General features: G+C 36.8%; 1 protein-coding gene across 6 annotated transcripts; it reads left to right on the plus strand.

The window, feature by feature from the left end:
• Positions 1–21715: 21715 nt before the first annotated feature.
• On the plus strand, positions 21716–184201 carry EPHA7 (EPH receptor A7). Of its 6 annotated transcripts, none has more exons than XM_085056324.1 (17): positions 21716–22040; positions 26023–26087; positions 30357–31026; positions 76433–76588; positions 77461–77796; positions 140449–140573; positions 144107–144275; positions 151835–151943; positions 152636–152691; positions 156516–156629; positions 160769–160954; positions 161509–161570; positions 162539–162748; positions 163803–163952; positions 168420–168613; positions 169725–169880; positions 183282–184201. In XM_085056324.1, the coding sequence occupies exons 1-17, from the start codon at positions 21944–21946 to the stop codon at positions 183475–183477; spliced, it is 3051 nt and encodes a 1016-aa protein (XP_084912450.1). In that variant the 5' UTR covers positions 21716–21943; the 3' UTR covers positions 183478–184201. The 6 variants fall into 6 exon arrangements, with proteins under 6 accessions (XP_084912450.1, XP_084912449.1, XP_084912451.1 ...); XM_085056323.1 differs by having other exon boundaries at positions 21717–22040; positions 156504–156629; XM_085056325.1 differs by lacking the exon at positions 183282–184201 and adding an exon at positions 171050–175259 and having other exon boundaries at positions 21717–22040; positions 156504–156629.
• The last annotated feature ends 104157 nt before the right edge of the window (positions 184202–288358 follow it).

The raw sequence follows: 288358 nt of genomic DNA on the forward strand, positions 1-288358 counted from the left end.
TTAATGCTGAATTCAGTTGTTCAAAGTAGTCAAAAATTCATGAAACAATACACCCACTGTTTGAGGAAAGTGTTAGGAAAATGGAAAAAAACAACTTGTTCACAGGACAAGGAATCTTAATAAAGCTTAGCACCTATGTGAAGATTGGATTAGACTGAAAAAAACAATGAATCAAAATGAATATTACAGAAAAGGAGCTACATTTTGAATGAAATAGTCTGGGATATCATATTCGATCTGTAACCTCCCTTCTCAAGGCATTAAAAGAAAATATTTTCCTCTCAACTGGACTCAGAGTCCAAGGAAAAAGAAAAAAAACAAGATTCTTGTCGCTGTTGAGCAGCTAGCAGAGTAATGAATGCATCAGTTCTCAGTGGCAAGAAGGAATGACCTTTATTGTTTTGATTTCATCACATATATAGAGTTCTCAAAAGTCACCCAGATTGGTCAGTCAGAAGCCTTTCCCCAGGCCTGATTGGCCAGGCCTGCACTGTCCAAGTTTTGGGACACTGTTCCAACAACATCCAAACTTTATTTATAAAACACAAGAAAATTTCTCATGGGAAAAACCTGTGCTAGCCACAGATTCTATTACTGTTTCTATTATTGTTATCACCACTGCCATCAAAACACTTCCATTAAGCACTCATGATCAGCAGGATAAGTCCACAAAGGACACCTGACCAGTAGCCCACAGAAGTACAAACACAGAAAAAGAGATCGTTACCCACTTTCATTCCTTCAGCGTATTTGTTTTGCCCAGATTCTTCTTGCTGTCTGTCCCTCATTTTCTTGCTCTCTTCCTTTCTGTTTCTCCATCCTGAGAGCAATCACAATGGCAGCAAAAGCAGAACAGCCCAGATGTTACAGCCTGGACTCAGCAAGAGCAGTGAAGGAGATAAATCTGGCCAAATCAGTCATACAACATCCTAGAGTATCTAGTGAGAGCACAGCACAGAAACTGAGATATTAGAACTGGATGATACTCTTGAAAACATCTACAGGGTTTATTTCACCCAACTTTTACTGTCCCATTTCTATTTTCACTTGTGTATTTTTAAAGCATGAAAACAAGGCTTACCATACTGATTAATTCAAAATTCACCAGCAGAAGTAGTGCTGTGTTTTGCACCACAAAGGAATGAGGCTACAGTGAACTTGCTGAAGATATTCACCTCAGAGGGGTGAATTGGTGACCTGTAAGCCAAGCCATGCAGGGTACCTCGTGCCCACCCAGCTTAAAGATAGCTTCCTCTAGAGTGGACTGGTCTTGGTCACAGAACATAACACTTAGCCTGAATTTCCTGTAGGTCTTATTTGTTGTTTGTTGGATGTAACAGTGAAAAGTATTCTTCTTTTGTTTTGTGTGGGGTCAGCTTACTTTTTGTTATTTGAATGTTCTGGTTTTGTTTTGGGTTATTTTCTGTCTCAAAGAGCCAGAAGATAAAATGTAAAGGCCTTATCGAACTGGTTATTTATAAAATGTGAATCAAGACTGTGTTAGGTCTTTCCTAAACGTTACCTGCTCGCTAGTGACCAGATTATGTTAACATTCCTGATTTTCTGAGCCCATTCATTCCTTTAAAGTTATATCAGTGGGTATTAGTTGTTATTCCTTGGTTCTATTCTATAGACTGTAGGTCTTTGAGGAACAAATGTTCACTTATGAACACAATTGCTTTACCATGGAGGTTCTGCACGACAGTAATAATAATTGTTGCAAAAAACGGTTAATATTAGTATCTGGTCTTGTTTATTCTGCTGGCAGTGAGAACAAGTCTCAATTACAATCAGAGCCTGTGTATTTTGTTCTTCACAAACAGCCCCAAACCTCACCACAGAGAGTCAATGCCTTGTTCCCTGATGGAAAGGTCCCTCCATCCCTACCCAGTAGGCAAGGATATATATACAAAGCCAAGGCTACAAAGGAAGGAGCTGAAGTAACTCTCTTGAGCTAAAAAGCCCCAGGTTAAGGAACAGGTGCTTCCAAAAATTAGGAATCTGGGAATGGAGGAAGAGGTGAGCTCATTTCCATGAAGAGAGCTTGCCCCAGGCAGTCCTGTAACTCACTGTAGAAGGCTTTCTCAGGGACTAGCCATCTGTCTAAGGCTGACCTATACACTGTAAAAGCCAGCCTGCCACAGAGCCATTTCTGTAGCTGTTGAGGGCTGGCTTGTGAAAGCCCAAATATTTGCTGCACCTGACTGATCTGATTTCTTTTCTATAGGAGAAATTTTAGTTTCTAGATTACTTTGAGGCCAAATAATAGAAAAGTCCATCATTATTTTATGTTACCAAAGATAGATAAATCTCAAAGTTATCTCTTGAACACATTATTATCTTGCTGTGTTTATTCTGTAGCCTTATTTTATAGCATTGATGATAATGATAGATAGTTTGTACAGGTAATTCAATGAAAGTGAAATCAAATTTCAGACACAAATTAACATTTAGTTTGTTCTAGAAGAACAATTATTTCCTTCAGGGCATTTGGTAGTCTTTTTCTCTTAACATCTTCATTTTCTTAGAGTATAAATTCTTAAGTCGTTTAGAGTCATGATTTTCAATGGATTTATTTTTTTATTTCATTATTGCTGATTGTATAAATAAATAACTATTCACTAGGTCACAGAATAAAACTGAAAGTCTAGGATTTGCTAGAAGAATAGATGCTCCATCAGGGATTCTTATCATCCAACCTTGGCCTACTTCCACAAAGACACAAACTTTTTGGTAATAATCTTAATTCCCTTTACCATGAGCAGAGAAAGACTCAGAGCTCAAACTCATCCTTACATTGGTCTTAAGACTGTTTTGCTGACCTGATATTTACTACAGAGGAATTCTAGAAAATGGTTTAAATAAAATTACCATCGTTTAGTTGTATAAATCCAAGCCACACAAAACTGCCTCTTAAGCTTTAGATTGTGCCTTGATGATAATCTCAGTACTACACAGAAACCAGAAATGCCGTAATGTAGCAGACAGAAGAAAGAGCAATCAACTACCAATATTTAAAAATTTGTGTTTCTGCTTCAATTCAAAAAGAAAATAAGTCAAAACCTTGTCCTCCGCGGTCCCATAGAAAGCTTCAGCAATAGGGTTACCAGAAGCAAGTATCACCACTTCTACTATGAAGAGACTTTCTTTATTTTCTCAGTGATTCTCACATCAAAAAAAAGATTGTGTCAAGGATGCTGAACCGGAATATTACAGTGTTTCTTATTCTCCAACTTTTTTCTTTTTTAAAAAATTTTTGCTCCACCAAAAAATATTATTAAAGTTAATACAAGATCAAATATTTTCCAGTTCCCTAAGACTTTATGTTTTGTTAGAAAAATTGATCCACTAAAATACTTTCACTTAGCTCTGAAAATAAGTGTGCCAAATACAGGTGAAAGAAGACCAAAAATATGTTCTGTCTCAAAGCCTTTGCACTGTCCTAGTGAAAATGTGGACATACTATCTAAGATTTAATCTCTCTTCCCCAACCTTTACTTTAGCAAAAATTACTTCCCCTTAGACTGGTACAAACTTGTAGAATTTTGGTGGTTTGTATTTCTTCTTGCCTTTTGAACCAAAGGACCTTTTAAATCCATTGGATTCCCTTCTCTCTTGTCCATGAAAGAGCTTGAATTATTCTATGAGACTTCTGAGGGCAGCCCTGTTGAGCAGGACTTGGGGGTGCTGGTGGATGAGAGGCTGGACGTGACCCAGCAATGTGCACTCTGCAGCTCAGAAAGCCAGTTGTGTCCTGGGCTGTGTCCAAAGGAGTGTGGGCAGCAGGGTGAGGGAGGGGATTCTCCCTGCCCCTCTGCTCTGCTCTGGTGAGAATCCACCTGCAGTGCTGTGTCCAGCTCTGGGGTCCACAACGTAAGGACATGAACCTACTGGAATGAGTCCAGAGGAAGGCCACAAGGATGATCAGAGGGCTGAAGCACCTCTCTCCTGTATGAAGACAAACAGAAAGAGCTGGTTTGGGGTTATTTAGCATGGAGAAAAGACTACAGAGAGACCTTACAGCAGCCTTCCAGTACATAAAGGGGACCTACCAGCAAGCTGGAGAGGGACATTTTAAATAAGGGCTTGTAGTGGTGGGACAAGGAGGAAATGGCTTTAAACTGAAAGACCATATATTTAGATTAGAAATTCAGAAGAAATTCTTTGCTGTGAGGGTGGTGAGACACTAGAACACGTTTCCCAGGGAAGTTGTGGATGCTCCATCATTGGAAGTGTTCTAGGACAGGTTGGATGTGGCTTTGAGCAAAATGAGCCAATGGAAGGTTACCCTGTCCTTGGAAAGATGTTGTAACTAGATGATGCTTTATGTCCCTTCCACTCCAAACCATGATTCAGTGACTCCATGGGCTAAAGACTTACTGGTAGCATATCTGATGGATACACTACAATGCTGGACAGGATAAGAGGTATATAGTGTGAACATGGGTCAGTTTAACAATCCTCAGGAGAAGCAGACCCTGCTTTGAGCCCTGCTGAGAGACTATCAGCTCAGCAATCCCAAATTTGAAACAGTTTCTAAACTGCAGACCTCCATCCTAATATTCTCATGATTTTGCCATAATCCATCACAGCTAATTATATTAACTTTCTTAGTTTCATGCCATATGCTTCATTATCTCTGCAAGAGAAATCAAGATTTCCAAGGGACAGTCTCTTATTTAAATTTGAATATATTCTAATTTTTAATTTATTTTATAATTTTATTCTACCTATCTTATGCTTTTAATGTTTTAGTCATATTACCATCATCAGATAACAAGAAAATTGGCTTTTTCTTTGTCCTCCTTTTGCAAAACTCAGTTAAACAATGTTTCCCCTTTCATAACTGAGAATCCTGTCCAATGACACAGTTGAAGTTAAAACTACTTGAAAGGGAGTGAGAGCTTTTGTCGGGATCTGGCTGGAAATCACTGCTTAGTGGAAGGCAAAAGTGCTCCTACGTTTTCCACAAACACTTTACAAGGCAAGGAACTTTAAAGAGGAATGACAGCAAAAACTATTGGAAGATTAATGAGGATCCCTGCAGCCTGGTCTTTTATGGATCACCAGCTTTTCTTTCATCAGCTATATTTACTCAGCAAGTAAATCTACTGCTAAAAATTATGAAAAGCTCTTACACAAGCCTGTTTAAAGGTAAGAGATCCTAAACAAAAGAGTTAAGAGCATTCTAACAACAAAGAAAGCCTTGAGGGCGGGGAGGAAGAAAAAACCCTTAGGAAAACCTTCATCTTGCCTGTCAATTAGTCATTTTGCTATTCACTGCATTGCAGCTCCTGAACTATCTTTTCTCACAAATGGAAAGAATGCAACACAGAGTGGTTAATCATATTACTGCATTGATCTTTTATTAAGCAATATGCTGAACCTCTTGGATTGTTATTAAAACTAAAACGTGTTCATGGCATACAGCATGTATATCTAGCCTTCTGGATCAAAGTGTCTCCTGGCACTGTCACATACTAATGAGGCGAGTTGAGCTCAGAAACTTCACATTCATCAGGAGAAACAAAATTTTGTGTATTATACATTTTTAATGACTTGTCTCAGTCCTGATGTTAACTTGTAATAAATTACATTTGTAACTTATTACAGCAAATGCAATTTGTAATCACACAAAATAGTCCATGGAAATAGCATTCTATTGACAGAATTTTCTCATGCATTTTTGCTATAATCTTGATGACATGGTGGTGATTCACACTCTTTTAAAAATGATCATTTGAAACAGGCCACTCCTATTTCAGGCCAAAAGTTTTTCTTGTTCTCTGCTCATCTCTAGTGAGGCTCTCCCACATAAGAGAAGCTCTGTAGTCACTGAGAATCAAGATCAGCATGCAAACTAAACTGCAACCAATTTTTTTTCAGAAAACTACTCTCTTTGTTACATTTTCACTAAGAAACAAAGCAGCATCAGGGCATGGCTCTAAATAGGGACCTGTGACCATTTATAGTCTATCCCACCCACACTTATAATTGCAAGCAGAGGCTCAGAGATGCAGCTGGAGCAGCCAGCAGTAGCTCAGGTGGGTGACAGGCAGCAGGACTGGTTGCAGGAGCAGTGCCTCTTTCAGGAGGGAGGACATACAAACAGGAGTAAAGAACAGGCCATGGCTTCTATTTATTTGTGTGGATATAGCTTTTGTTTGTTTTCTGTCACACCTAAAAGCTATTTATATTTTGTGATGTTGTTCGGTTTTTTAAAATCACCTTTATCACTATTTAGGCATACTTTTTGCAGTATCTTCCTCATGATAATGCTCTATATACAATTACAGTTGGTTAGGTGGATTTTTGTGAAACAAGCCTACCTTATTAAAATTAATGCATGAGTAGGTAACCAGTTTATTCCTAAGGTATTTCTCTGAAAAAATATATCTGATTTAATTTTTCTCATTTCTCTTTGAAAGAAAATAAAATTCCACCACCACAAAAAACCTCCAAACAGCAAAATATTTTCATTTTGCTTTTCAGCTTTCCTACAGGAAAACAAAAAATGTAGAATTTTCAGCACAATCTACAGCTTCATTTTTATGCACAACTCTCAGCCTGGTGCCTTAGGACACAGAAAATCCTGCAGACTAACAGGTTCCCTACCATTATACTACCACAAGACACAAAAGCTATGTTTGTGCTTAGGTACCATGACCTGTGTACAGAGGACAGGCTACAATTCTAGTAGAAAGAAACAGATAATGTGAGACAACCAAACTGGCAGAATTTATACTATAACATTTCTAGTTACATCACTTGGCTGGTGAAAATCGCCTAAAAGCTGTGGCAATTTAAACACGCTTGTTCAAAATGTGCAACAGAAGGAACAATTGCAGAATCTTCTGTGTTTCCCTCAAAGGCACAGCAGAGCTTCTCTCTTCACTGTATTTCCTTCAGCCTGCACGGTGCAGCACTGCACCCACAGAAGGCATAAGTGTGCATATGAGAGAAGAGTGGCAAGTCATGCACCGTCTGCTGGTTGTGCATCAAAATCAGATGATACCACACATCCTTGTAAGTTGGTATCATGCTTTTCAATCATCCCAAGGTATCGTATACAATTGTTTTCATTCCAGTTCTGCTCCTAACTTCAGTCCTATTCATAGCAAAAAATCCTTTAACATGCGTTCATAGAGGCTTTCAGTTTTAGGCAGTGACTGAGAAATTACACAGGTAAAGATTCAAACAAACACAGCTCAGCAGCTACTCAGGGACAACACAGCCAGATGTGGTTCTCTGCTCAGTCTCAGGGGTTGTAATTTTTTCTGTATGTCTATAAGAAAGGAGTTTCTCCATCAATATTTTGGTTGTGCTTATGTTTCTGGCCCCAAGGACTTGCTATTGTACAAACAAAGCACTGGGCCAGCCCCGACCACTCACAGGCTACCACTAGGTAATTTACATCTTCAGTCAAGCTAATCAAAACAGAACAATTCAAATGCAGCATATTCAAATGAACTCCGAGGTGAAAGAGTGAGCTAAAGGACCTTTTTCATATCATTTGCATGTGTGTCATTAAGCCGATGCGATGCTGAGAGTGAATATTGCTCAGTAACTCCTCTTCATTTTTGTTGATTAAGCTATTGGTTAACAATAGTCTGCAAACATTTAGATATGTTTTGAGTAAGGAAACACTGACTGCTTTCATTTAAGTTTGGGTGAATAAATAATTTTTAGGCTAGAAGTGATCCGCGGGATCCTCACCCATGTTACAAAGTTATTTCTATTGTCAGTAACTGGCTGATTTTTTAAGTCTTACAGTAGAGATTCCACTCTATGACAGACACAGATATAAAGGAGTAAAGGGGAATAATCCTCTTTTCAGAAATGCTTATATGTGTTAAAAGATATGTAGCTTTTTAAAACAGTAATTATCTACACAAATAACCTTTACATTTTTCACATATCACATCTTTAAGTCTCAAACAATATCAGCAATCACAAGTTAGCATACACTTATCTGTGAATGTCTATGAAAATTTATTGTTTGGCCACATTAATTCTGGTTATACCATCCCAAAACACAGTAGAGACAGTGCATACTGCAGACTGGCCTGTACTCCCATTTTAACCTTTACAGATGATCAGTAAGTTAATTTTTCTAATGAAATGCCACTCTTTAAATACCTGGAAAGGAGAATATTTTTTAAAGAAAATTTCATTAAATAATTATTTGTCTGTTCACTCTCTCCACTTCCCTTTATTACCATTTGCCTTGGTTTCATCCCTTTTCAAATTTGTTTTTATATTCTTAGAAGAAAACATCATATTTTAGGAAGCTTCTGCTGTCCTCAGCATGGCCAACATTGTATAAAGACAAACAGCTAATGGGTAAACAGTGACACAACAAAATTATTCTCCACCTGAAATATTAAGTAACTTATTCCTGAATAAAATAGAATGATTTTTTCTCCACAGTATCTTAAGCTTCAACTGTCCAAATTAATCATCCTCTCAGCCTACATTGTAACTATCATAAATGTTGTTGTCTGAATAAAGTAAAACACACGATCATGCATTTTGTTCTCCATATATTCTGTCTTCTACAAAAACAACAGGTTTGTCATTTTCAGCACAATAAACATGTCATCAATAATCTTGCCATTGTATATTGACTATCTTCCTTCTGTGAACTTTGTTTTCTTTTCCCTTTTTTCTTTTATTTTTATTACTTATTCAAGTCTAGTTTCTTGGTAATTCAGGTTGAGTTTTGGCTCTAGGGTACTATCTCTCCTTAGCCAGCCAAGTTTGCCATCTAAGATGAAATGAGGGCTGTGGTTAATGGAGATGCTTGCTGTCTGGTTATACACATAGATCATGCATGCTGGTCCCTTATTCAGTCACTGCAAGGTTCATTTGTGGTCATTGTTAGGTTCATTTGCAGGTTGATTTGCCAGGTAGCAGGCTGTGATCTTTAGCTGTGCCTATTCCAAGGCTACTATTAAGAAAAGAGCACAATTTTTCAGCAATAGTGGATAAAAGAGTATCTCATTTTTCTCTTATGAGAGAGCACATCCAGAACAGCCAGCCAAATACTGTATCTCTTCAGGAAAACAGGCTATGCCTCCTTAGAAACCAGGAATTTTTTAGACATATGGTGCAGGTATCAGCACATGTCTATACACTGGTCGTTCATGACTACCAGCTCTAGGGTGACATGATCTTCTGCAGCTTGAAGGTTGGATTCCCCCATTTGGAATGGGGCAAACTTCACTTTGATTACAGATTTCAGTTCAGTCCAAACCAATCTCTAGCTGTCTTATCAGTATGAATAACCTCAAAATCTGTATCTGCACTACTAAATAAAAGAACAGTGTGGAACGTTGCCAAGCATCAACTATTTGTGCTGTTAGAGAAGAACATGGCAAGATGAGCCAGCAACTTCCTAAATGATTCCTGGTCATGGGCAGAGAAAATTCCCCATGAGGAGCCTGGAAGTGGCTATCCAGTTTGGTGGTTCAGATAGCTGAAGAGTGGGATACAGAAACTCCTCTACCAGGCCACCAGTGTGAGAGAACATGCACAGGCATGGCTTACCAAGACAAACTTGGCTGAAGTACGTAAAAAAACACTGCCAGGTGTCAGAGAATGGTAACTTCTTATCATATCATACAATCATACAAGAGTTTGTGTTGAAGGGACCTTTACAGGTCATCTAGACCAACCCCTTTTTATAAGTAGAAACATCTTTAACCAGACCAGGTTGCTCAGAGCCTTATCCAACCTGGATTTGAATGTTTATAGGAATGGGGTACCTACCACCTTTCTGGACAACATGCTCCAGTTTTCATGACCCTCATCACTAAAAAAAAAAATCCTCCTTATAGCTAGTCTGAATCTGCCCTCTTAGTTTAAAATAAGTACTCCTAGTCCTATCAAAGACATATGTTGTGGGTAGTCCTGTCTCCCACGTATGGAACAGTACAAAAGTACAGTTTTGTACAACAGTACAAAACAGTGCATCACCTCTGACATCCTTGAGTACAGAGAATGTGCTTATAGATCTCAAAACGTGGTTCTGATCCTCTTCAAAATGCCCTTAAGGAATTCTCCCCATCTCTCTCAGAGGCTTCAAAAGCCTGACAGGACATCTATCTTCCTGAGTCAGAATTCCTGAGTCACTGAAGAACCACAGCACTACTGACCATTGCACGTCTTGGACTTTCTAGCAGTACTTATTTTTGCACCCTTCAGAATCAGTTCTGCAGAAACAGTAGTCTCTGCTTCAAAGTCCTATGAGATTCCAGTGGTTGAACATGTTCTGGGCTAGCACAAATTAGGATGAGCTGGAAAACAGGCCTTAAATCCCTGATTAGTAATGAAAGACATAACCTAAAAGGATTATAAGACTTAGTAAAGAATTTCAGAAGTCCTATTGCAGCCCTATTACAAGCTGAACTCATACTAAAATGGGTCATCCTTTCAGGGATAGAAAGAAAAAAAAAAGGCAAATTAGATCCTTTATGCTATAGAATCATAGTTCTCCTGATCCATAAAATTGTGTCCTTTTTAAAAATTATACAAACAAACAAGTCATCAACATAACTTCTCATTTCTGTCTTTTGAAGCTGTCCAACTGAAAAATGTAAAACAGATTTTCTTAGAGTTTTGTGAGGAAAGTATAATCCTATAGTGAACAGTGTGAACAGCAAATTTCATCCCAGAGTTAATTTCTATAGCTCATTTATAAATCTTTGAAATACAGGTTTGTAATGGAAATACTGACAGTCCTTTAACAATAGTGCTGCTATAATGAGATTTGTCATTTATGATTAATTGAGGATAGTCTTTAAACATCTTTTCTAAAAGCATCCTCTTTCCATCGGAATTATTCCCCATAAAGCTATATCATAAAAATCAGTTCCCCAATTTTGTCAAGTGCCAGAGACACTCTGCTTATTTACCCTTAATGATAATCCAAGCTTCTGACAAGCAATAATTTCATCTGTGTCACTTCAATCAAACGGATTTTATTGAAAACCTACAAAAGCAAGGTCTAGGAATCTGTACTGTTTTTAATAATGTATTTCTAATTGCTATATTGTTTTAAAATCAGTGAAATACAAATGGATTTGAAACAAATGTATGCCTAATTATATGATTAAACTAAGAATGCAAAAAGAAAAAGTATGGTTAGCTGAAGACTATTTAAAAAAAATGTTTCATTCTAAATGTTTCACTTAGTGCATTAATACCACTTTGTGAATGCAGTTCGTTTACTCTAGTGTAATTGAATTTGCTTTTTAATCTGTTTCCAAAAGGTGTTCAAAAATACAGCTGTGCAAGCAAATAGAATTTTACAAAAATGAATATTTATGAAGATCCAGATTTCCTTATTCCCAAAGGAATGTTCAAATTTTACTCTAAATCTTTAAAAAGATTTTTTATCTTGCTTCTTGTGTATATTAGTGATGTGGGCTGCTTATTAATCAATGTTTAACAATGTAATTACAGCTGGTTTTAGTCTTACCAGATAACACAGATTAATAAATGACCTGCAACTAGTGAAGTGTGTAGAAAGGGTAGTGAATTCCTTCCATCAGCACATTAATTTATTAGTAATAAACAAAGAGTATGATGAATTAGAAGAATTTGTAGAGTTTCTGAATATTGCACTAAAATTTCCAGATGACAGCATTTAATCATGCAGTTTTCATTCATTTATTTCCTCTGTAGCAATTCTGTGAGCTATACTATGATGGGATGTGCATTTCTGAGCTGTGTTAAGCAGTCCATTGAAAGCCAGGTTCCACAGTTTTATAGCAGTTCACACCGATTCAGGTCACACTGCTACACACCAATTTTACCTGTCACTGAAGTTAGTGTAACTGATGTGAACGAACTAAATTCTTTCATATAACAAAACAAAATGTGACTGAGCAAAGCTGTCTCCTCCCTGACCATAACTATGTGGAACTCCTTTGGCCAAAAATATGCAGTTGCAGGTAAAAAGAAGCAGTTATAGAAGTGGCCTGATTAATGTGACCTAACTGTCAGTGAAGTGGTCTGACATATACATGTCTGCATGCTAGAGATGTAACAGCAGAAAACATAAGCAAATGTAGTTTTAAAATAATCTTGTTATTTTAGCCTCCTTAGGAACTCTTCTGGCTTTCCATCATTTGGATACAGAGAGACACCTTTTGAAACAAAAGCTACACCTGTCTGAGAACTGGATAATTCCCTATGAACAGCAAAAGTGATGGTGGGAAAAAAAAGGTAAGGCACAGATAACACAGTGTACCCGATGGCACCATCAGTAATTGCACCAAACAGCAACAACACAGTTAAGTGACTGTGACAGTAGTCACAGTGATAACCCAGTACATCCCTCTGCACAGCACAGCAGCCTCTCCTTTTTGTGCCTTTATTCCTGCTACTCTGCTTCGCTGAGCTGCCCCTCTCCCCAGTTCAGCAGGGAGGAGGTTGAGGCAAGCTGTACACTTAATCTTCCCTCACTTCTCTGGTTCCTCTGGCACAGTCTTGAAACAGAGCCAGAAGAGTGAGGGAGTGGAGTCACACAGATCTGCCATGCCCTCAGGTGAGAGAGGGTGCTTCCCATGGACAGGCAGTACTACAGCTCAGTGAGGATGTGCATAAGAAGGCAGTTCAAACATCTCCCATCTGACTGTAGGTTACTGTCTTGACTATAAGTCAAACTTCCTCAGGAACAGCTCCTAGCCTCCTAGAAAAATCAGGTGGAAAGCTAATGGGGGAAGAGGTGGAGAGAGAGCTCTCCACTCTCACCAAAGCACGCAGAATTTTTATTTCCTTCAAAATCTAATATTATCCAGATACTTGATACTGTAGATTTTAATTTTGTTTTTAATATCTAGATAAACAACTTTTGAAAGCTTTAAATGGTATCACTCCTAATGCAGGTAGAAATCTTAGCAGGTGCATAAAAACACTAATTCCAGGGGGTCACACCAGGTAAGGCTCAGGCTCACAGCACTTAGTAATTGGAAGTGTGTGCAGAGAACTGTTAGAAGAGCTCAGGACCTACTGTGCTTTGACCAGCATCCAGCCCTATTACCTATGTGCATCTAAATACTGCACTGACTTCTATCAGAATTGTACAGGTGGAAGAATTGCGACAGTGACAGAAGCATATCCAGGGGGAACCTGAGGGCATGTCTAAAGGGAATTCACAAGCAGAAATCAGTGGGAATGTACAAGCTATGCCTAAAAATATGCATAGATTTCAGTAGGTTAGAATAGGCTGTAATGAATTATGTAACTGTCATGAATTCTTGCCAAAAAGCCCCAACTAGCATAATGTTGTTGCAATTATGTCAATTCACAGGAGATAAGAGACTGGCCCTCTGTAAACAGTGTTTCGTGCATGAAACTGTATTATCTCTACATTTCATTTATCTAAGACTGCTGAATTTATGAGGAAATTATGTATGTAGACACATACATATGCATATTTGACAAATAAATGTACTGAAAAGTCTCAGTATGAACAGATACGGTACAGTAGTTGTTTTGAAAGAAAAGTATCTTAAATAATCTCCTAGTGAATCCAAATTCAGATGAAGCTCTTGCCAGCTGCCAGCAGTTACTAACAGGTACAGTAGAGGCAGTGCAGACTTAAAGCTATGTTCTGATTTCAGCAGGAAGGAATGTGACAAACTAGGGTATTTTGCTGAGCCTGATTAAGCACCTAAAATCTGGCTTAATTATACTACAGCTGGTTATATGCAAGGCGCATTATATGGCAGGACAAAGAGGCTGGAATAGCAGTAAAGCTTTCCTGTTTCTCTCTGAGAGAGGAAAGCCTTTGAATAGGCATGCCACAAGTAAACCTTCAGATCACTGACTTGCAAATCATACAAAGGGGCAAAGGTAAGGCCAGGCTGGGGAAGGAAGAGTGGGCTGGGACAGGGCTCCAGACAGCAAAAGCTGAAACTGGTCCTGCAGTGCACCAGACAGCTCTAGGAGTGTGCCATAATTTTACCAGACCCCAGAGCATGTTGGAATACAATGTGGACATTTTCAGCTTACTAAATGAGAAGGATACAAAGGTGACTTAATGCTCTCTCAGCCCACCATGTCCTTTGACTGTAAATTTTAAGAGGCACACAGTGGCAAACTTTTGGGTGGTTTGTTTTGGGTTTTTGTTTGTTTGTTTGTTTGCTTGTTTGTTGTGTAGCAATATTCGTTGACAAGCCTGTGACCATTTGGGGGGGAAACAAACTCCCACTACCCATATGGAATGATAAGGAAGATATATGCTAACAATGAAGAAGGAAAAAGAAGTGTAGATCTTTTCTCCTGGAATTCAGGAAGTACATTTCTTCTAAAATACCCTTGGCAGATGCCCTGGTCTGGCAGACTACCTTCTCTTTTTTTTCTTATCTTAATACTGGAAGTTCACTTAGGTAAGTTGATTTCTTACTGTGGGGCTTAGTACAGTAATACAGCAGTTATAGACATTTTTCTGGTACTGTACAATGAAATAAGTGAAAAAAATACAAAATCATATTATCTCACAGCATAAATCTGAATTCTATGGTTTTAAGGTTCAATCCATAAGATATATTAATTAATTTTTGCTTTCCTGTAACATTGTAGTGGAATATTTGATTATATTTGAAAAGAAGATAAAGAATAAAATTAAAAAGTGAAGGGAAATAGAAGATGTTGTTAATTCATGTATCCCAGATGACTTTTATGTTTTGGATTGTACTATTGAAATGGGAAAAATAAAGTTTCAAATAGATACAAGGCAGTCTTTTTAGGCTACTCGAAAGAAGACTGTTAAGACCAAAATAATTACAGAGTGTGAGGTAGACACCTGTCTGAAATAACTATCTGGCTATGAGATGGAAAACAAAGTACAGTAGAAAATAAATGGTTAATTTAATCATAAACCCAAGTAAATTATAGGATGGTCCAAGATATGTACTATAAGTAGCAAGTATATTTGTTACCTATCGGATAAGTTGTAGATAACAATGTGGCAAAAGATTATTCAGGTTAGCCAGAATTAAGAAAGGTTATGAATTGGGTTAGAACCCATAACTCTAAGCAACTGGGCAACACAATGACAGATGAATTACGGTAGACAGCTGCCATGTTATTCATGAGAAAGAAAGAAAGAGAAAAGAAAAAACCCACAACTATTCAATCACATTGATGGGCTCTAAATTCATTGCAAGCACTTAAGAAAAGACTTAGACTAATCACTGGCAATGCTACAGTTCAGTGACAGCTGCTTATTGTGCCATCATTGGGGAAAAAAAGAAAAAAAAAGGCAAAACAAACAAAACAACTCCAAACAGAAAAAACCCCAAGCTGAAACCACCTCACAAAACAACCAAAACCTACAACACACAAAAAAACTGATGTGTAAGAAAACACACCCCACTGCACCATTTACATCCCTTTTTATCACTGCAGTTTAAATCACCTTCTCAAGAAAAACACGTGCAAAAGGACAAATAAAGAATTTCTTGAAATTAAGTGCTTTTCATCTGAAAGAACATGAAAGATACTTGGTGTTTAGTTAAGAGTGTTAGTCTTATTCAGTTGGAGTATCACCTAGCTCTCATCTAGGTCAATGGAACCACTTACATGAGGAAAACATTATCTGAACTGAAGACTTAGACAGGAAACGGCTAAGAACTTGCTTGGCAAATGCATGTGAAGTTATAACAATTAAAATTTTAAAAAACCCTATTCAGTGGTGAGTAGGGTGAAATGATCCATTTTGGGGTGCACATTTTCATGGGGATAGAGATAGCTAATGTGGTTGCATGAAGGACAGAAGGGGTCCAGAGGCAATGTTGCAATACTGTGCTTTATATTTCTGTCTGTATTTACTGATCCAGGCAGGGGTTGGTTTGCCCTTTAGGGTCTACTGCAGCAAAGCCTTTTTTCTTGATTATACAGTCAAGTAGCTTAATTTTATAGAGGATTTGCATCATCCCTGCATTTGTATTAAAAGGTTATTACTCCAGACAAACTAGAATTGGCTGTATAAAGACAGTTTGTTAGGTGCTTCTATTAACTTTTGTCACACTATGGTAAATACTAAAGAAATCACATCCTGAAACTACAGTGGGCAAATTCAAGCCAAAAGGAAATGCATTGTGAATAGAGCATTACTTATCCATGAAACACATTATCACGTGCACTTTCATATTTGAAGGAGATAAAATATGCAAGGTCTTGTGATTTAGTGTATCTGGCAGCATCAACTATCTGAGGACAAAACAAACCTCCACAAATTAGTACATGTATTACTTGTCAGAAATCTGGTTTACTTGCAGTGGATAATGAGAGATCAGTTTTGGGGAGAGGTAAATCCACAGGCCGGGACAGAAGTAGCAATATATCTGCATGGAAACTTGACAGAGTATGAGAATACATGAAAGATGGCAGAGGGAAATCTGCAGAGGGTTGTACTCCTGAGAGATGCAATCCTTAAATTATTCTACTTCAAGGAACACCTTCTCCCATACACTTTGGCAACTTTCCTGTCAGTAGTGATGCTCCACATCACTACACTTCCTGGATCTAGAGGTGAAAGCACTGGAACTCCTGCCATTGCAATCTGTAGTTTCTCTTTCAGAACTAAATAAGGGTTATTGCATCTGTTCTTTTATCCTTTCCCCTCCTACCTCCTAACACAGAAGGGAGATTGAGAGAAGAGATGCTTTCATGTTCTTTCACAGAAGGAAATTGAGAGATTGAGACTGACTCTAAGAGGAGGTAATATATGGAAACAGGAAATCTACTGGGTCTGATTTTTCACCTCAGCTGGGCTGAAAGAAGAATCTAGGACTGTCACAGATGGAAGTGATCGGATGTCACTTGTACCAAATAAGAACAGGAAGATACTAACCTCACTGGTGCACATTGCTAGAGTTTATCTGTTACTTACAGCTAATTAACTAAAATGCGAATTAGCTGCCCTTATGGTCAGGCTCTTCTGTGCACAATTTTTAGTATGACAAACATCCTAGGAAAATTGAAGCTTTAAATCTCAGAAAGAACTGAAGTCAGCAAGGAACTTATATGTGCGGATATTTCTTGTTCCACCCGGACACAAAGACACTACTTTAATTCATAGGTGAGAAAGGCAAATTATCTCCTTTCAGAATAACTCCAGATGCTATCACAGGATGATGGCACTGGTTTGTCCAAGCTTCCCAGGGGAAGGTCCACTACACACTGTGATATACTAACAGACTCTAAAGAATGATCATCAAAGAGACAGTACATTCTCCAAAGGCTCTTGTTCCTCAGTAAAGCAGTTTCCAAATTCAGGTTTATCAGGGTAAACAGGGTCATGGGACCCAAATACAGCAGGCTTTTGGATCCCATACAACTCTGCTGTGGTTCCTTGGGAAAGGCAGAGGTATTTTATGTTCACTTGTATGTTTAATGTGAATTTAATTTGTACTGTTCCATAGAATATATTTAATTTCCATTAAATGGTAAGATGACACACCATCATACCTCTATTTCTGGACAGTGTTTCTCAAACTGTATTGAAAATTCATAAATTTGGGAAACATGATCTATGTATCTATTTAGCACAATATAACTTTAAATCTCCCAAGAGAAAATTTGACAGTGAATTTTTATTACCATTCTGATATAAGTAAAGACTTTAAAGTGTGAAGCTTTATGGCACTATTTTTGATTTGTGTTAACTAAAATAGCTTTAAAAAACCCAAAACCAAACTGGCATTTTAACTAGAAAAACAACTTTTTATGTGAGCATGCTTCTCAAACAAGCCAGTCCCAATTCTCTACAATTTCTTTATGAACCAATAATATTTATTTAATACATTGCTTTCTTTACCATAATAGAGCTACTCTGACTTCTGAATATGAAAGTTTATGGAAAATTCATCTCTGGTGCAGATTTGGAATGTAAATGACATTACATCTGTAAAACTAAATGCAAAGTCTGATATAATGGTTTATTATACACATACTGCTTATAAGTCAAAAGTCACAAAGCCACTGAATTTTATACTAAAAATTATACAAAAAGATTGGCAAAAATCACACAAAAATGTGTAATATGCATTTAATAGAAAATCTTGTGCACAGATAAAGAACTGCTTGGGGATTTCTTAGATTAAGACCAAAAACTCAGGGATTAAAAGATCTTTTATTAAGCCAAATTTCTACTTTTGATTCTGTAAAATAGAGTTCAAGGGGGTTTTTGTTAAAACCAGTTTAAAGGATCACTCTTTTGTGGACAGAATCAAGACACAAAATAATTTACAGAAACTGTATCTGAGGCTAACCTGCAACACCTTTTTGAAACTATTGAAATTTCACTGCAGCCCTGCACAAAGTAGGAAAGAAAGAATGGGTGAATCCTACAAAAAGGAAATTTGTGAGAATAGAACTTTGTAAGTACTTTCAAATTATGCTCATTTCCTTACACATGCTTGTGTAGACCTAGAATTTATTTAAATTTCTTGTATCACAGTTTCAGATAGAGTTGTGGAGAAGACACTTAGTCAGTTTTAAGGAGGAAATTATTTAAATATTTCTGCAAAGCCTGCTTAGAATATTGCAATTCAGTATCAAGAAGCTCGGCTAGTATGAAGTTAGTACCAGCATAAGGAAGCTGGTAACTTTCTAACTACAGTAAAAGTAAAAGACAGAATCTGGCCTACAGACCTTGTGTTAGGAGAGAAAGGGCAAAACAGAATAAAACAATAAAGAGATAATCTTGGATTACATTGTTCTTTTCCCATTAACCATTTCCTTTGGTGGTGCCTGAAGAATAACACATTGAGTTGAATGAAATTCCCAGATTCTTTTTTTTTTCCACCTTTTTTTTTAAATTTCTTCTCTCAGAGGTTTTGTTACCAAATCTGAGGATTGTAGTCCATTTAGCTTGAGTATTTTTGTTCACTTGTATTGTATCTCTTTTCTGTTTTTCTTTGCAGAAGATCTAACACAGCTGGACAAGATACAACACAGGATGTGCATCCTATAGAATACAATGAATTATTAGGGAACACTATAAATAAGCAGAGGAAAAGGAAAAAAATCAAATTCATTTAAAAAGATTTAAAAATTTTCATCAATTCCACAAAGAAATAATGTGTGAGAAGCACAAAAACCCACCCCCAACACTAATAGACACTCTCAATGTATACGGAAGATTTTGGTGTAACAGTGAATACATCCATGACTGTTTTAACAAAGCAGTACATACAATCTGTCATCTTTAGCTTAATTTATGATTATCAGGAAGACAGGGTATTTAAAATTAGTTGGTCAGAAAGAGGAATATACACTTCTTTTGTTTTTAAATCTCTTATTTAGTTTCTTTATACACTCACTCATGTACACCCATATCCTTTGTGTAAGTAATATATTTATGCAACTTTAAGAATTCTTGTATATTGACAGATCCAATACACATATCAAACACATACAATATTACATTGTATAAAATAGTACAGTATAACCTGTACTACCTGTACTAAATGCAGGTAATGATGAAAATAAGTATCTGGCCTAATACTATATGCAGGACAGGAATATATCTCATTACCATTTAAGCCTTTCTCCTGTAAATTTGCCCATTTAGCAGGTTTCTGCATTGTTGTAAACAGTCATTCAAAGTCTCAATTCTTTTTTTTTGGGGGGTACATTCGGTAGGTTAAAAATTGTCATTTTGCCATAGTGATGTAATAAAATGCTAGCTTTTCATGCTAGGAAATTGTGGAGGACTAACTAGGTTGAAGACTTCCTACATCTTCTTTAACCACTGTTACAATATATGCAACATGAAAACTAAGTTTACCCATGAAAATTTTCCAAGAAGTCACAAAATACCTGCATGTATTAGAAACAAAACAGCCTTTTTAAAAGAAGCTAAACCTACGCACTGCTCTGTTCATTTCCCCTTTCTGAGTACACATGCTTGAGGATGGGAATGACAGACGACAGAGCATGAGAAAATCAAGAGTCTGTACTATGCCTACACTTATCATGGTATCCAAAGTATCAACAGAGCATTCTGAATGAAACACAAAAACTGTCATCTTCTAAGCCATATTAATTATTCAGCAAGTGAAAGAAATACAGCGCATTTTTGAGCCTCTCTCTACACCTTGTTCTTGTAAGTAACAAGGAGCCCATAGGGAAAGTGCTCAAAAGCCCCGAGTAAGGTTGCTGTTTATCCGCCAGTACTGAGCATTGTATTATTGTTGTTATTATTAATTCTAATTTTGCCTTATGTACCTAAAGGTTCCATAAATAAACCTCCCCCAATTTAAATTCCCATTTATGGCATAACATTTTCTATATCAGGATCCGCATCTGCGCAAGGCTTCTTTCAGATTCTCGCATAATCTTGCCACCGAATTGCAATTACACCCCCTGCTCTTCGCTGCCTTCGCCTGCTTCCGAGACGATAGTCACTTATTGTGTTTACATCGCAATCTCTCCCCTCCGAAAGGACACGACGATGCACTTTTAGCGGAGCAGTACAAACCCCGGTCCGTGCCGCTCGGCATCGGCCGCGGGAGGTTACCCGGGACAGAGGTGGAGGCAGGGGCCGAGCAGGGGTGCGCAGGGGGCGCGGAGCGGGGAGCGCAGCCGGGGCTGTCTCCTCCCGCCGCGGGGGCTGCGCGGCCCGGGAGAGGAGCGCTCCCGCCGAGCCGCCGTGCCCCGCGCTCCTCTCCGCAGCCTCCTTCGGGGAGCGGTAAGTTTCTGTGTCCGTCCCGCAGTTGTTGCACTCGTTGAAGGAGCGAGGGGTGGGTTTGGAGAAAGGAAAGCGGAGCTGTGGGGGCATGATTGATCCCCGGGAAAAGCTCTCCCCGTCCGCAGGGCGAGCGCTGCCAAGAGAGATTTGGCAAGTTCCTCTCTCCCTCGGGTTTCACTTTTTTTTTCTCCCTCCCCCTCCTATTTAAATTGTCTCATTGTTAGCGGATTACACGCGCTTCGGGTTACACCCGGCGAGGGCAGGGGGGAAGCAGCCGCTCCTTCTTCTCCCCAAATAATACCTATATTGCCATTAACCTGTTCTTCATATTCGGGGCAAACCGGAGACGCGGGGCGGAAAACAAGAATGCAACAGAGGGAAGGGATCCCAAGTGATGTCAGCCCCGAGGAATTTGACTTTTGTCGCAGGGCTATCTCGGGCATCATCCCGCAGCTTCTGCCGAAGTTTCCTTTCGGTGGCAGCAACCCAGGTGCGCGCTCAGCCCGGCCACGGGCGGGCACCGCGCGGGGGCAGCGCCGGGAACCGCCGGCGGCAGCTCGGCTTCGGGCTAGGGCCGAACCCTGGCCGGGACCCCTCTCTCTCGCCACCCCGGCGGCTGCGGTACGGGGAGAGCACACGGAACCCCGGGGGGCGGACGGACGGACGTCCGCTCGCTCGCAGGACGATGCAGGCGTGCGGGACAGCGCCGGGAGCCGCTCGGGCTCGGCTCGCCGCTCGCCGCTCGACCCCTCCGTCCCGGCGCTGCGCCCCGCGCGCAGCCCGCGGCTCCCCGGCACCGGCGGACACCCGACACCGGGCCGCGCTCATTGGCCGGCACCGCCAGCCCCGCCTCCCCGACCGCGACCACTCAGGCGCCTGCTCGGCCCGCCAGCCGCCGAGAGCCGCTGATGATTGGGCGTCGATGGCTGTCAGTCACGTTGAGGGACGGGCCGCTCCGCCGCCGCGGCCCCGCCCCCCCGCCCTCATTGATATTATCGGCGCGCGGCGCGGGCGGCCGGGCTGCAGTCGGGGCTGGCGGGCGGCCGGCCCGGTGCGGGAGCCGGGCAGCGGCGCGGAGGCGGCGAAAGAGAAAGGCAGCCTGGAGCGAAGGAGCGCCGAGCCACAGACTAGCACAGCAAATTCTCCACCGTCCTCTAGCACCCACCAAGCGGCGGCAGTGGCAGTGTCTAGAAATAGAGAGCTAGAAATATAAAATCACCCCGCTCCTGCACCATGGCTTTCCAAAGTAGGCTCCCTTCTTGGATTATTTTGTGCTCCGTCTGGCTGTTCCGCTTTGCACACACGGGGGAGGCACAGGCTGCAAAAGAAGGTAAGGTGATGCGGAAAACAAAACTTTGGGCTTATTTATTGCTTTTACCCACGAAGTCTGTGTGGTAGCTTAGCAGGGGACCTTACTGCCCCTGCCAGCTGCTTGTCAGCCCCCCTCTTAGGAAGAAAAAAAAGACTTTTTAGTTGAGGTTGGAGGGAGGAGAAAAAGCAAGACATTCACTGGGGGGTGGTGTGTGTGTGTGTATGTGTGAGAGACCGGGACAACTGCCTTTGCTCCCAGGAATGAGGTTTGCGAGGCATTCGCACGTGATGAGGAATGGGGCTGGGAAGCCCCCTGCCCGGGGATCAGTGAGCGGAGCCTCGCTCCCCCCTGCCAGCTCTCATCCTCCCTGGGAGGTGCAGGGAGGACGGGTTACCTCGCTGCGCCCTGGGCAGGGGTTGAGGGCCGAGTTTTAGGGCTCGGGACGTTTTGTGGGAGGCAAGGCGCGGCTCGGGGCTGGGGCTGCGGGGCGCTCCCCGCCGCTCCCCACCGGGGGCCTGCAGCGCTCCGGCCCAGCGGGGCCGGGCACGGATCGCGGGAAGGAGCATCGGGGTGCAGTTTTGCACTTCCCGGCTATGCAGGCTGGACATGTATTTAGAGGGTACATACGGCCTGGCGTCGTGTGCCTGCAACGTGTGTGCTCTCCCCCGGCACCGCTAGAGAAAGGTTTAGGGATGGGTGTTTTACACCATCTGTGTATCACAAGGGGGCTTCCCGGTTCCCATCAGTCCAATACTGGGATCTGTGTAAGGCGAGCCCCGCACATTTGTTTCCCCCGCGCACGGAGACAAACCAGGCAGTTTTGTATCAGAGACTGATGGAGGTGCTTAAAATCAATTCACTAAGCCCATCTGGGAATCTCTTTTTTCACGCTGAGAAAATCCGAAATGATTTAAAGGAGCGCCCTGCTCGCGCTTGACAGCCGAAGGCGAAGGTCCGTCTCCATCTTCGGGGGGGGATGACACACACGACATGACAGGGAAGGGGGACTCAGGGTATTTTCGGTGCCTCCGCATATGTATGCGTTTGGGGTTCCCCCTGTCTCCCCCCTCAGCTGGATGCGTCAGTATTTTTCATCAAACCTCTGGCATGCAGTAAAATATCATTTAGAGCTTAAAGAAATGCCTCAATTAAAATGTCCTCTGCCCTTAAAAGACGAAGTCGATGGCGAGGTTAGAGAGGGAAAGAGGAGGAAGCCCTTCAGTTGCAGCATTTCGAAAGTTTATTTGGAGGGGCTGTAAAGCACAGAGACCCTCTCACGGGGAGCGTAGCCGTGGGGTGGGGAGCAGAGAAGGGCCGGGCAGTCGGGCAGGGAGGCAGGCGGGGAGGGTGCGGACTGCCTGTCCCGCTCTGCCCTGCGGATTGCTCCGTGATCGGGGCTACACCGGTGCTTCCCGGCGGTAGCCTATCCCGCGTTTTTCTGTGTCATACGTGCGTGGGTGGTTATATATGCATCTGTACCTATGAGTGTGCGTGTATAAGGTCTGTATGTTCGGGGAAAATCATCTAGCCGAAAGAGGGTCAGGAGGGGGCGAGCGGCAGACAGGGATTGATAGCGGCTACCTTCTGCAAGCGCAGAAAACTCCCGCGGAAGAAAGAGCGAGTTAAAAACCAAGTAACTTTGCAGCTTCACCGCCGGCCCCGCCGAAGGGCCGGTGGCGGCAGCAGCCCCGCATGCTTTCCAACCCATCCCCGCTGGGTACGGAAGAAGGATGGGAGGGGTAAAAGGCTGAAAAGTTTTCCGAGTTTCCTTTCTGTAGCTCGATACAAGCCGCGGTGAGATGCTGGAGAGGAACAGGGCAGGGTCCGCCTGTCTCTAAGCGAGGGAGGGACCGCGTTGCCTGCAGAGCCCTCTGCCAGCCCCCGGGACCCTCGGGGCGAGCGCGGACATACGGAGCTGGCTGGCCCATCGCTCCGTGGCTACGAGAGCTCGGGGCTCCGTTCTGGGGCCGCTGTCCCGGGCGCTTCCTCCCCAAACCGCGGCTGTCGGGGGTGTGGCGGGGGCGGCCGCGGGACCGGCGATCCGCTGCGGCTCGGCCGCCAAGCACCGCTCTTCGCGCGGGGGCGCGGCCGCCTGCGCGCAGCTCCGCGTAGCGCCCGGGGCGCGACTGTGGCTCCCCGCGGAGGCGAGAGGCCGCTGCTCCCCGCCTGCGCGGAGCCCATTCCCCGCGCTTTGCCGCGCCCCCGCGCTTCGCCCGCCGCCTCTCCGCCTCCTTTCTGTCTCCGTCGCTCCGCGAAGTGCGGCCCGCAGCTCCCCCGCGGAGGGACCGCTCTGGGAGCGCAGGAGGCTGCGACCCAGTGCGCTCCGAGCGCAGGAGGCTGCAGACCCCCCGCGGCTGGCGGCGCGGTGCGCGGGGTGCGGCGCCATCCCTCCGCATCACTTCCCCGCGCTGCTGAACGAGCCGTGACGGCCACAGGGCTCCCCGGGCTGGGAGCAGGGCAGCAGCCGCGGGCTTGGAGAGCTCTTCCGCGGTAACTTTGGATGCCACAAGGAACGCCGCGCGTTCTTTGCAAGGGGTGTTTGCAGATCGGGGGCTTTTGTGTGTTGGGGCTTTTTTTGTTTGTGGGTTTTCTTTTTGTTTGTTTTGTTTTGTTTGCTTGTTATCTCTTCTTTCTCTGATGTGCTCACCCATGTCTACGTGATGGAGAATTAGTGCCAAATAAAGTATAATGAATTGCAGCCATAGTGTGTTGTTCTGGGACTGAAATGGTTAAATTTTTGGTGGTACCTTTTTTTTTCAGGACCATTATAAATGTTCTTGTTTAACAAGCCGCCACATACACCACCTGCTTTTCTATAGAAAGTGTTACAAAGTAAAGCCCCTTGAATCCAAGCTTAATGACATAAGCAGGTAATCTTTCTAGAGGGAGACTATCAAACTTCCTTAATGAGTAGTTCCACTTCATTACTGAAATACAGGCCTGGAAGCTACCGGTTTTGTTCAGCTAACATTCCATATATTACTGTATGAAATAACTTTTTTAGTCATCTTATCTTTTTAGTAATTCACTGAAGTTTTGTTTTAAATTCTGCTTGGAGAAAGGGCCAAAGCCAGAATTAAATCTGTTTCAGTAGACCTGACAAAAGTTGCTTCAAGTTACAGCCTTAAGTCACACATCTAAGTATTTTAGACACTACATAAATGGTATAAAGTTATATCTTTAGCTATAAAGCTATTTATATGGACTAGGTTCCAATTAGGAATGCTGCTAAAGAGATGGTTTATTAGGCTGTGATTAACCACTTTTGGAGCTGAGGTTACGTTCAGCTGAAAATAATGCTGGTGCTGCTAGAACGGATGTCTTTCTGTATATAAATGTCACCATGACATGAAGATTTAAGGAAACTATTACCATTAAGTGAATTAGTCTGATTTTCTGTATGCGAGGTGTGAGGTAATTGCAGAGTCTTTTATTTTCTATATTTTTGGTTGTCATTTATTTGCAGAATTACTGTTTTATCACCAAAGGGAAGTATTTTTCACTTTGACGCTCAAAAAAGATCATTGCTTTTTCAGGGCAACTCTCAGCAAGGTATATACTAGTCCTGTCTAAATAAATCAGTTTGGAAATGTGTTGAAATGTTTGTGCGTCTGTGTGCTTTAAGCTGATTGTAATAACCAGCATATGGAAAATGTCCTTATGAAAAAGGAGAGGGAGGGAGCATGCATCTTAATGACTGATTAGTAGCACTTTAGAGCACTAAAAAACTCCTCACTTTGTTTTAAGCAATGAAATTGTAAAGATTTATGTATATCTGATTAATGTGAATGGTACATAATAATTTGTCTATTTACAAATAAATGCATAGTCGTGGTTGCAAACAAGTTTTAAATAATACAAAGAAGAAATATTAAGCCATATAAAAATTATATCCTATCACTTTTTAAAATTTATATTTTGTTTTTTAGTTTTATATCCTTTCTTGTTATATTTAACAATCTGTGGAATTTGACTTTTTTCCCCTTTTTTTTTTTTTTAGTAATATTGCTGGACTCTAAAGCACAACAGACAGAGTTGGAATGGATTTCCTCTCCTCCCAATGGGGTAAGTACTGCAGGCAAAACTTAAGTTCCTAAAGATGAGTAGTTATTTTACCAAAGCAGTTGAAAGACTTGCTTTAAACTAGTTCCCCCTCATATTTCTCTCAGTAATCATACCAAGTGTTTATAGCTTCTTCATTTTTAGAATGAAACCTCAGGTTACACTATACAAATGTAAAAGCTAATTAAAAGCAAGTGGCTGTTTGAAAACTTTTGATACGTTTATGTTTTGTAGTATATTCCTTTGTGCTGTACAGCGGATTACACTGTATGTTTGTAACACAGTATTTTAAATCGTTTTTTTCTTCCTTTAGAAACAACAGATCTGCTTCTGTGTGAAAACTTCCTAAAAATATGTTTCTCATTTTCTGTAGAAAGGGTGATCATAAATTTGTTTATGATGTTTTCTTTGTAATTGAATAGCACAGATTGAAGTGCTCTAAAATAAAAACATTTATATTGCAGATGTGTTTGAAATGACATTCCAAACTTGAAACATCCCCAAGTCTTGAGGAGCTTGATATCTGGAACTAGGCACGAATTATGTGGTTAAGACCACCTCCAGCTTGCATACAAATTAATCTCATGACACTCTATGAAATGTACCATTGTAAAATACATCATTATAAAAAGAGATGTTTAGAAACGTCAGTGTTATTGTCTTTATATATGTGAAGTTGAGAAATGCTGCTTTCAGTCTGAATTAAAAGTATTACAGAACCTCTTCATTCTCAACCCTTGAGGAAGAACATTTTCAGAAAGATATAATGGATGTATTGTCCTACCTTAACTCAGTCCTACATGAACTCAGTCTGACAAATCATAAATTGAATGGACAGTTCTTGCTCATGGAAACAGTCTTGCTGAATCTATTGCGATGCCTTGCACGAACAAGAACTTGGGGGATCAGTCCCTTAATCTTCAGTGCATTAAGAAATCTGGAGCCAGAAGAGCGTGAAGTGTGAGTAGGGATATAAAAGTGTAACAAATCCTTTAAATTAGAAGAATGAAAATGTGAAAGTGTCTTTCTTTAAAAGCAAGATTGTAGTATCAATACAAGCATAAACTGGAAACTAATCTAAGGACTTCAGAGAGAGTGTAATGTGGGCTCAATGTGTATGATGGCTAAAAACCTCAGCATTAGAGTTTTGCACTGATTGAAGCCTTTACTAGAGGTGTTTGAAAGATTAGCTCGGTGGCAGTAATATAACTGCCAAGCTAACCTGTAGATAATGAAAAACATGTCAACACATGTTACATATGTCAGCATATTGGAAGATGAAAGTAGAGTCAAATTCAACAAATAGTAAAAGGCGGATTTCAGAGGTAGAAGCCAATTTCAATCACGAATTAAAAGTGAATCAAAACTAATGGCTAGATTTGTGTGTGTAAGTGTTCAGAAAAAGTTGCCTGTAAATTAAGATAAAAGTACCATTTTAATATGATTTTGAAAATAAAGGTTTTTCTAATTTCAATTACTGAATTATTTACTATGGAGTAAGGACTTCATGGGAATAACCACAGAAATTTTTGAGAGAAACTACTGCATCATCACAGTACAGAATATATCAGTCAGATACTTCTTAAATGCCTCATTCAACTGCAGATGCTACATTTAACACTGTTAAGATAACTAAACTTAAAATATCATAAGTTGAAACCAGTAGAACAGGGCATATTCAAATGGAATTGTATGTATATCACCATATTTTGCAGTAGGACAAAGAAAAGAGGAGTTTTCATTCTGTGAAATTGATCACTATAAGAAGACTTCAATGAATTGTGACCTCAGCTGCCATAGGTGAAACCATCTTGAAGTACTGATACATTTTTTTTTCCTTGCAGAGTGCTCTGATTATGTAATTGCAAAATAAATCATATTTCATTAATCTTTCGGCTTTGGGAAAATATGGAAAATAGTTCCAGTGCTTAATGCTAGGGGTCACAAAAAGTAGTGTTTCTTGTGTGAATTTTGTTCTTTGTATTGTTTTCCTTGACTGTAACATAATCTCTTTATTGTTAGCTAGTCTCATTTAGTCGGATTTTGACTGAGAAAACTCATTTGTGTTGTATTATGAAGCATAGGTTGATTCTGTAAAATGTATTTTGTCTATTTTATTGTTTGTTGGTTTGTTTCAGTTTTTTAGGGTTTTTTGAGGGGGAATGGTAATTTGTTTTGGTGGAGCAGACCACATTAAAACCCAGGGAGCCAGATTCTGTTGTGTGGTGCATGATAGTTACTTTCATGTCAAAGATACAATACACTGTCTTACTGAATATCTTATTGTGGAGTCTGGCTTGGTGTCTTAAGGGAAGAGTGCTTACACAAGATGCAAAATAAAAAATACCCAAACCAGCTCAAAGAAACCCCAAAGGAAATAGCACTACCTGATAAGAAATGGAGAATATGAAAATCAGCAAAATTTTAGGCTTTATGCCTTTTTTGTCATCTTGATGGATTTTTTTTTTTTAATGGGGAGATACTTTTTTATTATTGTGGTGTAGCCAAAACCCTCTTAGTCCAGGGCCCCTTTTTTCCCTTTTTCTTTTTTTTTTTTTTTCTAGCTCTTATGGAGGTGAGAAAAAATTACTCATTCAGCTCTAATAAATCTTTTATGAAGATGGACTTTCTTTTGTTCAGAGGTTAATACAGTTCCATATGCAATCATTTCAGTTAACTCCATGAGCATTTAATAAATCTATTTCAATCATTTAATACCATATGCATATATAATACCATATATATCTCATCAATATTAACTGTAGGTCCTTGAAATGTGCTTTGATATTTACAGCTTCTGTGCATTTCAGCAGCTGTGATATATTTTCTGGTGATAACTTCCAGCATCAATTCAGCCGCATCTGCTTTTTCCTGAAACAGACAACAACATTAAAATGGTCTCATTTGCTGTCAAATAGGCTTGCAGAGCAATATATGCTGTGTGGCTCCTGGTCTGGGAAACCAATACCTTCCATGCTTGGTTGCCGGTGTGAGGAATGTCAGTGGATGCTCTATCCTGCAGAGGTGCCGACTATATGAGTCCCACAAAGCACTTAAGCATGTGCTTACCATTAAGCTCATAAGTACAGTCACTGATCTTAAGCATGAGCTTAAGTGCATTATTGACACAGGGCCAGAGGGCTAAGTGCCATCCAGAGAAGCCATGGTTGGCTGTATCCTGGGGTGACGATAGCTCACCTCCCTCCTCTAATTTATTACAGCTGCAGTTTCTGCAGGCAATGAAATGTTACAAGAAATGTGAAAAAAGGTGAGAGACAAGCATTGTTTTGGTTACACCGGGGCAGATCTGCCTTGTTGATTTCAGTGGAAGGTTTGCCATTGCTGGAGATGCAAATTCCCACGTTACCAAAGGCTGTTAAAGACTCTGGGATTGTTAAAGGCTTACCAGCTCATTACATAGTTAGTACCCTAAAGAGGAAACATCAACAAAACTCAGGGTTTGAACCAGTGAACTTTCAGTCATATGGGTTGTTTTTAATTCTGTATGTAGTCTCACGGTTCATATGAACTCCCAGCTAAATGAAGTTTGCCCCTTCTAACCTGGGTGCAGCCACTGGAGAAAATGTGAGGTGAGGAGGAGCTGCCACTAACCTTTCAGTTTTTAAATAAAATAAAATTTGCACTGAATGAAAAGGAGACAACCAAAATGTTGTCTTGCTTTCAGATTTTTAATTCTGTCCATTTTCTCTTTTATTCTCTCTATGCTGTTTTGATCACATGGGGTGAGAATCACCTGACTCATGAGTTTCAGGACCTTATCCCATACTTTCTATACAAGTGCAAGTTTCATTGAAAGTTTTACGTGCACAAGTTTTATGTACTCTAATGCTAAGCAATTTCAGTTTCCAAGACTTCACTGATTGTAGATTTCTTTGGAAGAGAAACTGCCTCCCTCCTTTTGCTCTTTGCTTACTCAAAACCATTGTGAACTTAAAGAAATGTGTGTGAGCTCAGTGTGAAATCAGAACCTGCTCTGCTAAATGGCCTTTTCTGAAACTGCCCCTTCGCAACTGTGCCCATGATGTGACAGTGATTTTTAGAAGTTGTATGTGGGAAAGACATGGAGGGAGAGAGAGCCTACTGCTGCATTAATAGATGCTTTTTCCCTTTAGGTGCTTAAGAGTATTTTTAACGATAACCTACTGTTAAAAAGAAGGGAGACATGAGTTGTGTGAAGCTTTTTAAAATACACAGTAGTTACGTCTGGTGTCATACTTCTTGTTTATTACTAACTGTTTGTTATCCTTTTAGTGGGAAGAAATTAGTGGACTGGATGAAAACTACACTCCTATACGAACATACCAGGTATGCCAGGTGATGGAATCAAACCAAAACAACTGGCTTCGGACTAACTGGATTGCAAAAAGCAATGCACAAAGGATTTTTGTAGAACTGAAATTCACTCTGAGGGATTGTAACAGTCTTCCTGGAGTTCTGGGGACTTGTAAAGAAACTTTTAACTTGTATTATTATGAAACAGACTACGACACTGGCAGGAATATCCGAGAAAACCAATATGTAAAAATAGACACTATTGCAGCAGATGAAAGTTTTACCCAGGGTGATCTTGGGGAGAGAAAAATGAAACTTAACACAGAGGTGAGAGAAATTGGACCTTTGTCCAAAAAAGGATTCTATCTTGCATTTCAGGATGTAGGGGCCTGCATTGCTTTGGTCTCTGTCAAAGTCTACTACAAGAAGTGCTGGTCCATCATTGAGAACTTAGCTATTTTTCCTGACACAGTGACTGGCTCAGAGTTTTCCTCTTTAGTTGAAGTGCGAGGAACTTGTGTCAGCAGTGCGGAGGAGGAGGCGGAGAACTCGCCGAAGATGCACTGTAGCGCAGAGGGAGAATGGTTAGTGCCTATTGGAAAATGTATCTGCAAAGCAGGATACCAGCAGAAAGGAGACACGTGTGAACGTAAGTAAATGCATGACTTGCTGTGAATTATAGGTCATGTTCTACCAGATTCTCTTTTTTTTTTTTTCTTTTTTTTTTTTTTAAGACAAATGTGTCATCAGTCTGCTTTTAAAGTTCTCAGATCCTCAATCTATAAAGTTTAATCTAAATCACTGGTTAATCTAAAACAGTGAGCCTGTCTAATTATGAAAATTGGTGATTGTATAATGCCTTTTTAAATTTAAAGAAAAGGGTTGAAGTTTTAAGAAGTATAAAGGTAGGTTCAGGGCTAACATTTTAGACTGTTTAAGGTGTTTTTTCTTGTACCTCTTGGTAAGGCTGAGTAAGTCATACCTATTGCAGAACATTGTATCAATAATGTCAGGCATGAGTAGGTAAGCAGTTTGTTCTTTCACGTGATCAGTGACAGAATTGTAAGGAAACTAAAATGTATGTAGTAAACAGAATGGGGTGTGGTTAGTAATTGAAAGAACACACAAAATCAGAACTGAGTTAGATATTTGTGTCCAGTGTGTAAAAATTCAAACACAAGATAGATATTTCAAACAGAATATAAAATTTTCAAAATGATGTATGATTTCCCGTGTCTAAGTTTTTTTTTTGCGTAAAACTACCTCTAAACTTTTGGCTTGCAGTCAGATCATTGTGATTATTTTAAAATACTGGCAGGTCAGAGACTACTGAGTTGTACTTCCTAATTCAGATAAATTCAGTTAACCATGTTCTTAGAATTATGTTTACTCTTAGCATTGATGTCACTGGGGCTACAGGCATAAGACATTCCTGTGCTTAGCATAAGAAAGAATATTTTATTGTCTTTGCTTCCACTAAAAGCAAGAGAACATGCAGTTTGTTTGAAGACAGGTATTTTCATGTACATTTAATACAAGGTTTATTTTTTTATCACAAGATAACACAAGGAGCTATGTATCACCATATGTTTATTGCAAGATAGGCAGACATTTATTGATGAGAAATATTTTAAGTGAAAAACTGGAAATAAAAAAACCCTACCAATTTGTGAAGAGGAGAAATGTACATAATGTCAAAAACAAAACTAGCAGCACTCACTGACTCTGAGGTGCCTGTGTGAGGACTTCAAAATCTGTAGAGGATTAGGGATACCCTAAAACAAGGTAAATGAGTCTCTTTATTAATGGCTTTTCCTCATGAAAAAATAGTTCAGCTTTTGACGTGTTTTTATGAGGAAATTCAGTAGAAGGTGAAGTGAGTGGAGTTGATCTGAGGTCTTTGTAGCTCCACACAAATCTTTCATTGTTCTGTTGGGAAGGGATGAAGGCTTATACACTGCAGAGGGTGATCTCATTAGGAGTAATTGTAATGTGAAAAACTGCCCCGACAAAACCGTTCAGTAGACTGTATTAGAGGTCTGTTAAAAATATTATGTGCTGTGTCCCATAGAAGTCTGTATTGAGGTCTTAATTTTTTTTTTTTCTGAGTGAATGATTTTTTCCGTTTTAGTTAACTTGCTCTTGATTACAGACCTAGTTATAATTGATGTAATTAATATACTAATTTTATTTGACTTTCAATAAGGGAGAGAAAATATAAAAAAAAAAGCCCAATGTATGTTAGGAACAGGGTGGGGGACATGAGCTGGGTGAGCATGGCAAGGATGGATAGAGAAGAAATTGATGTTTGGTAACTGGAATTCAAGTAACCTGTTTATTAAACAGCCTTCTTAATTTCCAACCATGCTGATGTTGACAAAAGAATTAAATGATAACTTGTACTTGAGCCTGGTGGCGTGCTCATTTGCAAGAACACTTTCCACTTTTGGCTGGCTTCCAAAGCAATCGCTAGGAGAACACGCTACTCTGGAAGCAGTCCAGAGGATCATTTATGGTATTTTTCCTCCTTTCTTTCAGTGATCCTGTTAAGAGTTTTAAAACAAACTCTGGCCCCATATTGAGGCAAGCTAATGTGCTTGAGAGGGAAAAAGTGGTAGGCCGGCACTCGTCGAATGCGCGCCGAGTTGGCAGCTCCGAGTCAGAACGATCTGGGTGACTGTGGCACACACTTGTAATTGCTGTCTGTGTGTCCTGTCTGGGCTCGAGGATGTTATTAAGTATGATCAACTATGTAGTGACCAATAATACAGCTGGCACACTGATACTGTGTCTGTTTTTTGTGACAGGTATTGAGAGAAACTTATCTGAACATTGACACTAATGCAACTGGCTATCTGTTACTGTCAAGCTGTGTAACAGATCAAGTAGAAGCAAGTTGGTGTGTGCTTCCCTAACCCAGAGCTTTTATAGCCCTGTCTGAGGGCTCACTTCTGCAAATACTTTGTACCTGGCATGCTGTGTGACTTCTTTGGGACTCCTCAGGGCAGAAAGCATTGTGCTCTGTCAGGATGGGCAGGAGTCTGTGATTCTTCTCTCACACTTGCTAAAGCTCTGCTGAGTTAACTTAACACAATAGGATGTTCTTTTAAAGATACAGAATAATACCTTATCTGGCTGTGTTGTAGTAAGGGTAGAAGTAGATGGCCACATTGTGGTTCCAAATAGCTCTTCAGCCTGTAACTCAGCACAGATTTTCATTTGTTACGCTAGCTTGATTGGCTGTCTGTGATTGAATAATGTGTTCCTTTTGCATACAGCTCCTCTTCTGTTTATGAAATTTATTGAGTTCAGATACTAAAACAATTGAATTTTGATTTATACACAACTCTACACTGGATGTGTTGATCCATTTTTTTATTTTCTTTTTTAATGAATGTAAGTAACTGGTAATGCTGGGAAGGATAAGGAAGAAAATAACTGTGAGTGGTGAAACACATAACCTGGAAAATGAGTTCCCATGTGTTCCCTCTTCATTGCTTGGTCTTTCAAACTGAGTTAATCTTTTTTTTTTTTCCTTTTGGATGTATGCTGATTATTTCTCACTATATGAGTTCCAAAGAATCCTTGCGACCTCAGTGGTCTAACACATACATAAGACAGCCCAATTTCAGAGAGCTTACAAATTCACTTTAAAGCGAAATCTTAAAGCTGTGTGAAACAAACATGAGAAAACTAGGTGAAACTTTGAAGTTTCAGTTGCAGATTGTTTTGCTTATGTACAAAGAAACTATTTCCTCAGTGTTGATCTTAGGTCTGCTGGTGTGTAGCACCAGGCTTAGTTGTGGCAGTCCTACATTTTAAAGGATTATCTTGAAGGGTACCTAGCAGAGGTACCAGAAAGGTACTTAGATGTATTCAGTTCTTTTAACACTGTGTATTGCATGGAAAAAAACCAACAGTCAACCAACCAAAAAACCCCCATCCAACCAACCAAAAAAACCCCAACCAAAAAACCCCAATGGGTTTCTCAGTAACTGTAGTGGACTCCCAATAGGTCTAACTTGGACTTTTTCTCACAGCGGAGTTCAGTGGATATGTTATGCATGTAAAGGAGTACACTGCAATCACTGATTGATATTTGAAGGTGAAAATAATTCTATGAGAGCTTCTAGTATGATGTATTTTCCATCTGTTTCATGTTAGTTGGGGGTGGAGAGGGAGAGAATTAAATTTATTCAATCAGAGCAGTAGAGTGATATTTCAGAAGGTAGGAAGCTTCTCTTAATATTACTGAACTGAGAAATTACATAGATGACTGGGCACCAAGTCCAAAAATTCAAATTCCTAGGGAAAGCCAAGTGGATGCATTTTACTGTTAAATGTATTATAATATTGTATGCATTAACAGTTGTTTTATTTGCCTCCAAATGAGGAGGGGATTATAGCTATTTGCACATTTTGTCTTGGTGAGGTAAAAAGGGAGCTACAGGCTTTTCTTTCCAGACTTTGTCAAGTGCTCTACGCTGTGCCAAAGAGCAAGCTGCATCTGTTCCTTCTCTTTTTTTCTTCTTGGGACAAACTTTTTGTCTCTTCACTTTGTGAGATATAACTTGATAACAGATCCAGAAACTGAATTTGCCTTATGTGCAGCATATTTGTGGTAAATTGTGATTGTGGGGTGGTTTGTTTTGGTTTGTTTTGTTGAGTTTTTTTGTTTTGTTTTGTTATTTTATTTTTTCCCTTTTTTTTCTTTTTTTTTTTTTCTTTTTTTCTTTCCTGTGTGTTTTGGTTTTTTAACTCCATTTAGGAGCTGATGTGCCATGAGTTTATTGGTAGAAGGCAATGAATTAAGACAGGAGTGTGACTGAGTTGTCATTAAAACAAATATTACCATGCTTCTAAAAAGTTGCACATATTGTGAATTGGATGTAGAGTTCTGCTCAGGGAGTATGTCACAAAAGCTGTGGGTGACCAGCTGCTTGAGTAACCTATGCTGACATTCCTTCATTTTCAACTTGGAAATTTTTTTGCTTTGTGGAGGTGGCGAAAATGGTAGAAAACTTTTCAATGGCATTTATATCATCAAGACTCTAAATGTTTCCATTTTTTGAAGAAGAGTTACCTTTCTTCCATTTGCCTCCAAAATTACTCTAGGGAAGAGAATGTAATTAGTTTCAGCTAATTGAACCTGAGCAGAGAATGAGGGTATCTCTGTGTCACTGAGTCTCTTGTCATTTTCTCAGAAGCCCGTAGAAGTTCAACAGCAAGCATCTCTCTCCTTCCCTTTTTATTCCCTAACATATTAAATAACTTTCCTGTTCCTTTTTAAAGAAAGGTCAGTGGGATATAATATCAGGCACCAGATACAGCTGAACATGCATTATTTGATTAAAAAGAAAAATTAAAAGGTAAGTATCTTTGCAAAGGATCCTAGCAGGGTTCAGGAAAACATACTAGAGACTTAAAGGTGAAAGTAAGACCTTCAACTAGATGGTCAAGAATTACTGAAGGTGTTTCTATTATGAAATGCAGAGCTTTGATTTCTGCTTCAAGCCCCCTTTGGAACTTACAGAAAGTTGAATGTCTTGGCTTTCATTCACCCTCTAGTCTTCTGACTTCCCTTCTTGTTAGATAGATATGGTAGAAAGATATATTTTCTTGCTATATCTTTCTTTCAGAACAGTCTAGTGTTCATAAAGAGTATGATTTTCATAAATTTATTAATCTCTCTGTGTAATTTCTTTGACCTTCGTTGTTCATGTTCTTCAGCTTTTTGGATGGGAAAGCACAGAGAATAGAAGGGGAAAGGACCTATGTTAAACGTGACCTCTTTGAAAAGTGGTTTCCAAATGAAGCAACACAAAATGGCTAGTGTTCTCAGTGGTCAGGGCTTTCCTGCAAAAACTGGTGCCTTCATGCTGCATAAAATCTCTTTCTGGTCTCTTCTGCATTGTCTTTTGGCCCTAAGATACAATTGATTTTTTGTAGTGTTCCTTTGCCAGAAGTATCTGAATCAGTTTAAGTATGATTCTAGGCTGTCATAGTTTTGGTGATGCAACATCCTCTCTCAAATGTGGCATGAAGGTATGTAAGAAGTAAAGTGGTGAGAAGTAAAGTGATGAGAAGTTAAAGGGATCTGGTAATGAAGGCAGTCAAAACCATCTAGTTTTCATTGATAATGTCATCAGAGTGATCCCTAAAATGAATTAACTGCAGAGCTACTGACAGATTTAGTTTCAAATAAGCTAGTTGTTTTACTCCAGAAGAGCTAAAAGAAGTGAAATAGCACATGCGAAATGGGCAATCAGGAGCCCAGATCCTAGAAGTGGAATTGTTGGATAATGTAGCTGAATGTAGAGCTTTTTCCCTCTCCAGCCCCTCTTCTCTGCTGCCCTCTGGTCTGCCCCTCTTCCCAGATTCTGCTGTCTGCAGGAATTAATTTTAGTTTTGCATTTTGCTTGAGGTTTGCTGAATGCCAGTTTCTTAAACTAAATTTGCTACATAGTTGTTTGTTTTTTTTTGTCAGATCCACTGCTGTGCACTGATTTTGAAATCAAAACAAAGCCAGGAGTGAAATCTAAGAGAATTTTAGTAATACCTCCTTTAGTTACAGGGGAAGTACTAAAACTGTCTATTTTACGGGTCTGGGATGCCACTGCTGAATTAGCTACGGTTGCTCAACAGCTGGGCCATTAACTCCTTAGCCATAAAGTCTATCTGCTGTTTGTTCTAAATGAAGCTTTAGTTGGTATTTAGAAATGGAATCTCATCCTGTCAAGTGTGTTTCCCAAAACCATACATTTTGCTTCTGAAACAAACTTTCCTGCCCAGAAATCTTTTGTGAAGGGTGTAATAGGCACCTAATTGCTTTGCTATCATTTTCTAAGTTTGCTATATTTTTAGCTATAAAATAGTTTTCCTGCGTGAAAAAGAAGGTGCTTGCTTGGAAATTCTGTTGAAGTTTTGTTTGTTTTGGTGTTGGTTATTTGTTTTTGTTTTTGTCCAGGGTTCCTGTTAATGTCTCAGGATTAAGCCACTAAAAATAAATTCAAGTATACTTTCATTTCTGAGTACAATTGGAAGAAGTGACATGTAATCCTCATTAGGAGGATCAAAAGTATACATGCATTCCATTAAATATGCCTGTTAGCTTTTTAAGAAAAAAACAAAACCCATCCATAGAACAAGGTTTCAAGAACTGAAAAGAAGTTAGTATGTTACAGAGAAATTGAAAGTAGGGATCATTTAATAGAAGAACCGGTCGCAGAAAAAAGAAGAACATACTAATATTTATCTAATCTACTTTATGTATCTGTAAAACATCTATTGTCTATATGATAAAATGCTGTTGAAATTTTCTCAAGAAAGCTTCAATTCAAAGTATAAATTATTCTCCAGAATTAAGGAACCTTAAGTAAAGGAGTGAAGTTGAGGTTCTTATTTAAGAAATGAGACAACCATATGGAGACATCTATGTTTGGTACTGAAGCTGAAAAAAAAGGGAAATTATGTGGGCAAAATGTTTGGTTAACTAGATTGGTTTTTGAATTTTGACACATCCCAAACTTCCTCTGTTATTTTGAAAATATTTGTTCCCCAACAACAGTTCATATATATTAAGCAGTATTAAATCCTTAAGAATAGCTTTCTGTTTTTACTTAGGAAACTGTGGAGGTAGTTTTGGTGTCAGTTTTCAGTTAAAATGATGCTTATTATTACTTGAACTATAGAGTAAAAATTAATTCTTGCTTCTTGACTTCTCAGCATTAAATGCTGGCTTGCCCTATACTGAGTGAGATCTGTCTGCAATGCTAATTTAGTTATTAACAACAATAAGCTGTATACAGTTTATGGTAGATTAACAGTTTTTAGATTGAAAACAAATAGAACATGTTCAAATTAATATCTTCAAAGACAAAATGTATCTTTTGAAGTGTGCACAATGCATATAACTTATATACTTAATTATATTGTTTTTTGCCCCTCCTACAGATATTATAAATATTATTTTGTATAAAAACTGAAGGCTGGAACCAAATTGAGAGTAAAACATTGAGTTTGTAGGAGTTTCCTTCAAAGAATTAGAAAAATATATTCAAGAAGCTTATTAAAAGCCAAACTCTTGACAAGGAAAATATGTAGATGGTTTCTACTGTAATCCTTCATGTAGTGTTGTGGCATCAAAGAGAATAAAAAAAAATGCAAGTTCACTGTTTAAATCAGTATTACCTGTCTTTAGTTTCATAAAAAGAAACCTCTTTTTACAAGATGTTGTATCTAATTTCATCTATAATGTTGCATTATTGTGAAAACAGCAGCAATAGCAAATGTATTTAAAACATTTTTTATGAACCCACTTTTCATTATTTAGAGAAGCTTTTATCCCTGTGCACTTGCTAATCTTTGTGCTGCTGATATCTGTCACAGTGAGGTCTCTTGTCCCTAATATTAACGAAAAATATATGTTATATGTGAAAGTGAATAGTATCCAGTTAATTGTTTGTGGCAGAAACTGTGGTAATCTTGTGTTTCATTTCTTGCTCTCAGACACATCAGCAATGTGTGCCTGGTGGCTCTGGTGAAATTATTTTTGTATACTTTTCCATTAATGACTGTTTCTGACTTCATAGAGTCTCCTTAATAAACACAACACGTCAACATAAAGGAGAGTGTCTGTTTAGTATTTAAACTTTTTTCCTTACTTCTGTTTTTCTTCATTAAGAATAGATTTTCCACTTAGGAAAAATTATCTCTTTAAAGATATATGCTTTTTGGAAAATTTTGCTTAATATCAAACTAATTTATAAGTCTAATTCAGAGAAGCAAAGTCGACCAAGTATAAAACCTGCATGCAATAAGTATCAGGCTCAAATACTCTATTTTTTTAGTTCAGATCCTGTCAATGCATGTACCTGTACGGCTTTATTTAGCTGGGTGGCCCCAGTGCCCCTCTTAAGGAGGATAAAGTTGCTCACATCTGTAACAAACATCAGGGTTTTTTATAGAGGGTAATTTGATACTTTAACCTCTTAATTTTTATGATTTGGATTAGTTACATGTGTGTCTTGGCAAGACATAGCTCTCCTGCAATGATAGTATCAAGCATTTTTCCAAAAAAGTCTAATTAACTCCAATTGTTAATATCTTCTGATATGTGAACATGCCTCAAATGTGTGTGATTGATGGGAAAAAAAAGAAGTACCTGATTAAGAAACAATTACTGTTAATATTTTGCAATGTATTTAGTATACATAAATGCAAAAGTTATTTCTTGGTGTCATTGTGAAACACACTAAGGCTTTTGAGAGGCTGGAGTAAGTCTGCAGCAGGCTGGCTGCTGCTTTTATTTTTTTTTCTGATACTATGTATTACCGTAATTAAACATGCTGAGACAGTATAAAAATGGGGTTTCTACTTTTCACTAAACAAGTTATAAATATTTCAAGGAAGTAATGCTTACTGCTGAGAACTATCTGTAGGACTGCAGGCTGAGGCACCATCCCCAGAACTTAATGGCAAGAATCTCATTAACTTAATAAGAGTAACATCATGTGTTGATGTTTTCCTACTGAGGAAAATTCTAAAGTTTTAGGTAAGTGTAAGCATATACATGAACTTGAAACTTGTATGTTGATGCAATATACTTAAATACATGATTTATTAGAATTTTTGGAACTGTAGTATTGTTCTGCTACAAATGTATACGGAGACATGAATAGAAGTGGGACCCCAAAATTCCACTGATGGTACATCTCACTGATGAGATGTATATCTCTAACATAATTAGTGGCTATAACTTGTTATTATTCTTTCCTTGTATGTAGTGAGTGTGGTATGTCATGCAATGTAGATGACTGGTGTTCATTTTACAGTGGATGGAACACAGTGGATTGAACTGGTAGGGGTGGCCCTTGCAAGTGGTATTCGGAGGTCTTCTGGCAGGTGACTAATGTGGCCTTATGTAGCCATATGCATGTGACCTGCTGTACGTTCCCTTCATCTTACTGGATGTGTCCTCGTGATGTGACTCAATTGCCAGTTGATAGAGCTAATTTTTCTCAAATGGCCACGTCTATGCTTTATTTCCAGTCTTAAGACATAGTGTACATGTGCATACTTCTCTATGGATACCTAAACACTTGTGTAGGGAGGGCAGGATGTCCTTCTTCCACTTGTGATGGACCATCAAAACAAAACTCAGGAGTTGTATGGAGCCTGTATTAATGACCTGGTCCACTTGACCTGAAAAGTTAGAATGGCTTGTGGCCTCCAACCCTCCAAATCCCTCAGTTTCTCGGTTTAAAAACTAGTCTTCATTTGTGAGTAGTAAACACAGTATTTTTTGAACTTCCTGAATGTACCATCTTTTATTTTTTACACTAAACTATTATATGGGTAGATTTTGAGAATAAATTATACATTTAATGAAAGTCTGTGTGGTGCCTATTTGAATCAATCAATTTGTGTCCACAGAGGGCTATAGCTGGTATTAAGAAACTCATTAAATCTCTAATTTAAAATACTGGCACCCTTGCTTAGCTACCATGAGAATTCTTGAAGAATGCTGGCAACTGAGATTCTATAAGTAAAGTTTATTGTATTCCTTAAAGTTGGGCAGTTTGTATGCTGAACTGCTCAGCTCTGTTAATGCTGGAACAAATGACATGTTCAAAAATTTGTCTGGGGAACATGGTCTGAGTGGGCAGCATGTGGCTGTGATCACTGGCCATATTTACATGATCTCACTCAAGTTTTCCAGGCTTAGGTCAATTATTTTTCTTGCTGAGGAGAATTTGAACTTGGATCTCTTGCTTCAAATAGGCCATGTCTATTAACCAACATGCAGTCACTGTTAGAAGGTTTTATTAGCTACTGCTGAAACTTGCTCTTCCCATAGTGTAGCAGTTAGAACCATTCATATGGAGCGATGGGTTCCAGTCCCTTGGGTTTTGAGCTTTCTTTTTTGTATAAATATATATATTTATATGAGTGTGTGTAATATATAAAACACGCAGACATGCATGTAAAATATAGACCATTTATTCCTGACTATTTGAGTTCTAGTGTTTCCAAATGTTGATGTAATTTGTAATTTTGTTTTGATTAGTTATTTGCATTATATCTATATGTATGTATTTATTAGGTAAATGGTAGAACTGGAGAAAAAATTCTACTGTTTTTTTTATTTGCATATAAGAGTGATGTGTTTGTATGTCAAAGCAAATGCAAATGTATTGGTCTTTTCCCTTGTTTCTGTTAGAACATACAGTTCTGTTTGAAATCTAAAACATCAAGTAAGAAAATGTAATTAGAAAAATGTTGCATGGAAGAGATTATTTTTTTAAGATAATATTTGGTATTTCTTTTTTAACTGCTACATAGAGATAGTTTTGGAATGTGACTTGAATACTTTAAAAGAGTGGGTATTCTTACTTATTGTCTTGGACCAGGCCCATGATACAGCTTCTTAGCTGAAATCAAGCAGTGAATCTTGGATGTGTGATTTCTCATGTTCCAAAGTGTCAACATATTTTTTCTTGATAGATTTATTTACATAGTAAATGAATTAAATAACTCTCCTTTTTTTGTTTTTTTTTTGTTTTTGTTTGTTTTTTGTTTAATTTATTGGAAAGTTTTTTCCCATACCAGTAGCTCTTCAGGAAAAATATAATTCATTATATAGTTTACTGAGTATATTATAATTGTTACATTTGTCTGTGCTGATTGTACAAGGACACATTTGTCTTTCATACAGACAAATGGACAGCTTTCAGAGTGTGCTCAGTTTTGTTGGCACTAACTAAAAAAAAAAGAGTAGTGATAAAGTCCTTCCAAATGATAGCTAAAGGAAATGGACGTTGTTTTAAATGTTAGCAAATCCCAAGGCTCCACATTGTCACCTAATTATGTCACCTATGGACGTCTCAGCCAGATTTCATCTGCAGCCTGATGCTGGGAAGTGTGAAAGTATCATGTGCTTAAAATCATAAGCAGGGTTGAAAATCATGTCCCCCTGTGCAGATGGAATAGAACTTTCAATCTGTGATCTCTGACTGTCTCTTCTCTTTACTTGACACTTATAATTAGCTGCATATCACTTAATTTTCTAATGAAAAGGAACAATTGTTTGTTTTTCCAGTATGAATGCTTGTCTGTCTGATTTAGTTTGTTAGTTAAAATAAGTCTCTACTTGGCCTATTACTGAAAAAGTCTTGTCAGTGGAATTGTTAGTGAATAATGCTGGTAAACAAGGGAGAGAAATAGCGTCTTTTTAAAACGGTTTTTCTTTTCCCTGGGCAAATGAGACATAGGAGGAGACAATGACATACCTACTTTTGATCTTTTATCTTAAAGATTTTCTGTCATATTTAGAGCTACAGTCACTGTATTGTGTATTATTGTTGTAAAAAATCATGTATCCAAGAAGATAAGATTCTAAATTCCCTGACAAGTAGAGATGAGTGGTTTTTAGAAAATAAAGCACAGGTTGATAGCACAAATAATGTGCAGTATCTAAGTAAGGGATTTTATTTCTGTCCTTAATACAAGGACTAAATGAAAATGCAATACCTGTCTCACAAAACAAGCCCCACTTTTATAATTGCACCATTTAAAGACATTTTAAGTGTTTAAGCAGTGACAAGGGTATTCATTATTAATTAACATTCAGGAGATAACTGACCGTCATTTGCCAGTCAGAGTGGAGCTTGAAAGAATGTTGACATTGATTGATGGACATGTTCTGGGACTATGCACAAACAACCTGCTCAGGTCATCTGAATACAAAGAAACATTGCAGATCAGTTCCACATACACAAAAAACTCAGGCTGTCCTTTCTGAAGGGAGGATATCCTTCCATGTATCCTAGACTCACTTGATCTGTGAGTTAAGCCTTCACTTTCTTGCACTGTCGGCACCAGTTAAGAAAAGTTTAGTTTAGTGTGGTAAATATGAGTAACATGTCACTGATTCTGCTTCTAGCTGTCTGTGACTGAGGTGCTTAAACATTCAGCTTGAAGCAGTATGTTTTATGTTGCTTTTTGAAGTGCTGTTAGTGTACTTACCTAATGGATATATACTAATGCAATCTTTTCTTTAGGTAGAAGAAAATGCCCAACCCCTAATTTATATTACATTGAAATGCAGAGATGGAAGGGGCTTTTCAATCTTCTAATCTCTATGGTCTCTTCAGAAGTGAGTTTTAAACATCTGCAGTCGCACCAGTTGTCTCCATCTCCTGGAATCAGTCGTGTAATTATATTCAGTGAAACAAAGACACCCTTTATGGCACCCTCACACCTCCTTTTAAAGGAAGATAGTAGCAAGCTCTTAGTGTGTCACATACCAATTCCACTTGCCCTAGACTGGGTAGCCTGTTTGCTGTGGGAAGAGTGTCTGAACTCCTTCTTCTTGTGGGGACCACCTGTTTGTACAACAGTACTTAGCTAAAGAAAGAGAGTATGGTGGTTTATGGACAGTAGAGACCTTTAGAGAGATGACACTTTCCTGTGTAAGTGAACAGCCTGGTCATCAATATACAATAAGCACCTGATTCACAGATACTGATTTCTCATTACTTAATTTTTTGAATGTGCTTCCAAATATGTCATGGTTGACTTGAGTTTATTAACTGAAACAGAGGGCTGCTCGTTAAGGTGATTGAAAAGGAGAATGTCTGACTGGAGCCCTTTTCCTGTGATTATCCATGGGAGCAAAACTCCTGTGCTCTATTACACATCTCTAGAATAAAAATTGGATCTGTCTTGTCTTCTTTAAAATCCCCATAACTTTCAGCTTTGGGAGACACTATAGTTACACCCACTCCAGATGGAAATACTGTGCTGCTGGGAATCCCTTGCCAATCTCTGTCCTTGATAACAGTTTCTGAAGCATATTGGAGAAATCTGTTGAGAGCTGTTATAATTTCATATTGATGTGTCAGTTTTCTCTTTCCCTGTTTCTTCCAAGTACCTGTGACTTGGGCTCCTTAGTGCTTCTTTGGGGCTGGCAGGGTATTCCAATGAGGCAGAGCTCCCTGCTTTTACCCAGTGGAAAAGGGCACCACAAACGTTTCTGTTGCAAAACTACTTATTTTCCCTTGGGTAAAATCTTGCTTGCTTTATTCATAAGAGGGAAAAAAAAAAAGAGTCCCTTAGGACTGCTTGTGAAAGTAAGAAAAACAGGAATTGGCCCCCTGTCATAACCATCTGTTATTAACACAAAGAGCAAGGGCGCAGTCTTGCAGTCCTTGCTAAAAGCAGTTTGTTTAATAAGAATTACTACAAATATGAAAAATGTGTGTTTTCCTCATAACTGTGACAATATTCCCTTCCAGTAGTGGAAAAAAAAGTCATCATGAATCTTAGTGTACAATCACACAATTGCATTATTTTATATTGCAGTAGGCTGTATGCAATAAACATCTTGTTCCAAGAAATATATGTATTGCAGTATTTTCAAAAATCACTTCAGCTACTTTCACACATATTTTTTCATAGTACATCTTTTTATTTTATGGCTGAATTATGACTGGGTTTTCTTTTCTACTGTTTTTATGACTGAGGTAAACTTTTTTTTTTTTTTTAATAGCAGCTAGTTTGAAAATGGTGCTATTTTTCCCTTTCCTCCAGCAGAAAGTGTTTGACTTCTTACTTGATGACTTCCCTGCCCAAGACACACACACTCTTCAACCATTGCCTCAATTACCTCCCAAGCATTACTGAAGTACAGAAATAATTTGATCCATCTTGCCATGCCAGGTCATGGCAGGGAGCTAGTTTTGGTGGCTGTTACTTCTATTCACCTATAGGAAAATCTGCTCAGTTGAATTGCATTTTTTGTCCCCCAGCTTTGTGACCTCCCCTGTACTTTGTATTTCTTCATATTTGAGAGAATTATTCCGTATTATTTAATGCAAACCCCATATCTCTGTAAAGGATGAGCTTGATGTCCTCATGCCCATTTGTTTTTACCATCAGTTCATCACTAGTTCTAAGAGCAGGGCCAATCCCTGCAAGATAACTTCAGCCATGGGTGTTAATAGGAGCATTTAATCCATGCTCCTTCACTTGTGGCTATAAATCTGTTAGACAGAACAAGGGTTGCTATAATCCTGTTGATTGCCCCTTAGTGGCAGACCAGTCCCCTGGCTAGCTGTAGTGCCTTTAAAGGTGGCTTTGAACAATCGGTCTGGCGCAGAGCACATGCAGTGCAGCCCAGAATCTGGGAAAATATATAAATTATGATAGGAGGCCGCATGTTTCCATGGTGTATGCAGAAAGACGGGAATTGCTGTATTGGATCAAACAAGTGGCTTGTCAAATCTATTACTCTTTTGCCAGCAAATGTCCAGTAGCAGATGTTTGGAAAAAAAATAAATAAAGGAACATCAGTTTTGCTTTTCTTCAACCCCAAAGCATTCTCTACAGCTCTGCTATGTCTCCTTTATATCATTTTTCCAGTGATTTTGTCATTCAAATGTTAGAATGATTGCTTTCATTTCATGTAGTAGGTATGTTCTAATCCATGTAAGCTCCTAGTGTATTTTTGTGATTTTTAAGTTTATGGCCTCTTGTCTAAATGGACTAGAAATTCTACAGATGTTTCCATTATTAACTATTCAAGTCTTAAATTTATACTTTGAACTTGACTGAAAAGCCCCTTGAGGATGTGATGTAGAAGCATACACAGTAACAACACTTAATTGATTCCTATGCATTTAGAGATGTAGATTTTAAATAATTTGATTGGAAAAACCAAATTCATCATTTGTAAACTTACATGTAGGGCAAATACAGTAGAATTTTATTTGAAAAACGTTACAGCAACTTCTTTTTCTGTATTTATAGACACTTCGAGCCATTGAAGGGTTAACCCCCACCCCCCCAGGCAAGCAGGGTATCACTTTCCTTAAAATGCCATTGGGAAACCGAGATAAATGGTGAAGCATTTTCTGTGTTGACATGATGTTCGCCTGTCCGATTGCATCCTTCCCAACAGACAGCAGAGAAGCAATTACAAAAAAAGACATCTGTGCCAAGGTTTGGCTAGCCAGGGAGGGCAAGCTCTTGTGTTTAAGAGGTAGAGAATCCAATCGATGAAAATGTCTGGGCCTGTTAGCACCAATAAAGCTGAAGGCCACTGGGAAGCTCAGAGAGGGTCTTTTGTTGCAGAGATAGAAAAGAGGCCGAAGCTGTGACACTTGGGGAAGAATAGGGTCAGCCAGAGCGATCATCCATCTTCCTCAATGGCAGCTTTCTGTCAGTTTTTAACCCTGCTCAGCAGAGGATCTAAACCTCTATTGTTGGCACCAGCCAATTCTCAGCCAAGTGTAAATGAAGTTAATATTCACTGACCTTATGCATAGCCAATGAAGGCCCTTGATGTCATCCTGGAAATAATGTTATCTGACACTTCAAAAAGCAGATGTTGGCAGGTTGTTTGTGGTTTTTTGCTGAGCCAGTACGCAAAGACGCATTGTTTAGGCACCTCGCGTTTAAACTGATTTCCATAATAACCACAAATAGGCCTTTTTGACCTTAAATTGACATAGTTATGGTTTTAGTTTGCATATCATTATATGCTGCTCACAAAGCCCGGCTAACCTGCACTAAGTGGCCAGGGAGAAGTAGCTGGGTTCAGTTAGATAAAAAATATATGGGTCAGTGAGTAAAATTTATTTATGCTGGTAAAACAGTGAGTAATTAACATAGTTTAAATAGTTCAAAGCAGACATTTTTAGAGCAAAATGAAGAATAGCATTTTATTTTGCAACATATCTCCATGAAAGAAAATATATATCAGAAGTAAAAAAAAGAGATACTGTTCTCAGAGGTACAGCTTTTATTTTGAAAGGCCTGTTGCAAGCAACCGTTAATGTCTTCCTTTGTCTCCAGTAATATTTTGTCATGGTGAAACATGATTATTCTAATGTTTTAATTACAAAAAGTTAAATAATTCTTACAGGTTCTCCTTTGCCAGAAATTTGTCTAAGACAGCAGCATACTGATGATATCTGCATATCTGTACAGTGCATTTCATCCAGACAGATTCCCAAACCTTCTGCAGTCTTCTAGAAACAGAATGCATCCACACTTCTCTTGTGTAAAAGCCAGTGTCAAACATATGTTGTAACTCTGGGGTGAAACGCTATGGTTCTTTTTTAAACACAGTGCTCTTTCTCAGCAGCCTGTGGTTCTGATTTGAGGAAAGTTATAACCATGTAACACACATGGGAGGTGAAAAGTATTTGATTTGGTTTACTTTTCTTGTAAATTAGCTATAATTCTGGCTCATGTGTACTTACCTTATGAGAGATGAGCATAATAACATATGGATGCAGGATAAGTATTCATTATTAATAAAAGATTTCAGCTGTATCAACCAATGAACTTTGCACAACCGTGTTTTTCCCCTCTGTGTATGAAATGCAGCAGGTAACAGAAATTTATAAAATTCTCTATTATGCCATGGTATTGGTATTAGGAATATGTTTGAATAGTGATTGTAGCATGATTTGATTTTTTTTTTTTTTTTGGTCAAAGAATGAGTTAATAGTTGAATTGAGAGAGCCTGATAATCACAGTTGCTTGGAAGGCAATTATCTGACAAGCTGGCAAAGATGAGAAATACCAGAACAGATCTGCATCTAATTGAAATCACTCAAATCTGATCTTAAGATAAACAGTCCTAGTATTTTTGGAAACTGTGTTATTGATTGTGTTCTTCCCATCAGTTATGTTTGTTTGTACCTGTTAGAGAAGTGAACATGTTTCCTGTAGTAACAGATTTCCTTAGAAAGTCATCAGCTAGAGATTTTTTTTTATGTCTTTGCACAATGTTAGCTCACGTCAGATTGGATTTAACAAAAAAATCACTAGGTTTCTGGATGAAATTTTAAGAAATTGGTGATTGACTTGTTTGAAGTACAGCATAGTATTTTATTAGCTTCTGCTTATTTGAGTGCTGTCTGTGACACATGATGGCTCAGTCATATAGCTCAGATGATTAAAAGGCTAATTTTAGTTTGGAAGTGATTTTGATGTGGTATCTGATAGGACTAATTTGTTCAGATAGATTAACTCAGATTCCCCCTCCCTGCCTGCCCCAATCATATATTCAGTTTATTCTGCAATCATTCTGAAAATACCTGAAGTTGGATGAAAATTTCTGAAATACGGCATTACAGCCAGCTACTGAACAGTGTGGAAAGAGCAATGAGCCAGAGAGCACTGAAAGCAATGAGGCACCTTAGTGGGCCTTTAACAAGCCCTAACTCTGCTAAGCAAGCAAATTAATTTGTTTAAGACTTTACAAAGACCCATTTCTTCTGTAAGTTATATAGAGTAATAACCAGATTGAGTCACATTTTCATTTTACAACTCTGCTGTAAATCGGTTCATTTCTGGCTCAGTTTTGTTAGTCTGTCCCTTTGTCAGGCTTTATCCTATGAAAAGTGTAGAATGCCAAAAGAAACATCAAACTGACCCAATTCTGCCCTCTTCTCCAGCAGAAAAGGATATTGAACTACAGAAGTTTATTTCCTATTTCTGGAAGGAGACTATGAAAGAGAAATTTGCCTTTGTGAATTAACCCATGGGCAGATTGATTCATTTCATCCTGTTGGTATTGAATATTGTTCTTACTTTAGTTGAAAGTTTGCAAAATGCTAGCTTCCCATCAGCAGACAGTTGAGGAAGTGATCCAAAAATAATATAAATTGAAAGTGTTTGGTTTAATGTACTTTTTTGTTTGTTTTGTTGTTTTGGTTTTTTTTTCTTTAAACAAAACAGAAGAAAACAAGAGGCTTTGGAGTAAATGTCAGCAGAAGATTCATTAGGGATAGGGACACATCTAGCTGTGAGGTGTGGGGGTGTGGGGAGGTTACTGGGGTCTCTCCTAGTGATGGAAGGCAGCACCAACAGTGGCTTTGCTGGTGACATTGTGTCTGCAGTTCTGATGGAGCAAATCTGTCAGGGATTGGGAATCTGATGTTCCTCCTTGGAACTAGCTTGTTTTTGCTCCTGATTAATCTCATCTGTAAGAGGTGAGGTCTTCAACAGCAGATTTTTTTGGCTGGTTCTGTTGCACAGGATAATATATAATTTTCACCTCTGGACTCTGGGCCTCTGCAGAAAACAGTCTGTATGGATCTGAGTTCATTTGTATTGCGTTGTTAGCATGGCTATGATTTTCCTTGACAGTTACATCATCTGGGAAGAGAAGAATGGAATTAGATATGAAAAATTGCTTTGTTCTCCAGAGTTTCTAGAAAATGTCTTTGAAGCTTTAGTGTGAAATCTCTAGCGCATCTGCAGATGATTTGTACTAATAAAAAATAGCCAGCAAAATTCTTTTGGAGAAAATAATATTGGAAGAAAAAAGCACAGAAAAATCAATTCTTTGACGAGATGGAATATTTAGTACTGACTCATCTTCCCTAATCAGTAGAAAAATGGATTATATGACTAATAAAGAATTACCTCGAAGAGAACAGTTAACCAATGTACCATTTTGTTGAACAAATCAAAAATACTGTAAATAACCTAGCAATAATGAAATACATGATTTTGCAACAAACAAAATTTGCCATATGGGGGAAAAAAAATCAATTAATTTACTGCCTTATGGTTTTGCATATTAACAAGGGTAACCTTTGCATTTTCTATTTTCTTTTTCTTTTTTTTTTTTCGAGTCAGAAATATAATTTACTTCACCTGCACAAAGCACTGAATGGCTTAAAGCACCTGCTGTCAAATTGAAGCCTGGGAATATATCACTGGGGAGAGGGAAGGAGAGGGTAAATCAGTTATCAGGAGCTGTGGATAGGTGAGGACGTGCAATGTAAAGATAAGATTTTGGGCAGGGGCTGAGCTTGAGGAGGATGCTGGTGTTTCTCAGCTTCTACCCTGTGTTTCAGTGTGCCAGGCAGTGGATATGTCAAGAGGTGGTTGAGCACATATGGGAAGCAGGAGTTGTCCTAACCATGGTAGGCACACCATTTGATGGCTCCCATACCATCACAAAGCGGTATCTGAATGCTGTGCAAACGGCCAGTGCCTCAGCCACTGTGGGGTGTGTGCCTGAGAGTTGCTGTGGCTAATGACACAGCATCACACAGCCACCCTTGGGCTGCTCCACGAGTTCTTTACTTAGGGCTTTGCCTTTCTTTCATAAAGTCAGTAATGCAAATACATGAGAATAAAGGTAAAGCCTGACCTTGCCCCTTTGAAATGACTGGGAGATTGTCTTTATCTTTCATAAGCACTAAGGTCTATTTCTGTTTCTGTTTTGTTTTGGTTTTGTTTTTTTAATGAAAACAATTTTCAAAGTGCTTTTCACACACACACAAAAGATCACTGTTTTAATAGATGAAATATCAGTGGTAAATATTGCAGAAACACCTTTCATACGTATGAAGAAAAGAAGGGCTCATTTGTAAGCACAGCCATATTCTTACTTAGTGGAGGAGAAGAAAGTGCATTCTTCCTCTTCCCTGCTGCTGCTTTTTCTCCTCAAATGACGGTGTGGCAAAAGTTAGTTTTTTGTACTACCTGTGCAAGAGACTTCACTGTGTTTAATGCACATGGCAAGAGAGGCAGGAAAAGTATTACTTAAAATAAAAAAAGATGCAATTTGAATTTATGATCTCAGCCTAAGGTGACTGGGTTCAATGCTTCTCATTAAGCAAGTTGGAATGCCTCTTTTCTCTTGCCACCATCCCTAAGTGCCTGCAAAACTGGAAATTAAAGATGAGTTGAGTAAAAGAAGAAGGGTTCTGAAGCTGAGAATTTACTGTTTGTTTGTTTTTTTTGTTTTAACTTCTTTCGCTTTAGACAGGCTCATGTAGCTCATGCAGCTGAAATTAATTTGGTCCCCACAAAATCAGGAATGTCTGAAATCATCATTATTTTTTAATCTGTCTATATGCATCTTGTCAGTCTCTGAATGTATTTGGGTCATCTTTTAAAAATATTTTCTACAACCAGAAGGATGAGAAGCCATTTTTTCCTCAAGCTAGAATTTAAATGGTCATTCAGAAACAGCAACAACAAAACCATGTGATTCTTGGAACTGGAATATAAACTGGAGTATAAAATAGATTACCAATCGTTTTAGAATTGTGATTTTTTTTAAAAAAGTAAAAAACTAGCAACTTCATATGCTCAAGCATACTTAGATTTTGAAGTCCATGTTAAAACCCTGATTTAAAATAACCACAAAGTTGTTTTTTTAATATTTTGTCAGTTTGGGATTCTTTTTCTGTTGGTTTTTTTTTTTTTTTTTTAATATTCTTTTATTTATGATGAATCATTGTATCTTGAAGGACTAAACCAAGGATCTTAATTCATGTCATACACCAGTGACAGTACTGCTTAGGAAGTGATAGCCTAATCATAATAAATTCAAACGGCTTTTACTGTATAAAATCCTCATGGGCAAAGTGTCTCCAAGTGTGGGAGCATATTTATTTGTTGCATAGGTGTAAAGGAGGACATAAATTAACTGTGGAAACATTGTTACCACTGATGAGGCATGGGGAGGAGAGAAACCCCTTGGGGCTTTGAAAGATACAAAGTAAAAACAGAGTTTGTATTGCTGATGAATAGCAAAACCATCTTTTTTCTTGCAGTCTAAGCATATTCCCTGCAGAATTCACCAAGCAGACCATAAGCGTGAATGGTTATCTCTCTCCCATATGACGGTAGAGGCCCTTTTGGAGTGAAATCTCTGCTACAGCCTGAATGTGTAAAATAAAAATACCCTGTACAGGCAGACTGCAGAGGACTTGGAGCACATGAGATCTGGCTCTTTCACAACCTCTCTCATGCAGCACATCAGGGAGTGCAGGCCTTACATTCCAATGTCTGTGTAATTAGAGTCTCCCTATGGGTAAAATTTAGGTTAAAAATGAGGAAATATCCTTCTACACTGAGCAGCAGAAGGTTTCTAGTTGGGGCACACCTGTTCCTCCATGCTGAAGAGTGCAGGATAAAACAGGAATTGTTGGTGCAGAACAAGCATGTCAAGGGGAATCCAGGTTTTAAATCGGTTTAAACTAAACAGGAACAAGTCTTATTCTGTTTGCATGGTTATAATCAGGAACAACTGGCTGTGAAGACCCCAGTGATCTTCAGCTTGCAAATCAGATGTTTAGCTATCATTTCCAGTGTCTAGTTTCTTTATCACTGACTGCTAAATGGGAATAAACTACTGGATATGCAATACCAGTCTGATTATTTCAGAACTGTATTCCTCTGCATTTTCTACTTTGCATGTAATGTTTTACTTCCACTGAAGTAATGCACAGTTCTCCCAGTACACAACCCTGGAAGTTTACAGCCTTACTGCTGCCCGTTTATGTTATGACATCTACATTCCTGGAATGATCAACTCCTGCTCTGCTGAATTGACTGAAATACCCCATCATTCACTGAGTTTCTTTGCACCACTGGGGAGAAACAGAGAGGGTAACTCTTAATCCTGTGCTAAAAATAAAGTGCAGGAATTTGGTAAAGTTATGCTGAACAATAAAGTAAGTCTGAATTTGCCTCATTGTGTGAAGTGCCTCTTGCCAGCTCTTGCACTGTTGTCAAGAGCTTTATGGCTATTTGCTGCTGTACAGTTTCAGCTCCTGCAGAAATGTATTTCAATTTCTGTTCTTGAATTCTTTAATGGTAAGCTGTCAGGCACTTCTGATATTTGACAAATGCTATGCAGTTAACGATACCAAAAGGAGATAATAAGTGATAAGGGGTAATCAAAAAAGAAAAATGGAAATGCTCATATTTTAAATTCTTCAATGCAAATAAGTAGAGGTGTACTGTAGTTAACCCTTCTGTATGTACATCATTCATTAGTCAGGGAGTTTAAAATTTTTTGTTGAGATGTTTTTTCCAGATAGGGGCTATTTAGGGCTGTGTGAGAGTCCAAAATAATGTTTGCTTTAGAGGAAAAAAGTAATGCCTTCTAAGCAGTATTATTTTAGGACTAAGAGAATGCCTTTCTATTTTTGTCACAAAGCTATCACCTATGGTGCACCTGAGGCCTGAAGGGGATCATCTCAATAGAGTTAAAAATGGTTATTCTTCTATTAATAAAACACAGTGTACTGTGTTTGTGCCAATCTTTGCTGCTTTCACAGAGGCATCTCTTTTATAACCAGTAAGAACTCATTGATATGTTTATTCTCACCACAGTTCACTAATAACATTCAAAGCCATTAGTATCTGGCTACTGTGCATTTGCAAAAGTTGCAGTGCTAGGTCAGCACACATGCTACTTTTCTATGATAAATGAGAAATATTAACATATTAGGCGAGAAAGAGATGAGAAATATTTGTAGTGTCACCTGTCTTACATTTCACTTTTTTTTTTCATGTTGCTACAGTTCTTATGTAGGTCCTAATTAGCGTATCATATGGATAATTTTACATTATTATTTTCAATTTGAAACAATGATTAAACATAGTTTGACAAACTTACAAAATGAAGTGATATAGTAAAAGGTAACTCTCTAATATGATCAGAAGTCTCATACTCTGCCTCGCTGCCTCAGTAAGCACAAAGAATTAATAGAATCTCACAGTACACACCTAGAAATTCAGAACAAAACAAAATGATGTGTAAGTCATGGACTAGCAAAATAATTTTCTGCCTATTTGTGGAATGATCTCTTTAAATTTGGCCACTGGTACAACTAATAAGTTCCTAAAAATCATATGATTTGTGTGGAAAATAGAACTTTTTTACAACATATTCCAATTTATGCATGTTTTTCTGCCACCATAGCCTATTTGCATGAGATAGGCTCATCCATGTTTCCATGAAAACAAATGTCAAATCTCCTGCTGAATTTATTTATCAAGCATTGCATAAAAACTGGATGCCAATGCCATTTTCTATTCAGCTATTCCCAATGAGTTTTTGTTGGTGGAAGTTAGAAGGTGTAATTTTGACCTTGGTGATGTAAATGGTGTGAATCTTGATTTAACTGGACCAGGAGTTGAACCAAAGTATTCTGCTTATTATCCTACATTTATTTTCGTGGCAGCTAATTGTGATGTCACAAAGCAGAGACATCATGGATGAAACAGACTTCTAGAGGAGGTACATTTCTAAACATCATACACAATAATTTATTTTAAATGACCTGTAGCAAGAGCAAGTAAATGGCGGAAAATCATTGATGTTTAAAGGTATTTTGCAGCTTGCTGTTAGAAAGAGTTGATATTTTAATTATGTAGCGGTAAAAAAGAAATAGGAGGTTAAAAACTTCTTTCTGATTTTTAGTGTAGTTGTAATGACTATCTACATGCACCTCTTTCTATACTAAATTTTGATCTGAACAATGTACAGGACATTGAACGATACAGGATCAAGGTTCCTCTTTCTATTTTGATTCCAAAAGTGTTGTCCACTGTCACAGGAGAAGTGAACTTCATCAGACGTGACTTGACTTTACATCTGTGCAGGAGGTTATCCCTTGTAAAAGAGTAGAGTTGTGAATGAAGCCTTTGTCTTCAGCTTCCTCATAATCCTGCAGTACAGTTGAGCATGTTAGCTCAGTTGGAATAATGTGCTGATTTTCTAAAGATGAAAAAAAATTAAGCCCTTTTCTTCTTTTTAGGTTCCCAGTTCTGTGCTTTCTTATATTTCACAGTACCTGCTTTGGTTTTAGCAACTCTGATTTCAGTCTGTCACCTTCCCTGGCTAAATGTAAAAAAATTATACCCTCCTCTCCTTGAAGGAGGATATTCAAGAAATGCAATCCCGGTGAGAGTGCTGTTTGGTAGCAGCAGGGATTCTTTTTTCCTGTCATTTTCTTAATTTGGTCTCTGTTTCAAATCTTTATCAGCACCTGTCCTTTTAAGGAAACAGATTAAAATGTCTGAGGGTAAACAGAGGATTGATTTGGTGTGAATGTACAGCTTCTGTGCTTTTGCAATACATGCAGTTATGAACAGGGATAACACATGCTTTGATGTCCTTACTGACTCTTAGCTGCTTTGCTTCCTTGCTTTTGTGCATGCTGATTTTAGTTCTCCTTTCAGTGTATTAGGCATAAATTAAATGTATATTCAAAAAGATTTTTTTTTTTTTTTAACAAGGAACAATGTTGTATGAAATGCTGCATCATGCAGTCAGGGCTGAAGAGGGGTTATCTGTTACAAAACTGTGGAGATATAGAAGCAAATACTAAAGATGCATGGGTTAATAAAATGATAAAAATATTCTGAAATATTACAGAATATATTGCAGTAGCTCAAATATATTGATGACTGTCTGACTAGGTTAGAGATAAAAGCAGTAGACATGCATTTGCTCTGCTTGCTCTCATTTAATTTCATCATAGTGAGTCACATAGGCATCGAGATTTATATGTGTCTGATAAGTAGTCAGGATAGAAAGTGCTAATGATGGTTGTAATGCTTTCTAGAATTCTATTTCTTCTGACTTTGGTTGACATTGTGACTCTAAATACTGCAGACTCTGTAAATTAGTAAATGGAAGACGGGGGGGGACACAACCCCACTCAGAATTCACACCATATCACACCGTATTCATCAATATTTAGTCATACATAGGTTGATTTTTTAAATTTCCCCTTCCCCCATGTCTGGACAGCAGAATGCATGGTGCTTCTCAGGGAATATTTCTCAGATTAGACTGCTCATTTATTGGAAGAAATTCGGGGAAAGTAAGTAATAAAACACACTGAGAGGGTTTTTTTGGGTTTTTTGGTTTTTTTTTCTATTTTGCAAGGAACTTACAACATTTATCCTTCAATTCATAGAAAATCCTTTTCATCAGTGATCAGTCCCAGAATGGAGAGATTTGGCTGAGTCTTACTGATTCACATGGGACTACTGTCTCTAGCACAATCTGTTTCTGCTGATGGCCCCAGAACTGACATGACAGATGCTTGGAAAGCTGCTGTCCCTACTGCCGCTGTTGTTGACACCATTGCAAATTCTTAAAGGAAAGCTACAGCGGGTCTTGCCCTAGTTGGAAAAGAAGACCCACAGTTAAAAACAAGGGAGTCTTTTACAGCTTGATCCTATGGGATCTCTCTTGCCATCAAGTGCTTTTGGATGGTCTTAACTGTAGGTATTGTGGATTGAAGGTCTTCACCTCTTTAAATGACTGTAGCGTTAATAGGAGAATTTGGAAGATTGTGAAGTGTTTGCACATCTCATACTGTCTTCATTTATATGACTTAGGTGTTTGCTGCCGTTGTAGCAATGGTCCTTAGAGGAACTACTTTTCCAGGACATGAACAAAGACAGGAGTGACAGTATTGCAGCTAGAAGAAGCACGGGAAAACATAGCTCTGGGCAATTTCCACAGCTCTTAATAAGTAGCAAGAGCAAGTATAGCAGAGAAAATCAATAAAAGCCCCTTGTCTACCTTTTTACCTCCACAGCCCTTTCCTGAAACCCACAAGAAAACAGATTCAGGAATAAAACATTTATCTTCAATGTGCCTGTCTGTTAGGTACATCCTATGGCTGACAGTAAGACTCTTTTCCACTTTATCATTTCATGCTTGTTTTGGTGGAGAAGGGAGTCAGTTATTCTATTTAATTCTATCAGCTGTTGGAAAGTATTCTCTATTCTAGTGATATTTTCCTTTGAGCAGTTTAAATTCTTCTGAAATTGCACAGATTTTACTGAAGGCTGTTGTTGCTGTTCATGTATTAATGCCTACAAGTTTCAGCCAGAGTCAAGAAGAAGAATGAGCTGATTATGGGATGCTGCTGTCCATATACTTAATGGGAATAAATCTCTCCATTGCTCCTATTTTTCATTGTTTAACCAAAGAAGATAGAGAAGAGAAATTGAGTTGGGTCTGGTAACAAAGTTTTTAAGTGCCAATGTGGGGAATAGATCCCAAACACGAATTTTGACTTAGGACCTTTGTTACCAAGCATCCTTCTGAATAATCTTCTGAAGAAGACTGCTTAGCCTGAAAAACTGGAAAAAATGCCTATTGTAGCTAACAGAGAAGTAGGATGAAATCTCAACATTAAATAAAATCAAGTTTGGATTTTTTCCACTTCTACTTTATACTTCTGCTTAAGACGGAGCAGAGGCCATAAACCCTAAATTTTCAGGTTGTAGTGTACCTCATCATGACTAATGAAATTTGAGATAGAGTAGGCTAACCACCTTTCTGCAGCTCTTCATATGAAAGAAGTTCATCTACTTTGATGGCTATTATTTCAAGGAGAAGGGTACAAAAATATGCATTAGACTTATAGGTATTTGAATTTTGAAGGAAAAACAGTATTTTGTGGTTTGCTCTGTTGCAACCAACTGAAACAATTTATTGAAAATATATCTAAACTTCTCTTTTTAAACACTTTTCATGATGTGACATAAAGGCACTGTACATATATTGTTGTTGACTTGGTTACTTCAGAGTAAGGACCTATGAAGACAGAGCAGTGAAAAAGTATGTTATATTCCCTAATGAGGGAATGGGAATCTAAAATTGATGGACAGGTTTGGTGTACTCAGTGCTAGGAATTCAAGCTGAAGAAAGCAAGACAATAAGATGTCAGCATGCCTAGAAGAATGGTGTACATGTTCTCTGATACAAAAATAAGAAGCTAGAAGTGCTAAGATGAATTATCTTGATGATGAGTTACTGTGCTCATCTTCTTCCAGGCAAAATATCTGTTGCCCAGAGAAGCTGAGATTCCCCATCCCTGGAAGTGTTCAAAACCCGGGTGGATGGCACCCTGAGCAACCTGGTCTAGTGGAAGGTGTCCCTGCCTATGCCAGGGGGATGAGGGTAGGGGGATTGGAACTAGATGACCTTCAAGGTCCCTTCCAGCCCGAGTCATTCTATGATTCTGTGATTCTTTCAAGAAACAGGGAATATTTGCCCAAGTTCATTGAAAATGTAAAATAATTTTATTTAAAGAAATTGAGCATAAGAAAATGACTGCGGCTCTAATCTGCTTTTGATGCAAAAAGAAAATTAAGGAGATAATGCAGATGTATGGATTGCCAAATGTTACGTTATTCTTTTATACAGAAAAATTGCCTTTTCCCACTCCACTGACATATTTAAGCATGGCTACTGCCTTAATAAAGTAAACCTAAGCCCTACACAATTAAGGTAATTCTACAGAAAATTAGGAACTAAAAGCAGCAGAAGTTTGCCTCGCCTGTTTGACCTTCATGAGAACAGCAGTGCAATCAATCTTTTAAGTTTAACCGAACTGGTATAAAATTTGAGCAGGAGACATAAATTTTGCTGCATATGCAAAGAGCTGTATGTAAATGGGCTATATACCTGTCGATTCTTTAGCTGAACAATACAGACTGAGATAATACCACAAGTCAATCCCTTCCTCAAGTATTGTGTTATTGGATTTGATTTACTAGTAAAGCCACATAAACCCTAACTAATCTTCTTGCATTCTGGGTCTGTCTGAGGTTTTGCTTTGTCCCCTGTTCTCTTCTGATTTTCTCATCTGAAAGAGCTGCTTTATTATTTTTATTGGTGGAAACTACTCATCTACCAGTATGATGTAGCATTTGTCATCTTCACATGTAAGATTGTGATTTTTTTTTTTTTAGGCTGTGTTGTTTTGGGTTTTTTTAAGCAGGTCAGTAAAACAAACTCTTTTATTTCTACATAAGATCTTAAGTCTGACAACCTGTTACAAATACTGCAAAGAAAAAAGGAGTATTTTATTTCCATATGCCAGTGGGCGTAAATAAAAGTGCTATGTGCTTAAGCAATGTCAGGAATAATTTATATTAAATTTTAGGACAATTAGTATATGATCGATTAGACTATGGGCCTTGCTGCCAAAGGATGTTGTTGAAGCATAATCACGGAAAAGGTCAAGTATCCGTATTTCTAAATTGTACAGCAGAAACCCTTAGTTCTGCAGACCAGTTACAGCTGACAGAAAATTTTATAGCAGCTTCACTGCAAATACAAAGCAGATGCTTTAAGTGAATTCAGTTAAAAAAAAAAAAAAAGAAAAAAAAGCAATCAGTTCAGCAACCCTAGCAATACCTATTTTCACATTAAATTCCATTTCTTTTTCACTAGCTCCTATTATCAGACTTTGATGAAACAGGTTTTTTTGACTGCTAATCCACAATACGTGCGGTGTTCAGGACTGAAGTAGGATGAGTGAGAATCCAGCACAAAGTATGGGCTGTTTAAAATCTCTGGCACTACTGGAAAAACATAAGTGCAGAGCTCAGATTGGAGGATATATTGGCTTAAATCCATCCAAATGTTCTTTTTGGGATCCTTACTGGTTGAAAACCAGTGTGCCTCCAGTGCTGATGTACACTTGGGCTCATTCTTGCAAATATGTCCAGCAAAGTCACTCTGATATCAAATGTGTTTGCACACATAGTCAAAACCTCTCCCTGCATTTGAGGAAGATTCCAGTCAGCTTTGCATTCCTTTTACATCTTAGAACTCCTTATTCTGAATGACATTTTGTTTCCACAAAGTTACCAGTAATTACCACATGTCTTAAAAGCTGCAATTTAAAGGCAGATTAGAATTTCAATCACTTATGAGCTTTATAGGACAAGGAAACCAAAAGGGCACAAAAATACACAAATGTGCTTTGTTTTTTCAACATGAGGATTAGTGGCTGGGCAGAGGGGTTTGCACACTTTGTGAAGTGTAGCATGTTTACCAGGGATTCCCAGATCCCTCAGAAAAGTCCATAATTAACAATTGTAGTAGCTTCGTACATGTAGTGGCAAAAAGCCTAGTAAATGTCTTTTGCATCTGCTATTTCAGTAATGCCTCCTGTTAGTTTGTTTCACAGAAAGAAGAAAGATGAGACATGGAAAGAAAAATAGTGTTTTTTTAATTTCTCTTAATAACAAATGTGTACTTGATGAAGTCTTTAACAGTGCAACTTTCTGCAGTCACAAACAACTGAATATGTTCTTTGGTTCACCCACACTGCTACTCATACCATTCATCTTTGACTGCATGGTTGGCCAGGATAGAGGGTTGTATCACTGAAATATGAATGGTTGTAAAGCATGCACATGTGTACACATATGCCCACAAATTAGGATTCCTTAAATGTGTGTCCTAGCTGTACTGCTGCTGTAATGCAGGAAATTGCCAGCTATTCATTTGCATTCAGATCAAATTAATTTTCATCACCATCTACATAAATGTCATAATAGCCTAATATAGTCATAAACAACTTGACTGCATCAGTATTTTATTTTGAATTTAGGGAACTAGTTACAGTACACCAGTTCTTTACTCAAAAGCTCAAATATGCCAACCTCAGCTTGATATCTCATTCCCTGTAGGCATACATTACTCATTTCAGTTCAGTCACCAAGATTTTGTGCGGCAAGCTATAAAAAGCTCTACAACACTATGTATATGGATCTATTTGGTACTTGATAGAAGCAGCTACATTAAAGAATTTTGGACAATCTACTGTTCTAATTTCTCATCACTACCCAGCTATCATAGAAGGCTAGATGAACTTCGTGCATATGAAACCAGGAAATATTTTATGAGTCTATGCAGCTGGGTGCCATTTGAGGATTACTGGTAATTCTTATGACTGGATACTTTATGTTGGCATGCCAGGACAAGTAAGTGGGAGGAGGATTTGTTTGAGGCTGTCGCCTGGAGAGCAATTCCACTGACCATTTGCAGGAGGCTTGGGTTTGGTTTGTAAACTTTGTTTGTCTGGTCTTGTTTGAGGTGGTGTATAGTGTGCAGTATATAGGTTGACAGATGTGATACAGGAGTCACAGAAGACCCATATTCTTTTGGACCATTAGCTGAGGACCTGGCAGGATGGCCTTTGGCAACTGGGAACCAAATCCTGGGTCTCCACAGACTCTAGTGGGAACTGAGATACACATTACATGCGTAAGCCCTAAGTGAAATTTAGGTGCTGTAAAATCTTGGAAACGTCACATCCAGAATGTTTAATCTGTGGCCTGTTTTCAGCTGGGCAGCGGGATCAAGGGATTAATTTGGATAACTTCTCTAAAAATATTGACGCTCTGTATCACATTGCTGCAGTTTCTGTTGATGTTTCCCTCCCAACAGCCCTTTTTTTCCTGCTGAAGCCCTCAAGGCAGACTCAGGATGCCCAGGTCCCAGTCTGACTTTGTATTTAAATCCAGTGTCAGAGTTGGCCAACCTTTTTCCTTTGTGTAGCTTTCCTGTCACTGTCTCAGAGGAGACCCATTTGAGATCAGTGGGTCTGCTGGACTGGTGTGCTTGCTGGTGATAAGGAGGTGGGTTGTGTAATGGAAATGTGTCTGGCTGAGTGATTAGAAAAAGTTGGGAAGGGGAGGAACTGAGCACCCTGCATGAGGACTGCATGTCTGTTTTGTTTCCCATTGCTCAGCCTTATTCCTTGGCTCCTAGTGGACCTCCACAGCCTCTCTGCTCTCTGAATTTGTTCCATCTTTGTTTTTCTTGCAAAATTAACTTCAAGTAAAGTTTACTTATATCTTTAATCATTCAGAAAAAAAAAAGCACTTTAATATTTAATGCAGAAAATTGCAAGAATGGGGAAGAAGGAGAGCTATACTAGGGAACCAGTATGCTTTAGGGTGTTGTAGCAGAACTGAAGATGGAAATGCATTTGTAGCCAGGGAGATACCAGGGAATGCTTTTCATCAGTGACAGTATCTGCTGTCCCCTGGGCCATTGCCATGACTTTCACGCCTTCTTGGGATATGTTTTATTTCTTACTTGGCAGTCCATCCTTTTGAGAACGAATGAGTGATTTTTGAATGGAGCTGCCTAATTAAAAGCCTTAAATTCCACCTTAAGTGAAAAACTGAGTTTTGCCATGGGCTGAGACGGCATTTCCCTAACATGGACAGTTTCTTCTGAGAGCTGCAAATGTGTTAGACAAGGACAAACTGAGCCTCCTTGTCTGTTAGTGAACTTTATAAAAATTTGCTTTTTCTCCTCCCTCACTTACATAAACCAGCTGTTATTTTCTTTGTTTTTCTGTTTTCTTTTTGTTTGTGACTATAACAACTTGCTTCTTTCATTGTTTTTCTTTCAGTATCTTGCTCTTTTTTTCCAAAGAATTGTGCAGTTTCTCAATGAGCATTGAGGAACTAACATCTATAAATAAAACACAGAGATGTTTGAAGAATTACTTGCCCAAAAAATCATTGGAGATACAAATTGTTCACAATTAGGACGCTGAGTCACTTTAATGTCTGTTAGATATTTCAAGTAGTGATTTGTCAATCAAAGCAAATAATTAAAGCTTCTCTAAATAAAGAGTTCATGTTTACCCCTCATGATGGTGTCACTAGCAAGCAGCACAGAGCAACAGGACTGAACTGTAGAGCAAAACAGTTTGTCCTGAGGACTTGGAGTTCACAATAAATAAATTTCAGGCAGTTGTTATTTGTGATAGGTCTAGTCTGATCCAGTTGTGGTTAGAACACATAAAATCCACTCTTGGAGCACATCTGTTTTTTTTCCTCTGAAAACAAACTTGTTCACTTGCTCTGAGATTATGTGATGGGAACCAAAACATGGTAATCATGGATGATTACCAAGTGCACTCTGCATCCAAACAAAAGTGAGAATGTGGATGCAGAAGTGTTATCATAGCATTCCATTATTTTTCAGTTTTCACAAGTTGAAACCCAAGACATAAGTAAATGATAATTGCAAAACCCCAAAAATAGAAATTCTAAGTTTCTAAACCCTTGAAAGTTTTGTAAATGTTTTGGGATATTGGTACCCTTGAAAATATACCTGACAGCTGGGGAGATGCAATGGAAATTATTCTTGTGTCTATACTGCGGTCTTTGCTATGAAATACCAGTGCTCTCAGCGGACCTTTGATCTTCCTTGTTTGCTTGGTCTTTATTGTATGATTTAGGCCATCCATTGTCCAAGACACCTATTATTTCTGTGGGTTTGGATGAAGCCCTCAGGGCTGTAATTACTCAGCTGACTAATGCCAGTAAGTTTTTGGAAATTTGCAGAGAACTGTGCACACAGTTCCAGAAAACCTGGGCCTTGGATGTGCACAGAGCTGTTCTCTTAGGGGTTTTAAAGGATTAAATGTAATAGTAGTGTACACTGAAACAGAAAGTGTGATAATCTTAGTTAAAGATCTTGATTACAAGAGGGAGAAGCAGCTTGGAAGTGCACAGCATTTTCAGTGAAAAAATCTTTTGTATGGTTAGGTGAATATCCTCTTGTCTACTTTAACAAAAATAAAGTTCATGTTTTGAGATTGCATCATGCTGGTTCCATAAACCTTCCTTGGATATCTGGCTCCTTTGTTTTGCAGTGGTGTTTAATCACTTGCAGTATCATACACTCTTCAGCCATGCACATTATCCCTTAATTATATATGACTAAGCCCCTCTTGACTATAAGACATGTTGTTTGTTCAAACGCACTTACAAATCCATTTTCTTATCAGTTCTTTGCTGAACATTTACACAACGGGGTACTGTTTAAATATGAAAATAAACCTTTTATAAAAAAATTGTTTGACCCACCCACCTGGCCTCCATCTGTGATTGTTCTGTCTCTGCAATCTGTTGTCTGCTTTTCCTCAGCGTGTTCTTTATCTTTTTGGATGGCTGCTATCTTTGAGCGACTTTATTGCCCCTCCCTATTTTCTCTGTGCTTAGTGGAAAGTGACATTTTCAAATCATAAGGATCAGCCAGGCAGATTTGATACGCTCTCTGCTATAAGACACACTTCTGTTCAGAGTATGCAATTAGTAAAGACAACTTCATTTCACAGTATCACAACTCATGCTGTACTATTTGGAATTAAAGCATTGTGTGAATCCAGGGAGTTTTATCATAAAAATTGGTACAGATAAATCTGTCACAATTAGCAATGTTTTTTCTTACCACATGCTTACTGCAATCAGAAGTTTCTTCATGTTTTTTTCCAGTTCAGCTTCATGTCAGTAAATCACTATAGTAATGCTTTTCCTTTTTTTTTTTTTTTCATTAATGGGGAGTTGTGTGGTTGTTATCTCTTAATAAACTGACACTCTAATCTTTAGATAAAGAGCTTAAATCCATTTTTATTTTGAGGGATTATAGTTAAATACTCACACAGAGAGTTAAATTTCTAGTCTATACACTGATAAAATTTTTATTGTCTTCTGTGAACCTGGAAGGGAATCCTTTCTTAAAGAAATTAGAGTGTATTTTTTGTTTCCTTTCTGGCAGCATTTCTGTCTCTTCCCATTTCAAGCCAAATGTAACTGTGGAGAACAGTTGCTTTTTCACATTAAAGTTTGTTCTAAAGCACCACAATGGATTCAAAGGCATGAACATATTTTTTGTAAGTAGGACAATCAGCATTAAATGTAGAAATATCTGAGACCAGGATATGCAAGTAAAGTTATTTTTAGATTCTATAGCACTGTTGTGCCGAAGTGGAGTAATTTCTCTCTTGTGGGTTCTTAGAAGCTGGTCTTTTGTTTGGATGGATTTGCCTGCTGTATAATGATGGCCTTGAGGAATGTATTACAGAAACCTGTGAAAAATTTCTTCTGGATTGAGGCCTGGAATGGTAATAGTAGGTCATTGTCCAAAGGAAACAAAAATGTGTTATTAAGTTATTTTAATTTCATTTCAATTGGAAAGCTTATAGAGATGCCTGCTTCTATTCTATTTCACAAGTAAGCCCTCCAGATTTATTTCTTGCCAGCCAATTATTAAGCACCATTACAGTTAAATTAAATTAGACATTCGCAACAAGTTGATTGTCTCAAAGCTTCAGGAAGAAACAAGACAGATCCATTTGCACCACTTGCTTTGCAAAGAACTTTATCCTTGAACCGTGAGATCTGAGGCAGATCCCCCAAAAGGCCTCCATTATTTCACAGGGCCCAAAACAATTTCATGAAAGGATTTCAGATTATCTGAGGCTTTCATAGGAAACTCTTCCATTATATTTGTATCTGGACACTTGTAGGACAGGATTTTTTGTGTTTTAGGAGGAAATCCTCTGTATGAAGGGGAAATCTGGCATACAGATGGACAGAATGATTAAGCTTAGTGCTGTTCTCTCCACAGAAGTACAAGAAGCTATTGAGGTTATATTTTTACTAACTTTACATTTTATTATTGCATCAATTAAATATTGTTGCTGAAAGGAGTGTTTCCACACCTTTTCCACTTTCCACTCCACTTTGCAGCCCGGAGCCCCTGGGTTAGTGCCTTCACAGACACTTAGTGTCTGTAGAGTAAACTGGATTGAGGAACCAATAAAACAGCACAGAAGTTAAATTTATGGTAGTATGTCACAAGGTTTTGTACATAAGGCTCTAGTGACATATGAATTATCATGCCCATATAATAAATTTTTATGGTTTACAGAAGTAGATTGCTGTTGGGGAACTCCTTTGTCAGCATAGGTGTGTCTACACTGTATTTTGGACATCTGCATTGAGCATTTGAGCAAAATAGATTGGCTGAGTCTTCAGGCTTTTAGAGGCAAGTGTTAGGTGAATTTCATGGCATCCTGGGAAGGAAAATTTGGCCTGGTATTGTCCAGCTGGTTTGAGCCAACACTGTCCAACCCATGCCTGTCCATGGGTGGGGTCAGGCAGGCAGGTCAATGTATGGATTCTCCTAGAAAGTTGTGGAGGTGCAGATCCATTCTATAGACAGCCTGAGAAATACCTAGCTGCAGGCATCTGCTCTTCCTGGGGCATCATAAACCATCTGTCGCTCACAGACACCTCACTTGTCCCTTGAGGAGCAACTCTGAAGGATGAGAGGCACATTGGAAACCTTGATAACTACACACTTAAGATCTCCTTGAGTGGTAGACCTAGCTGACATATTTCAATAATAGACCAAAACTTACCCCTATTTCTATTATTCCTGTGATGGTAATTTAGAAGCAGGTCTGTCAGAAAAGCTATCATTGCATCTTCCCTTCACCAGCTCATGTTTTTCTCCTGGAGGTTTCTCAGTGCTGCTCCCAGGATGGGAGAATAGGGATAGCCAGGGAATGAGAGGTTTTTTCAGATATTTGTAAACTATTTTTGTGAGGTTTGGTGAAAAAGCACAGTGACTCTCTGATTAGAAGATTCTGACAGCCATACTGGCAAGACTGTGGATGTTCATTTGGCAAGGGAAATGAGAGCCTTTGGGGGGTTTACTGGGCATTAGAGATGCTCATGTCAGGGGACATGTTCACTGCTCTGTATAAAAGGTTGTCATATCGTAGTTGTGTTGGAGTGGTGCTGTGTAATAAGGTTGCTATTTAGAGTGTGACCGTCTCTCTTTGTTTGTTTGATTTGAGGTAATGAGGCTAAAAGATTCTAAAATAATGGATTTTCTTAAAAAAAATCAATAAGAGAGTGAAAAAAAAAACCCAGTCTTACCTAGTGCTCAGTACTTTTGGATTCCACTGTACATTTCTACCTTTAATAGCATAGAATCATATAATCATTTAGGTTGGAGAAGACCCTTAAGATCATAAACTCTAACTGGTACCCCAACACAGTCAATTCCACCACTTAACTGTGTCCCTAAGTGCCACATCCACACATCTTTTAAATACCTCCAGGGATGATGACTCAACCTTTTCCCTGGGCAGCCTGTTGCAAAGCTTGACAACTCTTTCAGTGAAGAAATTTTTTCTTATAGCCAAACTAAATCTCCCCTGGCACACCTTGAGGCCATTTCCTCTTGTCCTGTTGGTTGTTATTTAGGAGAAGAGGCCAACCCTCACCTCCTTACAGCCTCCTTTTGGGCAGTTGTTGAGAGCAATAAGGTCTCCCCTGAGCCTCCTTTTCTCCAGGTTAAATAGCAGCAGTTCCCTTAGCTGTTTCTTATAAGACTTGTGCTCCAGACCCTTCACCAGCTCTGTTGCTTTTCTCTGGACCTGCTTCATCACTTCAATGTTCTTCTTGAATTGAGGGATCCAGAATTGAACGCAATACTACAGGTTAAAGATTTTTTTGTTAAATCCAAAGGCCTTTGCTGCATTGGAAAGTCAGGCAAAACGACCCAGAAGACCATGGAAATCTTGTTGGCTTTAAATTCAAAGACGTGTTTTAAAAGTATTTTAAAACTATCTTGCAAATGATTTGTGAATGACCAGATTTTACTACATTTTTTATTTAGAAAACATACAAGCCCAAAATATGTGCCACTCTTCTTGCCAAATGGCATTGTTTTCATTGCTGTTTTGATGTTTTTCATTCTCTTTAAAAAACACCAGGAAACCTTACGTAAGGCACGCTGTCAATCCCGAAGAGTGCATTAGACACCTGGAAATGTTGTGTACAGCCAGACAAGATATGGCTGTACAGAACCTGTGTGAAATCAGAAGAGTTTAGTCACAGCATTGCCACTGTCAAAAGTGCCTGATGATCTCAGTGAGCTGTTTATTATTTAAGTGGCAACACTGTGTAAGCTAGTAAGGCTTCACTGTTTGAGCTACAGCCCTAGAGTAAGGAAAAAAGTTACAGAAAAATCTCGTGAAAACAATCTATTGTATTCATTTCATCCCCACTGGGTTTTTTGGTTGTTTTGTTTTGTTGTTTTGGTCTTTTTTTTTGTTGTTGTTTTTATTTTTCTTTTTGTCTCTTACAGCTGTTAGAGTTTAATTTTATATAAGTAAAAAAACCCAAAAAACAAAAACCTAACCAAAAAATCATTACAGGAATGTGACAAATTTAGCATGAATTTTTCTTATATCTGTTTAGAAAAAAAGCACCACTTACATTCAAGTTTGCACAGCCAGTTTCTTTTTGTTGCTGCAGTTGTCTGTTGTCTGCTGATGCATCCAGGGATGTGTTATTCCGCTCAGATAGATAATCATACGAATTTCCTATCAGACTATCATAACTTTCATAACATAGTTTGTAGTTTTGATCAGCTAAATTCTTAGTCACTGTAGTTTTAACAGATTTTTTTTAATCAATATTATCAATTTAATGAAAGATGAAGGAACAATAACCAAAACCTAAAAACGCAGAAGCTCTGAGCAAATGAAGTGCATTTTTTCATTTATTTTCTGAGTGGTTGAGACCCTTCTGAGGAAGACAGGTAAGATTTCTACTACTGACAATACTTCAGGCATGGGTTCTTTGTTTTTTGTGGCAAACCTACACCATGTCCTTCAAAGTGGGGAGCATTTGCTCCCAAACTGGCTAATGAGTTGAGCTGTCACTCAGCTCTGAACAGAAGCTACTCAAGCACCTTGCAAACCTAATCTTGAAGGAAGGGCATGGTTGAACAAAACGGGAAAATAGGAAAAGAATGAACAGGAAAGACAGAATATCTCATCTCCTTTAAATTTTCCAACCCACCTTTCAGTTTTGAACTCTGTAACAGAGTTGCATATGTTTGCATTTTTAGTGTCTTTGTATCTCTCACATGTTAATTTCCCCCAATTTTTCATGGTGGCTTTATATTTTTGATTTCCAAGAAAGTTAATGGGAGGCACATGCCTTATCCTTGTAAACTGAAAATTTAGAGAAACATTATGTTGTAGCCTCAATGCACAACTTTTAACTTACCCAGTTAATTAATTCTCCTCAGAATATGCTAGCATGCCTTTAATTGCCATTTAGATGTAGTCTTTTATGTACTGATTCGGAATGATTAAATTCAAAGTAATTTTGCTGTTACAGTATAGTGACATTGGGTATTCTTTGATTTGTAAGATATGTTCTTCAATCTGATTACCTTGTCCTTGTCTATAAATTAGCCAGGAAAACAGCAGAATACTGCTTTGTGCCTATGTTTCTTTGCGGCTAGATAAGTTAAGAAGGCATATATGATGGCATGCTCACTTTTGGGGTTTGTTTTGTTTGGTTTTTTGGTTTTTTTAATGCAGATTTTTAGAGAGATGAAGCTTTCACTTCATTCAGTGGAAAAATCAGAACAAGTTACTATTAGCTAGCAAGAATTCTCTTTTTGGATCTCTGCGTGACCAGCAGTATGTGAACATCTCTCCAAAGACATTAGCAGGATTTGGGGAAAAAAGGGCATAGTAGGCTTGGGAAATGAATACTAGGTCTGAGAGATTCCTGACAGGCAACAACAAACATTCAGTGAATGATGGTATGCAGCCATGAGACAACCCTATTTAGATATGTCATTCACACTATAGCTTAGGCACCATTAAGAGTCCTGAGTTTACTCTGACTAAAACATACAACATAATTCCTTGGTTGAAACATGACTAATCTTTATATGCTATTGCAGTTTAAAAATCAAGCTAAAATAAACTCCTTTTTCAGTTAGACATTTAACATTGCGTAGTAGTTAGACAAAATACTACAGTCTGAGCTCCTTATAAAACAATATATATTAGGTGCCAGAGAAGGCATAACAGATGCCATCTCTCACTATAAAAGTAATTTACAGTTTCAAACATAGCCATGACTGGAACATACACAAATTATTGGAAAAGAGGATCAGAGGTTATAAAGTCTCTTTTTGTTACTAGATTTCTTATGTGTAATATTTCACATTGAAATCTGCGGTTGGGAATTGTTTTATAATGGTCTGCTTTCAGTTTATCTAAAATTTTCAGAGACTTCAGCTAAAAAGTGACTGTGGCCGATGTTGGGATCTACCAGCCAAGTATCTCATAAGAGAACAATGCCCCACAAATGATTTTGAAAACTTTATTTTTTGTCACTGTGAAAGGTTAAACTTTTTGTATGTCTAATGTCTCCCATGCCAAATTTCATATGTTTGTAGCAGGTTAATACAGAAGGGGGTTGACAAATCTTGCTATAATCACTACCCCATGTTGCTTTTATCCTCCTTGTCTGCTGCTCATTTTGGTTGTGAAAAACCCTAATATATCAGTGACAGGAGGTCTGGATTTGTGGCCGACTGTTATAATTACTCCCACTGAGGCACTGTCAATAGGATTAAAATAAAGATTCTAGACCTGTCCATCGTAGATGAGGTCAGCAACACTAGCAGTGGGAGTACTGTTTCTGCAAGCTGTGCTTTTAGTCTTGAGTTAAGGAACCATAGATATTAATATGAAGCAAATATTTGAAAGCTCCAGTGGAGAAAGACCAGCTCCTTTTTTTCTGCATTAGCTAAAATATCCATCTGTAATAAATAATCTAACAGCATCCATCTATGTCCTGGCCATACATATATATATGTTAATTTTCAAATGTATCAGAGCCCCAGAGAGTTTCAATTACAGAACAATCCATTCTGCATTTTATAATTAATAAAGTCTTTGCAGCTGCATAACTTCATGCAGGAAACATCTGCATGCACTCTTTGTGTATACATCATTTCTGTGAAAAGAGGGTTAGCTGAATTCTATTTAATTTTCTCAGCCTTGGAGAAGGTAGAAAGGTAGGGAGTTGATTAAGATAATGGAAAACAAATCACAAGAATGGAGAGTTATGCCCACACAGATACAAAATATATTCTAGTCACTGCTTGTAGGAAAAAACAGAATGTGGAGGATCACTTATAATATAATCAACTTATTCAGGTAAAGAGAGAAAAGAACCCTGGGGGAAAACCTGAGCCCTCCCAAGATGGGCAATTTGCCACAGTTCTCAGTGGGACCAGCCTGGCACCCCAAGTTTGTAGGTAATACTGATGTTGTTGAAACTCTGTTATTCCTTTATCATCCTTTGACACTGGCTTTGAAAAGGTATTGTTTTTTAAACATTAGTTTCATCTTCCTCGGTGTGCATAAAGCTGTCACACCTCTAAGACTTACACTAAGACTTACACTACATATCACTAAGACTTGCTAGTGATGGCAAACTCAGGGAATAGAGAGCAAACCAGAGAAAACAGACAAGGCCTTTTGCTTTGCCAGCACAATATGTCATCTTTATTTTTATGCTCTTACACCAGTCTACTTTTTATAATGGGATCAAACAGTAATTAATGCATTCACCTCTTTAATTATTTTTGTATAAACTCAAAAACCATTATCAAAAGCCATGTTCAATCAAGTGTCTAACATGGTGAAACAATTGTGTGACCTTTAAGTCTTAAGCTGATATGCCACCTGGAGACCTTGCACTTCAACAAATGGAGATTTTAATTGTATTATTGTAGTAGCAAATAATTTTCTTGATGAATGTGTCAATGCCCTATAACTGCTTGTTCTTTCTCCTGTGGTTATATAAGCATCAGTTGTTACATATGTCGCTCATAGCCCTCACTGTATTTCCATCATTGCTCCCATTTTAAGTACCCTAGCTATCCTAGACACAAAATGACTTACCTAGTGTTTATAGTGAAAAGGCTACACAAAAATGAATAGTACTTAACACGTCCTTTTTTTCTTTTTCCTGTGCCACAAGTGGGACCTAGACTGCTGTTTGCTGCCCTCTACATCTGCCTTCATTCCCTTCTCCAGGGGTCCTTGGATTTATTTTTTTTAAATAAATATGAAAAGAAACATATACTTTATTTGATCTCTACCAGGCCACTAAAGCATGTGATGAGCTCACAGCAGAGAAGTTGCTATTTTTCTCCATTAGGTGCAGTCAGCAGCTTATGCCACAGATGTGGCATCATAGTTCTTGTTAGTGTGTGTTAATTCCTCAGTATTTACTTTTGGCTTTGCAGAATTCCATTATTTACAGTATTTGTGCAGCCCTTGGCCAAAAATGTTTGCGAATGCGCTGACTTCAGTGGCATATGCTAAACATGTTTCCAAGTGGGCACCGTGGGCTGATGCTGCAGCCGTGCCCAGCAGTGTGCCAGACCCTGACTGTCATGATACATCCTTGTTATGGCTGAGTGCTGCTGGATGTACCAGAAGAGAGAAAGTCAGTCCAAGCCAAGAAAGACTGCTGGTATGATTTTCATGAGGGTCTTTTATTGTATACAGCCAGAATAGAGTACTGCTTTATCTAGGGCTTGCTCAGTCTCCATGGCATAAGACCTGACTCCATGGCATAAATCCTAACTCCATGGCATAAGAAAGCTCTCTAATCCAACAGATTTTGTTCACATTGTTTTTGTATTCATGCTGGAACTCTGCCAGCTTCCCAGCAAGAGAAATCTCCACTTCCTGGAGGAGGTGAGAAGATTTGCTCTGAGGAGCAGCCATGGCTATTGCAGACAAGTGAACAAGTCCAAGGTGCTGGTCAGCCCTGGGAGGGTAACTGACGAATAGTCATAATGGTTTTGAGGCTAAGATACTAAGTGAAGAATTGTGCATTGGCCAAAGCAATACAATTTCTTCTGTACTTATTTTTGGTTTTGTAGTATATGGGGAAAGAATTAGAACCTAATTGTGTTGTTTTAAGCTGGCTGAGGTCAGGCAGGTAGGTGCTATTCTGTGTCTTTGTGCTGTCAGTAACGTGTAAGACTTTGGTGCAGCTGTTTGAACAAAATGGGAGCTTCATCTGGGAAGAGCTGTTCTATTAAATTAGCAGCTGTAAATGACACAACACAGTGAATGGAAGGGAATTGTATTTTGTGCTGCCTTTATTGCCTTTCTCTCCACCCCTGCACTGCCTTTTCCAGTACCCCAGAAGCCCTTTAGTTGCAAAACTACTGCTGGATCTTAACTTGCTTGAGGAACATCAAATAAATTCACATTTTACTCAGATCAACAATGATGAGGATTAGAGCTACAACATCAGAGTGCTGTCTCACCAGGTGTATCCCCCCTACATATCTTCCATCATTGCTTGAGTTCTGTGCCTTGATTTACAATATAGGGAAGAAGTACTGCTGATCAGTGTTCTCCTGTACTAATGAATTGAAATATTGTAATGGATGTGATCAAATGTCACTTGAGTTGCCTGAAGCTTTGCCATGAGATACTTTTGTGAAAAAGTAGCTGTATTTATTTCCTTCAGATTTGCATGTACAGAGCTCTGAGTGTTGTTTGGCTGATGTGTTTGTTTTTGTTTTTTTTACAATTAGCATTTTTTTAATGTCCCTTATGGAGGTAGTAGCAGTGGGGATTTTATACCACCTGTCCCTGTAATCTTAAAAATATTACACAAAGAACTAAATTGAATCAAAATGTGTAGAATTAAAATAGTGTAGAACAAAACAATCTATCTAAATTGCTCATAAAAGAAAAATCCACCATGACAACTTGGCAAGGCAGGAATAAAAAGGGAGGGGAAAAAGAATCAAACCAGTATTTTTGAATGACTCTCTTCCATCTGTATAGTTGGCAAGTTCTCACACCTTCATAACTGGTCTGTGCAACACCATCTTGGTAGAGTTTTCAGTTGTAATTTTCTTTGCAAGGACAACAGTATATGTTAAAAACAGATAAGTACCCATAGGTCTCCAGTTTTTAAGCAATAGAACTATTCCACTGCAAACCTGAAAAACACAATTTTTGTGACAAATTTCATTTTATGAAGAAAGATGTGAGAGTAATTTAGTTGTATTCTTCCAATGAGTACTTTTAATTATAGTGTATAGCCCTACATACCTTCCTTTCTAAAGACCTACAAAGTTTAAAAAAATTCTTTTTAAAAGTGCTATTTTCATAGTTGTGAAAATTTCATTGCTTGGATATTCTGCTCCTTATATCTCTGGGATTTATAAGTTAAAGGGATGGTTATTAAATGTCATCACAAGCCTCTTAGTGGACAAAAAGGTAATGGAATGGTAGCATGGTATGAATGCCTGAACCTGCTGCCTGTGTTATGCTGTGCAGGAGAATAATTGGCTTTCAGTCATGTAAACTAGTCACAGACACTCAGCTCCTTTGAACTCTAATAAGAAATGCACACTTACTTTAAATAGTGACTGACTAAGCATGTAAATGTCTTGATCAAGTCATCAGGGAAAAAAAAAAAAAAAGAAAAGGAGTTTTCTGTTTACATTTTGTTATTTCTGTCTGAAATCTTTATTTTACTCTCTGCATCTTTGCTGCGTAATGTTCCCTGCTGAGAAGGATAGACTGGAAACACAGTAGGGGTCTTTGCCTTTTAAGTTGCTCTTTGCTTTGCAGAGGACTTCATGTTGGAAGTTCTGGTCTATTTGTCCAATGTTTTGTTTGGTTTGAGAGGAACATGACTATTTAAGAAAGGCAGGAAACTATTATATTGTAATTTTAGCTACATTTCAACTGGAAGTACTGAAAAAGCAGGCAGAAGTTTAAATGTATGTCTTAATGTACATGTATACAAATTAGTTCAGCTTTTTTGCTCCTGGTCAGGAAATTCTGAAACAATCTTAGATGAAGGTGTAAAAGGATAATTCTGAGTTGAATTTGTCACAACTATGAATTCACAGGTTATGTTTATCTAAAATGCTTCTCCAAAATTCTTTTTGTAGTCTTTTCTAAATAGCATGCATAATTGCTACTGTGGCAGAATCAAGCTATAGCACGTTTTACAAGCAGACTAGATTTTCTTCTAATGCAAACTTGTGTCCCTTTGTCAAAATCAAATGCTACAAGCTTTGCATGCTAATTCACTCTGCCAAATAATTTAGCTTCCATCCACTGTTTTCTTTCAGCACAACAAACTCTAAATGTTATGGCAATTTTAAGCATATTTTTATTTTAAAAGTTACTATACTGATAGAATAATAGCCCGAATTTCCTACTGTGTGATCCACTGTTGATTTTCATAATACATCAACTTTAATATGCTGTTAATTATTGCTGTCTTTTTTTTTTTTTTTCTGTTGTATAAAATTATTCAGACCAACAAGACTTATGTTGTTTTAGTGACACTATGGGTCCAGTCTCCAAAGGCTATTAAAGTCAAAGGTACTCCTCATTGACTTAGTGAACTTTGGATAAAGCTCATTGTTTTCATGCTCTTTCCATCACTGCAGTACCAGACAACTGAAATAACTGTTCCAAATATCAGTGTCTTTTGATACTTTGCATTTCTGTTCTGAGAAAATATCCAAGCAAATATGAATATAACCAAAGTAAATTCTCTCCCTCTGAATTCAGAATGACTATTTAACTAGCTCTAATATTTTGATACCCAGTTCAAAGTTTCACCCGCTGTCCCTTTCCTTTGTATACAGGTGATGGCTTAAGAAGGTTAGACTGTCTGTTAAGGTTGGAAAAATAAAAACCAGTAAAATAGTCTGCTTTATTAGAAGGTTCTGGAGGACTTTTGTGTTTTGTTTTGCATGTTGACAGTGTTTGTAAATTTGCCCATAACCTTGGCACTGAAATTGAGTCTTAGTCTGTTTTCAGTTTTAGTCTTGTCTGATGCCCTCTCCCTCATTCCTTACAGTTCTCATAGTTTATGCATTCTTAAGGTGGCTGTCTAGGTTGCAGTGCTCTGCTTGTAAGTCTAATGGTAGGTTTGTTTTTTGTGTATTTCTGTCTTGGGAACTGTGGCAGTAGCTGGAAGAAGTATTTCTAAACATTCATGTGGGAACTCAAAACATTTTTTAATTTCGTGGGTTCACAGTGGGCAAACTAAAGTAAGAAATTATCTTCTATGCATATTTCCTACTGTCTACCTTTTGTCTTTTTCTTGAAAGTTATAGTAAGTTAATTTCAACCTACTTGTCTCTTTCTGTGAAACTGGACAAACCAATTGTGCAGTTTATGCTGTCTGCTCTCCTCCTCTTTCTGCATGTTCCTACCAGAGTCATCTTTTAATCAAGTGTTCATGCCTCATTCTTGCTGCAGGATCAGGGTTTGCTGGTGGGTTACAGCTTCTTTGGGTGACTGAAATCAGGGAAGAATAAATTTTGCTCCAAAACAACTAGTTCAGATACCATAAACAATTCAGTGGCCTTAGAGCAGATCTCAGGAGTGTTTTCCTTTTGTTTAGGCCTATTGAAGGCATCCAGATGTTTCACACCATTATTGTATTTTGGTGAAAAACATATGCTTCTTGTGTTTATGCAGCCCTCTGTTTTAAAATATTGTACTGCCAGCTGTTGAGTGATATATAGTATATACTTGAACTCATAAAAATGCCACAAAATCATTTACAGCGTCATCTGAAGAAAAAGAAATTATGAGCATAATATCTTGCTTGAGCCAAAATAACAGAATGGACAGCTTAGATGTTTACACAGGAATGTGGACCTCATGAGACAGAAACAACAAAAAAAAAGATCAGAATAGAATTCCATGCAATTCTAAACCTTAATTTGTTTTGTTCTGCCTTAGCTTGTGGCCGTGGGTTCTACAAATCCTCCTCACAAGATCTGCAGTGCTCCCGCTGCCCTACTCACAGCTTCTCTGACAGGGAAGGATCTTCCAGATGCGACTGTGAAGATAGCTATTATAGAGCACCTTCTGATCCACCATATGTCGCATGCACAAGTGAGTGAGTCATGAATTTAATAGTAAAGGACGTTGCTTAACCAACCAGGTGCAGCCACTTGCAGCGAGTAGTTTTGTCTGGCTTTTCCTGTTTTTGAAAAGTACATTTGCAACGGTAAAAGAAATTGAAAGGCACAGAGAAAAAGAGTTGACAGTGAATACAGAATCAGCATAAATATAATTTTCATGTTTGCTTGATACAGCACTAGAAAACATTGTGTTATGCATAAGTGCATAGCTCATTGTAATAGATAGAATACCGGCCTGGTTTTCCCATAGCTGTAAAATTGTTGTAGACAATGTGCATTATGTGATGTAATACCAAAATTAGTAACATGAAAAATGAAAAGTAACCTGTGTGGATCTGCACTTTGGTTGAACTGTAATTGGATCTGACTTAACCTTCTAACTGCAAATAAATTGGCCTACACAGATTGGTGGTTAATTAGTGGAAGTCTCCTAAATCCAAAATATCATTAAATATCTCTGTAAATCATATCAGAGCTGATAACAAAATACTAGATGCAGTTTGTGCAGTATTTTTAGAAGAGATGAACAAATCCCTTAAAACCTATAAAACAGAACCTTTAAGGTATATTAACCATTCCTTTTAATTGCACAGATGAGAAACAGCTAAAATCAGTTGCAGTAAATATACAGACAATTGTTATTCTGATGTCTTAATGGAAAATAAATAAAGCTCTTACCAAATGAGTTCAAGAAAGCTTTTATGCAGCCTGTACTAAAAATAATGAGATGTTTATGTGAAGAAAAATGCTTCAACTGTTTTCTGTCTCAGTAATTAAAATGCTACCTGTGTGTCCCACTGTGGTTTTGTGTAATTACCCTGGACTTCTTTGTGTATTATGTAGGACCTCCATCTGCACCACAGAACCTAATTTTCAATATCAACCAGACTACTGTGAGTTTGGAGTGGAGTCCTCCTGCTGACAACGGGGGAAGAAGTGATGTGACCTACCGCATTTTGTGCAAGAGGTGCAGCTGGGAGCAGGGCGAGTGTGTTCCCTGTGGGAGTAACATTGGATATATGCCCCAGCAAACTGGATTAGTAGATAACTATGTCACTGTCATGGACCTGCTAGCTCATGCTAACTACACGTTTGAAGTTGAAGCTGTGAATGGGGTTTCTGACTTGAGTCGTTCCCAGAGGCTTTTTGCAGCTGTCAGTATTACCACCGGCCAAGCAGGTAAGTTTTCATCACTTATGAATCTCAACACTGTGAGACTGAGAGAAATTTGGAACATGCAAACTATAGATGCAGTAAATCAGGAGCGTGTTTGGTGTGTTCTGGCTCATTAATCTTTTCACCTTGCCAGCTATTTAATTTGAGTTTACACTATTTCAGGATAACCCGTCCTGTTTCTTGGCCTCAGGATTGCTTTCAGAAAGCAAAAAGGCTTAAAGAAGACACACGGCTTTATTTTTAAATAGAATTTCTTAACTCTGGAACTTTTTTGTTGCTGTTGTTGTTCTTACTTCATTATAGGTAATTCCCTAGTATTTGAAGATAAAAAAAACAGATGTGACAGTTCTATGCAGACTTCCTTTCTGAACTTTTTTGAACATGTATGAGTGTCCTAGGTCACTGGAAGATGATTTGGATTTCTGATGGCATTTTCAGTGTTAATGTTTTCCCTCAGGACAATATTTGTGATTTATCTTGTATTTCCAGATATTTGATTATGAGATGCAATGAGAATGTGATGATTATTCTTTGTTTCTTCTATTTATCATAATCTGACAGGTGAAATGTCAGGGGAAATAAAATCAAGCTAGCATATCACCCCAGGGAAAAAAAGGGCTTTAGTTTTCTGCAGCTGAATGAAAAAAAAAAGAAAAGAGAGAATTTTCAGATTTAGGTTTCTGAAATGATGAGTTACTTGTTGATAAATTTACAGGCAACAGTGTGCTGTGGGCTTAAAGAGAGGATAGTAAAACTAATCTTTTCTAGTTTGAACAAAAGATCTAGCTTTCGAAGAAGTACCGTAAAAGAAAATATAAAGCGAATAATTTATGTGATGCTTCCTATAAGAACAGCTGACTAATACTTTAAAGGATGCTTCATACTTACGTATTGGAGGAAATTTCAATGACTGTGATCACTGTGATCATGCTGTTGTTTTTTTTAGTACAATAGAAATGATGCCCTACAGTAATGTTTTAAACTAAGAACAAACTCACCAAACAGGGTCAATGAACAAACAGGAAAAACTGTAGTTATTTAGTAATTTTGTACTTTAAAGAGGATAATCTCAAAAAAAAAAAAAAAAAGACAAAAAATTTAGTTCAAAACCTTCCTTCCCTCCCCCCACAAATTTAGGACAGTTTATACGGTTGTTAAAGTTAGGCTGGAATATTTATGGGATATTTAATCTCTCTGTAGTGCTCTCATGGATTCCAAATGCACATTTTATATTATTTTGGAACCATCTCTGTGGCTGAAAGGATTGGCCTCTGTGTTCATTCAGTTCTTGAAGTTTATGATGAGATTTTCAGCTCAGAAAACTTACCCTGAAACTATTTTTGCACCACAGATTATATTATTTTGGCACCTTGATTTTGCATCCTCAAAATAATTCTTCAAACATGCACAGGTGGACAGTGTTCTGCTGTCTGTAGATGACTCTACAGAACTATCACATGAAGAAGAGGATTTGGACTTTTTCCTATTTAGCTGAATCAAATTGGCTTTACTTTATGTGCTTTGATGGTTCAGTGGCACATAGGGTAAAGGAAGACACAGTGCAATTTGGTGGCTAGTATCACATCTCAGGAAGATGAAAAAGCCTTAATCAGAAGTTTTGTTGTGTTTTCCCCAAGATAACTCATTATAGTTCATTATTTTGTGTTGCCACAGCCATAGATTCGCAGGGGTTTTACTAGGCCAGAAGATATATTATGGTTATCCAGTGCTATCTTAAAAGTAACCCAAGCTATGTGATTTTATGAAATGATCCTCACGTCAAGCCCAGTGATGTTAGTGAAACTACAGCTTTCATATATATATTAGAGACAACATCTAGACTTTGCTGAAGATTTAAAGTAATCAAAAAGTCTTCAACCTCCTAGACAAGCTTTGTAAGACCATTCATCAGGAAGCAGGAGATCTGACTCTGTTCCTTCCCTGCTCTCCAGTTTACTGTAGGATTATGCACAGGCTAGCATTTCCCAGGATTTGGCACTGTTTAGAGAAAGGGTACAACTGAAGCTTTTCCTGTTTAGCACTTCTGAGTATCAAGATTTAAAGGCTTCCAATTTGACATCAAAAAGGAATATACATAGGACACAGATTTTGGAAAAAAAAATTGCCTTAAGCTCTTTTTATTGCAGTTTTCTCTGTAAAATGATGGTAACCTTCACTTCTCCTTACCAAGCACTTCAAGATTTTCTGATTAGAAGTGCCACATAAATGCAGCTTGTTTTTCCCACTGAATTACAAAATTCATGTTAAAAAAAGTACAGACGTTCAGAGCAAATGCATTTAGCAAAAGGAAAGACCTCTTCTACATTATTTTTGCAACAGCATGTTTTGGATCCTAATACTGATTTCTTTGGTTTCTCAAGGAGGAAAATATTTTAGGTGGAACAGATTGATGACTATAATTGAACAGAAAGAGACTGGTTGCTGAAAGGAGACTGTTATGCTTCTGTGCTTCTCTTTTATTTTACCATGGAGAAAAAGAAAATGTTGGATTTATTTATAGCCAAGTAAACTACGATTCATGTAGCTCTCATTTGTTCCTGTTCTATACTTCTGGCAAAACTGACTTTTTCTGTGCTCATACTGCTTTTTATGTGTGTAAATGTGTCTAACTAAACCTTCTTCACATGTTATTATGCTAACACAATAGGTGGCTGTATATAATTACTGGGTTCACCAGTTGCACAGAGGACTGCAATGAGATTTTCCCTTTGTAGTTTTGGTTTAATTGAATTGCTCCTTTGTGGCCATAGTCACAAAATTCAAATCATTGTGTAATGATAACAGGAAATTATTGATAAAAGAATGGGGTTATAGAATATATTCAGTGTTTCTTCACCCACATGTAACAAGCTTCTGATGAGACAAAGAGAGCATGCCACATAAAAGAACCAGGTGGTGAACAAAAACCTATTTATATTTGTGGAAATAACACAATAAAATGGCTGCAAGTGGGTAGGCATCATGTCACGTTGCTTTCATATTTACACGTATGACACATTGCTATTCATTCTTTGTTTTAAAAAGACATTGTGACTAGTCTATCAGTTGTCATATGACATATCTTTATTCTTCAGCCAAGAACCATGAGGCTTTTGGTTTTCCTTTCTTTTCTGTTTTTTTTTTTTACTAGATTAAGTACACTAATTCCCCCAGGAGTAAACCATCTTGTTTCATATCTTGCCTGTCCAGCATCATATAAAGAATACAGGATGTCATCCCAGTACTGCAAGCTGATCTGTGTTAACCCCTGCATCCTTGTAGAATTCAGATTCAAATGTGACTAAGCTCTGGTTACAATAAACAAATGTACTAAAGAGCTGCACCTGGCGAACAGCTGAGAAGCACTACCTTTGCAAGCTTACTGAATGGGTTTTTACCAAAGAAAAAATTGACCACTTCCTTGATAAGATATTAACCTTTTGGTTGTACTGGTAGTTCCTTTTGATCCATCAAATTCCTTTCCAAATTTTTCATTTTTTTCCATGCAACACTCAGAAGGTGAATGGAAATTGGGTAGTTTTCACTTAGATGAGTATTTGTTGTATTTTGTCAATCATGCATTTTCATTTTACAAAATATGCTTCAATAACAATTTTATAATTTTTCTGTTGACATTTTTGCAAAGATAGTGTGTTTTCAAAACTTTCTTTCTGCATCCGTTTCTCTGGAATTTATCTGAATAAACATGGATGAATCTCTGGTAAAGGGTTATATACACTCAACCTACGCTTACCTTGATAAAGCTTAAGATGTTTTGAATGAATACCATCATTTACCAGGGTTTGAGAAGATTTAAGTGTGTGCCCTGAGCCAGTTTAAATTGCTTTTATAGTCACTGAAAAGAAAAAATCATATTCAAGGGGACACCCATCATGCCTTATTACCATAACCAAACAAGACAAACAGAAGTTAAAATGTAATGCCAGTAACTGTCCCTAAATGTACTCTTTGCTCTTGTGCAGGGAGCACTTGCTAGTGCTTGCTGCTTCTTCACAGCAAGAGAAAGGTGCCCCACAGGACTCTTAGGTCATGCTGTGCCTTCAGATGCACTTAATGCTGACAACTTCAAGTGGGTAAAAACCCTGATTCAGTTCCATAATCAAGGCTTACTCTTGAAAAGCATTCTTTTTTAGTAACAATTTCCCTTATATATGTTGATTTGCTATTCCATTTTTACGTCTTGGAGTTCAATTTTATGACATTTTCCTACCAAAAAACCAGATCCCAAATTTCACATTATAAAAAAAATAATAAAAGGAAGCTGAATTTTTCAAATTAGCATTATCCCAGCAACTTAACTGAAAAAAACATGACATGCTATGAAATCATGACTATTAGCAGTAGCACTGTTGATTTACATGACAGAAAGAAATGGCTGAATACATAAATGCAAATCTGTGGGATGAGTTCTGCCTTTCTTAGGTAATTCCGAAGTCTTTCTAAATGAGGGAGACACTCTGCATTCTCTCACATTACATTCTCCTTTCCTTCTTGGTGCTTATAATTTTTCTTTTCTTTGTTTCTTTACTCTTTTTCCCCGGCTCTCAATTATCCCTACTCATTTTTTAAAGTCTCTTCTTTCAGAGTCTCTGCACTATTGACCATCTATTTGTTTCCTGTTCCCTGTCAGTCTCACTTAAGCCTGACTTTTCTTCAGCAATGAACTGTCCCCCAGCAGAGGCAGCAATCAGGAAGATTGATGCCTGCGGCTTTCCCAGTCGCTATGACCTCAGTGTTCTAGTCATATTCTCACTTCCCTCCTTTCCCCAGGCCATTTTGGTTTGTTCCCATGCTGCCACCAAGTTGTTTTACTCTGCCTTCATCTACATCTTCCATCTAATATTCACTTCTGGTGATACATGACAGCTTATTAAAAAGAGCTTCAGTGTTCAACTTAACATTTCTTCAATGTTTTCCCATATAAGTGGACTTCCTTTAGCTATAGGTTTCATTGGCTGTTTCCTGCTAGTGACTTTACTTTTTGAGCTATGCTTCATCTTCTAATATCCACCTGTAGATCAGTTTTTGCACGTTGATATGGCTACATCATCTATATATTTTTTTTTAAAGCAATGTTTCATGTAAAAAGAATTCAGGTTATAAAAATAATGTGAGGTTTTTTGTTTTTTTTAGCAAATGTGCTCCCCCTGTTGAACTATTTTGGGTGACTATAAAAAGTCACTTTTCAAAACTAATATTCACTAAACTCTTTCATTAAACTGAGGGCTTTAGAAACATGTATGTGATGATGACTGTAGTTTGTGTTACTTTTTTGCTTAGTTTATTTAATGGGAGATATGGATATCTGTGCTTATTATTAATAATATCTAAAATATATTTTAATATTTTAAAACTTTTTCCTAGACCAGTAGGCAGACAGCATATCTATATAAGTGTTCTGCACTCCATGGTCATCAACAAAAAAGGGAAAAAAATAGAATAGAAATTAGTTTCATGCAGTAGTTATTATTCTTCTACTTTTTTGGATGTCTTTTCAGTACATTAAAAGAATGGATTGGGTTATTTCTGTGGAGCTAAGACTGCCTATTGATCTGCAATCACATTACCCTGAACTAATATCACAGATTTTTTTACAGGAGGCGATAACTGAGTTTATGCCTGAATTAAACTGATGGAAAAGAACTTGATAAGAATTCCAGTCTCTGTATAGCAAATACCATCAGATCAAGGAAAGCAGTTTGTACATTCACTGATTGTATCAGGTCATATTTAATATTGTGACATCCACAAGGTTATAGAGATACTGCAGAATTGCAAGGTTGGAGCATTATTGTTAGATTATAAAATGTTAGATTTTTCTTTAGGATTTTCACAAAGAAGGAGACATCTGTACAGGATATAATGTGGTATGGCTCATATTTTTGAGAGTTTTGATAATATTTTATATACATATAGAGACCATGTATATATATAAAAAATTTGAAATGAGAAGCAATGTTTTATAAGAAAATGTGCCACAGAATACCTAATTGATATTTTTTTTTCAATATTCAGTTCTAATTTGCTCCAATATTTTTTCACTGAAAAATAAGAGAGATAAAAACCAAGCAGGTGCAAACTGTGTTGCTTAGGGTCTGATCCTGCACCGCTGAAGTCAATGGAAGCTTTGTCATTGACTTCAATAGGAGCAGGATTTGAACCTTATGCTCTATCAGAACACACAGGACCAAAAGCAATGGGCGCTCTGTCATCCTGAAAGGAAACTTTAATTTTGCATCACATTTTGAGTCGGACTATGTCAGGTTTTTGCACATCAGTTTGTGACTGAATGTAATCTGATTTTTCTGTAAAGTATACTAAAAATATGTTGATTTTTTTCCTCAAATGGATATCAGAATTCTTGCCTGTCCAGATCTGTTGTAAAAGCTTTTTTGAAGGAGATGTAATAATTTTTCTAAGAAACTCATTTTTTTCTTGTAATGACTATGTGAATTTTGCAATAATGAAAAGTAAAAAGAATGAGAAGCTACACTCTACTGTAACCACACAAAGATAAAGTAAAGCTTCAGCTTCACAGAACCAGAGCTCCAAATTAGAAATGGTCTGATTAAGCTATGTATGTTAAATATTTGGTGGCAACCTGCTCGGAGAAGCATGACAGCCGCAGGGCTATTGACTTTCCTGTGCACTGAGCTATTGAAAAAGCAGGTTATGTCACCATGGTCTAATGTACACTACTCAAGAATAATTTCACCAGCTGCACAATAAAAAACTATGTACTTGAGGAAGAAAATGAGCAACATAAAGTGCAATTTAGCCATAGAAAGGAGGGATTACTTTGCTAATGTCACACAAATGACTAGGAGGCCCTTTTTCTTTTAAAAACATGCACCAGATAGCACCTCAAAATTTATGAGTTAAACCAATTGTGTTCATGAAAACAGTGATGAAAAATTAATCCTGATCTTAAAAAGCAAGTATTTGTGTTAACATCACACTGTCTATGACCAATCTCAGAAAGGTCTGTAAAATTAAAGAGCTTCACTTGTGACACCTGCTGGGTGAATTTTTAGACCCTCATAAATATGTTGGCTTCTTCTTTCACTTAATCCATAGTTAAATTTTTTCTCATGGCCTGAAGTTCTTTTCAACAGAGTAGAAACTCTTTGCACTTTATTATACTCTTTGGGAACTTTCATACGTGGTTCTGTGAAGACCCAGCCAGTGTGAAAGACTTTCAGGATAGCTGCAGTAAAAAGAAATCACTTGATATATTTATACTCTGTGATACACAGTCTAGAGTAGCTAATTAACTTATGTGCAAAGTAAGAACAATTGCACAGACCTTTGATTTTCACAGCAGAACTGTATCTCCAGATCTTCCTTTTACTGCTTTCTGTGAACTGTAGTATGGTAACTGCATGCAGGATATAAATAAGTGCTGCACATCATGAGTAGGAACTCTGAACTCAACGTTGTTTATTTGTTTCAGACCTTTTGAAGAATTCAAGTGCCATTGTCATTAGAACAAACAAAACCTTTTAAGTGCTCAGATGCTTTTTCAATGAGAAATGAACATTATTGTTGAAAGGCACTATTGCAAGTGTGTAAGTGCTACCAAATGTGAAATCCTAACTAAATTGTATGTAGCGAATTAAAAAAAAATCTCGTACTCCAACATCTCTATATAGTGAAGCATTTGATGACAATATGGCATGGAGCCAACCTACTGTAATGACTCCTGTGGAAATCTTTAGAAGAGAGGAGGTAGCTTGTAGAGGGAGAGCTAAAGAAGTTTCTTCATTAAGCTTAAATGATGCCATGTAGAATTGTCCAGCAGTTTATGACAGCATATTTCCAGTTTGCTTTTTTTATATGTATTCTCTTTAGACATAGAGTCAGAGACTGTGCTGCTTCCCTTTTGGAACACATCATATTTTATTCAGTTACTTACTTTATATTTGTTGCTTGTGCCAATAAGCATCCTTTTTAAGAAGGAAAAACAGATTTGGCTAAATGGGCCCTCAGTTGAAAAACACAAGTCTTCCTCTCCTGGCTCATGGCACTCTGGCAATTCAGGGAGTATTAATGGCCCAAGAATAAATGTCTCACCTCTGGCAGGAAAGGGTGAAGACAGAGAAATTCTGTGAAGGGCTAGGTATGATCTTTCTGATGCTATTGGGGTAATAAAGAAACGGAGACATCTTACCTAATATAGCATTGCTGACTTACCCACTATGACAAGCCATGGGTGTCAGCAGATTTTTCAGGTGCTGGAATAGTCTCAATAATTAATAGTCTGAACAATTTTTGCCAGCTTTGACACGTCGCTGCCCTATGTAGTTTCTCCTGCTTTGTATGTGATAGAACCAGTCCTGACTCTGTAGGGCATATTTGTAACTAAACAATTTTATCTACTACTCTTTAGTGTATTTATTCTTTTGTACAGTCAAGCATTTCTGTAGTCTTTCCCTGTAAAAGTCAAAATATCTAATTGGTTCTATTTCTAGTGAAAACTCTCAGGGCAATTTACTGAGGAAGCCATGGTTGAAGGCTGCAAATTGACAACAATAAAAGTGTTATCCCAAGTTCAATAGTTAATGTTAAGATAGGAGATGCTGATTATCTTTTTCTTTGCTTCGTTAGTGATGAATGGAAGCAAATTTGATGCAGACAGCAATCTGGTGGAATGATGCAGAGCTATCTATGAAAACATCTGTACTAATCCACCAATGCAGTAAATTATAGCTACAAGCAAACGACATTGATCCAAGAGGATCATTAACAGCTTTAACCAACTGATCCAAGTAATAGGGTAAATGAGAGAACATTATCAAGATCTGATTTTTACAGCTGTCAACTACAATTGCTAAAACATGGTTACCACTTTCTCTCAACTTCAACCATTTTATGACTTAAATTTAGTGTATTCTATTGTGGTCAGCCAACAAGGATCAATTAAATGGTAAAATACACAGGAAAAAATTGCCCAGCGATCATGCACTCCATTTACCAGGAGGTCAGTCACAAAGGGAGAGATAATTGCTGCAAGCCAGCAAAATTAATCGGGGATGAGCCAGAAAGGATGATGTATGTTCTGTGACAAAGTACGTGACAGAGATGTACGTATAAACCTGTAGCTGCTTGCCTTGTTGAGGACACAAGGACGAGAGAAGGAGACATGTGAAAAACAATTAGCATGGCTTCAGAGTGAGCAATCCTTAATTATCCATAACATGTCGACATCAGATAATTAGTGTCCCAATTTTTAACAATATTTGGTCATTAACTACAGTAGAATAAGAAAGATCAAGAACAGAGCCATTTGTCTGAGCTAAGTATTACATAATGATGTCTACATGTGAACATAATACAACTAAATCATGCTCATGGTAATGACACAGAAATCTCCTTACTTGGGACCAATATAAATGTCCTAAATTCGAGCTTATAACAAGCTGCTTTTTATGTTTCCATAAGGTAGTTTGTTTGTATTGGCAGCCTACAAAATAAATCAGACTTTAGTGATAGCTGCAATTTTAAACTCCCTGACTTGCTGCTTTTCATTTGTACATTTAAATTTTCACAGCAGGTGTCATAAGTTGTGTGACTCAGGCCATTTTAATATTAATGCTAATTAAGAAAAGGTCATTTCTAGCTCAGTTTTCTAAACATCCAAGACTCTGTAAGCATGCTAAATGCACATCTCTTTGGAAAATTTTCCTTCAGCTCCTTTTTCCTCTGTCAGCAGTTTTTGACCATTTTTAACTATGTTTGACAGAGAGGTAGAAATTTTAAGATCTTACCTGAAGTCAACAGGCCAATGAAGACCTGTCCGTACTGAATGAGCTAAATCATGTATAAGACAAAAGAGAATCCACATGTGCAGAAATACAGCAAACCATAAGAAAAAATATTTACAGAACTGCTTGTATTTTTCCTGTGTTAATGCAAGAAATCTTAGAGGTGCATGCAGAATGGGATGTTTCATATCTTACTTCCATCTTGTTTCTAGGATATAAGAAAAAGAGGGGGAGAGACAAATACACACTCGTGTACATGCACACACGTACAGTTAGCTCAACCTCTTTTCAGTCACTCTTTCTTCTAGCCTGTTAGTGTATTTTACAAAATTTTTAAGACAGATCTCATTTTCTCTTAAGTAGGTTTAAGAGTAGGAATGAGGTCTTGTCAGATTGATTCTCAGCTTGTACAAAATTATCCATTGAATCTGGGGTTATCTCTCACATGTATGTGTTTGCAGCAGCAGACCCTTCAGTTTCTGTATCTGCCATCTGATATCTGCTGATGGATCTATTTGCCATCTCTCCTATTGACCTTTTCTGTCTGTCTGTTACTTTTTTTTTTTTTTTTTTTGATAATCTCATTTCCTAATGCATCATGGAGAGCTCATATTTTTCTATAGCACCCAAGCTCCTATCAGGCAGTAGTGGCTGAGTCAGCAGACCAGATTCAGAGCTAGTAAACCCTGATGCTTATGTGGAGAAATGCCATTTATTTCACTAAAGAGTCTATTTAACTTCATACAGCCTCTAATCATGGCTGTGAAATGAGGAATTGGATGCTAATATTTCAGAGCCAATACTCTAATGATGTGTCTCTGTGGACCTCCTGTGGAATTATTCCAGATATTCCCTTGAGTAGCTGAGATCAAAATTTCATCCTTAGTCCTAATTTTTTTGTGTTGCAGCTTAACTGATAATGAAGAGGGAAAAGTGTCATTGCTCTTTATATTGTGTAGAGTTAATCACATGAAGTATTTTAGGGCTAAACGTTCTGCTCTTTGATGTTGGCATTAAACATTAGCATTTAAATCTTTGGTGGATATTTACAATGTTGTAGTCAGTGGAGATTGATAGGTTTCTTTAGGGAGTGATTTGGAACAGGAGCCAAGTTTAGGAATTGTGCATTGACTCGTCCTTAATTACAGAGGAAGCGTTAGATTACCTTCCCTATTTAGCCACCTAAATTAACTGCCAAAAGTTGATGACTTCAATGCCCTCTTCCTTCCACCCCCCCATACACAAATGCTAATTTCTGCTGTATTAACATTAAATATTTACATTATTTTATTTATTTTCAAGAAAATACTAAGCAAGCAAGCAAATTTAAAAATAATTTATTATCTGTGAGATTTTAAAACCCTAAAAACTAATTTGCTTGTCCTATTAGTACTTCATGCTGTTAAGACTCTTTGAAGCTGTTTACCAAGGACTGAATTAACCAAGGTGCTCAGTGAGGATATTCATATACAGGTGTGTCCTAAAACTAGGGATATTTCACCAGATTTCAGTTTATACCTTTAATATAAAAAATGTTTTAAAAACATAAAAAACTTATTCTATGCTTTATTTTTATTGTAATGCTAGTTAAGATTCTCCATTAGGAGGGCTGCAGGTGCCTTACAGCTTATTTTGCCTACATTAATGCAGTGATGGCCACCCATCAATGTTATACCGTTCTGTGTAAACAATGAATTTGATCGGCCATGCAGTGGCACAGAACATTTACAATCAGATAACCTTCAATGAGCAATAAATAAAGAAAGTGAACTTCTTCACCAAACCTTTGAGAGCTGTTTCTCAATGTTTTCCCTAGCAGGTACCCCAGGGTCTCAGAATATTCTCACATTCACAATGCTTTGGAGGGTAAATTCTATATGTCAAAGAGGCTACCTTTCAGACCTGTTCTGAGATGCTGGTGGTGATCTCTGAGGTGGACATGTCCATGCCCATGCAGCAATCTATAGATCTGAATCAATAGCTCAAACTGGACTGAGATACCAGCAGACAGGCAGTGGGACTCTTAAAGAAACTAATGAGTGTTCCCTGTTTACCAAATCTATGCTTGCTCAAAAGGGATCAGGGTTTGTCCTCTGTTCCTGGCGTGTCAGTGCTCATGCTTGCAAAATTAAACTTCTTTATCTCTCAAAACAGTGTTCCCAAGTTGAGATTGCCAGAATTATGCCCAACTAGCTAAGCATGCTAATGAATTAACAGTATGGACAAGCATGTGTTCATACTCCATTCTCAACTCTAGCACCATTTACTTTACTAGATTAAGTTTACCAAGTCTCCTGAGGTATATTTATAGATCAGGAGGTCTATAAAATTTGACTTCTTGCAAAATACTGTAATGAGCTAATCTCAAAGTGATAAACCTATTCATAAAATCAGCACAGCTCCTTTTCTGGGGGAAATACCATGGCTGCCAACTGCAGTGAAGTTGGTAAACTGGTACCATGCCTCTGTTGGTTACATGGTAGTTCAAATTTCTGTGAATGTAGAACACTCCTGGGAACAGTCATAGCTTGTGTCATAAATTCTGTTTCGAAAAAGGGTTATGCTTTCCATGGGAAACACAGAAAGGGCTTGAGTTTGTAGTTCATATTTTTTAAGATTGTATTTCATTTCAATACTCACTTAAATTTTCCATTCCTCTACTCACTGAATCTTAGGGAAGGTAAAAATATTAAGGGGAGGCATGAAATAGTTTTGAAGCTATTGATAAAACACACAGAACTGTTGTTTCAAAATGTGGGAAGACCTCAAGTATATTTTTGATAGACAAAATTAAGTAAAGAATTAAAAAAAAATATTCTCTTACCTATTTATGCTCTGATTCAAAGTCAGTGGTAAGTTTCTCTTTAACACTCATAGGTGTCCAAGCCACATAAAATGACTGTTAAGGACAAAAAGGGTGGCACAAAATTGCTTTCCATTGAACTACCTCTGAACTGTCAGTATTATTCAGTATCACAACCCAGAGAGCTAGCACACATTAAAAAAAAAAACCCACAAAAAAACCCCATAAAGAGAAGGTAGTAATTATTTAACTTTTTTCATATATTATTGATTTTTTTCATACATTATTGATTTTTTTCATGCATTGATCCTTCTTCATACATTTTAATAATCAGGTGTTACATCTAATATAAGGTTTTTTTAGAATTTTATGTAAAAAATCTGGGATCCAGGAAATGCTTACCCCTGTAACTGCTCCATTTTCTTCAAACAGGAGATAAATACATAGGAATTTGCATAAGCTAGCTGTAAAAAAAACTGACTTGATCCTGTGGTTTTGGGGATTTTTTCTGCATTCAGAAATCCATGTAGTTAAATGTTTTGAACTTAATCGGTGCATCTCAGGGGGCACTTTGGTGTAAAAGGAGTGGATTTTGACCCGTGTAGCTGTAGAAAGTAAGAGTCAGTGATCTCCATTAGACTGTATATCCCGCTGGGTAGTATCAGTTGCCCTTTTGTTATTGTAAGCTCTTTCTCTTACTTTTACTGTTTAAATAAATATATTGAAGCCAAAGAGTTAATGACAAATTCAGGAAGTCTTGACTTAACGGTGATGAAGTGAGATGCGTTTTGTGCCATTCAATGTACACAATTTATAGCCCCATTTGATTATCGCGGCATGTCCTCCGCCTGTAAGGATTGCACCCGGGGGACCAGTCAACTTATTAATTCATCACTTGCTGCCTTTCATGGTGCGAGAGCCCTTTATGGCGTACAAGCAGAGAGATCCTGGAATCTGAAGGCTGCTGGCCGACTGGTTCCACTCTAGCTGCCCCTTTGTCTGCAGGCACAATGCCAAACTTTTCCCCGAGCTCCTCTTTCTCGGAGGCCGTGTGCCCTCCTTTTGTCTTAGGACAGGAGCAAGCAGCCATGGTTACAGGGACTTCCAGGGAGAAAGGGCCTTCCACAAGTTAACCTGTAGCTTTTTTAAGTGCCTTTTGATTTATCTGTCACCTGATCCATCAGCAATGAATAATTTTCATGGAAGGTGCACTTTAATTACCTTCCCATTTGACTAGCATTATCATGCCCTATCTAGGTAATTAATCTCACAAAGTATCCAATTTCAGTCTTTATTGCTGGCAGGCAGGCCTTCTGAATTATATGTGCTTGAATGGGCATTGGATCTGTTGTTAAACCAAATAGGCCATGAAACAAATTTTGGGTCCTTTCTTTTTTTCTGGTTTTTTTTTTTTTTTCCTTAGCTTAATGGGTTCATACAGATGTTGTGGTCTAGTTGCTTTTGTTGACATAGTTGAGATTTGCATAATGTAAAACAGGAAAAGGCAATGGTAGAAAATGGTGGCTGATAAAAAAATAATTAAAAGCACAGATCATAAAAGTCAATCAGTCTCTGAAGAAATAGTTACCAGGTTGTGAAACTAGGTACCAAAAATAATCATTATTTTGGTCGTGAATAATGTATAACTCTCACAGTACGAGGTCTGTATGCCAAAGAGTTACTTTGTAGAGCTGGTGCATTCACAGGATAAATTAGAAGTTCCCCTCCCAATGTCAGGGATTTAGAATCGTGTTCAGATTTGTGTTTCATTGCTTTGTAGGTAAAAGATAGGCCTTTAAAAAATGTGCTGTTGAACCAGAAGATTAAATAGCATAGCAATTGTATGTGAGGTTATTCTCTTTTCCTATGCCTGTCTCATTAAAAAATGGTGAAGGGCTAAGGTATTTGGAAAACTGAAAAAAAAGCTGTCTTGGTGGTTAAAAATAAATAATCCATGGTGCAAAAATTTCATTTGGTTACCTACAGTTTAGACACACTGAGTATTTTGGAAATTCCTTCCTAAATTTTTTCTGAAAGTGCTTTTTCTTTCCCATTCACTTTAAAAAAAAAAAGGTTAGTTTTTAAAAGGCTTTGACAGAAAAAAATCTTTAGATACTGCTGAGAATTCTTTGTGAATTTTTCTAAGTCCATTTCCTGTAAATAAATTTACTCACTTTATCAGTGAAGTGATAAAGTAGTGTGTTAGTCAAGTTTCATGTTGTAAGTACAGAACAGAATTGTTGGATTAGGAAAAAAAATAAGGAATTAATAAAATATGAGAATTTGTGAAGAAAATCATGAAATCTTAAAATCATAGCATTTTTCTTTGTTGTTATAATTTTTAAGTTAGCCAAAGCAAGCTGTTTGATGCTTATAACTAAAAGCCCTTGAAAGAAGTAGACAGTTTTACAAAGGCACAATTGAACTTGTAACACAATTTTTTCCTTTACTATTTACAGGGCTTCTTATATATCATAATTGTATTATATGACAGAAGATTATTTTCTTATTTAATGGAGGTATAAATATATATATTTTAAATCCGAAGTTCTCCATACACGAGAGAATTTTGTATAATTGTGGCTTATGCTTAGGATTATTTTATGGAAAGAATCTGAAAATATTTAAGTGGATGAAAAGTGTGTTTAACCATGTAACTCTCACTTCTACCACTTTGAACTTCAGAAAATTGGAACAATAAACAGCATGGAGATTGATACTGGAATGCAGAATCTTTCACCTTTAGGTCACCAATTCAAATTCAGTAAACTAGTGACCAAAAATTGTTACCATATGAAAGTTGTTTGTGAACTGTGTGGAATTTAAATTATGATCTCAGTTCATTTTCTTCTTCATAAACTTCATCATAAGCAAGGCTTTTGGCAGTCACTCAAAAGAGACGGTAAGATTAAAGGAACTTGACCCAGTAAACTTTCCACTCTTGGTCGTGATCCCTTCAGGTGAACATAGTGGCTGGAGAGTTTTAGGCTGCTGATGTGAATTGTACTTATTCTTTGGATAAGGACAAAACTTTAGTAGTTCTTTACTTTAAATAGCGTATTTTAATTAATTTGTGCCTTCAGAGGTGGATACTGACCCAGTGTTTTAGACTGCCAGTCTCATGGGTGCTCCTGTAGCTTGAATTACTTTCAAACTGAAACCATTCGTTGAATATAAAGAGAAAACAATTGACTGCCTTTTCTTTTTAAGCAGCTTTACCAAGTGATAAACAGAGCTCTTCAGTTTTGTTTGCAGTGTGCCAGGAAAGAACATATTTTGGTAGTTACCAAATGGCTCCTGCCCTATATTCAGGCATATATTGCGAGTATAGTAGCTCTTTCCAGTCACAGGAATATAAAAAACCTCAGAAAAAAACCTTTAAAGGACTTGAATATAGTACGGTCATTTGCAGAGCATGAAGGATCTTTTCCAGCTGCCAAGCTGCTGAGATTTAGCTTTGCTGCTGACTTCCAAGAGATACATAATTTTTGGTCTGAAAGTATATGTGTTCCCAAGTTTCACAGCTGGTGTTGAGACAAGATACAGGGTGCTTAATTAAGCTCTCTCAAAGTATGTTGCTTTAACAGCTTTCTTCAGAATGGTGATAGAGCAAAAACCATTCAAAAAATAGTAATTTTGAAAGGTCATTTAAGGTACTGTACAACAACTCTGGTCTGTTAAGAAGAGAATGGTCTACTGGTTCAGGCACTGGACTGTGGCTCTTGAGATCCATGATAAATTACATAGTCATTCCCATAGGCATCTTATGTTACTTTGGATAAATGACTTAATCTCTCCATGACACTGTTCTTCACCAGAAGAATAAGGATAATAGAACTTCTTTGCATCAAAGAAGCATTGTGAAGAAAAATCCATTAATGACTGTGAAGCCTTCAGATACTATTTTCCTAGTGGCTTTATAAATACAGAGATAGGTTAAAGTTATCTATCTTCCACAATTTGGGTTTTTTTGGGTTTTATCCATATCTTGGTAAAATGTAAAATAGAATTAAGCTCTTGTTTTCATGTTAATCTAGAGCTATTGGTGTTTTTTGTTCAGCAATGGCCAAATTCTTTTTGGCTGGAATTCTTTTAAACCTCCCTAAACAGAGTTTTTCATCTCTCTATATTTAAATCCTTCTACACTTTAAAGAGAGATTTTAAATAGGACTTGTCCAGTGTATCACCAGCTTTTTGAGAAAACTTGTGTCTCCTGCAGCTCTGCTGGATGCACTGGGTAGCTGCCAGTGTTGCATATGAAAGAAACAAATCTCACCAGGAATCTTGAGCTTTCGGACAGTGAGCAGGTAGCAGAGTAAGTCCTTAAGGATATTTTAATAATGCATTTGCTTATTAAAAGTAAAATCCTGAGATCATGACCTTTCTGAAATAGTTTGTTATTTCTGGAACTTTGCTTTTAATCACTAATAATTGTTACTTTTCTTGGCAACCTTACACTTGTGAATCTTTCTGCAATATTCTACGTAAGTCATCCACAGGATAAAATCAGATCTTTAAAACAGCAGTTTTTAAACTGTAACACTGATGCATTCTTTCTTTCCCTAATTGCACCTGGGAAGATCTGGACCTTGTTGCAGTTAATAAGCTGTTCGCCCAGTACTCTAAAATAACAAGATTGGTCACATTAAACTGCATTTTCATGGCTCATGTTTTTTCTCACCCCACTACTCCAATGAGAGGAACAATTTGGTGGAGACAGCACCATTGCTCTTGTATCTTTCATGTGGAAAGATCTTAGGTTTGTTTTATATTGGAAGTCTTATAAAGCTTAGGTGTCACCTTTCTGCCACATTGCAACATCATTAAAACTCAAGAGGTTGTTCAGACATAGGAGCATAAGTTTTTTTTAGCTGCTGTTCCAATGGCTGCAGAGCAGGCAATTTCAAACCTGATTGTCTCTAAAATCACACAAAAGTAGGTGTAAAGAACAGCAGAGGATACTAAACTTTGGGGATCAATTTTGTTATTTTTGTTTTTATTTGAAATGCAGTTAGAATCATGTGTAGTCAGCCAATCCAAACCACTAATAAGGAGGTAATCACAGAGTAAATTGTAGGTACAAACACAGAGGACAATTTTCCACATCTCCAGATGATGGTGAGCAGAGACAGAACCATCAAGCCTTGGCCTCCTGGTTCCTCCTTCAACACATTCTCAAAACCACCATTCTTCCTCATGCATTTGCAATGTGATACTGTGTTTGTTTTGTCACCTTCTTGCTCCACATTGCATTTTGTTGACTCAGCCAGAAGGGGAAGAGAGAAGCTCAAATGCTCCGCTGAAGCTTTGGGACTGCTACCTTTTTGGGTCCTGTAAGGAACAGACTCCCACCCAGTGATATATTCCCTTCTTCTGGCCATGCACAACCTTTTGTTAATGATCAACTAAATTGTATGAGTTCTTGCTAGAAGAAACAAAGATCTTCAGAAAGCTGTTTCTTTATTAATCTTAATTTTGAAAACTTTGAGTAAAAGACTGAAGGGAATGCATACTTCTAAAGGAAAAAGGTCGACTTAGAAATCTTTTTTAAAGCATCCTCTAGATTCGTGTTGAGGTAAAAGAAATATTTTGCATTTGAACAGTGGGGTAATAACATTTATGATATAGCTGGATTTGTAGTGGTACAACCCCAAACATATATTTGGGGTAGATAAAGCTGTTAAAGGCCTGGTCTACATTTCAGGGTATTGTAAACAACTTTGCACTGTCCTGTCACCAAGGGGAATAAGGAGTCCTTACACATATATGTTTTAACCTGAAGTTTCATGTGTTTTTCTAGTCCTCTTTTCTCTCCCTTCATTCTTATGTGGACAGCATTGTTTTGTGAAGTAACAGTGCATCACCAGTGCTTCTGGAATTTTATGATTACTAAAGTCATGAATATCTCTGAGAAGATAAAACATCACAGTCCACTTACAGGGTGAATTCCAAAGGTTTTCAGAATTACTGTTACATTATGAATGAGGGTTTTAGCTTGCACCTCTATCAATTAATATAGTTCATGTTCTTGTAAAAAAAGTTAGGATTTATATGACATGAAGAGTTCTATCATCCTGATGGTTTTTGAAAAACAGAGAGTAGAACCTAGCAGTCCACTAAATACCACATTTTCTAAAATTTTTACTACAGTAGTGAGAAAAGTCATTATTCTTTAAAAAGACGACAGGAATTGTGGCCTCTTTATCTTTTCCTGTGCAGCACAAAAATGTATTCAGTTTAATGGAAGGCCATAATGCACTCCTAAACTGTCAGATTTCTAAATATGAGCCATACATCATGACAGTGCAGAACAATGTATTTTGTACCAAACCAGTTCTATTAGAGAAAGTGAAAATATGTTAATCCTACCTTGATCATCAGGGACCCATATGAATTTGCATTATTCTGTTAACCTTGAAATGAGTAGGTGATATAACTTTAAAAATTTTTAAAGAAAAATCTGTTCAACTACAAACAATATTTTTCTTTGACAATATTATTAATGACTTCATAGACATCAGTAATTATTATTTGCACATACGCAAAATATTAAAAATCTCAGAGAAGCTTGTGTTACACATTATTATTTCTTTTTTCCCCAGTTTAATTCTCTAAGGTTTTTAATTTTTTTTTGCTTGTTACTTGCATCCATTTTGAGTTAGAATACTAATTCTTTTATTTTATTCTATAGCTCTCTGTTTCTGTTGCCTACAGATTGCACTGAAATGCATGCCAGTGTTGGAAAATCTGGCCACAGATCTGTTAAACAGATTTATACATTATTGCATTGAATTGTCTCAAGTGTAATTTCATACTAGGAACAGCTGAAAATGCAATTCTAAAATACATTTTAACCTACAAGGAAAATAACCTTTTCAGTGATCAACACTAATTGTATTATTAAATCCATTTTGAGGGAGCAATATGAAGGAAAAAGAAAAATGTAGTAATGTAAGATGACTGCAAGTGTTACAATGGATAAAATTATTAATTTTTTTGTTGGAGTTTATAAATTAAAATACAGCCAGGCAGATCTAATACTGCAAAACATAAGAGTACTTAGATTTTTGTAACTGGTTATGAATTAAAAGAAATCCATTCACATGTCCTCATGACATGAGGCTTCTTGGGGAATTTGATTTTAGGGTTTTTTTGTTTGTTTCTGTCATAAGCATACATAAAACAGAAAAACTGAAGATAGATATATATGGCCATGGTACTGATTTAATATAGTGTAATATCTGCAGAGATTAACTGTGATAAAAAATGAAACAGATGAGGCTTAGACTCCTATAAGATTTGAAAGCAAATTATTCACTTTTGTGACATTAGGAGCGGTATTGTTGTTATGTCTTTCTTTTCTTCAACTGATCATAAAAAAATAAAAAACAGTTTCAAAGCAGAAGTTTAGTAATGGCTGTATGATTAAAGACAGCATATTGCAGATCAGTTTTTAAAAATAGTCATGAAACCATCTATACTTTAGATTTAGTTAAAAAAATAGATTTCATTTCTTTTTAACAAGTGTGAAGTAATTTATATTTTAGAGTTTGACAAATTTATTTCATTCTGAAAAGTCCAAGAGTGACCACTTGTAAAACATAACTTATTCTTCAGTGTGAGCTCAACATGCACCCCATCAGAGCTGACCCTCCTTTTATTGCACCTGCATTGTGATCATCTGTGAACCAGGAGAAACAGGTAGTTTAACGCTACATTAAGAAGTGATAATTAGCTTAGTTTCACAGTTGAAAAAGAAACGAAGTGCTTCAAGGAGCCTGGTGCTGAATTCTGGGTCCTGCATTAGTACTCGTGACTCCAGTGGGAAGGAGGCAAGAGAACAGTTTCCTCTTACTCTCAGATCTGGTTCCAGAGATCTCTTGTAAAGGAAATGATAGAGTAGAGAGGTTTTGAGCACAGAGAAGAACTAGAATATTTTATCAGTAGCCCCTTAATAGGAGGGATTGAGAAGAGTATGAAATTTCACCCTGTGCTTTAAGGAATTCAGGTGACTCAGAAGAAGGTATCTGGAGAAACATGCTGGAAGAAAAGCTGTTGGACATGCTTAGCCAAAAACATAGCTCCTTTCATCTGCCTTTAATTTGGCACTAGAGCGTAAGTAGGTCTGAGAGCCAGAAAACCTGTCCTGAGGTGAGTCTGCCAGTGTCCATGACTTTTTGGGACAAAAGAACAGGCTAAGCCTTCTGTTAAAATAGGGTGCTGTAAGTCAGAAATGCTGTTCCAGCATTATACCATAATTTGTGAAATGGGAGAGTTAGGTCCCTTCATTAACTGTTGAGTTTACAATGCTCCTTCCATGTCTTTAGGAATACCCTTATTTTTAGTCCACAGAGCTATGTTTATGTGTAATGCCTAGTTTTCTTCTTCTCCTGTTGTCTTCATTTGACATGATTGATAGAGATTCAAGAAGAATCACAGAGAGAGAGTCCTCACTGCCTCCGATTTCACTAGTATTAACAACTGCACTGGGATTGAATGTTGGGAAAAAGTCAGGAATGAAATGCCAATTTAATGAAATTACTAGTATGGATGTGAAAACAAATGGTTGACTTCATAACATTAGAAATTTAGGCTGGAAATTTTAACTTTTCTAGCCGTCAGACCAGTGATGGAAGCTTTTTGATGGAAGTAGTGGGAGACATAATCTGATTTTAAGATGGAGCGTGGGCATTCTTTTGGAAGCAATGACATCACATAGTTGCCTTAGATGGCAGGTGACTGGACACACTGATCCCAAAGTACCCATCCAATCCTAGCTTCTTAATTAGGAAAATATATTTTGTTATGTTCTCTGGTTTCTCAGAAACATTTCACGTGTAATTTGATGGTGGTACTTTTTAATTGTTTAAGAGAGGTTGGACAAAGAAAAGAAAAATTTTTGTTGAGATTGCACAAGTCTGGTAATTGATATGTGAATTTGAGATGATGAAATAGCTGTGTGTAGGGTAGAGAAACAAGGAGGACACTGTTCCCATTGAAATGTCTGGAAGGGATGTATAAACAATTATGGCACTTCATATATCTGTTTTAATAGATGTCAAGACTGATAAAGCATAGAGTAAGTGGTGTTTCATTGGGTAGTGTAAATTTAGAGGGCAAGCAAAGACTTATCCCCAGTTTGTTTACTTTTAAATGAATGTTGCATTTATTAATGTTTTAGAATCTGTAAGTTCTGCATCATTGGTGCTAAAAATACTTTTGACTATATACTGACTTCACCATTTTTTCATCAAAACACTTATTTGCAATTTGTGGGAGGACAAATTTTCATGTAGTCAGTAAAGAGAGTACTTAGAAATACTGCTTTATATTGGTACTACAGTTAAATGAGTTCAAATTAGACTTTTTTTAATAGTATGCCATCAGTGGTTCAAACCCAGAAGGCAAATTTGTTATCCTTAATGGTTATATAATAGTCTTATAATGCATTTTAAACAAGTTTTGCCTTTGTGTTGTACAAAAACTGGATGCTAAAAGATTTTTCTGCTACAGCTAATGTTAGTATAGTCTTATGTAGTGTCTAAGTTTAAGGAACTCCTTGGAAGACTGTTTATCCTGGCTTTTTTTAATGTTAAAACTTCTGCTCTCATCTCTTGTGCCACTAATGACTCAGCATCTTCCTGGAGGTGAAACAGGAAGATGCCATTTGTAATTAAGGTGTGAAAATTAAGTTTGGAATCATATTATAAGGAGGTGCTTTGCAATGGGTCATTAACTTGCTCTATGGCATGAAACCCCTGGAGGAGGGTCCTTAAAGTTACAGAATATAAGTAATGACATAATTGCCTGATTATGTAGAAATATGGTCAAGGTTTTAAAATATTGTTTCTTTGAATGCTTCAGGTGCTGGATGCCTATTGACTAATGCCCATGGTCCGATTTTCAGCAGTGATTATTGTGAGGACGTGTTTCTTTCAAAGGCTCAGGAAAGAAGTTGTGGTGACAGGACACGAGTTCGTGTTGCACCAAGTTGCTCAGTCAGGCTTCAGGGACACAACAAAGCAGACACCTGCCAGACTTGTCAAAATTATTTTACTACATAACTGAAGTACCACTAGACTTGTAGGCAGTTAGCATCTCTGAAAGCCATGATGCAAGGTACAAAAACCATGTAATTGAAAATTAGGAGGGTACTTCTAAAAATTTGGACATTGGCATGAATTGCTTATATACATTCTTTATTATTAATATATAATTTCTTGAAGCTTAGGTAGAAAAGAAAATGGATTTTTTCATTGCTGATCATAGTTAATTTATCAAAAAAGTAGAGCTCTGAAAGGAATTGCTTTTTAAAACATTGTGGGTTTTCAATCCATTTTTCTTCCTTTAAGAAATTCATCTGTCATTCTTGAAAGATCAGCAAAATCCCACAAAGACATAGTAGTTTTTGTACAGCTTTGAACATCATGAAATTGATTCTTTTACATATGTGAGTGTGCACCTTTATATGGGTTTTAATAACTTTCATTCATCTACTTACTTCTCTTGTTTAAATGTAAAGTGGCAACCTAGGAATTTTCTAGTATATATTCTCCAGTGTTTAGTTTGCTGTGTGTTGTTACTTTGTTTGTTAGTTAGTTGGCAGTGTTAAATTACACAAGTATTTGAGTCATGGGTCACTGTAGCTATGCTTCTTTAAACTGTTTATTTTCACCTATCATACTGAGTTATAACGGGGAGTATTATTACTTGAAATGGATACCCACAGTGTGAAGCCAAATGTTGAAAGAAGTGCTAAGGATGATTCAGAAGATCTTTCTCACTGTATTATGCTGAAACCATTGTCCCTTGTGGGAAAAAAGAAATTTGCAATTGGATTTGTTGCTTTTCAAATGAACTAAAACCCCTGAAGTCCTGTCAGCTGTACGCTTGACACAATTTTCAAGAGGAGAGGCGTTAACCTCAGTGTCCTAAGCAAATTCCAGTTTGAATAATTATGTCTCACATCCATGTCACTCCCCCTGTAGCTTCAGTTGGATTAGCTATTCATTTCCTGTCCCAAATCTTTGTGTAGCATTTCCATGTGCTCTATAACAGTTTCCACATTTCACCCTAGAGCGAACTGTAATCGTCTTTCTTTGTCTGTCCCCACATACAGACACAGAATAATTGTGAAACTCTTTGCAGGCTCATAGAGAAGCTAGCCAAAGGCCAACTGCATTAACTAAATTAAGATAAAATTCTAGATCCAGCACAATCTGAATTTAAAGCAGGACTTGAAATGGTTTTAGTGGCATGTGTAATCTGCTCCTGTCAGTGGAGACAGTACAGACATCTATTCTCATCAGTTTAGACATATCTGAATCATTTAACACAGTTGATCATGAGATAGTACTTCCTTGCTTGAGAGAGGTAGCAGGATCCAAAGTAATACACTAAAATGTTTGGCATTATTCCCAGACAAACACATCCAACCAGCAGTCAGGGCAGACCGCCTTTCTGTTCTTCATTCCGGTGTCTTTCAAGGATCAGTTTTATTGCTAACTCTTTTTGGCACCTATATTCAGCTACTGTGTGAACAGGTCGTTTGGTATGCTTGAGAAATATTCAGATCACATACATTTCCTTTTGTCCTTTGAGGCCTGTAACCATTCCAGTTTCACTGTAATGACAACTGATTGCTAAAACCAGCACAGAAATAAAGAATAGTTGTTTGAAACCGAACCTAAATGAGGCAGACAGAAGAAAGTGACAAGTCAGTGAGATTCCAGGCCCAGTGTTGGAGCTTCTGGTGAAAGTTACATATTGTTTTTTCATCAGTGCATTCAATAATTTAGAGGTACTTCTGTGTTCTGTGTTGACACTAAAGCTGCCACTGAGTGGCATCTAGTAAATAAAACTGTCCATCTTCCCTCTTTGGGTAAGAGAGTTGACCTCATCCTGATGGATGCTGCACTGTCTGCAGTTATTCTTGCATTTCTTCTTCTCCCTTGAATAATACGAGCAGTGTATACCTGCTTATAAAGTTCTTACTGGTGGGGGAAAGTTATCTAGTACAAAAGGTTGCAGCAGCTCAGACCACCAGGAACACATGAGATTGCCTTACACTGGCTTTTCAGAGAATTAGGCTTAACTGCAGTCTCCACTCTTATCTTCAAGACTCTCTGGCCTGGTCCCAGATATCTAAAAGGCTATCTCAAGTCGCAGTGCTTGATAGTTTCACTGCTGGAAGTTCTTCAGTAGATTTCTTCACAGAAAATAGAAGGCTTATCTGTAGGAGAGAGCATACAGCAGTGCAGTTTGCATCAAAGTCTCTGAGTTAATTCCCTAGGAATCTGATGACTATCGAAATATTGCTTTATTTCTCTGTGTGATGCAAATTTCTTGGACTTGCTTCTATCTTGATAGTTGCACAGAAACAGCCATAAGCAGAACAAAAAGGCACTTTGAAGCTGAGGTGTTCAGTTACTCATTCCTCTCCTCCTTGAGAAAGGATGAGGAATGTACATCGTATTTTTATGGTTCTGTGTTTGTAAATATCCCTGGCTTTATAAACTAGTAGAGCTTAAAGGAATACAGTGAAAATAGGCCAAATTATAACAAATTACTATATAGATGGGAAATCATTATCATAAGAACTTGCTGTATCATAAGCTTTATTTCTAAAGAAGCTGCTAGATTAGTTTTTGTTCTAAGCCATGTAGATAAGAGTGCAATATCTATACCAAAGTTAAATACTAAATAATAAAATAAATGTGATTTTTTAAAAAATATTATTCCTCACTGTGAGCTATTAGGCAGAGACGCTGGCTACTAAATGAAAGGAAACCCAAGTTATTTGTGTACAGTGCTGGATATTGAACTTGGTTTTAAAATTCCGCATAATTTTTTTTTTGTTTGTGTGTTCATTTTACAAAAACATGTTCCTTCATTATGCTTTGACTGATGCTAGTAGTATTTCTTTTGGAGAAATTGAAACTACAGAAGGTAGTAAAATGGTTTACGTATATGTGCCTCTGCACGTAACTTTATAATACTTGGTGTATTTCTTGCACTCATGTCTCTCACAATTAGTTTTATTACTGAGATTTATTGTAATGTTTCTTGAGTCAAAAATGTGAAAGGAAAGAAACATAGTTATTTTTCACAGTTTAATTGTATTAAATTGTTAGATACAGCAGCAGTAAGTACTAGATTGTAATATGTTCTCTAGTAAGAACTGTTAGGTGACTAATTAAGTTGATAGATACCTTTTCCACTGACATGTTTGTATGCCTGCAGATAGTCAAGTCATTGCTAAGTGAACAAAAAAAAAAAATGCACAAATCTACATATTTTGCAGAATCTCAATGCCTTTCTCATGACTGTTTTAATTTGTGTTTTTTAATTTCACCAGTTGAATAAACTTTCTGGCTTTTCTACATACTAGGCTTTGGTAGTAAGAATCAACTCAGACCAAAATCATGAGAAAGCTATATCAAAATAAAGCTCAAAAGCGTGCAGTGTGGTATCAAAGCTGTTAATTGCTTGCCACATTTACTTAAAGCACATTCCTGGGTGACTTTTTTTTTAATTAGTAGGAATTATTATATGTTGAAGGATTTTTTTTCCATTTCTATAAGGAAGAAGAAAGACAAAAGAAGAAGGTGTAATATCAAAAATAAAATTTAACTTTCTAGAACAGAAATGTATTCAGTTGTCAAGGAGTACTTTGCAACTAAATGGGTCTGATGTCTCTTTAGTATGAAAATTTTTGCATTACTCCATTCACTTCAATAAAATTACTCTTGAGCTTTCAACAAAAATTAAGAGAATCATCATACCTTTTCATCCTTGAGTTTCCACTAGGAATTTTTTGAATTTTAAATCACAGTATAGTCTATTCATTGATTATTTTGCTGTTTTCTGACTGCTTATGATACCACAACTGTTTAAAAGCCTTATGTGGGGTGGGGAGTTGTTCTGGTTTTGCCTTTAAGATGACACTGTGCAAACCAGCTGATGGACTGAATCAGCTGGTCTTTCGAGTTAAATAAGATTTGTATCCATTATTTTCAAGCTGTTGTTCCTGAAGGTGTAAGATTACCTCAGGACTCTGGCATGTGCAGTTGAGGACTCTCGGAAGGAGCAATGTAGAGGCCCTAGCAGGTATAGCAGGAAACACATACTTGAGCTTCTTGTGGCTAGGGTTATTCTTCTCCTGTGGCTCAGCCATTGTGCCATCCGTGTTTCACAACAGCAACTCAGGTTTTCCTGGTGACAGAACTGAACTGCCCCCACCCTCTGCAGGTTCCAGTGGGGCTCTGGACAGTGATAAGTACTGGCTTAGTGCAATTCAAACCTTTTTCCTGTTTCAAACTTGGTACATTATATTGGTTATTGCATTACCACAGTGGCAGGTGCTGTTTCTGGTGCCTTCCCATTACGTCATGAACTTTCTAACATGATTCTGACAGTTCAAGCAAGGGCCACGTTCACAGTGTTGCTTTGCCATTTCTTGAGAAAATTTATTTCTTTGCTTGAGAAGATCTGACTGTTCAAATGCAAAAAAAGTTCAACAGGTTCGGAACTAGATCTCTGCCTGATACAAAGGGATATAAAGGGATATGCACAGCTATGACTTGAGGATGTGCTGTACAAGTGGAAGTTAGTTCAGACTGATAGCACATCCAGGATTCTGGTAGGATGTTGTCTGCACTGATCCTATAGGTATTCATCCCCACAAAAAAAAAAAAAAAAGGCATCTTTTGTTTTCATAAAAGGCTCTGAAAAACTACGGCTATCATCCCAATGTCCTGAAGTGGCAATTGCCATTCTGGGTTTGCAAAGCAGTGCTTTGGGAGCAGGCTGACAAAGACACTGGCCTTGCCTGCCTCCAGGCTGGGGCAGAGGGACCAGGAGCTATTTATAGCTGCTGCTGCACGTTGGTCAGGTCATGCAGTCACGCAGGCATCTGCAAGGGCTCTGAATAAGGCAACGTGAAGATTTATCAGCTCTGGATTTACATTTCATTTATCTGTGCTTTTTGCACCAAATTCGTTCCATTGGATTTTGTGGGTTTGAGGCAGACTATAAATAGATAGTTGTGTTTCTTCTAAATATATTCATCAGAGGAAATAGAAGAGTGAAGGGCCACCTGGAGTTAAGATTTTAATATTTCAGTTGTTACAAACCAATTCCAAAAACAATATTTTTTTTCCCCGGCAGATTTGGTGTGAAAATGTTTAGTTGAGCAGATGGAGCCACAGCTGGTAGTGTACATGTTTATCGGGATAGTTGGCATTTAGCTGCATCCAAAACTGATGTCAGGCTCGAAGATGCTAAAAAGGGGGAATGACTGGAAGTGGAGAGGGTGCTTCATTAGACCATCTAGCAGCGAATTTCTTTAATTTTTATTACTTTGGCCATGTAAGAATAATTTTAATCCAGCAGGAAGTTAAAGGTTTAAAAATAAATTAAAAAATATATGTCAGAACAGGTAAACATTTGCTATTGCTATGCTTTAATAAATAGCCTGAGGAGTGCAGAACATAACCCAGAACTTACTGATGTTTAAGGCCTAGTTAGCAAATAACACGCATCTGCTGATGTTTAATTACCATGTATGCTTTGCTGGCAGATTTCAGGATCTGTGTAGTTCATATTTACCAATGCAGTCTCTTGTTTCACACATGAGAACATTCAGCTGGAGGTTTGAGAGAGGAGAGGGCATATGAATGATAGTGAGGAACCAAGATGGAACAGATCTGTGTAGACAGTAATGATTTTACAGTTGTGTCTAATGCACACAATGAGGTTTGATCTCCCGTTGTGCCAGGCACTGTACAAACAGTGGGGGAGAGTCCCACTGCCAGGGAGTCTTAAAGGAGGAAGATGGATTCAGAGACCAAAGTCTTCATTTCAAACAAGCATTTCAGATTAAAGCTCCCTAGAACAATCTGAATGTGAACAACTGACTGAAGTATACTCTTTCTGTGGTCCTGGCTGCACAGCAGTCTTATGACAATGTGGGATATTATTCTCTTTAGGTTAATAATATGGCATACATTTATACCAGGGCTTAATTTGAGTTCAGTGTTTTTTCTAGAATAAGATTTTTTAAAGCATAAACAATTTCATAATTACTTTTTTCCTCACCATACCATTATTTTTTCCACTACAATTGTTCTTCCTGTGCAAGTTTTTCCCAAATATTTTAGATGTACCTTGGACTGTGAAGAAAAGTGGGGCTCAAATTGAAAAATAGTATAGTTTTTTTCTATATAATGCACAACATTTCTGTAACACAACATTTGATAGCACTGGCATGGCAGATATCTGTTCCAGTGGCATTCCCATACAAATGGGGTAACATATAGGGAAGTGAGATTTATTCAAGCACATTACTATCCTGTAGGCAGCAACGAATTTTTGCCTCATTTTTGGTATGCGATATTCGGAAGCAGACTCCTTTGTTTGTTGTCATTGCACAGGTAGCAAAGAAAAGTATCTCTCTAGGCATATAAAATGGCTGCATTATAAATGACAGTCTAAGGGGAACCAAACTGCTTTGCTAGATGACCAGTGATGCCTGTCACCTCTTTGCCGGTGGGTTGTGAATGTACAGTGTACTGAAATGTAATGGTGCCTTCAATAACAAAATAACAGCATGTGGCATTGTGCAAACTCTGAGCAATTCCACTTACCTTAGGGCATCCTTGGAGTTTGCTATAATACAGAAAGCCCCTCCCCCCACCTCAGCTGTCATCTCCTGGGGACCGTTCCAATTTCCATCATAATCCAGCCTGGGAAACATGAAAAAGTGCCAGAAAGGCATCCTAATCCTGCATTTCATTGAACTAGGCTTCCTGAAAATATAAGCTTGTGCAGAATTCAAGTGTCATGTTTGTTCCTTGTAGGAAAGTTGCATAAGAAAATTATTATGTAGCAGCATTCCAAGATGTTTCAATCATAGACTGTACCTGTAAAGAAAAATTATGCAAACATTCAGATTGTTGATGTCCCTTTTTAAATCACGGCCATGTCAATTTTTAAAAGCACATATGTGTTTATGCACTCCAATGCACTCCCCAAAGGCAGGACAATGGCATAATTATGCAAAATTAATGATGGTGAAACAATAACGTGAGAGATAAAGAACCGTGATTTTTATAAGAGAATGGGTTTGTTACACATATTTACCTCATGCTAATTCCACAGGACAGAAAATACAGTTTCTGTAATAGCTGTGAGCGACATGTGGAACCCCTTACAAATGGGATTATCTCCTGGCTGTGTTCAGATTCTTTCAGAGACATATGAGGCAGTAGGTTTACTCTCATCTTACCTTTACTTTTTTAATGATGTCTCTTCTAATTGTGTTGGACCATACTGCCTCCGGAGTACTAAGTTTTATTAGCGCTAGTATAAAAGTTTTTTGGTCAAAAAATATTTTTAGACTGGTATTTGTGCAATTTAGTGTATTACAGATAAACCTGATAGGATATGCCACATTTTTTCTTATCATTATTTTTCAATTTGAGCTCTATGTTGATTTTTCAAGAACATTTTATCACCTAATTATGAAAATTATATTCCATGACATCTAATTATAATGAAAATTTAGGGGATATGTTCTTACTTCGTGTAATGAACTTTGACGAAAATGCTTTGTGCACTAATGGCTGCACTCCTTTTAAAAAGGCTAATATAACTCTTCTTCCCCCGAGGTATAGCAAAGAAATACAAAGCTCATCTTTTGAAGCTCCTTTTTCAATGGAGAAAATGATAACATACATTCATTTTCTCTAAAATTAATATACAATTTTACTAAAATTTCACTATATTAAAACCACATTTGGTCTTAATTTCTAGTGAAACCCAACATTTAATAAACTACTAATTTTTAAGGCCGGGTGTGAAAAGAAAGGAATCGTCTGATCTCAGCTGTATGTCTTTATTTCATGGCATACATAAAACTAAAATTTAGCAGGTGAACTTTGCTCTAAATCCAGGTACAGTTTTCACCAACAACTGGTGGTGACTATTAAAGTAGAAGTAGATAAGAAAGTACATATATGTGGCTTCATACCATATCTTTCTTCATACAAGTTTTTCTATAAAGTATGCCAGAAGGATTTAGGCTTTTCAGAAAGATAGTGAAATCAGAAGCGTGTTCCAAAATAGTTGATAACAGAGACAATAGGAATTATCTAAATTAGGAAAATGGTCATATTTAAGCTGTGTTCTATAAAGAGGCAGAAATATTGGATGATGGTTCAGCGGCTATAAACAGAGAAAAAGTCCTTGCATAATCTGTTTGTTACAATTAGGAGCTGAAAATTAAAATTTAATATAGCAATCCATAAAGAAACTAGTATGGATATGTTCTGAGCACGAAAGTGCTTTACATAAAGAATTCTATTGGAAGGGGTGTTGTAGCCTTGCAAAAACACCGATTTATTTTAGTTTTCCAAACCTGTACTGATGCACATGACTTACCATTGGTATGGGGACATTAATGATACAACAGTGGGCTGTACCTGGAAAAAAACAGTGGAAATCAGTGGGTAAAGTAAACCAGTCTGCTCCATAAGAGTTTTAATGTATATCTGAACATATTACAACTGAAAGAGAAATTGCACATTTTTCTCCTGTTGCTTGACCCCTGAGACATGATTGTTTCTTTATTTTTTGCTTTCTTCAAGGCAACAGGTTTGAATGTATTTCTTTGAAAGCAGGATATATAGTGCTGATTTAGAGTTGCTGTGTAGTGCTACCTTCACATTTTGACTCTCTTATAAAGTCAAGGCTGTGTTTTTCCTTGTGTCTCAGGAAGCCAAACTCATGGATAGTTTTAGTAAATTTGATCTTTCATATTACCACTTTGTGTATTAGAGGGGTTTTTTAATTCCTCATCATTCTCTCTGCCAAATCAAACCAACTTGTGTATCTCCTTTGATATAGTTTGAAGAAATAGGCATCAATAACGTAAAAATGGAAAGTCTACTGTGTTTATTTTTCTTGTATGTGTCAGCACACTCAGTTGTAAAGCAAAGTATATATATCTACATAAAATAAAAGCTTAATAGTTTGCATAAGTTGGGACAAAATTGAATGAAGCTTCTTTTTCACCCTGGGTAGCATCATTTGCTTTGTTTTGATAACCAAAGATAGTTTGGGTTTTTTTTTTTTATAATAGTAAGCAGCCTTTTCACAACCTACCAGTTGTGGCTTGATGGATTCATTCATTTTCAGATTCTAGAACCAGCTGCTCCTGTGTTTGTTCCTGCAATTAGAAAATCAGTCTGTTAAGATATAATGAACTAATAAATCTCATGCTTTCATATTTATGTTTTTATTCTCTACTAGTTATAGTAGAACCTATAGCTATCACTTTTATTTTAAAAGCTATATATTAATAATAATTTTAATAAATACTTAAATAAGAAAGATATCTTGTATAACAAAGCAAGTATTTTTCATGATTGTTATCTTTGGGAGGAGAAAAATTGCTGGTGGATATACAGAGGCAAGGATAATCTCACTGCCTCACACACTGTTGCTAAATACAAATAGTAGTAGTGGTCTTATCTTTCAGAAATGTTCTTATTAAATACACACAGCAGGGTCATTCAATGACCTTTTTGTTTAATGCAGTAATTACATTATGTTTTCACAAAGATATAGGGTTCATGTCCTAAGTATAGGAAAATCCCTAGGAAAATGTGATATACTGATTATTTTCTAATCTTCATAACCATCAAAAATAAGGGTAAGAGTTATTATCCAATGGTGTGCTAGAAATTTCTGATGGAGAGATATCAAGTGTTGCTGAAGATATGAAAGGAAATCATTGGCAGAGTGTACTAAAGAATTCAGACATCTCAACTCCAAGTTTGTTCCTTAATCATTTAACCAGACTGATTACTTGATTTGAGCTTTGTGGGTAATTTATAATGTAATTACTTTTTCTTATAGAATGATCTGGTTAAGCTACACACATAGACTGAATTCACCTAAAGTGTTAGAAATGCAAGACAATCCAGTTGCTATATGGTTCATATTTTGGATAGACACCTGTGAATGCCACACATTATCTTTCAGTGGTATTACTGCCATCTCTATTACTATTTCCCCTTCTTATCTTTTCCCTCTATCTTTTTATCACCTGTTTTAAATAGCCTATTTTACCCTTCAAACAGTGTATATCAAGAGTCACATGGCAGCCAAGACCAGGTCAGAACCAGAGGGAAAAAATTACATGCAAAGCCAAAACAGCATTATCCCCTCCATCACCGCATTGATGTTGGCAGATGTTAGTTCTTCTCATAGGGCAGATTCTCCAAGGGGAACTCTCAGAGACTGAGCAGACTTCAGGAGCATCCTGGCCACTTCTGCTCTGCAGCTGGCAGGCTGTGCAGAAAAAGAGAATCGTAATTTCCCTGGATATATTCCACCTCTCTGCACCACATTAAAAGCCTGTGCTGCAATAATCCAAGGCAGTGAGAAGACAAAAGGAGCGAGACCTAATTCACTTCTTTGGGATGTGTTACTATAAACTTGTTTTCAGCGGAACTGTGTCTATCAGTGGGTTGTCCAGAAAGCAGCCTTATAAGAGCACCTCTCTTTGGGCTTTATCACATACCACAGGGGGTTTGAGTCTTGTAAGAGAGAGCTCAGATTTTACATTATACTGCTTCCTTCATTTCCTTCCCCTCCTATTGTCATTTCTACCTCCTACTTCTTCACCGCAGAACTTTTAGCATCAGGCTTCCTAGGCAACAGCTCTCTCCCACTCAAATTTCTCTCCTACCTAAAAGATTGTTTAGTGACTACTCCCAAACATTTTAGTGGAGTCAGATATATACATTTTGCCTCCTTTGTGAGAAGAAATTAAAGTACCTAGCTTGCTTAGCAAGCAAAAGGCAGATAGGAAATGCTCCTTAAGTTAAAAATACATGTGTCTCATTCTAGGACAATCTTCCAGCCAAAAAAAGCAGCAACCCAACAATATTTTTAATCTTCATATCCTGTTATCTGCCTTGTAGTTAACTGAGAATTAAATTTTGTGACACAGATATCTCTTTCCAGTCTTACAAGTTTGATGATTTTTCAGGAATTATATATTGATTCCAAGAAATTTCAAAAATGAACCAACAGATTGCCGAATAAAGGAAATTATATAGAAAGTGTGTCAGCCAAGCAGACATATCTCCAGATTATCTTAGCCTGTTCCATTAGAGATGGAGAACTTCCCAAATCAGAATATGTAAATCAAGCTGTCACTCAATGGAAGTGGCATTTCTTAAAATGTTTATCCATTGTGTTCAGAAATGTCAATATTCACTGGATTTTAGAGGATTAAAACCCAACAAAATAAAAAATAACAGTAAAATAAATCTATTTTAAATCAGATTTTCAGCATTTCAAAGGAAATAGTTTATTAATAAGAACTAAGCAAAGATTGATAAGCATGTTACTGGTCAGGCTAAGTGAACTTGATAGCAAGAAAGGCAAATTCATGCCTTCTGTCAAAAAGAATGCTAAATATGCACTCCATAGAAACTATATGGTTGCAAAAGAAGGTTCTGTAGCTTCTTTTTGAACTGCTACTGACTTAAAAATGGTTTCTGAAGAAATAAGACAAAGTGGAGAAACTCAAAGTCCCAGGGTGTTAAAATCTTGTATCAGCAACAGTCAGGAAATAATACAGTTTTGGTTGTTTTGAAGCAGTATCTTGTTGACCATCTTTTGAGCAGGCATCACATTGGCCACCATAGCAAAATAACTTCATTCCAGATAACATCCTGAGAACATTATGCTCAAATATCAGAGGATTCCAGCCAGAGTAGCATTATTTTTTCTGATGTGCAACCATCCATCCTTCCTATACAAATATAGCAATATAAGGGATGGGACACAATGATTGCCTCTTAAAATGTTTGCATTTTATATAGCTTTTTGAACTAAGAGTGTAGAAATTTTTAACAATTTTGGGTTTGGTGTAGTGTCTGAGCCTGCAATAATGAGAAGGGAGGCTGAGTGTAGAAAAGCTTGGTGGAGGAAGACCAGGAACGCAGAGTTTCTGCTGCAGAGGAGTTGTACATTTCATGGAGTACCACAAGAAGATGACATATGGGTGTCACTTTCTCTGTTCAATTATATGAAGCTTTTTAAATGAGTCTGTGTCTCTTCTCTGTTGAATTCACATTTCTTGTAATGAAGAAATCTTCTAGGGTATTGCAGCTATGACCAATCTCAGTTTCCTGAAACTAAAGAGCGAATGATAGTCAAGAGAGGTTCAGCAAATTTTTTTTTCATTCTCCATAATATTTTGGGGACATTGAGGAGGAGGGATGAAGAACAGTTAATTTGAAGTGAATAACCAAATATGTGTAAGTGTTTAGCTAGTTCAGCTTATGACTCATACCTTCTGTGTGCAAACAACTGTAGACTCTTGTGAGAGGCAACCTGTTATTTTAATAGTTGAGCTTTTTCCTTTGAGAAGCACAGAAAAAAGGATTTTAACAATTGAATTCTTTCTTGAATATCTTTTATTCCTCTCAAGAAGAAGGATGAGAGAATTTAAAGATTGGTCTGAATCTTTAGATGAACTCAGTCAAGCAGTTCTCAGGGGTGGTAGCCCTGTTATCTCGAGACAGGGCCTTCTTGTGTGCCACATATAAAGAATTAATAAAATGATAGCCTGCTGCTTCAGGAATGTTCCTGTGTCTGTACTTACTCCCTTCTGAGTCTGAATGTCAGTTATGACTTTTGGTTAGGTTATTCAGAACAAAAACCTGTAAGACGATGATGGCAGAAGGGCAATTTCCCATTATAAAAATTCATAGTGTTGACTTAATAAAACTAGCTGGGTACAGCATTTTAACTGTTGAATTAAACTTGAAATATTACTGACAGTAACAATCTTGGCGGCCTTGTTAGGATCTATGGACTTTGTTGCATATCTTGCTGGGGACTTCATGTCACGCTGCTGGAGTCTATTGGCTGCATCACAGCAGAGAGAAGTCAGCCCCTGCAGGTTTGATTAGAGCTTAAAAAAAAGCTAAAACCCTCAAACATATCAGTCATATTGTTCCTAAGTGTGGAATATGTAAAATTTTCTTAAGAAAGGATGTTCTTTAGTGTTTGATCTTTGTATACTTTCAAGGCTAGTCAACAAGAAGGGAGGTTTAATCCGTTAAACAGCAGCTAACAAGCTGTAAGTGATGTGCAGGTGTTAGAAAAACTAATTACTTGTTGGTAGAATTGTCTTGGTAAGGTTTAGGACTTGATGTGTTCAATGATCTCAGACCTAGGGGGAGGTTAAAAAAGCTTGGGAAAGAGGATACGCACTGATCGTGGAGACAAAGAATGCAGAATTTACAGGCCACAGCGACATTTGGCAGAACTCCCAAGATAAGGAATAAACTGTCAAGGCCAACTCAGCAAATGTGCTGGAATCAGCTCTGACTGGTAAAAAGTAATTCTGGCAGGGGGAGATTGTGACCCAAGAAGCCCACTTCCTTACTCAAAAGGACAAAAAGACTCTGTGGACTAATGTGCATGAGAAATGAGAGACTCATTAACCAATAGAGGATAGAATACTAATTAATAAGAAAACTATGTAACTTTTAGCCAGTGAACACTTAATGTCTTTGTTTGCTGAAGTATATAAGTAGTAAAAAGTTTTGATGGTGTGGTGTGCTTGATTTGTGGAATACCACCAAGCAGCCAGGCTTGCGCAACTCTGAAATAAATAATTGATGTCTCTCTCTCGTGTGTAATTTTTGGCTTGTTGCACACTGGGTAATGAATCTGATTTTTTGTGAGCAACAATATCCTCTGTGAGTTTGTCCTGAGATCTTGGACAGCACATTCCACATTTTCTTAAAGTATTATGCTTGATGAAATTTCACATAAAAAAAACCTGTATAGTAAAGGAAAAGGAGATACAGAAGAGCATCTGACTACACATTTCGGGAGTGTAAACCCAGGAATCCCAAAAGTGTGGGATTCCTGGGTTTGCATTAAGTTACAATACTAACCCATAAGATTTTCATGGCGTAGTTCTGTTCACATAACTAATATTTTGCTGATGAGCCTTTATATATATTTATATGTCCCTTTGTGGCTATTACAAAAAAAGCTTTCTTAGTGTAAATTCAGTTGAATGGAATCAAAATAGTTTTGATTTAAATTGAAACAACTCTATAATCTTCATTGATGTAGCACCACTTTTAGGTTGCTTTTTTTCTGGTGGTAGTGATTTTGTGTATATAAATACATTGAGACACCTTGAAAACATGTAGAGATTAAGTTTTCTAAATAATTTAAAAGCCAACTGAAAAGCAAGAACCATCCACTAACCTGATATATATATAATTTGAAGCATCTTGGACCTCACACAGATATTAGGACCTGAAATGGATTAATATGTGTCATATCTGTGAATCCTTGTAATATATAGGATTCTTGTAGAATTGACTGCCTTTGTCTACAGGGTACATCTTCCCAAAAGAAGAGTGGTATGTCCTGGTTATATAGAAAATTACACATAGTCTCTCATTTCTCAGATAGGATTTACAAATGTGAAAATATTTAATGAGAAGTTAATAATCATTTTTGTGGAATTTCTGCTTTGACCTAATCCTTTCTTCCTAAGAGTTTGTGTGTAAACATATAAAGGCTCATGCCTTTGAGACTTCACTCCTTTTCTGTCCAAGGTCAGAGGCTTGAAAGGAAGAGCTAAGGAAGGACAAACCATAAGAAAATTCACCTTGAAGTTTATGTGCAACAGGTGTATTCATTTCTAGATGGATTCCCTCCATGCTGGTCCATCTGCAGTGTGTATGAGATTGATGAGACATGAAGCAAACTGAAAGAAGTGCACTCTCAAAGGAAGAATGCAGCAGAATCTAGAAATGCTTGACAGAGATCTTTCCACCAAGTGCACTGGCATCCATATGTGAACCCAGAGTAACTTAGCTGAGCATTTTCCTGAACAAAGTTTGCCCAATATTTATTACCCATAGTTACACCGAGCTTTTAATCCTTTGCCTGCAGTCTTTCAAATATAAAGGGCAAATACATCTGATTTGTGTTCTTTTTAAATAGAGTATGAGAATGTAGTAGTTTAGATTTAAAGAAGGCAATTGGCTATAGGTAGGTTATTTAATTTGGCCTTGATCCCAAAAAATAACCATTTTTAACTAAATAAGTAACCAAAAGTTAGAATATTCTTAAATACCATTGACTTTACTTGACAGAAGTTTTAAGCACAGGTTTAAGAATTTACAAAGCTGGACCTATATACTCATAGATGTGCTGGTTAAAAATATGTTTACCTCTCCTACCTATTTCTTGCATGACATTAAACAATTTTAGGATCAGAAAATGAAAATATTTGTTTAGAATGGCATGACTTCTAAATATATGATTTATTTTCTATCAGTGCTATCTTTCAGGAAGAAAATGACAAGGAAAAAAATCAAAAGCAGAAAACCCTTTTTCTGGTTTTGTGCATCATTTCAGGTAAATGATTGATTCAGGGTAGCTCAGAATCTAATCTAGTATGACCCAGTTGTATCAGGGTGAATTTGGCTTTAAAGTATTGCCCATTCCTGGAAGCATGAGTAACAAAGCATTGATTCAAAAAACATTCTCTCTGATAGTTTGTATTAGAATCAACCTTTCAGTAAAGTAACAAGGCTTATGTAGAAAAAGAGTGGTTTGGAGTTTATTTATTATTTGCTTTTGTTGGTTTTTTTTTCCCACACTAATCTGTAAGAGATGGTGAGTGTAAATCATCTTTCTCTTTGTATATTCTGTCTCAATTCATTTGTTGAAATACTGAGCTAAAGCTGCTTTTTGGAGCAGCCCATACTTTAGCATATTGAAGACTTTCAGAAATTAAAGATTTTTAAAATGTAATCTCTTCCAGGAGGCTGTGAGGGAAAGCGTCTTGCCAGAAGCTCATCTTATTAAAAAATGACTGAATGATTTATAAAGCAGCATTCAGACTGATTTAATTGTTGGGGCTGAAGCAAATCACATCCTGAATTTATTGCAGATTGGGCTATATTAATCTGCAGGCTGGGATTTCACAGCTACAAGTTTGTTGATTCCACCTCTCTCTTTCATCTTTCTTTCCCATCTGCCATTGCCCCTTTTCTCTTCCTCTTTCCCCCCATATGTGGGTTGTTTTTTGGGGTTTTTTTTCTCTTCAGCTTCAAAACAAATTAGATTAATTCTGATTTAGTTTGAAGGGGTAATGGAAGTCAAATTTTTCTTTCAAAATCTTCCTGCTAATGAAGGGCAGCTCTTGGATAGGTCTGTCTTTGAGTTTTTTCAAAGCTCTCACACTTGCCAGAGCAGTGTGTATGTGAGTTCAGTTCAGTGAGCCATTGAGAAATAGGTTGTAGTTTCCCGGAGTAATAAAAGTTTGGTGTGGGTAGATCCTGAGATGAAGCTTTGAGTTATCATATGGCACATCACTCGTTAGTGATTAAGCCTCAAAGGCTTCAAAACAGTGACCATTTCATGGAAGATAAAGAATATATTGTATGCTTGCACCCCTTCAACTTTCTTTGTGCTTCAGTCCTGGGTTTTTGTCTCTTTTTGAAAAATATCTTTATAAAGCTTCTCTCGCACTTTGTCTCTTTATGCTGTCTGAAATGAGATCCTACACATCCCCCCCAAATCCTCTTCAATTTTCATAAGGAAATATGCTGAAATTTAAGAGCCACAAACAGTTTTTCAACATTTCATATGAATACAAAGAATTTTTATCCTCTTAAAAAAAAAAAAAGTTTTATCCTTCCCATCTGTCAAAGTGCATGACCCTGCTTTCCAGAAAGCATATCCCTGATGGTAGACACCAGAAAGCTGGTAAGAAACGATGTATATCTCTTAATAGCAGTAATTTTACAGTGTTTGGTAGAGCTGACTAGCATGACATTTCATTTGCACTTACAGCCCAGACGTGCCTAGAAAAATTTAATAAAGTTTAAACATTTAATCTTACCGCAGATGTTTTAATTTTGATACCTTGGCACATACAAATTTCCTTCTCCTAGGGTTTTGCTTTCAATATTGAAAGCTCAGAGAAATACTGATAATTCAGCATACTTGTGTTTGAAGTGAGGATGCAATAATGCATTTGTATTGTGAAAAGCTTTAAGGGTTTTTTCCCCTACTTTTGCGCTCTACCATAGATGTCATCCTGAGATAAGGAGTGGAGCAATCATTTAATCCCCTCTGTGCTCCCATGCAAACTGCTGTATTTTGGTCTAAGGGTGCATATACCTTCAATAAGAGCATTAGCAGAAGAAAGTGTGGCCCACTTGGCAGCCCAGGATATGAGGCTCCTGTTCCTGCCTATCTGTTTGCATGTGGATACAATCACATCATTGAACTGCAGCATGTTCCAAACGCCCATTAAGCATCCTACTTCTACTTTGTGCTCCGCTTTTTCACCCATCTATGCTACAGAATCAAAACAAAGCATTTGCACCAAAGTTATGGAGATGAAAAATCAAAATGTTTCACCCCAGCCTTAAAGCCTGGAAGGAGAGAGTGAGTCGGTGATGCACAGAGAGATATCAGAGCCACAGCACTCCTGAGGAGGGCTGCTGGGGAGCCTCCAGATTTCTCTTTGTTTAAAACTATGTCACCATTTGAAATCTAGCTAATGTGGAGAGAATTCATAAGCTGATTGCATGCAGCTCTTCCCTTGTTAAGGGTTAATTATTATGCGTCTTTCCTTGCACCATATGGTGGACTTTTCTTTGCTCTGAAATGCCTCTCCTTTCAACAGCTCTGCAGATTAAAAAGTAAAGCTCATTAGCTAACAAACGCTATCCTTTTTATTCGAGATTTACATGGTTTTATATAATTTTACATACACTTGACTCATTGTCAAGTATAACTAGGTAGGGTTTAGGAAAATTGCTGTCTTTTTAATATTTCTTTTTTAAAGTAAGTTATGGTGATTTTTATTTTATTTTTCTTTATCTTCTGTACAAAGCAGAAAAGTTTACTTTCTGTACTTTGATGCTGTGTTTACGATTAGGTATGACCATGGATATATACTCCTCAAATGACAAGAGTTTAAACTATTTGTTGCTGCAGGATCAATGCCAAGAGTCTCCTAATAAAACCAGTTGTATGAAGTCAAAGCTTCTTTAAACATATTTACTTTCATGATAATCCTAGCCTAGATGTGGGTACTGATAGAACCAAACTCTGAATTTTTAGCTAAAGTTTTTCAGACTGATGGGTTTTCTGGTTTTTTTGCTTAGTAGTTTGTGGAAGAAGAATACTGGAATTTTGAGATAAAATATTAATCTTTCATTTTAAGTGAAAAGAGAAATAGTGGAATTTGGGAGATTTTATAACTTATTAATATAGGCATATTTATTTGAACCACACTTGCAGCAAAATAACTGAGTTGAAATTTTGGCAAGGAAGTAGTGATTATTGATTATTGGTTTCCCTTTTTAATATTTTTTTATGAAATTCCTTTTGATCTGGCATAATTGCACGTTTTTGGACAGTACAGATTTTACATGCACCTTTTGTGGACTTACGCCTTATTGAGTGTTACGGAGATGCTCATAAACATTCATCTTTATGAATTCTGGCAAATACAGGGTAATGGAAAATTTTAAATATTGCACATATGTTACCATTCTCTTTATATTTTTATATAATATTAAACACACTTTAGGAGCTACTGGAAACAATCATTACTGTAATAATAAAAGATTTATTCCTTTACTATTGCCATTACCCTGCCCTACTGGTATTATTGCTGTCTAGATATACCACTAACATTATTGATTATTAATGGTGGAATAAGAAAGGGAATTCTGCCATTGCATTATAAATATTCAGAGAAATGGAATATGCATTCTCATTGCATATTTGTGGTACACAGTTTGGGAAAACAGGCCTTTACTGGAACTAGCTTTAAATGATTCTTTATCCCATTTGCTGCTTCATTTTTATGTTTTCCCAGATATTTTAAAGCTTTTTCTTCTGATGACCCATCTTTTTCTGATTTATTGTTCAAAGAATCTTTACTCCAAAATTTGATAAGAACTGTTACATTGAACATCATTTGTGATGTCACAAATCAACTTTATGGTTTTTCTGCAGGACTGAGCCCTGCTAATCAAGATAGAAATAGAGGTACACTATCTAGTTTCATGCAGGTATTTCTGATAAAGGAAGAGAATGGCAGTGAGTTATGTATAAAGGGGAAAGTAGACATAATTCTGTTACTTTTCTCCTATGAATATGTCTTATTAAATCCATGGAATCACTGTATTTTCTGCCTTAATTTTGGAAGTATACTTAAAATGATCTCTCATCTGCAGGGCCATATAAACTCTCCTACCAAACTAGCTGAAAGACAGTGTCATTATCAGGGTTGGTTTGTTGGTTTTGGGTTGTTGTTTTTTTTTTCTTTTTTTTTGCCTACTGTTTTTTCTTTTCCTTTGCAATAGCATTGAAAGGCTCCCATCAGACTTCAGGCTGACTACATTAGTCATTAGATCCACATATAAAAATGCATTCTCTAACCAAAAAAGGTTTTTACTCTTAAGTAACAATGGCCTGCTTTGCCAAGGACAAGGTGAAATGCTAATGTCTTGTTTACCTCTTTCCAACGGACTGCATGGTGGAATAGACAAAAGTCCTTATTCTGAAGGACAGCTTTATGATTCTAATTTCAGGAACTTCCTGAGTAATTAAGACATGCTCATTTATTATGCCAATTTACAATGGTTCAGTCTGGATAACAATACAGATTCTTTAAATTTCTTTCCACTATTTTAGATGCAAATCTTTATCTGCTAGTTCAAGACACATTTCCCATGTCTTCTTTCCTAAATGCCTGACATGGACTTTTTTTTTTTTTTAATTAGACATGACAGAGAAAGCATTACATAGCTTTTGAACTTTAGATTAGGAAATTAAGTCAAAAGTTAGTGAGAGTCTGCAAATTTTTGGGTCTTGGAAAAGTTTAACTTTTGCGATTCAGAGTATTTAAAATATCGCTTCTCCTTAAGACTGATGAAATAGACATTTAACCAGACTTCAGGTTAAAAAACTCACAGTGAAACCCAGAAAAATATATTTGTGCTTTCTAAATTAATAATTATGCTAGTCATTTTTGATTGTTGTAGAGTTTTTTAAGGAAAGTTCTAATTTTAGAAATAGTTTTAAAATTAAAAGAATATAAATAATAATTACAAGGGAAAAATTATTTTGACAATGAGAACTTTGCTGAATTCAGATACTACAAAATATTGAATTTTATTCCTGCTTTGGGTTGGTTTTGTGTTTGGTGTTATTTTGGTGGGAGGGGCTAAATCCAAATAAATAAGTAAAACAAATTAATTATTAGTAGATATTTTTGTCGAAGTATTTGTAAATAGATATTTTTTAATATAATTTGTAAATAGATATTTTTGTCAAAGTATTTGTAAATTCATTCTTATATTTTGAAGATTTATTATTCATTACATATATATGATATATGCATTATATATTAAAATTTATGTTCCATGGAGACAATAATATATATTATAATGGATAATCATTGCTATATAATTAGCAACTATTATTGTGCTATTTTTTTTAACCTTTGTATTATGAACCATGTGACTTACTTTAGTGCAGAATTTTTTCAATGAATACCCTAATATTTCAATGTGTACATGTGTAACAGAAGTGTGCCTTATGAACCAAACACCAAGTTTGTGTAAGCTATATTACTCTATTAACAGAAACACACAAAAAACACCAAAAAAAAACCAAAAAAAAAACCTAAAAAAGAACCAAAACCAAACCAACCAACCAAAAAGTCCTGTGGTAATGAGGAAGAATCTTATGTGTAACATCAGAACATGTGAACTTAAATTTTGGTCAGAATTAGTAGTCGTATAACAGTGGGTTTAATTTTGTTCACTATGCATGAAACCAAAACAATTTACATATGTATTACATAAATAGAAATTAAATTATCATATTCAATGCCTCTCTACTGATTTGTTTCAGCTAAAAACCTAACTTTATATCCCCATGGAAATGTCCATATTAAAAAAAAAAAAAAAAAAAAGCACAAAAAGTATCCTTTAAGCCATCACTTCTAAAATAAAATTATGGCACCCAGTTTTTTTCTGCCTTTGAAAGCCTCTTCACAGGTGGCTAGATCTTAAGAGCAAGATTCATTTTTGGTGAATAAAAAGGGTTAAGGGTTAAGGTGTAGTTAAGGGAAGGTGTTTCACACGCAGCTGTGATACAGAAGTATCAGGACATCTTGCCTGCACACTCGCTGACTCCTGAGATACTCCAGCTCCTTACACTGATACTCTACTCCTTACACTCAGTTTTTTTCCAGAGTAGCTATCACAGGCAGCACTGGTAGTTACAAAAATATGTCATAAATTTTCTTTGCAAGGCGGGACATGTAGTGTTTTTTCTATAAATTAACTTTCTATAAATTAACCTGTAAAAAGAAATAGCGAGAATATGTGGGTGTCATTAATAAGTAATAACTGAGTGTTTAATATACAGCATTGTGGAATCTTAAGTCATAGAAGCAGCAAATGTTTGAATGGCATTTCTGAGACAACTTCCTTTGAGTGGCAGGAGCATTTCTCCTTAAGCTGTGGCCAAGTCCTAGATATACAGAGGGAAACCCGATTTGAAAGAAAGACACAGTGAGCTCATGATTTTGTTTTCCTGCATTTTGTTAGCATATATTACTAGATTGATGTTTACACTTGAACAGACACAGTTTTTAAAGCAGGAATTCCACTGTGAATTGAGTGCCCTGAATTCTTCTCTCACCTTGCTTTAGAAAGGGATGTCATCATTTGCACAGTTAATAATGAAGGAGGAAGAAAATGAAAAAAAAATAATGAGGAAGTAAATGTTGTTAATTTCAGTTGAAACATCTTGTTAGGCTGTTGTTTAGTGTTTTGTCATGCTATGTTTTATCCCTTATGCTAGCTTTGCTGACCTTTTGTGCAAGCTTTGGCCAGCTGAGATTGGATTTGCACGGTAGATCATATTTTGACCAAAAAACTGTTTTTCCAGACTCCCCTGGGACAATATATCAGTGTAAGTTCAGTCACATACACTTTCTAGATAAGGACATAGGCCTAACTGTAATCCTTATCAAGTTTAGCACCTAACCAAAAGACTGTATTTTAGTGATAAAGTTAGGGTTTGGTTTTTTTTTAACTCTCATGAATACAGCAGCAAGACATAAGGATGTTAAATCAGAAGGTGACTTTACTCTGAGTCTTGGAAATTTTATTTTTAACTTTGGTGTGCCGCCTAGTGCCTAAAGCTGCATGATGGTGAGCCTGGGTTTTCTGGTCTGAAATCACCATTGATGAGGCACCCAGACACCTTCCAGTCACTGTGCAAGATGCTGATGCTTACGGTACTTTAGTTCCCCAACTCCATTTTAGATGAAAATTTCTAACACCTAAGGCAGCTGTATCTCTGTTAGTAATGAAATTCCTCGTTTTCTGTACTATTTAATCAACATGTTTCAAAAGTGGTATTTCATGCAAATGTTTTAGGAAATGCTGATAAACAATACGTTTTAAGTGAAGTTACAGCAAAACGTTTTAAGTGAAGTGAAATTTAGATCATCAAATGAGAGAACCAATTAAAAATAAATAAATACTTGCTGTGATAACACCTGGTTGATACAAAACCTGTATTGCAAAACTCAGGATTGGTTTTGCATGGGTATACTACCATACTACCTTTTTTTTGACAGGGGAATGTAATATAGTGATGTATTTTATTATTAGCATCACTTTGGTGGATTTTGTTTGTTTGTTTATTTTATTGTATTTATTATTGGTTGGTTTGGGCATGGTAATTATCCCAGCAAATTCAGTTTGCTCTTTCTCACAAATGAAAGAGCATTAAAATGAAAAATAACAGTGTTTTCCCAAGAACATCTCTGTGTAATCAGAAATCTGTATCTAGCACAAGAAAGAGCAGTATTCTTTCAGGGTACAGAGATTCATTAATTGGCAAAAATCAATGTCCTGGCAATATAAAAGTCCAACAGCATTTATAAATATGCGGACAATGCCTCTATAAAGATGTGATAATTAGAGGGTCGTCAGTTGAACAATTTTTTTTTTCTTTTATGTCATTAATACACAAGTCATTTGTAGTATTGATTGGTTTTGGTGAGCAGAATTATTTAACTTGTGATCAGTGAAAACAAAGCAGGTGTATTAGCTTCTATTCACAGCTGATGCTCCAATGAATCAAGTAGACCAGCAAATACATAAACCAACCAAACAAAAAAAGTGCCAGGTGATACATCTTGACTGAAAGACCATAGTGCAGCCTTCATTGTGCAGAGTTTGAATTAAAGAGCCATATCCTGATGTACACAGGTAAGGTTGTTGTTGTTTACCTCGGAGCTGTAAAGAATGCAAGAAGTAAAATAAATGTAGAAAATTAAAAAGAAAGATGGAAACACCAAGTTAGTACATAAAAGTACATGTCTAAGAGAGAAGTAGTTTTATAAAGTGTATTAAATAAATCATTTTTAAGACTGCAATTTCAAAATAGTGACCTTGAAGAAAACAAATCTTTTGAGAATTTGAAAAAATACACATAAATTTTATTTAGAAGAAAACTGTTTGAATACCATGACAAAGATGTCAGGAAGAAAGAGGACAGAAATTAATTTCATTAAGATTGCTTCTTTATTCTGGTCACATAATTTTGTTTGGTTTTTTTAATTATATCTGTGATCTAACACAAGACTGGATGATTCCAATGATGCAAAGACATAATTTGTTTTTCCAGCCCTTAACAGCGTTTTACTCTTGGGGCCTCTTTCTCAAGTGGTACACACTGCACCACATCCCTTCCAGTCCTTTGGGGGATGCAGGCTAGCTGTATGGATGCTTTCTACTGACTAGATTTAGATCATTGTTCCAAAATGAAGAGGGATGGAAAGAGGTACCATTTCCTGTTTATTATTTTAAAGAGAATTTACTATTTGCAATTAAAAGGATAGAAGATAATTGTAGGATGTACAGAAGAGCCCAGTTTGGACAATCTCTGTTCAAACATAATTGTCTCTTAAACAAACCACTCAGCGCCAGTATATCCCTGATTTACATATGTAACTTTTAATCCTCCTCTTCATCTGCCATGGGCAAACACCACAGCAAACATCACAGTCTTCTGTAGTAAGATTATCTGTTGTAAGTAAAAGTTTAAGTTACGTAAATTTCAGTTAAATTATAATTAAGTAAAGGTTTTCTTTAATAATGTAAGGGGAGACCTAGAAGTATAACTTCCTGAGGTTGCTCTAAACTATAGGTAAATATGGGTCACCTCTCATATGCATCCTTTTGGTGATTGGATATAGCCTTCCCTCCAACATCTCTATTTTGCTGTTTTTAAGAAACTTGTCTTTTCCTTGCACTTTGGTTCTTCTACAGTAGAGACACTTGAAGTCATCATTAGGGTCTACCATTTTGTTATTTAAACATCAACTTTATTTGAAAACTATGAGTGCATTTAAATACGTGAAACATAAAACTGAGTAAAGAACTAGAAGGACTTTGGTTTTATATTTCAGAACAAACAAAATGGGAAGGTGGAAGGAAGATGGGAACTCTATAGAGAAAAAAGTTCAAATCAGTCTCGTCATACATTCACAAGAAAGAAATAAAAGGATAACATATAGAAGGAAGGCTGACCTTTCTTCTCTTGTCTGCTTTATTCTGGGAGGAGAAAGAGTTTTGCCAATATCAACTTCCATTCAGAGAAGGCGGTGGTCTATCCAGGAAAAGCTGATGCAGGCTAGGGGACATTTCTAGACTCTCTTCTACATCCGGATTCCTGGCAGAGGGACTTTGCTGTGGGAGCAAAGGAAATAAGGGAGATTTACTTTCAGTCCCAGAATGACTGCAGCAAAGGGTGGTGTTTGAACAAAACCAGCAGTCCAGCAAAACTGCCACTATCTGGATAACCGGTGACAATCTGGAAATCTGCATCTTGAACAAATGGAAACAATGTCAATCCACCTTTCACTTTGCTGATTTATAGCCTAATTAAGAGTGTAGTGTATTCCATTTGTTATAACCTGAGTGTCACAGTGCCATGTTATAAAGTGCTAGTGATTAGATTCTTCTTCATTTTGCCATAAAAATAATACAACTGGATTTTTAAAAAACAAAATGCTCCTGTCATCCTTTTATTTTTATTTGTATTTTCTGCCTTTGAGCTTTATTCTTTTAGGTGTACCATTAAAAATTAGTCACCTATTAATGTGCTGAAGGCTTTAGGTACCTAGATGATTCTTTGAAAAGAACTAAAGAACACCTGCAATGTCTTAAGGTAATAACTGTCAAACTGTCAGAGGAAAAAGTAACAAGCAAAAATATTTGCAACAAAAGAAAGGAGAAGACAGCCGTTGGAAAGGGAAGCAAACTATATTTATAAAGCTGGTTGTAAAAGCGGTTAATGCTAAACATGTGATGTTTATGCCAATAGAATGAGTCAGATGTGCTTCAAGTGAAATACTGTATTTTGAGCTGCCTAATGTCACCAGCGCCTGCAGGGACAGTTTGCTAACTCTTCATGAACACACAGCCAGCTCTTCAAAGTAATTTTCATTATGCAACAGTGGAGCTTTAAAGGCATCGCCCCTTATTGATCTTGTTTTTGCATGATTCAACTTGTTAAGAACAAGATAAAGCTCCTCTGATAAACATTGATATTCTATAGGTAAGGAGAATTTCTTTAGTCTAACATTTTTATTGTCATTGTTTGTATCTATTCAGACAGCTTAACCTTCTGTAAGCCTCGGGTAAGTCATTAAAATGGCTTTCCCCACAACAGTTCAGCTTCCTTTAAACTCCAGCCAGCTGCTTGCATTCCCAACGTTCTGGAACTACTGAGCCAGTGCTTGAGACCAGTCATGGCACCTCACCTACTGTTACACAGTCAGGACTCGGCCAAAATTTTTTTAGATTTTGCTTTCTTCATGTTAAATTTATTGCAACAGATGCAGGCATCTGATTTTTCAGAAAGAATGAACTGATTAAAAAAAGCCACAGTCTTTCCCCTTCCCTTTTTTCTTTTTCCCTTCCCCTTCCCCTTCCCCTTCCCTCTTCCTTCTTGGACCATATTCCCTGAGCTATGGACTAGTATGAAAACTAAAGGAAAGGATAAAATAGGGTAATTTCACACAAATCTAATCCATCTTCTTCAAAAGTGTTTCAGATTTGGAATTTCTTTCCTGCTTTGTGTTTTGATTTTTTTTTTTTTTGGGGGGGCTGGTGTGAGACCTACCTTGATATTAAATATATGTATTAAATAAATGCAAATATAAAAATACATTCTAAGTATTTTAAAAACTAATTGATGATCTCTTTTATTCTTTTAAATTCTTTGGCAAGCAGTTTACCACAGAGCTGAAAAGGGGAGAAGTACATACTTATCATGAGAGTGCATAATCTGGATTGACTGGCAGTAAAATGTAGAGTTCAAACAATTTGGGGTGATCTTCTAACTTTGTGCCATGCTGAATCACTTAAGAGACATAAATATATGGCTGTTGTTCTGTAGGTCAGCTGGTCAGCTCTTCACATACTAAACCTCGCAAATCTGAATTAGTCACAATCCTAATTTATCATGTATTTCTACATATTTTTGAATGTGTGTTTCATAGAATACAATCTTGTGGAAATTACTTGCAAAAACTCAAAATTCAGTTTGTATCTAGGGGGTGAGAGTGGTTTCTAGGGACTCTGGAGAAAAGTTAATGACTGCAGCAGAAAGGTGGGTAGGTGGTAGACTCCGTCTGCCAAACTTGGCTGTGTGTTGCATGTAGACACAAATTTTAAACTCTGAGTAAGACAGACTCTTTAAAGGATATGCCTCATTTACCTCTTGAAGAGTGGCAGATGTTTCCACCATCCCTCAGAAGGGAGTCCAGCCTCCCTAGCTGGGTGCCTGAGCTGTACTGGAGAGGATGCATCTCTTCAGGCCTTTTAGGGCAGCCCCTTTCCCTGATCAGATTTCTTTTTGGGAGAGTCTTTAGGCATTTTTACTGCATAGACTCAGAAGTTTAAATTAGGAAGGCTAGCTCCAAGCTGTGGGTAATAAACTGAGACAAATACCAGAAATCAGCATCTCTGTATTTCTATCAGAGAAAACAAATATTAGACTGATGATTTAAAATTGAATGATGATAATGAAATTATAAAAATACCCAAACCCTAGTAAAGATGTTGAATGAGAAAACAGTCCTATCAGTCAAGTGATGAAGGTTCTATCTCAGGACACACCTGTAGAAACAATCTAGCTTAAAGGCACACCTAAGACTTGCTTACCTAAGATATGAATGACCAGCAGGATCTCTTTCTCCACTAATTGAAAGGACCTTAATGAGGCCAGACTTGTATTTTAATATATGTGGTGAAAAATTAGATGGGTTCAGTCCAGGCAGGTATTGCACGCTGGAGTGTGAAATTTGAGTCCAGATAAGGAGAATTGTATTTAATGGTGAATTGTACATTACCTTAAAGACTTATATATGCACTAATAGCCCTTTTAAAAAAGATAAACCAGTTGTGTGTTCCACTTCTAAAATAAGTTTGTGGTCATGTCCATTTGAAGGTATTTATTCTATTTAATCTGGACATGCACTGCACATATAAAGATCTGACTGGTTCCTGGATATAGATGTTATTTTAAAAAGTTCCATAAGTCTCTACAATATCTGACTTTATATGTGTATTTCATAACCCATTAGTTTGGATGAGAGAAATTACAAGGTTAAAAAAAAACAGAAACCTTCAAGTAGGGATTTAAAACAAGACTTGCCCATATCATTGCCACCTTTTTTTTTTTTTGTGCCTTATTCAGGCATAAAAAACCTGACTACTGTTGGCTAGTCAGAACAAAGGAGGATTTTTTTTTGCTGTTTTCATTATCTGAGCATGTGTACAATACAGCTTTGATTAGTTAAGTAATATCTACTATTTCCCCTTTTTCAACAGTGATTACATAAAGAGCTACAAAAACTCATAGCTAGGTAATAAGTAGATTGACTGTTTTTTTCATTGAATGATCATAAGAGGAGTTTTTAAGTGGTTTAGCACAGCTGTTTTTTAAGTCGGGGTTTTTACATGCGCATTTAAGGGAGAGTAATCAACATTCAGTATATTTATCATCACAGGAAATTCCAGTACCAATAATTTATTTTTTTCGTTTCACACAGTAACCGGTGCTGAGACCATATTCATTAAGGAAACCAGCTATAGATGTTCATGACTCTGATTTATATGCATCTTAATATGTGCATCACAATACATCCATGAGTATAAAAAATGACGCTTGAGCTTTTTCAAATGAATAAGATATTAGATTGTTATCCAGAGGATGTAGTCCTATTTCTGTTTCTGTTTACATGTTGTGCAACCTCGCACATTCTGTTATTTAATACAATGTTGGTCTAAGTTATGTTGTATTTTTTGACTAATCTAAATATGACCCATATAGTACAGTATGCTCACTCATGGCAATTGAGTTGCTCCACTATTGATGGGCCTTGGAACCACTAAATTTGAGTCTCTTGCTGCTGGTGTCAAGTGCAACTTTTGTGGTGTACATACATGTAGGTAGCAATAATTTCTACTGAAGACCTGGAGGGTCTCATAGGAAAATAGTAATTGAAAAATGATCTACACAGTCTGTGTCGGAAAACTGTAGTTTTCATTCAAACACAGGATTATGCTGTTGTTATGACTCAATTTAATTGCTTTTGTGACATTCCATTTTTAAGGTAATTTTTCTGTCTCCTTTACAATCTGGAAGGACTTGTAAGATATGTAGACACCATTTTTCCATGCTTGTATTTAACAGAACAGCTTATGTTGGATTCAGTCCGAAAGATAGACTAACCCTACTCTCTCCCAATACCCTAACTATGAGTGAGGGAATGGAGAATCAGATCTAAAATTTATTATTTAGGATAAATAGAACTGTAATCAACTACTCAAGGATGCTTATGCAATTTTGCTTATTTTTCCAATATATTGAGTAAATGTGCAATAAAACAGAACCAGCTTTGTTTGTTTGTTTGTTTTTTTAACCTTTCTGAGTTACTGTTGCATGGTTTTGTGTTACTGCAAAGGGCTCCATTTTCATCTCCTTCATCCTGGATATTGATTAAAGTTCAACATTCAGGATGAAAGGAGTCAATGCAGTCACTACTTATTCACACCATTAAAAACTGAAAGAGAATCTGACCCAGAAGCTGTTCTGGTTTTGTTGTTTTGTGTTTTGTTTTGGTTTTTTTTTTTTTCCCTTACAAAATATTAGTTCAGACTTCAATGCTACATAGAAATATTTTCATCATTAAATTGATTCTCTGCAGTTGTGAAGCTGGGGTTATGTAAGTAGTCATGGTATTTAGATAGCAGTTTGCTAAAATACCTCTAGGCTTGTCAGGAATTAGATTTATACTATTGTATGTAGAAACCTGGATCCTACAAGATTTGGATGAGAGGTAAGTCAGAGCAAACTCCTGCCTAATTATCTTCAAATGCTTTAAGGATTATGGAATACCTCCTTAAATTCAAAGAAAGAATTTAGGAGGAAAGAAGAAATTTTAGATTGTGTGTGAGAAAGATGGGGTCTACCTCACCTAAAAAGTACGTAAATGTTACGTGTCAGTTTTATTTGCTTTACTAGGTCATCTGTTTCTTCTAAAATAAATGCCTAAATTCACTATGTAGTCAGTGGAGAAAGTTTTCAAAGGTCTTAAAGTGATATTTTAAAATTTACAGATCTGTTAAAACAGGCAGGCTCCCTTTTTGGGTCTTTCCAGTGCACTTACCTCTCTGTCCCAGGGAGAAAACCTGTTTGGGTGAACTTCAGCACTTAATTTATGTGTGCTGTAGTTGCCTAAGGGGGAGGTGCACCCAGGTGCCTAAGTTAGATTGTCTGTATCCCATCTAGAATTACTTTTGAAATAAAAGAATACTTCTGAAATTAAAAAAAATCACCTATCTCTGTGAAATGGGCAAAGTAATTGTAATCTTTTTGTTAAAAAATGTGTTTAAAAATGTATTAAAAATTGTAGCCAATTAATGATGTAGCTATATTGCATAATCAGTTGTAATTACATTTCTAATTAATTTACCCTTAGGACCTGATTCTGTTCTTGTTTCCATTGGTATAAAGCAACAATAACTTAGGTAAAATCAATGCTGCTAAAGTAAAATATAATTGATGAGAGGTCAGAATTGAGCCCTAAATGGTATGCTAAAAGTGGAACTAATCAGAAAGCTAAATGGGTTTATAATTTGTGCAATTGACATTTTCGTAATCTAAATCTCGAAGAAGTTAACCTTTGGATACAGAACTTCACTTTCCTTTAGAGCCTCATAGCATTCAGGGCAGGGAAGCCACTAGAAAGCCTGTAAAGAAAAAAAGATGATTCTGTACAGCTTTTAAAACCACGTAGTAAATTCTTTCATTAAATGATTGATGTGTTTCCTGCTTAATAAATTTCTGCATCAGACAATTCTTTGTGCAAAGTTTTCCGGTGAGCAGAACCTGGAGAGGCGTTGAACCATAGCATGTTCTCAAATAACAAAAAAAAAAAAAAAAAAAAAAAAAAATCCCTCCAAATCCAAAATTACTTAAAGCAGGAAGGAATTTTAGGAACCAGTGTCTACTCAAAGTGAAGAATATTTAAGATCTTTTTGAAATTGTGTACAGAGTTTACTCTTTGTTTAACAGATGGTCAGGGTACATTTTTTTAAATGATGCCGGTTTATCACATGTAGTTGCATAAGTCCTATAAATGCACTACAAGTTTTAATATTTTTGGTGTGAAAAAAGAAAATATAAAAATATAGAAGATACTTTCATACAAAATCTGTGAGCTTTGGTTTGCAGTAAATATACATGTTACGTCTAAAGTAGTCTTTGCTGTCAAATAGTCAGGTGTTCATTTATGTTGTGTGTTCAAATCAATCAAATAGCTTTACTTTGCAAAATGCATTCTCCTGAAGGTAAGGGGTTTTCCTTCTGCTTTTGCACAACAGTATTGTTTTAACAGCTCATGCAAACATCCAAAGTCACTTCATTTGTGACAATCAATGTTGTATCAAATGGATTTTTTCTCAGTTGTCACAATGTATATGAATTTTTGTACGTCAAGGGAAATTTTGAATATGGTGTTTATGTCAGTGGCAGTTCTCCACAGTGGTTGCCTGGCTCTGGCCAGTGAAACTGCTTCCTCTACAAGTCCTGACCTAGGGAATCATTGACTAACTGCTGTGCCTGATCTTCTCAGAGACTTGACTTCCCCTCCTGTGTACTGTCACTAACTTCAGGCTTACTGCTTCTGATATTTATCACTGTAGCAGAGATTCCCAGATGGACATTTATCCATCTTCTAAAATTCTAGAGATTTATTGCTCTCTGGGATAAAAACTGCTCATAACATGAAAGCAAATGAAAACTGTTTTTGCATGGAATTCTTTTCATATTCCCTGTGAATATTACCCATGCTGCTTTCAGAAATATGCCCATTGTTAGCAGCGCCATTATGATGCATTTCACAGGAATTTGGAAGGCTGGAACAGAAGTTGTTACACATTTGAGGAATGTTAGTAGAGTAATACTTTTTTCCCCACAGAACAATTATGTCTTTGGAAGCGTCAGTTTGATCAAACCTCTGGCACAGTGATAATTATTGTTTTGTGCTGACATCTTTATAGAATATTTATATGCTTTTCAGTTAATATTTGATCAACTGTTTTTAATTTTTTTGGCACGGCACTTTTTTTCCACATTTTGGTTGGCTATGTCTGAAACAAAATGCTTTGTTATGGCTCTGGAATTCATTCAATTGTGTCTTGAACATCTTACACAAAATATACATAATCTCACTACTCCATAGGCCTCCAAAGCTACAGTTCTAAATCACCTCATATACTTCTTAAAAAGTAAAAGTTGCTTTTGCTGAAGTCAAACTAGAGTGGTGAATTTAGCTATACAGTAGCAATAAGAATGTATTAAGGGGTTTTGTTGTTATTTTTTTCCCCATGTGTAGCATCCTTGAAGCTGACATCTATTTGTGACTGAATAGATGACAGCATGAAATTCAATTACAGCAAGCAGTCTCAGTCATTACACCTGTCTGCTTCCAGAGAAAAGTATTTGTAAATTGTTTTTTATCCTTCTGTTCCCTAAAACCTATGTCTGTAATTGACACTTGCCAGCAGAGATGACTGGAGACAGGAGGAGAACATAATGTGTCTGAGTATCCCACCAGGGAAAAGAGTATCCTCATCTTTTGGGAGTTTTGTGGTGTTTTGTTTTCTTTAATGAAGAATAATATCTGTGTGCCAAGGATTTACTGCAAGGCTGGTGGCAGATGTTTCACTTAAAAAAAAAAAAAAGAAAGACAAAAGTTATGAAAGATGAATTGCAAAAGAACACAGGACAAAAGAAAAAGCTAATTAACATAGAAATATTTCTTCTGCAAAGGAAAAAAAGGGCTTCAGGAGAACAAAAGCCCCTCTCTGTTATTTGTAAGTCTGGTTTGTTACTCTAACACATTTGTAAAAATCAGGTTTGTGCCTGACATGTCAAAACTTATTCACAAAACAAGAGTTGTGGATATCTTGGGAGACAATGTTGTCACTTGTTACGCAACTCAGCATCCGTTCAGCACTGATTGATGCCCAAGTTGCCAGTTTTCAAAGAAATGAGATGCAGACATAACGGTAATATTTGTACCAAATGTCAGGCAGAAGAAACAGGGGAGTTCATAGAATGGGTCTAAATGTAGACTGTGACCAGAAAAAAAATCAAAACATGATAGACAAGCTGTCAGCCTGATTTTTCTAAACTCTTTCGTTTCTTTCTGGTAGATTCTTTTTCTTTCTTTTTATTGATTTCCCTCTTCAGAATTTTGCCAGAGTAGAAAGCATACAGAACTGATCCAGCAGCTGAGTTTTTATTTTGATGAAGGAATTACCAAACTGTTCAGTATTTTAAATGCATCAGATGTTTAAAAGGTATGGGCAATTAGTAAATCACTATGTATTTGGTAATAATGCTATTTGAGCATAAGCCTTCTTAGAAATTTGCTAGTAATATTAGAGTATATCAGAATGCATTTATTATTTTTTTCCTCACGGGTCCCTTCCAACTCAGCATATTTTATGATTTTATTTAATAAATTATACTTAATAGTATAGTATTCAGGCAAGTACTGCTTCTGTTCCTCTCTGTAGATCAGCAAGTATTTTGAGAGTTTCTCAACCAAAAAAGTAATGTCAAAACATGTGATGGAATAGTGCAGTCAAGTATTACTTGACTACCTTGCCTGTTCCCATGTACTCATGACATCCCCAAGTGGCTCAGAGCAACTGTGTGTGCCTCTGCTGATGGCTTACCCAGCACTGTAAGCACTCTGTGTTATATTTATGAGCTGGAAAGTAAAGTGTGTCAGCGAGGAAGTTAAAATGGTTTCTCTGTAGGATATTGTTAGTGTAAAATATCTGATTTATTTGGGTCTTTTTTTGAATGCTGCAGCTTGTAAACACAGTGGGGAATTTCTCTGCCATTGATCCAAAGCAATGGGTACTAATGGCATAATACAGTGGTACTCAATAACCTTTTATCATGGGCTGCTTTGTCATGTGGAGGCTTAACTTAGGGGAGAGAAATACACTGCAACAAAACAGAAAATCTTGTGAATTTCTATCCAGACATTTAATAATTTTGAGTTTAAGAGCTGTTGTAATCTTTTCTGTTACCTTTTGCATAAATAATCATATAAAATAAGAGGAAAATTATTGTGCTTGTTTGTGTAAACATGAAGTGAAATGTAAGCATTTTTTTTCCCAAGCATTTCAAGGACAAGCTGTGGCAGCTTTCTATCATGTCTTTAGTAGCACTCAAGTGAGTGACATATTACAGTAGTGTGAATTTTTTAATAATTTTAATGTATAATAAACAGTTTATTTTTTCCCCTGACAAAAAGCTTTTGTTTCTTTCTTAGAAACAGAATATACAGGTAAGGGAAATATCTATACAGTAAAGTGTTAATATTTGCCCAGTACCTGCAAAACCTGGTCACAGTTTGTTTTTGACTGACCTCTTTTTACATCAGACAGCTCCTCAGAAGTAAGCAAGGGCATGTATCCTGAAGCAAGGGAGGGCATGTATCCTGAGGTATCCTGTTTCAGACCAGCACAAAAACCGGCATGGTGCCACAGGTTGACCCCGAGACCCCTCACAGCGGCAGCTGCAATTCCTCTAGGTGTATAATCTGTTTGCCTTCCACTCTTACTTAGTAATTTTGGCAGTTCTGAGGCCTAAGTTTCCCTTGAGAGCAAACCAGAACATGGTTGGGGGCCAGGTTATGACTTCACTTACACTCATTCTCTTGGGAGCAAATCAGTGCAAAAGCCAGTGCAGAAGGGTGCCCTTTGGGTAATCTGGGTGCAGGACTGTAATGGGGCGTGGGGAGTTTTGTATTGTTTTCCTCAACAGCCATTTAAGAGCTGAAAACAGTATACTTTTCTGCTACTATTTTGGTATATATATATATATATATATATATATATACACACACGGGTTAATTTTACATTTGTTATTGGTAAAATGCCAGACTCCGGTCTCACTTAAAATAGATATAGAGCCAAAGCAACTCTGTAATCCAAAGATTTCTGCCGAAAAAGGAGATGGCAAAGACATCTTAAAATGAAATAATAGAGTAAGTTATAATTTTTGGGATGCCAGTATCCCTGTTTTCCTATGCTTTGTTTCTGCTAGCAATGTCCCCTTCAGGCTCAATTCTCAAAATATCCCTCAACAGGTGTAGGACACTTTTGTAGAAAAATGGTGTAAGTGCTTTATGTACAACTTATATTGGGCCTTGAGATACAGTTTTACAGGGATGTGAAACTGATCTCATTGCTGCTATAGGAAAAGCTGGCAGTTTCAAATGATTCTTGCATATCTTCATGATATGAAAATGAAAGAGGCCAAGAGCGAAGAGTTTTTGTGCTTTAGGAAGTGCTGCAAGGGTGCTATCAAAGTGCCAGCGTTATTGTTCGACTTCAGCAAGTACAAGAAAAGCTCAGATTGACTTCGGCATGTTGTTGCTGTTGTAAGATAAGGAAATCCAAAAGAAAGGTTAAGGAAGTCTGATAGCCCATTCATTCTTTAGTATTTCTATGACAAGTCATGAAACTGGAGTTGCAAACATAGATTTTGTAATGTTTGTTAATATATTGTTTAGTCCTCCACAAGGAGCATGTATTCTTGTTAATTTGTGACATTTTCTATATTAAGAGTGACTGCAGGATTGAAATGCTTATTCCTAAGGATTTTAAATAGTTTGTTTAATATACATGAACTGCTAAACACCCAGGATGCTGCTTCTAGAGACACTTTTTAAAACGTATCAGATCAAAAGTCTCCATGGCTGATGCTGATGTTGGAATTAAGACACATTCAAAATTAAGGACTTTAAGAATTCATCAAAAAATTTATAGGTATGCTTCTTTAGCTGAATTATCTTTTTTCAGTAAAAAGGTGTTTACAGCTGATTTTGTGCTAGAAATTGGTACATCATGCATAATTCCTCTTTTATATAAAATCCAGCTTCACATATTTTAATTTTTCAGTTTTTATTGAGGTTCTTTTGTTTGTTTGGCATTTTTATTTGTTTGGTTTGGGATTTTGTTTGTTTGGGGTCTTTTGTTGTTTTGTTTTGTTTTTTGGTGGTGGTGTTGTTCTGGTACACTTCTCTTTGTCTTCTGGAAAGCACACTGTTGATCAAGGAAAATGTTAGTCTTGAGAAGCAGAGAATAGCTGAGGATAGAGATTAAAGGCATGAGCAATATTATAGCATTTTCAGATGACACTGGACTAAAAGTAGTGCTTTTCAAAACAATTGCTACAGTTTTATGTCCCTTAATATTTGCATGTATTAATAATCTACCTTATGCTCGGCTTAGCAGTATGGATGTAACACATCAGTCTACCAGATGCAATATTCTCTCTGGAACAGAATATATCCTTGGAATATCCTGCTCTTTTTGTCACCTCAGTTTTAACTTTTTCTATAACTTGATCTGAAAATGATGACCAGCTTGAAATCTATATAACTTGAAGGCTTTATCAGTAAAACCCAGCACAGTTATATTTCTCAGTGGCTGTGATGTTGAAACCTGGGGAAAATCAATTTTTTCTTTTGCTGAATGGTATATTTGAAGCATTTAAAAAAGGTGAATGAGTGTGCTGAGAGCCTGTCATTCTCAAAGTACTTTCTTATGCAGCGTGTGTAGGTACATCTGCCTGTTAGCCCTGAGAGGCTATGTGTGTTTGATGCATTGGATGTTGTGTCAGCAGGAAGGAGAAAAAGAAGAGCTGAGGTATATCAGAAAGAAAGTTGATAGCAAATGGTGTTTTGAACAGCCTCTATCCCCCCGTGTAATATATTATGGAAATAATGATTCTGTCAAGTGATGCTTCTTTGTAACCTGAAGTGATACAGTAGGGATTATGCATGCTCAAGTCATTTAGGACTGGGTACTTAGTTGTCTAGAAATGCTGTAAGAAGTGTCTTTGTCGTGAAAGACTTTGTTAGAGATGCAGTGGCAAGAGGTAGATTACTAGAAGAAAAAAAACCCTGAAGTAGTTTATTATTATTGTTATTATTAATATCATTATTGGTTTAGCTAGAAGTGGGAATAAAAAATTTTATTTTTAATCCTGTTTTTATAGTTATCTTTTTTTTTTGTAATTTAATTCCCTAATGTATTTAAGGATGGGTTGTATTCTTTAATTCATTTTCAAGCTTGCTCAAATATAGTTGTTTCAAAACCATAAAAAGTTGTTAATTAATTAGCATAGATAGGCAATGAGAAGTTGGCTAAAGGTTTAAAAGGCCGTGTCAGGAAGCTAGAACAAATAAAACATGAATGTAAAATGGTCTGTAAGAAAGCCACAGAGAGAATACAGAGGTAATTACTGTGCTAGAATAAAGAACAAAATGTGTCTGACCTGTATGCTCTCATTAAGGACAGATCAAGAAATGCAGCCCAAAAGGCAGGATAAAGATAGCCTAGGCTCTCACATCAATGGATTGGCTTATGTGGCTGCTCTAGTTTGAAGAGATTTTCCATGCAGTGAAAACAAACTGATGTTCCTTGCCAGAAGAAGATACTCTGGCTTCGGTCGATTTAATGATTCCCTTCTTCCCCTGAAAAACATGGGGACTCAAAAAATGTTAGGTAGCATACTACATTTTAGGTATCTCATGTGATGAGAATTATATGCAACATAATTATCTTCAGAACTGGCAACATGTGCAAAGCTGGACTATAGGTTTGGACTTTCTCTTCTTCCTCATGTGATTCTTCTAACAATGAAAGGTAGCACAGCTTTTTTAATTTTGGGTGCAAAAAACCCAATACAAAAGCAAACTATCCAAAAACCCACACACAAACCCCAAATTAAACAAAACCAAACCATTTTGAATGCTGTCTTGCAGCATTAATAAATTGCTGGGATTTTAGTTTGAATGAAAATTCTTTAAGAATGGAATACACGTGTTTGTGATATACTTTGTATGGGTGTTAAGTAGGAATCTCACATAGTGTATTTCATTTCCCCAATTAAAATCTTCCCTCTCTCTTTGTCCCTCCTCCTTTGCATTCCTGCTCCTTCCCCACATACAAAGAGTTAACTAATATCAAGTTCATTTTGCTTCACTGCTTTGAGAAAAATGAATGCAATGGCCAACGGAATGAAAAAATTCGATAAGCAAAAACAATAAGCAGGAAACATAGAGAACAAATTCCAGTGACCTAGGTAATACAAAATTGTTCCATGATAAGTACCAACATTAACAGTTTTGGAAATCGAAAAAAGTAAGATTAGCAATTTGAGAAACATTTATCTGGATGAGAAAGAAAATTATACATGAAACATGATGACCTCTCTGAAATTCATTTAGGATGCAGAGGTACTCATTTAGGCAAAGGAGACAACTAGTTAATAATTTCAAAGAAAACCAGACAGTAAATTAGGGTGCTGCATTCTGAAGTCCTAGCCATGAAAAAGAATGTATTTCACTAATTAAGAGTAAAAATACTGTAAGCTTTTAGAAAGAGAATGCAAGGAGAGTGAGAGTGATCCTGGCTTTGTGCAGAAATCCATGGTGTTTGTCTAATACAATTTGATGATTTTATCAGTTAGGCAGCCTAGATTAAGAGATCTTCAACTTTGATTATATTGATTATATGCAACATAAGAGTTCATAATAAAAATTATCATTTATTGCTTCAATCTTCAGTTTTCATGGGTTCTTGGAGCCTCTAATGAAATGTAAACAAATTTAATTTAAAAACCTACATGCACATACATGTTATAATTTAAAAAAAGAAACAAACAAGAAAATTCAAAAATGCACTAAGAAGTTAACAATCCAATTTTAATTTTTTAGAGGATTCTTTTCTTGATTGTGCCGTAGGTATTTTAATTTTATCATTATGTTTTTATACTTAATGATACAGGAGTGTGCATTTTGATGCTTTATGTTATTTAAAAAACCTAGAGAAAGTGAAGATCACCTTGTTGCTTGGGATAAGAATTGTGTTTTATCTGAAGACTGTACCTATTTTTTACATAGTGAAAGCTAGTAATGAAGTTCTGAAATGAGGTGACGTTAAGATTTAAATTTTTCAGGTTTTGTAAACAAACATTTCAGTAAAGAATCAGTATTAGATTATGTGCTAGAAAAAGATATAGATAAATTTATCTCTAATTTAATACCTTTAATATTGTCTCTAGTATATTATTTTGAATAAATTAATCTCAGACACCTTTCTTGTGTCTGAGTCTGCCCCAAGACCAAGTCCTTGTACATGTAAATGTCATTTGGCTTTAAACTGTAGGAGGGCTGAGGGTCAGGTTCACTCTGTCTTTTGCACGAGGAAAATTGATTTCCATTAAAATGAATGAGAACAAGATCAAGTTCTGCAATGTTCCAATACCATAGTTGTTTTTCAAAGTGCTGTACTTTTACAGGACTTATGTTCCATATTCGCTGTGATGTTTGGCCTCCTTTGATGCAACACAACAGCAAAATATCTGTAGTCTTTTACATTAAAGATGAGATAAGCTGAGAAAACAAGTTTTCAGTCTCTCACATTTTATTACGTTCTCTCTTAAACATTTTAATATGAGAGTCAATGTCTCTATAATGCTTGTATATTGGGTTTAGGGATTTTTTTTAATTTCAAAATGTCCTTGTTTGTGGGTGATGTTTATTAGGAAACTCAGTGTGTACATGTGCATACATGAAGTGTGCATGTATTTATGTCTCTACTGTAGAGTGAGGTGGAGGAAGACAGTGTCCCCTTTGTTTCATAAGATCTACTCCTTAAATTGTCTTGCACTTTCAAAAATGCCAAGACCAAATATGGAAACTTCAGCTCTAAAGAGAGAATGTCCTGGAAAGGTTTGAACTAAGGAAAAAGAGTGAGCTTAGTCTCTTAACAAAGTTGTTTTCATCACTGTCATGTCATAATCAGATAATGTGAGAGATTATTTCTAAGCAGAATTGGAGTTAGTCAAATCAAGTCAGTCTAAAATGTGATTTTGTTCCTAAAAGATTATTTTTCTTTTTATGTGCATTTCAGAAACATAAGCAATAAATATTTAGACTCTTAATTTACTACACATCAGTCTAAAAATTTGATTTGCTATCATCATCAGAATTAATTTGCTTAATTGTTTTTCCTATTAGATCAATCTCAGTTTTGCACTAACTCGGAACAATGGCACCTTTTGCTGTTTGCACTTCAGTTCGATTTCTGTTCTACGTTTATGAACAGTAATAGGGTCCTGCTTGAATATTCATTGGCTTTGAATTGTGAGCTATGAAAAGGTGCTTTCTTTTACCTTAATGAAAGTGGCTCAGCATGGGGTGGATCAGTAATGACATTTGATTTTAGGCATCCAACAAATTTGCTTTTTATTTATTGACACATCTTGTCCAAACAGCTCCCTCGCAAGTTAGTGGCGTAATGAAAGAAAGAGTGCTGCAGAGGAGCGTGGAGCTTTCCTGGCAGGAGCCAGAACATCCCAATGGAGTCATTACTGAATATGAAATCAAGTATTATGAGAAAGTAAGTGCTAAGATTATCTGTAATGTGCAACAATGTGTTGTTTGCTTTATGTTGGCTTGCTGTGTTGTGGAACAGTGTTAAAGTCGTCAGCTATCAACTACCCTGTCTTTCCAAAGGCAGTGATTTTGCTTGTGTTTAATAACTAGCTAAATCCTGCCATTATTATTGCTATCATATATGTCATATGCTGTATTTAGGCATACTAAAAATTAAATATAAATTTGAAATCTGCCCTTTTTTCCCTTTTTTTAAATTATTAAGTTATGTTTGGGTATTTTACCATTATATTGCGGTTTTCATATCTCTTCTACATTGTGTTTGAAGCTTGTTTCATTTCCTTCTGTATCAACGTAATTCTAGTCTTGAGATGATACATCAAGTACAACTCCTGACTGCATTTTGTATTTCCCTATGAGCTGGGCATGTATGAAAATTTTCAAAACACTTCCTACAGTTTTAGGAAATAAATACTGCTTGTTTGTCCTTTTAAAAAGGACTAGCATTGTGAAATTTATTTTTCACTTGTTCTCTCAACACAATAATGAATTGAAGGCTGCTTTTCAATAGCAGATGAAGTGATCTCTGTTTCTGGTAGAGTGAAATTGCAATCTTACTGATGTCAGTCAGAGTTTTGCCGTTCATTTCAGCATGTCGAGGGCTTCATTCATGATAACTTTGAAGTACTTCAGAATAAAAAAATTCTGACAACCGTAAGCTGGATGAAAGCAGAGTGAAGGCAGGTTGTGCAGCTCTATGTTTGTCATGGAGCCCAGACTAAGTTTGGCTCCTTCAGAATTCCTGGGAAATTGACTGCATAATGTAACATACTCCTAATTTTTATAAAATATTCTGTGAAGATAAAAAAGAAATAATTAGAATAAAAATAAAATTAATAAAGGAGGTGCTTTGTGATCACTTGTGAAGACATTTCTGCAAGCAAGTTAACATTACCCCTGTATCAAAAAGAGCATGTCAGCTTACTAGGTAACACAGAATTAGGTAAATTCAGCCCAGATTGTGTCTAATATCAAGTATCAAATTTAATTTTCTGTGCTGAATTACACAAATATGCTTATCAAAAATGTTTATATGATTTGGGAAAGGAATAAAATTGATGCGAACTTCCAGTTCAAGTTGTTCATTCTAAGGATTCTTATAATAAAATCTAGCAGATAGGTATAGAGGGCTAAACAATTATTTGGAAAAATTTTAATAATTTTAGCGGGTAATTGTTGTTGCTCCAGCATGTCTGTAGACATACACACAAAGTCCAAATATTTTTAAAAATTTACATATTTAGCAAAGGCAAAACTGTCCTCTACACCAAAAAAAAAACCAAAAAAGTAAAGAAATTGTGAACCAAAAACCTTGGGTTTTTTGTTTTTCAATATACAGAGCAGTTTCTAGTGCGTTCAAATAAAATAAATAATTTAAATATGTAGTGTAAAATGACAGAAAAACCACCAAGATACCTAGCTTTTCATATAATTATGGCTTTTAGAATGTATCTTTTATTATTTTCCCTATACATTCATGTAAGTTTAAATAACCAGCAGGATTTGATTGCCAGTGTTCTGTGTTTGCAAGGAGAAAAACTGATGTTAAAGTTCTTTTGTAATGGAAAGAAATCTTCCAGTATTATACTTAGTACAGAAAAATTAATAAAAGAGAATAAAAAGCTCGTTCTAACAGTCACATATAAACTGGGCTATATATCTTTAAATGAGGTGATTTTTGTACAAATACTTAAATGGTTGTTTTTCTTCCAAAAAAACGCATTTCAGCTTTAAAGTACTTCAAAATCTTCTTGCTCCGAATGAGAGAGGCCAGTTAAGTTTTGTTCCGCTAGTTGAAAAGAAAAGAAAAATAAAAGGATCTGAACTTTCAGTTCCTTTTAGAGCCAAATTAAATCAAACGTTTTTGTCATTCTGAAATACTCTGATAAGTGTTTTTTTCACCTCTCACTTCTGGCTAGCACTGGAATGGAAACTGCCTGAAATCTCCAAAGTAAGCCTGTCCTTTGAGATTCCTAGTGCAGGTTATTTTTATTTCTTTGTTATTTTTTTATTTTTGAATACAAGGACTGTTGGCAGTTCAAATAAGCCTTGTTTATGCATCAAAACCCAAACTGAAATTCCACTGTGGCTTACAGTCCTGACCCTGACTGCTTATGGTTTCCTTACACTTGTTTCTCATCTCTCAAGCATTCCTGTTCTTTCTCACATACCAACATACATTCTGCCATGGTCCTCACTTACAGATTATTTAAATCCTCTTGGAGAAGATATGGAAAATTGTTGCTAGCCGAGATGGTGGGCTTGCTCAAGTAACAGACTGGGCAAGAGCCAGGAGAAGCCCTTACTGAATCTCAGAAAAGAAATCATGTATGCTCTATATAGCCCCCTATTTCAGCAAAAGCCTTTGTTGCTTTACTGACTGCGAAGGGGAAGGCTCTCCATCACTTTTAGCTGGTGAAGTATTATTGAAATGAGTTACAGATTTATTCCTTCCCTCTGTATCCGTCTCATTAGCACTGCCGCGTACGGCTCATGCTTCTCTGGTCATGTGGTGCATTCAGATGGTTGGTTAATTCATCTCTTCTGCCCTTCAAATCAGGGCTGCATCTGCCACCAAAAATCAACAGGGCTTCACATATCTATGCTGAAAGATAATCTGTGTCAGTAAATGTGATGAATAAGTAGAGCTTTTTGAATACTCTAATGATCTGTGATACAGCTTTTGTACTATTTGAAAGTGAGTTATTACTCATAGGGTTTGTAATCTTGCAGCTTCAAATTTGTGGAGTGTCATACTGAGCTTCTTTCCCTGGGTTCTTCTTTATGCCATGGAGTCTAAAACCGAGAAAAGACTAAAAGCCAGAGATAAAAACCTGAAATGAAAACTGAGTTAAGGACCTCAGAAATTATGCAAAATCCAGCCAATTATACATTGGCAATATTGTATTTTTTAGAGGTGCTGGAAGGGTACAATGTCAAAGTAATGATGTCAGTCAGAGTTTTGCCATCCATTTTGCAATGTCTAGGACTTCATTCATGATAACTTTGAAGTACTCCAGAAATAAAAAAATTCTGACAGCTGTAAACTGAATTAATGCAGAATGAAGGCAGGTTGTGCAGTTCTGGTTGTCATGTTCTCCCATGAAAGAACAAATTTCCCTGTCCTTGAACTGTTTAGACCCCACAGATTCCCCTGGAAAGCTGTGGTTGAGTTTTTTCTCATCAAAATTTCACAAAATTTAATCAGAGCCTAAAAAGCAATAGTTTTTTGTTTGGATATTTTATGAGTAACAACATGAGTATCCCATTTGAATTTTATGTTACGCTTGGAGCTCTTCATTGCTATGACAGTGTTTTGTAATACTCCACAGAGTATGCTTTATTTTTGTTGTTGGGGGAAAAGAGCATTCAGCAAATTGAAATAAACTACCCAGGCTGGCTGTCAGTTGGTGTTGTGCAATCATGATAAAATCTGATCTGTAAATGCCATTTATTCTTTTGTCTTATTGTTTCCAGGATCAAAGGGAGAGGACCTATTCAACAGTGAAAACCAAGTCCACTTCAGCTTCTATTAACAACCTAAAGCCAGGAACAGTGTATGTTTTCCAGATTCGTGCTTTTACTGCTGCTGGTTATGGAAATTACAGTCCCAGACTGGATGTTGCCACACTGGAAGAAGCCACAGGTAACAAATAAGGTTTACACAAAATTAACCCTTTCTGTAGACGTAGTAAGTAAAGCAAGACAGGAAAGAGTCATAAGCAATGTAATTACAATTAGAAAGAATTTAGTTCTACAAGAAGATGGATTTTTGTCACTATCTTATAAAGGATGAGCTTCCATAATTTGCTTTACCATAGAAGTGAAAATTAGTCCTATAATTGTCTGGAGGAGATTTGTTGCATATTAAGCTCTTCTCCTTTGCTGTCCTTCTAATAAACAAAGACTATTTTTTTTTTTTTTAATTCAAATACACATTTGTTTTTCCTCACAAAAGAAGTCAGTAGTGGTGAGCTGAATAACTCAACCAGATTATTTTGTAACTGTGGAGAGAAGGAAGGAGGAGATTTCAACCCACAGAGACTTTTCCAGGCCATTTTTTTCCATTTGATTTCCTGAAAATAAGCTTGAGAGTTTCATTCATGTGTGTGTCTTAAACTGTAAGTCCATCTTTAGTGTTTTTTTAATTCATTGGCAATTTTCAGCTTGGCTTAGTAAAAAATGGGAGTCTCAAAAATACTAAGTTTCTTTCAGGCTTCTATAAAAAGTTGTAAACTGTGTAACAAAAAAACCCTTTCCATCAGTGAGACCTGGCAGACCTGAGCCCATTCGTAAGAACTCTGTCCCTGCAAGCTCCACCACTCTGTTGCAGACCCAAATTTGGTGACCCTGTTTTGGAGGATTTGCTTCAGGCTGAGCTTGGCATCAGGTTAGCCAGATTTGGAGCTGGGAATATAGAAATACACAGCTTACAAATTCAAAGGGTATGGATGCCATACCCTCTCTGCACCCTGTGCAGCAGTCTAAGACTGTGTGCAGACACACATTATTGCATCTTATTAATTGCAGCCAGGTGTCTCCTGAACAATTTGTGGTTATTCTTAAAACACAGTAGTGAGGTCTTGATTCCACCTTAGTTCCACACAGAATATAAAAACTATAAATAATGAATAATACCACATATCTAATAGACATAATTGAAACACTAATTATCATAATAGCAGCAGTAAGCTGTTATTACTAATATTATTAGCTCTGTGTAATAGCATATCTCCCATCTGTAGAAAGAATCAGTAGCAGAATCCCAATTTTGCAGAATGGGAACATGAGGTACAGCCAGAAGTAATTTCTCATTTTGAATAGTTTTCTGAAAAACAAATTAGAAGTCTGTCATAATCTGTCATAAGTTTCTGCTAATTAAATAGTTTATTGTCCATAGTGGTTTAAAATTAGTATATCAAAATGTTTCCCCAACATTTCCTTAATTATCTGAGTATTTTTTACATACTGAATGTAAGCAGACTGGTAGCTGCTGAGATTAGTAAAGATGATTCCAAACATAAACAGTTTTGACTGGAGTTTGGTCAACATATGGGAGATTAGGAAATCCTATAATAAATGCATCACTGACCACTCTCCTGTACTCCTTTTCTGACTCAGATGATGAAAAACCACATATAAACCACAAAGATACTTGGCCAGGATGCACAGCAGGTTTCTTTTGTCACAGGCCAGCTATGTGCTTTGAGATGTCATGAAAAATGTCCTATGTTTTCAGTAAAGAAAATTTTTTAAAGCAGCATATTTTCCATTATCATGATACAATATTATAAAATATAATTCCCAGCAAGGATAAGCATACACAGTTTCCCATGTGCAGTTTTCAGAAATAATGAAAATGTTAGTAAAAAGATGGCAAATTCCATTAAACTTTCTAAAATTGTTTTACATGAAAGTATTTGTTTCTTATATTTTATTTATAATTTCATCAGAACTTGCAGACTAATCAAATTAGCCTTTTGTTAATGTTTCAAAGGAAGGCTTTTATTGGATTTTTTTTGGGAAATACACCTCAAGCAAAGTACCATGCAGGTGAACACTAAACTATATTATGCTGCAGTTTAGAAGCCTTGGCTTCTCATTATGCCAGTGGATTTCTGAATGCAGCTTTTAAAAATGTCAAAATATTTTAAGAAAAAAATACGCACATATATATTTATGTGCGAATATGTATAATGAACATCACATTCAGTTAGTCATGTTGCCTGCCTGGATTTCTCCTGGCACCTCCACTGGTTGGCACTGTTTGGTTAATGCTGTTAATGAAGTGAATTTTTGAATCATGTGGCATTTTCTGAACTGTGATGGAAACTGTATAGCCACTTTTCAATATTTAAAAATTATATCCATTATATTAATATTATCTGATATGTAAAATAGACATATATTTTACCTGTATTGGATCATATCATACATGTTAGGTATTACATAGATATTTATGGAAAAAAATCAAAATTATGAAGTAAACATGCTTTACAGAGGTAGATGATTTCTGTTCTGCACTGTGTTTACCACAGATCAATTAGTGGCTCTAGTCATTGGATTTTTTTGTTGGCTGGTTATTAGAAACAGAAGTCGCTCTGGAAAAACACACAAATGTGTAAAATATCACTTAAGTATCAATTTTATATCCTGGTTCACTGAAGTATTGAAAAGTCAAGTTAAGTGACTTGTAGCCAGTGGACCGAAAGATGATCTGCTTTTTGTAATTGAAGCAGATTTTTTCAGATACAGAATCACAGAATCAATTAGGTTGGGAAAGGCCTCTGAGATCATCGAGTCCAATCTTTGACTTTGTTACAGCTCTCACTATTAAAGCAGAAGCACTTGACAAAACCTGGCATGAAGTCTTTGCTTTTTCCTTTTTTCAATGAGTCAGTTTAAATTGAACAAGATTTAAGCAATATGCATATGTAAAATTGATCTCTAAAGTCTGAAATATCGATATTACAAATTTTTATAGAAGGCATAAAGCACAGCACTTCAGAAAGTAGTACTTGGCATATGTGGACACAGTTACCATTGAAACTTTCATGGTGAACTTCGCCAAGAATTTTCCAGAAATCATGAATTTGAGGTTGCTTGTGTGGGAAAAGGTTGTTGGAGCATCAGCACAGCATTTTCAGCTGATATCCTTTTTTTTTAATCCTCCAGGGTGTCTAGATATGTGTTGCCCATCCCTACAACCATGTATTTAAAAGCTGGTTTACATTTAACTCCTTTAAATTAACCACTGTACATTGGATGTGCACATCTCATAGCTCAGATCAGGTGTCAGCTGTAGCTGAATGCCCAAGTACCAGCTCCCTGTTTTGCCCTCTGAGCCTGAGCACAGTTTAGGCAGAGGTAAGGACCTCCCTGTCCTGGTGCTGATTCCCTGTCATCACTATTGAGGCATCGCCAGTGAGAGGCAGCCATGCATGCACCCCCTGAAAAGACCTTCTGCACCCCAAAATCATTCCTCTAAGAACACTCTAGTGCCTTTTCTTTCTGCCAAGCCTCAGGGATCATTCCAGAAACTGTATTCTGATTCACCCTTACACCAGCAGACTAAGTTCATCACACAGAAGAGAGAAGCAGCAGAGTACCTGAACAGAGGCAGATGTCTTAGACTGCTGTCACTGAATTTGTACCAGACCGTGCCCACAATCACCAAACCCCCCTTCTTTTTAAAGATATAAAAATAAACCATAGATTACATCCCACCTGTCTTGCCAGTTGGCCAGTGTACCAGGTCCCCAACATTTTCCAGGGCCCAAAAAACATTGTCTGCTTGCTTCCAGAATGTGCCAGTACCCAAAATCTGTGAGGCAGTTACACAGAGCAACCCACTCACATATGTCAGCCTCTATGCACTCATCTTGGCTACTGGACTAGGTGACAGGCTGAGCTGGGGATTTTTCCAAACTTTTTTGGGTGGATGAAGCTTCACACCCTGGCTATTATGACAGGATGCTGCCTCTTCTTCACTTCCAAGTGAGGTTTGCACTGAAGTTCAAAGAGAGAAGGGAACAGTTTAAGGAAATGCTGTATTTTACAGAAATTTGGCATTCCTTGGGATTGTCTGTTTTGATGGCCTAGTTATATTGCAGGAACTGAATTGTAAGACTTAGTCCCCTATGCTCTTGCACAAGACAGTCAGCCCTGATTTCTTGAAAGTTGAACGAGTGAGATATAGGCAAGTCTGCAATAGCATCGTACTGACCTGTGTATCTCAGAAAGTTATAGTTACTCAAATATAAGCATTCGTTTTAGTTAAAGAGTAAGACTGTGATCTTCCTCACTTGCATTAGACAGAATATAGAAAAATTACAAAGTTTCTTAAGGAAATAAAATTAGAGGGGTGTGTGTATGCATGTGTGTGTAATTTCCCTCCAGTACAGATTATTCTAAATCTGTGTGGTATAACAAGGGGTTTGGTATTTTGGGGAGAAGCAGTTGGTACAGGTCAGTGTCAGTGAAAAAATAAATCATGTTGATTGGCTCACTTCTCCCAAAAAAAGACTGATTTATTTGTTTCTATGGGAACCTCTGAAGTCTGCAACAGGAACCTAGTTCTGTGGAATTCATAAAATCCTGGTGTAGACATCCCTGTTCAGTTACCACTACCAGCAAATAACCATATTATCATACCATTAATTTAGTTCATCAGCTATCAGTTTGGTTTCCTTTTTTTCCTTCTCTTTCATCTGTCTGCTGCACTTCAGTCATGGGACAGTTTACATGGCACCAGACCCACTGGAAACAGATGGGGTCCACCTGTTTAAAAAGGGGAAAGGATTCTAGCCCAGGAGTTTGCAGAGCTGATTGACAGGGCTTTAAACTAGGTATGAAGGGGGAAGAGAATAAGACCAGGCTCACTAGGGGTGAGTCTAGGGATGACATGCCAGTGTTGGGGGTGAAATCAGCCCAGCTGAAGTGCATTTACATTGCATTTACATTTACATTGGAGGTCTTTTCCAACCTCAATGCACACAATGTTACACAACTATGGGTAACAAACAGGAGGAGATGGAAGGAAATCTCATAGGTGTAGAAGCAGGCTGTCCATGTGTGCTGAAAGGTGAGCCAGCAGGGAAGAAACTGGCATGGCTGAATAGGGAGCTTTCACTGAAATTCAGGGAAAAAGAGTTTTTGACCTTTGAAAGAAAGGGGTGAGCAACTCAGGAAGAGTATAAGGATATCATTAGGTCATATAGAGAGAAAATTAGAAAGGTGAGAGCTCAGCTGGAACTTCAATCTGGCCACTGTTGTGAAATAAATGTTTTCATAAATAAATTAACAACAAAATGAGGGTCAAGGAAAATCTCTATCCTTTTCTTGATGTGGAGGAGAACTCCACATTGTAACCAAGGGTGAGGAAAAGGCTGAGGTCCCATACTGGAGATTGGCCAATGTGATGCCCATCTGCAAGAAGGGTTGGAAGGAGGATCTGCAGAACTACAGGCCGAGGTCAGCCTGACCTCAGTGCCATGGAAGGTCATGGATCAGATCATCTTCAGTGCAATCACACAGCATATACAGGACAACAAATGGATCAGGCACAGCCAGCATGGGCTTAGGAAAGGCAGGTCCTGCTTGGGCAACCTGATCTCCTTTTATTACCAAGTTACCTGCTTAGGGGATGTAGTCCACCTGGACTTCAGTAAAGCCTTCAATACTGACTCCCACAACATTCTCTTGGAGAGATTGGCAGCCCATGGCTTAGACAGGTGCACTCTTTGCTGGGTTAAAAAATGTCTGGATGGCCAGGCCTGGAGGGTGGTAGTGAATGGTGCTACATCCAGCTGGTGGATGGTCACTAGTGAGGTTCCCCAAAACTCAGTATTGGGGCCAATCCTGTTTAATATAATAATTGGTGATTTGGAGGAGGGGATTGAGTCCATCCTCAGTAAGCTCACAGACAACACTAAATTGGACAGGAGTGTTGATCTGCTCAAGGGTAGAAAAGCTCTGTAGAGGGATCTGGACAGTCTGAATTGGTGGGCCAAAGACAACTGTATAAGGTTTAGTAAGGCAAAATATTGAGTCCAGCATTTGGGTCACGACAACCCCAGGCAGCACTACAGGCTAGGGGAAGAGTGGCTGGAAAGTGGCCTAGTAAAAAAGGACCTGTTGGCCGTTCAACAGCCATCTGAACATGAGCCAGCATGTGCCCAGGTGTCCAAGAAGGCCAGTGGCATCCTGGCCTGTGTCAGCAACAGTGTGGCCAGCAGGATCAGGGCAGTGATCTTCCCTCTCTATTTGGCACTGATGAGGCCACACGTTGAGTCCTGTATCCACTTCTGGGCCGCTCACTTTAAAAAGGACATTGAGTTGCTGGAGCATCTCCAGAGAAGGGCAGCTGGTGAAGGGTCTGGAGCACAAGTCTGTTAAGAAGCAGCTAAGGGGGCTGGGGTTGTTTAACCTGCAGAAATGGAGGCTCTGGGGTGACTTATCACTCTGTAATACCTGAATGGAGCTTGTTGTAAGGTGGGGGTCAATCTCTTCTCCTAGGCAACTAGTGACAGGACAAGAAGACAGAGCCTCAAGATGCACCAGGGGATATCAGTATATCATATCAATCGTTAGGCATTGGAATGAGCCACCCAGGGAGGTGTTCCAAGTGACACTGTAAGCAACATTTAGTGCTATGGTTTAGTTGATATGGTGGTGTTTGGTCAAAGGTTGGTCTTGATGATCTTGGAGGTCTTTTCCAACTTAAATTATTCTGTGTTTTTATGATTGTGTGATTCCAGGTGGCTCTCACTTTGACAGTCTGTGATGTCTCATACTTTATTCACATCCTGATTTAGATCTTCACTGTTACAAACCAGTACAGCTGCACAGAGTTCAGTGGAGTTGTGCTTATGTAAGGTGTCTGAATGCATGGTCCTCCTTATTAGATGTCAGGCAAGCAATGTATTTAGCAAGCCTCAAGGTTTCTCAGGCTAAGTATTTACATCCTCAGTTTACGTTAATGTGACATGTGTACATTTGCATATATTAATAGAGTTGGCATATCTGAATAAAAAGAGCGATAATGTGTGGATATTTTAGCATGTAAATTCTCTGAAGCATGGAGAATTCAGTTTTGTATTAATGTGGAAGCACCTTTTTGTTGCTAACAGAAACAAATGGTAAGTAATAATAGCCATTTACAATGATTAATAGCAGTAAGAGATTGAAATATGCTACCAAGGAAATCTGTGTTAATAGTGTTCCAGCTCAAGCATTTTTCTTAAAGACACTATTTCCTTGGAAACCATCAAAGTCATATCAATGAGTTTTAGAGGGGAGGCCAGAATCAGAGTTCTTCAGCGGTTACTCTACTACTGTCCCTCCTTACAGGGATATCCAGGTCTTCCCATTTAGGAGGGAGTCAAAACAGAAGGCAGCAAAGCAATAGTATGGAGTCGAAGTGACTGATGGTAGTGGTGCTGACTTCCAGCTAAAGGCTGTACCACTTTGGCCAAGGAAATTCTGGCTTGGCTTTTTTTGTTCACAATCATTAACTCATACAGCATTTAGCTGAATTTCCAGTAGAGGCCCTTCTTTAGACTAACTTTATCAAAGTAATTGTTTCGGACAAAGGCAGTCTACAACAGTAGACAGTCTACAATTCATGATGATTGACTTAAATTTTCGAAGTCCCTTTGTAGGGATTAATTTTTAACTAATCTCAGCTCTGTGCTCTGTTTGTAGCCACAGCTGTTTCCAGTGAACAGAATCCTGTTATTATCATAGCTGTGGTTGCTGTGGCAGGAACTATCATCCTGGTCTTCATGGTGTTTGGATTCATCATCGGACGAAGGTATTGCATCTTTGATGGGCATAAGCACATGTAACACCACTCTTGTGAACTCTTGAGACGTAGTCAAACCTGGTATAGTAATTTGTAAAACTGAAACAGAAATAATTCTTAGTAAGGACAGTTTTCATTTAAATCCCATTATCGATCACATGGTTTGTCCTCTTTCTTTGGTAAGACACTTATATCAAGATGTTCTTTTTGTCCTATGTAAATGTGCTGTAAAAGGAACCCCTAGCAGGTTCTTTACCTGTACTCCTCAAAGTCTCTCTTTCTGTTCAGTTTTCTCACATGGAGAAGTCTGACACTTTATCTGATCAGCCTTTAAATGACTTTACATTCAAGAAAAAGAGACACAGCAGTAAGTTTAAGAATAACCTCATGTAAAACAGTGTTCTACTTTCAAGCTCTTTAATCTTCTGTTTTATCTGTAGAAGCCTTTCACCAGAACTAGAATTTTTTTCTCTAGGACCTGTCCCGACTGCTATTTAATACAAAAGCCTTTTGATTGCAACTGTTCATGATTTATTTAAAACTCTGCTGTCAATAGAATTATAGGTGAAAGTTTCAAAGGGCCTACAGCAGTTAGGTGCTCACCGCTGGAAAATCCCAGCCTGCAGAACTGATTTTGTCAGGACTTTAGATGTAAGAAGTCATTATTTACCAGTAAAACTGATGTTTTATTTTCTTTTCAGGCATTGTGGCTATAGCAAAGCAGATCAAGAAGGGGATGAAGAACTTTACTTTCATTGTAAGTGTTTTGCTTTTTTTTCCCCCTTTCAAAAATTTCCAATTGCAATAGTGTAGACAATACTAAACCAAGACTCCATGAAAGATAATGCCATAGGAAATTCAAAAATGCTGTGTAAATAGTATGTGGGAAGTTAAACACTGTAAAAATGTGACCTACACAAAAAGAATGCAGATTAAAGTCAACATTGCTCACACAGATGGTTTTATTTCTATACATGTCTATGATGTACTGTTGTTTTCATTCTGCATTTTTTGTTTTCTTTTGGTTGCTTTGAATACATGTTTCTCGTTGTCCTAATGATCCCTCTGAGGTGCAGTATTCAAGAGACCTTTGCCTAAGTGACTATTTGATCTTTACCTCAGGCAAACTTCAGATAAAGAAAGTGTGAGTCACTGCATCACCCTAAAATGAAGCTGTTCTGCTCAGAAGCTGTTTTCTGCTACTGTGAATAGAGTAGCATCAATATTTACAAAACATAATGTCCTTAAAAATAGAATATTTAATATGAAAAGAAAGGTCAGCCACTTTGCTACCATACTGTCATCTAGAATCACTTGCCTAGATAAGAATAATACGTAAAGTCTCTCTTGTTAAAATCACATCTACCATCTCAACGTATACTGGAACCCTGGGAAAACTCAATAAAACACATCTTTCTTGGGTTAATGGCAATTGAAACTCTAAGGGGAGAGGAATGTTTTAATTTCTCTCAGAATTAGTCATTAACTCAGGAAGTGTGGTAAACTGAGTTGCAAACTTATTTTAAGCAACCGTAATTGAAAAAAATCACAGAATTAAACTGAACATATGTTCTGATGCAGAACAATGCCTGGGTTTCCAGTCTTCTCCCATACCTGTTCACTCTCCTATTAGTACAACTTGCCATTTAGTCATGCTATGCTGTATTTAGCCTTTGTTGTCTACCAAGAATTGCAGCTGTAGCTTAAATCCATCTGAATACTATGTTTTTTTATAAAGGCAATTGGATTTATTGTAGCTATGTTAAAATCATGAGCTATTATCTAAAAGTAATGCCACATGGAAAATTAAGTAGCTACAAATTCTTAGCATTTTCTCAATGCATTTCTCTTTAAATGAATAGTTCTAGCCGGAGCTCCACTCAAAATGAGATCAAGGTTCTGTTTTACCTTTCTTCTCTGAAAAAATCAGCTGGAAATTGATCACATTCTCTAAGTTTTGTTGTGTGGCTACCTAAATTGTTTAAATGCAGTGAGTGTCAAGCTAAGAAATGGCATCATTGCAGCTTTAGTCAATCAAGTCATAAAACTTTGAAAGTAAGGAGGAAAATAATAATGAGATAAGAATTATTTATCATGCACTTTGCAGTGCAGCTGATTTTAAAGAATTTGTCAAAAATCTGATGTTACTTAAAATGCTGCTATTCTGAGAGTGATGGATTTGAAATTTGCCTCTCATAATGTATTATAAGCTTTTCACATCTCCAGAAGAGCTGCTGTGATTTCACTTTTAAAATCCCCATTTTGTCCTTGAAGGAAAAGATCAACTATGTGCTTTTGTATGTCAGTATATAAACAAAAGGAGTATGCTAGCTAAATAATTTATCTCCATTATTGGTGAAATTTTTTTTTCAGTTAAAGTGTAAATTAATGAATATGAAAGCTGCTACTTAATAATTGATAGTTGATACAGGAATTGTGAGATTTTATAAATGTTCATTTCTCTCATTTTACTTTCAAGAAATCTGGTTATCTAGCCAATTAGTCTGAATATTGAGTGTGCACAGCCTTTGTTAAATCATGGCATCAAATATAAGTCACCTCTTACCAAACTAGTTTTTCATCGTTCATTGATTGTAGGTACAGTATTTAATTTCATTTGATAGCCATGTACAGAATGAGATGGAACCCAGTGCTGTGGTCACCAGCTTGGTCACAGAGCTGTGAACACCAGTTTGGTGGCCTTTTGCTCTGTAATGTCTAGACAACATTCTTCTGCACTGAGGTACTGGATTTTCAAAAATGTGACTTACAACAAGCACTTGCTTAAAACAAAAACTTACAAGCAAACATTTTTTAAAGCAGATTTTAAAGCATTGCCTTTAATGGACTATCATATATTTCATTTCAGTTCCCTTCATCTCTCTGTGACCTCAAGTGCTACACTTGAAGATACAAGTACAATGGAGGAGTTTAGTCAAGCAATTCAGATTTATATTTGGTTTCCTCCTCCTTTTTTCATCTAACAATGTCTGCAAATGCAGGCCAGCATTATTTCACATTGCTATGCCAGGATAGCCTTGGCCTGTCAAAATGTTTTATGACAGCTTGAATAAAGAACCATCAGAGGCTCACTTGAGATTCGCAAGGTTACTTCCAATCCAGGCCCTTTATCACAAACACAAGAGGATGTCTCCTTCTCCATCTCCTTGCCTTAAAGCACTACTACAGCAGGTCAACCTACTGCTTAATTTTAATTTTCTCCAGTTGTTTTGGTTTTAAGAAATAAATATTTATAATTTAAAAAAAATGCAGCATACAAATTCCAATATGATTATAAAAACATCCATTTAAATACATGATATGACAGATAACAACATCTGGGCAACATTTCAAATAATTTCCCTGGCCGTAAATTCATTATATTACTGAAACGATTTCTCTAGGTTTTTTTTTTTCTTATGGTTTGTGGATTGAGTTTATTAATATCATATAAAACATAAATACACATGATTACTAAGCTGTTTTTCAATATATTTTCAAATTTAATATGTTTTATGTTAAATTAAAAGAATACAAAACGACTGTAAATCATTTATGTTTTGTATTGACTTTTGATCCTGTTCCTGTATATCAGTATACCAATTAACAGAGGAACATTTTTGCATTTTCATATTGAGTTTTAATTCACTGATTTAATTAAAGCTCAAGAGTATAATCCTTGTGAGCAAATTTATTTCATAAAAGTTGCTGGATTAATAGATTGCCAGGGTTGCTCTACTATCACCAGGAGTTTCTACTCTGACCAGAAGAGCAAAAAATAATTTCCCTGAATCATCAGCAAACTAAGGGAAAAAACTGCATGCTGTCCAGAACACTATGCTGCTTGGGTTGCACTAAGCATGGAGAAGGAATTAGCAAAAAACAAGTTGCTGTATATTATTCACTTAGGTACTTGAGAGGGGAGATAATTACACCACTGAGGCCACTTTCCCTTCCTGTGCCTTTACAAGTTGGCTACAAGTGTTTCTCATGTTCATATTACAGTGCAAGAAATACACCTAAGGTTGTAATTTCTAAGTGCTGGGAATAGTTTGACTATTGCCACAGTCTACAAACAATATTATATTCAGTAGTTTAAGCAAATTCAAGGGGATGGAGGAGCCTTTCAAATCCACTAGAGGAGAGAGGTAACATGAAGAAATGCTGTTTACACATCCTGGGTCAAAAGGATAAGCTGTCCTCACACAGAAAAGAAACTTTCATCTCCTCTGCTGGTCTTACACCCTTTCCCCCACTTTGTTTTTACTCCCACTCAACCCTTGCATTTTATTCCATTAAGCACTATTTAATATTTATTACTTCTTTCAGTTCAAGAGTAGATGCAGATGCTAATGTTAGTAATTTTTTAGAGATGGGATTGTGTACTTGTGTCAGCATGCTTGCAGATAATGCCTAAAACTAAGGTTGCCTCTCAGAGCAGCTCTGACTCAGGCAGCATGGAAACAGGTTCACTCTTCCAAGGAGCACTCTGCATAATGAAATTCCTGGGCTGACTGCACAATAAGTGCTTTTGCTTCATCACAGTCATGCTTTCTTACATCATTACAGTTAAATTTCCAGGCACCAAAACCTACATTGACCCTGAAACCTACGAGGACCCAAATAGAGCTGTCCATCAATTCGCCAAGGAGCTAGATGCCTCTTGTATTAAAATTGAGCGTGTGATTGGCGCAGGTAAGGCTGCCGTGGCTTCCTGATTCAACTGTTCCATTTAGCCGGGATCGAAACTCATACATCATAATGACAGGCAAATAATTATACCTCAGGTATAGAAGAACTTTCTGCATTTTCCAGAGTGGTTAAGAGCAATGAAGCTGCACTTGCTTCTAAAATGTAAAAACAAACAGGGGAAAAGCCCAACAACAACTAAAAAACCCCAAATAAATGAGTAAATTAAAAGTCTTGCTTGACATTGAAAGCTTATGGGTTTCTAATCATGTATCTGCTGTTAAAATTGGAACTGGGGGGAGTGGGCCAGTTGTGCTGCCTATTATTTACCGTCAGACTAAAGGTGTTAGGCATTTGTGCAAATTCTGCTCACTTGCCTTTTGTAAGGGGGCTTTTTGACCTCTGCAGCTTTGTTCATGTGAGTAAGGAAAACTGGTTGCAGCACAAAATCTTAAATAGACACTAGGAAGGTCTTGTTTTTGTATAACAAAATCTTCCCTAAGGCTGTTTTTCCTTCTACCATTTTTCTTTTTGATATTTTATGAATACAAAAAGTTATTGTTTAACTTCTTATGACTGATTGTAATTGCACTGGCACTACATTGCTTTTTTTCCTCTTGAACTGTCTGCCACCTACTTAAGCCATGGTGTTCATGCTCTAAAAAGGCAGTTTCATTTGTTTGCATTAATAAGATATGTGACATTTTTATTACACTACTCCATGTAGTGAAATTAAGTTTCCATGAGTAAGAAAAATATCAAATACTTCGGATTCCTGGAGGAAATGTTCTTTTGCTTTCCTGTTGTTTTATACAAGTATTAGTAGAATACTTTTAAAATCACACTGTATTTTGGCACTAAAAATTACGTACTATGGTATTATTTAAAACCAGAAGAAGAAATATCTCTAAAATAAGTTGATTTTAATAAAAAATCTTTACACTTAGAATTCACAACGCCTTTTTAAAGTAACCTCACTCATGTTGAATCATGTCTTAATCAAGGAGTACTAGTGTTTAAATTAACCATACTGCTGAGCAAATTATTCCTTCAGATGAGTAAGAGCATAAGAATCCAGCCCTTGCTAACTAGTAATTTTTGTGATGCTGGAATGGCAGCATCTCTTCTAATAAATACGCAATTTGCAAGATTAGCATAGAAAAATTGCTGAGCTTTATCTTTTGCTTTGAGTTAAAAAGCTACCAGCATAGCAACAGTTCAGAGCACAAAGATATATTCAGTTGGATTTTGTTAATGCCTTCTAAACAAAATGGGGAAAACACTTGAGATGCAGAGTATACAGTTTAAAATGCACTTTCACTGTTATGACAAATTCTAGAATGTTAATTTTCTTGACTGCAGATGAATTTATTCTTGATTTTAATGAGTATAACTGATAGCAAAAGTAACTAATGTGTGTCAGTAGTCATTCTGAAGAAAGTTAATTAGGAGTGCAGTGGTGAAAGCATATTGTGTGTGGTGTTTACCTATGGCTTTAACCTGTTGATGTAAATAGCAGACAGGAGTGAAACGAAATGCAGTCCAGGAACAACAGAACCAAACAGACCCAAAGCAGCAGCTGAAACTCATACATCAAAGAAGAATATGGAATTTCTTCTAGTGACAACACCAGAAAAGCCACTTAGCAGTCTCAATATGCATCAGCAATGCTGGCCACATCAACTATTGAGTTGTGCCATGTCTCTCAGACACAAACAGGGTGCAAGTATGCTTGGGCTCAATTTGCATGAAGGATATGTGCTTTCCTTGCCAACATTTTCATTACCATCCTGCTGGGGCCACCTGTCAGATACAGAATATGGTGTCCACTATGTTAAGTTGTTCACACCACACATCCTTTGTTTTAGCCTCTGCTTTGTTGACATGCTGCGCTAGTGGCTGTGTGGCTGTGCACTATTCCCTCTCTTGTTGTTATATTTTCTGGTTTATTTTTGAGCATCATTTCAGCAGAGTATACTATTTTCTTGGGAATAATAGTAGTTCATTGGCTAGCATCCTGGCCTGAAACACACAACATACAAGTTCAAGTTTCTGGTTTGCCTGAGTGTGTGTGATCTGCCTTTGGAAATCAATCAAAATTGGATCACAGAGAGCTGGAAAGGAGTTAAGCCTTAGTGTCTCCTGTGCCAAGTATCCTAATTACCTGGCTCTGAAATATCACAGACACACAGACACACTCCTATACTCACATCTTGTTTTCAGCATGGAATGAAACAATTTTGGAAAGTACTGCTGGAGGAAATTGTTATCCTTTAGTAAGTTCTTGCTGCTAGGAGCTGTGAGTGAGGTGAGTGGTGAATTCATTAATAGTCATCCGTGTTGCTAATAAAGTGCAGGAGGGAGGTTAAGGCACCAGGCTAGGGCCATGAGCAGCTAGTTGTTGTGTATATAACAGCTATACCTCGTGGCATTCTTAGCTCAGTGCCCAAGGATGTTTGAGGATAATCTGCAGGCAGGAACACTTGTGTGGTCAATTAGCTTAGGTACAGCATGGTATTAACAGAGGTATATGGAGTTGCTTTGAGCTAACCTTGGTTCAGTTAGCATCAAGTGTGAGTGAGATGAATTTTATTCTGTGTGCAGTCAACTCCTAAAAGATTCATAAAAAGAGCCATACTGCGTGGAGATTTGCTCAAACAAGTCAGTTGGAAATGGTCAATGGCATGGTCAGGTTGTACCCTCCTGGATGAACTGTGTAGCCAAGACCCAGGTACTGTCTTTTCTTTCCCAAAGCTCTGCTTTGGGGCTGATAGGAGAGCAGTAGTGTTCGAATACTGACAGTGTCGTAAACAAGGCTTCTTGGTGCCCATCCATTAGGACACTCCAGCATCTGTCTCTTCAGGCATTCAGCCCAGTTTCCAAGCATACCTCTCTCCACTGACAGCCAGACACTTTGCTATTGGGTATGCCCACTTAAGTCCTGATTCCACAAGGTTTCTCCCTAAAGGATTCTCTAATCAAACTCTTTGTGTAGGTCTTGTCACTTTTTTCAGCACTCATCCTAAAACTTGCCTTAGATGTATCTGTGTCTGTATATTTGTGTATACATAACCACTTAATGTTTAGGCCCTCCACAGGCATGCAGGAAATTAATTTCTGGCAGGATTTGATTTGAAGGAGGGTCTTGGAACCATATCTCTCAAACTCCAGATGAATTTGTGAAGTACCAGCTTATTAAATATTTTTGCAATTAATCTTTCTTTTTAAAGAGATGTTCCGTTTCATTCAGTTTAAGATATGTCACTACCCTTTTCTTCTATGTATACAAGGAGATTTTTCTTCCTGTCTGCAGAACTGGAGATCTCACTTTTCCTCTCTGCTGACACAGCTATGAGGCAAGGGATAATTCTTAAATCTTTTGTAATCTCATTAATAGCAAGGTAGATATATTACCATTCAGTTCCACGTCTCACATACTTCCATCCTCTTTCCTGTCTGATGGATTCAAATTACTTCTCTTCCAAATTTGGTTGTTGGGGCTTTTCTTTTTGTATTCTTTCTGACTGTTTGGTTTTTTTTTTTATCACAGGCTTCTTCAAGTTCCAATTGTCTATTAGTGTAGAACCTTTTACAAACTTGAAGCATTTGCTTGTGTTTGTTTAATGTAACAAAATTGTTACTAGTCACACCTTTCATTTCATAATCTGTAAAGTAAATTATCTTGCTTGAAGGTAATAATGTAGTGCTTCATTTAACACCATAAGGCTGCTAAATTAAAAGCAGCTCTGCAAGAGCTGCCTTTTGAAAGAAAAAAGCCCTTTGGAACTAAAGATAGCAAGGAAGCCATGTAGAGAAGAATGACATTTTTGCTTAGGAATTGTATTACTCTTTCAATAATAGTGTTTTCTTATGAAAGCCACTTCATTTTCATTTCCCATTTTTGATAAAATGCAAGAAATTACTAATAAGTCTTTTAAAATATTCAAATAACAGTCCTGTCTGTTGGCTTAACTGAAGTGTTTATTCCATAAGGGTCAGCAATTCATTTAAGGCGCGTGCCTAAGTAATCAATTTCAAATATGAACATGTTCAATTTAAACACACACTTAGGTGGCTATTTGAATCAAGGCCTAAAAAAATTACTGGTATTCAGAGTAATTCAGCATTGACCTACTTCATTTTAGGAGAGTTTGGTGAAGTGTGTAGTGGGCGTCTAAAGCTTCCTGGCAAGAGAGACGTTGCAGTAGCCATAAAGACCCTGAAAGTTGGCTACACTGAGAAGCAGAGGAGAGATTTCCTGTGTGAAGCAAGCATCATGGGACAGTTTGACCATCCCAATGTGGTTCACTTGGAAGGAGTTGTTACCAGAGGTAAGCAGCAGCTCGGTCTGTCAGTCAAATAACAACATGATGGCAGAAATGACTCTGCCTTATTCATGGTCAAAGATTCAAATTATAAACAGATTGCACACTTCTAATGGATTTTCTCCTGGTGCGTAACTAACTAAAACAATACCTACTTTGTCCTACAACCTGAGGAAAAGAATTTAGATGCATGCATGATTAAAAGATGAAGTACTTTGAAACGTATTATTTTTCTAGTTTCGTTTAGCCTCAAAGACCATGCAGAGAGATAAGGTTTCTCATGTCCTTTCATATTATCTGAAGTGTCATTATTCCAGAGTCCTGTTCACACAGCAGGAGTTAGGAGAACACACTGCCTTTTTGATTTGTATGGTTTGATTTTGTGAATCATGACCACTTTCCATGCAGATATTTAAGAAATTAGAGCTCAGTAACAGTGCTGGAAGGCTCAGAAATGTTCAATGCCTGAATCATTCAGTCCTTCAAAGGAATAATGTGTGTTTTATCAAAAAAAGGCACCCCATTTGTTTTACAGTTCTCAAATATCTGTCTTCTTTCAGGGAAACCAGTTATGATTGTAATAGAATACATGGAGAATGGGGCCTTAGATGCATTTCTTAGGGTGAGTAACAACATTAAAATGTATATAAACATATTTAAAGTGACAGATATTATATATTGACACCTTTAAAAATACGTCCTATAGATGTGCATATATGTATGTATGCATGCATAATATTTATATCATTTAAATGGTTTTCATGTTGAAATGGAGTTTTGACAAATACTAGTAGGTCTCTATGTTACTTCAGCAAAACCAGATCAGAAATGAGAGGATCAGACAGGATTGTGTGGGGACATTCTAGGAATTTATGTGATTTAGTGTGACATAGACATGGTGGGTTTTATTATTGCCACCAGTTGAAATTAAAACCACTGATACCTGAAGCCAAATCTTCTGCCTTTTGGGAGCAGAATTTTATTGTGTCAGCATGGTGGATATCAGCACAAAAGAATCCCTAAATGAACCATGATTCTAGTTAAGAGATGAACAAAGAAAAAAGAAATGCGAAGTCAACAATTTAGTGTTTTTTAAGTTTGTTCTGAACTCGCCAGTTCTGACTCCTTACCAGGTGTTCAAGACACTGTGACATGATGTGTAAATACTATAGAGAACAGATTTTTTTAAAATAAACTCCAAGCTATGAAGGAAAATTATCAGTGCCTATTGTTCTGAAAAGGAGATACTTCTTATTTTCTTGATACAAATAATTATGCCGGGAGATGAAGAGCATAGAAGCAAATATAAGAATGTTAGGAAATCTTCATTAGATAATCTGTCTTGGAAGTGACTTGCCACAAGTTAGCAAGAAATGTATAGTGGTTAGCAAGTTTTGTTACTCTCAGTACATTAATTACTCACACATTTCTTAACTGGATGTACTGCTTTATCTCTGAAGAAAGTGTGTTTGAAGTGAATTTCTTTGCCACAGAAGGAGTAAATAAATAGAAAGCTGAAGTCATAAAACTAACTCCTATTTCTCTTCTCAGCTGTACTAACAAGAATTGCTGCTCCTTTCTTCCCTCCAGAAACATGATGGGCAATTTACAGTCATTCAGCTAGTGGGAATGTTGAGAGGAATTGCTGCTGGAATGAGATATTTGGCCGATATGGGATATGTACACAGGGATCTTGCAGCACGCAATATTCTTGTCAACAGCAACCTTGTTTGTAAAGTATCAGACTTTGGCCTTTCCAGAGTTATAGAAGATGATCCAGAGGCTGTCTACACTACAACCGTAAGATAAATCAGTGGGGTTTCATAGTTTTGAGGTGTGGTTATTAAGAAGAAGTGTGTCTTCTGGACACTATATATAAGAGAAATACATTTAATGCTTGGGAAGTGTTAACTGGTCAAAAGGAAGAATCTCTGCAGAAATCTGTCTCTAATTAGGAAATAATATTTTTGCCAGAACACACATTTTTATTTGATAAAGTTGTAACAATTTTGCACAGTATCTTCATTATTCTTTCCTCGTGATTTTCTGATTGAACAAAGAAGGAAGTTTTACCCACAAAAATTTTCAACATCTAGTTTGCTATGAGACAATTAAAATATTTGTAGGCTATTACTATTTTTAAGGCTAGATTTTATCTCACCGAAGGGTTGACTAGCTTGCGGCTAGTCTGTGACAAAGCTCAGCTCCTATATTTCCCCTTGCTTTTGGGTGGGACGCTTTTCTTAAATACGCATTCATCAGGCACACTATGCTCTTTATTCTTTTGTTGAGCCAGCTCCACTTTCCCACCCATGGGGCCTCCCTGTACCTATTTTCTCATGCTGAGGGAGGGAGGGGCCCCTGGAATCTGCTCCAGCAGGCACAGGGATCCAGGAAACCACACCGGTGTTCACTGCTGTCACTCCTGCCGTTGGGCACGAAGTGGGATCCTGGTTTAAAAATGTCAGACAAAGATTTCGGAGGAGCCATATGAAAATTCAATGGGATTTATATGCACAGGTTGGGATTCCCCTCACCTAGCTTCAGCCAGCCAGGGGTTAAATGGCTAGTGTGAATCAGACATCTAGGCAGCCCTTTAAAATCAGTGGAAGGATAAGCACTTTAAGAGAAATTCATCCAACTTAGGTTATACAAGTATCTAAATTCCAAGTGTTTTAAGATGCTAAACTTTCTTAGACACTTTTGAAAATTCTGCAATTGGTTAACCATAGTAAATTGTGTAACTACTCCTTTTGATGTCGATGTAAATAATGTTAAATGCATTCTATGGAAGATGATATGAAAGTTCTGTGGGAGAAAAAGAGAACTTTCTTCCTTTTTATTTTTTTCATAGGGTGGAAAAATTCCAGTGAGATGGACAGCTCCAGAGGCCATTCAGTACCGAAAATTTACGTCAGCCAGTGATGTGTGGAGTTACGGAATAGTTATGTGGGAAGTAATGTCTTATGGAGAACGGCCTTACTGGGACATGTCAAATCAAGATGTAGGTTTGTCTGTTTGTGAGTGTGCATGTCTCTAAGTAAAACAAAAACTACATATTGTAAACACATACATATGTATTTCACTATAAATGCATAAAATGCTGGTTTAGAAATAAGATTTTTCAAAGTACCATATGGTTGTCACAAAAGGAAAAAGTTACAGAGCTTTTACAGTTTACCAAAATCAAAATCTTTCCTCTGCCACATGGATATTATAGGTTTCCATCCTAAGTATGAAGTAAAACTGGAATACAGAAAATAGTAATATGTGCTTTTCACTTTACTGTGCTTAAGCATGGAAAGAATTAATTTTTTTCCAATAAGAAATAATTCTGAGATTTCTGACCTTAGAGCAATGATTAATCATTTGAAAAAAATGTTCAAAGTCTGAGTGGCAGTTAATGACCTACTTTGGCTTTTTCAAGTTAATTATGCTGATTTAAGAGTACCCTTGTTTGCATAAAATATGATCCAGAGCAACAGGTCAGCAGTTATAGAACAGATGGGTGTTAATCTTGATTTCTGACAGGAGTATCTATTAATATAGAAATTACACAAGAAAAAGCCATACAGGTGTGAAAGATGTCAGAAAGAGTCTCATTTAAAGTTCTTCAGGTGGGGGCATGAGTGGGTTTTTTTAATTGTTATTTTAATTTTTGATTGAATGATCAACATCAAAGTTGAAAAAAAAAAGATGAAAGTGTAGATGATGAGTCAGTTTGGCATAGTGCAAAGTTGTTAATATTTGACAGGTCTCAGTGTCAAAGATTTCATGGACTGTCAAAATATGGGCAAACAAGTCCTTGGGGCAGAGAAAGAGAAATATTTACATTCCCCAGACACCCCGTAGAGTTTCATTTCTTTTGACACCTTCCTTCTGTACTAGATTCAAACATAAAAGAAGTCTGACAGGAATATAAGATGCCTCAAAGGCAAACCTTACCTATCTTTCAGGGAACAATAAAGAAAAACTTTTAAATAGAGGAGAAATTTTGATATCTCTATGCTTCTTATTGGACTGTGAAAAGTATTCCTTCTATTGAAAACTGCATATAAAGCACATGACAGAGCCTCTTTCAAAAAATAGCTAATTGCCACTTCTTACAGTTTTATCCGTTTTTAGCATCTTTCATGATAACTTTCAATAGCGCATAGTTAAAAGATGCATCAATTTCTTGCTAAAATAATTCCAAATATTCTTGTATGCTGTGATCTTCAAGTGTGCCTTCCCACACCATATACACATCCTACCAATCCCATAGATAATCTATGATACAAAAGTTTAGAATCACCTAATGATTTATTATTTATTCTTCCTCAAAGTTGCCAGTTGGAGTATTCAACGGGAATGAAAAATTCTAAATAAGTTCTTCTGATTTTATACTCAGCTTATGTACTTAAAGTGTATCATTTTGCCTAAAAGTGGATGTGGGTATAATCATAGACCAGACCAGATCTCCTAAATAGTAAGTCTTCCTGACTTTGGATCTTTAGATAGCATTTCTTTAATTCTGCCCTTTTTCCTTTAAGTTGTTGCTTTAGATTGATGGAGGATACAAATTTGCATTGTGAATCTTTTCAAGGAAAACCCTCCTTTTAGCAATTACCTGGAGCTAGGGTGCACCAAGAGAGCACTCATCTTTCAAAATCCCTGCAGAGGCACAGCAGGCTGGGTACAGATGATAGACAGAGTTGTCACAACTTCCCTGAGCAGTGGGCTTCCTTCAACTTAATCCTTGGTTTTAACAGTAGTCCTCAAACCCCCATTCCCCTGTTAGACTGCTGATGTTCTTGCTCTCATTTTGTTAGTGACCCCAGTGCAGATCAGTTCTTCAGAAAAGGGCAAGAATTTAAGCTTATATTTTTTTTATTTGTTATACTTCTGGATTTCTTACCATTATTATCATTATTAATTTATTATTATATGCCCATAATTGGAGTTATAACATTACATTGTCCAGGTACTCATATTTAGTACCTCCTTGTTGGCATCCAGTATATAAAGTGAACAGACCCGATCCTCTTCTATTCTACATCCTGAGAAAGCCTGATTATGATAAAAGCATAATCTTAACAGTATTCCCTTTTACTCTTTTTGCGGCAAAAGCAGAATTTCAAAAACAAATTGTGGGCAGTGTAAATAATATAAATCAATTCTATTAGTAAGAACTCCAGCTGTTTTCTCTTTGTAGATTTGCTTATTAAAAAAAATTAATTCCTGCATCTAATTCATTTTCTAAGAGTACTGATTTTTTGAACCCCACCTCCTCCTTTCTTAGCAGAGTGGACACTTGTCATGCTTTTTTAATTAATACTTTAGAATATTTCTTCAATGTTTTGGATATTCCCAGCAATTCCATCCGTCTCTGGCTGACTCATTATTTTATATTTCCCAGTTTGACCCTTCTTGCTCAGAACACACATCAGAGAAGCTGATTGTGAAATAGCACCAAAGCCTTTCAGAAACAATATCATCATCTTGATCCCCACTTCTCTTACAGTTTTCTGCAGATTGTAGTGAATGGGAAAAACTCCTGTTATGATCCTTGCATTCATGTTTTTACTCTCCCAGACACTCTTGGATATAGTCTTATGTGGATAGTTTGCCAGTTCTAAGGATATTAGATATTTAGGTGGTTACAGTGTTGTTACTGGCACCTACTTCTTCATTCCTCATTGATGATTTCTGTCTTCTGACCTCTTAAGCAGCTAATTCATTTGTGGTAAATCATATGTAGCATGCTCAAAGTGTTTAATACCTTTTGCTGTCTAGAAGGTCAGAAATTGTGGCATTGCTTTTCAAGGCACGGCAATTGTCCTGAATACACTGTAGCTTATTTTTCCCTTTTATTCTGCTACTACTTCGAAGCATAAGGAGCTATTCTTTTCTATTTCTTCTTAATAGAGCTCTAAAGGATCTTACATTTTACTTTTAATGTTTACTTTCCTATATAGTTCTGTTCTTCCAATTTTCCTGTTCTTCTGCAGAAAACCTCTCTCCACACCCTCTCTGACAGACAGCTTCAACGTTTCTAAAAGGTCACTGCACTCATTCTTCAAGGTGTGGATGTTTCTGCAGGAATTGAATATTTCTCAGTCATTTTTGAGCTGTAGGACAGTACTGTCATTCTAAATGTTCAGAGAGAAAACTGAGGCCTAGGGAGACGAGGCAACTTCCCTGAGGTCAGAAGGACATTCTGTGACACAAACCTGCAGTCAGTGCCCTACCACTGGGCTATGCCTTCTCTTTTCACAAAATTTCTTTTATGCAAAAGGTTTTGATACAAAACCTGGCTGGATTTCAGCCAGCTTTTTGAAGGTCATTCTGTATTGTCTGCAGTTCTGTCTACTTTGCAGTCCACTGCTTTTGCGCTTTCTCACACAGTCTACAAAATATTTTCTCTCTGAGGTTATTTTTACTAAAACCTGGATATTCACCCACTTCATTTATAATATCAGATCTGCTTCCCAGAACTGCATCCAGAACAGCTTCTGATCTTGCTTTCTCTACAAAGTGAGGGAGAAGACAATCCTATGCACTCCCCTTTAGAAACAAGCACCCTTCCTTAGCAATTCCAATGCTGCTGTGTCAGTCAATGTCAGTATACTTGAAATCCCCCATGAACAGTGTTTTAGCCCTTTTTCACTAGCTTTTCTTATCTGCCTTGCTTCCTGATGTGCTTTTTTATTCTGCCCTCAAGGTTTACAGCAGTTTGCTGTGATTTTACTTTATCCATTTTTATTTTTTACTTAAATCCAAATGGACTTGGCTAAGGAAGTCAACGGGTGGGTGTAATTCTTGGTTCAGACATTTATGCTCTCCTTTGATCATATCATCATCTAGCAGCATCTCTTATTAAATCTAACTTTCTGTGATATATTAAAATAGCATTTACCCAGGTCTTTCTCTCTCACATGGCACAGTTCTGCTGCTTTATCATTAATATAACATGGCTAGACAGAATACAACTTTTTTCCCTAACAATTTCTATCTGCTAAACATTTTTCTTGGATCCTTTTATAATACCTTCAGGCTTCTTTTATTTTATATGTGCATGCACAGATATCTATCCATTTAAAAGTCAGTTGCTTCTACCACACACTCTCTCATAAAAACCTTGGGGCAAGTAATAATGCTTTCTGAAATAACTCCATTTATCAATCTATCTGTTGCTCCCTTGGTGAATTTAATTGTTGTTCCCCGCTACTCACTTGTCTAGGTGATATAGCTATGTTCTGCACATATAGAACAATACGCTTAATAAGCCCAAAGATAAAGTTGGGGAAATTATTTGAAAACCTGAAGGGTAGTGTCAGAACAACAGACACATTTTTGCAACACCAATGGCAAATCTTAGTTTATTGATTTATTTTTTATTTTATTTTTTTAATATATATTTGAACTGGGTAGCAATACATATTCTTTAAATTACTCTTGATGAAAAATGATTAACTATGTTGGCTGCTAGGTTATAAAAGCAATCGAAGAAGGCTATCGTTTGCCAGCACCCATGGATTGCCCAGCAGGACTGCACCAGCTGATGCTGGATTGTTGGCAGAAGGAACGCGGTGAAAGGCCAAAGTTTGAGCAGATAGTTGGCATTCTGGACAAAATGATTAGAAATCCAAACAGCTTGAAAACCCCACTGGGAACCTGTAGCAGGTAAGAAAAGCTTTAGTGTGTGTTTTTATGGTGGTGCACATGGCTGGGCTCTGGATGTTCTGCTTGGTGGCTGGTTCCAGTCCACACTTACTTCATCTGTCTTTCAGTTCCTCCTTCTTTCTGTTCCCTGTTCTTCTCTTCCCTCATTTGCCCTTCTTTTTTTACCATGCTAAACAAAGCCAAAAAGGACTTTCTTAGAGAAAAAAACAACAAAATAAAGTAAATATCATGGAACTAACACATTTCTCAGTAAACTGCTGCCTGCTCATCTCTCTTTCCACACTCTCACCACTAGTCTATGTTTTCCTTGTTTCTTAAAATCATAAAGTCTGGAGGGGCAAGGATCATTGTCTATGGTAGTTTTATATGATGCATCCCTTGCCCTAGGAACTGCTACAGTAGAAATAGTAATTAACAATACTCATGCTTGGCCAATGTACCTTGACATGCTACACTCTAGATTTTTATCTTTCATTTTCTGGCTTTAACTCCTTTCAGTGATTGCATCTCATTGTATTTCATGGTGTAGTTTTTAATGGCTTCTTCATAAATTTCAGGTGAATTATTTAATCATGGTAATCTTTTGATCTGCTAGCTAGATCACTGCACTAGGGAATCAACTGGCCTGTGCTCTGCTCCTGATTCTTCTACTGACTGATTTGCTGTGTGACCTTAAGCAACTGACTTTGTGTCTCTGCTCTTCCCTTGTCTTTGTTTTGTCCCATCCAATTGAATAATGGGAATTGCTACTACTATATTTTCTAAGATGCATAAAAGAAGAGCATCTTCATTTTATTCAGCAACTTAGAGACAGCTGCTGTCATACTAGGTAATAAGGGTGATTTTCTGTTGGTAACAGTAGTCCATAGGCTGATTTTGCTCACACTGACCTTTCATCTTTTATGTGAATAAGCCTAGGAAGTACATATTGTGAGCTACAGAGTAGACAAGAGCTATTCACAGAATAATCTAAACTGTGTATAAAGACCTATTACTTTCTACTCTTGACATTTTTAATACCCAAAACTTATTTGACTCTCACCTTGCTAAATGCTCCCTGATGTTTTACTCTCTTTGGAAACAACTTACTTTCCTTTTTCCTTCTCCATAGACCAATTAGCCCTCTTCTGGACCAGAACACTCCCGATTTTACCACTTTCTGCTCCGTAGGCGAATGGTTACAAGCTATTAAGATGGAAAGATATAAGGATAATTTCACAGCAGCAGGCTACAACTCTCTTGAATCAGTTGCCAGGATGACTATTGAGTAAGTTAGTACTGGGCATGTTTAACTTGCATTTAGGGAATTTCTAGGTTAAATAATAATACACAATGTTCAACTCAGAAACTTCACCCTGAGTACAAACGTGGTACTTGGGGTCAAACCAGCCATTTTAGCAGCTGATGATGTTGTATTAGAGCATCTCATGAAAGCGCAAATACCCTGCTACCTCTGCGTGGCGTCACTTTTTTCCCTGCTTTCAAGAACAATTGAAAAAACACCAAGGGACTAGAGTTTGAGGGAGAATGTGACCCCTTTGAAAGTATGTATGTATAGGAAAGTAACAACTTTGCCTCCACTACCTAATTGATACCTTTTTCCCAATGCGTTCCTAGAAGATGTGCAATTTTCTTCTAATTGGCTGGGGGCTATCTGTGTCCTGCAAGACAGGACTTTGCATCAGGATAAGTCTGAAGAAACAAAACAATTTTCTGAAGGCAAACATGGCCTGTATCAGTACTGTCATCTTAAAAGAGGTCTTCTTGGCACCCTGCAAACAACTTTCTTGTCCTGGTGGTTGCCAAACATGTAATTCCTCTTAGAGAGCAATGGGATTCTAAACAAGTTTCTAACCCAACATTTCTCAAGATTTCAGCCCTATTCTTATCTGCCTGGTGTCACTAGGGGTCTCAGCCTACAGCTTGGGAACTGTCATCAGAGTCCACAAGCTTCTAGTACTAGTAGGGGCGCAGTTCAAACAACTGCTCCTCTTTCATTTGCATGATGGGTATGTGTCAATATGCAAAGGCTTTCACTAGGCATCTCTTTAGGAAACAGACAGTGATCCCCATAATCTTGTATTTATACATAACTTTGTCCTGAAATACCCGAAATATTTTACAAGAGAAGTGTCTTTTTCTTCGGGTGTCCTTAAAAGCCACAATAAAAGATTATCATAATGTAAAACATACTGACCTCCTTCTCAGATGTGGAGACCCACACAGTGTAATTACATGATATTTGCCATGTAATTGCACTTCTCGCTGAGAGGTTGAGCAGTGCCTGTATGAACTTCCCAGTACCCAGCTGAGGTTAAAGCATAGCTTCGATGTCAGAAATCTGTAGTCCAAACAGTAGCTTTGACTCACAGTTGAATACCATACAGTAGCAGTCTAAGTTGAAAAATTAACAATGTACGCATTTATCTTCCCCAGGGATGTGATGAGTTTAGGGATCACGTTGGTTGGTCATCAAAAGAAAATCATGAGCAGCATTCAGACTATGAGAGCACAAATGCTACATTTACACGGCACTGGCATCCAAGTGTGATAGACATTTCTCCCTTATGAGGGAGGTGACAGACTGAGAGAACAGCACTGGCCTTCAGTATATATGAAGTGCTGCTAGAAGACACTTGATTTCCTGGGTCCTTCCTGCAGTGAATAGAAGAGCTACAAGAAGCACCTACAGACTTGAACTCCTAAGTGCCACCAGAATTTATGAAAAGGGAATTAGGATCCACCAGTGGTGGCAAGGAAAACAGCAGTGACAATAAACAAAGTACTACCTGAATAAACATACAAACACCTTGAGCTCTCTAACCTCCTTTTTATCTAATAGACTTTTTAAATGTACATAAAAATTTAAAAAAGAATATATTTGTCAGATAAAATCATGATATTATTGTTGAATTCAACAAAATATTTTCCTTAAATCTGTGATTTCTGAATCTTTTTTTAATCATTTGTGTTTATTCTTCATAAAGACTTTCTTTTAGTATGATGTTTATATCTTTGGACCTTTTTAGTGCTAATTCAATGACACATTACTACACTGGGTACCTCTGAAGGATTATTTGAGTTCCTAGAGATTTAAGAAGCATGACCAAGCAATGTATATCTAAACGAACTTTGGTATCCTTTTGTGCCATTTCCTTTTGTTAAATCAGCACCGTATTGACATGGCTAGCTAATTGGCAGGGAGTCAGGAAAATGCAAGTTGCCAAGAGCTCTGATATTTTTTAAAGAATTTTTTAAGGTTATACATATGCTATCTTTTAAAAGAAAATAAAAGAGAAAAAAAATAGTAAAGAAGAAGAAAAGCAATAATGACCCCTAAGTAGTTCTAGGCACTTTTAGCAAATAATTTGCAAGATGATTTTAATGGACCAGAGTTAAACTGAGATATATTCTAAGATGTCGATCTACAACTGTAAACCTGCTGAGACACAGCATTGAATGGACAAGTGATTGTAGGAGTGTCTCAGAACACAGGTGCAGTTCTCCAGTGTTACCTAAACCATTTAATCTGAGCACATCACTTTTTTTTTTCAGTACTCTGCATTAGCAAATCTAAGAGAAATAGCTGGTGTATATTTTCTATGAGTTTAAGCCGTATGCAGTCCAGCTGTCAGAACAAGGACATAGCTTTTATATGAGAACTGTAGAGCATGAGACAAGGGGCAGTTCAGAATTTTCAATTTTTTTACAAGCTTTTGCTGCTCTGAACAAACATGCATGTGTGTGGTCACACAGATGAAAGTCATTCATCAGGAACAGAGATGCAAAGGTAGTTGCTGAATGGAATACCTTTTTACACCATTTACTTATATATAAATTTTGTTTGATTAAAATATTTAATTACCGTAAGCAATAATGATCAGTGTCTTTACGGATATTGCAAGAATGTATATGAACCAGATAGAAATGCTTTAAAAAAAAAAATCTGAAAATTGTGAACTACCCCAGCAATGAAATGCTGTACTTCCAAAGAGAATTGGGCTGCTTTTATTAATTTTGATAGAGAAAGAATCCAGGGATCAGTCATAAATTGGTCTGGTTTGATAATGTGGGCATCCACACAAAAAAAAAATAAAAACAAAAGAAAAACCTTGTAAATGTTCCTTTGTAAAACTTGTAAATTTTATTTATACTGTCTTGTTTTGTACACACATTTATGTGTAGTGAGCTCTGAATACATTGAAAATGCACTATATTTTTCTATTTTACTTGCAGAGCATCACAAACAAACATGTATATTCAGTGCTACATAATGTGTTTTCCCACATTTAGGACCAAAGATAGTTATCAAAAACTTAAATGCATCATTTTCCCCCCTCCTTTTTTCTCCCCCTTTTTAGATCACTGTACAGTGTTATATTTGTCATTTTATTTATTTGTTTCATTAGAAAAATCAGTTTGGTTATATTAATTTTTTGTCCCCCCCACCTTTGTTGAAGAAAATCTGTAAAAAGCTTTTAACTAGCATAATCCCGATACATAGACACTTCCATTTGTAATCTTTGTAATAGACTGTAAATATATTTTTGGAACTATAATGCAATGTGCATAAGGGTTATTTTTCAGTGTCCATATATGATTGTTTATACAATTCACAGCACTTTACAGTCATGCTGAGAAGCCTAATTTATTGCCTCGATTTGGGCAGAGTAAGAAAAAAAGGTGACTATTCTTATTTGGTATTAGACTGTCATTCAGTAGAAATGGAGTTATTTTCACGTATGCAGCTCAAGATGGTTTTTTAACTATTAAAATTAATTTTCTAAAAATGCTGTAGGAGTAAGACGCAGAGTAGACTGCATGCCCAATATGGAAATTAGTGCACGCAAGCACTCGGCCAAGGCACTTCGAGTAGCCGTTAGAACACAATTAATAAATACACAATTAGTAAACATCCATTTTGTGTTATAACGAATGCTAAGTGCCTCACTACTGCGGTGAGAGTCTGTGGGCAGCTGGGCATGGTGCTTGTCAGTCTTGCTGCTGCTTTACGCACCCAGCTAAGAATTTAGGGGTCTAAGTTCAGACGCCTGCTTCCTTGGCTACTCTTTCTAAGGGCTTGGTCATCAAAAGTGCGATGCAGCAATGCTGGTGTTGCTGAGAACCTACAAAACATAAATGCAAAAGAATTGAGGCCATGCTTCACCTTTAGGACTTGTTCAATATTCTGAAGCACAGAGGCCTCGAAGCATGTGTGGTGACTTGGGCTCACGCATGTACAAGTGAGGGCCCTAATGGTATTTCTTCCTTAATTTTCCTGGTTTTATTTAAGCCATCTTCTTTGAATAGTAAATATATTTTAGCATTCATCTATATACCTTGACTGCCTTAATGTTGCCACAGATTTTTACACATTTGAAAGTGGTAGAGTAGACCCAGAAAGCACAATCGCGATCAACTGCAATCAATCAGATAACTTATCTGTATGTTCAGATCATTACTGCAATTTAGAGCACATGCATGTAAATGGATTTGTAACTGGTAGAGCAGCAACATATTGACATTGGTTGCAGTTCCCCAGGTTTCACAAAACACAGTCCAGGGTAACAAAAATAAAGTGCCAGAAAAAGTTGATGTTCATGGGAGGAACTGAAGAAAAAGTTGGGTCACAGGGAGAATGAAAGGCTAAATGATGGAAAAAAAATAAATTATTTCAGTTCTGGCTTAATTTCAAAGAATTTGGAAATTGTGCATTGCTAACAAAAGATTATCAGGCTGTCAGTGAGGCTGATCTTTCTTGACTTTGTCCATCTACAAGCATCTAGAAGAGAGATGCCTAAAAAAAAGCAAGATGAATCTCCCTCTGGAAATGCTTATCTCCATTACCTGTAGAGGGAACCCAGATGATTAGCTTAAATTAGGCGTCTAATTTCTATACAGCTAAAGTTAGGTAAAGTGATTCCTACCCTGTCTGTCCTTGGCTGCTACAGTTTTCCTTGTAAGCCGAGTGTCATAGAATGGCAGCTCCTCCACCACTGGTATATCCCAGAATGTATTTAAACTGGGCTTTATCACAGAGAGAGGTGATTTTTTTTTTAATTATTATTATTCAGAGACTTGTAACAGGTCATCTAAATGCCTTTTGTATGTGGATATCAATTCTTGAAAATTTTTGTGATTGTTCTGAGGAAGACCTGCCTAGTAAATTACAGTTATTTAATATTTTAAATAATCAGAAATATTTGCTGACATACTGCTTTAGTCCAGAGGTTATGTGATCAGATTTGATAGTTGCTGTTTGCAAAACCATGTTTATCTAAAGCCTTGTCATGTAAAAATCTCCAGGAGGCAAAGATGCTTAAATGTATCTCAAATTGAATGTTGCCCTTAATATCTCAATAATTGAGCTCTGTGTGTATTATTTTCAATTTAAAATGAGGTTTTTTATATTTGTTTAAGCTTGAATTATCTGGCATCCACTGAGGGAGTTTGAAAAAATTATTTTAAATTAAATTTGCTTTTCTCCACTGATAGTAATATACGATGAATAGTTTCCACTGTTTTGAATGTTACAAAAACGATTGCTTTAATGTGGGGGATGAAGGGGTTTCTTTTTGTTTTGTTGTTGGTATTTTTTTACATTTATTGGTTAGTAGTTGAAATAAAAAAAATAATTTGTCATTAACTTTCTAAGTAATTAATACATAGCAATTTTGAGAATGATTTAAATTCTGCGACTTTTGGGTTATTGCTAAGATGGTGGTCATGTCAAAACAGCCATAATGCCAGGCGATATAAGAACATCCTGCCACAAGGGCAGGTTCAGCCAACATTTTGTTGCCCCTTGATGGCATGAAGCAGTCCACTGGCTGTGTGAAAGGAGTGAAGGGCAACTCAGTCAAAAAATGGTCATTTCACCCTCTAAAAGTATATATGTGACATGTTAGAGCTAAAACATTCTTAACTCATTGCCTCCCTGCATGTGATCAAAAACCGATGTGCTCATGAGATGCATTTGGTCTTTGGTGGGTTTTGTTTGTTGGTTGTGTTGTTTCTCTTATTTGTTTTATTTTAAACGAGTGACATTTGAGGTTCTGGTGGAAGAGAACAGCTCCCATAAAGAATGACAAGTGCTGTTTGAGAAAAGTCCAATCAAATTTTTGCCCAAGAGCCATTCTGACAGCAGGTGCTGCAGGGGTATTCAGCCAGTTGGTGCTATAATTTGCTGAGCAACTGTCGCAACAGGGTTTCTCCATCTTCAGGACCTGTTAGGATTGTACTTCTGATCAATTAACTGATATGTGGAAACAGACGTATTTTTTCCCCTACTAACTTGTAATGGACCTGCATATGGTAGATTCAAGATTTGTGAGACTACTCAAAAGTCATGGTCTAAAACAAATTTATAGTAAAGAAAGAAATTCTGGGCTGCAGACTATATTTTTTCTTGTGTTCCCCTAAGGGTTTCAAGTGTAGCCAACAATTACTTTTAAACAGAAATCTTTATTGTTTGCATAGTGTGGCCCTCTATTTTCTTGGAAATAGGCAGTTCTACAAAAAGTTCCTACAAAAATGGATTGGGGAGGAATGGGAGAGGGGGGAGGAAATACAACAGTTTAGGGGAAAAAAAAAAAGAAAAACCTGATGCAGCAAATGGCCTGTGAAACCCAAAGTATAACAGGTTTCGCCCTTTTTGTATCAGATTACATATAGGGATTTGAAAAATATAAGGGATTAAAACATAGGCATAAAATCTGCAATATCCTGGCAAATGAGTAGTGGCAGAATGCAAGCTACTTTTGTGAGAGTTTTTCCTCTGGATTTGGTTTTGTGAGACTTTTAAGTTACAGTAATTGACACATGCACATAAAGCCAAATCTTTTGGGACAGGCTAAGGGACAAAATTAGCATGTCTATCACATCCATGAAATTCTCAGAGCACTTTCAGGGTGGGTAAGGGTTAGGCAGTTTGAAAGTGAAAGGAGTGATGTGCAGACCCTGTAGGTTACTTCCAAGAAGATTAAGAAAGGTTACAAACTATGGGGTTTGAAAACCCTCTTTTTTGTACATGGTGAGAAGTCAGAAGATGGGAGGGAATGGAAAGAGATCTATTAAGTCATTCAGAATGTGTAAGTCTAAGTTGTAGGGCTCCACAAGACATTGCTGGCAGGGGAGTTAAGGAGTGTGAAGATTTTTTTAAGTAAAGAGGCACTGTTAGTATAATATACCTAATAATGTAACGTGGAGTGGTTTCAGTACCCTGATTTTTCCTCAGGCCAGATTGGAATTTGTCAAAGAGACTAAATTGAGACAGATGGGAAGGCAACTGGTAATACACAACTCATTCAAGCAGACTTGAAATCGAGACATGAAAGGAGAATTTTATAATAAAAGCCTGAAAATAAGACATGAACTATGATGATATGTACTCTCAGATGATTTTAGAGTAGTTCTCTTTAAGTCTTGTATAATGATAGCAGATTTTAGCACTTATACCATACAAATTGTGTGAAATTAATGTCTAATTAGAGTGACCAAAAAAGAACCACAAGTTAAAAAATAATTGATGTCTTGATAGACTGTGAAAAAAGATGTGTTGCAGCCAGGCGAATTTGTGTAGCCAGCCAAATGAAACTTGGACAAAACAAGACATAATGTCTAGTGCCAGAAGAGCTAAATCAGGAACAGAAAATCTATTCATCTGCAGACCAAGGCTTCTGCATTTAATTGAACCAAATAACCAGTGGTAGGACTGTGCTGCTAATAATAATTAATAACAAAAAACTACAACTTAGATGTCATCTGATGAATCATAACATGGCTAACACTGAAAAACACACAGAGTGCTGTAAGCTGTAGCTATGCCCAAAGAATTATGTGTGCTACTGGTATTAGAGTTCCATGACTCTGAGTATGTCAAGTCATTCATAAGTTGGAGACATTATAGCTCCAAGTCCATAACTAAAGCCTTCCTCTTCTGTGCCAAAACGAAACAGAAGGAATGCTGACAGTCTGTAGGATCTATCAAGTGCAACAGAAATTATCTTGTGATTATATTGCCCAGAGAGGTTGCAGAGTCTCCGTCACTGGAGATATTCAAGAGCCATCTGGACACAATCCTGTTCCATGTGTTCTAGGGTGACCCGGTTTGAGCAGTGAGGCTGGACCAGATGACCCACTGTGGGCCCTTTCACCCTGACCCATTCTCTGATTCTGTGATTATTTCCTTAGAATTATGAAGAAATCAATGAATTTACATTAAGGAACAAACTGTCTGATCCAAAGATACTGTCTTACTGAGAAGAAAAATCATCCATTATTTTTACTCGTATATTCAAATCTGACTTGCAAGACACTAGTCTGAATGATTGATAGATAGATAGATAGATAGATATAGATAGAATGTATCTACATTGATCCCTCTCATTTCATGTCTGTAGAAACATTACTCAGGCAATTTCTTGACTGTTGTTCAACCTGTGTTACTATGCCAACTTCCACTGGCTTCCTGAAGGGCTGCATGTCCATTTTTAACATGTCTGCTGTAAAATGTTTCAATTTCCTTTTCTCAGGGACAAACAGCCTATGCCAAGGATGCATGTGTAACTTAAGAGCAAGAAGGTGCAGGAATCTCAGATTTATTCTCTCCAGCATGTTCTTTTCAGTCATAGTCATAAATTAAATGTGTTATTCCCCTGATATTTCACATAGTACATTGCATGAGAAATCTGATGTGACTGAAGAAATGTAGTAAAATCATCCAGGTACCTCCTGAAGGCCACTCAGAAATGGCATTTTTTAAGTGATTAGGTGATTAGGATTTTGTTCAGAAAGTGAAAGAGTTGCAGAGCTCTTGCCCTCAGGCCATTTCATTCCAGGTCTCCATCCTGGTTTGTTTACTGGAGTTGCCCACAAGTCATCCCTTATATTAATCTATGCAAAATAGCAGCATCTCCTTGGCCAGTAGATAATATTTGTACCCTCATGGGCTGCTGGAAAAAAAGACAGGGTTAGATTCAGATCCAAGTCAATATGCCTACCTGAAGGAATTGGGCCAGCAAGGCACTGAGAGATATTACTAATGAGGATTCTCCTTTAATATTAGTGGGCCTTGGTGTTGTGGAGAAATGATTGATTGCTGTTGCAGAGAGAAAGGCTGCACTTTGCTACATAGCTTCCCTACACCTCAGTTCATCCACTGCCAATAGCAGGAATGGGAGCAGGGAAGGAAAAAGACTAGCTGTCAGGCATTTCTTTGCAGTGCTCTTTTCAAGAGAAATAATTTTCTCAATGCCTACATTACCTAAATTTGCACAACAGGGGAATCCTCTTTTATGCTCTCTGCTTGCTGGCAAAAGCATCCCAATTAGGCTGTGTGCTCTTTGTTGCAAATCTCAGCCACAAGCTGCCTCCTATCCCATGAAACTGCTTTCCTAACAGCAGGGTGAGTCCCAGGCAATACCTTTCTGTAGTAGTTACTTGAGCATCCCAACACCAAATTCCCTCTGCAGTTGTCCATGTTTGTTTCCTTGTGCAGAGTTGCCTTTAAGGGATATTTCCCCGGCCATGAGGTAGGAAGCTATTTGCAGCACTATGCTCTACTTCAATTTCTCCCCAGCTGGCATCAGTCTTTAGTACTTACCTAGCAGCACTCAGGCTTCCCTGCGGGGTAAGTAGAAGATGATCGTGAGGAAGGAACATTTACTACCCCAGCAACAACAAAAGCAATGTCTATCCACAACCAACAAACTGAGTCAAGGAGACCACTCGTAAGTGCAGAAGTCATTAGTATTGGTCAAAACAAATCAAAACGAGCAAAAGAAGGGTGTTTACAGTGGGGAGAGTTGTTGAATACAGAAGAGCTGAATGTCAGGCTTCCATGGACTGCTCAGTTAACACCAGTGATACAAGCTCATGGAATGTATTTAAAATAATGTCAAAATCTTCCTACTGGCAGTGCAATCTAAGGGGGAGCTGATGGCACAAAGAAACACCTGGTGAAGGGATTATGTTAGGGAAGCAGGGGAAAAGAATTATGTTTTGTGATTTTACAGTCTTCATACTGAATGGGGGTAGAGCCTATTCGTATTCATTTGTAATGTTATAAACATATTTCTTATGTATTTTGTTACATTAATATAGCTGGATTATTGAAAATCATATGAAAACTAATGCTTGACCTGTGTCATCTGCGTCTGAATTATTTGCTGAAAAAGCAAGAAGATATGTCTTAGAAATATTACCTGCATTCATTATAGCAAAGTATCTTAATAATTACTGAAAAGGGAAAAAAAATCTGTATAAAGTAAGCCTTTAAAGTAGCTAATATCATTTTTACACTTGTATATTTGCAATGGGATTGTGCAAAGTTGAATTTATCTTTTTTTAACATCTGATGCTGTCAAGTTATTTAAATTTAAATCCTAAAATGAAAAGAAATACATATTTCATAATGCATTTGGAAGTGGTTGTATGATATTTAAGGTTGAATTTTCAGGTCTAAGTTAAGAGACCTTCACTTAGGCTACCACAGGAACAGAAGCCAGTATAGACTTATGTATGTGCAAATGTGTCATTGAACCATTGCAACATACTTTGGCAAAATGGTATATTATATTTGGCAGTGCCTTTTGGTGATGGAAGTCCTTGTTTGCTAAGTTCAGTGAGCATTAGTAAGCATTTGAATGTGATGTAAATTGGTAGAAGCCATTTGCTGAAAGTAGGAGATGTCTCACAGAGGTGACATCTAGCAGTTACTGAGCTCTCTCCTTGTTTAGCATAAATGCCAGAACAAGGCAACAGACTGACTCCCCACATGCTTATTGACAGCTGAATCATGGCTATCCATAGCTGAGGATGCTGATGGACATGTAACACCTGTCTGGCATCCTTATGGATAAGGCTTACCTTATTTTTCTGTGATTTGATAAATGGCCTACTTTTCTGGAGCATGTGGAAATGTTACATATCTCTTAGGTGAGAAAGGCATAGAAAAAGACTGACTCTATGTCATTGGACTGTGGGAAGGTATTACAAAAAGACCAACATGATATTTTCAACCTCTGTGTGGGAAGGGAGAGACTCATGTATTAGTATTCATATGTTGCCAAACACTGAGCTGCAGCTGCTGCCTGGAAGAAGGTTGGTTAGGGTAAACCTAGTCCAAAATTGCAATTGAAATTACTTCCTGCACTGTATAATCCCTTCCCTTCCTGATGGCCCTTTCCCTTTCAGAAATCTCCTCCTTCTTACTCTGAAAATCTTGTTTATGACATTTGTGGGAATGAAGAGACTTGTTCTGAGTAAAATGGAGATTTTTCTTGGAAGACACTGAGTAGCCTGTCTTTTCACCAGAAGAGCTGATATCTTGGTCTGCAGGCACCACACTTTCCCATATCATTCTGACACTGCTCCACTATTAGATAAAATGCATGTGATCCCTTTGATCCTTCTTTACGTGTATCTCCTGTGGAAAGGATTAATATAGGCATCCAATTTCGGAGGTTTGGGGCTGTGAATCCCTGACACATCCTGATTTACTGTTGGGATACATGATGGCTTACCCAGGACAAGCGGAGAGCTGGCTCTCAGGGGGTTTCCTTTATATGCAAGTTACAGTATGGGTAGTAACTTTTGCATGTTTTCTCCCATTATTGATTTCAGTCATGACCTTGGCATGTATCAGAGACTGGGTAAATAAATACTGAATCCAGCCATGCAGGTTGAACAGCAGAACTGAAATCCTGTCCTCACTTCAGAGGGTTTATCCACTGTCTTTGACTGGCCTTCAGTTTCTCGAAGCAATTTTAGGTTCCTATGTCTTTCCAGGGAGATAGACTGTCAAATTCAAATCTGGAATTATACTGGACAGCACGGCAGCTAGAAATGAAGCATTGTGATCATGAGTAGGTGGGTCATAGAGATGCAAGGAAATTATCTCATTGCTTTGCCATGTGTTGCACAGGGATCCTCATCTCCCATTTGTTGATGTTTCATGCTTGTTAACTTGCACCTGAGCTCTGCTCTGGTGAAACGTATACTTGGGCAGTGAGAACAAGTGGCAGCCCAGAGCAAAGCTGTGCCACAGCCAAGGGTGGCCCTCTGCACTATCTCATGAATCTGTTGCTCTGGAGTCTTTCCTCCTGGTGCTGACCAAAATATACCAGGAGAGAGAGAGCCAGTACAAATATAACTTGAGGTTTTAAATACCTATGCATCCAAATGCCATTTGTGACTGCCATTTGCCTTTAGCATTGAATAAATTCACATGTCAATCATTTTTACTAATTCAAAGGCTTACTTGTCTTGAAAATACTAAAAGGACCTATCAGAGTAAAAAAGTTCTTCCTTTTGGAAAGGATTTCTCCTCAGAGTTCCTTTTTGCTGAATTCTTTTCTCACGCATTCCATGCATTACTAAGGCTTCAAAGGGCAGGTGCAAAAAACCTAATAGAAATGAGATTTAGCCTAGCTAATACCTTCCCTTCATGTAAAATCAGTCCCTAGGACATTTAACTAGAGACAGAAGAAAACTTTCTGTCCCTCCATCTAATTGCTTCTTCTAGTTACTCTTTTTGTTAGTTAAGTCTCAGACATGATGGCTGTTAATAATATCAGATCCTCTTCTAAGTTTATCAAAAAACATCTGCTCCCATTTTGTCCAGTTGGTGACAGAGATGTATGGCATGCTACAAGGTATAATTAATGCTCTTCTCTTGAATGAGTATCTACTCTTTGATTCACACTGTTAAATAATCTAATCCATGTGCTGGGATGACAGATACTACTTTGGAATCAGCTGTAAGAATATTGGTTGGTATAGCAGGGGGACATTCCTCTGCTGGTTTATTTTTCTTTAGTATTAGTGTTACATTGGTTTGTCTCAACGTCTTTAATAAATTGCTTTTTTCTCAGGAATTTTCAAATAATTTAGAGATTTCAAGACATATGCAAAATAATTTCCATTCAGTCCTGGCCTAGATCCATTAGTGCTAAAGCTGTATTATTTAGAGATTTCATATGACTAGTCTGTCACTAAATGTACAGTAAAATCCACGTCTTATTCTTTTCTTTTTTAAGCTCTAGGTTTGTTTTGTTGAGGATTTGTTAAATGCACAAGTAACATAAACGTTGTCTTTGGGTGCCTAATATCATATAATGACTGAGATGAGTCAGTTAAAATTTTTTATAAGATTCTTCCAGAATAATAAGAGCTTCTGATAATATCAGGCTAAGGGAGAGTCGACTTCCATTAGCTTACATGCTAGAGTCTATCTGCCTTGTGTATGCTTTTTTAATTAAGCAGTGTTAAATTGAATACACCCATTCCACCCTTGTCCTGCTTCTCTGTTTTAAACAGTTATCTACATCTTCTCCCAGTACTTAATTTTATAGCCTAATACCCATCTGAAAAACTGCACCTCATTCATTTATTTTCTTTGTTTCCAATACTGAAATTGTCAAGTATAACCGTGTGGCTCATTGAGATCTAACGTGAAACACAACTACATTTCTTTCATGTTGGAGGTGTTTGCGTGGGAAATTTTGAGTTTATTGATGTTTACCTCAACAGTCAATGAGAATTTTTGTCAAATAGTGGTGTATACATGGCAATGAAAATGATAGTATAATTTGCCTCTATTACTTCCTGATATCAGGATTCTGCTGCACTGCAAATTTCATATCTGTTGTTATTATTTGTTTGACAGAATCAAAAACATGCCAGGTGCTTTGCAAAACAGAGAACAAGAAAAATCCCTTTCCAGAAGAGATGACAGCCTGAATAGAAATGGCATAATGGCAGGAGACAAAGGAAGCAGAAAGGGGAAGCAAAACAAGAGTTATAACCATAAGATCATGAGATTGGTTTGGAGGCACAGTGAACGCTATGAGGCATTTTTTTAAAGCGCATAAGGACTGTAGTTGGGATTAGAGAATGGAAATGTAGAAAAGAAGCATGGAAAGGAATGGAGAAGAAGGGAGGAACAGACTGGCAACAGGAGGAAGAGTAAACAGAGGTGTATGGGAGAGGCCAGAACACACATCTGACAAACTGAGGATTATGACTAATGACAAGAATGAAAGACCACATCTGAAGAGCATGATGATTTCAGGAGGATGGCGAAGCAGGACATGGTGATGCTGCTGGGGAGAGAAGAGCCAGCAAAGTTGCCCTGGAAGCCTGCCCTGGAAGCTCCTCACTCTAACATAACCCTGCTTCCCCATCTTCTTTCTAGCTCCCCTCTTATACATGAAATATGTATATAGAAGAGCAAAGGAGAAGGAGAAGCAGCTAAATAAACTTTTCCAAAGATCCTGCTGGGGAAGAAGTCTAAACTGGGATGACACAGGTTTACTCCTACTGATACTGCTCATGGTAGCAAGAGGCAGAGAGCATTCTGTTAGTCATTCTTGTGGAGATGAATCTATGTGAGTCTTTGCCTCTGCTTACAAATAGGCCTTGTTGAGAAATACTCAGCAAAATTATAATACTCCAGCCAATCTGAGACATTTTAAAATGTCCTTTCATTCTAGAACAGAAAGAAGCAGAAATTATACAACTTACAGTGAAATGGAAACAGGGAAGAAGAATATTTTAACAGGGTTTTTTTAATGCTGAAAATAATCATTTCAGAAATCATTATAATCATTATAATCAAATAATCATTACAGAAAAATATAAGGGGGATTTTGCTCATTATAAAAAAAGTACATTTTATAACTTTTCATGAAAACTTCTGGTAAAATTGGGAATTATTTTAATTATATAGGACTGGTTTTTCTGTTTGGGATTTTTTTTTAGAAAATTGGTGTTTTTAGAAGGAAACAGGAAAATTGCCATGTTCGGTCTGTCAGACATTTTAAAATACCCTGATTTCCAAGGTAAGAATTCTTCAGGAGTAAGAAAGCTGCAAAGTGGCCAGTCTAATCTCTTCCTCACTTCCTTCTCCTCTGCTTCAGTGATCAGACGTGTCTAATGATTAGTCTGCAAAGAGCAAAGCCAGTTTCTGTGTGAAAAGGCATTTTGCCAACTACTTTAAGAATTTTTAACTGGATCTGCTTACAGGAAGTCACTTTTTTTGCTCCAGACTATGTCTCCACTTAAATCCTCCTCAAAGCTCTTCCATTTTGCCTGGAAAGGTTTATCAGAAAGCATACTGGAAAGGCTCAGATCTTTCTGTCTCCAGTGAAACTGTTTCTGAACATAGTTATAGCTTAGCAGATGTACTGGTGTGACAGTTGAGAAACTACTGCTGTTAATGAAGTATTCTATTACCTTGGCATATATAGATACTTTTCACTTGGTACTTCTGACTGCAAAGTATTGATGTTTAGGCTATTGTAGGTACTTGTGCATTATATTTTTTTTATAAGTTTTAGAGAACAGAACTGGATAAATTTTTCTTCTACTTCAGGGTAACACAGCTTTGCATGAGTCATTCATCTTGAACGTACACCAGAGTGATATCAAGTTGGTTGTTGTGACACCTTATCAATATGATGCCCATTTTAGTTTCGTCTAACAGTGGAATGATTTAAGTATTGTCTCATGGAGACAATGGCCTCATTTAAGAATATCTTGGTGACTCTGGATAGGATTAAAATAATTCATTTGAGTGAGGAGGAGACAACTGAAAGTCATTGCTGAAATATTACCAAAAATGCTTGACTGGTTTGATTTGTCCATCATTTACTTGAAGATTTTGGTAAATGGTGGCTTACTGGATTCTCAAATACCAGCAATGACCAAGCACTTTCTTCTAATTTTCTTCAATTTGAACTTTTCTTAAGTTAATTAAGCTCTTGTCATCTCAGGGTACCATTTTAGCAATGAGGTTTACAAGACCTTCTCTGTTAATGTAAAAACTTTGGCTACTACAGAACATACCAGGTATAAAGAGTAAACTCAAAGCTCAGCAGTGCTTGAAGAATGATTCCCACCTCAGTAATTTCTCTCCACCGTTATTGAAATAGTACTGGATTCAAATCCTATAGCCATGGTGTTAATTTACCAAAATCTTCCCTGCCTAAATTATTCTTCAGTTAAATGTAACTCAAAGTTTTATAACAATCTACCCATCATTAAAAAAATGGGATTGCAAAGCAATGTCATAGTATCTCCCCATAAAAGAGATTTTTTACATATCATTTTTACATAATTGAAAAAAACCCATTAACTCAGTTGCATACAACTTTTTGCAATAAGAGACACAGCATAAAGCAATATCAAAACACAGTTAATACTTCTACTAATTTTATTTAGCCAAGCTCCAGATTTTGCATCGTTTTGCCACTGCTTCTGATAGCAGATATGATGGCATGATAGCAGATATGGAGGTTATTTATACCTATCTCTTGGTGCTGAGAGAGGATTCAGCTGTGGGACACCTTCCCACCCTCTGCTACCAAAAAAAGAATTTAAAAAAATTTCCACTGGGAATTGTGGCATAACCTCTAGGAACTGCAGTTTGACTTGCCTTCTGAGTTCAGATGCTGAACTGGATGCATGATCTGGGAAGGGATTTAATACCAGCTACCTCAGTGGCCACAAGGTGTTACAGGAAAAAGATTGAAAAAAACCCAAACTGTTATAATGTATCCTGAGACTAATGAACAGCATGGTTATTTTGCCTATATATTATTTTCTAACCCTGCCTATACTTTTCCTCACAATCCTTCCCTGATATTGTCTGTCAAGAAGACACTTGGTTGTGCATAAAATAAGAGTAGCTGTACCAGCTCAAGCCACAAGCCCACAAGCCCTGTGTGCCTGGCAGGTGCTCTGCCTTGGTAGGGGTACAGTCCTCTTACAAGGCCTGCACTGTCCCCTGCAGATTAGGGACACCTTCAGCTGTTGACTTCCAGACATCTTCAGGGCTCTGTATCCAATATGTACCGTTCAAATGCTTCCTAAATCAGGGTGGTGCACTATGATGAGTAGTCTGAATTTGTCCTATATCCTGTGAATTTGCTTCCTTCTTCTGTCAATCTTCTCTCTCTGTCTTGCCCTTCTTCCTCCTGAAATAGAATGACCAGGGCTGCATGAATTATTCAACATAAGAGTGTATGATGTATTTATACAGTGGTATAGCGATACAGTGTATTTATACAGTGATATATATATATATATATATATGTTTTCTATTTTGTTTACAGTTTCTCTCTTAATCATCCAAATATCCTGTTTCACATTTTTACTTGATACTGAGTGCTTGACTTGATGTGTTCAGAGAGATGTCTGATGTTAATTCCTTATTTTTTTCTTCTCAAGCAATAGTTAATTTGTAGTCCCTGCTTGTGTGTGTATAGTTAGACTGATTTACCCCTTGTTCAATTCTTTCTGTTTTATCAGATTTCATCACTCCTTCATGGCCAAGGGCATTGAAAATTGTGAAATCATTTTGCAGTTCTTTCCAGGCAGTTCCTTACTGATTTAACTTATAAAAACCATTTTGTATCAAACTTTCTCATCTGACAGTTCTTAGATATCACATTTACCTTTACTACTAATAAAAGTACTTTTGCTTAAATCCCTTGTTTTCTTTCATGCCTCAGTCCAGGAATCTTTGCATGCACTTAAGTGCCCAATTGCTATAATTCACTTCTGTTTTTTTAAGGTTGGGGGAGGGAGGACTTCAAGCTATTGTCATTTATGTTTTATTAACTGGAAAGCTTAAAAGTAGATTTCAGACCTTCTTATTGCCTTCTGGTTCTGACAGAGTGGTTATACAACCTTCAGAGTGAAAAATTGCTAAGGGCTAGATCCATAAACTGCATCTAGAAATGCCTTTAGCCTCTTAGGTGTCCTGTCTCCTTGCAAAAACTGTAAACCCAGATTAGTCACATCGCTCTACACTAAAAGAGAAAACCTGGGTGTTTTAGCAACAATCTCCACCAACTCTTCATCCTGAGCAGGGAAAAGTCTGAGTGAACAGAAGAAACATCCAGATGGGTTAAATTAAACCAGGGAGTGGTGTACTGATATTGGTAAATTTTTCAACACTGCCTTACTCGTGGGACTGTAAGGTGCTGTGAGGTAAGACTTTCAGCATCTCTCCCGCAGTAGCTGTTTCTCTTGTTGATCCCACTCTTTCCTGCAGTGAGCTCCAGAATCAAACTACAATGCTGAGGTCACAGTCCCTCTCTTTCTCTCTAGCCCAGTGAATGTTGAACTTTCAGTGCTGGGCAACAGCTGACTGTGTTGCCTTTTGGCTGGTAGAAATATGAGGCAGACACAGCAGTAAAGGGGAAAAGGGCATTTACCTTGGTATTTAATAGGATTTTAGGTGCACAGCACTTCAAAGGTGAAACACACCAAGCAGCACTCTCCGTACAACACGTATACAAGGTTATGGACCTCACAAACTAGCATATTTACTTAAAATCTCTCAATAAGAACTTTGATAAATTAAGTAATTGTTTCCTTATTTTAATTAATCCCCTTAAATGAGACTAAAGCTCAGTTTACAAAATATATTCCAGAGAAAAGGCTTCAACCAAGATTGGAGCCTTTAGTTTTGAGATAGTATAAAGCTCTCTGGCTTCTTGCTGTGAATGTTTGGTTTTCTGCCTTGCAGGACTCAAACTAAGCTAAATATCAGACTACAAAAAATTGCAAGCATGCAGGGATAAGAGTACAAGGGTGTATAAAAGGTACAAAAATAGGAAATGAGTATGCAAATGTGTAAAAAGGTATATAAAAAGAAAAGGCAAAAATTATCAGGCATCCAGTGGACTTTGGGGAATTACCCTGACAGCATGAGTGCTCAGACCTGTGTTTAGCCACTTCTGGTTTTGTGCAAGTCTAAGCTGGGTTCTGAGTTACAATACCAGTGAAAGCAGTGACAAGAATTTGAATCCCAGCTTTTCAGACCTTTCAAACTTGCTTGTGTAAAAAGGAAACACTTTATATTACCCATAACTTATCTTCACTCAAATGGTATTTTTCCAATTCTCCAAAACCTATGCTCAGTCTACACAAGCATTGTGCCAAGACCCGTGTTACCATGTGAATATTGAGAGTATGTAAATGTAGACAGGTGAGTAGACCTTATAACTATTCATGACATAACAGAAATATTACATAGTGGGGAAAAGGAGTGAGCGACATAAGTGAACCATGTCTGACATTTAGTGTTTCTCAAGCTGAGTTGTATGCTGAACATTCAAGAGAAAGAACTGAGACCATTTTTATTTATTTGTTTATGTTTTGGAAACATGTCCACTTGCCACTATTAAAAAAAACCCAAAATAATATAAGAAAGCCAACAAAAACTACACCACAGTTATGTACTGTGCTTCTTTTTTTTCTGTAGTTAAAAGTAATTCTGTCAAAACATATAGCTTTACTAATCTGACCAGTGACAAAGTGAACCAGCTGCCAGAGGAGGTTTGGGATGACAAATTTCCATCTGTTCTGTTACATCTTAGATGCCTGTAAATCTTTCTCTGAATCAGTGGAATTTTAGGAACTACTAAGCTAAAAATTAAGAGACTACAAACTATCAAATCAATCTGCCACATGATTTTTTAGAAAGAACCAGCCCTGAATGACTGATATCTTTATCTCTGTCATCTATATCTATGTATCCATATTAATATAGGCTAATTCACACATTTGTAATTAATTTCTTACTTTCCCAGTTTGTTTGATTTATATGTTGGCACAGCCTCTCCAGTGCTTCAGAATTTTTTGTTTTGCTGATATTGACTTCAATGTGTTCTACTTTTCAAGTGATAGTTATTGATTGAGTAAGAATGTCAGGTAGCAATAAAATAAAAGACAATGAACAGAAACTTGGGATTAGGGAAAAATTCATAACAAATCCCAGGTCAGCCTGCCCTTCCTGGTATATACTGGGCAGGCACAACTCTATTTGTATCTAATGCCTAAATGGAAAAAATAAGTGGATTTTTATGCACTGATGCCAAAAAACAGTAAAGCTCTTTCTAGGCCTTGTATACTTAGTGACGTGAAGGAACTGGTAGAAGGCTCTGGCTTTTAACTTGTCCAAAAACATCTAAGTGCTGACTTTGTGATGATGAACTTTCATGCCAGTTCTGACATTGTGTGCTTACAACAGATCCTAGAAAAATGCCCCTTCCTTGTTCACAGCCCATGTCATCAGCCCTTTCTAGATCTTTTCTTCCTATGTAGTATGGGATTGAAGACTTCATTGGTTGTTGGTTGCAGGTTTACTTATGAAAAATGTCTCTTTAGTTTTGTTTTGAATGTAAACTACGCCAACATTATTGAAAGACTTGTTGGGTTCAATCTTTTGCTCTAATCAAAAGCCCAGATTTAGGAAGTGAGAAATGATTGATTGATTCTGTAGGGAAAAAAAATCTCTTCTAGTTCTCTTAAAAACATTTCCTGTAACATACCTTTGCTCTAAGGTTTCCAAAAGTTTGGGATCTCAACTTGAAACCATTTATGGGAATATAACTTTTTTGAAAGTATTGATTTCCAAACCTCTAAAATACAGAAATTCTAAATTTTTTACAAGCAACAGAAATATAAGAAGGCATCTTTGAAAATAAAAGGAAAATCCTAAGTTAGTGATTTTTTTTTGACACTTTAGAGCCTTGATTTATTTTGTGCTCGAGTTCTTTCTTTCTTTCTCATAAATGCATACACATGTTTGCACTTTCATGGAAGAGAATCATAGAATGAGAATAATTTAAATTGGAAAAGGGTTAGATTGAGTTTAACCCTTAACCTAGTAGTGCCAAGTTCACCACTAAATTATGTCCTTATGCATCACATCTACATAACTTTTAACACCTCAAGGGATGATGGTTCCACCACTTCCCCAAGGAAGCGTTTTCAAATGCTTTAGAACCTTTTCCATGAAGAAATTTTTCCCAGTACCCAACCTAAACCTCCTCTGTCACAACTTGAAGCCATTTTCTCTTGCCCTACCACTTGTTATCCAGGAGAAGAGACCAGCCTCCCCTCACTACAACTTTTATTCAGGTAGCTGTAGAAAGCAATAAGGTCCCCTTGAGCCTCCTTTCCCCCAGGCTAAGCAAACCCAGATCCCTCAGCTGCTCCTCATTAGAATTGTGCTCTAGGCTCCTTGTTGCCTTTCTCTGGATCCACTTCAGATGCTCAATGTCATTGTGGTCAGGCACCCAGAAGTGGTCACAGCACTTGAGGTGTGGCCTCACCAGTGACAGGTGCAGGAGGACAGTCACTGCCATAGCCCTGCTGGCCACGCTATTTTTCATACACGCCAAGATGCCATTGGGCCTCTTGGTCACCTGGGCACACGTCTGGCTCAGGTCACATCATGATCAGCTGGCTATCAAGTGACAAACTCCCTCCTGTCTTTTCCTGCAGGGCAGCTTGCCAGACGGCCTTTTCTCCCAGCCTGTAGCGCTTCATGGGGTTGTGACTGAAGTGCAGGACCCAGCACTTTGCCTTGTTGAACCTCAAACAGCTGGCCTTGGCCAATTGATGCACTCTGTCCAGTTCCCTCTGTAGAGCCTTCCTACCCTCCAGCCAATCTACACTCCTGCCCAACTTTGTGTGATCTGCAAGTTGACTGACAGTGCACTCAATTTCCTCATTGAGATCATTGGTAAAGATTAAACAGTTAGAAGTGGCCTCAACACTGAGCTCTGGGGAATGGCACTAGTAACTGACCAACAGTGGAATTTAACTTCATTCACCACCACTTTCTGGGCCAGCCAGACATGTGATCTCACTCAAGCTGATCCACTCCAAGACCCTCCCCAGCACTGAGGTCAGCCCTTCTTGTAGATGGGCATCACACTTGTTAATCTCCAGTCATTTGGTACTTCCCTGGTGAGCCAAGACAGCTGAAAAGTGATGGAAAGTGGCTTAGTGAACTCTTCCAGCAGTTCTCTCAGTACCCTCAGGTGGATCCCATCCCATATCACTTGTGTGCACCGAATGGTGTAGCAGTTCACTGAAAATTTCCCCATGTATTATGGGGGCTTCATTCTGCTCCCCATCCCTGTCTTTCATCTCTGAAAGCTGTGTACCCCCCCAGTGTCTTAATAATTATTATTATTATTAAAGACTGTGGCACTACCTCTAACTTTTCCTCATCCTTTGTTACTATATTCCCCCTTACATCCAATAAAGGATAGAAATTATCTTCAGCCTCCTATTCTGTTGCTAATGTATTTATAGAAACATTTTATATTATCTTTTATGGCAGTAGCCAGATTAAGTTCTAGTTGGGCTTCAGCCCTTCAAGTTTTCCTCCTGCATGACCTCATGACATCCTTGTAGTCCTTCTGAGTGGTCTGCCCCTTCTTCTGAAGGTCCTAAACTCTCTTTTTCCCCTAACTGCCAGCCAAAGCTCTCTGTTCAGCTAAGCTGGTCTTCTCCATTCCCAAAATTTATGGCACGTAGCAGCAGCCTGCTCCTGTACTTCTAAGATTTCCTCTGTAAGGCACACCCAACCTTCCTGTACTCCTTTGCCCTTCAGGACTGCCTCCCAAGGGATTTTGTCAGCCAGGCTCCTAAGTAGGCCAAAGTTTGCCCTCCAGAAGGCCAAGTTCTGCTCATCCTGCTCCTTACTTCCCCAAGAATCACAAATTCTATTATTTCATGATGGCTGTGCCCAAGAAGCCCTCTGACCATTGCATCATCCTAAAGTCTTTCTTCACAAAGAACAGGTCCAACAGGGAATCCCCTTCTCAGCTCCCTCAGATGCTGTGTCAGGAAAGTATCTTCCACACACTCCAGTGCTGCCAGGAACCTCTGAGACCATCTTCTCTCTTGAGTTGTATTTCTAGCAGACATCTGATAAATTGAAGTCCCTCATGAGATCAAAAGCCTGTGAATTTGATACTTCTCCTAGATGCTTATAGAATATTTCATCCATCTCTTCATCCTGGCTGGGTGGTCTCTAAGATATTCCCATGGCATATTCCTTGTTGGCCTTTCTCCTGATCCTCACTCATAAACATTTAACCCTAACATCACCATCCTTAAACTCTAGACAATCAAAACACTCCCTAAAATGCAGGACAACCCACCCTTGTCTATCCTTTCTTAAGAGTTTTTTGCCATCCATTGCAGCACTCCTGTTGTGTGGGTCTTCCCTCCAAGTTTCTGTTATGGCTGTTATGTCTTAGTTTTCCAGCTGCACCATGGCTTCCAGCTCCTGTTGCTCATGCTGTGTGCACTGGTGTAGATGAATAGCCAGGGGAGTCTCTCCACGTTAATATTACAAATGAACTTTTAACCAGTGGACAGCAATTCTAATCAAAGCTGAAGTATCAAGGAAAACAAATTGAGATGGTCAGTTTGGAGGCAGGTTTTCTAATAAATACAAGGAGTTGGTTATATGCTTCATTAAATATTTCAGCTAAGTGAAACTTAAGAGAAAATGCATTGTTGTCAACCATAATTAATACCAGTTTGGACAAGAATATTTCAAGCCCTACTCTAGTACTAGAGACAGAAGAAATTTCTTTAGGCAGCTCAAGATATACAGTTTTCTTATTATAAAGTATTTCTATTGTCAAGAATTTGCCAATTAATGGGTAAAAATATATGGAGCACATTCTCTCTGAAAACTTCATGCTTTAGTGTTTTCTAATGTATGTTGAAAACACAACTTATAGTTTTGGCTATTAACTTATAGAAAAAATAAGCAAGGCTCACTGATAAAGATAAGTGCAGACTTTTGTCAATTAATTAAATTAAGTTTAAATCTAGTTAAACATAATATATTATTCATCTCAGACAAATAAAAATGTAGAAATTTTCACACTAGTCCATTTAGAATTATATTTTATCTGTACAGTTATGAAAACTGTACATTCATTTTGGTGGTGAATAGAAAATGAAGGATTTAGATATTTTTGAATTCACATTCTAATTATCATCAGACCTCTGCATAATTTCTTATGTACAAGTAGGAAAAATTCTTGGGCAAAAGCTTAAAATGTCTTGCTCTAAGTTTACCAGAAATTTTCTCTATCTACGCATGGGTGCACACATATATTAAAACACACATGCACAAATAGATGTAGAGAAACCTGTCAAAAGGTCTTATCTTTGCTTCTTTTCTCAGGAACTAGAGACATGTTAAGAAGAAAATAATTTAAGCAAACCTTTGCCTTTGTGCAATATCTGAATCAAAATTTCACAGAAACTTTCACATCTATAAAGATGAAATTTTATGAAATCCAACAAAAACAAACACTGAGAGATGTAATCCACATTCTTGCTCGCTTTTTTGTGTCCATCCTTTGCTCTTATTTTGGTAATACCTTTATTTTCAGCTTCCTAATCTCCATGCTTTTGGAGAAGGTTAACAGAACTGCTGACTAACTGGATTCTCATAAGGGACCCAAGAAATAACCACAAAATTATGCAACATGTGCTTTAAAGTAATGAAATAGTCCCTCTGTCACCCTTGAAAATAGTAAGCAGTAGTTTTGTCACTTCCTTCCCTCCAGACTGCCCTCATATGCATTTTATAGTGAAGTATTCCCCTGGAAAAAAACTGAAAAAATTTTGAAATTCTCTCTCTTTTCTTTTTTTTTAAATCATGATTACCAGGTGGAATGGAGTTGGAGAGGTGAATGCAACCAGGATTTAAAAATGTCAAGTTAGGTGACATTAAATGTAATGAAATATCAAGGTTAACTTAATTTCTTGCATCTCCTTATCTCTCTGACACATAACTCTGTATCTCAGTAGCTGCCACCAACAGCTACCATCAGAGTCCTTGGCTAATTAGTAATCAGTCATGTCACTGGATGTGATCTCATCCAGTCTGACTTGAACCTGAGTGCAGCAAAAAGGGAAATTGAAAACTCTTAGCAACTATGTGTTTAGTCCACATATTTTCAGCAGCATTATATGCCTGCAGTTCAAGCTTTCATTATGCTACGCTAATAGTCATGTTTGAATTTGATGGTTTTGGGAGTTATTCATATAGGAATAGTCTGCACTAAAAAGCATGGCATTTAGCTACCAACCAAATAACCCCATCAAATGCTTAAAGATAAGATTTCTTAGCAGTGCAACAGCATCAAGATAGGGAAAAAGCATTTAAATACAATTCTTACTCATATATCCTTTCTCATCAGTAACCGTTTCAGCATGGAGAGTACTCATCCTAACTGAATGAAAACCAGAGAGCATCTCATTGCTGTGATGTGATCCAGCAAAGTGCTTAAGTGCAGATAGAATATAATGACAAGAATATCCCATCAAAGTTACTATATGATGACCCACATGATTAAAATTGCACAAAATTGTAGGTAGGTGCTTTTCTGGATTAGGGTCTAAGGAATGAGGCATTTAAGATCAGCTTTTCATGTGGTAAAAATATTTACAAATCTATTTGAGAGTTGACATATAAATAAAAATTACTATCTTGCCTTTGACTGCTAGACTCAGGACAACTTCATATGTGAAAATCCTGCACATTAAGGGATCACTTTATTCCCAAACTAAGCGGTTGTCTGAAATGGCAAGCCTAAAGTGCTAATCTCTGTTACCAATAAACAAAAAAAATCATGGCAGAAAATTCATTTATGTGCAGTAATCTACAGAGGATTAGCATTTCAAGGGATCAGATTTCCTAAACTCCTCTTTCCTGATAACAGCCTCTACTGTGAGGTGACACACCAATAGGCATAAATTATCTAGAGCTGCAGATAAGCAGAGGCCATTTGGGGGTTTGTAGTGCAATATAAATAGATGCAAAACAGTAGGGGAACTGGTGCTCATCACAAACCTCAGAAGGATTAGCAATTCAAGCTCTGATTTCCGTGCTGTTTTTAGCTGTGATTTATCACCAGACAGTGCCTGAGCGTCTGTCTTATCTGTGATAATTTAATGGCTTAATGTCAGTCCCTTTATCTGGGGGTCATAATTAAGCTTGTTTGATCAGTTTCCTAACAAGCACCTCCCATGTATTTTTAGCTATGCCTATTTTTTCCCTGTGTGTAGCAGCATTTTTGCTAATTAGTATTAACAATATTATTGTTAACAATTACTGGTAATGATAACAATCTCTTAAAAGGTTAGCATTTATCTGGAGGAAAAATGCAAGCCACAAAGGATGCAAGAATTTGAATTTAAATACATTTATAGGAGATTTTAACTGTAGTGTCTCATCACCTCTTTGGTTTGTCAGATTCAAATCTAACTCAAATACATAACTGAATAAAATAATTTTCAATTTAATCATATTTCTCTGGTGCAAAATTAACATCAATTTGAAAGTAAAGATTACTCCTATCTTACAGTTAATTTACTGTCCCTCTTTGTCTTCCTTCTAATAAGCTGTTTCTTCCACTCTCATAAGATTTTTTCAACAGAAGATGAATTTTAAGACATTATGGTTGTTTAAAAACATATGTGTAATCAACATGAAATTTTAGCTATTAAACTCACTATTAAATGATTTTTTAAATGTACTGAATAATGGATATTTGAAAGGAAATCTTTCTAAGATTTCAAGTTTTAATACAATCCATTGACAAGCAAACAAATACATTAAATGTGGTGGTTTGGGTTGGTTTGGTTTTTTTTAAGGAAGATCAAATAAAACAGAAACCGATTCAGATTGGCCACATTATTTCTTAATTATAGATTAAATTTTTTTAATTAAATACTTTGGAGGCCACAGGGATATGTGACTAGGTTATGCAGTGATATTTAAGAAAACAGAGTGACTTGCTGTGGAAAGACATCTTAAGAACCTTATCATACTTATATAGACACAAGGGTTATAGTAGTAATATGTGCCTAAATCTATGCATATGTGAATTTATGTGAATTTGCACATCTCTGTACGTGGTTTTGTATTATATATTTTATGTTATGTACATTTTAGTCATATGCATAAATTTATGCATTCACAGATTGAGTAAAGTTCATCGTCAAAATGGGTCTTATTTAACTTTTAAAGAAAAAATTAATAGTGGGACAGAGAATATTTATGTCTAACCTAAATTAATTATTTAGATACTATAATTAATGCAGCAAGACAAGGTTCATTAGAAAGTGAATCATTCCACTTACCTGACTTTCTTGATTTCGAATTAGATTCATTGCTTTTCTTTCTCCTGGCTATAGATAAACTCCAGGTGACATGGCTAAGCTTGCAGCTGCTTTAGGGTTAGATGAGACTATACCTACATGAATGAAAGATATAGTAAATTTCAGAATGAGAATTACCAATACTTCTTATAAAGAAACTTACCTCCCTGTTCTTTGCAAATAGAAGAACTATCAGAGAAGTATTTTATGTGTGTATAGAAATATATTTTCTGCCTCATGTAGAAAAAGGCTCACATGAGGATTCTGAATAAACCAACCTTTTCCTCTGGATATTATCAAATAGCCTATAGTAATATTGATTAAATGGGCAAAAACTTGCAGCCAACTGCAAAGAAAAACAATGATAACACATCTGTTAGTTCTCTTCTACTAATAATGTAATTTTACTGACTTTCACTGAGTTTTGCAGGTGGATCAGAAATGGCTTTTGTTCAGCTCTTTGGGTCTGGCAAGTAGGAATTCGATTTTAAGCTCACTATTTGGCCAAGAGTGTGGCAGAGGAATTTACTTGGAGTATTACTGATGATAGTCTCAAATGAGCTTTTCTCTGCACAAAACCCTTGGTCCAGTTCTTGATGAAATCAGTGGGAAACTTTTCACTGACTGCAGTGGGATCAGGGAGAAGGTGCCAGCCACAGAGCAGCTGCAGCTGGCAGTCGCCTGGGAAGCTGGAGTTTTACTGAGCTCCGAAACAAGCAAAATGTGTGAAAGATAGAAATGACAAGGTGTAAGGGAGATTGCAGTATAACACACTGAAATCCACACCTGGTATCTGCAGGGAAGGCCATTGGCACTTGGGTGCTGAGCTGTCGCTGGGAGGCCTCGATGAGATAAACCCACACAGCCACCGAGACTCGTGCTTTACACATCCAGCTTCACGGACAACATTCCAAAACTAACAAGACAGAAACATTCCTCGATGAATATTATTTTTATTGTTGCCAGTATGTGACAGGTTCAGAAGATTTTTTTCCACCACTAGAACAAATTGTTAAGGATAGATAAAAATAGGAATCTTTGCCCATCTCACAGTGAGAACAGAGACTGCATCATGCAGTCACCACTGTGTTGTGTTCTTAGTTGCTCACCAGATAATGCCAGCTATAATAGAGTCAAATAAATCTCCAAGAAAAAAAACATCATGAACCTTGTGAAGGGCCGAAACCTTTTCTTTAAGCTCACCAAAGCTTTCAGTGGATCTTACTGTTGTCAGTATAGAAAACAATAAATATCCTAAATATATCTCATTGTCTTAACTTTGGCCGTAACTTGCCATACTTGCAGAAATAATGCTCATTCTAAAAAAGAAATCCTAGATATTACAGAAGAACTGCTCATGTGTCTGAAAATTGAAATAAGTTTTCATTTAATAATGTAACTTATTGATTTCTGTCTCTGGGTTCGTGGTTTGGGTTAGAACTGGATTAAATTTGTTGGCTTGATTTTGTGTAGTTTTGCATGAAAAATATCATGGTCTGGTAACATATTCACTCCCACTGTTCCTCCTGCATTTGTAGCTTTAATAACATGATTTTATTTGCTACATGTATAGATAAAAATAAACATATTGGTATACACATACATAGATGCTGGCATATAAAAACATAACTTCTCACTTGTTCTTTGTTGTACAAACAATTTTCAAGAATCTATTTTCACCCACAAACAGGCATGTTATTACTGGAAAATAAGCCCAAATATGATTTGAATACTTCCATCACAAAGATAATTTTTGTTCCCACTAGAATATAAATGTAGAATCACCAGATTAGATCCAATTATATCTGTATAACAAACCATCTCCTTGATATTTAAGACATTTTTTATTGCATTATGAAAATTTTGCATAATATGGTCTCCTCATCCAGACCTCAAATTCTGTTTTCAGCTCTTCCACTGATTTACTATTTTAATATAGAGAAACCCTTTAATCTCTCTGAACTTCAGTTTACTCATTTGAAGTAGATGAGGAGACAAGTGTGATTTAATTGATGTTTATAAAGCTCTTTGAGACCTTGTAATAAAAAATAAAACAGAAGAGATAAATATTCTTAAAGGTGCATTTGCTTTCTTTGCTCCAGTTTTTGCCAAAAATCTGTATGTTATTGCTAAATTTAGTATTATCTGTTTTATTCATGCTCTTTTCACAGGCAGAATTCTTCAAAATGTTACACCATTATGTATTTTCATGCTCAAATAACTATTTTTCCCCAAAAAATATAAAATATTGTGGGCATGGCACAGCTCTTAGAAGATGAGTTTTTCATTAAATATTTCCTGTAATTTATGATGCTCCTATTGAATTCCAAAATCTGCAATTCCCTGTGCAATGGCAGACTGATGTATACATATAGAAACCCAGTAGTACATGGTTTAAAATGTTCAGCAGAAAAATCTATTCAAAACTCAGATGTTAGGCGACAATGCAGTAAGAATGAGACTGATGATAACATAAACCAGGATCCTGTGATCTGTATACACAAGAATAAATATTTATTTATAAAAAAACTAATATGTGTGACAACCTCTCTATGTGAAGCAAAATTTTTTCTTCTCTTTAAAACAAAAGTAATAATCAGGTTGCAATATTCAAATGTTCTTATATCTATTTATGAAGAATAATTATTGAAAGTCACAAAGAGTTTACTAGTGAACTAGAAATATCAATTCAAGCTTTCCTTTGGATTTGTTGGTCTTCAGAAAAGCAGGGCAGGCATTGACATATTTTCAGCTTTGGTCTTTCCATTCGGGAGGGACAGGAAGTATTGGGTCTATTCCAGGCCTGTTTTGTATTCCGGAGTACAGTTTCTCCCATGTTGATCTAATTGCATAGTTGCAGAATACCACAGCCATTGGAGCTCATACCAATACTGTAACTTAAGAATTGACAGATCAATGAGATCAAGACCTGGTCTCTTGTTCTTATGTATGGTCCATAAAAGCTACTTCCTTGGGGAAAAATATGTAAAGTTCTGTAATAATTCTTCAGACCCACTGGGGGTCCTGACAAGGTAAGGGGAAGAACATATTAACTCATTCTGTGATCAGAGCTATTTCTTGGATTTCAAGCAGTAACTTGCTGTAAAGGAACATGACACAAAAGACAGTTATATCCACATGAGCATTGTTATTTCCTTGCAATTTCTATTGTGCTGATGGGGGAAGCAATATCTCTCTCAGGGATTGAGGGAGATGACAAGTTGGAGAGGCTTATTAATTACCAGTTACTATTCATGGGTTTTCTGTTTAAATGTGCAGGAACACGAGATTTGGAAGTGAAATCAAGCTCATATCTCCCAGGTAGCTGTGCTGCACTGGAAATACATAATTTAGAGCACTTCTAACTTCAAGCTCTTGGATGTCATTTTAATGGCTCATTGACAAAGTGATACGGGGAGAAGAGCAAAAAAATTAACTCCTCCCAGATAAGAATAAGAGAGAGAGATTGTTCCCCTATTCATAATGTTGTTCAGGGATACTGTTTTGGAAAAAAAATAAAAAAGAAGGAGGAAATTACAAGTTGTAGGTGTTAAGTAAAAAAGAAGACACTATAGTTACCTTCGTAGGTGTCAGCTGTATTGTGTAGCACATAAACCCATGCTGACCTTTCGATCCAGAGCAGACTGGAAAAAGTCACCTGCTTACAAATCTGAATCTATCACTGGAAAAAGAGAATCTCTCTATGTGATTTCTGTGACAACTGAAATAATTTTCATGTCTTATCCACTGCAATTTAAAGAGGTAGGAAACAGTTTTCATATTGCAAATCTTCACATTTTGCTTAGAAAAGGTACTGCCAGGGACAGCATGTGAAGCATTATAGTTTATTTTGGAGAAGAAGCCAGATCCTCAGGGAGATGGGATGACACTTGACTCTCATCAAGATTCTTCCCCAAACACAAGAAAACTGATACGCTGCTTTGAAGAGCCGTGGTTATAAGTTAAAAGCAGGCCACCACAAAGGGTCAAAAAACCAATGTGCAGAGGCCAAATGCTTGCTGTTACTGAAAGTGCTTATGGCTTTATCAAGGCACAAGGTATCAGCAGAGTTGGCATAAAAACAAAAGATTCCTCATGTTATGAAAAGAATTTAAAGATTAGACCTTACTGTGAAGCCTCCCTGTGTAGTACTGCGAAAAACCCAAACAACTCCCTTATAATTCAACTTTAGTTATCTCATTGACCCTTTTCTTACTGGTTGTCTATTTTTTTTAATTTGACAGATATGTGTAGCTCAATTTTATTATTTAATTAGTGATAACAGCTTCAGAATGCCCAGCTAGACCTGTTGTTCACCTCTTTGAGTAACGATTGTTTCTTGCAAGCAGATAAGTCACTGTTAGTGACATAGCACATTCATTTGGGGAAACATTTACCCTTTTCCATGGCCAAAATAACTCACAAGCAATATCAGAATTCATATCCATACGCAGTTTATCTTGCATTCATTGACTGAAAAACATAATTACCTCAATGCAAATGGAAGTGATGATAAAATTTTTTCACAAAATATGAAGGTCTCAGAAACTAAATACCTATTGCCTGCCCATTTTGGTTCATTGCTTTTACTGCATGCATGCATGTAAGGTCGGAGTGTTGTTTTCAGATTCCTAACAGAGTGGGAAAAAGTCTAAAATTTTTGAAGTCTGGTGATAATAACTGGTGATGGTTTGTGTTTTAGTGGGAAGAATAAATACTGAAATTGACAAGCTTCTTTATTTTATTTTCCAAATGAAACAAGTCATTAATTTCTACAGAATTAGGACAAAACCTCAGTTATTGACAGCACTTTCCTCTCCTCTGCAGGAGAGGAATGATTCATACTAAATGGTGTGAGTTGGCTGTGAAGTTCTCTGCAATTGCTTCTCAAGCCATGTACTTCAGTGGCAATTTTATCCACACAGAGACCATAGTATCAAATATAGGAAAACAAACCTGTTCAGTTTCTAAAGTTCGTGTTGGTGGACATACTGCTGTTAAAATGTAGAAACACTTTTACACTCCATCTTCCTTTTCTGTGTTTGTATTACAGTATTTGATGGCACAACCAAAAATAGAATAAATGGTCTGTACTAAAATGCTCTAGAATTTTAAGAGCTTCTGAAGAGTTTAAAGGAGAATGTGTTTTTGGTCTACTGAGTACTGGTTGGTCAAAATTCTCCTCTATGTTATATTGCAATTATTTAGGAACTTTTCATTTAATTTGACAAGGGTCATTCTTCCTCTTGTTTTCAGATATTGTCACAATAAGCAAAACTCAAAACATGTCAGAAACATTTTCAATATTGCCTTCACCTATAGAAATCTGTGTAGCAACCCCAGTACTGCTATTAGGTGACTACTGGAGGAAGGGAAGTAAGTCAATCCAGAAATTATAAGAGATGGAGCCATTCTCAAGACAATCTTTTATAAAACAGAAGAGATAGTTTCAAAATTTCATTAATGCTCTGCAATTTCTGGACAACTTTCTGTTCAGCTCAAGGAACTCATGGTTCATGACTGTTCTTTCAGTATTTGTCATTTCTTCTTAAGAAGTTTAGTTGGAGAAATTCCCTGGGAAGGGAAGGGAAGGGAAGGGAAGGGAAGGGAAGGGAAGGGAAGGGAAGGGAAGGGAAGGGAAGGGAAGAAGAAGTGTGATATTTCGATAATTTTAAATATCATAGCAGAATCAAATACCATCACAATAAAGAGACACAGATGACTTGTAGTGTGGCCTAATTTTTGTAATTACATGATTAGATTCATTTAGAGCCACTGATCTCTTCAGATACTTGTGTAGGTCTATTGATCACAAATCTGCCTCACTGTTATACTAACAGATGCACAGTTATTAATCTTGGAAAGAATCCACATCCCCTTTTCAAAAAGATCAGAGAAGCTAATTAAGGATGACATGGCATCTTGTGTGGAGGAACAGCACTGCCCTTCCTATAAATGGGCAAAAACTATGCCAGAATGCCAGAACCTATGAAACAAGTACCAGGAAAAATAATTGTCCCATGCTTTTTTTTTCCTTTTTTTCTCTGCCGTTTCAAGCCAACATCTTTGCTACATTACATGTTCAGTGGAACAACTGCAGCTCTGCAAATGCATGACACCTGCTAACTGTTCTTCCCTTCTCAAACTTCTCATTTACCAACCTTTGTTAAGTGCTCCAGTGGGTTGACACAGCAAAATTCATGCCAAAAGCTGCTCTCTACAAGAGTACTAATAGCTCAACAGTATGAGCCAGGGTTATTAAACCACATCCTGAGCAGTGTCTGGGCTATTTGGAAATATAAATAAATAATGAGGAAAATACAGGAAATCTGTGCTCAGAAGAGATTAGTATTCAGATTGTTGGAGTTCAATTACTGCCAGGAGTATATGATGCACAAAACAATGTATTTGTATATTCATTTTCCAAGATAAAAATCATAGCTCTGTTAGGAGACTTGCCTTGGTGAACAATAATGAACCAAATCAAAGATCATATAACTTCTTGTTTGAATTTAAGATTTTGGCCTAGCCTGTTCTAGGGCTGTTTTTTTGGGGTTGGTTTGTTTGTTTGTGTATTTGTTTTTAACCATACTTTAACCTGTTAAAATGTTTTCATATATGGTTCCTATACTTCTTTGGACATGACTCCTTCAGGCATTTAAATAGCAAGACAAGACATTATCATCAAAATAAATATATTTTTGCTGCATAAACAACAAAACCCACTAGAAATGGAACATAGGGGCAGTTTTGGCCATAATTTTGGTTATTCAATTTTTAATAATATTCACATTTATTTTCTTTCCCTTTTTCTTTGATAACTAGTAGGAACCTTAAAATAAAGGTAAGTGATTTCTTGGACCTTCAAAAACCAGGAATGTCGCATGAACATCCTCTTTCTCTGTAGGATATCTGAAGGTAATATTTTTAGAATGACAACAGTGTCCTACATTGCTTTTTCAATGACTAAATTTATGAAATTTCTGGGAGATCCATGGCATTTGTATGGTAATGGCTTTAAGACATCTAGATGTGTGGTTAAGTACATAAGTAGATGAAGTTCAGCACTTACAATGTTGGTGTCCTCAGCTGGGGAGGTAAAAGGTACAGTAGAATGGAAAAGATATAATCACAATATTGAAGATCAGGATTGTAAAATGAGTTTTCAGAAAGAAGAACAGAGGAATTGCAGACATTAAGGGATGAATTAGGGCTTGGCTTCTCAATTTAACTCAAGATCTTCATTTGCCTAAGGCTGATTATATTAAACTTAAGTCACAATAGTCTAAAATAATGGAAGAGGAATGAGGGACTATGGCTACATTGGAATATCAGCCTGGGTGCACTCAGCCCTGAAGAGTATGGTAAGTGATTTTTCCCATAGAATCCATGTTCCTAATTCATCTGTTTTACTTAGTTCAAAAGATTATAAATTCTCACAGCAGTTTGTTTTGTTTTGCTGGGAAGTAGAAGGAAGATAGGAAGAAGAAAAGGCGGGGAGGCATGTAAGGCAAGATTGATTTTGGAGTTTGTAATGGCAGGTTTATTGATTCTGACTCATGAAGTATGAAGTTATAGATTTGTGTGATGTTACAAAGCCAGCTAAAACAGCTACATAATGTCACACACTACCCAAGTATTGGTCAATTAAATTCTTGCTTTATGTCTTTTGGCTGTTTAATGCACACTGTAGACATGATTTAACAGCTGGATCAACCATTCAACCTCTTATCTTTTAGTACTAAACAGTGTTGTGTACTCCACAAAATTAGGAGCATAAGAGCTATATGATTCTCCTAAAAATAAGATTTTACAACAAAAATAAGATGAGAGATGGTGGTATTTATTTATTTTTAAACATGTGTAGTTAAATGCAAATTATTCTGTATTGAATAAAATTTTTGCTTTACTAAAAATAAAAAATAAATGTACTGTATTTCTGGTGCATATTGGTGCTTTGTTTGTGAGGATAAGTTCAAACAAAACTCAAAAAGACCTTAAGCTGGAAGAGAAGGTGTCATAAACAAAATTTAGTCTTCTAAATGTATCTAGAGGTATTTCAGTTAAGCATCATGGTGACAGATTTCCAGGGAAAAATATCTTTCAGCTTGGATTATCTACTGACTTTGGAGTCAATGGAAAGAACAAAAGTGGTATTCAAGTTATTTAAGAGTCCCAAAGTAAGCTGTTTGCAGTTTGTGAAATTTAGGTTTTGAGTGTTTTTCTTTTCACTAGCAGTAGAGCTAACGAGGAATGCAAATAGTAGCCAAGATGATCCAAAATTCTCATTCTCAATTTGACTTGGGGTGCAAAAGTATCTGTAATGCTTATATCTGACACCTCTAGAAAGTGGCATGAATACAGTAATTTACTATTTTTTGAGTGTGATGGCTGTATGGAAAAATGCTTCAGAAAACAAACCAGACAATAAAGAATCTTCAAAAGATATATTTTTCCTTATGTTTTTTGTCTAAAGGAAAGAGGAGCACCATTAGAAGAGTATATGGTTCCACAAACATGTCAGGATGAATCTTTACAAGGCCGTTTAGAAATCTATATGAAAGATAAAGCACCACTGTGCTAGTATTTGCCTTGCTCAGCTTGTTGACATGGATCTAGCTAATGTAGACAGAGTAGCAGAAGTCCCTATATAAACACTTTTTACAAGTGGATAAAAATTATTTGTTTCTTTTACTAGTAGATTTATCTCTGTTTCTGTTTCTAAAAACTTAAGCATTTTGTTCTCTATCCCTATGCATGCACATATATACCCACAAACACATCCACACTCCTCTGAACAAAAACCTCATGGTACCAGTTTAAATGCAGACAAAATATGAAACTGAGAGAAAGCTATTGATGTTAGCCCTGTTTCTGGATTGAACTTGGATACATGAAGATTTTACTACTTAAGTGATGTTCCATAGCAAATCTGAACAATTAGAACTAACCATCCTACGCCCGTCCGGTGGATTTGCGATTTTCACTGATCTCCCTATTAAAGGAACAATCAGGAAAACTTTCCAGATGGATCAGACTCTGTCTCTTTGAGGACCTGCTTAGAACATACCAAGGCCTTGTATATCCAGGTTTCTTTCTTGCAACAGCCAGGATACAGAAAGGGTGTGTGGACACGGCCAGAACCTGCACCATGAGCTCAGATAAACTTGTGGATCTAATCTAGACACAGTCCAAAAAAGATCAGTTATGGGTTCTGCATTTGCCCTGTTCATGCTCTAGCAGAATAAAAATTACATTTGAGGGAAATGAGGTTGCAATCAGTATAATTACATTAAAGCTACTACCTGACATACAGGTCATAAAAAATAGGTTTGTTTACAAATACATTCCAGAGGCATTTCATTTAGCTGTGTAAACTCCACGGCACTCAATGTGCACTCTGCATACAAATTGTTCTCTATTCCAACAGATTCATGTGAAGATTCATATCTATATGTATTGATTTCCTTGTCTAGTGAAGTCGCCTTTCCAGTAAAATTTTACCACTATAGTAAAGTGAAGAAATGCAAAGATTTTGTAGAGCATCACATGAATATGTTGACTAATTTGGAACAAGAGATTTTCTATTTGTCTTAATTTGAATATGATAGAATAAGTGGAACACACAAGAAGCCTCAGAATCTTCAAAGATATATCTTTCAAATGAGGTCTGGACAGATACCTATTTAATCTTCTTCAATTTGTCTCAAGAAAACATGGATTAGAATTTATGAATCCCTATCTCTGCATCTTATATATATTTCATTAGGCTTTACTTCTCCAGAGCAAGAAGGATCTGCTTCTGTAAGTATTCCTTTTAAATGGATCCAAAAAACAGTGAGTAGTTTCAGAGCAAATTTTATATGTTTAGCTCTTCAGTTAATGAATTTGAAGTTACTCCTGCATTTCACTGCCATTTGATGAAAAAATGTACAAGCTTCTCACTGCAATTTAATAAAGTTGCTATTGTCATGTAACTTCTATGCAGAAGCAAAGTAAAAACAATACTTACATGATGTTTCACATAATAAAATTTGCTCACACCAATTGCTGTGTCAAGATATTAGCTACCACAACATAGACTCATGTAGAAAAAGACATTCCTTTTCATTACAGGGAAAAAAAAAAAGAAAAAGTAATGAATGACAAACATTTTATGAAAAGTGATTTTTGAAATTTAAAATATCCCACTGGAGGTGGGTTAGTTAAGTGAAGTAAAAATACATATATCCAATGATTAATGTATTCATTTTCCAGAAAACAAAGTGTGATTTTCTGTGATCTCTGTAACCCACCAATCTAATATGGATCTCCCTGATTCTGCCATTAAATTATGATAATTAAAGTCACAGTAACTATGAAAGAAAAATTGGAAATAGAATCAAAATTCTAGGAATGTGAAGGGAACTTAATCCTGTTTTACTATTTCCCTCCAAAATGCCTGTGAAAATGATCCTTCAATTTCAGTAGAATCTGAAAACAAGAAAACCAAAAGAAGCTGAAGAAAAGTCAGGATCAAGTTCTATTTTTCCAACTGATTTTTATATACCATTTCAGGGTCTGGTTCTCTATTAATGATATATGAGGACAGTGTGGTGAAGTTGAGGACATTACTATGTCTTATGCATTTACTGCTTCTGCACCTCCAGTGCACATAGATTGCATTGTTATCTATATTGCTCTTTTCCTACTGGACCTGATAGGTCCTGTGTGAGGCCAGGCTGCTTTATGTGAAGTGGAAGAACAATCACAGCAGTGATTCACTTCTCCTTTTCCTTAGCCTAAATAACTGAGCCAACTCACAGTGGGAGCAGAGGTATGCAGTACTGAGCCTCACCAGCAATAAGTTCAAACTCCTTGAATGTAAAAAAAGACAGAGAAGGAATTGAGTCTGGGAACTACCCATTGCCTCCAATGGTTGTGGCGGGAGCAGGCACACTCTTCACTCACAGCTGTGCCTAAATTCAGACTCCATTCCATTGTAATCTTGCATGGATCTCATCAGTCCAATGTTGCTAAACATGAACCACAACTATAATCTTACACTGAAGGGGAAAAAGAAAAAAAAATATGTAGAAAGAAATCTTTCTAACTGGTTTTTGTTGTTTTGATTTTTTTTAGCATCTAAACAAGTTAAATAAATGTCTTGGATCAGACTCACAGCTTGTGTAAATCAGCTCCACTCCATTGATTTCAGTTCAGCTGAGAATCTGGCCCAGTAATTTTTAAGTTAAACAACATAATCTGATTTGCATGAAATGTTACATGCAAGAATGAACTGGGAAACATGATGTGGGATCCTTTTATTCAGCTTTTTAATTACTTTTACATAATTCTACAAGGCAGCAATTATTACATTCAGAGGACAATGTTTGATCCCCTTTGGTTAATTTAAATCTCATTTAAAAGTTCCTGTGGGAGGGTTTTGGATCAGAATGTCTAACACCACAGCCATGTTTACACCAATGGCAGTAAAAGCATTCAAAATACCGAAGACAAAATTAACAAATCCTGTTTAAATGTAAAAATATTATTCAAAAGCAAGCTACACACATACATTTACTAATTTTCCTTACACAACTCTTAGGAGGTGAATAAATGCTTTTCTCCAAGTTAATTATGGGAAAATTCGGAGTGGTAAAGTGAATTGCTCACTGCTACAGCAAAGTTATTTTCAGATGCAGGTTTGAAATTTGGGGTGTTTTGGCTATTAGATGTTTTGTCCCTCTTCCATTTAATTAGAGATTTTTTGGTTTTTTTACTTAGCAAAAGAGAAGAAAAAAATCTGCTGTTCTTTCACTTCCCCAACATTTCTAAATTTCTTTCTCTACACATAAGTCTTTAGTTGTATTTCTGTTTCTGGTAGATTCATCTTCCTCATCTGTGTATCTTCTCCCTCTTCTACTGCACACAAAAAATTAATTTTTATTATCTATTTTCCAAAATAAAGGAAATATTTTCTTCTTATTTAGAGATTCACAGCAACAAATATAAGAGGACTTTATATCTGTTCAAAGATAAATAGGATGATTAGGTTTATACTTTAAAGTGTTTAAGTGTTCTTTAGATGGTGTCTCTTATGGCACATTTTTTCTTCTTTTTATTTTTTAAAGACCTTATATACTGGAGTAGGAGTATGGGCACCTCAGAATGAATTTTATTTGTTCTTTGGTATGTGAAGATGTATTCCTAACTACTCAACTTTTTCCAAACCTCCAGACTCTCCCTTCTCACACTTTACATGCACTCTAGCCTAATTATTTTTACATGTAGTTCCTTTGATTCCAGATTTCTATGTCCACATTACATTTTATTTTTACATTGAGGATGGCCAGGAAAGTCCTTTTTCATAAATGACATTAGCAGATAATATAGGACTTAAACATTCTGTCAGCTGCATTCTCCCAAGTAGTTTTAGATATGTAGTTTTAGATATATAATTTTACAATTAGCCAATGATTGCCATCATGCTCAGGCATGTCTTGAGAATAATTAGAAGCCAGACTTCTATAAAATATTTTTGGAATAGTGGATGCATAGAGGTAAATTGAAAGCAGCCCAAATAGACAAGTCAAAGCTCAGAAGAGCTGATGAAATAACAGTGAACAACAGGAGGAAAATGGAACCTCTGGAAATACTTTTAATACTTGTAAGAATACCATAAGAATATGACAGTATTTTTGAGAGCAACTTGACTCTTGCTAAAGGTTGTCACAGCTGATAATTTTTCATAAAATATTAAAAAAAGAATTACAATATGTTGAGCCGTTAAGCTAGCATGGCTGGTGCCCAGGAACCCATTGTGAGATCCTTTGACTTCATGCATGTCCTGGTGTTCAACCAAGAAAAGATCCACACAGGGCAGCCAAGAACTCTATTACCCAGCAAATTTGGAGATTACACAGAAACCTTAGGTGGTCAGCTAAACAGAAAATGCTGTGCAGAACAGCTCTGCCAGCAGCCAGCAGGGAAAGCTGCACTGGGGAGCTCTATTAATAACATCTTTTTTTTAATCACGATTCAACAATGAGAACAAGACAAACAATCTGTATCTGTGTATCATGTGCTGAGTATGCAATTCCACCATTTAGTCAAGAAAAATTCTCCTTGGGTGGGATTCAGTCTGAGACCAAGAGACCTAAGTCTGGATGTCTATCTCAAGGTCTCTGTCACTAGTAGAACACTCAATAGACACCTTGTCAGTACACTAGGTGGAAATTAATGGTTATGCTAAGTTTAGATTAAATTTCTAGGCATTGTTTAAACACAGGTGTCAGGAGGCACTTTAGGAGCACTGGAATGTCTAGTATCCATCCAGGTGGGTGATAATCCATAGTTCTCATGTCACAATAGCCAGCAGATGCAAATTCATTAAACATGAAATACGCTGTTACTCCCTAAAGCTGAGACATTTACATAAGCTGACAGACCTTACACAAGATTTATAGAAGATTTACATTCCTGCAGCAATGAATGGAAACCAGGTAGAAGCAAAAATATGGATTCTCCAGTGGTTCTGGATGTTTGTCCACATGAAAATGTCCTGAACTCTTCTTGTTGGCTCTCGTTGTGTTTTCCCATTTTGCAGCTGTCACCATCCACAGTGACGTTCCCACACACAGTGGCAGCAGTGCAGCCTGATGGGGATGATGCAATGAGGAACAGCTCTGTGATTTTACCTTTCCCTTTTCCACCACAATCCCTTCCCTGGTTACACATTTCCTTTTAGAGGTATGTCGTTCTTCCGAGTCCATATAAAATATGTCAGAAAATCATCCTTCTCTAGGTCTACCTTCCAGTCTCTCTGCTAGAACAGATAGCAGACTCATTAATAAATCTTCAGCACTTTTTTTAAACCAGTAATTCATCTGTATGACTAGGAATAATTAGATAACTTACAGCTGCATTGAGCTTTACAACTATCAGCTAACCAATCTTCCTGACACTCCTGTGGAGATATAATTAAAAAGTCTGCAACCTAGGTACAAGGGTATTTCTTATTCTAAGTATAAACACCTTCTAGTTACTGCAAGTAAATTTTTTTTGTTGTTATTTTTATGTTTTATAGCATTATTCCTATTTTTAAAGGTGAAAGGCAACGAAGCTTTATAATCTTGTTTCTACATTAGTGAGAAGTCCAGCATGTTGAAAAATAACTTAGATTTCATGAGAGGCATTGAAAAATTGAAGGAGCAAAATTGTAAGACTCTTGCTAATGTGTTTCTTTAAGTCTTTTCTCCCCACAGTACAAATCCAACTAATTGAAACTATGTTAAAGACTAAGCTCCAGTCAAAAAGCAGATGGACACATGGTAAAAAAAAAAAATGTGAGATCTAAAGAAAGCTTTTCCTTTAAGATCATATGAGATAACTCAAGTCTTAGTACTGTTTTTTGCCTCACTTCTCTTATTCAGACATGAAAAAAAATAATTAAGGTGAAAATTAGGCATTAAATACTTAATGAAGTATGAAAAAATACAGTAAAAGTACCTATTTAGACTTAAATGGAGCACAATTTTAAGCAAAGGATATTAAAAACACGTAAGTGAAAGGAAAGCATATTAAGAATGAAAACTATTTTTCTACCTAAAATTAGCAGCTGGAGAGTTAGAACTTGGCTTTGTATTAGCAAATTGTTTATTGCTCTTAACATTAGTGATGGTCCCAGAGCAACAACTGTAATCAGAGATCTGTTTGCAAAGCTAATTCATTCAATTTATTCATTTCTTCCTCTTCTCAAAAAAATGAAAGCCTTCTCTATCACTGCTCCTAAGTCTTAACTGTTATAAAAATGTGATTTTGGGAATTAAAAAAAAAAAAGAACATAGACTTTTAGACTGGGTAAATTTCATTTAAAAAACTCACAGCTGACAAGCATTTGCAAATCTGAAGGGACTTAAGAATACTTTTCTATTATAAGTTCACCAGAGAATTACTGGGGGGAAAAATTATGTAAAAAGCAATTTCATAACTCAAAAACAATACTTTTAATGCTACTTCAGGTAGCATTGTAAAAGTAAATTTCCATGTTCTATATCCACTCTCTGCCCTTATCATAGTTCTTACTCCTTGTATGGTCAGGGATTCATAAACTCAACCTTTAGAACGAACTGCAAGAGATGGTACGTTGTTATCAGAAGACATTATCTGAAAATATCTCTCCAACAGTCAGGAAGGGAAAAGAAAGTTAGCAGCAGGGAACTGGATTAAGGCCAATGGTACAAATAATGAACAAAGGGCATCCCAAACACAGGCGTCAAGCAGCTTTTAACTTGTCAAGTTAGTTGTGAAGGCATCATTACAAATGTGTGTGACACACTTATCATCTAAACCCCAAAGTGCATAGCTGGACTATGGCTTACAGTGAAATAAGAGCCATAGCACTTTTCCCCACAGACTCACCACATTTGGCTGCTTCCAGGCTGGAATGCAGAAACTGTACATCTCCAGCTTCCCTAACCCCCAGCCCCTAGTAAACAAAGCCAAGGGCAGAATGATGGCATGCGGGAGGCACTGTCTGCTGACTGATTTGCTTGAAATATTGGCTTCAAATCTTCTCATTTGGCTGGCAGCAGAGACCAAGTTTTGTCTGCACTGAGAGTACAAGTGTGCTTTGACCATGTGTTTGAAAAATCCTTTTCTTTCTGTATTTGCACAAACAAGAACTCCAAGTGAGCCCATAGCACTGTTGGAGTTCACCAAAACCTATTCCAGCCCAGCAGCTAAAGTGAAGCAGGCAGAGGGGCAGTTCAGTGTGATACCTGACCCAATTTCCATATATATAACTACATACACTATACACATATACATATACACATAACATATATGTATATATGTAGCTTTCAAAGTTAGGGTGCAGCTTTTTGTTATTTTTCAGATCAATTTCTGCATTCTATGGCGAAGACAAGTCTGTCAGATGAAAGGAGGAATAATTCACAGCCTTTTAGCTGGTCTTACAGGGGATTTCTTACTTCCATTTGAATGTCTAGTGATTGGTTGAACAAGCCTCTGCAGCTCAGCAGAGAATCCTCGAGTGGCTTCTGGTGTTATTTTGATGGTATTAAGACAATGGTGCATAGCATATGTTGGGGTTTTCTCTGAACTCTTCCTTTCCTTCTGCAGGAATGCTCATGCTTTCTAAATTGGAATAAGTCTTTTAACTTAAAATAGAATGTGTCAAAAGGAATCTCTCATTTTTTCAGCTTTGAAACTCAATGTATTAAATGTAATTGTAGTATTTTTTAGTGATTGAAGATTTGGGATTATGCATTTTTCTTTCTGAAAGCAAAATGCTTTTCATCAAAGACATTTTCACAGTAGTATATTAAACACAAAATTGGACTATTTGTTTGACGTAATTCAACTATTTGCAGATTTGACTGCATAATAATGTTCAATAACAAAACCAGAGATGGTCAGCAATATCTTCTTCTAAATAAACATGTAAGACAGCATGCTATTTATCTAGGATAAAATAATTATGTGACATGAAATAGAAAAGGTAAATGTGTTTAATTAATTAAAAGAAAGGGTTTAAAATAAAAACTAAAAAAAAAAAAAACTTTAATCAGCATTCCTAATAATAGTGATATAAATGTCAGGGAAAGTAATTTTTTCCTTACAGCTGTGGGCAACATTTTCACAAGCTAAGACATACAAAGTGCTATAAAGTGGGAATGGTGGGTCTAGGTTCAAATTTATGATCCTGAAAATACACATTCAACTGATACCTGATTGTTGGAGTGCCAAAGCATATAGACTTGTCAGCACTTGAAATAAACGTTCCTCAGGTGCTTCTGCATTCCCAGTACAGGTTCTATTCATATATGCCTGAACAGCTTTACATGTCTCAATCAAAATCTAGAAATTTAGTCCACTGTACACCTATTATCAGGCAACCAGAACTACAGAAAGCACAGAAGTGGCTGTCATTTCCTTTTAAAACCCAGCCACAGGAGGAGAAACCAAGGAGGTAACTCTTTTACAGCAACTTCATGTTCACTGTAGCCAAGGCATAAATTGGGACATGACTGTCAAAGCATTTAGTGGGATAAGGATAGAAAACAAGCACTTAAGTTTCCACATTTATTTAAGGATTCATTTTTTTCTTGCATTACTGCTCATTCTGTAAAATATATAAATGTTCCTTAGAAATGGAGTCCAGGTGTCCCTAACCTGGAGATAGTGCCTTAAAGAAGTTTAGAGGGAGTACAGCCACACTCTTTTGTGCTCTCTGAATCACCAGTTCAACCCAGTGGAGCTCAAGCTGCTGCTGTCTAACGTGTTATTTGGTGCTTAAATTCTCCTCCTGGTTGCAGGATGCATAGCTCTGACACCTCTTACAGTGCTGAAGCTCTAGTATCTGCATCCATATCCCTCAGTGTCAGCACTTGAATTATCAGAATTAACTGCAGTAAGATTCTTCATCTGGCTGTAGATTTTAATTAAAATTCTAGACTGTCTGAGTGTATTGTCTTGCTAAGATCATATTTTACATATTGGGAATTCCAAATGAGTTGTTGCTTCCCAGCCCATCTGTGAATCATAAAGTGTTTTAGGTGGAAACCAGGTGCTACTTTCAAACATATGTTAGAGCTTAGATTTAAGCATTTTACAAACTTTATCTTCCAAACCAAAGGTGTCCAGATTTTCATGCCACCATCTCAGGTGAAAAGGATCAGTCTGAGACATAAATTATTTAAATTCTATCTGAGTATCAGGTTAGAGAGAATTAGGCAGTCTGACTGTCAGCCTGCATGATAAAGGACATTTTTTACAGCTTAAAATTTCATTACACAAGAGAAGTAGTTTGCCTTTTGAATTATTTTCAGGCTTCTCATTTCAAAATTTTGTATCTGGTGACAGAAAAAAAAGCAACCAAAAAAAAAACCCAAAAACTTTTTTACTGATGCATTATTAAATCAATTGCATATTTCCCTAATCAGCTGCAAATTTAATGAAAGGGGTGAGAATGGTAATGAGTCTAGATGGTAGTAAAATATCTGCAATCCTCCTCACTTGTGAACTTAAAGTCCAGAACAAATTGTGTACAACTCTTTCTCCCCACGTGGGTAAAAAAGGAAAATATAGTGAAGAAGAATCTGTGTTAATTTGTGAAGAACCACATATATCCCACTTGTGAGTGAGTGTTGGTTAAGCCTAGAAATAGCATCAAAATCGTCCTGATCCATCCATATACTTTCAGGTATATGACTTTGCTTATTGTGTTTAAAACTGATTTCATGGAGGGCTGAGTACATTCCTTCTTCTAAAAAAGATTAACCTTCTTCATTAGAGGTGACACAATTCATAATTATTTGCAATACTTTAACTGTAGCATTATGATATTTATGTGACAACATTTCCTACAAAGGAGACATAATGCAATCTCTACAAATGGCCAGACAATGTTTCTTTCCTAGAGTAAACTGCAGCTCACTCTCATGACAGAGCAAATGAATATACAAATGAAGGGTTTATTTCCCAGCGACTATACAATAAATACTTCCCTGGGAATTTTAAGTGTCAACGGACACACATTCTCTATAAAATTATTGTTTCATTTTTATGGAAGACAAACCCTCCTCTAAGTTTTTCTAAAATTGTCACTCTGTGTGTGCTTGCTTGCTTTTTTGATGCTGTTTTATCTTTCATACAACTACATTTGTGAAAGACGCAAGTGATATTAATAAAAGATTATGAGATTTCACTGTAACTGTGTAGGCTTACAGCATGTTCTTTCCTTCTCTCTTCCTCTCTATACACATGCCACACACATACATGTATATACAAAGATAAAGATGTTATAAATAGAAGATAAAAGCAAGATACAACCATGAATAAACAGGGTACTAGCGACAATTCCTGGAAGCCCTGGTTGTATCTATATAGATATGCCATAAAACTGTGAGCCTGCTTTCAGTTTTCAAGTGCATTAAATTTATGTCCACACTATGTATCTTACTGTCAAAAGGGTAGATGTTTTTATATTGATCACGACAACTTTGTGTCAGGTTGAATGCACCTTGATACACATCCCCGATTAAGTCAACTTTGTCTCTACCATGAAGTGACAAAAAAAGAAAAAAATTTCCAAGCCTATTAAATTGTGCTATCTTTTGCAGCCCCTTCAAAAAGAAAACAATTTTTAAGAGTGGTCCCATAAAGTACAATATTTTCTCTTTTTTGTTGTTACACTAAATATTTTTTTATTATGTTCTTGGATATGATTGGTAATGTCTCAATAAGGGAGAGTATGCTGTCTTTCTAAGAGACTCTTGGAAAGTTTAAGAGTAAAGGAAGCCCCAGTTTTTCCTGGCTATTGTCAGCAGGTGTACTTGCCAGTGAAATAAGAATGAGTAATGAGTAGCCATTACATATCACAGGTTTGGACATGGGTCCAAAGAGAGGTTTCAGGAAAGAGGTAGTTTTTGCATTGTTAAGACTGAGCAAAAATGATGGGGAATAATGGCAAAACAATTTGTTTATTAAAATTTGGCTTCTCAAATTTATGTGCAAGCAAATAATGGAGTGGGAGACATTTCTGGTCCAGTCTGACTCTTGGCACCTTTTTACCTACATATGGTATGATTAGCAAAAAAGGACTCTCTGCCAGTATTCCTGGAGAGTCTGAAGTGAGTTTGAGGCTTATGTGTTTGGACACAAGTCTTTAGGATGGGTTAAGTTTTCTCCAGGCAAAATGCTGAAATGGATAGAGTCAAGCAGAAATTCATTTCATGGGTACACTAGTAATAGTAGTAGGAAATACCTTGCAAACCAGATTCTCTTCCCTCTGACCATTCCCCCTAATCTTCATTAGAATCACAGAATGGTAGAATAGTTTGGGCAGGAGGAGACCTTAAAGATCATCTAGTTCCAATCCCTTTTCAATGGACCAGGTTGCTCAAAGCCCTGTCCAACCACGTCTTGAACATTTCCAAAGATGGGGCATGGACAACTTCTCCAGGCAACCTCACTCTTCTGATGCCTCACTTCCCCCTCAGTAAAGAATTTCTTCCTAATATCTAATCTAAACCTACCCTCTTCCAGTTTAAAACCACTCTGCCTTGTCCCATAACTACATGCCTGCTCTGGCTTGCTTTTAGGCCCCCTTTAGGCACAGAAAGGCTGCTATTAGGTCTCCCTAGTGTCTTTTTTTGTGCTGAACAATCCCAGCTCTTCTAGGCTGTCTTCAAAGGAGAGTTGCTCCAGCCCTATCATTGAGAATTCATTCATTCATTCATTCATTCATTGTCTATTCTACAAATCTACCAGAAAGAGGATGTTCAACCTGCCCCCAAGTTTTTTATTCAGATTTTAATCATCCTGGGCCTCATCTTGTTCTTAAAAGGCCAGTTATGTTAACCAAAACTGAAGCAATAAAAATGCATCCTCCAATATCCTGAAATATGACATCCTTTGATGTCATATATAAAAGGTCATGTAGGACAGCAGAGGTGCCTAGGACTGGGGGAAGAATGTCACTCCAGTCTTCAAAAAGTGCAAGATGGTGGGTCCAAGAAAGTACAGGCCAGTCAGCTTCACCTTTATCCCTGGAAAGATCATTCTGGAGGTCATCACTAAGCATGTTAAAAAAAAACACCACAGGTCATCAGGAGTCGTCAACATTGGTTTAAGCAAGGGGAAATCATGCCTGACCAGTATGATAATTTCTGTGATGAAATGACTGGCCGGGTGAATGAGAGAAGAGCAGTGGATGTTGTCTACTTTGAATTCTGCATGGCTTTTGACACTGTCTCCCATAACATCCTCATAGGTAACATCAGGAATTGTGGGTTAGATGAGGAAAGAGTGAGGGGGATTATGATTAATGGTACAGAGTCTCGTTGGTGTCTTTTAGCTAGAAGTGCTCCCCCTGGATCAGGTCTGGGTCAAGTCCTGGGTGAAGAGGCAGAACGTATCCTCAGCAAGGTAGTTGAAGATAAAAAACTGGAAGGGGTGGCTGATATGCATGAAGGCTGTGCTGCCATTTATCAGGACATGAACAGAGTGGAGAGCTGAATAGAGAAGAACTCAGTGTAGTTCAGCAAAGGCAAATGCAGGGTCCTGCATCAAGGGAGGAATAATCACAAATTCCAATACAGGGTGAGGGATGACCTGCTGGAAATAATCTCTGAAGAGAAGGACTAGGGGGCCCTGGTGAACAACAAGCTGTCTATGAGCCACCAGTGTGTCCTGGTGGCCAAGAAGGCCAATGATGCCCTAAGATGTATCAGGAAGAACATTGCCAGCTGATCAAGGGAAGTGATCCTGCCCCTCTACTCAGGCCGGGTGAGGCCTTGTCTGGAGTGCTGTGTCCAGTTCTGTCCTCTCCAGTACAGCAGAGACATGGAGCTCCAGGAGTGAATCCAACAAAGAGCTGCAAAGATGATCAAGGGACTGGAGCATCTCTCTTATGAGGAAAAGCTGAGGCAGCTGGGCCTTCTCAACCTCTAGAAGAAATGATTGAGTGAGGACCTTATCACTGCCTACAAGTATCTGAAGGGAGGGTGCCAAGAGGATGGAGCCAGGCTTTCCTTGGTAATGCCAAGCAATAGGATGAGAGGCAGCAGGCAGAAACTGGAACAGAGCAACTTCCAGCTGATTGCCAGGAAGATCTTCTTCACTGTGAGAGTTATTCAGCAGTGGAACAGGCTGCCCTTCTCAGGAGATTCTCAAAATACTCTTGGACACAATCCTGTGCAACCTGCCTCTAGGTAAACCCGCTTGAGCGTGGGCATAGGACTAGGCAATCTCCAGAGGTCTCTTACAACCCCAAACGTTCCATGATTTTATGTTTTAATCTTGACTGAAAAACAGGTACTTACGTGATAGAAGTGACTATTTGTTCTGGGTTGGTAGCAGAGAATGAAGTATAGAATATAGTTTAACTAAATTTTCAGATGAGCAGATTTACATTTACCTCCAAACATTTTTTTTTATTATTGTATTTTATTTAAGATACATTTTAACATACAATGCTCTTTTTTAAATGAGATTCAAAAATAGAAAATATATCCATGGTTTTAGAACATGAAGAATCATTTCAAAACCTACTGACTTCAGTAAGTTTTAGGCCAGAGATGTCATTGAAAAAATGGGAGACCAGCGAAAAAGTTCATTCAGAGTTAGGTGAAATTCTGTTCTAGCAGTGAAAGATATTTTTCATGCCAAAATCTCTCACCTTTTTCCACATATGTATTTGCAATCAGAAGCAGAATAACAGATGTTTATACACATTACCAAGTACTGTCCATCTATCAAACAACATTGAAATGCAGGAATTCTAACAATGCTTTTACAGATAAAAGCCTAGGAATGGTGTACTACAGCACGGAAATATTAATCTGAAGTTGTTTTCAATATACCAACCTATGGGTTTGATATAGAATCAGGCCCACAGGGGAAATAAAGAAGACATGAAAAATAGATTACAAGTATTACTGCTATTCTACAAGAAAAGATAAACAAAGTAATATTTTATAACTGTCTTCATGCCCTATCTTTGAACAACCACAGCACACATATCCCCAGCATGTGGCTATGCTGTTACATCATCTTGTGATGCGTTACTTGCAGGAATAGCAAGCTGGAAGTCAGAAACTCGAATTTTCAATGCAGTCTCATCAGCAGCAGAGTTACTCCTTCTGATTAGCAATATGTGTACAGAGGAGTAGATAATTTTACAAATCAAAGACCTGTGCAGGAAATGTTTGCACATATAGCAATATTTGAACAAAAAACTAAATTGTGTGACAATTTTCTGAGATCAAGATCTAGTAAGTCCTAATTTGAAGAGCAATTTGAAGGAAAAGGAAGTTTTACAATGTCTACCTTATAGTTGCTTTAAAATAAAATCTCTTTTATAAAAAAGATAAAATAATGCCATAACTTTTTTTTTGTGTGGGAACAGTTTCTGTGTGAATCTTTTTTTATTTTTCATTATCTAAATAATGATCTATAAACAACATTTAAAAAAAAAAGTTGTGAATTTTTAACATATGTGCATATTTGGGTTGCTATCAGCACATTGTATTTCTTCCATAATTTGATATATCCGTGGCTTATGTAGAGTGTTGGGTTTCCAAAGCCAGGTTTTGGTAGCAGGGTGGCAGCTACAGGGGTGACTTTTGTGGGAAGCTGCCAGAAACTTCCCCATGTCCGGCAGAGCCAATGCCAGCCAGCTCCAGGATGGACCCACTGCTGGCCAAGGTTGGGCCTATCAGAAATGGTGGTAATGCTTCTGTGATAACATATTTCAGAAGAAGGGGGGGAAAAAAATATTGTGCAGATCTAACTGCAGCCAGAGAAGAGCAGAATGAGAACATGTGAAAGGAACAATTCTGCAAACACCAAGGTCAGTGGGGAAGGAGGGGGAGGAAGTGCTCTAGGTTCTGGAGCTAGGATTCCCTGCAGCATGTTGTGAAGACCATGGTGAGGCATGGAGAACCACAGGGCTGCAGAGGTTCACCTCCAGCCTGTGGAAGAGACTCATGCTGGAGCAGGTGGATATCTGAGAGGAGGTTGTGAACCCATGGTGGCAAGTATTGGTTATAAAACCAAACAGGTTATCACAAATGTTTGCCATCCCAGAAAACCGAATGCTGTTAAGAAGTCCTTGTTGCCTTTCTTGCTTAAAAGTATGAGTTATTATTTTCACTGGTAAGTTATTGTATTTTTAAATACAATTACCAGGAAGCCAATGTATTACAAGTTATAAATCTGAAGATTAAATGCTCCTACCCAGGAAGTTGAATGATTAATATTAAGTGATTTCAATATTCCATGATGGAATACCATTTCAATTGTTTTTCTGTAAGCCTAACACAATAAAAAAGCAGAACTAGTTTCTTCTGTTCTCATACATGTTTGGTAAAACCTGAATCTGTCAAAGACACCACTACTTTTAGCGAGAGCTCTGATGGAGATTGTTATCAGAAATAGTGCTTTTTTTCCTGAACACACCTTTAAATAAACAGACAATAGTGAATGCTATTTAGATATTCAGATTCCTTTATTGCTCATTTGGTATTTTATTGTTCCACAAGTTTTATGTACGAGGTTAATTTGTTATGAATAGTGGAGAGCCTTGTGCAGATTCAGTCGGGGCTGTCCACTTGCACAGAAGTGCCATGTTTGCATAAGGGCTGGACTGCTAGCATTTTGGATCAGGATATGTGAGAACATTGCTTATTCATTTTCAACAATGATATCAAGACAAAGTTTCCTTATTCAGCAACATTAAAATTGAATGTTATGTTATACTCATGATATTTTTGGACATAAAGCATTCTGGTAAACAGCTGGCATAAACCTGGATTGCACATCTGGTAGGTGTGGATGGAACTCATTAGAATAAGTCTTCCATAAATAACATGCCAAAGCTTTGATATAACAAGTGCTTATGCCTGATGGCAGCCATTTACTGTTTGCCAGTTCAAATGTGCTTCCAGTGCTGGAATTCATCCACACTGCTACTTGAAACATTGAGAATGAGCTCACTACATTTTGGAGGTGAAAGTTGAAGTAAGGGAGCTATACACTCAGCTCCCAAGAGCTGTAGCAGCTCTGGGAGAGTGAGCAGAAGCACTTTACTTAGCAGCTGAAATTTTTGCCTTCACACTTTTACTTTTAGCCAGCTTAGCACTATCTTAGGGCAATTAATCATGGGGCATATCATTCTAGAGAAGTGACCTTGAAGAGAGACACCCCCTCAGAGAAAAGCCTAAAACAAGAGAGGATGGACTTAGGTGTTATCACAGAACAATGGAAGATATATCTGGAAAGAACCTTGAGGAGTCATCTACACTATCTTTCTGCTCCAAATGCATTTGCCCCATTCCCAATAGGTGCTCAACTAATCTGTTCATTAATCATTTATCATTAATCCCAGCCCAAAATCATCAACAGAAAGTAGCATACATAGCTCCCTTGTGTCCCTCACCCCAGATGTAGGGAAAAGTTTGATATTTTTTCTCTTGATAGAGCTTGTAAGCAAATGATTATTATCCTTTATGTTTGCAGATGCAAGAGAAGTGTTGAGCTGAAGTGATGACAAGGGATTGAAATATTTAAATCTTCCCATGATTCCAGTGAAAAAGGACCACAGAATAACAATTCAGATATTTTTATTTGTGATTCAGAGCTTAGTCTGATCTAAACACTGCTCAAAAGGATGCTTCCTTCCCTCCAGACATCTCATTACAATGTATTCTTATTATTTTTATTTTATTTTAAACATGCTGCCTTTTCTATTAAAAAAAAAGTTCTTTTATACTGATGCATATATATAAAAATCGTTTTCCAAGTACTATTAAATGTCTCTTATATTTACCCTGACAGTCACAAAAGGCTTATAGAATTAAGTACTTGACTGTCTGTATGGATACAGTAAAGAAAAAATGCTGAACTGAAATGCATAACAAATACAGAAAAGGCTCTTAATATCTCCAGGTAATATTTTCAAAGTCCTGTAAGTTGTTTTGTAACATAAACAAAGACATTTAGGCTCATAGGTGATCTGGGCACTTCCAAAAAGTTAATTTCACAGAAAAATCTTGAGAGAATAATTTTGGCCTTCAAATGAAATACTTAAATTAGATTTTAGCTGAATCATAATCAATGATCAAGACCTTACCCAACTAATTTCTCTTCCTAAATTGATTGCACATTATCTATTTCTCTGCAGAGTAATCTCCTTTTATGCTTTTATGCCCTATTGAACCATAGTTGATCAGAATATCTTCACCTATGTAAGTGAACTGTAAAACATTAAAATTTCACCCTTCATTACACTTTAAAAATAGATACAAATAGCTCAATTTTTTTTGCTCTTGTTGTTGCATTTTTGTTGTTGTTGATGCCATTTTGTATATATTTTCTTCTTAAATTTCTCACTTTCATATCTCAGTCCTTATCAGCATTGCCTGGGATCAGAACAGACATAAAAGTAAATATTCATTTAGCAAGGTGAGGGCAGCAAAAAGCATGTTCACCAACACAGAACAAATTTTACTCATTGCCAATAATTGTTTCTTATTAAATTTGGCAAGACTGATGAATGAAATGAATTTTACTGGAACATAATAAAATTAATCAAAGAGCACAGGAAAAATGTCTGACCTAGAAAACAAGTGAAATCCAGAGCTGTGTGATACAGTAAGCTTCTAATAAGAGTTATCTATAACCCAGCTGAGAGGAATGGGACAATGCTCATCTCTTGACTTATATCATCAGTTACTAACTGTCTTTAAAAGAATTTGGATTTCTTGTCATGATGACAAGTTTCCATGTTGTTATCTGCCCTGTTCACTGTATATTAGAACAATAGAGAGGAAAGAAAAAAGTAAGGTGTTTTTGAATTAATGGTGTTAATTTCTCAGTCTCCTTCTACTTAAAACTCAGCTGAAAAGGAAACACTCATCTACAGTAATAGTGGTTTCAGGCTCAGAGAGGCAGAGTAGAATTATAGGTTTACACATGTACTTGCCAACGTATCAGTAGTCTCTCGTTCCTTCCAGTAAATGTTCTTGTTTAAAATCAGTCAGTTTCCCTCTAATACATTGTTGCCATTTATTACTCTACTGATCAAAAATAAGAGCAATACTGCAGATCTGCTGCTCAAGATAATTGCAAGCATTCAACATCAGCCTGAAGATACTGCCTGTGATATGAGTAACACAGGTTCAGCTGATTTCCAATGAACCACAGTTAGGCCAATGCCAAAATGTACTTCAGAAAATCCTGGCCATCTTGCCTTATCTTCATCTTTTTCAATTCTCTGCACGATTATGCAAACCTAATGATGTGGCAAGTCAGCTGTAGCTCAGACTGTAATCTGATGTTGAATACACATCTGCATTGGAAGACTAGTGCAATAACAAGGAGAGCAAGCACCCAGCACTTCACAAAACATAAAAATCCTCCCCAACCTTGCTTGTATCTTTTTTACCTTTATTATTACAGACAATAATTGCCTGTAAATTTCAGATAAAAGACACTATGTGTCAGCAAAGAGTTGCAGGATTTCCTGATTTTTGGTTTTGGTTTGAAAAGAAGAAGGTTTGAAAACTCAGTTTTCTTTTCTTACATCTACTTAAATACAGTGTACATACACATTCTTAAAAAGACCCAAGAAAAATATGTTCATCTAGCTCAAGATGATACTTGCAATAAAAGAAAAAATCAAACTATTCTTATGTGCAAATCTTGGTCTTTCTGGTTTTCTTTTTCTTGAACACACATTTAAGAGACTAAGAGGTTAAAATCTAGGCCAGAGGGAACACTGGATTATCTAGCCTTACTTATTTGTTATAAGACGTAAAATTTCACCAAGTACTGAAGCCAACAGTCCTTGTTTGACAAAAACGTCTTGTATTTGGGAAAAGCAGAGCTTTCAGATCCTGTCTTGATTTGAAGATGTTGAGAGACAGAGAATTAATTTCTTTGCTGGGGTGTTCCATTCATTAATCAAGGCCACTTGTTTTTAAAAAAATGCTCTATTCCTAATCTGAAATTTTGTGGCTTCTTCTTGCAGCCATAAATCTTTTTGTGGCTTTCTTTACTGGATTTTACAATCCTCAGTACCCTTTATCTTCCATCTATTATTACAACGGTAAGTTCAAAAGCCATTGAAAAAAAAAAAAGTCAACACATGAAAACTTTTATATCTCTCACTGTAAGATATTTCCTCTAGCCTGCAAATATTTTTATGGATTTAGCAACCTCATCTCCAGCTCTTAGCATTCTTTAAAAGTTGTGGATACTGAATCTTCACACAGTTTTTTAATATCAGCCTTACCAAAGTCGTATGTGACTATTGACTCTGAGAGAACTGCATTTTCTATTTAAATTTTTTTATATTAGTAAAAAATAGAATCCTCAAAAAAATCTTAGTCCATTCAGCAGTGTAGTGTTTAGGCATTATGCAACATAAAACTTGAACCCCTAAGAAATTTTCCTAAGCAAATAAGTAGAAAACATCAAAATAGTCACAAACCTCCACCTTATTATTAGCCAGAAGTCTGTTTAGAAGCATGAATTAGTCCCTGCAGATTTTGTGAGGCAGAGCAAGTTCTTCAAGGAGAAGTTAGGCTCATGACTCCACGGCTGCCACAGCTGCTGGGTTCAGATATGCCTGCTCTGAGTTTGCAATAGCTGCCAGAAGAACAAACTGAGAGAAATAATTTGTGTTGAGTTTCTTACTTTCCTCTAAAATGTAGCTTCCTAGCCAGAGAGGTGGGGACAAAGATGAGAAAAATGGGAACCTGGCTTTGACAGGAATCGAGTATATATTTTTCTTGGAATAATTTAAGCAACACAATCAAATTTTACATGCTTTCAGTGTACGTAAAAAGGCAGAATAGGGTGGATAACCCAACAGATTTAATGAGTGAGAGTCTTAGATCAAAACACTGACATTTTTTCCTAGGTCAAAGGAAACATTTTACTTCGAAGCTCTGACAGAGATGCTGAAACCTGCCTGAAAGGACAATTTCAGGAAATTACCATTAGGCTATATTTTAAAAATTTATTAATTTATTTTCAACCCTATTATTGCTACTATTAATGTACACAGATAGACCTCTGTAGCCCATAGTTTGGGCTTCAACTATCCTTGACTAGATTTTGCCAGGTGACAGAGACAGAAGCTCTTTGTTTTGTTTTAAAATTCTATAAGGACTAAGTCCATTTAATTAAACGGAAGGAAAAAAACAACTCTTTAATCTCCTCTCTCCCTCTCAAGTCCTGTTAAAAGTCTATGGTGAGGCACAAATATCATAATTCACAGTCATGAGCCTGCTGCAATAAACCAGACACATCATTTCAGTGTGGCAAACTGTAGCATCTCTCTTCTTATTAACATCAGCTCTGTCTCTTGTTTCATCACAGGAAAAAAATATCCCCTGCTAAAGAACTTCTGTAACACTTGAAAATAACTGACTTCAAACTGAGAGAAGCTTAGCACAGCTATTAGTGGCAGGCTCCCTTCTGACTCACTTGGTAAACCTGCTTTCTATGCACCCCCAGGGTTCTGGTTCAAGGACTGGCTGAGTGCACACACAGCAAGTTCAGTTACCAGATTTAATCTGTCAGATGCAAACAGCTGTCATATCCATCTGTGGGACATGCTGGAAGAGTGGAGAGATCAAAACCTGAGATTCCCTGTGAGTTTCCAGGATTAACAGTCCCTGAAGCACCAGAGATCTAAATGAACAAATCTAAGTGAGCACAGGGTGAATCCAGGTAATTTGGCAGGTCTAACACAGGTGTACAGCAGGAAATATTGCAGAGTGAGAGGAACGCTTACACTTTTCTCTCAAAAGTGAGCATCAAAATGCCCATTTTCCCACTGTGCTTCCTGTTCACTTTCAGCAACTGGCCAGGCAGTTCTCTTGGTGTCACTGTTGTTGTGCTGCGCTGTCCGCAGGAATGCTCTTTGGCAGCATTCATTTGATCACCTCTGACATTTTTGTCATAAAGCATACCCACTCCCTCCCTACTGTTGCTAAGCAAATTCATGCAGGACAGTTAAGATTAAAACTTATCCTTTGCTTCCTTTCCGTCCTATCTGACTCCTGAGCTTTCAGCTCATCTTGCCAATATCTCAGCTCGACTGAGTTGCTACCTTAGAATTTTTACTGTGGGGAGGAAGGTATACATTGACATTCCTTAAGAATTTGCATTCAGATGCACGTTTGTTTAATTTTCCTGTCTTCAGATATGGTTGATTTATTGTAGAAAGCTTAAAAAGTGAGTCATAAAACTTTTTTTTTTTTTTAAAGTTATTGAAGACTTCAAGTATAAAAGGAATAATAGTACTAAAGAGAGAGCTCCCAATAACTAAAGATTTAATGCTAGTTAAATTTACATTTGCAGAGAAGGATCAACAAAGTTGTATAGCCAAGTTGAAGTTTCTTTGCAACTATTGAAGACATTTCAATTACAGTCATTGCAAAAAAAGGAAAAATACATATCACGTGTCTTATTTGAGATAATTGTCACATATGCTCATGCAATGGAAAAATAAATCAGAAGAATTTACTTCATATTTGAAAACAAAATATTTTAAAGATGTAACCCTTCTTTAATACATCTAAGACACTAAATATCACATTATAAATGCAACCCAAATCATATCATTCTATGTAAAGGCAAGAAGCACACTTGAACATAACTTCAGGCCAGTAAGTTTAAAAAGAGAGGGAAAAAAAGCCTCTAAGCAAGGTCAAATGCTTCAACTGAGTAACTTCTAATAAATCAAAGCCATAATGTTTTAATCTTCAAGTATGCACTGCTAGTTATTTGCAATCTTAATCAGTCTTTCTTTTAAAGAACTTTTGAAAGTTTTGGACAATGACACAAAATTAGGGCTGTTATGAGTAGTTCCCCAGAGTTTTGAGTTTTGTTCAGAAAGTCCTTCAAAACTTGAAAACTAATTAGAGTTCCTAAGGCAGCAGCATCCTTTTGTGGATAGTAATTGGAATGTCAGTCACAAAAAGCAAGGGTATTATGTTATAAGCATAATCAAGTTAGCTTTAAACAGAGTAGAGCAGGCATCTCTAACAGTTTTACCATGGCATTAAAGAAGCTATCGTGAACTTACAGTCATGATTTATGGGCAGTTCTGAAGCCCACATTCATCTCTGTGTTGATGTGGCTCCCAATGCTTTAACCAGTTTTAAACTAGTAAGTGACTATGAACTGGATCCTAATGTGGCTAAAACTTCAGAGCCAGACTTGAATTGTTCTCTTTGGTCTGCTACTGGCACTTGAGAAATAACTGCTTTTCTCCATGAATCTCCATGACTTTCTAGTCTAGGACCAATAGCAACCCTTGTAAAATTTCTTTAAATGTTATGGACATAAACTAGGGTAGGATATTCTCAGAACAACAAAATGGGAAAATAAGATTTGGTAGCACAAGGAACAAACAAAACTGGGTCTGGCCTATGTTTTGTGCATAAATTTCAACCGTCACTGGATAGCACCCTATCTGCTCTGCCTTCTTGCTTTAATTAGGCCTTGGTGAGAATAACATAAAGTGCTGTGTAAGTATCTGAGGCATTTTAGACAGTTTAATTTCTCCAGTGTATAAAACGTCTGATGCATAAAGCAATCCCTTCTCGGCCAAAAGATATTAACTCTGATTATGAAAACCCTATATGACTACAGTGAGTTCTGAAATCAGTTCTGTAAAACCATTTTACCAAAATATTAGGTCATGTGTAACCTGTGCTTTCTCTACGTATATGTTGCAGCTTTGAAAAGGAGACACAAAATGTGAATACAGCAAAAACAGCACTTGTCAAGCAAGAATATTACTCATTTTCATTGGCCTGACATCCAAGATTTCCTTCTCTTCTCTTCTCTCATCTACCCTCAACCAATATAAACAAAAGGACAGACTAATATTTACGTTCCTCAGATGATCAAACAGACCAAACAAAACCTCCCAACCACCCTTGTGCAGTCATTTTATAGAGCACAACAGATGTCCAAAACAGCTGACAAGACAAGAAAATGTTAACACTAAGACTGTAACAAGTCCAGTAGAATTTTGCTGGTCGCAGGCTGCTCAGCAAGCAAGTTCATGCAGTTAACAGCAAAACTGCTGCATATATTTAAACCTTGCACTGTAGGTCATGTAAACATTCCTTTCATGGAAACTGTGTTGGGAATGTAGAAACTCTCTGACCCTGCTGTGTCTTCCCTATAAGGTTTATCATAATGCTGTGACATAACTACATACTGTATCTGTCAAAAAGATGGCATCTTGCTGTTTAAGAAAACCAAGCTTGTGTTTATCAGTGGAATCTGAAGAAAAGCAATAACACAGTCCTGTGCCATTGGAAACATTTCCATTGATCTTGACATTTTTTAAAACAAATTGTCTTTTGAAAGTGAATGTAAACTGTAAGACGGTAATAGTTCTTTTCCAACAATAATAAGAGCGATATGGAATTGAATAGTCATACATGGTCTTGAGGAGCTTAAATCTCAAACTTCTCAGATGGAATAATAGTACTTCCCCAGATATTCAGGAAAAGAAATGGAAACATTTAATTGTATGTATCATTTATTGGCCTTTTTCATATTACTCAGAGGCAGGGAATTTGGAGATTATACTATAGCATTCTTGTAATTTCATGGCAGTCCTAAAGCAATATGTCATTGTCAGACACTTTATCTGTCACTTGCAGTCTTGCCTGTAGACAGCAGTAGCCTTCTGGGAGATTTCATGGTGACTTTTTTTCTTTTTCCAGGCTGCAGCAGGTGTGAAGTCACCACAACTCTATTAGCTCCACTGTGGCAATGAAAGCACATTATTATAATAGAATTGGATGTCTACTCATTACTAGGGAAGCAACTTGCTCCAGGACTTGCCCTTTTTCTATGTAAGGCCACACTTTCCTGCCAGCTCTTTTTCAGAAGAGGCCTCAAAAATGAAGACATCAAACACTCAGCTGGAATCCAACTGCATTCCACCCTGCCATCCTCACAGACTGGACCTGAAAAGCCTGTCTTCTCTTATTTCAGTCTTGACAAAAGCAGGACAATGGGTGGCTATTGGTAAAGTCTTTTTCTTGCAGTTAAGAGCCAAAAGCTTTATCCCAGGAATCTCCATTCACATGAAGATAATGCACAGTCACTCTCTCCTTGTTTAGATTACAGCTCAGCCTATCTCAGACCACCTCTTATTTTCTTTCTTGCTTTTTAATCCTTGGCTTTACATACTGAGCTATCCAACGACTGAACAAACTAAGAAAATAATTGTGGTAAGTCTAAATGCATCGAAGACTTAGAAAAAGATGTCTTACCTTTTCCCCCCCAGGCCCTAAGCTATATTGCTGGGAAGGAACTTGCAAACAGACATAAGACCACTGAATGAGGTTCTGGAGACTGGAAGGGGTCAATGTATTCTGTGAAGAATCATTTATCCTTCAAGGGTAAATGGAGTTGATCACAAATCTTCTAAGCCCTCAGTCTCTAAATGGGTTTTATTCCACACAAGTCTGCATTTACACGAGGTTATTACTATAACAAAATCCTTGTATATTGTTTTAGAATTTCATCTCCTAATGTATTTTGGTTGGTTGGTTGGTTTGGTTTTTTGTTTGTTTCTGTGGTTTTTGTTTTGTTTGTGTTTTTTTAAAATAAGAGTAAAGAAAATGTTTGGAACTTCAGAAGCAAACACTTATTTTCCTCATACTCTAAAAGGGTAACAAAGAAAGCGTGGTTATGAATAAGAAAATATTATTTGAAGAAAATCTTTCTTCTTTAGCAAAAGTATAAACTACTTGGAGTGTACATGAAAGAGAATTCTTTTCTATATATATCTTTGTATCTTTAAATTAGATATTTTGGCTAACAATGTTTTCTTCACTGATTCTTCTTCTCCATCTAGTCCCTATCCTGTCACCAATAACAACAATGAACAACTATTAAAAGCCTTGAAATTTCATTTTGTATAAAAGTTCAGATCTTAGTCCAAGAAACAAATCCTGTAGAGATTTATTTTCTTCCTCTACTCCATTCTCTAGGTTTCCATGCCTTATACATTGCTTGGACAGGCTTCTCTTTGAGTGCCACGAGGATTGGACTAAGTCTTTTCCTCTTGTTCAAAGCTGATCTTGGGCCTACAGATTTTCCAAAGGTATCCTCTGGATTCAATAGTTGCTGGAACAATTAACTTTCTGGAAGATTACCCAATGTCCTCTGTGATCCTAACTCCACCAATCTGCCAGACCCATCCAGAGAGTTATTCTTGTACATCCTTGTACTTGGCTATATACAAACATATTTATCAGATTCACTTGATTCAGATCCCTGCCCAGTGCAGATAAATCATTACAGCTGCAACCTACCTAGGCTCTTATGCAGACTTAGCTCAAAATCTGTGAAACTTCTGTAATAGCACTGTTAGAAATTAACTTTGTTTCACCACTTGCCTCTCAAAACCTAAACTATGTAGGAACACATTTCCTGTTTAGTAAGTATATAATCACTCTGCTTATTTATCTTAAGATAGAGAAGATTGAAGAAGCAGCTTTTCTTTCCCATGGGAAGTTGTTCTAGTAAACTCTTTTTGAAGAATAATTACAGTAATTAACATGGCCAGCCTTGTTAAAGTCATGTGTCTCTAGGAAGGGAGAGTTTTCTCTTTGGAGATTTTTGTCAGGACATGAGGATTATAGTTGTCAGGAGTGATGTGCCTCTTGAAGAATAGCTATCCGGGATACAGGCTGTTTAATGTTTTAAAGGTATGAATGGAAGGCAAGCTCCAAAATAAGATTTAGATCTCTAAGTCCGTAAAAACAACACTTATGCTGTTCAGGGAATGTATTTCTGCCTCACAAATTGCTCAGGCACTTAAGATTCTGCTACAAACCAGACCCTGAAGCATTTGCCTCTTATTGATGTGAGTACCTAGGTGTTCACCAGCAGCTTAAGCTGCCTAAGAGCTACAAGTTCTTCAGCCTTGTGCCCAACACAGGCTATGGGCTAGCAGGACTAGCACACTCCAGCAATACAAAGTGCAGCAGCCATTTATCAAAAAAGACAAGTCCAGAGGAAGAAGCCTGATGTCAGTGTAGGAATTCTGTGTACCTGTCTAGCAGCTGACATGATCCTCTGGGATGCAAGAGTAACTCAGCTCCTTCCTTGGAAACATGGGGTTACAAATTCTCAACTTTCACTTTCAAAACAGTGCAAAAATGACATTAAAACGAGTTACCAATATCAAATTTTATAGACATTCCAAGCCCAGCTTGTGTTTGACAGCTGTTTCGCTTAAAGTATGAAGTAGTTCAGATATGCCCCCCAGGGCCCCACAGAGGCTGGGGAGCAGGGAAGCTGATGACATAAGAACAGGCACAGCCATGGTCACCAAGCATCTGTTTAGGGTCAGGGTGCAGCGAGAATGGGCTGGGCTGAGGGCCTGAAGATCAACTGGCTCAGCAGGGCACATGGCACGGCAGGGAAGGGCTACGGGCAGCTGGAGACCAGCCCTGTTATGGCATTTCAGGGACAGGGGCTGATATTCCAGGCTGGCTGAAGTGGGGTCCTGGGTCATGAGCAGGGTGGGACAGGGATTGAGATGGGCTAGGAAGGGACAATCCCATTAGTGCTCTTGCCTTGCCATACCTGCTGCACAGCACATGTGCAGATGCAACATGTTTTTTTCAGCTCAGGCTTTATTGGTGAAGGAATATTTCTGGCTAATCTGAGAGTTTTTCTGTCTCTGTTGTGAAAATCCTGATTATGGGAATGTAGAGCTATGACCTCCCTGCTCTCTCCTGTGACCCTTTCTTCCTTGACTGGAGAGTTTTAGTTGGCAATGTTCAGGGTATGGCAAACTAGGTAGCATATGCTAAATTATCATTCTGCAGCTGGTTTCATATCCTTGGGTCGAGCACCAAGGAATATTGCAACTCTGCTTTTACTGAATGTTTTCTCTACATGGCTATATTTGGATCTTTCTCTATATGGCTCTATATTTACTGTCAGGCAGTAGTTGTAAGTCAGGCCCTCCCTTATTTTCTCATACTGTTTTTCCATAAGTGTGTTGTGGCTGATTCTGCTCAGGGGCATTGTTCATACGTCTGAGCTGAGAAGGACCTGCATTTTCAGAAGGGATTTTCGTTTTCTATTGGGTATTTTATTGAAGGCTATAGCTACAGAAGAATCCATAAAAGAGAATTATAGACATGGCTTTTTTGTTTCTCCTGGTCATTTCTCTGCTTAATATATGATCAGCTGAATGTTTCACTCTTAGGTAAGCAGCAGTCCTAAAACATACAGACAGCTTGAAACCCTAACTCAGTGCTTATAATTTGAGTCTTTTAACTGTTATATGTCCAAACGCTTTTACACTGTCAATAATCAGACTTGACAACAAATCACTTGTGTTTTGCTGCTCTTCTATTTTTATTGTAGTCGCATTTACTGTTGACAATGACAAAAGAAAACTCATGCTTCTACTTCCTTATAGGCAAACTGGATTGATATGTCAAAATATTCTAGAATAAGCAAAGTCCTCTCAAATTTAAAAAAATAGAAAGTCACCATGAAATATCATAGACTGTGAGTATGCCATTAGGAACAATATAAAAACAGAAAGGGAAAATATAGTTGGATAAACAAAACTGGGGTTCTAGATTCTATTCTAGCTGTCCATTACATGGTTTACTGTATTAGGGTCCTAAATCTACAATAAATGTGGTTTATTGAACTAAAACTAATGTTTAACATTAGACTAACATTTTACAGCAATTTTAGTTCTATCTTTGGAAACCAGATTCCTGTAGCCCTGGCTGAATATTGAAAGACATTTTTCATTGATGTGTGAATATCTGCAATTGCTCCCTTTCATTTGGTACTTTTTCATCTTTCTGGTATGTTAGCCATGGTAATTAATAGACACTCTAGGTGATCTGCTTTTATCACATTTAGATCAGTCAGACACATGACATATAAGCAAGGTAGTGAAACAGTAAGCTACCAAATATTTCCAATTGAGTTAATTTGTGCTGGTCAAAGTTGGTGAATTTAAAAAATGTCAATAATTTGTAAAATAAGTTTAAAAATATGAAAGAGAAATGTGAGAAAATCTTGACAATTTTCTCATGTTCTTCTATCTTACTTCAGATAGACAAAAAATGAAAATTCTACAAGAGATCTGAAAGTAAAGCTTGAATTAATTGCAACTGATACAGCCTTTTATGAATATATGAAATATTTTGATTAATTTATGAAATTTAGCATAAGAAATATTTCATAACCAAAGGTATGAAGGATTTATAATTGAATAACCTCAGAAATTACATGCCTATACATAGACACATAAGGCCACTCATGATTTTGCTCTGTCTTTCAACAGAGTCAAATAAATGAACTTGAGATATTCATACATATATAAAGATACGTCAGGGGCGTTGTGAAAAAAGACACTGTTCCTTTCCAGTTCAGTTCCTTGTACTGGAATGATTTGAGTTTTATTTCACCTGGAGGCTTGAACTAGATAGGTAGAGAAGGGTGAAAAATCCACAACTTCTTATAACAGCCCTGAACAGTAGATAGGTGGTGTGGTACAAATTGTATTTCCCCACCCCTTTTCTCCCTTGTGTGTCTGACCTTCTCCAATTGTCCTGCTTTCCCCGCCACTGCTCCTGGCCACTCCCTCCAGTTTTCCCTATTGATTCCTGTACCCTAACTCTGCCCATGTACTGCCCATGTGCCCAGAGATCACTGGGCCAATGTGCTGTCCCTGCCCCTCTGTCCCTACAGAAAAACCCTCACCCTACGCCATGATGATTGTCTGTGCACCAGGGATGTCTGTTCACGTGTCTGTGCATGTGAGGTCTCCGCCCATGAGGTATCTCTGCCTCTGGGAGGCCTTTGGCCTCTGGTGCAGCCATGTGAATAAAAACCTTCCATGGACACGACGCATAGACCCTCCTCGCTTCCTTTATCACTGCTGGTTGTGGAAGCAGACCAGAGAAACTGAGCTAGCCTTATGGCTCTCCGGCTGGTGAGAGCGCAGTCTCCAACCCTGGGACAGAGGGTTTGGTGCACTGAGGCGCTGAAGCGGGCTGGGCAGAGATGCTCTCAGGTAAGGTCTGTATTGTCGTCTGCCCGGGAAACCTGCGCAGCTCTCACCCAGAGCGCTTGCTCTATGGCTCGGAAGTGCAGCCATGGGCGGTCAGCTCCAGCGCCGCCAGCTGACACCTCCTGCAACCATGGGTCTCTCATGGTGAGGTGAGCACTGCCTCTGGGGAGCAGCTGGCACAGCGCGTTGGTAACGGGACAGCAAGTAAAAGGTTGATGGAGGGGTTTTCCCTTTGGAGCAGAGCAGCAAGAGAATGCAGGACACCCAGTCTGCGGTCTTCCAGGGAGATTTATTAAGGGTCTTCGGGTGAGGGTCTGAGGGCGGCGAGAAGGGACGGAGAGATGGGGACAGGTGAGGCCTGGAAGTCCGGAGGCTGGGAGCCCTGAGCAGCCGTTGACAGGGGACTATAAGAGGAGGGAGACAGGGAGTGGTTAGCCCCGAAGGGCCAACCAGGGAAGTCTGAGGGAAGAAGGAAAGGGGTACAACCCAATAGTCTTGTAAGGGGGGAGGGTACAAAATTCGGAAGAACCAATTACATACAAAGCTCAGGGGAACAGAGGAGAAGCTTTCAGAACCAAATCTGTATAGGGAAAGGGGGCGGGGGAGTGCGCAGGACCAAAGTTCTCCTCCAGTCTCCATAACCCAAAGAGCTCAGGCTGTCACAGCCCCCTGTGGTTTGTGGTTTGTTCTTTAGCTACTGTAACCTGCAGCTACAGGCTGCCACAGGTCTGCTATACCATCTCCCATAAACCGCAACAGAAAGGTGTGTTGCTTCAACTAGAAATACTCTTCCTCCTTCAGCATAATCTGGGAATGGTGGAATGTTTTATGGCATTGTATCCCCTTCACAGAGAAGGCAATAATCTGTTTCAGCAATGCATATTCAAGTCCTAGCAGCAGCTGGAATTAAAAAGCTGCAAATAATGATAGTCTGCCAGAAACTATTTTTATAAAATTGAATATTCAGGAATATTTCTGTCCAGGGCAGTAGAGACATTTGCATAATAATATTTACCATTCTAAAGGACATAAATATGGAAAAAAAGAGCAATATTCAATAGCAAAAAAGTAATAACATTATTTTAATTTTTCAAATAAAAGTCAAGCTGCTGTTTTCTAGTATAGCCCATTACTCTGGATACACTACATCAGAGAAATAAGGCAATTTTCATTTCAGTGAAATTGCATGAACATTACAAAATTTTCATGTTAACATCTCCTCAAATTTTAATATTTTTTAATCATCTTTAAACATTCCCTGAATTATGAATAACATCTGGATCTAAACCCATCTAACATAATAATCTAGCAAATGTATCAGACAAGAAACAGAAAGCTTCACTAAAGAAACTGCTTAATTACCCTACCTGTCCACAGAACTGCTATGGACATTTTCAAAAACTCCAGTGGATATGGTTCTGTCATAGGCAACAAACCTTTCACAGCATTACATATATGTGGGCTACCTTTTGCAATTTCCAGCTTACCCTCCTTCAGATTATTGGCTGTTAGGGTAAAAAAATTATCTATATAATTCAGTGAAGCCATGTAACAGTGGCAAAATGACTGGGTTACTGTGAAATGCATGCATAAAAAAGCTACTCTATATACTTTATTTTAAAAGAAAAATTTCTTAATACATATATGCATTTAGAAGGTGTTCACATGTCCTCATCATGTGAATCTGTGAAGATTTTAATATAAGTGACATATCTTTAAAGAGTCCCTTTGTTTGAACGCAATAATTTCCTTGTATTTATGGCTATTAAAATCATGGATATACCTAAATCTACAGCTAAAATGAAAAAGACTGTAGGGGAAAAAAATTGTTTTTAATAAAGTATCATAGGAAAAATTAAATATAATAATATTTTCAGCAATAAATTACATTAATAACAGAATATTAATAACAATCTATTTGAAAAGTTTGCTTTTAATTTGTTTGCAATAGATTAGAAATCCATTTCCTCATATTATTTTTTCTAAATAAAATCCCTGAATTAATTGAAGAAACTGAATGAATTTTAACAGCATTAACACTCAGAGTCCTAAAGTACCCATGAGAAATATATACTTGCTTAAGCAGTCAGAACTAAAATTGCATGAAGAATTAAAAGTAGACTTTCTTCTATTCATTGCAATCCCTCTTGGAAATGCAAATGCAATATTGTCATCATTTGAAGATCTGTTTCAAATCCACACTGCCATATATTCTTCATGTTTCTATAGGTATTTTAAAAAAGGTAGAAATAACACCCTTGAAGTTATTATTTGAATGCCACACTGGGAAGAATGAAGTTTATTTGAGCATGGAATGTCTTTGCAAACAATTTCAGTAGTGCGCTTTAAATGTATTTTTTTACTGTTTAAATTATTGCAAAAATATATGCTGTAGTTGGCAGAACTTTGTCATTTTCATAATATTTCTTGAAGCTCAGCCATCCTGTGATAAAAAAGCTGTCATGAGGCCAGAGGTGGCTGCATCTCAGTGTTCCTGACAGTTATTTGTGTAGCACCCAGAAAACAAATGAGTATGCAGAATTATCTTCTTCCTATACATTTACATTTAAATATACATTTACATTTGAATTTCTGTTTTCACCTTTAGACACCTTCCTTTTCAACAAAGAGAATTAGATACAACCATATTTTTTCCACTAGTATTTGCTATCTAAATATCGGAGGAAATTCAGGTCATAAATGTTAGAAGTAATTTTTAAATTTTTTCTTTTTCCTGAGAGAAGACATTAACCACATACTTCCCAGGGATCTTATAGTATCTTCTAAAGTAGTTCTGATGTTATGAGTAGAATTATCTGTTTGAAATTTTGTTCTAACAGCAAATGAAATGGCCTCAGATGTTTAGTGGTAAAACCTTTCAGAATGTGCTTCCTCACGCAGCATATTTCCTATCCAAGGCACATTTCTCTCTAGCACTCATTTTCTCTACTTTTATTTGGAAAGAAAACCTAGAAGGATGAATTCTGATCTGAAGTCCCTTCCTCACCTTATAATTGCCAGTAACATGGAAATCATCACTTTGCTAAAGTTCAGCAAACCAATTGCTGACTGAAAGTACTCTCCACCCTTTCGATACAGTTAGTATCTTCAGGCACTTATAACACTTCCAGTGTTACCTGAGGGTCATCAAACTCTTACTGACAGAGCCTGCATATCTTGTTGTTTTAAACTGACAGTATGAGATGTTCTGAATTAGTTACTATCACGTAAATTGTATTTATGTTAATTTTACATGCATGCGCACACACATAGATAATAGCTAGGCAGCCGGTTTGCTGGTATGCATCACTGCTTATCATGCTGATTATAATCATCTCATTGCTACCTTATTCTTCCTCCATCTGTTTGTTGCATCCATCTGGTGTCTATCGTCTTATAATGAGATTGCAAGTTCTTTGTGGTGGGGAGAATTTCCTTGTTATTTGTTTGTATGCAGTTAGGAAGAATGGTTTGATGCTATTCAAAGTGTTATTGTGGTTTAGATGATGGTAATAAGAATGATCTAAATAACTTTTTATCCCCACTCAGAACAGTTTGTAAGAAAGATTCATAGACAGTCATTTTAATATTGGTGTGGTAACATGACTAAGGAGGAACTGATTTTAGGAAAGATATATTTGAAAAACATCTCTTTTGAAATAATTTTTTCCATCTTTTCAAGCTGATGAACTCTCTAGAAAAAAAGGAAAAATTAGCATGCAAATAAAACATTTAAATTTTTTGACTTCAGATTCTGTGCAACAGATGCCTATTCAGATGATGCAATGAATTTTTTTTTTTTTACTTTTCTGCAAGATGCATCTCTCAGGGGTCTATGTTAGGACCAGTGCTTTTTAACATCTTTGTTAATGATGTAGATAAAGGGTTGAATGCACCATCAGAAAGTTGCAGATGGCACCGAACTCAGTGGTGCTGTTGACACACCTGAGGGGTAGGATGTCATCCAGAGGGATCTGAACACACTTGAGAAGTGGGTCCATGGGAATCTTACATGATTTCATAAGACCAAGTGCAAGGTGCTGCACCTGAGTCAGGGCTGCCCCCAGTATCAACACAGGCTGGGGATGACCAGATTGAGAGCAGCTCTGCCGAGAAGGGCGTGGGGATGCTGCTGGATGAGAGGCTGGACATGACCCAGCATTGTGCACTTGCAGCCCAGAAAGCCAAACATGTTCTGGACTGCGTCAAAAACAGTGTGGGCAGCAGGGCAAGGGAGGGGATTCTGCCCCTCCACTCTTGCTCTGGTGAGATCCCACATGGAGTGCTGCATCTAGCTCTGGGGTCCCCAATACAGGAAGGACATTGATGAGTTGGAGCAAGTTCAGAGGAGAACCACCAAGTTGATTATAGGGAAGGATTACTTCTCCTATGAGGATAGGTTGAGAGAATTAGGATTGTTCAGCCTGAAGAAGAGAAGGCTTCAAGTACCTGAAGAGAACCTATAAGAAATTGGTTCTCTAGAATCTACAAGAAATCTCTCCAGTGAGAGGTTTTTTTACAAGGGCATCCCTTTAGGATCAAGGGAATAGCTTTAAACTGAAAGAAAGTAGGTTTGGGTTAGGCATGAGGAAGAAATTCTTTACCACGAGGGTAAAGAAAAATTAGAACAAGTTGACCAGAGAAGTTGTGGATGCCCCATCCCTGGAAATGTACAAGGCCAGGCTGTAAGTGGCTTTGAGCAATCTGGTCTAGTGAAAGGTGTCCCTGCCCATGGCGAGGGGATTAGAACTGGATGATCTCTAACATGCTGTTAGACTGGGAGACAGCTTCCAATCTAAGCCACTAGTGCTATGAACCTGTGAGTTAAAGGGAAACTCAAAATCATTTATTATGTTGGTTAAACCAAATTTGCCAGTTGGGATTACCTTTTTTATTATGATGATTTTATTCCTTTAGGATGATCTGTAATGAAAAAATGCATTTTGACTTAAAGACATCTTGGAGAAAAAGAAAACAATTATTTTCTTGGAAATTTTTACTTCTGCCTTTATTTTCTTTAAACCCATACATTTTTAATTGCAATTGTAGAAGTCACTGCAAGGAAGTGAAACTTAAAAGAACTGGACTGTTACTTTCATTCTCTTCCCAAATTCTCTGCCCTTACCCTTCCTCAAGCACAAAATGTAGTGAATGAGAATCAAGTCAGGCAGAATTAAATATTGCCCCGAAAACACTCTTGAAGCATGTTGAGGAGAGGAAACCTACAATTTTCATGTAACTTCTTGCATTGGCTCAGTCATGGTTCCCACTTTTTTTGCCATATCAAAAAACCTGTAGATGATTTCCTCTTAAAATGTTACTTTCCCGCTCCAATTGGTATTTGAGGACTAAAAACCAACAATATGTAAATACCAGAAGGACTGCATTTTAAAACCACACAGCAAACTTAAACCTTGTAGGTTATCAAGTGACAAGGACTTTTAAACTTTTAAAGAGAATTATGAATAAGCTGTTTCAGACTTCACAAACTTTTCATTTTATTTTAGGATTAATTGTTCACTGGTAAAAGGACATTTTTCTCATGTAACAGTAGCGGCCTACTTCTGATACTGATGAATTTTATAAGAAATTTAAAACTCTTGTATAATTAGTTGATAAGAACGTATTAACTGCCATTCACATCATATTCATTAGCTCATGAAATAAAACCTGACTTTTCACTCCTTATCTTTCATGATTTATTTAAGAGACCATGAGTTTGGCTTAAAAAATATCAAATGAAATGTATAAAAAATAATCTCTGTGATTAAGAATTTCAGACATTATACCTGACCTTTTGTTCTTAAAAACTGAAATTTGTGATGGATAGGTGGAATAGGTAGATATGTATTTTCCATACTAGTTAACTTTTACCTAGATCTGAATCTGTCTGTAATATATTGATCTCTAAAAATCCCCATTATTTTATCTATTATTTTATCTTACTACAGAAACAAGCAGTAGCTGGAAAATGTCTGCAGCTCAGCCACGCTGTCCTCATCTGCCTGAGTGACACTTGTGACACTTGTGACACTTGTGACACTTGTGACACTTGTGACACTTTTTATTGGCCCATTCTGTGTTGAAGGGAGATTATCGCACTTGAAAGAGTGACCAAACTGCCCCTCATCTTTAATGAAACTTCATTTTGGCTAAGTTAAAGCCTTTTCCCTCTGCATTGGTGCTTGTAATACAAAATTACAATACAGCAGCAGGACCTCTAGAGTGTTGGGGGTGGTCAGTTGTGTCAGAGGAAGCTCTGGGTAGGTGGGAGCAGCAGGAAGCCATCAGAGGAGGTGAATCCACGTGAAGCTGGTTGCCTTTTAGGCAGGTTTACAAGGAGAGTTGAAGAGAGCCTGGTGGTTTGGGAAGGGGGAGTGAATTTTCAGGAGTCTGCGGTAGCCTCAGGTGCATACTGTGGTTGTGGTTTTTCCTCATCTCAGCTCTCTAATCAGTATCTTGGGTTTTTGGGTTCTTGGTTGTTGTTTATTTTAAAGAGCATTTTTATAGAAAGTTGTTCCTATACCAAAAAAAAAAAAAAAAAAGAAAAAAAGAAGAGAAAAAAGTTTTCCTAAATATGCCTGAATTTTGTTTGCTTGTTTTCTTTTCTAAGTGAAGTTTAAGTGCATGGTAAATTTTAACCTTTATACTTGCAGCTTGCCTTTGATCTGCCAAAAAGGTTACAAAAGAGAATAAAAATGAGTCAACTTGGTTAAAATATGCATCCCTGTGTGTGAATAGGTATGCTGTTCTGGCATGGATCTCATGTCTGAGATTTCTGTCTCTTTCATATAGGAATAACAGCTAAGAAAGCAAAATTTTAAGTATATATAAATGCATTCTGTACAAAGACAAATACAAAAATGCAATCAGTATTTGGTTCTCCTAGTAATGTTAATTACTCCTGAAAGAAAATCACCCTGCATTTCTGAGAGGAATTGCACCATAATTTCTACCTTTGTGAGTATGTTCAAACACACATTCACCTTACAGTAATGTTTGCTGCTAACCCTAAGCTGGCAAATGTCATATGGCTCATAACTGTGTTATTAAATTCATAAAAGTGGAGTTAATAGTTTCCATGAAGTTTGACCATCTGCTAATCCATTCAGCCATGGTCACATGAAAGAACCAGTTTATTTTTACTTTCAAATCTAAAATATGCCTTGACCACAGTGAGACTTAAAGGGTGAGGTTTAACAGGATATTCAGGCAGGAGAACTGACACTTGAAACAAAAATTATTTTCAGACACTTAAATTCAGGCAGCTCTTTGCAGAAACTTGTTAGAACTCCACCAGTAAGATGCCTTAATCATACATAGAGTTTCTTTTATATTTTATTGTTGTTGTTAAGGAATGATTTGGAATAAAAGGAGAAAATTGTTCTTCAATTTATCACTGCAACCAAGGTAGCTGATACACAAGAACTTAGCTTACAGTGAAAGGAAAATTTTTAATTTGCAAAATAATAATCATTGTTTGTTTGGTACTTATGAATATTGTGTTTAATCATATATTTTGTTCAACAATGTCTATTATTCAAGGGAAGTTGAGAATCGTATTGAAAGAATAGTGGTAAAAATTGAGCTGTAAAATCTTAAGCACTTTTCTGTGTGTTTTCAATCACTAAGAGCAAAAGTCTCACTGAAGAAAAATGTGTGACCAATAAATAGAAAACCTTGACTTTCACTTGCATTTTAGTATGCATTTTCACATGACCTCTTCAGCATAGAGTTACAATCTAAGGAGTTTCACAAACAAGGCAAACTAAAGAGAGATGTGCAGGAGTAAAGCAGAAGTATAAACATGAGTGCAAATGAGAGGAAGACATTTGAATCTGAATGGTCAGTTAATGATCCAATCAGTTTTTCACTTTGTTAAACTATGATAATCCTTCTCTACTATGTCTCCATATTGAAGCCTGCTGAAAGAAAGAATGTAAAGTATCTTAAAAAAATTCTAAGAAAAAAAGACTATAGGTTTTTGCAAACCTTTGCTTCTTCCCAACAAAATGTGCCTTATGAACAATAACGTGGATGCAAGATAGATATTTCACTGAGCCTAAAATTTTGAACAGGCTTGGTCTGAATAAAAGCTATCAGTCTGAAGTGATTCCCTCAGTTATGCAGGCTGATTGAAGTGCAAGCCTGGCTTCAGGATTGGTGATAACCTAGTAAATCATCCATACTGTGACTTATTTCTTTATCCTTTCCTATTCTCATCACTTCATATTTATCCTTCCATCATACAGTTTTACTTCTTTTTTCCATTTTCCACTCTTTCTCCTCTCTCCAACTTGGAAGTTTCCTTAAAATGCGTTAGATACCTTCTCTATTTCTCAATATCACAGAGATATGGAAATAGAGCTTTGAAAATTGCACACACATATACACATATCTGTATGTACAGGTACATGTATATGAGCATTTTACCATATGAAGGCTCTGTGAAGATGGCATTCTGATCCGTGGTTTCTGAAAGGCAGATGTGCAGATGGGTGACTGAGATTTTATTATGACCAGTGCTAATGAGTACAAAGGACTGATTAAAATATACAATGATTGACATTTGGCAGTGAGGCAGCACAAAACTCCCAGCTCTTTGTGTTGTGCTGAAATTAAGCAATAGTTACATAGAGTCAAATAACTGTTAAGTAATGGCTTACATTAATGGATTATTTTAAAATCCTGAGAAGTTATCTGATTACTTCATAGGCCAACAAATAAAGCTGTTTATTTAACTACTTTTCTTGGCAATCCTGTCATTCCCAACCACAGTGTGAATGATTATTAATGAATGGTATTATGGTAGCCATGGTGCTCAGTGTGGCCTCAGTCTCACTACATAATTTGAATGCCTCATGCAAACACTTAGACACTTGTGATCTATTGCTTCTATGAGAAAGTAATCATGAGCAGGCAATTGATTATCATTTTTGGATCCCATAATTTGTCTTAACCACTTTCAGTAAGAAACAAGGTGATGTCTACACATAATCTTTTACAGCAAGGGTAAATGTTTGTGTTGGTAGAGTGTAAGGCTTCTGTAGATTTCATGAGCTCCTCAAATTAACCTGAATTAGAATTTATTCTGAAAAGAGTTAGAATAAAATGATAAGATCTGCTTTATTCATATCACCTGGTCAATATATTTTAAATTGACTTCTGTTAATTACCTGCAAGATTACTATACAAACCAGGGACGGAAGAGAAAAGAAGGGCACAAATTTCCTCTTGCGGGGCATGGACTGAGCAAGCAGAGGTATGAGAGCTTCAGTCCCTCTCACCTCCTGTGTGAATGAGCTGGCTTTCCTCCTGTTCAACCTTGCAGACAGGCACAGGCTTCCACATCCCAGTGTTTCACCTGGCATGGCCATGTTGTTTGCCTCACAGACCCGTGATCCTTCACTCACGTCAGTTTTGCCTAGGGCTATTGCAACAGAGTCTGACTCTGCTTTAGATGGGAGAAACATAAACAACACAAAATGCCTGTTAATGTTGCTAGACTATAATGAAAATATTTTTCACCAATTAATCAGATTTGCCCATACAGATATAAAGGGCTGGAAAGGAAACAAGAACAGGAACATTGCAAATAATTTAGGATGAAGCTAACATTGGAACCAATCACTACATAACCCTCTTTTTAACACTTAAAATATGTATTAAAAGATGTGCGTGGGTGTTCTGTATCAGCTTGGATTTTGCATTTTAAAAATTCCAAATGTCGGTTAAAGCTATAATTATGTTTCAAAATACTTTTTTTTTAAAGATGATGCTTTGTGGTTTTAATATAAGGTATCAAATATCCTCAATTAAATAACAAATGTGTTATGCAATTGCTGTTATTATGAAAGCTGCTGGATACATTCCACTACCCTCTGTAGGAAGAAACACTTCTCTTTAAAACAATAAACATAGCTTGTCAGTTCCTTCAACTCTACGAGTTAATGAGATGCATTTTTTTCTTAAGAAGCTAAACTTCCATTTTAACCACTGAAGGGACATTTTAATTTAATTCATCAATGTAATAAATGCAACTCATTGCATTATTGCAAAATTGCTAACACTTATATATTCTGCTTTTTACTTAGTCTTGTTATCTGACTCATTTTGTTTGTTTAAGTTTGAGTTAACTAATTTTTCTTCAAGTAAGAGGGAACATTTTTGACTAGGAATGACTGCAAGCCCTTAAGTCAATTCTGAGTTGATGAATATATTCTTTAAACTTCCCAGTGATGAGAAAGGCCCCAGTTCCTCTACTTCTAGATTTGTTTTGTGTATGTGGAAAGGAATGTTGCTACAGATGAGTAAAGATGTATACGCAGTTATAAATGCATTTCTACATTTGAAAACTTTATAAACCTAAAGAAAAGAAAAAAAATCTAATAATAGATTGAAGATGTTGTATAGAAATAAATACATATGTGCTAAAGACTTAAAAAAGAAAAACAAAAGCAAACCACAAAAGCAAAGGAATACCAAGCAGTGGAAAGAAGTCAGAAAGTACAACTATAGCAATTCTTACCTACTTCCATGGCCTCTGGCTTTTGAAAGACTCTAGAAATCTGCAACACAAATAGCCTATTTCGTACCTAAATTACTTAGCAAACTTTCTTCTAGTGCCTTGGTTGTTCAAATATTAATGTGTGGTAGCACTTTTCATGCAGACAGACCCACTGTCTCAAAAAGGAAAAAAAAAGAAAAAGGTTATCTCATTAGTGACAACATTTTAAAATTAAAACCCTCAGTTTTGTTTAGATAATAATTTCAGTCAATTCCCTACCATGCTTGTGAGCTATTATGCAATAAAACAACTACAACAGCAAATAAAAAGAGTATAAGAAAATACCAACTAGCTATTTCAGAAGGTCAGCTGTGACAATGTTTCTACCTAATTTAAAAATACCCAAATGAGATCACAAGAAACCAAGTCTTCTTTTCCATCCTGCTCTTTCTTAATTATTCATTTGTCTGATATAATTCACAAAAATGGTTTACATGCAAATTGCAGATTTAAAATAGTACAGAATAAAACTCAAGTCATGATTTTTCTCATTGCCTTTTGGTACATCATAACATAGATAATTTAGATTCAGGCTGTTCTAAGTACATACATTTGATTTAGGTCAGTCACCCTACTATAGGCCAACTAATATTTTCATTTCAAATCGAAGTGGAATTTTTCTGGTGCTAATGCTTTCAGAATGTGTAGAATGTAACCCTTATGGATAGGGTTCATAGATATCTTGGCTGTACAAATTCTCCTAGAACTTGTCAAAATTCAGTATTTACTGCCAAAATGCTTCTATGATTAACACTTTTTCTTTCTTTCTTTCCCTTCTCTATAATCTTTCTGCTAAATCCTCAGGATTCTTGTCACTACTAAACTGGCTTAAGTCCTGTTTCCAGATGAGATAAAAAACTAAAAAGCCTTTGAATGTAAAGGTAACCAAGAAGATATTTTCTTTTCAGAAGAAGAAATGATGAAGCTTAAGCATGCAGAAAAGTGGGACAAGCAACATTTGATAACAGTAACAGGCTTGTATTATTGTATGTAAATAAAACAGAGCTCAGGATTCCTTTACATAAAAGAAATAAGTCTTTAAACTACTATCTTGGGCCCTTTATGTAGAACTACTATATTTTTATCTATTCCTTTTCCACAGGAAAGTATTAATGAGATCCCATGAAACTAGTAGTTCAGTTTATTTATTGCCATTAGCAGAGGCTGGAGAAAGACTAGACTGAGGAGTCCTGCTTTAATGGAAAAACAGTCTGGTTTAAGCCAAAAACCAGCTGAAAGTTACTGTCCAAGCACCATAAGAGTAAAGCCAAGAGAGTTTGTTGTTTTTAGGCCCCAAAAGAAGCTGCTTGGTCTACTAAGGATTTTAGAAGGTTAAATGCTTTTCCCTTTCCTCTCTTTCAGCTGTACTTCTAAATACTCAACAATTAAGTATGTGGGGACACCATAATTACTATACGAGATGCAATGTCCACAGTTATTTCACTGAAAATGATCAGTTTGGAGCTCCCATTGACCACTCAATCTAACAGCTCATGGTTTCCTTTCAGCCAAGAGGAGGCAAAGTTAAGAACAGCCTCACATATAGTATAAAGTCATAATCAATGGAGGGTAAAGCCCAACAAAATAAAATATTCTCCAGGAAATGTAGCACACACAAAAATATCTTTTTTTCTTTCTCCCTGGAACATATAATTGTTATCCTGAGGCAACCATTTATAGCATGTTGTACAGTAAAGAAATTAAATAAATCTATTGAAAATACTAAATACTTAAAGTCTGAATTTCCACCATGTATTTCACCTCTATTAGCATGTAGATGCTTGAAAGTCCTAAAGATATTAGGAATATTTACTTAAATGGAGACAAACTGTCAAATATTGGAATTTCACACTACCATTCAACCACTGGATTACTTTAATTTCTTAATCAAAAGTCTTACTACATTTCCCTGAAACTGTATACTTTAAACATAAATGAAGTCTTTGTGGCACATTTTAGGTGTCATGGTTAGATTGATAACTGAGTGATGCATTCATACCATTGGACATGAAAGAATACCATTTTTAAAACAAAGTGTAATATTAGGAAAGCTCAACACAGATATTAGGAAGATAAACATTAAAAGAGAGGCAGAAATAACAACAGCAACAAAAAAATCCTGATTTCCTGAAATTGCTGCTACATGCAAGGAAAATTGTGATTCATGGGCAGAAAGAAGCTAGAACCACCTCAGCTGTCTTCACAGAAAATGATAAATCCTTCAATTAGAGCTACATTTAAAAAGGAGAATTTTTACTAGGATCTTGAATAGATTTAATTTCATAATACAGCCACAGTGGTGATAGTTTTATTAATATGCACTTTTTATGGCCCAGAAATCCAGTGGCACAGCCCGACTATTAAGCTTGCCAGACAGTGTGCACAAACTGCCTTTTTGGGACTGACTGTTCCTATTCTACATTACTTTCTGGCAGGTGCCTGGAAGTAGATTGAATTATCTAGCTGTCTCAGGACAGGAGCAGACTAGTTATCACTTCAGAGAAGTAATGGGGCAAGTGACCAGATATTAATAAGACTCCAACGGGGGGGAATTCTTCCCAGTATATTATAATTTGCTATCAAGGTCCAACCATGATGGAAGCAGAGGAGTAGTAAACTCAATATCAGGGCATATGAAGACTCCTTCATATTGTTACTGTGTTCTGGCATCTTTTCCTCCTCTACTGTGTGATATCCATTCAGAATCTCTGTCAGTAAAATCAGTATAAATCCTCTACTGAATGGGAGATTACATAGGATTAAGGCACTGCCTATTCAGCTGGCTGTAGCCTCAGTTTCTTTATGCTTTTATTTTTCCTCAGCTGGCTATTGAACAAAATAATAGTAATAAAAATATTTCCTCTGGTTCATATAAGATTTCTAATATGGATTTTATCATGGGTATTTTTAGTGCTTTATAAAAAGAAGAACCTTCCTTCTATGTTTTAAGAGAGAATTACTGAAAGGAGAAAGTTTCGCCTGTTTCTGCAGAAAGTCTTTTATAGGGGAGCAACAGAGATAGGTATCTCTGTTTTTAAAGGGTTTTTAAAGGTGGCTCCGAACATCCCTTTTTCAGCTTTTTGTTTAAAATATTGTAAATTCAAAGCAAATAATTTAACCCTTGGGGCCATAGCTTTTGGTCCACAAAGTGCAAAGAATGAAGATTTTTCTCATCTCACTTTTGTATGTCTTTGAAGTTTTCAAGAGCAAAAATCCAGTCTCCATTTTCAAAAATGTGTATATATTTACAAAGGGATTGATGCTTCAATACATTTAATAATACTCAATGGGAAGAATTTTCCTTAAATAATGTACACCATAGCAAAGAAATTACAGGCTATATGGCAAGATAATGGCCCATAAAACTTCCAGATTTTCAATTCTAAAGTTGATTTGCAGGAGAAGATTTCTGGGTTACTATGTGCATTTCTTCCTGAAAAACTCTTCTTGAGTTTTCCAAGTGTGTATATATCATTCCATCTTCACCTCGCCATGCAGAAAAAGATGAGCAAAAAGCATAGAAAGAATGTTTATCCTACCCTTTTTCCGTTTTAAAACTTTACACATTAAACCACAAAATCCCTGGATACAGACCTAATCAGCTGCACACAAAAGCTATTTATATCTGCTCAAAATATTCCCCAAGAGGCATGTCTGCCTCACACAGCAAAGTGTTGTGCAATGGTCTCTGTGCTGTCTTTGAGCAAGCTGGAGCATCTGCCCAGCAGCAAGCAGCTGAGATTTGCCAGGGGCTGTGGAGTCATGGGTGTGTTAGTGAGTGCAGGCTTGCCCTGGGTTGGCTGTGCTGCTCTCCTCGGTTCTTGCCTCTCTGTGCAAACACCTCCACCCACCTGCACCCATTCTTAGAACAAAGGATATCAAACTGACAGTAAACCTGAATCAAAAGCTGGAGATCACCTGCCTTTAGAATTTGGAAAGTTTCAGTTCAGATCCAGTGTTTCTGCTTGACTCAGCTTGCTGTATTTATAACCAAAGTGAAATCTTGGGCTGGACACATGCAGACGCCATGCACATTTGGATCTGCATCTAGAACGTAATAATTTTTATGACTGGTGACACCATTCATTGAGTTCACAGGCCTAGTATAATTTGAAATCTTGTGGGGAGTATCTAATTGGCTAAATCAGATTAAGTGGCTGATTTGGGTATTAAGTATGTTGCATACTTGAGATAAGGCTGATCCTCAATCATCAGCTTTTTCATCAGAAAGAGACTTGAGGGAGCAACAGAATTGGTCCAGTTGCTCACATGCAGGCATCCAGTGAAATTTGGGATACCTGCAGCTATTCTTCCAGGTCCCTAGTCTCCCAGAGGTTTTATGTCATATCTGCCCCTTTGTGTAGATGCCTCAGATACCCTGAGAATTCTTAAATGACTCTAGATCCTTGTGTGTGGTCATCACAGACAATTGAATCATGGCCTAAGAGCCTAAAATAAGCATCTAAAGTAAGCATACCTCTAGAGATCTACAAAGATAAAATTTAATTCACAATCAAGGCACCTACATTTATCCACACGCAGTTACTTCAAATTACAAGTGTTTATATGTAGACAACTCAGCCAAACCTTTGCTGGTTTTGTGTCTGTAATTTTCATGGGAAGTCCATTCTGATTCTCAGTGTCCTGAATGTCACAACTGGTGTGCATAATTGTAGCCTAAACTTGAAACAAACAAAAGGATAATGATATCTTTAAAATGTTAATCAAGTTTTTCTTCCTCTTGTGAAATAATACTCTCAGTCCTACTCATTCCTTTGTTAAGATGAAATGCAACTTGTGTATTTAGGTAGATTTTCTCTTTCAGAACGAGTGTGTGAATATGTGTGTAGGTGTTTTGGAAGGAGGGGGCAGTCAGAAAAGCTGAAACACACCTTCATTAAGACAAAATGTCAATGAAGTATGTTGTTCCACTCCATACCAATCTTAAAGGCAAAGATTATAAAATAAAAGAATTGTAAAATAAATAGACCAGAAGCTTTTACCAAAAAAGGTGACCTTTTTACCTCTCCTCTCCTCTCCTCTCCTCTCCTCTCCTCTCCTCTCCTCTCCTCTCCTCTCCTCTCCTCTCCTCTCCTCTCCTCTCCTCTCTTCTCTTCTCTTCCTCTTTTCATTCCTCCTTTTCTCTCCTCCTTTTCCATTTTCCCTATTCCGTTTTCCCTTTTTGTTTCCTTTTCTCAGTTTTCATCGAGAACTGGATTTTTGTAAGCCAAACACACACGTAAACCCCCTAAATAAAGTTATCATGCAATTAAAGGTATATAACAAGTCAAAAGTGCTGTATATTTTCATAGTGTATATTTGTGATCTCAGTAAAGAAGAAATAAAGAACCATCTCCACCTGGTTCTTCCTGTGTTTCCAGAAGCTGCTGCTTGTTTAAGCAAGAGATTCAGATGCTGCTGAAATTAAGCAGAGATTACTCAGAAGAGAGACATGGAGTCCCAGTGGCTGCTACATTGAGGGGAGCAAAAGACAGTCTATGTTCTGGGGAAAGACAAAAAGGTGATAGGGAAGTTATTTGGTTCTGAACTGTCTTTTAACCTCAAAACAGCCTCCTACTCATTAAGCATTAGCCCATTGGGAAAGAATTATGCCAATCATACTGAAAATAGTTGTGTTACTGTTAATGATCATGTAGGAACCATTGAGACAGAATTATCGTGTGAACAATTTGAACTGTGACTGTTATCTACCTCTGCTCTCTACCCAGATTGTTAATGAAATACAGTGTTTACTGGCAAAAACTTCTTTTAATAACAGGTGAGTCATGAAAAAACACATGGGAATTTCTTTACATTCTTACTTTCTTCATTCTTCAGAAGTCAAAATGCCACTGATCTCAACCCACACAAGGAATTTTCTCACACAGATCTCAATCTTCTCTTGTGAATCAGGGTGTTGTTCGTTGAATGTTTTGGGAAATGCTTTGTCCTGGAGAGTTCTGACTGCTCCTTCAAGGAAGAGACTGTAGCTGGGACTATCAGTACTCAGTACCCCTCCAGAAAACTCTCAGAGAGGTTGTCAAATAATAAACTGAGTTTACTCAGTTCAGTAGAGATTTTTGCAATCCATTCAGGTAGACTAAGGTTTTTATCTAGTGAGTCTCTGGAGTCCCAGCCATGTCAGAACTTAACTCATAAGTCAATTTACTCATATGGACAACTATACAAGCCATCTGGCACAAGTTTATGTTCTGTACTTCAGAGTATTTAAGGCTGTAGGAACCCAATAAATCTTCTCCATTAATCTGTGGCATGTCACAAGTTTTTATCTTTCACTCACAAACTCCTCTTTGGGACCATGTGACTTGAGCTAAACCAAGCATTTCAGTCCTCAGGTGCCTGAAGTCATAAATGCTACAGTCTGGCACAAGCCAGGTGTCAGCCAGCAAACAGGTTGATAAAAAATAATTGAGGAATGTACAAGGTCATTTTTGTACTATGCTTAATAAAAACACTGCAATGTTCCTGCCATCTGATGTGGACAAAAATTTATCCCTATTCCAAAATTTTCTGATTTTTGAAGGTAAGGAACTCTTGAAGAACACTGAACAACAATGTTTGGGTTTTATGCACAATTGCACTGCTGGCACTAAAAAACATGCTTTTTTCCTTTATAGATCATCAGCCTGGGATTTACATACATCACATAGGTTCTAAAGCCTGAGAACACTACAGTGGTGGCCAAACTGATACCTACATCATTACAGCAAGTTTGTTGTTTTGTTTTTTTTAAAAGAAAGTCATTGTTTTAGCCCTAGGTCACGATCAATCTAATGTTTTGCTAAATAGTAGTTCATGTATTTACTGTCTGATTCAACTGTCTTAATTTCACTTTAAAGTTTTCTCTAATTTCTGTTTTAGCAATCCAATGTTTTTATGTTTTTATCAGCTCTATTGAGGGTGCTATAACCAGCAGGCATAATTATTCTTTTACTAAACCTTAGCAGCTCCAGCTGATGTCCCCTCATTAATAATATTTAGGCACCAATCAGGTAGTGAACATATGAGCTGCTATTTCCCTGTAACTTATATTCTTTAAATAGTTAACATTTAAGTTACCAGTTAAAAAGAATTCAGAAAATATGGAGAAAGCAGATGTCATAAACGATGCTGATTTCTTCAGCCTGGCATACAATCTTGGTCTTGGTCTTGATTGGCCTGAATTAAACCTTAATATTCTCATATCATATCTCCTTTCCCATAGAGCTCTACACATAATTTTAAAGGCTCAGAATTAAATGGGATTCCTTAAAAATGTCATGTATCTCTGTCTAGAAGTAGTATTTTATTTTAAGTAAAAAATTTTGAGAGTTTATAAGAGAGAAGGAAATGGAACTGATTAAAAAGTTAGCACTGCCATTTCTGAGTTTCACATTAGCATTTTTTATCCTCTTTTTGAGGAATGATATATAATGGGACATCAGAATCCAACAAGTATGAATTGTAGGCATTAATTTACTTAGGACATGCAATTCACTGGAATCATTAGTGCTCAGTTGAAAAACTTATTCAGGGAGTGCTTTGTGACATGAAACCCTATCTGTGCTTCTAGAAGCTAGTACTGCAATTTTCATTCTAAAAATGACAAATAAATAAAAAAAATCAGAACTTTCCATTTCATATTGGTTTTCCAAATCCAGTCTGCTCAGCTTCCCCAGGAGCAATCTGAATGACAGATTTGGATGGTTCATGTCAGGTGTGTCCACTTCTGTGTGTTTAAAAAAAAAACTTTCTTCCTTTAAATTTTGCTTCTTTGCTTATATAAAGCATGAGAAAATTAGTCATGCTTTTGATATAAACACTGGATTATATATTAATAAGATGATTAGAACATAAACAAGCAAGTTTGTGTTTAGAAAAGATTCTAAATCCGGGAGACAACATTTGCATCTCAATAAAACTCTTATGCTGAACATACGTACAGTGTTGACACCCATGGGGCACACTTCAGTCTCTTGTGGTAAATTTCATGTATCATGTACCTTTGATCACCTCCTGTGTTTTAGAGCCCTATCCTGTCTTCCTTTTATTATTTTTGTGATGGATGTTTGCAGCTGTTCAGTGGAGTGGAATGTCAGAAGTCTCAACAAAGAAAAGTGGAGATGCCTAGTGTGTAGGGCCTGAACATTAAATTTTAGGTAAAAGGTAGAATACATTGTGGCTGACTGAAATAAGAAAAGCTTGATTACAACTTGAAAGCTTCTTCTACAGAGGAATGAGGTATTTTTTTACTGTATGTTTATTCTAAAAGTTTTCTGCTCTTGACATTCAACATTCTTATTAAAAGGAAGAAATATTTTTGCACTCTTTAAAATTTTTCCTCTCCTTTCAAAAGCTGGAAAACAGTGCTCATTATACTGAATTAGGCGGCTTTTTCAGCTGTGGGAAATAGAAATAAAACAGCAACAGGAAAGAAAAAAAGCCTCTGAAAATGTCAGGAAGGTTTTATTGATAACCACTTGAGATAAGCTGCATTTTAAATATGTTCCTGTAAAGCTGGAAAGACCTCAGCAAAATCATATACAAGTACAATTGGAAATGTGAATAAACCACATTACAGAGAGACGAACTACCTACTTCGCTTATCACAAATAAGTCCATGGGGTAATTCACAATATTCAATTTGTCTATGGGGAGAACAGGTTTCCTTTCACATTTATTCTTTATGATTACCCGTGTTACTGTAAAGGAAAATAAAATCATGCAGTGGTAAACTGATAAAGGGGTTTGTCTTTGGTTGTTTTTGTTAGTTTAATTATGTTTGTTTGTTTGTGGATTGGTTTTGGGTTTGTTTTTGATTTTTATTTAATGTGTAAGATATAGATTTTCTCATAATGAATTGAAAACCTTATCCAGGGACGTATGGAATTATCCATTTCCACCTCAAATAAAGGGTTAATAACCTTTGTTTGACACCTGTGAAATCTATAGCCTGACTTAAGTAGAAGGTCATCCTGAGTGACCACAAATCTTTCCAGTTCTAAAAATGCTTACAAAGCTGTCTGTGATGTAGATTCATCAACAATTTGCTTATTCTAAAGGCATGATAAAAACATATTTTTACTGCATCATCTCATTACATGTAAGCATTTAACTGTGCGTACATATAAATGTATATAGACACACTATACATGTCACTTTATGCAAATGTAAAAATGTCCCCTGGATCTTGATATCTTGAAATCTCTCATGCCCAAATGGTCTTCAAGAATGCATCCTAAGCCCCTCTGAAATCAATTAGAAGCTTTTCCGTTAACTTTAACAGAGACTACATAAAATCTTAATTTAACTTTAAATTTGACATCAAGTCATCTGTTTGAATATGAAAATATTCTCCTGCCCTAAGTGATTAATAATAAAAATGAATGTTCTAAATTAATTTGAATATTTTGCAGTCTATCTTTAAATACATATAGATATATTTGTTTCTCATAATAGAATCTGAGACTCTGGAAATTTGCTATAAATTATTTGTGATGTTGTTTTTCAAATGAAAAATAGTGTCAGAAAATATTTTCCTGGTTTATGCTGTATAACTAAAACAGTAACATTCCACATGAAGGATCCTGAGTTCTGTACTAAAATCTTAATTGCAGTTACTCTCATTAAGAAGGGGAACAGGTATGTTGGTGGTCCACTTAACATTAAGCAAGGGACCTTTGTTATGGTCCTATGTTAGCCTAAGCCCTGAGCAACTGTAGTAAAAGTTACTAAACCTATTTATCATTGAAGCAATTGTATGGGAGGGTCTTGGTTTTGTTTTTAAATCCTGATTTGCAGAATTAGATAATAATCTTTTTATTCATAAATACAGAGCATTATGAAACTGTGATTAAATGTGTGTCCTCTTCACAGAATATGGGCATCTCATTTAAAGTGATAATTGAGCTGAGTAATGTCTATATCCTCATTTCATTGGCTATTTCACTCATGCAGTGCCTAATACTTTAATTTCTAAATAAACACCATAGAAAAACATACATTTTCAAATACAAAAACCAAAAAAAATCAAAACAAAAACTCCAGTGTAATTTTAGGTATAAATGTTTTGCACATTTTAAACCTAAAGTTTAAAATCAAAAGAATTGGATTTTAAAATCACAATTGAAAGCATCTTCTTCCTGGCAACACCTGTGCAGAAGAGAACAGAAATCTACCTTCAACCAAGAGGCTGTGAGAGGTTACTTCTGTAAATAGAACAGGTCATATTTGTAATATTTCTTTGCTTGCATTACTTCTTGGATGGAGATCAGCATCCCAGAAAATTGAACTATATATTTTAGACAACACAGTTGCTGGAATAATGTAGAAGTGGAATCCATGAGGAGTTGTCATCCATTTCTATCTCCTCTCTACCTCTTTCTCACACAGTCATTATGTAATTATTATGTCCTTGGAAAAATTATTCGTGAATGCCATTACTAGATTTGGGCAAAGTGTCTTTCCCATTTTGGAAAATACACTCTAGATTTTTTTTCTCTAATGTTAAAAGAGACCAAATGTCCAAATATTAAAGAAAATAAATATTCAACAACTGTCCACAAAAAGTAATGTCATTTGTTCTTTCAATATGTTTAATATTTTAAAAAATAATTAATAATTTTACTTTTAAAAATCACTTTAATTAATTTGCATATTGGAAAGCATATCAAACAGAAAACAAAATTATCTTTTAGAATCAAAAAATCAAACCTAATAAATTTGTCAAAACTGCTCATGTAAAAAATGTTACTTTCAGAAGAGATCCATTTTCTGCCAGCAAAGACTAGGTCTTGTGCAAAGGTTTTGATTACTTTCATTAAAATTTGTATTTTAGTGACAAATGAAGTTGACAAGCACTTTCATTAATCTGTGTGACTAACAAGCAGTAGAGCTGAACTTAATATTTTCTAAATTAAGTGTTCAGATGATTAAGTTTCGGTTGTGTGTATTTGGTAGCAGACCTGAGATAGAAGCAACATGGCATAAGGATTTAAAAAAGTTCATGAATTCTTGTTTATTAGGACCAAATTTCAACAGCAAGGATTTACAGTACCATACAAAAACCATAAGTTGTTACCTTCCAGAATTTAATGATGGAACTGTATTAAATCAGAAGCAGACTAAGTACTTTCAATATCTGGCATATATAGCTTTTGTTTTTAAGATAAAGGAGTCCAAAGCCCTAGAACTGTGCTGCCCGTTAGTATCTAATTTTTTTAGTTTTAGTTACAAGCTTTTAAGACCTAGACAAAGGTTTGTCATCACAGATGGGAGAGAAACAGCGCAATACTAGAAACTGATATTTTAAGAAAAGTCCTAAATATAAGTACATTGAGGATTTGCTAGATATTACAATTCGTGCTATATGATTTGTGTTTCAGGGTGTTTTTCATATGTTCAGAATAGAATAAATCCCGTGAGAAGCCAAATACACTGCTTTTGTAGTAGGTGCAACACAGCTCATCTACGATCTAATATCTAACAGGATAACAGGATCCCAATTCCCTGCCAGATATCAAGTGTGAAGTTCAGTTTGAAACCAACATACCTAGTTTGGATGCCTTTACATAGTGGACGATATGTTAGAATCTTATAATATTCAAACAGTGAAGCCTAGAGAACACTTCACCTCCATGCTACTGCAGAAAGGCAGTAAGACAATCTAGGCTCTCCTAGATTTGTGTTTACCAGACTTTTGTAAATGTCTAAAATACTCTGTGTCATTTTAACAGCAGAGAAAACCCGTACACATTCATCTGTGCCCATAACATATACACAACCACAAAAATTTAGGTATCTAAAGATGAAGCAGATTTCTACCCTGAATATAACACTAATTCTCCAGGTACATCTAGCTCAAATGGATATAGGAGAACTTCTGGGCAAGAATCATGGCCAGGATCTTCTAAGAAATACCTAAAAAGCCAATACTGTGGAGGAACAATTCCTTCTGTCTTTCTAATCTAGAATACATCATTTTTTTCCATGGGATGTGCTCCCTGTCAATCACCAAGCTTAAACAATTTTAGTTAACTGGAATTGTGGTGGCTTAGGCTAAGTCTCAGAATAATCAGTGATGTAATAGCAGCTAGAGACTGGATAGTAAAAACATAATTGAAGACTGTCTCCTTAGAGAGGAGGGGTGCTGAAATTCCAGGTGACTGAAAGAAAAAGAGTCCTGATTTCTTTCAGCCTCATAATCTCAACCTGTGAGTGGCATGTACTGACAAGAAGTGGGAATAAGACAGAGACAAGGGGCATTTTGCTATTTCATTATATATTGACAAAGGAAGCAGTGGAAATGACTAAATTAGTACACTTATAAATAAAGAGACAATTAATCATATGTTTTCTTAAATCAATCCTTTCCCTTTCCCTTTCCCTTTCCCTTTCCCTTCCCCTTCCCCTTCCCCTTTCCCTTTCCTACTTTCCCTTTCCCTTTCCAGTAAAAATGTCCTCCAGAGAAAAGTATTGTTCTGCCATGTTTCTGGGAAGCCAAAACAGAGACCTCCTAAGTATTTCACCTTGACTCTGGTTGCTGCTGAAAATGCTCAGTTTTTCTTGGTAGAGCACATAAAAGAGAATGGGAGGAAGAAGGCAAAAGAAAACAAACAAAAAAAGTAGTAATAAGAGGACAGATACAGTTCTCAGTTTCCTCATTGTTGCAATATCTGTTCCCTCAGATGACTGACTTAAGGACAAAGCAAAACCAAAAGCAAAGCCAACAACAAGACAAGGAAACTCAAAACAGCTTGCACAAAATCAAGAGGGGCTGTTAACTACCCTCTTTGGTATGCTCCATTGCTTGTTTATTGATGCAGATGGGATGGAGGGAGTATGGCTCTGTATTTAGCATAAAAAGTGAGAATTCAGTTTAATAACACTCAATTATAGAGAACAGAATATTTGGTTATAGATTTTAACCATGAAAGATTTACTAGCTTCCATTTGAAAACCACAAAGGACTTAGGTATTCCTCATTGTTTCAGTAGATTTGGTCCAGACCCTTTAGCATTTAAATATTAATATTAAATCTGCAGATTGGTGTTTAATTTGATTTCATAGATCAGTTAGGCAACCAAGGGAGCAGATAATTGGATAGCTGCAGTCTGCTCTACACTGTAGAGGGTCTTTTACAAATCTGACAGTCCACTTATTTTTTGGATTTAGTGGCTGAATAATTCACTGTAGAGAATAATTTTCAACTGTTGTAATAATTTCTCAGAGTCCTTTAAGTAGAGGAAACTGGTAACAAAGAAGCCATCATCTAATTTCATTTCTAATGTAATTGTGGGTGTTGATGACCATAAAAAAACACTCAGTGACACTGATCAGACTATCTCAAATGTCATTTCTCTAAAATGTACTGTTATGACTGCCTTGAATACTTTGGTTCTTCAGTTGAATCCTGGAAACTGGGCTACCGAAGAAGGATCATAGGATCACTGTCTTTGGGATTCACTCCCTCTTGTGGCAATAGGTTTCAACAATTGATGTGGTTTACGCCCTTTTCAGAATTTTTTTAACTGCTGCTGCTATTGTTATTACCTGAGACAATGGTTGTTCTAGCATTTAGTCTGACAGTTGTAAAGACAAATGAAACACCATTTCAGTTCCAGTGTGTACCAGTGTATGTTCACCCACAGTGCATACATGTTGTTAGCATATATACAGCAATAAATAGTCAAATCACAAATGTTTAACACACTGACTCAATCGGAAGTGGATCAAAAAAAAATAACCCCCACAAATCTTTCCTAAAATATTTCCTGAATACATTTTAAAAAACCAATTCACTTTCAAAGGATTTCTTACTGCTGCTAAACTGTCTTATCATTTCAGAAACAGTCTGCTGCAGATTCTCCGTAGGAACATATAAGACTTCATAATTCTGGATGTGTATTGCAAAGGTACTGCATGCACTGCTGAATAATGAACTACTTAATATTCCACAGAATGTCAAGCTTTTCAATTTATGGCACTCAGGCTACTTCAGCATAGTGGATAAAGTTTTATTTTTAAGTAACTTGAAATTAAAAATAAATTGGACACTAGATCATGCTTTAAAATCATGGTTTATTAAGAAAAGTTTTAGATGGAACTGTAAGGTTATCTGGAACATCTGCTAATGCAGGAGGTGTGGGCATGTGGGGTCAGAAGGGTGGGAGCAATTACAGTTTTGTAAGCACAAAAGCGAGGGACTCACAAGATTAGCTGCCTGGTGGTTAGTGTGCCACGTGGAACCCAAGTCATACAAAAAATGAGACGAAACCCAGGTTATTCTGAGAACTTAATAATTTTGTAGTGAGAGCAGACTAGAAACTGGATGCAGAGGTTTGAGGAGACAAAAGAACCTCACCTGTTCTCTCTGCCTACACTGTCTTTTAGCCAGTTCTTTTCCATATGGAAATAAAACACAACAGTGATCATATTATGTACCATCCAGCAGGAATGGTAAGATCAGAGAATTAGATTGTTCACACACAAAAGGATTTGCAGAGTGTGAGCTACATATACAAAATGTAGGACACAAACAAAAAAAGGGGTGAACTGTAATAATTTTGAAAAAGGTCCTTAAGTCTTTTGTGTTCTGAGCATACAGAAAGTGAAAAAAAAAGGTTATTTCTTTTTCTTCTTCAAGAGTGTTTTATCTTCCATGCAGAAAAAAATCTGAGTATAAAGAGGGCCTTCCTGACAGCATAAGACGTGTAGCATATGCCAGGTTTCAGGGAACCTGTAAAATGTCACTCATTGATTTTTTTTTTCTTTTGTGAGTTTAAACCTTGCAGAGACTAACAGTCGCAAGTGTTAAGCTACTAAGGATAAAACATACTCATAATTACTTCTGGAAGTGGTGTCAAAGGAAAAAAAAACATGGTGATCCTCTTAATTTGAAAATTAACTTTTTGTCTTCATATCCTTTTCCAATTTTATGAAAAAAAGTGGCTAAAATTAGGGGGTTTTACGTGGCATCCTTTAAAGTATTATGTTAAATCTCTATTAACAATGTTTTAGGTGTAAAGACTAGAGATTGCGGGAACTGCTGTTTAAAAAAAGCAGAAGCACAAGAACACCTCTAAAATCCGATATCATCTCCAAACAAAAGAAACAAAAAGCAAAGTAATAGAGCAAACAGAAGGTGGCAAACGAATTTGTTGTCTAGAGACAATCTGAGCACAAACTGATGCCATTTAAACAAATGTACTGCAATTGAACTGCAGGCTAAATCCATAAGAACAGTTGAATGTTAAGTGAGATCCCTAAGAACTCTAAAGAGATTTGTTAGTGACTTTACAGTGAATACTGAATGAATTGATAAATTCACCAAATTCTCCTGGTAAATGACGTCCAGATGTTCGCTGTCCCCATTATTGTTGGGAATCCAAAGACACATGGATACGTATGAGGACATACGAGTGTTCCTTCAGACCATTTTAAAGCAAGCTACTTCATCAGTTATGTAGATGTTCTTTACTTATTTATTTTTTCTTTTCTAATATTCCTGTTGATCTAAGGATCACTATATAAGGATATTTATGAGACTCAAGACTCAAGTATGTTTTCATTAGGTTTTTATTATGACTAAATCTACTTTTTAAAAAAAATCACACCATGTACTGCTCTCTGCATTGTAGACATCCAAAGTAATTTAAAAATCCAGAGAAGAGATATTAGTGACTTGTGTGCAATACAAATTTCACATATTTGGGAACTGAGAAGGATCTCAAAGCTGCTGTGTTTTGTTTGTACCCAATGTCCTTGTGAAAACTTGTTGTATTCATTACAGTGAAGTACTTCCTTCTTCAAGTGATAGATTTATATTTAGTAATTGATTAAGTCTGAGATTGCTTTTATGCAAATTTGGCCATCAAAAATGAAATGTCTTTTCTTAGTTTTCTGTGTGGACAATGAAGAGACACTCTTGCAGAGGGTGTTTCTGCCTATCCCAGAATAGATATCAAAGGCAGAGGTTGCTTTTCAGGAGTTTGCAATTTGCCTTCAGAGGGTCATAAGTTTAGGTCCTCCACAAGGACCCTAAATGATTACCTTTGGTTTGAGACATAACTCTAATTGTTGACTTTATACAGAAGAGCCATTCATCCATCTGCTTGGCTCAACAAAGGGTCTCTTACAGGAGCTTACAAGAGATATTTGACAGAAGACACAAAAATCAAGCCGTGGACAGCTAAGAAACTGCTTTTCTGTGTGGTATTTTCCAAGTTGACTAATTGGATCTTGGTTTATGTCTTCAAGCCACTAGATGAATATGAATTCCTATTTTTAGATGTTAAACATATTAATTATCCTTGAAGGTAAAGAACATAAAACCCCAAGAAAGGAATTTCAGCACTTTGTTTAAGTGTAGTTGAGGAATTGTACCACCTATTTATAAAACAGGGAATTTCTGCTGCTCTGAGCTCTACCATAGCATAACGCCTGGTGACAAATGAACTCTGTCAGGGCAGGTAGTTCAATGTTGCTTTCTGCCTTGGAAATACAATGTGACCACACTGCTCCTAAGGCAAATATTATTCTCTCAGAATACTCTGCTCCGAGTTATAATTTGCACATTCCAACCAGTCATGCAATGAAAAGTTAAAGGGAACCTTGTAGAGGAAATCAAGCATATTGGGTTATGTTTTGTGATACATGGTTCAGTTTTAAGCACTGGAAAAGAAGATGTATATGATATGAAGAGGAGGAGTCCCATGTAAATCTGAATACTTCTTACACATTAAATCTTTTCTATAATAAATTAGAATGACATAAAAGGAGGGCTGTAGTATTCAATATGTGCAAAGAAACTGTCACTGGAATTGTCCTCTAAACATAGATACTGTGGTTGCATGAAAACTGTAATATAATTGCATTAGTTTCGTAACAATTATAATGTCTATAACCTTGGTCAATGTTAAATAATAATGAAAGGGAGTAACCTCTGTACCAATGCATTATGCTTCATCGAAATACAAAAGTATATTAAATACTTGGCTTGTTTATCCTTATTGTTTGGCATATTATTAATTTAAAATGACATTTATAATTAATACTGTTAGACTTTACGCCTTGAAATAATGCATGATACTCCTCAGATAAACAATCTGCCTATACTGTATTTACAGAAATAAACAAGCTATAAGCTCTTTTACAGAATAAATGGAGGGCTAGTCTATATTCTGCTTTCAAGAATTCCTTTGCATTACATTTCAGAGATCAATTTAAAAGGTAGATGATCACACAAGTCTTCAAACTTTGTATTTTCTGAGGTTCACAAGCTGAATACTCAACACTTGTTTTGTTCTTTTCTGTTGCATTCTTTCCATTCAGGATTAAAAACATCAAGCTAGACTCTTCTGGAGGAATCTTGCAGAGCAGCTTCAAATTTTTGGGGTTAAGACATTCAAAGCTTACAAAATTAGGATTTCTGTTAAAGGACTTCTTGACTTTGAACATAAAGGAAATGTGATGTGTAATACTCAAGCTGACTTCTACTGGAGTGCCTAAATATGGTATATTATCCTTATTTCAGGAACTCACTTTGATTTTGTTTTCTCCTTTGTCAATGTTAAAATGTGCTTCTACCGTCTATTTTTGAGTCAATACTATCACTACAGTGATCCAAAGCATCTATTTCTAGACTTTAGCAGTCTTATATTGCATTGCAGGAAAGGTTTGTTAGCTTTGAGTGCAATGAGTGGAAAATGCCAGGCTTATTTTCATAGAGACAGATGGTGACTGCAAACAGTGCCATCCATCCTACCTTTCTGTGTATGACTTTATGCAGAGTGTGACTTGAACTCATCCTCTGGCATTGGAATACCTCACTGGCAACACTAAAGAAGCAGCAAATAAAGGCCAGGAATGAATCTCAAGTAGTGCCTCTTAAAGAAATCCAAATATTGTAATACATCTTCCACCCTGCTCCTGCTAAACTCTTGTGGCTCTGTGTTGTCTCCAGTGACATACAATGTTTAGAGCTGAGACTCAAAACATTCCTTCAAAGGCTGAAATCCAGCTGGGATAGATAGTATAATTCCAGGGACTTTAGTACTTTTTTACCTCTTGTTACCCAGAGGAAAGAAAATACATTGACCTCATGCCTAAATTGTACTGCTTATGACATGAAGCAAATATCCCTGAAATAATTTAAATGGGGATTTTACACCATTCACTTAAAAAATTTTGATGATTAAAATTTGATGACATTTTTTAAGTACAGTTTTTATACTGGTATATATGTGTATAAAATTAGTTAGACCAAGAGACTTTATTTGTATTCATAAACTTAACAGGTCTTTGTATTGGGGAAAAAATCTTGTATGAAAAAAAATGCCCCCTAAAAATGTAGGGGGATTGAACCAAGCACAATTTTTAAATTAGAGAAGTAGCATTTTGTTAATTGGCCTGCTCACATTAAGTATTTAAGATTATAATTAATTACTTTCTATACTCTTAATTGAAACATTACAACATACTTGGTTACTATTTAATTAGAAAACACATTAATTATATATTAAGGTATTCAATTGTTTATATAGTCGAGCCTCCCCTTTGAAGGGAATTCAGCAGTAAACAAGCCAAGGCTCAGCAGAGCATTCTGGCATGAAGATGCAGCAACATCCGTGTTGTTGTGGTTTACTTTGATTTGCATGGGCTAAGCACTGATCAGTGAACAAGTTCATGGGAATTCAGCGTGCCCTGCTCAGATGAGTCACGAGAACAAGTGTCTCTCACCGCACTCGGAATGCGCGGAGCGCACTTGCCCAGATGCAGACAATGTGCAATCATACGGAAAGATGCTGTAATAGCAATTACCATAGAAAGTCCTCAATGCATAATAAAGAGAAGGAGCCAGTTGTAAAGGAAACAAATTTCCTGCCATTAATTTCTTCTGGTGTAGTCTATTCCAGTTATCTTAATATTTATTGAAAAATAAGAAAAGGATAATAGTAGTTTTTACAGGTGTATTTAAAATATTTTGCCCTTCTGGGAACCAATAAATTTTGGCAATTTATTCTCCAGATATATTTGGATTCTTGCATAAAAGGGGAAATAATTTTAAATACCCTGGAAATTAAAATCTGCAGGAAAGTAAAAAAAAAGAAAAAGAAAAAAACAAACAAGCAAATGAAATAGCAAGACCCAAGCCCACAAAAGTCTCTTGGCAAAGTGCAGACTTTATGAGAGATAAAAACAGTTCACAAATATTTTAGCAGAAAAGAAAGAAAATAAGTTTAAAATTTTTGTTAGTCATAAAGGTATCACAGTAACAAAATTGTTTTTTGTTATCTCAGGCATTCAGTGTGTGTTACACTGAGGTTAACTTCGTATCATACTTGAGTCAAAGTAGAGACTATATAAGGAAAAAAGTTCTATTTTCTCCATTCTACTGCTGAATCTTTCTCATTTTTTACAATGTGTGTACGGTCCGTTATTTTTGTATTTTCATTCTTTTATTTTCTGATCTCTTTTCAAATATAATAGGATATCAATTCTAGACTAAACATGTTAGGATTCCTTTTCCTTCTTAGATCCCTCTAGCTTTGCTGACATTTTTCTGTTTGTTTGGATTCCAGCAAATTTGTTATCTCTGCCAGAAGACAGGGGAGTACGTGGAACTAGGAGACTTGTTAGCTAGACAAGGTTTGACTGAATTCCAGTGCAGAGCCAATTTTGTGCTTCTTCCTATGGCTGAAGGATGATATATTAACTGATAGTGCTATGGTGTGTGCACAAACCTTGTAAAACCTTCCCTAAACACATGAGAGAAGTGGTTCCCAAAGTCATATCTTGACGACACAAAAACACAAAGCCAGGAGACAAAAGTAACAAAAAAAACCAAAAAACAAAACCAAAAACCAAAAGCCAACCAACCAAACAAAAAACCCAAAAAAATAAAAAAAAAAACAACCAAAAAACCCAACCCCCAAAAATAGAAATAATTTTGAGGTACACAAAAAGTTCAAAACTGCTACCATGTGTGAGATCCCGTCTTCACCTGGAAGGCAAGACATACGTTGTTACTGACTTGATTAAGATCAAGATTGTACTGCTTAGTCCTGATTTAAAGGAAATTGTGGACTTCAGTTTGAATTATATCTTCCACTGAAATGGAAAGTTCAGCTAAAACTGCTTAGCTTTTCCCTCAGGTATGGTTAACTATTTTGTGCCAGAAATCAACACAATTCCAAATAATTTAATACAATTTTATATAAGAAAATATGTTCTATACAACTGGCAAGCCAGAACAATTCAAAGGATGTGATATCAAAAATGAGGTTGATGTTCAGCCAGTTTGAATTCCTGCATCTATTTCCATCAGAACAGTCCAAAGCTGGCTCCTGCAGCAGCCATGATCCTTTTCTTATTGCTATGTCTGTGTCGATGATCATATCAGAGAACCTTCCTGGTAGGGAGGCAGGCAGGTGGGAAGACACAAGTAAAAATATTTTAGAAATAACCTAAAATCTCGGGGCAATTCTACTTTGCTGAATTTATATACTATGGCAAAATTTCATAAAGATGCTATTAGGATCTAACTGACTAAAAATATTACCCTTTGTACCAACATTATAGAAAGTAAAGCAGGGATACTTCCATCAACTTCAAGGTCTTTCTATCTCACAGATTATAGTGTGATAAGTGTGGATTTTATTTATACACATACACACACACACACACACACACACACACATATATACACACACTATAATATGTATACATCCTTTTACTCCATGGCAAAGGTGCAGTAGGACTCCAAAGGGAGTAAATTGCTCCACCTCGCATTTAATGTGAGAAAACGAATGAGAAAAGTGGTTTCTTTGCAGTAATGGCTAGAATGATACAAATTCATTACTTACCTTGCAATGACTTTTCTTTATGTCAGTTCCTGTGGGACTATGAATGGACTCTCTCATATTTACATAGCTGTAAGGATTTATATTTTGGATTTATTGTGGATATGTTTCAACAGATTCTACATCAACTGGATTGGGAACTTTTACTCAGCAGAGCTGAGTGAAATTCAATCATGGTTGTGTATAAAGCAGTGAAAGTGATGGATGTTAAATTCTTTTAGGGACATACTATTGTAGTACTGTTGTACTGGAGAATATTTGTCAGTTTTATTATGGAGTGGGTTTAACCAGTCTTTACATACAACTCCATTCAAAAATATTTAGAAATAGGTGAAAAATGGTTTTATTTAAAATCTAAACAATGCAAATTTTGAGGAGAAATACATTAATTTAAATTCTGGTTCCATAAATATGTTAGGGGCTTTTCTCTCCCTTAGGATATTTCTGTCATCACATATGACTAGGATTTTAGGGAGCAGGTCTTTTCCTATCTGGAGCTTTATAGCTGTGTTTGTGATATGAGTCACTTTGCCTCTTCTTTAGCTGATTTAATAAAAGCCTATGGAAAATAAAGTTCTGACGCTGAACTTGTCCCAAAAGACTAACACTGGATTTTTCATTATCTAAATTGTTTTTTACTCAAATTCCCAAGATAAAATATGAATGTATAAACTTGCTTCACTACATGAATCTACATATTTATTTATTTTACTATAAATGCATATAAATTATGACATGAAAAGTCACTAATGCTTAAAATGTCATTTTAGTTTTAGTGAAATTTTTTACAAAACAAATTCAAGAGACATACATTTTTGCCTCAAGATATAAAAATGCAATTTTATCTTTCGGAAATCAGTATTAATAGATTAAAATAACTGGTTTTGTATGCCACACTACATGGTAGTTATCATTGCCAGACACAAATGGAGATCACTAGACCCGAATTGTAGAAAATTCACTCTCAAGAATATGTCTATCCAGTTATTCAAAACAAATTTTTATGGTATAAAATATATGGTTTCCACTGTGCAAATTCAAAGTATGTTTATTTTGAAGTTGTATTCAAAGTGGTGTTTAATAGATTCTATTTTTTTCTGCTTTCTTTATAATCTCTGCTGAATCAAAAATGCATAATTTAATTCACATTATCTCCTTGTGTAGTCCTTGGGAGAGATGGAAAAAATATAGCCAAAAAACTGGCACTATGATGACAACTCTCATATAGTGTGTAATTGTTTGTATCACCAAAAAAAACCCCAAGTAGATAGGGTCATGGATTAGAAAACAAACATTCTTTAATAAGGTTTGTTTGCTTCTGCTATAAAAATGTGAACTGGATGTCAGGTTTGCTTTTTGCCATCAACAGGAAACAAAATTTAGTGAGGAAGGATGTGATAAAAAAAGTTGGTGGGTTTCCCTGTCATGAGGACGCCTCCACTGTCTCACCAAGCTGCCCTGGGGTACCTTTGGACCTTCTACTTCACTACTATTACTTCTACAAGGCAGCAGAGAAGGAAGCCTATAGAAAGGAATTAATGTAAATCTTGATTTACAGATCTCAGACTTCCAGAATCCTCTGAATCAGATAGTCCAAAAATTATAGTCTTAATATGTGGAGCAAGGCACAATGCATTTGTAAAAAAAAAAACCAAAAAACTAACAGGCTTTCAAGGATAAAACTGTTAATATTCAGTAATTTCGGTTAGAGCAATTACAGAGAACTACATAACTACAGACAGGATACAATATTAATCTGAATTTACAAAATAGATGTTTCTGTCACATAAAGAATTACAGAGGGAAGGAAGGCAGAAAAATATTTACCATTAAAGAGAGAAAGCAGGTTGTAAAAAACAAAAGCCACCTGCCAAATAAACTCTTCAAGAATGTAAATATATATCTATGCCAAATTTACAGCTGTTCATAGAGGAAAAGCATGATGTGAAAATTCATCACCAAACAGAAACTATCCAGAGAGGAACATTAGGAATCATCAGATAATCTTGACACATAAATGTGCATATTATAGTCAGAAACTAGAGAATGTTAAATTTTCAAATCAGTAGTCTAACACATAACATAATTTCCATATTGCATTTTTAATACATATACTGAGATCCTTTTAGATACCCAGATCCCTCAAAGTATCCCCAGTGGCCATTAGCTATGACAAAATTTCTGGAGTTGAATTCCAAGGCAGGTAACAAACTAGTCTTTGTCAAGGACATAGAATCTGGATTGCCATTATTTTTGTTACAAAACTGTAGAAAACAGAGTATAGAGATATTCCAAACCTGCTGATGTCTGAGTACGCAACAGATTTGTGGAAAGCCCTAGGAAGCCCCAAAGTGGCTTGAAGACAACCTTGCCTTTCTTGATCCAATCACAAGAACATGTGAAAATAAAACCCTTTTTTCTTCTAAAGAAATATTTGGATAATGTTTTGTGAGCAGTTACTCAAGGTATCAACTGCAGATTTGTTATGTTATAAAGAAAAGGGTATCCCTCTTACCCCGATTCCCAGTCCTCACAGATTTTTTATATAATTTATGATGATAGAAGATTATTAGGTCTATATTTCCTATTATTTCTAGATAAAGGGGTTCTTCCCACTTATAAATGAATCAATTTTAATGCATTCACTTTCCATTTTATTTTGGCATTGTAAAATAACCTTGCTATTGCATTTAGTAAATAGTAACGCCTCTTTACACTTGACAACAGGGCTCATTTTAAAAGAGAATCATACTGGGTGTAAAGGTAGCATAAACTGATGAAATACCACATAGGAAGAGTGCAGTAATAAATATGCTTTAAAAATACTTAGAATAAAACTTAGGGTTTAGTTGAAGGGAAGATTAATAATCTGTTCTATCAAAGAGAAAGCATATCTTTACTGACCAGTTTGTTACCCTGGATTTAGTCCCCTTCCTTTATTCATATAAAAACTTCTTTAATATTCTTTAAATTGAGGTCTTCATTTTACTGCAAGTCAGTTCCAAGTTCAAATAACTTCTAAAGATTGCTGTCAGATATTCATGTTTCAGTGTACATGTTTCAGTGTTCATTATTTCTTACATCTTCTAAAAAGTTTCATAATACAATGATTTTACTTTTTGCTTTATGCTCTTTATTTACTGTAGCAAACTGAAATTTCCTCTCTTCTCCCTACTTCTATTACACAGTGGAAACCTCTCAGTGCTTGCAGGGGGAAGATAGGTCTGGGAAAGACATCTCTCTCACTTGACTATTGTAATACACTAGTACCCAAAAGAAGGTCTTTGCACTTTCAAAAATTTTGTAGTTGACAGCTTTCATGTAGAATTCCAGAATGTGACGTATTCCTTTGGAAGTATAAAAATGAGGCCTACAGAGACTTAAACATTGACAAGAAGTTGAGCAGTTGAGTTTCTACAGCTCCTACTTACAACATGAGCACCATAAGCATCTGCTTCATGCCACAGAAAGGAACAATAGAGAACAAAAGAAGAGGAAGTAGCATTAGTGTCTGCCAGAAATGTCAGCTCTGTATATCTTATATCTACATAAACCTCCTGAGTCCACTAACCAAACAGCTGCTGAATGAATACAGTTTGCACAGATGCCTAGAGGAAAACCCAGTGGTCACTAGAGGTGATTTTGGGATGTGAAATCCTGCCTGTTTGCTGCATCACAAAGAGAATGTTACAGGATTATGGAGTACAAGAGCTAGAGATGTTCGATGAAATTGTCAAGGGGCAGAATCCCAAAAAAACCCCCAAAAAACCAAAACAAAACCCAAGGCTAAGGGTACACAGACAATGTTTGTTCTTCTATATGGGTAGTTTGAATCACCTGCTCACAGATCCTGTTAGTCCATTGTCAACACTCCCTGAGCATTGGACTGCTCCTGGCAGAAACAAAATGGTCTTTCCTCGAGCAGTGTTTGGCAGTGGTTTGGTAATTGGGTTGGTGTATTGACCAGGTCAGTGAGGAGCAAGGACATGAGAGTGCGGTTTCTGTTCCTTTTTTTCCGCACCAGTGATGTTCTAACAAAACTTACATTGCACACATCTTTATGCCTTTCATTTTGATCATTTTGATCTGTATCTGTATTTTCCTCCTCCTTTAACAATAAAAATGAACAGACTCCCTGTCATTATTTGTTGTTAATGGCTTTTTTCGTTATGTGCCTGAGATGAATTTTAAAAACAGCTAAAATTTTTCAGTTTTAAAGGAAGAAAAGTAATGTTTCTAAATTTATGACATCACAGAGTAAATGGATAAAGAAAAAAAATTTAAAAAATAAATAGTAAAACTTCTTTCTAGAGATCTCATTTTTGTCATAAATTACTACATTTTACAGGTTGACTTTAAACGCAGATTAATTTTATATTTCATAATTCAAATTTTAGTGTTCTCCCTCAAACCTCAAACCATTATAGATTACACTGCTTTATATATAAATGTTCCCAAATAAAATTAAAAAAAAAAGCCTTGCTACTTTTGTGGCAGTGACATATGAAATTCACTTAAATTAGGGGTTTTTTTTAAATAATTGAGCATTACACTTTCCAGTTACTGTTAGCTTGATTAATTTGGTTAAGTTTAAACAACAAACAACAAAAGATATTTACTGCAAATTCTGACCCTTTTTTTTTAATGCTCCTTGACAGATCAGACCTAGAAAAGAACTCTAAATTTGGCAATCTACCTCAAAACTTTCCCCCATACCTGGGAATATAAGGAAAGCTGCTCCTCTGAAAACCCAGAGGAGGCTGCACTAACATGAACAAGAATACAAAAATTAAGGGGAAGAACGCAGGGAAGATTAGAGATATGATAGTAGAAGTAAAAAAAATTGCATTGATACGTACAGAGTATTCTTTTCCTTATTGTTAATACAATTTTAATCTTGGAAGGAAACGGTCAACTGCAGCTGAGTCTCTAATGATTATGATGAAAAGTCTCAGAAAGTATTATCATTCTTGATATTTCTAAGTAAACCTAAGCTTTTCCCTGAATGTGAAGGGTTTTTTTTTTTTTGGGATGAGCTTTCTCATGTAAAAAAAAATTGTTCTACAGCTGTAGTTCAGGTTCCATGTTTGATGTACATAAAGCAAATTTTATTACAAATACACTCAGATGTTGGTTTACTAATTAAATCTTTGATGGCCAAGTGACATGTGGACTTCTGACATCTATTAAATATCATCATTATTTTTCAACATAATTTTAAGAGATTGAGATGTTAATTGCTAAAAGCAATGATCTTAACCTGAGCAGTTTTGAACAAATGTTTCACAAATAATTATGACACTTAAAATATTTAGTTTTTGTTGGTACATAATGTAGTCAGAGGGAGAAAATATAGTCATCACACCCAAACTAAAATCTGCTATTAATTAATTATCCAAAACCCTGTAGACTCCTCAGATCAAATCAAATATTGTTAAAAGTATATTTTCAAGTCTATTTGAATCTTCATGCTCTTTGCTTTTACTATGATGTTTATTCAAAATAAAAGGTAAATATTTTTCTTCCTTCTGTAGAATTTAATTCTTCTATGAAATGAGAAATTAAATGGTCTGGAGGAATCCCTTAAATCTGCCATATATGACACTTATGCTTTTCCCATCACTGGAACATGAAAAGATAATGCTTGTAACAAAAATATGGCCAACCGAAGGGGATTATTTTATATAATGGAATTTTTCTCATTTTTCTTTGCCAGAGAACTTTAGTTTTGGTTTCAGCTGCCAATAAAATTCTGTGTCTAAGGTTACAAAACAACTCTCAAACAATCCAATGGATTTTAACTTTTATTGTAAAGGTTTTGTCCTATAAAGATCTTTCTACATACTTGCTGCAGGGAAACCTGTGGTTTAAACATTTCAGTAGCGTTCAGGGGCTCTAGGTTTTTAACATTTAATGTTACAACCATCTGAATGAACCTTTGGAAGTCATGCAGGTCTGGACAAAATCTCAAATTTATTCTTTTCTCTCATTTTGTAAACCAAGCTTCTCAGATACATCTCAGGTGAGCATGTGCTGATTTGTTTCCCAATTTCATGGATATTTGCCTGTGGTTCAGTTCCTGAACTGCAAAAGAGAAGTAGCAAGACTTATATACCTGGGAGAATAAGTCTGTCAATAGTTATTCAGTTACTTCAGTGACAGATCGTTTAGATAATAAGAAAGGACACAAAGTGGACAAAAACTGGCTCCTTTTGCTAGGTCTTGTCAAATTCCTGATAAGGATCAAGATCATAGTGATAGATCCCTAGATATCTTGCAGCTCATAATGTGACTAAAAGGTCTAGGATCCATTCACTATCTAAGGATTCCAAATTCTTGCTTAGGTCAGTAGAGGGGTGAAAATTCTTAAAAGGCATAGGTACAAAAAGATATGTAACTGAAATCAGTTCTGACACAATGTACACATCTTTCTCAATGAAAACTGTGAATTACTCCATCTATATTCAGTATGGAGGGGCACTCCAGTGCTCATCAGTTTTGTTGGGTTTTTTGCTGTTCCTTTCTGTTCCAGCAGATACATTGGCTTTTATTTAAGTGCTTGCTTGGAATTTACATTTAGGAAGAGTATTTTTATCATTTTGAATTCTATTTTATTTTGGGCTGATATAATATGGACCCAAAAACTAGGAGTTTTGCTTGTTTGTTTCTCTGCTTTCAAGTGTTTACCAGCAGAAAGAAGGGCTCAGGTGTATTGCAATTCATATACATCCCAGGCATGTATGCATCAGGCACCTGAACACTGGTTACTCTTGGGTGGGTGCTCTGCACATTTAGGTCAAGGATATTTGGAAGTTAAGTTAGAAGGAAATGGCATGTGAACATCAGATATGCTATGTTTTTGATACAATATTCATATCATTGTTCTAGTAAATTTATTTCTATATATACTATTCAGACTTTCTAATATTGGCCATCTGGACTAAAAAGCCTATTAAATATGAGTATATGATGGACCTGGGAGAAAATTACTTTGGGGAGTGTTTCAATCGTATATTTCTCTCATGGAAAACATAGAACATTTGTGTTTCGTTTTGAGATCTGACAGATAGATACATTTATTTATGGTGAATGATGCTTTTAAAATTGCAAGCTAGATTGCTCAGTATTATAGGGAATGGCTTTGTATAGAGCAGTCAAGCATAAAGAAAACAAATATAATGAAAATGAAAATGTTAGCCAATGTTATTTTGCACATCTCCCCTAAAGAGGACAAACAGTTTTCTGAACACAGGAGGACTTTGAAGGGCCTACTAAATAGTAATCTTGACAATACAATTCCTTTACTTTTCATAGACTTAAAACTGGGAGATCTGTTCCTCTGTAAGTTTGTTGTGTTCTTATGTACCTATATTGACCCAAAACTTTTGCAGTTTTAGAGCTAGAATCCTTTCAGCTCTGTCTTCAGATTGACTCAGCACTGCCAGTATCAACAGCTGAGTAGGTGTTAATACAACAAATTGGTTATATTTCATCTAAACCCACTTTATCACATTTTTCTATTGCCTGTATGACAGAAACTCCAAAAGTTTACTGCACCAGTGCTGCTAGGGACAGATTCTAGGAAGTACTAGGCATCCCTTGGAAAGGTGCTCAACATCCACAGACCCACTGGTTTGAATGCCATCCAGCATCTATCCGAATCATGTTCTTTGCCCTTAAAGATGTAATATTTCAGCAGAATGAAGGCATATTGTCCTACAGCTATAATACTGCTCCATAAAGGAGGTTCTGGAAAAGGTTATCTAGCATTTGAAAATATGATAATATTAATGACTTTTGTGTTGTTATTTATTGCATCTATTTGCATTGAAATAATATGTTGTAAGCTGTGTTTAGGTCAGCATAACCCTCTGTAGCTGCTGATGCGCCTTACAGCAGGGCCAACTACTTTTTCATTTCTGTTACTGCAATTTAGAAAGAAAGCAATAAAATTATCTCCTAAGGCAGTTTGTTTACCAGAAAGGGAAAAGAAATCTAATGGCGAATACATCAAAGTAAAATTTACCCAGAAAACTCAAAATGAAAGGTAAAGGAGCACAGCTATTTTGTAAATAAACTATGTTTAAGATGCAGAAAGAGCTGAAGAGTTTGCTCTGTAAGAATAAATTAGATTTTATTATTGTTTACCACCATATCTGCTGATTTTATTTTGACTTTATCAAATAGTAATATCAATGAGTCATATTGGATTATTATAAATTTTAAATAGCAATTTTTCTTTACCGTGACAGTAACTTAAATTTCTTATAAGAACTGTGTTCAATGTCACAAAGATTTTTGTAATGCAAATAATTTAATATCAAGCTGCACATGAGTTTGCCCACATATAGGCAGTTTTCACATCCTGGGGTCCTCTTCAGATGTTGTAGAATTTTTCCAAAGTATGATTAAAAATTTCTTTCTGTCCCAGCACCGCTGTCTGCAATGTATTCTGTGAGCACTTCTCAGAAAATTTATTTGACTGTTGATACCAAAGATCCCTTCACAGGTCATTTACAGAAAATTAATTTTGAGGGATTGAAGAAATAGCCAGATCAAACCTGGATCTATACATCCTATAGTTGGCAAAATGTGTCTGAAGATCTCTGGATCCATACTGAATACCTCCTTCTCCCTATCAATATAGAATGTGATAGTCTGCAGTGGCAAATTACTCGGTGTGGCCAGGAAAAGGAATCATGATCATGTGACTTTCAGTACACAAAATATTTTAAACAAGACTGAAAATTACTTCAAAAATATGCCTCAAACAAGTTATCAACTACTATTGAACTGTTATGTTTTGTTTGTTTTTCTTGTTTGTTTTAATTATCTTTACTAAATTCTACAATTCCATAGTGCACAGACACATTTCTGGATCACAGCATGAGGTGCCTTCTAAATGAGAATGGCTATTGGATAAAATTATCAGAATGGCATCTCATTCATAACCTTATTATAAATGACTGAATATTCTGATTTGGAAAGGATCCACAAGGATCATCAAGTCCAACTCTTAAGTGAAGTGGTCCCATTGTACAAGTTCAGTATGATATATCACAACGAAGATTTATAATTGTGTTTCATACATGAGGAAGGAGGCAGAGGAGCTTTCCTGTGCTGATTCAGATGCAGATAGCTGAAAGCTCATGTTGGGCATCTCTTGCTGTGTTCCTGGAACAGCAACACACAGGCTTTTCTTAGTGCATTAGCCACACTTCTAACACACACAGGACAATTTTTTTCCAAAGGTTCAGTGTGACAGTACTCCGTATGCTAAACTTTCTTCTCCTTTTACATTTACATCCAGTTCAATGTTACACTTTTAATCTTCAAAGCTCTGTCAGTATGGCTTTAGGCTAGTTCAGTGATTGCCTGCCACAGAACAATATGACTTTCCTGGCAGTGATTTAGGAAATATGGGATTTTAAAGTGCAAGGATGAGTCTAGGCAGAGTTAAAACTGAATTCAGAAATTTCTGTTTGTACATGGAATACATTTAAAGATGAAAATGACCTCTATAATCTCCAAAACTAAATGCCAAGGCTCAAATATTTATTCTCTCCTTTTCAAAATTTATATTTTATTTGGGCAGGAAATATCTAGAACTTTCCAGAAGCAGTATTGCAGTAGGAAATGTTTTGGGAGCTTTTTGATTGTTTGTGTGTTTGTTTACTTTCTCAACTTTCCATAAGACTTTTTTTTTTTCTTTTAAATTTGTATCCTTTTCCAAACACATAGGCACAGAAGAGCTTCCTACAGAAATGGGATTTATGAAATTCTGCTCCCTTACAATTACTGACAAAATTGCAAAAGCTTTCTAATACTGCTTTTCTCTACAGATCTAGTCCTGACAGAATGATTAAAAAAAAGCTCTATTGACTACAGATAATGTTATCATTAAAGAAAACTGGACAGATCTTACATATAACACAGTGTGTATATGTGTGCATACACATATACAAATATCACTGTAAGGAAAACATTATTATGCTGTGTTTCATATAAAGCTATTTATATGAAACAAACAAATTAAATACGTTTTTGAATCTTTGTGTAATGATTCCCATTAAGGCAGAAGAAATTAATGACTATTTAAGGATGAACCATCTATAAAATTAAAACTGGCACATGTCATATATTTTTCCAGAAAACATGTAATATTAACATAATTTCAACAGCCTTGAAAGAGGTTATACTAGAGTATCTGATATAAAATTCAAATATTGTTTAAGTTACACTGGAAGAAATAAGATGAGCAACATATGGTGCAACTGATGCAGCTACACTTCTCATAAAATCATAGCAAAGGTGAATACCACAGAATTTATGTATGATATGTTCATGTACGAAATGATCCCGGGTTTTCTGCAGGAGTTCAAGCAAGAACTAAAGAGTAGCCTCAATCACTAGGTAACATTATTTTTAGACTGCCCTACAGCCAAGGTTGCACACAAATTTTTGCACTACTTGCTGCCTATTCTACCAGGATTACAGTCCACCTGGACCAGTGCTTCACTCACTGGGTTCAAATAAGGCCTTACTGAGCAGTTAAAATGCAGTTGCTTAGTTATCAGGTGCACAAGTAGCAGCTGACAATATTAATACCTCGATGAGTTAGGTATCAGACAGACTTCAACAGGCAGCCAGTTAAGGCACTGAGGACAGGAGGTCATTCTGTAGGTGGTGTATTACATCAAGTGGGTCCTTGTGCAGCTGAGCATTGGTGGCTTTGGAGTAGCCAAATTTAGATTATGAAAGACGTCAGAACTGCCTCTCCCTATAATATAAGTCTATGGGCATAATGGTTATCATCTGCAGCAAAAGAGTTATCTGTTTATAGTGTTTATGTGACACTAAAAAGAACAGCTGACAAAGTTATTTCTTTAGAAAATATCAAAGAGAGAAAATGGCTTGAAGATAATGAATGAATATTGTAGTGTTAATCTATGCTATATTTTAAAACTAGTTAGCAATGTGATTAAAGAGTTAATTAAAGGTAAAGTGGGTCTCCTATAAACTGTTTTGTGCATCTCATAGCATGAGATATGCCACTCAGACCCTGGTTTACCCATAAAACCTGTAAGTTTATAGCCTGCTTAGAACATTTGTAATCATCTGTCTAATATGTTTGGGTATTACTAAACATAACTCATTGAAAGAGTTACTGTATTTGAATAAATGTCCATTGGGTTTGTAAACTGCCTGTTTCTAAACCTGGCCTAGGGCTGATGAATGTCAGGATTGTTATTTCTGAAACTAACATATAGCTAAGACTTCAAGGAATAAGGCAAGTTTTCTGTTTCTATCGCTGTAAGTTTGTCTGATCAGAGCAGCACTGAGTCAGATCAAATAGAATGGTACTAACATCATTCTTTCCAGCCAGTTAACTGGTGTTGAACTTAGGGAAGGTGGGAATGGGAAATGATTACTTTTTTTTTTTTTTTAGTAACACATGTAACAATGAAGTAGGTGAAATTATGTTAGCAGAATATTTTAGCTTGCATGTATTGAACTAATAAATGATCTCCTGGGTAAAGTGAGTTTGTGCATCTTTGTGATGTGTTTTGGTTTTTTTGCTGCTCCATAGACTTTCTGCTACAGGGTCAAGTTAAACATAATATAAAAGCAAAAAGCTCACATCTTCTAGTGCACACCACACCAATGTTTTTTCTTTTCAGATAGCTCTACTCTCTGTTTATAGTCACAGAAAAATGTGAACACATATAGGGGAAAAGAAATCTTCCTTTGCTGCGATCTAAATTATACACAGAAATAAAAAATAAAAAGAAAAAAAAACCCACCAAAAACAAAAGAAAAGAGTCTTGAAGATCCCAAAGCAGTAATTAAGTATATCTAGTTTCCAAAGAAAGACCACCTCTTCAGAATTTCTAGAGAGTCTTTTGCTTCAATTCTGGGCTCAAAATTTAGAAATCCACAGTACCCTGGTATCTTCAGCCCCCACCTGGAAATCTGACAAAATAAGACAAAATAGAAAATGTATTTCAAGAAATATATCTCTTTTCCCCAAATATATTCATAACTATTAAAATTACTTGTCTCTGATTTGTTAATTTGAATTTGCTAATGAAATTACTTATGCTACATGGTTGAATTCTGCCTTCTACTCCTACATTCTCTTTATCTTTTAAATTGTTAACTCTTATAATTTTTAATTCCTTCATTGTTGCTGGACCTCATTGTGCTGCAACTGCCTCATCAGTGTGTTTCATGTCTGTACTTGTTCTTTCCAAGGTACATTTGCTCTGATAAAAGCAGATATTTTCAGTTATCGATGTTCTTCAGTATGTCTTTCATAAAAACTGGTCATATGGAGCAAGAAATTTCATTTTCTTGAAGTTAAAATTAAGTCTGTATGGAATGTTCCAGGTCAGTTTGATTAGTGTAAACATTGTTACCGTATTTAAAAATATTTTCACTATTTGTTATTTTAAAAATGAAAACAAAGCAAAGTAAAACAAAAAGACCACAGCAAAGCAAAACAAAACCAAACCACTTGAATATCAAACTATATAAAACAAATATTATGGATCGCAGTACGTAAAACGCAAGGTTTTCAGTGTGTCACATGGCTTGCCTCTTCCCAGTGTTTTTAAAACCGATATTCAATAAATATTTTTTTTGTGAAGGAATGCTGCATGTAGTGATTCTTAGTGATAAAAGCAGCTACTCTCATCTTTATCTGGTCAGGCAAGGAGTAAAGTCAGGCTTTTGAAATTTAGGAAGGCAGATTTCCAGCTCTTCAGAGAGGTTGTCAGTGGGATCCCCTGGGAGACTGCCCTTGTGGACAAGGGAGAAGAGCAGACCTGGCAGATTTTTAAAGAAGTCTTCCATAGAGCACAAGAGCTAGCAGCTCCCAGGAGCAAGAGAATTCAAGTAAGGAATTCAGGTAAGGAATTCAAGAGACTGGCATGGCTGAGTAGAGAACTGCTGGTCAGGGCAAAAATCAAATGCAATGGAAACTAGGACAGGTAACCTGTGAAGAATACAGAGAATTATGATTGTATAGGGAGGGGGCGAGGAAGTTCAAAGCAAAACTGGAATTTTTGCTTTGAAAATTCCTGAAAAACAGGAATTGAACCTGGCAAGGGGCACAAAAAATAACAAGGAAGGCTTCTACAGGTGTGTTAAACAGAAAAGGAAGGTCAAAGAATGCTTACCCGCTCTGGCAAACAATGCTGTTGAATGTGTAACAAGGAGTGAGGAGAAGGCTGAGGACTTAACAACTTTTTCATCAGTCTTTAATGACAACCTCCCTTCCCACTCCTCTTGAGTGGATGGGGACAAGATGGGGCCTGGGAGAGCAAAGTTCCCCCCACTATAAGTGAAAATCAGGTTCATGACCACCTGAGGAACCTGAATTTTTGCAAGTCTATGGAACCAAAGGAAATACATGCCAAACTCCTGAAAGAATTGTCTGATGGAGTTGTCAAGCTACTCTTCATGATTTTTGAAAGTCATAGCAGGACAAGATCAAATGGGTTTAAATTGAAAATAGTACCTTTAGATTAGATATTAGGAAGAAATTCTTTACTGGAGGGTGTAGCAATGTGGTTTTTTAGATTTCCACGAGGTTTTCCTTTGTTCCCCTACTCTGTATGTTATTGGATGTTTTTGAAATATGCACCCGGACTTATTAGCAATCTATTGGTGTGTTCCCCCATCTGTCTTCCCTTCAGACCTCCTGGGATTGGCTCTGGGGGAGCCAATCCCTCCCCTCTTCCCTTCCCTTATAAGCAAGTGCTGGTGTAAGCCTCAGGGTCACTATCTCTGAGCCTACCAGCCTGCTACTCCCTTCCCCTGCTTTCCTCCCCCTTCTCCTTCCCTGCAACTGACCCGAAGAGCCTAATAAACTTCCCTGGCAGACCCGGAGATGGCGTCCAGTACGTTCTTTTGTCTCACCACGTTTCCTGCTAGAATTTCTGTGGCTGGAGACTCATGCCACGCGGAGTGCGCCCCGGGGCCGCCCAGCACGGACTGCATGGAGGTACGCACCGCGGCAGCCTCGTTTCGTGAGGTTGCCACTTCCTGCCGTCCTCCCGCAGCGAGAAACATCAGGGTGGTGGTGAGGCACTAGGATGGGATGACCAGAGAAGTTGTGAACACTTCCATCCCTGGAAGTGTTTAAGGCCAGGTTGAATACAGCTTTGAGCAATGCGGTTGAATTGAAGGCAGGGGGTTTGAAACTAGATGATTTTCAGGATTTTCTTCAAATGCAAGCAATTGTGTGATTCTATGTTTCTATGATCTGAAGTAGTAAATTCTTACCTACCAAACAAAGTGATTTAACTCATTTATTTCACATTTTTGGGGGCCAAATCTGTAGTGCTGCATCCTCTTTGGAGTCTCCCAAAGCAAAAGACACAATGGAAAAAATGGAGGCAATCCAATGGAGAGCACCAAGATAAATGAGGGGCTAGTGCACAGGATGTGTGGAGAGGTGGAGGGAATGTTTTTTGTTTAGTCTAGAAAAGAAAGTACTCTAGGAGAGTAACACCGAATTGATTTTCTATATAAAGGAAAGATTGTGCAAAAGAGTCCTCTTCAGTCGTAACAGTAGGACACAAAGTTTCAACAGGAAAATCTTATAGTGGGGTTACAGAATCTTCACCTTTGGGGGTATTTAAAGCTTGTCTAGGCACGATTTGAGCAACCTGATCTCACTTTGAAATTATCACTGCTTTGGGCAGAAGATTGGTCTAGATGAATTACAAACTCCCCCTCCAACTGAATTGTGTCACATTTCTGGAAAGTCCATTTATTCTTTGATTTAGAGTCTGCTTGTGTAAATCCCTGTGATACAGGAGTTCCCAAAGAAAGCACTGGTCTTGATATTACCCTGTGAAAGGAAAGGATGCCCTGTATAGGCTCCTTGATCATTAACACAACCAAGGCTAAAACACAGGTTATACCAAATGCTGTTTGTGAGTATAACCAGAATATTTGATACTAATTTGTATTTCATTTGGAGCCTGGGGGGTACTTTTATTATTTTTTATGAATCAAACCCCTTTTTGCCTCTCTACCATCTACACAGAGATGTTAAAGATATTTCCTTAAAGGTCTGTCATGCCTCACTGTGTTTGGATAAGGGTAAGGTCAATGTTCATTCATTCCCAAATTCCATTGTTTCCCTTAGGACAATTTTTTTTTCTTATGAAACATTTTATTTGCTGTACTCTACTGAAAAACCTGCAACTGTGATGTCTTTTTCCACCACAGAAGAAACATGTGGATGTCAGATACTCCCAATACATTTAAGATTTTTAGCTATTCATGGTTACCTTGGCTGGCTAACAAAGAAGGTCAGATCAGAATTCAAACTGAGCAAAGTGAATAGATTTATTTAAAATGTTCTGGAATAGACTAGATATATTTTGTCTTGTCTCTGATACTTTAGATGTGACCCTGTATATCTCATTTCTATTGTAAAACATCGGAGTTTGATGAAGAGACAATTTAAAGAGCATAAGTAATATCCTGCCGTGCCTGCTATGAACACCACAATTAACCTGATTCATGGGACATGGGCGTCATGAAATACATTGTTTGACAAGCACCCTAATTACTTATACCAACAGCAAGCCTGAAGACTGCAGTTGAAACAAATCTGAGCCCTATATATCATAAAGCTTGCTGTGGTTTTCTCCATGGTTAGCCATTCTTTAGAGGATTTATAATTTTTTAGAATTTTTAATCTATTTTTTTAACCTCAAATTTAATAAAGTTTCAGATTAATTTGAGATTATGTATTTATACAGAGCTCTGTCTGGAATAGAAAATGAAACTGGATTTTGGATGATACTGAGATAGGTATCTTAGAAATGAGAAGAGAGTCAGGGTGGTGTTTTCTTTCTTTTCTTTTTACATACAATTCTAATCTTCAGCTAGGTACAAAGATATTTGCCACAGACATTTAATTTTTTATATGTCCGTAAAGTAAATACAGTATTCATTCTTGAACTGTCACAATAATCAGAAACTTGGTGTTTATATTGCAGTCTCTTGCCATTTTTTCTGATTCCAAATGCTTTCTTAGACTAAAGAACTTTGTATGCCAAAGTAAAAATAATAAGAAAAACAGCAGAGAAGCCAAACATTTGTTTGTCCTTTTCAAAAGGGTTTTCATCACCAGTGACACTGTTATTTGAAAGACTGTACTCCAGATTTCTTAATGCTCTACAGTTGTAAAACATAATTTCCACTGGGGGCTCACTTGAATATGTAGAAAAATTGTTGAACTTTTAGCTATTCAATGATCCATAGAAACAATTTTGTGGTTTAAATCCACTTCTTCATTTGCCAGTTTCTTATCATCAAAACAAACAAAAGTTTAGTAGCTGAAGTTAGTTCCCAGGAATGAGTCTGAATTGACCTTCAGAAAAAATTTCAATCCATTATGATTATTTATCATTTGTGTTACAGCTTACCCAAAGTATAATAGAAAAACAATTTGCTACTTTTAATGAAGAGTTAATGTTTAAAAAACCCGATGGATTTCTTAGCAGGACAGAAATCATACTCTTAAAACTTGTCTTTGATGTAGGCTGTTGCAGTAAGATATCTGTGACTACTGGTAGAAAGGTTAGATACAATAAATAATTTATTCTGAAAAAATATTTTTTAATTTCTGTCTTTACTATTGTAATCAGATATAATTACACTTAAATTATCTAATTATCAATAGCATTTATATTCACAGTTTGAGATATGTATTAGATTGAAAGTAGCTAAAATAATAAATACAGAATACATTAGAAATAAGGAAGGAACTCAAAAATTTTATCTGTTTAACAGTGAAGGTAGGAGCGAAATAAAAAAAAAGAAAGAAAATCTGTGAAAATGAAACAGGCAGAAATCAAACCTGGAGAATAATTGGTTAGAGCGGACCTTAGAGATTGTTATCAACTCATTCCAAATGACTGATTTTTCAATGTAATAAGACTAGTCCCATAAACTATTTCTTTAACCCCAGAGTGAACACAAAAAAGTAAAAATGCTGAATCTGTATATAGTTCTGCTTACCTATGTGAGAGCCACTGTGAATACTTCTGAAAAGAGAGTTCACACAGTCCATTTGTATCATTTGTATAAAATATATTTGTGAGAAAGAAACATCAGTGGCTCAATATGAACTACCTTAATTTTGAGGAAACTACGAAATCGACTTCAGACAGAAAGCTAAAAATGAAGCTTTTAAGCTGGATAAAGTAAAACATAATAAGGCAAAAAGAAACACTAGATAGTAAGAGTATGTAGCAAGGAACTAGTCCTCAGGCAACAAAATGCTGAATAATTTCTCTTTCTTGCAGCCTACATCTCTATCCATTAGTGTTGATCTGTCCATTAGTGTTAATCTTTGCATCAGCTTTGATGCACACCTCACCTGGCAGAGTAATGGCAGAACCATCACATACCTGCAGGTAATTTGCTGACATACGTTACACCTATGGATTACATACTTTGATCTACACCCTGTTTTTTCACCTTCTTTTAGCTGTGAAGGTTCATGTTTCCCAAAAGGTAGAGCACATTTTAAACATTTTACTGCAGGTTGATTTCCTCTTATTTATAAACAGGGTGTTTCAGGTTCTAACTCCAAAGAAATCTTGAGCGTTTCTGGCTAAAAAAAAGACCCCCAAAGTTTCATAAAGTTAATTAAAAACCTGTGACACTAGAAGTTTTCATGGATAAATTACCTAATTATTTTAAACCATGTACTGTATGCAAGAATGCATGCATTTTTATGCCTGAATACCTACTGGTATATCAAGAGTCAGACAATCAGTTTTGTATCTGTTCTCGAGCATAATTTACGATGAAAAATGTAAACCTTTAACACCACTTGAAGATATCCCATGGAGCTTGTGAATCTAGTGCTTTTGCAGTTTTGTGTAATCTGAAATTCCTACCTGTTAGATTTGGTCATTTCAGTATCATAAAGTAAATAACAAATTTAATGCATAAGTAGGTATCGTAAACTTTTTGTAATATTGTGTTGACACTTTTACAAGGCAATGTAATTAAGATCCAATTATTGACAGATGCTTCTGCCTGAATTAAGGTGCAAATGAGGTTATTTGCCAAACACAGTAGTGTAGATTTTATTCACTAGCAAATATAAGAGATAGAAAGAAACAGAAATGTGGGGGCAGAGAGGAAGCAAGTAAGTGAGAAGAGAGAATAAGTAGAAAGATATAACCACCGATGGATCTAGACCACAAAACATTCTTCACTCTTGTCTTCTCAGTGGTGAGGATCCTGGAGTCATTCTTCTGGGGGTAGCAGTTCTATATAGTCCAAGTCCTGGGTATCCACTGGGTGGTTGCAGACTTTCCCATAACTTGGAGTGATATGTGTATAAGAAGTTGCTTCCTTTTCTGCAGTCTGCCACAGCGGGAATTTTTGTCTGGATGCATTAGCCAGGATGTGTTAACCAACGCTCACCTTCTTTAGGCCTGGAATTAGTGCCTTCCTGTTGCAAATTCCTCTCTTCTGTGCTTATCACAAGTTCACACTGTGGGGCTGATCTCACAGGAAGTTCCTACTGTGGCCTTGACAGTGCTTAAGGCAAAAGTCCTTTGCAAGTGTGAAGTATAAAGCAATATATGAAGAAGCATAATAAAGAGTTCACGTACATGCTGAATAGAACTTTTTGTAAACTCAAGTTCACAAGATAGATGCTCTTGCACTTGGTTTTTAAAGTTGTTAATGGCTGGGATAAGGAGATTGGAGACCACAGTGATTCTTAATCATGTAACTTCACAAATGTTGCATTAATACTGACAGTCAGGTATCTAATGATTCATGCTACTGTTGATGGCTTAAGAATGTCACAGTTACTGGAGGACTCTCGAGTAGATATTGCTAATCAGAGGAATCATGCTAGAATATGTTAAAGTTTGATACAGACAAAACTCTTGCATGGGCATAATTGTTTCAGCTTGGGAAGCAAGATTTGACCCCAAACAAATAAAACAAGAATCTTGTTATCAAAATTTTCCATCTTTCTGCCTGTCATGCAGACATCTGTGTAACTTAGAAAAAAAACCAGACTGATATTCATATTCCAATCAAGGTGGATCACAGCTAAAGGAGTTGTGAAATATAATCAGAACTTATCAGGAGTCATCACACTGTAAAACTATTATAAAATAGCTGATCAGTTTGTTTCAAGGAAAGAAGAAAAGGATTTTTTTACTGTCATCTGCTCTGATTTAATTTTTTTTCCAGGTTTTTTCCCTTGTTCTTTTTTTCCCCCCAATTATGTTAGATGGTCTTATTCAAATAAATAATTTAATTTTTTTGTCCAAATTATTTTGTTTAATAAGGAAATTAAATAAGGAAAACTGTACACAAAAGGTGAGGATTTATGTTCTTTTTTTCATTCTAGACTTTCATTTTATGATATTCTATTTACATAGTTTTGCTATGTAAGAATATACAAAGCTGGGAAGTCTTCCAGCTCACAATGAAGGCACTATTGCACTTCACTGAAACAAAAGTTGAAGCTGTGAGTACTGTCACACAGACAATAAATGAGGCAAACTAATTCTGGTTTTCCTAAAAGGGAAAATACTTTAGAACATGAAAAACATGGATTTAGCTAATTGACTTACACCCTGGAGATACATTATTGGCCACACACACTTATGTGGAAATGTGTGGAATGCTATCCATTGCCTTTGCACACAATAAACTATTTTCTGTTAAGAATAAACTAAAAGTTTTAAAAATATATAACTGTCTATAATGGATAAAACAAAAGAAACATTTATCTGAGCATTCTGCTGCCAGCAATGAGGAAACATGGAGGACAGGAACAAATTAGGTGTGTATATATAAACATATTGAATCCCCCCAACTAAATAGTGACAGTTCTTCACAATATCCTTCCCACCTCTAGGAATTGACATCTCAGTTATATCCTGAAAGAATGGTCATATTTTTGAATTACGCTGTCCTTTTAAATTTCCATGTAGTTTCTCCAGTTAACACTTGAGTTCCTGCACACTTTTAGCACTCCCACATCTTGAGCCAAGGAGCTAAACAGCTTAACTACAGACTGTCAAGAAATACTTGTATTTCTTCTATCTGAACTTGCTATCTACTACCTTTACCTGATGCTGGTTTGTGATTTGCAAGGAACAGTGAGCAACTGATCCCTCTTAAAAGCTCCACAGCACTACAGATGCTCTCTGGGCCACTCTTTTATTTTTTTAAAGGCACAGACTTAGCAGTTTCATGTATATGTACAATTACTTACATTGGTAAATATATACTGATATTATTTATTTATTTAAACATATGTATATATATCTGTGAACATAGACACTAAATATGTGGTTCCTTGAGAAATGTAAATAGCAATCTTTCACAGAGATTAGATTCACATCTTCCCAAGTTTCCTTTTCTCTTCCAGACGTTTTGTACTTTACAGGAAAAATAAAAGGCAATGGTCATGAGAGGATTACATTGCAGAAATAAGCTCTAAACTGGCTTTAACCTGATGCAGACGCTTTGTGCCAGTCACCAGCCCCAGTGCTGCAGAGGGCAGGAGGCATGTTGTCTGTCTGGAGGCCATGAAACAAAACAGAACCTAGATAAGTTATCATTCCTTTTTTTCTTCCTGGATAATGTGACTGTCCTTTACCACCTTTTGTCATGAGTTGTTATGATTAGCTAACTTATTGGAGGCTTGTTTTGTTCAGTATGGCCTATGTGTTCTCATTTAATATTTTTTGCAGCTAAATTTTAAGTTTTAGGATTTTTTTCCAGTTTTCTATACATGAACTAGTGCATTTATGTTTTGTATTTTTAAGAATGCAGTATAAGGAATAAGAATATGAAATAAGTATTTTTCTGCAACAGAAGAGAGAAGAGAAAATAGAAACATCGAATCACTTATGTTGGAAAGGACCTTTAAGATCATTGAGTCCAAACATTAACCCAGCACTGCAAAGTCCACCACTAAACCACATCCCCTAGTGCCACATCTACAGTTTTTTTACATAACTCCAGGGATGGTGACTTCACCACTGCTGTGGTAAGCCTGTTCCAATGCTGGACAACCCTTGCAAAACAAAATTTAACAAGACAAGGTAAAAAGAAGACAAAACAGCAAGTTGGAACTTTTTCTTTAAAAATACCTGTATATTTCTGGACACAAGAAAAAAAAAAAAAAAGTAAGAAAGAGAATGTAAAGAATTTAGCCTCAAACAGTTAAAATAAACATTTTTTAGCACTGATGGTGATATAAAAATCAAGTTTCTTCTGAACTGAGATGGTTAATCTCACTTGAGATCACCCTCCGCTTCCCTTCCTGGAATGGGCCAGACTCTCACTCCCACAGAGACTGAGTAGTTGAGATATCAGTAATCTTGCTGTAAAGAATTCAGGTCTGAGCTCTGAAACGGAACTTGTACACAGCATAAAATATTGCTGGCTAACTTCCAACACATAAAGAGTCTCAAAGCTTTTGATAGGCGCAGCAAAGAACTGACTTGCAGACAGCTAATGATTCGGTTTCCAGACAAACAAATCCATTTGGGAAATGGCAAACCAACTGTCTTTAAAAGGCCTCCAACAGTGTAGGTCACTATACCATATCTAATGGAAAGGTCATCTCTTAGGAAAGGTTAGAAAACAGTGAGAGCTTTTCACTTTTTTCCTTCAGATCATTCCATTAAAACGGAGCACAGAATGAAGGGAAGGAGATGGTTCTGTCACACGGCTGCACATCCTGACTGCCTGGCTTATCAAGAGAGTGTGGAGCTTTAGCACAGAAAGATGCATGAACTGGGACAAAGCAGATATAAACACCACTACAAAATGTACATTTTACTGTTGCTGCAAAAACAGCAATTGAAGCTGGCTGCCTGATAATGCCATGGTCAGCAAATTTTTTCTTAGCCTTAAAAAAAAAAAAAGCAAAATTTCTACTAGGGATATTTTAAATGTTCCTGTTTTAATTGGCCCATAGTTCACAGTTCGTTCTGAAATTCTCTCTACTTTTTGCCCTGACACTAGAAAATCAGAAAAGCTATCTCTTTGCTAAGGTTAGAGGACAAAAAACCCCAACCTACTCTGTCCCTGCGTACACTACACCAATTTTTGCCTTCCAGTAGCTATGCAATTATAAGGTGAATCTTCTTATGGGTTCCAGGTGCAGAAAAATTTTAAATGAGTGCCTCTTATGAGATGATAAAATAGAATGGGCCAAGTCCATGGCAGTAGGATATGCATTTACATACAGTCTGTTGCTGAACCTTTACTGATCTGTATTCAATTTTGCCAGCATTCAGACTACAGACCACTTTTAATTACTGAATCTTTTTATTACTGAACTTTTATTATTTATTCCAGATAGTAAGGGTCATTTCCCCATCACACTAAATCAGTTTCTTGAGTTATAGCAGCAGTTTTATAGGAGTATTATCTTCTGGTGCTTTTTTAGAGAGTACTCTAAATGTTTTGACATGCACGGTTCCAGTTTTTTTTTCAGATTCATAATTCATGAACTGCTTTTGCTCAGTGTTTCATAATTTTGGATCTTTGTGAAGATCTTACATCTTTTATCTGTGATGATACTAATCCTGTGCAATTTCAGACAAGAGAAGCAAAAAGGAGGATCAGCTTTTAATGTGAGTATTAAATTATTCTTTGCCTCAGTCTTCATGGTG

Source organism: Lichenostomus cassidix, chromosome 3 (genome assembly GCF_008360975.1).
Source record: "Lichenostomus cassidix isolate B80296 chromosome 3, HeHo_3.0, whole genome shotgun sequence".
NCBI lineage: Eukaryota > Metazoa > Chordata > Aves > Passeriformes > Meliphagidae > Lichenostomus > Lichenostomus cassidix.

Coding starts and splice junctions, on each gene's coding strand:
- EPHA7 (XM_085056323.1), top strand. CDS start 21,944: ATGGCTTTCCAAAGTAGGCTCCCTTCTTGGATTATTTTGTGCTCCGTC. Junction 152,692..156,503: donor TGAAGAACTTTACTTTCATT/GTAAGTGTTTTG, acceptor ACATCATTACAG/TTAAATTTCCAGGCACCAAA. Junction 160,955..161,508: donor GGAAGGAGTTGTTACCAGAG/GTAAGCAGCAGC, acceptor GTCTTCTTTCAG/GGAAACCAGTTATGATTGTA.